The following is a 287377-nucleotide window of genomic DNA, read 5'->3' as shown; positions in this document are numbered from 1 at the left end:
CCACTCCTAGGTATATACCCAAGAGAATGAAAACATAGGTCTACATAAAATCTTGTACGTGAAATACATGAATGTTTACAGCAGCACTGTTCTACAAATCCGGCAGTATTCTGAGGACTGGCCTACGGTGTGGGAAGGGAGACTTTGGTGGGAACTCTGCTGTCTGAACCTAGAGGCAGCCATTTTTTTAGGGTAATTCGGAAACTCTTCGTTGTGAAAGTTTCAGTTACCTAATTAGGTTAGAGAGGCATGTATGTTTCATACATAAGGAGAGATGATCTCTCCACTCTTTTGCTAGACCCCCAAAGCCATTTAGTTCAATTAGATGACCTCTGCCGAATGCTGAAGGATCTGTTCTCTACAGTTTAGTAAATGCAGAACCATCCATTATTAAAGAGACTTGGCCTTTAGGCATCAGATTACTGCGTTTCTTGTAAATCAGCTTAGTGGCAACAAAATCCAATTCATCTCTAGACATTGAGTTTTTTAGCTGGGTCCTTCCATTCTTCTGTTTCTTGGTTAAAAAAGAGCTGCAAAGAAGTCCATGGGCTTATCTGTTATCAGGTTCCCTCACTATCAAAACATCTGACCCTATAAACCTTTTGTGCCATGTTCGATCTTTGACGTGTGCAAATTTATTTTCCTCTGGTATAGTGCAATGGATTTCTTTCTCTTAAGCAGGAATAGCAAGAGATCAAGAATTAGGAGAGATAGGCTCTCCTTTCGTCTCTTAATCCCTATGTATAACCTACGGCATTAAGATCATGCTTCTGGGAATGTGTTACGGGTTTCCATGAAGCGTGGGAGTCCGGTGAGCTAGGATGGGTTCAGCTACAATTTCTGTGAGTCTGGAGTCCCTGTGAATTTGGACGATTAAGTAAGGATTGAAGACACATGAGAGTGTTTATGAAATGTATCTAATTCATAGGACTGAAAAAAGACGGAGAGACGGAGCAACATTTGTTAAACTAGATAATATTTGACTTCACCTGATGTGTGGAAAGAGAAAAGGACAGCCTCACATCCTTAGGGAATCCCAGACCACGGCCCCATGTCCGCACAGACTACGCATACTTTGTCCTTTTTCTGTTTTTGCCTGAATGGTCTGACGGAGGCTTAAAACCATTCTGAATGCTCAGTTACAGTGATTATATTAATTTTTAAATTTTTAAATCACTGCCCTGATTTTTTCTTCCTACTTTATCATATATGTGTATATAGTTTGTATGATTGATACACACACACACACACACACACACACACACAATTTCTCTCTTATAAAGTCATCTGTGATTATTTTCAGAAAGAAGCCAGTATCAATACTTGATAAAGAACACGTGAGGTGTACAGATGGTTCTTTTTCTGTCCATAATTTTTAGTAAACGTTTTCTTTTATATCAAGGGGGGACTGGAGCTCGTTATGAACAGGAAGTATAGGCAGAGAAACAAAACCAAAAGCAAATTAAAAAACAGGTCTTGAGAGGGTTGATGACGGGTCAGCAGGAATAGTCTTTCAATTCTCTTTTCTTTCTAATCCTGGGGATTTTACTCGGATTGCAGAACTGCGGCTAAGATGTAGCGAGTGGGAGACCCCGTGTCTGCTCGCAGCAAGCCGGAGGCTGTGATTACAGTGTAGGTTGCAGAGCCTGGGCGGTGGGCCTGACATCTGAGGAAGTGGCCTGGGCCAGCCGCCCTCTGTCTCCCTCCCCTGCTTGTCTCCCAGGCCCTCTCGCAGACCCAGGCCTCACGCTGCCCAGCCGGGCTTGTCAGAAGGGAGAGCACACTGGGGCCCCCGACCGTCCTCTGCTGTGCCAGCCAGAAGATAACCTTCCTGGGTCTGTTCACTCGGGTCTCTTTTAGGGCGGGGAATGCAGTGTAATAATCACACTCACAGTAAATATTAGATAATCGAAGAACTCGTTCCCTTCTCCGATCCCATAGGAAACCCATTCTAGTCCTCTTTGCATATTGTTTCAATGCCCTGTGTTCTCTGGGTTCAGGAGTTGAGGTGTCACATCGGGGGTCAATCATCTCTTGCTCTCCCTACCTTTGTCCCCAACCTTCCTGCCTCTTACTGGTACCAGCTGCCTGCAAACAGCCTGGGCTCTGGGCTTTTTTCTTTTCTTTTTTTTTAATTTCCAGGTGAAGAGGAGGATTTAAACTTCCCCAGCTAGTGTTGGTAAGAAGGATCGGAAAGTAGATAAACTCCTAATTATTTTTTTCCCCTAATACAAATAGAAAAACTTACAGAGTGTTCATGACAGAAAGTTACGTGTCTACTGGCTTGGGAGATTTTGTTCCAGAAATAAGTATTTAGAGATGTAGCCACTTGTGGTATTTTCATGCACCCATCTGCCCACTATAAATGGGTAAGATATGTTCGTTCACCTCTGCAGAGGGGCCTGGATGCTTCAGTAATGAGTATTTGAGGGCGCCTGGGTGGCTCAGATGGTTAAGTGTCTGCCTTTGGCTCAGGTCATGATCCCAGGGTCCTGGGATCGAGCCCTGCATTGGGTTCCCTGCTCAGCGGGGAATGGGTCTGGGGAGTGGCGTTAGCTTAGGTCACGTAATCCCTTTGTATCTATGCAAGGCAGCATCTTTCCAGAATGCTGGCTTGGATGTCACCCATGTTTTGTTCTGCAATTCCTGAAGAGGCTTTATCTATCACACTTTTGTCCTTTCCCAAGTCATTTGAAAATAAATAGAAAAAAGAATAATGTGATCAGAGCTCCGGTTGTATTTATGGCTTATGTATGGTGGTGTGGACATGGGATGTTTACTATTTTTTATACCTTATATGTCTGAAATATGTCATTGTAATTAAATGTTTTTTAAAATTTTTTAAAAGACTTAATTTATTTGTTGGATATAGAGAGAGAGCACAAGCAGGGGGCGCTGCAGGCAGAGGGAGAGGGAGAAGCTGACGTCCTGTGGAACGGGGAGCCTGATGTGGGACTCGATCCCAAGAATCTGGGATCATAGCCTGAGCTGAAGGCAGATACTTGACTGACTGAGCCACCCAGGCACTCCTGGTTAAATTAAAAAAAAAAAAAAAAAAAAAAGAATTACAGTTTTGGGAAATTAGTCCTATATCATCATATGCATTAGATACATTACATAGATACTAATATGGTCTCAGTTTGGTCATTTCAATTTATTCTGCTTTCCTGCTCCTCGAGCAAACACAGCAGGAATTATCATGATTGTGACTCGCTGTTTCCCACCATCTCTGATGTATAGAAGAGAACATGCGTCACTGCCATTGGCTTAGAGATTGGCAGCTTCCATCTCTGCTGGTTGGGATACAAGTGAACTCAAACGAGTTTGATCAAGAAAGCATACATACTCGATTGCTGACTGTATTTACTTCAAAAGCTGAGAGAGTTGAGTATTCGGCAGTTCAAAAAGGCCCGAGGAGACAGGATGGCAATTAGTAACATCTTGAAAAGGATGTTTCAAATATGCAGAAAAAGATTATTTGGCTATAAAGAAGATTAACAATTTCTAGCCACATGATGGATTGGAACCTCTTTCAGAAATTTTGGAAGGAGGTAGTGTCAAGCAGTCAAGCGAAGCATGGACCTTTTCCTCGGAGATCTGCACTGAGTGTTGGCAATCACCCTATGGCTCAGCTGAGCAACTGTCTATATCCCAAACCATTGGCACGTACTCAATTCTTGTAAAGTTAAAAAAACAAAAAAAGTAAAAAGAATTGGTTCTTTGGCGGTGATAGGGAGAGGGAATTTCCAGAAAGAAAGCTACAGGCTAGGCTCTTCCTGGCCCCCAGGACCACCCTGTATGGCCGTGAGATTTTACTCTGTACAGCTCCTAGGGACATCATTCACATAGATTCCAAAATGAATGGCACCCCCCCATAGTTGTGCAATGTCTCAGCCCTAGTGGTAATCATTTATTTGACAATTTGGAAATGTTTCCAGAAGTGTCCCTTGTGAAAGACAAAGGTCTACTGTGTGTCTTAAATAGTCCGCTATTAACCCTGTAACTTGTACTGAGCAACTGCTTAATGAATATTTATTGGGTGAAGAATGAGAGAAAAGAAACTTAAAAAAAAGCTTTATTGAAATATAAACCACATATCATAAAACTCATTTAAACTGTGCAATGAGTTTTAGTATATTTATGGAGTAGTGCAACGGTCACCCCAATCAGTTTTGAAACATTTTATCACTCCCCCCCCCAAACCCCCATCCCAATCAACAGGCATGCCTTGTTCTCTCCTTCCCCAGCTGCTGGCAGGCACTAATCTACTTTCTGTCCCTGTCGATTTGCCTACTTTGGACATTTCATATAAATGAAATCATACATTGTGTAGCCTTTTGTGATTGGTCTCTTAACATAATGTTTTCAAGGTTTATCCATATTTTATTTGAAGAAAGAGAGAGAAGGCGAGAGAAAGAGAGCATGAGTGGGGAGGAGGGAGAAGCAGGCTCCCCCACTGAGCAGGGAGCCTGATGTGGGACTCGATCCCAAGACCGTGGGTTCATGATCCGAGCCAAAGGCAGACACTTAACCGACTGAGCCACCCGGTCACTCAATTCATCCATATTTTAGCATGTATCAGTACTTCATTTCTTTTTATTGCCAAATTGTATTCCATTATATGGATATACCACATTTTAGTTATCTGTTCATCAGTTAACGGATATCTGAGTTATTTCCACCTTTGACTATTGTGAGTTATGCTGTTAGGAACATTCATGTACAGATGATTGGGTGAACATATATCTTCAGTTCCCTTTGATATGTGCCCAGGAGGAGAATGGCTGGGGAGGAAGGTAATTTTTTAGACTTTTTTTTAAAATTCCAGTTAGTTAACATGCCGTGTTACATTAGGTTCAAGTGTATAACATTGTGATTCAGCAATTCCGCTCACCATATCGTGATTCAGCCATTCCACTCACCACTCAGTTCTCATCGCAAGTGCACTCCTCGGACGACCCTCTAGGATCCCCTCCTTCCTTGGGAGCTTTGTGCTATCACTTTGCTATCGCTCAGTAAACTTTGCTTTGCTCCCCAGCACTCTGTCTGGTCTACCTCTTCATTCTTCAAATAGGTGTGGCCAAGAACCATGGGCACCCATGGAGAAAAAAATCCTGTAACAGTCCCAGGGTCCTGGGATCAAGTCCTGCGTCAGGCTGCCTTGTTCAGTGGGGAACCCATGTGTCCCTCTGCCTGCTGCTCCCGCTCATGTGTGCTCTCTCTCTGACTAATAAGTAAATAAAGTCTTTACTAAAGAAAAGAAAAGAAAAAAACAAAGTGCATTCCTTAATCTCCATCATCTATTTACCAATCCCCCCAAGAAAGGTAATTTTTAATTTAGAATTTAAAATTCTAAATTAAATTTAGAAATTACAATTTTAATTTAGAAATATCTCCTTCACTAACACAGTCATGTTAAAAGTCGTCTTATTTATGGTGTGTATCTGGCTTGGCTGTTACTTCTTGGTCCTGTACCAACCTTCCACCCCAACCCATGTTGGGAACTAGTAGGTGAACCACAGAAAATCGAATTGTACTAAACATTTAGTCTCTTTGAATGGGGTCGTACTTACAATGAATTCAGTCTGATTTATTATTTTGCTACTGCACTTGGAACACAGACAGTATTCACCGAGAATTGGAACTATAGAGTGGAAACAGAGGTTCCCTGTTTCTATTAGTCAACTCTCAAAGGATGGATAGAGCCAATTTCAGATTATTCTAGGGACTTCGCTTTCTTAGTTCCCTGCCATCCTTCTTTCTTTTGGCCTTTTTTGCTTCTCATTAGTGTCACTTTCTGAGCTAAGAGACCTGAAGCACAGATACTTCAAAGTATGTATATAGTCTTCTGGTGAAAAGAACTTTTACTATGTGTGCCATCATGGTTTTTATGTGCCCATAAATTCTTATCGTGAAACTAAGAAGTTGAAACCGACTTCTTTCAAACGGTCTTAGTTTCTAGTATCGTGCCATTAGAGGTATTATTGAAGATGATTTTTTTTAAAAACCACAATATGGGAGAAAAATCACTTACATGTATAAATTATAACATTTATTTTTTAAGGAAGTTTGCTAAGTGAGAAGAAGGACTAGAAAGATTTTTAAAATCTTAGCCCACATTTTTATCCTAAGAGTAACATCACACATAGGTGCTCTGGGTACAATTTTGTGACGTGAACATGACCTTGGAGTTGAGATCCTAGGATTAATGGACTTGTCAAGGGTCTGATTTTTAATGAGCCCAAACCATTTGAGGTGTGCAGACATTAACAATTCTCTTGTGGCATGTGTATTTGAGTCGGAGCTTATGGAGAGTAGGCAGTGAGAAGGATGCTGTTTGACTTTTAAGGAGAACATTGTTTCGTTGGCGAGGAATAAAATATGGACCCCCTTTAGGCAAGGCAGTTTGCATTTCTATTGTCCAGATTTCTTAAGAACCTGATAAAGCATTAGCTCCCCTGTATCCAGCTTTCCCCATTTATTCTTCTTGGACTCCTTTCTGCAGAGTGAAATTGGTTGATTCATAGGCTGGCCTGAGGTTTTGAATAGAGGGCTTTGGGGGAATGTTTAGGAAGTATTCCAGTAAGCCGTCAAGACTGTTGACAGGTGGCCAAGCCAAGAGAAAGAGTGTTAGTAACAACGAGAGCTCACACTTACACGGCTCCTAATCATACGGCAGGCAGCGCCCTGAGCGCTTTACGCGTATTAACTCATGATTCTCACCTCGTCCTCTGAGGCCAGTCCATTTGTAACCTCAATTTAGAGGTGGGAGCTCACATGTAGGTAGGTTAAGGATCGGGCTCAAGGTCACACAGCCATGATTTGAACCCAGGTGATCTATTTCCAGAGTCGGTACCCCTCACGAATAAGTGTTCCTGGATAGAATGGAAACATGGGGAGACTCTCATGTCTGCCTCTGGCCCAAGCTCTGGAGGAAGAAGGGAGTGCAGGGCTCAGCCCCCTGCCAGCACTTTGGCAAAATGAACTAGTGAACTGGGGCATTGTCCCTGCCTTTCACTGCTGGATAATTTCAGAGGGCAAAAAAAAGCATTAATTCCAAGGAATTCTTTTGTGGCTGGAAAGGATTAGCGGGGCACAGACTTGCTTCTCTTTAAGATACACCTTTTATTATTATTTTTTAAACAGAGAACAGGTGCTCTAATATACAATATTGTCTCTTATTGTGGCTGGCTGGGGGAAACTGGCAAAAGAATCGAATTAAGAGGGGTAAAAATTTGAAGATGAAAAAACAAAATCACAAGATGATGCCAAACGAGAAGAGTGTCGTATGTGCGTCACTTTCATCCCTGGTGTGACCTTCAGTCTCCAGTCCTGAAAATGGACCGCAACAGTCTAACTGTGACATCAGGAAACACAGAAGCACCATATCTTCATTTCTGCATTTCGAAGTGGCAAGGATGTCAGATGAAGAAAAATAAATACGGGCGACAGCTTCTGCAAGCATAGTATCCTTTGGAAGAATGCGTCAGAATGCGAGCCAGGGTTTATTACCTCAGAGCGAATGAAGATCGTGGAAGCTTTCTTGAAGAGTAGCATAGCTCGAAATGGTCCTACCCTTGGGACTTACCTTCATCAAGGAGAGAAAGACAGAAAATCAGTCTATAAAGTGGGTACTCAGTGGTAGACTAGAGGGGCGTTCAGCTAATGGAAGAGTTGGACTTCATTTCAGCAGTTAGGATCGGCAGCTACTGTGGATGTATTAGGTGCCCACACACCCAAATTCATAGTAGGAGGGCTAGGACCTGATACCAAGAATGGCAGCAGACATAACAGTCACCATTTACTGACACTTCCCATGCATGCCCTGTTTTATTACCACCTTCACCTTACGAATGAATGAACTGAGTCTTGGAGAGGTAACTTAGTTGCCAAACATCATACAAGTCGTTTAACTTCAAAGTCCGCTTTCTTAGCCATGGCAGCCCAGAGTGGCTAATCTTCAGGGTAAGACTAATGAGTTTTAGTTTTCTATTTTATTTTTTTAAGATTTTATTTATTTATTTGAGAGAAAGTGACGTGAGGGGAGGGGAGAGATGGAGGGGGAAGGAAGAAACAGGCTCTCTGCTGAACGGGAGCCCGGGGTGGGATTTCATCCCAGGGTCCTGGGATCATGACCCGAATGGAAGGCAGACGCTCAACCCACTGAGCCACCATGTGCCCCAGGGCTAAAGGGTTTTAAATATCTTTGGTGGTTAATGGGGGGGGAATCTTTGGAAGTTTTCTGGATGGGAAACATGAGAAAGTAGTTTCTGGGATGAGGGCAGAAAGCTGCACTTCAGTCCGGCTGTGAAGTGATGAGGGTCCAAATTAATACGCTAGATTAGAAACACAAGGAAAGGAGAGAGCGAAGACCCCTTGAGAGGGGAAGGGTGATCCTGAGACACGGAGACTGGTTGGTTCTGGGAATTAGGAGGGGAAGGCGTCTAAGGGTAAGCTGAGATCGCCAGAGTAAGGACAGAGCGATTGCTCAGTTCTCCCAGGAGCAGGAGCAGGAAATCAAGAGATAAAGCCAGTTGGAAAGACTTTGAGCCTGGGGTGATGGTTTGGGCCTGAGGTGATGGCAGGGCACGACGGGCAGTGTGCACCCGCTGGTGAGCCGTCCGGCAGCCTTCCTTGCTGTCAGACCCTTCATTTCACTAACAGTGGATTCTTGCTTTCCTAGATTCCCTTGCATATGAGTCTGCTCAGGTCATGAGACACAAGTGGGTACCTGCTGGGGTTTCTAGGAAAAAATTCCCCTCTGAAAAGTCTAGTAAGTCAAATCTCTTTCAAATGCAAATGTATCATCCAGGAGCCATCTATCTTTTTGTCTTGAGGCCAAGAAAACAGGTGGGAAGTTGACTCAGATCCCTGATGTCAGGGAGCTCCTGAGCAGCACTGGGGCCATCCATCTCTTGACTTGTTATGTGAAAAAACACCCCCCCCCCCCATTGTCCAAACCGTTTTTAGATGGGTATTCTCTTATTTGTAGCCAGAACATCTGGACTGATAGAGATGTTAATTTTGGAAAAACATCCTAGGGGGAGCAATCATCAGAATTGTCCACTGAAGCCCTCAAAAGAACAGGAGATCCTGAAAAGGAAAATGCACTTTGGATACCATTTCTAGAAAATGAAGTCTTTTTAACAAAAGTTTCTGAGGGTCAAACAACCTGGCCCAGATCTTAGACCCAGGTTGCTGTGAGGGGAGAGTCTCTGTTAGCCTCCCTTCCTCCGGTGTGCTTCTCCAATGGCAGCAGGGCTCATGAGTAGATCTGAAGCGTTTCCCTAGCCCTTAGATACACACTAGGCAGAAGGCGGCATTTTCTTCTTCTAAAGCTGCTGCCTTTCTCATAGACTTCCTCTCGCCTTCCTGGCGTTTGCTGGCGTCTGCTGGCGGGAGGCGTGTTTTCACCCAGTGATGGATGTGCTGACGAGAATTAGCCTGCCTTGCCGAGCTCTTCGGTTGGAGCAAGCATGGATTCTGAAGGTCTGAATGGCTGATTGATTGAAAAGTAATTGACTGTGGAATTTAAAACAGATTCCAAAGGTACATCACCAATTTTGATTTTGCTGAGTTTATTACGCTCTTTACTCATTTTATACTTTTTATGCTTCCAAAATTATTTGAGAATTTCGGACCCATTTCACCCTGTAGATCCTAAAGCTTTGTGTGTTATGTGTAAAGTTTTTGATAAGAACATTCTGGTAACAGGGGAAGCAAAAAAAAGGAAACGTGCTGTAAAGTCTCATCCTAACTCTGCATTAATAATTGCCACCCAGGGAAAATCGTTTGCTGTTTTCAACTTTCTATATTTGACTAAACCCTGTGTACGATCCTGTCCACGTGACCTTAGAGTTTAGGCATTGATTCCCGTGTTCTGTGGGGTGGTTGCTATGGGGTGTGGGTCCTCCCTTCACTCCTCTCAGAGCACACCAGAAACAAATACAAATCTTACTAGATGTACAATTTCAACAACTTCAGTTCTGATGGTGAGATTCTGGGTGGAGACGCTGGATAAAATCCAGGTGACCTCATTAAGTTTGAATTTCAGGTAAACAAGAATTTTATTATTAGTAGTAGTAGTAGTATAAATATGCCCCCAATACTGCTTGGGGCATACTTATACTAAAAAATTATTCATTATCTATTTGAAATTCAAATGTAACTGGGAGTTCTATGTTTGTGTTTGCCTAATCAAGCCACCCTAATTCTGGGGCGGGTAATTGATGGTAGTGGTATTCGGCTGAGTTGCTCAGGAAAGGGTGAAGGGAAAGCTACGGGAGGATCCTGTAGGTTTGAAAGAACTCGTGTCCTGTCAGGGGCGGAGGGGATTCAGCCAGAGGTGAGGGGAGTGAAGACCCAGAGGTGAGGGGAGTGAAGACAGGTGTGAGTCCACAAGTGGAGGAGGAGAGTGCCGCCATCTTTCTCATCCTCTACTCACCCTTGAGCTTCTCTTCTGCCCCTTTCCCCTTTTCTCATCACTGGGTGTTTACAAAATGAAAATAGTAACTTTTTATTACAGGCTGTAGCTATGATATCCATTTTATGGTCTTTGTTCTGAATTTTGAAATGAGTGCATTGGCCCTTGTTTATTTTTCTCATTCTCCATGCTCACTGCCCCCTGCCCAGTTGAATTGATTTCTCCTGGTGTGGGCCCCAGGTTGATTTTCCCCTGCCCCCCCCCCCCACTGTGGACTAGCTCTTTCTCAACAGAAACATGATTGCCAAATTTCTCAAACTCTTTTCTAAACCTCCAGGCCTTTCCAGATTTTATTTATGTTCATCATTCCGTTGTCGTATTCCATCGTACACTCTTTACCCACATGGCAGGTCTTTAAGGAAGTAGGAAGCGTGAGTCTTTACAGGCAATAGAGGGACAACATGGTGCTTGGGTTTTTACCCTGGTATGTCGCTGACTGCCTGCGGCACTCCTGGGGCCAAGTCAACGTAGTGCGTAGTGCACTGCTGGTTTGTTCCTGTTTGTCCAACGGGATCACCTCACACCTTTGGACTGGGCAGTTGTACTTTCCCACAGAAGGAGAGGACTGTGGAGCTGGAGAAATGGGGGAGAAGTCTCCCAGAGGGTGAACATTTCCGGACACAAGGCTCTTCTGCTGAAAGCAGCGAGAAGATGAATGGGGTCAAGAACAGGCTGAGAGTGATGTCCACATGGCATGAGGAATGGCTAAGGTCAGTGTCTAACGAGAAGGGATGTTCCCCAACACTGTCCACTTGAGAGCAGCCACAGAGCCCGGCTTTTTGGTGGTTTATCCTGAGATGAGCAGCAGGAGGGCTCTGTGGTGCTCTCTGGGTCTTGCCCTCCGTGGTTCTTGTGTTGCAGCCTTTGATACTCAAATAGGGGATATGTGGAATTTAGCAAATGGAGGTCATTGGTCAAAGCCAGTTCTAAAGGGCTGTTTATGCTTGTCGCCTCTGCAATCAGATTCGAAGAATGGAGGCTCTTCTCTTTTTGAGAAACCCTTCCGTATGGGGCCTGGGTGCCTCAGTCAGTTAGGCGTCTGCCGTAAGCTCAGGTCATGATCTCAGGGTCTTGCGATCAAGCCCGCGTTGGGCTCCCTGCTCAGTGGAAAGTCCGCTTTGCCCTCTACTCATCCCTCCTTTGGCTTTTTCTCTCTCTCTCAAATAAATAAATAAAATCTTAAAAGGAGAGAGAGAAACTCTTACCTAACTGACTTGAAATTCCTGCTTCTAGAACCATTCTGAGTCCAAAATATTCATTTAGATCAACTTTCTTCTGTGTGCTAGGCACCAGGGGTCCTGAGAAGAGCGAGTGGCCCCCACCCTGTGGGAGCTTAGAGGGAAAGTGAGCTGATGGCCAAAGTAGAGCATAATTAGGGCCACGGTGACCCTGCAGGGTAGGAGCTGGCTTCAGTGTGGGAGATACTGGGGGATTTGGCAATGAGAGGGAGACTATTGATGTGAATAAGGTTGTGGGCTTGGGCTGCTGTAAGAGCTGCTGTCGGTGCCATGCCCAGACCCTCTTGGTTGACTGGTGTCCCGCCCCTGAGCCATTGTGTTGGCTGCTAAGGCTCCCAGTTCTTTCATGGAAAATTGTCCTCTGCTGAAAGGAGCAGTAAATGCCTACAGGTTACGTACCATCCCGTGGGGGTGGTCTGTAGCCCGTGACTGACAAGAGAGTGTGAACATCTGTCCCTCTTGCCTCAAAGTGGATAACTTTGTGCTGTTTTTCATGCTTTAGGGATCCTGTGGGATCAGGCTGAGAGTAGACTTCCGCTAAAACCTTATCTTAGCCTCTGTGCCATGCTGCCCTCCTCACTTCTATATACAGCTTTCTCCCAAGAATGCCTTTCGTTTTTTTAGAAGAATTTTTTCTCAAGATTTTTCATTTATTTGAGAAAGAGAGAGAACATGAGCAGAGGGGAGAGGCAGACTCCCTGCTGAGCAGGAAGCCCCATTAGGGGCTTGACACCAGGGATCGTGGCCGAGCAGAAGGCAGACGTTTAACCGACTGAGCCACCCAGGTGCCCCATCTCCCAGGAATGTCTTTCAATAAATGACTCACACAAATCCCTGCGGTGGGCTCTAGTTGTGGGCAATCTCCTCGGAGAGCAGAGGAGCAGGAAGCGGAGGTACTTCCGGTGTGGTGGGCTTTGACTTTTCCTGAGGTGAGAGACAGTAAATGAGGTGGTTGAGAAGATCGGTGAACTTCTGCTGTGGGGAGGGTGTGGCTGATGGGAATGGGAGCCGCGTCCACGGCCAACCCAGCCGCGTCCATGGCCAACCCAACCTGTTTGTGGCAGCAATCTGTATCGGTGTCATTTCCTTCGGCGCTCAGCAGCCTGGATGTAAAGCAGAAGCCGATGGCCCACAGCCGTAGTCGTGACGGAGGAATGGGGTAGGAAGACAAAACACCAGGCGTGATGAGAAAGGACTTCGAGGTAGGAAAGGACATATAGTTTGGGAGAAAATGGAGGTGCCGGTGGACCCCATATTTTGTGAAGATGGGAGAACCTGTGTGGCGAGCACACCACAGAGGACATGTGGCAAGATGAGGAGGCTGGAAGGTCTGTTCAGAGTTTGGAGGGTAAGAATTTCAGATTTGAGGGGTAGAGCATTTCTGCCTGGTGAGAGGACTAGGGTATGTCATGGGCGCAGGTGTCTGAGTCAAGTGGAGGGGACGTCTCTGGGGTGAGGAGGTGAGAGCACTATGGTTCTAAGAGTTGGGTGGGCCATCTTCACAGACACTCTCAGCGCTGTGAAGTGACTGTGACCCGAGAAATTCACACAGAATGTAGCTCTAACCTGCCCCCAGCCACAGAGTGTAGCTCTAACCTGCCCCCAGCCACAGAGATGCCCTCATTTTGTGTATCTGAACCTTTTTGTGGTAGGTGTGCCTAATGAAAGCAGTGGGCAAAGACACATTATTGAGGTTTACAGGATTTTCTAGTGAGATCCTTTTTCTTGGTGGTATATAACCCAAACCAGTTGTTAACAGCTTAAATATCCCCGTCTTTCAGTTTTCAAGGTGTTTCAGGTTTTCCTGGTCTAGTGACTTCCTTATTAGGTCTCTCAGTTAGGAGAGCTTTACTCTTATTTCATCTCTCTATCTCTCTTAATTTTGTGTATTTCTACTGGCTATTATCTCCTAGTTATCTGCTGACCCCAGCGCTCAAGAACAAAGCACACCATAGTCTATAAGAAGTAGTTGTTGTTGTGGAAAACATATATGCTTTTACTTCTGCCTGGAATGTTCCCCCATTCCCTTCTTCATTCAGTCAATTTGTATTCATCCTTTGGATTTAGCTTAGCCATCTCTTTCTGTTCTCCCCAAGTCATTTCAGGAACCCTCCCCACATCATATACTCTCAAAGCACCCTGTGCCCCTGAGCCTCTTATCACAGTTGTGATTAGACACACAAAAGAATTAAGCGATTCCTTGCTTAAGGTCTATCTCATCCGATGAATTGTAATCTCCCTAAGGACAAGGACCATATCAGTATATCTGGCTCCAGGCATAGTGCCTTATGTGAAGAATGTACTCAGTAAATATTTGTAGAACAAGTAAATGAATGTTTAATGAACAGAGGTAAGAGAACCCCAGTTCTACTCCTAGATCTGCTCCTACCTGGCTGTGTGATCTTGGACAAGTCATTTCAGCTCTCAGAGCAAAATACGTTTTTACTCATGTAACAGTGTATGAGCTCTGCTCTCACGGCATATCAGCCAAACACCTTAACAGTTCCAAACCTCAACAGTATGTCTGGGCTTACTAAAACTGTTCTCTCGGAACTTCTTAGAATAGCTCATTTGTAGAGAAACTATTTTCCTTGGTGTTTCAGTAATCTCTTGCTAAGTAACAAATAATTCCAATGTTTAAGTCGCTCAAACAGTAATTTTCTATCTCCAAGTAAGGAGGAAAGGTAATAATGGAGAACAGAGTGAAAACTCGTAGAAATAGAAATAGAATAAGAAGGAGGTGAGGCAGTGGACCATGGGGATGTTTGAGGAAAGACAGTTCAAGACAAAGGCTTCTGCTCATCCAAGCGCCCTAAAGCAAGGCATGTGAATGCATCCGAAGATCTGGAAAGAGGCCCTGTGGGGCTAGAGTAGAGCGAGCAAGGAGGACAATAGTGGGCAGCCGGGTCAGGCTGGGACCCTTGGCCAGTGTGAGGACTTTGGCTTTCCCTCTGAGTGTGATGGGAAACACAGGAGGGATCTGAGCCAAGTAGTGTGTGATTCGAAGTCTTCGGTCCTTACCCTTTGTGGGAATGCTAGTTTGTTCTCTTGACTCTAGTCATGCAGGTTTGTTTTTTTCTGAGATAGAAAATTTTAATTTCATATGATCAGATATAGGATGCTTCTTTGGGCAGCTTTTTATTTCATGTTTACAGACTGAGAGTTGGTGCTTTTGAACCAAAGAGTTCACACAGTGAGGGGTGACTGCTTTGTCCTAATTGCAGTGTGAGTGTTGGATGCCTGCCTTCCCCGAGCTGGAGTGGGGCTCAGATGATAGACAGCTCAAGGAGGACGCATGGACGGACGGACAGATGGATTGTAGGGAGGGAGGGGATGCAGGAAGGATCTTCCTCTTTTTGGCAGTGTAGAAAGAAGACGGATTAACTTTTTCTTTCCTTACAAATCACAAACGTGGAGTTCAGAAGTGTCACGGTTAGTTAATGCTACCAGGATTCCATTCCCTTAATCATCAAATATATCCTAGTTCAACAAGATGATCTGGGTTTCTGCTTGTCTCCCAAAGATAGTGGGGAAGCTAGAGAGATTGGGGATGTTACCAGTAGATACGCGGCGCACTTGCTGAGTCGAGAGAGAGTAGCTAACGAAAGTGAACTTCGCCCTTTCAGTACGGGAATACTCGGTAATGTCTCAATCTTTTCTTTTGTGTCCTGGTTTTATGCCAATACAAATTACACTCTTGTTGACTTCACTGTCACCCATGAAACTGAAGAAGGGGAAATCCGAGTCCCATGGAACGCGGTTTCACCAAACCCGCCTCTTGCACTTACGATGGAAACTGGGAACACCCGTATTTTCTAACCGATTTCATAAAGAAAGAAACGTCCCCAGCAGTAATCAATGCAAGCACATGATACCAACACACAAAGCTTCGGAAATGGACAACCGGAAGCCAACTAAGAGAGCATCCGGTTCTCTCTCATTGCACAAATGAAGAAAGTAGGTAAGGCCCAGAGGAGCTTGTTCACAGCTGCCATCAGTCCGCACTAACTGTGTAAAGCCACAAGCTTACTGCAGGCTTTGTGGAGGTCTGGGTGGGAATCAGAGCCCTACCACTTAACTAGCTGCAGTGGCCTTAGGCGGACCCTCTTCTCTCCTGGAGCCCTACTTCCCACATCTGCTCCTACCTCAAGGGCTGGGAGTGAAAGTTACGTGGCATATACTATGTAAGGAAAACCCTGGTACAGAGTAAGTAAGTGCTCAGTAAGTAGCTTTATGATTAGCTCCTTTTTGCTGCCAACAATGATCCAGAACAGAAACCCTCTCTGCAAATCCTCAGTGGACCTACAGGATTTAAAAATGTTGACCAGTAGTACATTGCTTCAGGCAATGTTTGGTACACCAAGATTCCAGTATAAGTCAGGGAGACAAACATTCATGTATCGTGTGTTGTGTTTGGAACCATCGTTAGCTCAAAGATAGGTGAGGATGAGATACGGTCCCTGGTTTTAAGGAAATGAGAGTAGATGTGTGGACACTGCTGTGTGGACTCCTCAGTGAGGACTGTGGTAAGTATGTGCCATCGGAGAGGAGTGGACGGTGACCTCTAGATGCATAGAAAAGACTTCTTCTAGGTAATGGGCTCGGGGGAGGCTTCAGTGAAGAAAGTCATATTTAAGAGACTTTTTGGAAGGTTGTAGAAAAGAGATTAGAGAACATTTCTATTGAAAGGAATCTCTTATGTATAGGCAAAATATAGGACATATTTAGATTGAATAAACTCTGTGTAAATGAGAATAGAATATGGAAAAGGGAACACTTAGATTTAAGAATAATAGCCATCACTTATGAACCCTTGTTATGTGCTAAATTCTTCTATATTCATTCTTCTGCTTATTATACAGCTCGACGAGGTAGATTATTATTTTTAAAACGGAGGCATAGAGAGGTTAAGTGTACAGCCTAAAGGCCTCATGGCTGGTCTGTGGCAGAGCCACGCTTGAACGCAGGTCTTCTGATTCCAGAGTCCATGCTCTGGTTTTGACATTTCTGACAAGTGTCTTGTCATTTTAAAGCAAGTTTTGACTTTCTCTCTTTGTGCCCCAGATCCACGCTCTTGTCTCAACCTGCTCTGGGTCCCAGGGAGCTGGGCTGTATGGATGTCATCAGCCTGATCTCTTGTCCTCTGGTTTCTAGTAGGAGCAATGGAAGGGAAATTGAAGAGTGGTCCTTACGTTTGCTGGGGCTGCATTCCTTTCTCAGAAGAGGTTCCTGCTGGCCAGTCTCTCTTACAGTGCCAGGCCTCGGGTTTCAGAACCGTTCCCTCTCCTTGTCCTCGTCCCGAGGGAGTTGATGTTGGCCCCCAAGGTGCTTTACTGTTCCTTTTTGTTATTTTTCCCTTCATCCCTATCTTTGTGAAAAGTGGTTTTGCCAATTTATACTCCTCCTGGTAGTGTTGGGAGTTCTAGTTGCTTCACATCCTTTCCGATTCGTGGTGTTTTCTGTCTTTTTTATTTTAGCCATTCTAGTGAGTATGAAGTGGTATCTCATTGTAGTTTTAATTTACTAATTTAAGAGAGTACCCTTCTTCTCCTAATTTCCTAAGATTTTGTTTAAAACCACGAGTGGGTGCAAACTTTTATAAAATGCTTTTTCTGCATCTCTCAAGATGTCCGCTTCTGTTTTGACTCAGCTCTAGAACCCAGTCTACAGCCCTTTCCCTGAACGTGGCTGTGCCCCTATTTATAAAACTCTAGAAATAGAAAGTGAATAAAAATGGACTTGAACCATGGAAGTGGCTGTTAACCATGGAAGGAGGAGATGAATGTGAGAGACCTTGATACTTTGTGATACAAAATATTTCGTCCAGCCCCAAATGGGTCCAAATGAGCTCGTGCTGGGGGTGTCTGGGTGGCTCAGTCAGGTAAGTGTCTGACTCTTGATCTCATCTTGTGTCTTGATCTCAGGGTCATGAGTTCAGGCCCTGTGTTGGGCTCTACACTGGGTGTGGAGCCTTATTAAAAAGTAATAAACAGTAAATCAGCTAGAATCAAATGTCTACATTTTTAGAACTTCTGCCTTTTTTGATAAACATAAAAATATCTCATGCCTTTGTTTAGTATTTGTATTATAGAAACAATAGGTGATTTCTCAAATGTAAAATTTAATGTTGATTACGCTTTTTTCAAATCATCCATACAATAATCTTCCTTTCCCAGGGTTTGAAACATCCTCCCTAGAATACTATGCTCCCTCACTACGCCTAATTGGAAATCACTGAACTAGCACCCACACGTCGTCACTACACAGAGGAGGTCCTGGTCAGCTGGTTATGCTATCTGTCCTTAATACGACCCAAGTGTCCCTTGATGGTGGGGGCAGAGAGAAGCATTTGGAGACTCTAACTGGCAATGGGTTTTTATCACTGAAGAGCGCAGAGCTGTCAATGCTGGCCCACGTTGCAGAGGGACCCTGCAGAATATACACTTGTAGGTTTCCAGATTTACTGTTACAGTTTGATACTACACAATTACTTCATTCTTTGAACGTTAGACTTGGGTGTAAGTGAGCCCCTGTCCTCTTGTGGACCTGAGACAAGGTATAGAGTAGAGCTTTGAGTTTTCATTCTGAGAACTATTTTTGTACTTTTTAAAAGATTTATATATTTGAGAGAGAGAAAAAGGGAGACAGAGGGAGAGATAGCATGAGCAGAGGGAGAGGGACAAGCAGTCTCTCTGCTGAGCAGCTCAGTCCCAACACCCTGAGATCACGACCTGAACTGAAGTCAGATGCTTAAAACTGAGCCACCCAGGCCTCCCTGAGAGCTACTTTGTGTACTTGCGTCCCCATTAATCTAAGGTGACTCTGATGGTGGAAAGACCTCAAGTCACACAGCCAGGCCACTTCCGAGCCTGTGTACTTAAGATTCCTTATCTAATAAGTAACAATAATAAAGTTCTCAATAAAATGAAAGGTTTAAGGAAATGTCCTTCCATTCCTACTTTCCTAAGATTTTATTTGAAACATGAACATGTGTTGAATTTCATCAGATACTTTTTGTTTTGGATCTTTTAAGATGTCTACTCTTTTTTGACTCTAGGATCCAATGTTATAGGCCTTTCCCAGGGTTTGGCTTTACTTCCGCTTTATATATGTATAATACTTAGCCCAGTATATAGTAGGTTCTCAATAAATCCTATCTGTGAATATTATCAATATTCTTAACAGTAAACCCAGAGGGCACTGAAAGGTATGTGGAATACTGTATCCTAAAGCAGCTTGGCTAAAGGTACAAGTACCTTCCCTCCCCAATGCCATCCTATGTCATTCCTGGTTCTTTGAGGCAGCCATTCAACAATTAACTATTTTTAAAAATATTTGCAACTGTATTTTTTTAAAAGAATTTATTTATTTATTTGACAGACAGAGATCACAAGTAGGCAGAGAGGCAGGCAGAGAGAGAGGAGGAGGCAGGCTCCCTGCTGAGCAGAGAGCCCAATGCGGGACTCCATCCCAGGACCCTGGGATCATGACCAGAGCTGAAGGCAGAGGATTTAACCCACTGGGCCACACAGGCGCCCCTGCACATTTTTAATAACATGAATATATGGCTTTTTCTTAATTCCTGTCAGAATGTTGGTACTATCTATTGAATTTCTATTATGTAAGGTGAAAATTCAGCTCTCTTATAGTTCTCTCCCCATATCCCCAAGTCTTCCCCATTTATATCCTGTTTATGTAAAGGTAATTTGATCATATATTTTTATATTTGGCCCTCTCCACAGTAACCGAAAGGATGGGCAAAAGCATAAAATTGTGAATACTAATGAAAGAAACCTAGATTCACATTATTAACGTTGGACAGCACTGGATTTGAGTTGTAAATGAGGCAAAGAGATAAATTTATAATAAAAAATACAATTTACAAGAACAGTAGTTTTTTTATATAACTTTAAAAATATTTGCAACCGTATTTTTAATAACATGACTATATGGCTTTTTCTTAATTCTTGTCAGAATGTTGGTACTATCTATTGAATGTCTCCATTATTAATAAAACTAGAAGATTTTAGTCACCTCTGTTAGTCCATATCTGATCCAACAGAAGAAATCTAAGAAAGATGCGGAAGTTCTGAATAATGTCCTGAAGATAAACCCAAATGTCCTTCCAGATAAACTCATGTGACCAAGTTTGAGTAACATATGCAAAGGTTTCCCTTATATTAGGTTACCAGAAATGTTTTCTAAAGTGGCTACATCATTTCATATTCCCAGCAGAAGAGTGTGAGGGCTCCAGTTTCTCTGTATCCTCACCAGTACTTGTTAGTGGTCTTTTGATTACAGAAACCCTAGTGGGTGTGAAGTGATAGGTCATTGTGTTTTGATTTGCATTTCCTGGTGGTCAATGAATCTTTTCACATGCTAATGAGCTATTTGTATATCTTCTTTAGAGAAATGGCTGTTTAAGTCCTTTATCTGTAAGTCCTTTATCTATTTAAAAAATTGAGTTTTTTAAAAGTTATTGAGTTCTTAGAGTCTTTATATAAATTCTAGGTACAATCCCTTATCAAACATGAATTACAAAAGTGTTCTCCTATTCTGAGTGTTGTCTTTGCACTTCTCTGGTGGTGTCCTTTGAAATACAAAAGTTTTAAATTTTGATAATGTCTAATTTACTGATTTTTTTTTCTTTTGTTATTCGTGCTTTTACTGTCATATCCAAGAAACCATTGTCTAATTCGGGGTCACAAAGATTTATGCCTGTATTTTCTTCTAGAAGCTGTATAGTTTTGGCTCTTACATTTGGGTCTTTGATATGCTGAGGTTTTTTGTTTTGTTTTATTTTGTTTTAATATTTTTGAATATGGCATGAGGAAAGGCTCCAACTTCTTCTTTTGCCCATGGAAATCCAGTTGTCCCAGGACCATTTGCTGAAATGATTATTATTTCCTTAATTATCTTGATGCTCTTGTCAAAAAATCAATTGACCATAAATATGAGGGTTTATTTCTGGACTCTCAATTCTATTCCATTCTACTTATGTCTTCCTTCTTCCGGTGCCATACTGTGTTTCTGACTTTATGACAAGTTTTAAATCAGAAAGTATTAGTCTTCTTCTTTTTCAAAGTCATTATTGGATATTTTAGTTTCCTCAAGTTTACATATGAATTTGAGAATCATTGTCAATTTCTACAAAGAGGTCAAATGTAATCTTGATAGGGATTCCATTGACTCTGTAGATCAGTTTGGGGGAATATTGATATCTTAACATTATTAAGTCTTCTGATCCATGAACATATGATGTCCTGTTACTTACTTAGGTCTTCTGTAATTTCTTTTGACTATGTTTTATAGTTTTCAGAGTATGCTTTGCACTTCTTTTGTTAAATTTATTCCCAAGTATTTTCTTCTTTTTGATGTCTTTATAAATGAAGCTACGTTTAAATTCCATCTTCAGATTGTTCATTGCAAGAATATACAGATAATTTTTAAACACAAATTTGAATGCCTTTCTTCTGGTGTGCAATCTACATTTGCTACAAAATGCTGATGATTTTATTTCCCTGATTTGTTTTACTAATTTATTTACCTGCCTGACTCCTGAAAACATCTGAATTTGAATCCTGATTTAAAGCATTTAAAAAGTTTTTTGTATGTATGGATAAGTAAGGGTAATTAGCAGGTACTTCTTATACTCTTTAAATACTCCATTAGGAAGGTTTAGGCATTTACCTAATAATTTTTTCTATGTAGAGTTTAATATATTCCAAAATGAACTTGTTCTTATTTGATCATTTAGGTTACCCTAGGTCTGGAATTTTCAGAGAAGGTTGATGGGATACATGTTATTCTCATCTTCCAAATCTGTGAATAATGCCAAAATTCAGGTTACTCTCGGCAAAGCTGAGAAAATCTGAGCACTTTCAATGTTGATAGAGGAAGGGCTTAAATGGGTGCTTTCAGGTACCGTTGAGGGAACTGTAAAATGGTACAGGCTCTGGAAAGTCGGTTGCCAATAACAAAAGATAAATGTTATAGCTTTTATCCCTAGAACTCTCCTTCTATAACTCTATCATAAAAATTATAGTATTCAGATAAAGATTTATATATGGAGGCTTCATCTGTCTTATTTTATAGTATGAAAATGTTGACATCAATTTTTATGTGTCATAAAAAATAATTATCCCTGCACAGAAAAAGGCTGGCAAGGAATGTAACTATTAATAATGTTCTCTCTGAGAAACTGGAAAAGAGATTGTTTCTTTTTTAAGATTTTATTTATTTGACAGACAGAGATCATGAGTAGGCAGAGCAGCAGGCAGAGGGGCGGGGGCGGGGGTGAGCAGGCTCCCTGAGCAGAGAGCCCAATGTGGGGCTCGATCCCAGGACCCTGAGATCATGACCTGAGCTGAAGGTAGAGGCTTAACCCAGTGAGCCACCCAGGCGCCCCTTGGAAAAGAGATGATTATAAACTGTGTTTATAGTTTCCTTATTTTTCTAAAGTTTTGGGATTAAAACTTACTTTTATCACCAGAAAGTATATTATTTTAAAAAGTTGTTTGAGAATTTTAGAACATTGTCCAAAAGGTCTGGGAGTTTTAGGGCTAACGCATTTGGCCAGTGTCCCCTCCAGATAGGGACATCTCGATGGCGGTGCTAAGTGGCCGCCTGGGGATGGAGATTGGTTTCCTCCACACCTGTGCCCGTCTGTGCAGCTCTTCCCGGTTTGCTTCTCTTGGTGAGTGGAAAACCTTTACTTTTCAAGGCCAGCTGGGAAGGGGATGAGTAGGATTGGAAGAAACTGTAAAAATTCCAGGAGTCTTGGGATGCCTGGGTGGCTCAGTTGGTTAAGCAGCTGCCTTTGGCTCAGGTCATGATCCAGCATCCTGGGATCAAATCCCACATCGGGCTCCTTGCTCGGCGGGGAGCCTGCTTCTCCCTCTGCCTCTGCTGCCACTCTGTCTGCCTGTGCTTGCTCGCGCTCCCACTCTCTCTCTGATAAATAAATAAAATCTTTAAAAAAAAAATTCCAGGAGTCTTTTCCCTCTAGCGAAATAAGATTGGAGTTTGGCCTCTCCTAAGTTAAATGCATTCTCTCTGTTTTCTGTTTTTAGAAACAGAAAACTAAACTGCTGTGTCCTCTCATTCTTTAATTTCAAACTATTGTTGAAGGAACCATATCTCTGCAGCAGTGAATCACAAACCTGATCGCCATCAGGCTACGCCAAGGGCTTGTTAAACTCAGATTGGCAGGCCCGGCCACTAGATATCCTGATTCAGTAGGCCTGGATGGCAGGCTGAGAATTCACATTTCTAACAATTTTGTGAGTGACGGGAAAGCTGCTGGTCTGAGGACCAAGGACAGAATTGGAGATAGCAGACCTGGTAGTGAGCGCAGTGTCTGATGCATGGTGAGAGCTCCAAAATGTTAGCTCCCCTGGTTGCTCACTGGCCCCGTCACACTCGACTGTCATCTCTGGGAAGTGCTTTTAATGGGTGAAACATACAAGATCGGACACACTGGTTTTTGCTGCCATGTGCACTGACCGTCCGAGTTGTTGAGGACTTGACCGCAGTGCATATGCCATGAGCGAAACTGTCCGGAGACGCAGTGGGCTGCAGAGGAAGAAGCACGAGGCTCTTGGTGTGAGTCTGGAGCTTGGTCTCCTTACCTGTTCAGGGAAGGGACCTGGGCTAGGGAATTTCTTAAATGTCTTCCTTCTCCGGAAGGCAGATTTCTCATGGCCAGATCAACTCTTCGAATTTGGACTTTCTTCTCTTAAACACAAGGTGGCAGCAGAAGACAAGACTCTTGGCTTCCATTGGCCAGTAGGATCAACTAAGACTCCCCAGCTTACTGGGTGTAATAAGAATGCAAGTGAAAAAAAAATGCAGATTACTTAAGATGACAGTCTGCTCTGAGTGGTTTCTGTGGGGTTAAAGCCTGAAGTCCCTCGAATGATGCTTATAGCACTGTAATCAGGATTTTCCTGTTCTTCTGACATATCCATAGGAGGTGTGGAGGCGCTACTCAGCACCTGCCGACCCCCCAGCACACCCTTCCCCAAGCCCCTTTTCATCATGGCCACCATTTTTCAGAAAAGTACCTGCCAAGTTCTTTCCTGGGGGCTCCATGGCAGGGTGGCAGCTGTGTGCTTTGCGAATTAAAAACAGCAATTTCCTTCTTCTAAAATCTGCGAAGATTCTTTCTCCCAAAATATGGGTGCCTGGTAGCGCTACCCAGGGAAGGATATTTCAAATCAAATGCCCTTGTGTTATCATTCCATTCAGATGTGTCCTGGTTACGAACCGTGATAGGAGATGCAGAGCTGTGGGTCGGGACGCTGTGATCCTTGCTTGGTTGCTGACCGTTGGCCCGGTGGTCTGGGAAAGAGTAGGGAAAAGGCAGGAGACTGACCACGAAGTGAGACAGGCAAAGCTGTTGCAGAATCCAGAAGCTAGAGAAGGTGCTTCTGAGGATCTGTCGGGGCAGAGGGTCTTGGTTCAGGTGCAGGTCGGGCGACCTTTAGGAAAGGAATTTCAACCTGAGGCCCAAGCGAGTGGACATGAGGACAAAATAGATCACCTTTCTCCAAGGCCTGAGGACTGCAGCACGAGTCAGCCTAAGCATGCAGTTGAAATTAGAATAGAAAGGCTAAAAGGACAGTGTAAAGTGTCAGGTTAAAGGTTTGGCATACAGACTAGAAGGAAATTGACACATAATATTGGGAAGAAGTTGTTGAATGGTTTCAATGGACGCCATGTAACCTGAGCAACTTGGAACAGTTTCATGACGCCCCTCAAAGGCCTTCAGCTCATTCCTGAGATTTGCTCCCATGATGGTAAGGAGTGACGGGCTGGGATCTCGGACAGAGTTTTGGGATGCTCTAGATCTCTCTGGGAAGGACATCGCCAGAGGAGGGAAAGGAAGACCGGATTCTGTTGGTGCATGGACTGAGTCTTGATTCTCAGAGAAAATTCTCTTCCTTCTTTCCTTTTTTTCCTGCTCAGTGGTACGAACAGAATAATCGAGGAGACCGCGGCAGGAAGCTCGTAGATGTGGAATGCTGACCTTGCCTCCAAAGCTTCTCTGCTCCTCACCTTCATGCGCCTGCTTTCGGCGATATGCCCTCTGCAGAGCGTTTGGGGATCAAGGCACAAAGAGGGGAAACTCTTCATCTTTGAATTTGTACCTAAGTGAGTGGGATTGAGATGGATAAAGAAAACCTAACATGGCGCTAAGGGGCTCGGGTGACGGGAGGAATGCAACAGACGTGAGTTACACGTTTCTCTCACGCTTGATGTGGTGTTCCCATGGAGGGAGAATTAGCAAAAAATTCACTAGGGACCATGTCACAGACCTGAATTATTTCTAACCGAGGAGAGAGAGCTTTGTGGAGGAGCTCAGGTGGAAAATGCGAATATTTTGCTAAGATACAGGGAAGAGAGGCACATAACTGAGTCTTGGATCATAACCGATCTCCTTGGCAGTTTCATAAAAGCCCCCACACTGTGGAGCCTACCCCGTCTGCATGAACCAGTCCCGTAGAATGCTCCGGAACTTTGCAGCGTGCTGTTTGCCTCCAGCTCGCCTGGGATCAGGCTGCCAACTGGGGAGCGGGAGCAGGCGGTTGTGCCTGCTCCCAGACCCACCAGGCCCACCCTGGTTTCCAGTGACTTGAGAGGAGCCTCCACGGCGCTGTCCTGTTGTCCCGTTGGGGCTTTTTTGACTCCCTGGCAGACGCTTGCATGTGTGAGAGGAGCCCCAGGGGAACAGGAGAAAAATCTGTCCGAGTTGAGTGTGGAAGGGAGGGCTGGTGCTGATTCCGCTTCTAAAGTTCAGGGGACACAGCCCTTCGGTCTCTCGGATCACATTGACAGTGAAAGGCGAACTGGGCCGCTGCTGACGTAAAGCCTTTAAAAGAAAGTGAGTTCTTTGTCATTGGCAAACGCTCACAGAGACCAATGTCTGTCCTCACCTGTGGCACTGAGAACATGCTGAGGAGAAGGTGGAGATTTAGAGGACCTGGGACTTTGCTTTTTCTTATCTCGGTCATTTTGGATCTTTAAAAAGTGATATACGGGGGCACCTGCGTGGCCTTTAAGAGTCTGCCTTTGGCTCAGGTCACGATCCAAGCGTCCTGGGGTCCAGTCCCAGGTCGGGCTTCTTGCTGGGTCAGGAGTCTGCTTCTCTTTCTTCTCCCAGCTTGTGTTTTCTCTTGTGATCTCTGTCTCTCGCTCTCAAATCAACAAATAAAATCTTTAAAGAAAAAAAAAACGAATAAATAAAAAGTGATACACTACTGTGTAGTCATTAGCTGATCATTATAATGTCTGGCTGCTACAGTTTCTGGACTAGGGTTAAAAATCCTTAAGTGTGTTAAGGGCCAGGGGCACACATTGAAACTCAGTTGAAGGCTGATCAGAAGCAAGAGACAACTTAATTGATTATTTATTTTTTTATTTTATTTTTTTAAAGATTTTACTTATTTATTTGACAGACAGAGATCACAAGTAGGCAGAGAGAGAGGAGGAAGCAGGCTCTCTGCGGAGCAGACAGCCCGATGTGGGGCTCGATCCCAGGACCCTGGGATCATGACCTGAGTCGAAGGCAGAGGCTTTAACCCACTGAGCCACCCAGGCATCCCTTAATTGATTTTTTTTTTAAAGATTTTATTTATTTATTTGACAGAGAAATCACAAGTAGATGGAGAGGCAGACAGAGAGAGAGAGAGAGAGGGAAGCAGGCTCCCCGCTGAGCAGAGAGCCCGATGCGGGACTCGATCCCAGGACTCTGAGATCATGACCTGAGCCGAAGGCAGTGGCTTAACCCACTGAGCCACCCAGGCATCCCTTAATTGATTTTTTAAAAAATTTCTAAAAGCCCAAGTATTTAAGTGAAAAATATGAAGCATAGTAACATTTGGTAGCCACTTTGGAAAATAGTTTGGTATTTCCTCAAAAAGTCAAACAGAATTCCCATATGATCAGGAATTCCGCTCTTAGATAAATACACCCAAGAGAAGTAAAAGCATATACCCACACCAGTGTTCATATGAACACTGTAGCATTATTTATAATACATCATAAATAAAGGAAGCCTGAGTGTCCACTAACAGATGATGGAAAAACTAAATGTGATCTATCCGCAGAGTGAAATACTACTCAGCCACCAAAAAGGATCAGAGCCTTGATCCATGCTACGGCATAGAGGAACCTTGAAAGTAGTATGCTAGGTGGAAGGTCATGAAAGGCCACATATTATATGACTCCATTTATATGAAGTGTCCAGAATAGGCACATACGTGGAGATTGAAAGTAGGTTAGTAGTTGCCAGGGGCTGCCTGTGGGGGAGAAAAAATGTCCCCAAATTAGATGGTGGTGATGGCTGCATGACAAGGTGAACATACTGAAAACTACTGAATTGTGTGATTATCAAAGGTGAATTTTATGATATGTGAGTTTTATGTTATGGCATGTAAATCATATCACACTGAAACGTGAAATGTGAAACTTCATTTAAAAAATAGAACTAATTGATACATAACCCACTTATAATTAGAAATGAATGATGGGGAGGGAAAAATGTGGGAGAGTTTGAAGAGATAACTTTTAAAAAACAAAGAAAAAGTGTAGCACAAGAAAGAAAATAAGAGTACCAGAGGGAAAAGGGACGCTGGTTCCATGATTTTTGACAAATAGAAAATTTCTCTCATTCTCTAAGGGTCTTCTGGGCCGTGGTCTTCAAATTGTCATTACCTATTTATTATTGCCTTCTAAGCATCTAATGAACAAATTGACCATTGTTTCCAGTCTTCTAATTGCCCTTTGCCCTTAAATGCTTCAATGGCTTGGTTTTTATGTCAATGGAATTAATGAACTGAGGATGTGAAATTTGTCTTGATTTGTAGTATCCACCGTTAACTAGAGTTGGGTATTACATGTAGAAACCATTTATATTTTTTAAGGATTTTTATTTATTTATTTGAGAGAAAGGGACACAGAGAGAGAGAGCGAGCGAGAGAGAGATTAAGAATGTGCAAGCAAAGGGGAGGAACAGAGAGAGAGGGAGAAGCAGGCTCCCCGCTGAGCAGGGATTTCCAATGTGGGGCTCCATCCCAGGACCCTGAGAACATGACCTGAGCCAGAGGCAGACCCTTAACCAACTGAGCCACCCAGGTGCCCCCTATTTAGAAGCCATTTAAACTCAAGCTGAACCTTGTCTGGGTGAAGGTTCTCCATTGCCAAAATTAATTCCATTATTTACAGTCATATTGGGAAGCCCTGATTGAGAAGTCTGTCTTCTGACCTCGGATGGATGACTTATTATTCTCATGCATCTGTTACAGTTTTATGAGGTGAATGACTAATTCAAGGATTTGGACATGAATTTTTCTTGACCCGTTCTCAAACACCAGTTGGCTAGAAAGCACGGCTTATTGACATAGGGCCTAGCATGGAATATGATTTCCCGTGAGTCACTTCTAATAATCAGAAATGATAATCCATAATGAAACAAAGACAAGGAGGGAGGTTGAGAAAGTCAGACCAGGGGAAATTGTGGAACCTAGCAATAGACTAAGAGGGGATGGGGGTTCTGGTCCTCCTCTGGACCACCAGAGTGTCCCATCTCCTTCCCTCTCTATGGTCAATCCGTCACCAAGGCTGCTCATTTTACCCGCTACCTCTACTCGAACTTATTCTCTTTTCTCCATCTTCCTTCATCTCTCACCTGGTCAGTTACAATCGTGTTGTTACAGATATTTTAGTCTCTAATCTTGCCCTCCCTAAAATCCACCCTTCATGTTATGAAAGTATTTCTAAAGTTCAAATCATCCCATTTCCCGGCCCCATTTGTTCCCCTGTGTTGAGAGCCGATGATGCTCCGCGCAGAGCGTCCCATGGTGTGAAGGACAGGGTTCCCCTGCAAGGCCATCAGACTTGACCTTACCCGAGCCCCTGCACTGAATGGCCTTTGTCAGCCGACACTCCAGTAATAGCGCTTTGGTCACCATTTACGAGAAAAGGAGTGTAACTTTCCAAAAAGGAAACCAAGGCCATCAGCAAATAGATATAATGCAGTAAGTACTTGACAGAAATACCAAGTCGCAGGGCCCATCCCTGGGGAAAGTCCCACCCATCAGTGCATTTGAATGCCTTCTCCAGTGCTGGTTCTCCAAGTTTCTGGTCCTGGGTCCCTTTCATGAAGTATAGCTGCTACCCTCAATTCCAGCCCCAGTCCACAAACACGGGGAAATTTGTGGGGGGAAAGTATTACAGGGAGGCCTGGGAGGCTGCTCTGAGTGAGCCCATGTGGGGAGTTTTGTTTCCAGCTAAACTTTCATCATACCCAGAATTCAATTATGTTCTCACTTGAGGAAATTCCACTCTGTGAAACTTCTGTTCATTTCATTATCATTAAAAGTGTCCTCAAATACATTCCCTGGGGCCACGGACTGTGATTTTCTCACCCCCAGTGGTACGAAGAGATTAGATATTTGCTGCTCAAAAGACCATTTCAAGGGTAGTAATCAGGTTTTTTCTACGTGACAATTGCCTGGTCAGCTGTGTTGTAAAGAGCCTGAACTTTGGTAAGTGGAAAATGCCTTCCAGGGATTCGAGTGTGGAAGAAGCCGTGTGTTTGCCCGTCCTGAGTCACGCCCTTGTTGTCCAGGAACAAAAGACTCACCCTGGTTAGTCGCAGTGGGCATTGAATGGGTGTAGACAAATTACCTGGACTACTAAAGACAGAATGTCCAGGGGCCCCTCCCTTCTGCTGGCCATCCCCAGCAGTAAAGCTGCCCACGTCCCCTGGACAGGATATTCCTAACCCCACCTGCCCAGCAGGCTCTTTTCAGCTCTGCTCATCTGGGCTCTGACTGGGTGGCTTCTCAGAATTCCTGTCTGACTGACTGGTCATTTTCCAGTTGATGTGCTAGATAGATAAGATTTGGGATTCATGTGCTTTGAAATGAAATGTAAAGAATTTGGTTGAGTTGTTGACTTACTAGAGAAATCTTGGGTTTTTTGTTGTTGTTGGTTTTTTTTTTTCTTTTTGGACATTAAGGTGACTGAGGTCATTTTGGAAAGTTCTTCAACGTGATGGGATCTGTTCTGCTAATTCCCAGGTCAGTGAGGGCCTTAGTATGCTAATAGAGAGAGGAAACAGCCAGGTGTTTGCAGAGTAGGACCTTGGGCCAGAACTTGTCACCATGTGACCTTGTACTGCTCCTTGAGCCAAGGCCTCCTAGGTGCACCTCCTGTAAAAAGATGTGCGTTGAATGATCTACTAGCTGCCCTCCCTGTGACACTGTGGCTTCAACAGGATAATGGCATATCTTAGGAACAGGACACAAAGCCTTTTTCCTTCTGATGCAAATGCTGAATTCTTTGTGATGAATTTCCTTAATTCAATTTCTTTTTTAAAAAAATTCAGAAGGGGCGCCTGGGTGGCTCAGTGGGTTAAGCCGCTGCCTTCGGCTCAGGTCATGATCTCAGGGTCCTGGGATCGAGTCCCGCATAGGGCTCTCTGCCCAGCAGGGAGCCTGCTTCCTCCTCTCTCTCTCTGCCTGCCTCTCTGCCTACTTGTGATCTCTCTCTGTCAAATAAATAAAAAATCTTAAAAAAAAAAAAATTCAGAAGGAGGAGCACCTTGGTGGCTCAGTTGGTTAAGTGTTTGCTTTGGCTCAGGTGATAATCCCAGGGTCCTGGGATTGAGCCCCGCATTGGGCTCTCTGCTCCACGGGGAGCCTGCTTCCTCCTTTCTCTCTCTCTCTGCCTGCTTCTCTGCCTACTTGTGATCTCTGTCTGTCAAGCAAATAAATAAAATCTTAAAAAAAAAAAAAAAAGAAAGATAGAAAATGTCTACTCAAATAATTCTCAGGAATTGCAAGATTGTTATTTTGATACTGTGTGTGTATCTGTGTGTGTGTTCCTGTTGAAGAGTGAGAACTAGGCTCTGACTAATCATATGAAATACCAAATTATCTCAGTTTCTGATAAATAAGGAGGGAAAAATAAACAAATCTGCTGGGGGTATTTTGAGGAGGCTCAAATATCCAGAACTTCTTAGGTGCTGAGCCCCTGAGGGCAGGGACCCCATGTGTTCATTTGAGTTGCCTCCTCCAACCCACCTCCCCCTCCGGCACACACCAGGCACCCAGTAAGTGTTTGCTGTGGCTAAATGAGAGCCTTGAGCAGATAACTTTGAAAGACAGACGCAAAGGTAGAGGGAACTCTCATTAAGGCATGGGGTTTTCTTTCATTTTGACCCTTCTCCTCCCTTTCCTTTCCTGTGTGTGTGTGTGTGTGTGTGTGTGTGTGTGTGTGTGTGTGTGTTACATTATCTGAATGACTTGCAAGGATTTAAATGGTTCTTCACATTTAGTAGAGCTCCATGGAACCTGCTGGAAAATGAGCGCATTTCCAAACATGCCCTGTAAGGAGTTGGGCCCCGGGCATCCAGACTCGTTTCTGTGACCTCTCTTGTTTGCCTGGAGAGCCCGGAGACTTGTGCAGGTCAGGAGATCAAACCCTAGAGGACTGTATTAAAATCCCTTTCATTGGAAGTGACCTAAACCCAATTAAGCTAAAAGAAGCGAGTTACTGGATCACCACCGGAAGGGCAAGGGCCTGTCGGACCCTCCCTCCAGACTGCTGGAACCAGGACTCGAACGGCGCCAGGAACCCCTGCCCCTCGCCACACTGCCTGTCTCTACTTGTTGTCTTCCCTCGCTGCATAGGCGGGAACTAGTCTCTGCAAGTGCAGAAATCCCAGAGGAGGCTCCTGCCGGGCCCTGCTTACGTCACACGCTACACGGGGCCACGGGGGCTCAAGGTGGCGGTAACCTTGGGTCGTAGACCGCAGGCGGGAAGGGCAGGTCCCCAGATGCAGGGGGTGGGTGCGTCTCCAAGAAGAGAGCAGGGCACTGGATCACTAATCCAACGCATCTCCAGGGGCCGGGGAGGAGTCACAGACACCAGGGGCGGACAGATAACAATGGTGCCCAGACGCCCTGGTTTGCTCCGAAATGTTCAGAGGCGTGCGTTTAACCTCAGTGACTCCCACTCTGTGCCCTTGGATAATTAGGAAAAAGAAAAGAGATAGACAAAATAGGAAAATCAGTTTCGCTTGACATTCTACCCCCGACTGTGTCCCGAAGTGAGAACGAGGGGGTGACACGAATCTCATGGGCCTCGCACGTTCTCCTCTCCCTGCGGAACAAATCTCTTTCCCCCGACTGAGCGTCCTGTCCAAACACGTGTTCTTCACAGAACCTGGCACTTCAACTCCAGCCAACTCCTTCATTCAGTGCTGAACTAGAGAAGCAGGGATCAGCCTACAAAGAGGCAGCTGCTAAAGGTGGTGTCTTTCTAGATTTTTCAGGGTAACTTTCACTATATGTGATTCTTACCATATACACGGACAGATTTTAGAAATTAGACTCCTATAAGATAAGGTGTTTCTTGTGTTTTTTACGTGCATCTGAGTGTATTTTGTTTATAAAGATTTATTCTATTTATTTTAGAGACACAGAGGGAGCGTGTACAAGGCGGGTGAGGGGCACAGGGAGAGGGAGAAGCAGACTGTGATGAGTGCAGAGCCCGACTTGAGGCTGGATCTCAGGACCCCAAGGTCATGACCTGAGCTGAAGTCCAGAGTCAGCGCTTATCCAACTGAGCCCCTCAGGTGCCCCGAGTGTGTTATTTGTTTGGGTGGTATCTCTTTCCTGTTTACGTGCGTATCCAGTGGAATCTGGATGACTCGTGGGTCGACTTGGGAGGTGTGATGTGTGTCAGTATTGCAATACAGGGGTTTTGACTTGTGTAGAGCTTCTTATATTTTAATCATTCTTTAACATTGTGGTGGATGCTTTAATGGGTGTGTGGTGGATGCTTTAATGGGTGTGTTTGATTATAGACTCACAAAGCTAGCTTCTTTCAGATCAGCTAATTCAGTCTTCCAGCTAATTATTAAATCCCAAAAGATCGTCCAAGGTGGGACTGCATAGCCCCATAACCCAGGACATCTGCCACTGAGTGCAGGCCTCTGACCTTCCCGTAATTCCAACCGTTAAAACAATGTTCCCTATGTAGTGAGTTCAGTTCTGAATTCCCATAATTTCTACCCTTGGATATTAGATGTGCTCCCGGGTCACATGGAAATCACCTAATCCCTCTTCCTGTTGGCAGCATTTCAAGCCTTTGAAGAGACCAGTCCTGTCCCTCCAATTCTCCTTTTCATTTTCCCTGCTTTAGTCTCATTGGCTTCCGGCTGGTAGTGGTGTTGATGACGAGGACCCTAGTAGTAACAAGCAACGCTCACAGGTTACATGTTGGCTGCCACGTGCCATTCTGAGAAATCTGTAGATATTAATCCACGTAAACCCCTTCACAGCCCCAAGGTGAGTCCTATCCACATTTCACGGATGAGGAAACTGAGGCACAGAGAGGTTAGGTCATGTGCCCAAAGTCAGACAGCTAGTAAGTCACAGACACTAACTTTTTAAAAAAAATATTTATTTATTTGAGAGGTAGAGAGAGAGAGACAATGAAAGAGAGAGAGCATGAGCGAAGAGAGGTCAGTGGGAGAAGCAGACTTCCTGCTGAGCAGGGAGCCCGATGTGGGACTCGATCCTGAAACTCCAGGGTCATGGGGTGACGTAGATGATTGAGATGACGTTGCACGCGTTGCTAAGGTTTCAAATTCCTTCATGTCAGTGTAGACTACTGGAGTTCAGAAGTGTATTTATGGATTAATTCAATGAACAATTCCTGGCTCACAGACCTATCGATAAACACTGGGAATACAATAAGACACAATCCTCGGCCTTCCCCACGTGATCAGACTTGCCATTGTCAGTACTGAGCATTCGTAACTAAACCAGGTGTCACAGAGACAGATGGCGGCTACCCTCGTGGGGAGCACAGAGTAATGTATGACCTTGTCGCATTGGCGTGTCGTGTACCTGAAATGAGTGCAATGCCGTGCCCACGGTACTCAAAAAATTACAAATCAAATCAATGTCATAATGTGCTTCCTGATGCATTGTACCGAGAGGGACACAATGTCACCCTTGTAGTCCTTCGCCAAACTGGTTTAACCGGAATGTAATCATGAAGAAACAGTCACGCAAATCCAAATTTGGGAGCAATATACAAAACTAGCTTAGGCTCCTTAAAAATGCCAATGTTAAGAGAAGAAAAAAATGAAAAAAGACGTAGAACTGTTGCAGTATAAAGAGGGTATAGAAACACGATAATTAAGTACAGTAACTGAATCTTGATTGAATTCTGAACTTCTTTTTAAAGTTATAAAGCCATTGTTATGACCACTGGGAAGTTCAAATATATATTATGTTATATATTATGCATTATTTATAATCTGTATTATTGTATTAAGGTTGCATTTTTGGAGTATGAGGATAATGTAATTATATAAGAATGTCCTGACTCTTAGGAGATACCCACTAAAGTATGAGATATAAATGTCATGATCTCTAAAATTTTCAAATGATTCAGTAAAAAAAAATTTTGTATCTATATTAATGGATATATTAATATCCATTTTATATTTTATATTATACACTGATATATTAATAGGTATATTAATATCTACAGTTAGATCTTGAACAACATAGGTTTGAGCTGTACACTTCAATTTATATAATTTTTTGATAAATATAGTACAGTGCTATAAACGTTTCTTTTCTTCCTTATGACTTTCTTAACATGTTTTCCTCTAGCTTATTTTATCATAAGAATACAGTATATAATACCCAAAACAAATAAAATGTGTGTTAATAAACTGTTTATGTGACTGATACAGTTTCCAGCTATTAGCAACGTTTTGGGGAGTTTGAAGTTGTAAGTAGATTTTCAACCACGCGGGGGGTTAGTGCTCCCGACCCCCACGTTGTTCAAGGGTCAAGGGCATACTGTTGGGTTTCTCTCTGCATAAGATGTTTTTTAAGCTGCCGTAAGAAATTACCACGCACTGGGTAGCTTAAAGCAACAGAAAGTCACCCTCTCATTGCCTGGGAGGCCAGGGGTCTGCCGTCAGGGTGGTGGCAGGGTCCCGCCGCCTCTGAAGCCTGCAGGGGGGACCCGTCCCTTCCTCCTCCAGGCATCACTCTGGTTCCCGCCTCCCTCACGTGATACTCCCTCCTGTGGGTTGTCCAGATTTCCCTCTTCTTACAAGGGACCAGTCATTGCATTAGGGCCCGTCCTAATCCCGTATGTCTGCATCCTATTTGATTATATCTGCAAAGACCCTCTTTCCAAATAAGGTCATGTTCATAGGTCCTGGGTGGGCAGGATCCTGGAGGGGCCCGATGCGATCCGCTACCGCACACCAGGATTTCACAGAGGGCGGGGAGAGGGCAGGGGTGGGAACGAGGGGACCAAACGTAAGCAGATGGTGAGTCTGGGTGAACGGTGCGCGCTTTCTGTACCATTCTTTCGAACTTTCTAAAGGTTTGAAGTAGTTCAGAATAAAATGACATTTGGGGAAAAAATGTGCTATGCAAAACCAAACAACAAACCCAAAAAGATACTGCCCTTGTCCGTGAGGCTATCTGGGTGTGGAGGACCCAGTACAGGGACGCGTGCCGTGACAGTCTCAGGGCGCAGGCGACAGGAGCAGAGCCCATGGGGCCAGCTCAGCCTGGGCACAGTAGAGGGTTTGCATGAGACGTGACACCAACTGAGCCGTCTGGAAGGCCAGTGCGGGAGTCAGCGGCAGGGGTCAGGGCGCGCTTGGGGAGCCGGCAGGAGGAGACGGGAGGCATGTCGTTGAGGTGCTGCATCGAGAGAAGCCTCTCACCAGGAAGACTGAGCGAGGCCACGGCAGGGCTCGGAGCGAGGGGGAACCTGAGCCCATTTTTGTTTGGGGGTTAGGTGTGTGGGGAAGCCGGGGGACAAGCCAGCTGGGACACGCGGGTAAGAAAGCAGGGGGGTCAGGGGAGGGGCAGGGGCGGGAGAGCTGGGAACGAGCTGAAACCCAGAGGACCAGGCCGCTGACAACATGGCGGGAGGAGGGGGTCTGGGGGGGCCTGGGTGGTCGGTGCCGCCCTTCCCTGAGGGGACACAGGGGACGAGGGGAAGGGCCGCGGACACACTTTGCCGGAGGGAGAGAGAGGCGGTGCTCAGTCTGGACAGGGGGGACTTGAAGACCTTGGGGGCAGGCCTCAAGCGAGGTGACCTGGAGCCCAGGAGTTGGACTTGGCGACTTGTACGTGTCCTGGTGTGACGTGAAGTCACAGATTCTGAGATTTCCCAGTTACGGTGTGGTGACGACGACAATGTAAGGACACGCAGAAGGCCGGGCATGGAACTCTGAGCAGCAGGAAGCATAAAGCCCCCGCCCAGGAGACCAAGGAGAAGTGGACAGAGACGTGGGATGAAAGCCAGAAGCGCGGCTTCAGGGACGTCCGAGAGAGCATTGGGGGGCAGCCCCCAGGGGCTACAAGCCCCAAAACTCACTCCAGCCCTTTCCATGTTGCAGCTGGGAGGTCTCAGAGAGCAGTTTCCATAGCCGGAGGCCAGACGGCCAAGGACTGGGGCACTTAATAAAAGGTAAGGAAGCACAGAGCCCATCAAGGAAAAATGTTCTTTCCAGAAACTTGGCTGAGAAGCGCAGAGAGATAGGGCAGCCATTAGCAGGAGGCAAAGGGTGTTTCCACGAAAGGAGAGCCCTTGGGGCATGTGTACAGGCCGGGGAGAAGCAGCCAGCAGAGAGGTCAGGCTGAAGGCACCAGAGAGCAGAGATCATTGACGAAGCAAGTCCTGAGGAGCTGGACCCGGAGCACCGGTGGGAGAAACGGCCCGTTTCACCAGGATTGGGAGGCGGAGGCTAGAGGAGACGGAAGGTGCGGGCCTCGGACCTCCTCGGGGCCTCACGAGGGACAAGGGAGAGGAGGACAGAGGCCAGGCTGGGTCAGAACCGTGGATCTCGTGACTGGGGCTGACAAGAGAAAGGCGACAAAAACAGGGCTACCCATGAAGGAATTTGGAAGCAAAATGGCGAGCAAAATAAAGTGAGAAAAATGAAAAATCAGAAGGACATGTAGAGTTGGAGGGAGAGACAGGGACCAAAATTTTATGTGCTCAGGGGATCAGCATCCTCCTTCTGGAATGAAGCGGGACTTCTTCCTGCGCCAGCGCTCAGGTGCTCACGTGGCCGCGGGAGGTTTCAGCATCAACTCCTAGGAGAGCTCCTGCTGTCCGTGTGTGGCCAGGAGTCCCCAGGAGCAGGTTTCCAGTGGTACCCCCGATGCAGGGACATGGGTTCGTGGGCAACCCTGAGAGCTGTTGGCGTTTTTGTGTGTGGAAGGGTCGACCGTTTTCTCTCCCCGGCTTACAGTAACCTCACATTTCCAGCTGCCGTGGGGCCCAGCGGAGGGCCGCCGGCTCCGGAGTTTCTGAGATGTGTTGGCTCACAAACGGTCCAAAGGTAGGCATGACTGGACGCAAGGCTCCCATGATTTCCTCGGAAAGGAATCTCTTTCTCTATTTCTCACTTGTTGTTTCCCTGGCAACGGTGCCTTTCGCAGCCCCCGTGTGGCCGCCAGACCTCCATATTGCTAGATCCGAAGCCAGGGCAAAAGAGCAGCCATTTCTCTTCCAGCTCTGGCAAAACCCAGTCGAGCCTGGCCCAGGGCAACATGCTATGCTGACCGCTGAGGCCCACGTCATGCATTTTCTCGGGAACTATCTGGACGGGAGAGTGACCGAGAGGGGGTCCCACTGAGGAAATGTGGGGCAGTGAACAGAAGACCACTGAGAAATGGCCCAAACCATGGCCCAAACCAAACAGCATCTGGTTTAGGTCCAGAAACTCTTGGTACGGTCAAAAAAAAAATTTTTTTTTAAGATTTTATTTATTTACTTGAGAGAAAGAGCAAAAGAGAGAAAGGGTCAGACGGAGAAGCGGACTCACCGTTGAGCTGGGGGCCTGATGCGGGACTCGGACTGGGATTCCAGGATCAAGATCTGAGCTGAAGGCAGACGCTTAACTGACTGAGCTACCCAAGCGCCACCCCCCCCAAATTTTTAAAATAATTATGAATTCATAGGAATAATTATGTCAAAAGTAGTACGAAAGAGTGCTGGTGAGTCCTTGACCCAAGTGTCCTGAACAGTTACATAAATCTTACATAATGACAGTACGGTAGGGAGTCCAGGAACTTGACATTGGTACAATGTAGTGTGTATAGTTCTATGCCATTTTATCACATATATAAAGTCATGTAATCACCAGTGTAATCAAGATATAGGACTATTCCATCCCCCACAAAGACCCTCCTCATGTTATTCCTACATAGTCCCTAACCCCTGCCAACCACTGATCTGTTTTCCATTTTTAATTTTGTCACTTTGGTAATGTCATATAAACACTATTTCTTTGTATTGTTGAGTTGTACTCCACGGCATGGATATACCACAGGCTGTTTAACCACTCGCCTACTGAGGGATATTTTTGTTTCCAGTTATGGGCTATTACAAATAGAGGGGCTGTACTTACATGGAACATGAGGGTTTTTTCCTCTGGGGTAAACGCCCAGGGGTGCAGCTGCTGAGTCATAGGTAAGTGTATGTTTAATTTTTAAAGCGGCTGCCAAACTATTTTCCAGAGTGGCTGTGGCATTTTACATTCCCACCTCCAATGTACGAGAGATCAAATTTCTCCACATCTTTGCCAGCCTTTGGCATTATTACTATTTTTTATTTTAGTTCCTCTTAATGCATTTAATGATATCCCAGTGTGCTCATAATTTGCATTTCTCTAATGGTTAAGCCTGTTGAACATCTTTTCATATGTCCTCACATATCCTCTTGGTTCGAGCATCTCTTTATGTCTTTTGCTCATTTTCCGATTGGATTGTTTAATGTCGTTCTGAGAGTTCTTTGAGCAGATATTTCCAAGGTCCTTCAGTCTCACTCTTCCAAGCACAGAACCCGATCTAAGTCAGCTCTAACAAGCAGGGTCTTGACTCTAAATCCACCTTCCCTCGGCATGGAAGCAAGCACCCAGTTACTATGAGTTAGCAAGGGCATCCCCCAACTAGATCATGTCTGAAAATATTTTGCTCTAGCCTCTGCTCTTTCCTGGCCAGGCCCTGAGCCGTACCCACATGCTATCTCCAGAGCAGTCTGGACTCTGGCCTCAGATTCCCTCTGGATCTCATCGTTGGTTTTGTGAGCTGAAACCAAGCCTTGGGGAACGCACCTCTCTTCCTGGATTCGCATGCTCTGGATTCCAGATGAATGAATGAATGAATAAACGAATGAATAAATGAATGAACTAATCAATCAGTCGATGCTAACGGGCTCCTATGCATGGTTATTGTACACAGCAGCCAATTGGGGAATTATTTTTTCCCCTAAAGCCAAAGAGTCAATCAGAAAGGGCAGAAACTTAAAAATCGAATGTCCTAGAGACAACGGCCCCTTTGAACATGGCCACTTTGCAGCCACAGGAGAGAAAGGGAAGCATGTGGGCAGAAGGGCCTCCCGGAGGAAGTCTTGGGTGCAGGACACTGGCCTCCCCTGACGCACGTGGAATCTCTGGCAGGGTATTTTTAACGGCCACATTGTAAAGTCAATATTTGCACTTTGATAAGTGTCCTGTCCGGTGGCTTGTTCTAAACTCTGGCCCGGGAGGTCACCCTAAGAGCCTTGGAGTGGTTTGTGAGAGAGAAACCAAGTGAGAGAAATCTAGTCAGCGGAGGCTGCCAGGCTCGAGAGCTGTGACAGAACACACAGTCACCAAGTGTTGTGTCCCAGGGCTCGCGCCACCTGGAATGTGGAATGGACCGTTCTCTTGGAGTCACCTAATCCCCCCGGACAATGCGAGCCCACGCTCCTGGTTTCATGTAAGAGCCGAGAAGGAATGTTGCTTCCACCCAGTCGCTCGTGCCCCCTTGCCTGCCAGGCCCTGCCTTCTCGCTCCTTCTCCGTCTCCTTGTCCTCCCTCCTGTGTTTAAGGCAGGAAGAGGAGGGAGAAAGGGAAAGAAAGGTAGAGCCCTTGTGCGCAGGCCACCAGGAGAAGGACGCCACCGGCTGGAGGGAAGAGAGATGTGAAATATGGGGGAGGGGTTACTCTGGGTTTTTCATAGAATTCGGTTTTACTTCTTTGTCTGCTTTTCTCATCGAAATACCCTTGTAGGTAAAAAAAGGCATTAAAGTATGAGGTAATGACTGTGAGGCCCTACCTGAGTCAGAGAAAGCCCCTTTCTCGAACTGTGACATTCCAGGGTTTTCGGTCGCACATGACACAAAGCCCAGCTCCGAGGGGGATCGACAGGAAGCGACCGAGGCCCGAGGCCCTGGACGGGTCAGGAGCCGTGGTCTCTGGGCGGTGTTGATCGAGCACTCTGCCGCACATCTTCCTGTACCGTCTGTGCTGTCCTTGTCAAACTAATCCTGCTTCCGCGTTTCATCTCCGGAGAGAGGAGGCCGGTCCTCGGTGCTGGCTGCTGGCCCATGACCAGCCCCGCAGGGAAGTGTCCTGTGCCCAGTGGCCGAGGCCGGGCATTCCTGAGCCGGGCTGGCAGGTGCACACGGGCTCACCATGACAGAAGAAGGGGCGCGGTCACCAAGCCTGATTCACCGTGAAGGAAGGGGCAGTCGGTCCTGGGGACAGCCCCAATGCTCCCCCCTCTCCCCCCGGCCACAGACCCACTACACATCCCCCAAAAAGCTCCTCCTAATTCCTGTGCTGAGGAGTAAAACTCCTTTAAGAGGGCCTCAAGCCTCTCATTCCGAAACCCAAGATACAATTGAAATAGTAACTGTGTATTTACACTAAAATGTGTCAAGGGAGTACATTTTTTGCTATTGTCCGTGTCAAGTGAGCTAAGAAGTAATTTTATTTCTCTGTAATTGAATTAAATTAACTCATGAGCCCCAGTTTCTTCTTGATAATAGAAAATAAAATCTTTCTAATTCAAAGTAAACTCAATTACTTCTGATTTAAAACCCAGTTCTTCTTTTTTTCCCCCTTTTTTTGAAAAGCGCTGTTTAGCACTCAATGGCCCTTACCCCATGTGACTGGGGTACACAGTCCCCTGTTCCCCACCCCGCCCCCTCTTTAGCCTTAATCTTCTCTTCAGCAATTCTGCTGAAGAATTTGACCTTTACCAACACTGTCTGCTTTGGGAGGTTTTCCTTTCCCGGAGCTTCATAGTAGCCCTAGAAGAACAGGGAAAGTTCTTGTAACACACGCGGGCAGGCACCAGCTCCCCAGTGGGTGTGAGGGCAGATGGCGGCCAGCCTTCTCCATCTGGGAGCCGGCGAGAGCCTGTTTCTGACGGGGCCACTACTGGGCGTGCTGCCTGCCGTTGCCCGTCCATCAAGACCAGCAGATTCTGGGGCGCCCGGGTGGCTCCGTCAGTTAAGCCTCTGCCTTCGGCTCAGGTCATGATCTCAGGGTCCTGGGATCGAGCCCCATGTCGGGCTCCCTGCTCAGCGGGGTGTCGGCTTCTCCTCCTCCCTCTGCTTCTTCCCCCCTTCATGCTCTTTCTGTCTCTCTCTCTAATAAATAAATAAATTTTTTTAAAAAATCAGCAGGTTCTTTCCACGAACTCCAACATATCAGGTTAAGAACTGTGTCAGGCTGTGACTGTAGCCCTGGGACACCCAGTCCTTCCTGAGTAAATCCTTCAAGATTCCCCTCTTCCTCCACTTTAAATTTTCGTAGCCTCCCCCTGAGGCTGAGATGATCTTGGTTCCTGGCATCCCTGTATACAACCTGGACATTCGTGAAGAGCGGGAACCGTCCTCCGGCACCGTCCTCCCTGTGGCTCTTGGCCTCTGTCCTCTCTGCCGTCCGCTGCCGGGTCCACAGTCTACCCCGGCCCCTCGGTTTCCCGTCACACGCGCAGTGACGAGAGCATTCCCAGTCCACTGGCCTCCTCCCGGCCACCCCTGCCCAGTCTCATGCGGGAAGGTGTGCGGGAAGCCCTGGGAAAGCTTCAGCAGCTCCTCGTGTTGCTCTGACACGACGGGAAGCCGGACTTGGGGTGGGTTTATCTGGGATTGTCCCGGCTCGACGTGCCCTGGTCTCCTGTAGCCCCTAGTGTGGGCGTCGGCTCTCCGTGGGACTATGTCCTTGCAGGATTCCGGGTGGGGACTGGAGGCCCAAGTCCCCTGCTCTGAGGTCCCCAAACCCTTCTGAGGGTTCCTCTCACCCCTACCCCAGCACTTACACTTTGTCAGCCGCTCTGACCACTGACTTCCTCTCTCTCTTGCTTTTCTTCCAGCCCAGCAAGGATTTTCTCCTACTTCTTTCTTTCTTTCCCTCTTTCTCCCTTCTTTCTTTTTTCTTTCTTTCTTTCTTTCCATCTAAGTCTAGCTTAGATGGAGGGAGGGGGTGGTTTACATAATTTTCATTCTTTTGAAAATATTTGTTACAGCATAAATCCTACTGCTTAGCAGTTTTGCTCTAGGTCTGGATGTTGACTTCAGTCATATGATTTGGAAGTATTTTTCTCAGCTTTAGCAGTCCCGTGGTAGAACTTTCTTACAAAATGAATGGTACAGTGCACCCACGCTTGCTTGCTTTATTGGTTTTATCTCTGTGAACACATCTAGCACAATGACCCCCTTTGCTGGGGCTCCTGGCCCAAAGTTCTTGAGGTGAGTGCTGCTATATAAATATCTAATATCTACTCTTTTCCTCAGAGATTCTCATTTTTAACTGAGAGAAAAACATGGTCTTGTCTGAAAAAAGGTATCGCTTCTATGGGAAATGGGGAGGTGTTTAGGAGTAAGTGACCGCCGTCTCTGGTGCTTCAGTAACGGCCGGTTTTGCGAGGCACAGATTAACAAGCGTTGCGTAAACATCACAAGGGGCTGAAAACTCTGGGTGTGCTCTTGCCCTTTCCTGCCCTTTCCCGTCTCCCGTGGGGAGCGGCTTCGTGAAGAGGCGCTTCTGTTTCTGGGCCCCTGGAGCAAAGACTCCGTGCTGGGATGTCAGCTCCCAGTCGTGGCTCGACCCTTCCTCCTCCCCGTTGGGGTAACAGATACACGCCTCTTGGTTCCTTCCGTGCTTAACCGAGAGTAAATACCACCGAAATGGGGAAGAGGTTCCTTTGGATGAAAACCTGTGTGTAGTTCTGTTATATTTAGTACATTTAGGTACTTTTCCACTTTTCTTGGTGGACGTGGGATCGAACATTCTAGGTAAATAAGCAATAAATGCACACACGATGAAAACCATGACTTTGAGGAACAAAGTCCAGGGAAAGGTTTTGTCTCCAGGGAGAGGATCGCAGCATGAATGGTCTTGAACTCGCGCCAGAACCGGCTTCCAGGAAAGAGACCGTGGCGCAGAGAGGACCAGAGGGTCGAGTCCCACGCAGGCGAGAAGCCCCGCTCCCTCTCTGCCTCTGTGTCCTGTGACAGAGATGGTCCTGCCTGCGAGGCTGGATCCTGACTAGCTGGTCCCTGAAGGAGTAACCCCCCTACACTGCTTCTCAGCGGACAGAAACACGTAAAAAGGAAAAATTGCGAAGGAATGTTCTTGCTTTTCCGGATGGCCGTCAGGTACATTCAGTTAGTCTGAAACAGTGACTCCCCATCTTCCTACTGTGGTAATAGCTCAGCTGTTGGCTTGGTTTGCGATTTCGACTTCCAATGCTTCCCACCCAAGGGTACACAGAGTAGACTCTTTTTACAGTGTCATTGCTGGGATGACAGGATTTCCATGAAAACAGTCAAATGGTGATGCTAAAAAAAGCGCTAATCATTGGAAACACAATCCAACAGGATAACCCAGTCAAGTGAGGGTTTGGCCTGGGTCCCAACCCAGCACCATAAGGGGTTCAGTTATACGTCAAATGTAGACGTATAACTCACCCCTTGGAGATGTTCGTGAGAATTTTACAACACTACGCAAATAATTGATGGTACACCACAGTATAAATCAGAGATTAAGAGCACAGGTTTTGGACTCACAGCCTTCGGTTTAAATCTCAGCCAGCCATTTTCTTAACCTCCTCAGGGTACTTTCACCGTGTCCAACTTTGAGCCTTCCCACCAGTGCTCTGCCGATGGCATACCCATGTGTCAAGAAATTCGTCCTCTCAACCCTGGGAGTGCTGTGATGGGAAAAGGATAGGAAATTTAACATCATCTGAGCTTCTGCGTCCATCAATCATAAGTGTATTTTCCTCATGGGGTTTGTTAAAAGATGAAATGCAGATCCTCTCACAAAGCATTCAGTCTAGCGCTTAGCCAGTGATTACCGAATGACAGCCTGCCCCGAGAGCACGGTCCTTGGCCAGCCATCCAGTTCAGCCAGCGTTTGGAAAATGTCTAACAGACAGTTACCTCCCACTCCACCGCACAAAGAGAATCCTGAAAACCATGAGCAGCAGAGCCATCAGACAAACAGCTCCTTTATAGAAATGCCGATGATGATGGCCATTGGAACCAACCCCAGCTCTCTCTGTCCACTCGCTCCTGAAGTCTTCTTCCTTTCACAGTAGGTAGCTGGAAGGCATAAACGCGCCAGTCTCCTGTTCCACTGGGAATAAAATAATTCCCTCAAATTTAGAGCCACCTGCAGGAATGCACAGGAAGTATCAAGGCTGGGATTTCTTTTTTTCTTAAATAGTGGATCTATTGATGAGCTATTGTTTTGTTTCATTTTACTTGTGGACAACTTGTAATAGTTGACTTTGCTGTTCTGTGTTTACTGTAGGGAAATCTTTTTAGGGTCAGAGGAACGGTAAGACTATATAAGGCAGAAGCATACTCAAATTAAAATGAACTCTTCGAAACCTTAGCGATTTCCCAGAGAAACCCAGTGGAGTCAAAACCCATTGTCCTCATCATTCTAAAGCCTGTTTCCAGACTGTTCCTACTTGTCTTCAAAGAGCTGGCTGTTCCATTAGCTCTCCAAGCTCCACAGATGGGTGACTGGGGACCGTAGACAGAGGTGAAAAAGTCTCTGTCCCACGTTAGAGAACACTGTTGTGAAAGAGCCAAGAATGAGCTCCCAACTGGCGCAGAACATTTGAAAGCAACATACCTTGCAAAGGTTTTGTATTTAAAAAACAGAATGATAAAGAGAGAAAACCACCATCCTCTCTTATTGACCCGGTCAGCTGTTCAAATGTGAAAAATAATAACCAAATATCATATGTACTTCATTCTTTTTTTAAAGGAGTTGGCACTCCGTGTGGGAAGCTGTCAACTGAGTGGAAATTAAGGGAGTCTTACTTTAGCCAAGTTTTATTTTTGCAACAAACACACTCCTAGGTCTGGAGTAGTTGGTGTCTCAGAGCAGGAATGGGAATCTGGAGGCTGTTTCCTTCTCTGCCACTTGTTAGCTCTGTGACCCCGGGCAGGGCGAAGAAAATCTCGCGTCATTCCGTCATTCTCCATTTGTAAAATTTTTGTTTATAAAGTTCAAGCACTCATGGTGTGACATTCAGAGACACAGGGGTCCAGTAAAGGAGATCATGCATGGGAAGACCTGGCCCGTGTGTGGTATACAGTAGGTACACAATAAGGTGGCATTCTGGTGTGAGTGTAGAGCGCAGAGTCCCAGGATTTCAGAGCTGGTTGGAGCCTTAGGGGTTATTACCTATATTTCATGTGTCTTTGCTTACCTCCACTCTGACCCATTTGCTTTGATTTTGTAGATTAAACTCTCAGAAGACAATCTTATCCTTGCATTTCCAACCTATGGGGGGTGGGCATGACCCTTGTTGGAGCCCCCACGTGCTCACCGTAGCTACGTCACTCACCACGTGGCAGACATGACAGTCCTCCACCTGTCTGTTTCCCCTTGGCCGAGATGCCTTCACGTACAGGTCCTCTCACCCTTCTGAGCTCTGTTTCCCCAGGACCTAGCCCAATGTCTGATGCAAGGCAGAAGATCAGTAAGTAGTTGTGGTCGATGTCAACAGAAACATAAAGAGGTAGCTGAACCCCAGAGAACTTAGACTTCGCGGACACATAATATGTTAGCAGAAAAGTGGGATCCTCGTGGAACCTAGGCGAAGGATGGGACACCAAAGGGCAAGCCCCCAGCACTGATATCCAGAGGCCGTGGGGGTCTGCTTTGGGAACCTGCAGCTTCTCACGCTGCTCACAAGGAAGGTGCGATTTCTGATGCATGCTCTGCCCCTTGTCCTGTCTTCTTGCCCTTAAGGTCAGCCTGGCTCCTCCCCCAGGGGGCTAACCCCCTGAAGGCTGTACTTCTGTCTCCCCAGTCAACTAGCAGGGTTTGGCCATTGGGGGATGAATGATTGGAGGGTGGGAGAAGGGAAGGCAGAGCCAGGCTGTTTTTCCTGTCTCTGATCTCAGCATGATGGTGGCTTTGTCTTTTCTGGTGGCTAGATCCTGCCTGCCACATCTCCACCAGGCAGATTTAAACCCTTCTGGGGCTGGGGGTGCAGGTAACCTCCCACAGCGGCTTGGGAGCTCATCCACTATTATATAACTGAACCCTTCTGTTATCTGCCCTGCGTTCAAAATACTTAGAGTAATTTGTTTTCCTGGATTGGCCCTTCTGACACTCATACTGCTCTAGCTTGCACAGCTAACAAGAAATTAATACAGCAACAAGTACTGACCACTTACTTCAGGACAGAAGCCGTCCTAGGCATGGAAGAGGCAAAAATGAATAAGGTGTTATCTTTGCCCTGGAGACGCATAGAGTCTGATGGAGGAGACAGACATGTAAGCAAAGAATGTATGATGCAGGGAAACAACCTCACTAATGAAGTTTACGAAGTTCACAACGGTACGTGTCTGCAGACGGAAACGGCTAGCCTGAGGGAGGGGAGAGTCCGGAGAAAAGGGTTTTAAAAAGTACGTCATTTAATATAGTATTTAGACAGTATACAGGCTCTGGAAACTGCTAGATTCAATCTTGAACCAACATTTATTAGCTGTATGACTGAAAAGAAGTGGGGTTTTTTTGTTTGTTTGTTTTTAAAGACTTACCATATCTCAATGTCCTTATTGGTCAAATGTGAATGATACTAGTAAAGACATCATAGTGTTAATGTAAAGGTTAAATGACTTGATAGATATAAAGCTTTTAATACAGTGCCTAGCTCATGGCAAGCCCTACATAATATTAGCTATTATCATGATTATTGTTGCTGGAACAGTGAGGGAAGTCTAGGTGTTCCGCTCCTAATACAGTAGCTGGCATATAGTAGGTGCTCAAGAGACGCTACCTGACTCAGCAAATGACTTGACTACATAAGTGGATGTGTGCATGAGTTTACCAATTCGATGATGAAGGATGGAAGAAGAGTATTCCAGGCACTGGCCAAACACATGGCGGTTTGGAGCACCACAAGTCTAGTTGGTTTGGATCCATGAGTCAGTCTCTTATGAGTTTGGTTCATGTGAGGTTTTGCCCCTCTGGCTTCAGGGACCAAATCAAGTTCTGCAAGTTGACTTGTCTTCTTCCCCTTTCTGAAGGCCCTTTTTTTTCAAAGTCAGTAAAAGATATTCAAGGAAGGGAGTTCTGCATGGGTTGTGGTGGTGAGAGGAGGGTTGCCGGATACAGCAGATAAAAATACTGGACATTAAATTTGACTTTCGGATAAACAACAAATAATGTCTAAACCTCACAATGGTTATTCTGAAGTCTGTGCCATGTACGCACTGACCATGACCCATTAACATTTTTTTTTTTCTAGAAGAAGAAATTGGCCCTTGATAAGGCATGCTTCATTGTCCTTGTTGCAATTTCTTCCTAGGGGGCCATAGAAAAGATTTACTTCCCAGCTCAAATTTTAGTAATTCAAGGGCCCTTATAGCAAATGGCCCAAGAGCTAACTAGGTCAGGTCAATAGCGGTTCCCTCTAAAAGACCATCCTGGTCCTGCTGGGCCTCAGGGGTTACTCCCTGGTCTGAACCAGAAGACGCACAGCATTTCGTCTTTCAAATTCATATTCCACACTTGGAAACACTACCTTTCCTTTTTATCTGTCTTTCCTTTTCAACTAGGTTATAAGGGAGTAAAAACCAAATATTTTTATAACTTCCAAGCCCAGCACACAGTAGGTGCTCAGCATATTGTTTTTTTTTTTTTTTTAATAAATCAGTACATGAAGAAGAAATCAGTATTCCCATTGGATATTGCCAGCCACCAGGAAGTGTGTTGCCTAATGGACTTTGGAGTTATCCTGAGTTTGAATTCCAGGTCCTGCTCCCATCTAACATTGGGCGCTGGGGCAGCTTACTTCACCTTCTCCCCTTTGAACAGGTACAATCCCAGTTGACCTCTCGGGATTGTTATTTGGACTAAGTTGATTAACTTTAGATTAATGAGCACCTGGGAAACATTTCCAACTGGAAGTTACAGTTATCCTGATGGTAATTAGTAAGGTGCAGGGGACCGCTGCGTACTATTCCGACTGCCGTTTCATTCCCAAACGTCAACCACAGAAAGCAGAAGTCAGACTGGGTAAGCCATTTCACATTAGCTCCTTTATTGGGAAGATTTACTATTTAAGGGAAGCCAGTCCACAAGAGGAACCAGCCTCTCTCTGATGTGTTTGTGGTCATTTAATGAATAACCCATCACCTTAAAATAAGCAGCGAGAGGCTGGCAGGGAGGCGAGTGGCAGACAATTCCATTGGGGTCACGTGGTTGTCGCTGCTCCGCCACATCCGTCTCCCTCCTTGCAGCACAGTTTTGAGGGACTGGGGCCAGTCTGGGCGAGGATTCCAGACGGGGAGAAAAGCAAATATGTGAGTCAGAGGTCAGGAGAGAAGAATAGGCCAGGGGGGAGGAAGAAATGCTGAGCTGATAATTGAAAGATAATGGGGTGTGGGGGTGGGTCAGAGCAGCATAATCATGGGGGGAGCCGGACACCCCCAAGCTTTCTCAGGCATCTGCACAAGGACCAGTGTTACAACTTCTCTTAAAAGAAGGTCTACGGAGCGTGGATTTCTGAACACGTGGGCCACCCAGCATGGAATTTTGGGAAATGGCCCTGTTGGGTAAAGCCATTAACAAATGACTTTCCTTTCATTTCCTTCATTGGCAGGACCTTCTGTGATAGCAACTGTGACCTTCTGATAGCAACTGGAAGGAGTAGATTTGCTGACAAGCATCGGGGTGGAGGGGGCCACTGGATGGGATTTTTATCAGCAAAAATGATCCCAAATGATTAGTGGAAAGGTTGCCAGGAATGTCTGGGATTTCCCTTCCATTGAGCACACCCAGGTTTTTGAGGGTAGAGTCAAGGTGAAGAACTTAGAAAAATAAGCCATATTGATTTCTTCACTTCTGTAAATATCTTAATTTTATAATAGGCTTTCCAGCTTGCTCTCAACAACATAGGAAGGAGGAAATCTGTGATGTAGTGACCGAAGAGAGGTTTTGAGGTTAGATTTTGACCAGACACCTAGCTCAACCATATTGTAGACATTTATCAGAGATTATGACCTAATCCCTCTGCGCTTCTGTTATCTCATCTGTAAAAATGGATATATCGGCATCATCATGGCTTGTGAGGAGCCAGCCAAATTGTAAAGTGACTAGACCCTGACCTAAGGAGAACCTCCAAGTTTAAACATCCTTTTTCTTTTCTCTTCTCTCTTTTATTCCAAACTCTTCCCAACCCAACCCCAACCCCGACCCCAACCCCACCCCAGCAATTCTCTAATCTGGGACAGCCTTTGCTAAACTTTTGGAAAGGGCAGGAGACAAGAAGGAGAGGTGGTGAGTCATGTTCCCACCGGGAAGGAAGTGCTGCAAACACAAGTAGCCATCAGGTGCAAAGAGCAGGCTGTAGATGTGTCCTTGGACAGTGCAGGGAATCTCAGGGAAGCCAGGGGGGTTGAGGTGGAGTAACCCCAAGGGACAGGGACAGGAGAAAGGGTTGAAGAGGTATAGAGGGGCAGGTTGTGTGATCATGTAGGACCTTGAAGGCCATGAAGAGGACTTGAGCGTTTACCCAAAGTGGGTTGGGAAGCCATTCGAGGGTTGTAAGCTGAAGATTGATGTGCTTGACATTGTGTTAAAAGGGTCACTCTGGTTACAGTGCTGAAAATGCATTATGGGACATGTATGAAACCATCATGTTGTACCCCTTAAACTTACATATGTTCTGTGTCAATACTATCTCAATAAATCTGGGGAAAAAATAAAAAGAAAGAAAAAATATACGTTATGGGGTAGCAATGTGGAGTGAGTAGAAGGTACATATGGACAGAAGCCCTTCGGATCCCACTCACTATCCAGGTGAGGGAAGGTGGAGGTCAGAGCAGACTGGTAGCTGTGTGGGTGGTGAGAAGTAGTCAGATTGGGAACATATTCTGAAGGCAACCATTTAGTCTTTCCTGATAGATTCAGTGTGTAATGTGAGAGAGACTTTGTTAAGGTTTTTGATCCAAGAAATTAAAAGATAGTGATGTCACTTACCATAAAAAGAAAGGGTTCAGGAAGCAGACCAGGAGTTTAATTTTAGCCTCATAACATCTGAGATGCCAAAGAAGCATCCATCAGCAAGCAGATTAGGGCTAGGCTCTCTACAGAGGAAAGGGGATATAGCTGGGTAAGGATGTAGGATTGGGAGTTCATTTTGTTTTATTTTATTTAAGATGGGAGAAATAATAGAATGTTTTCCAGTGAGGAGAGTAATTCAATAGAATGGGAAAATGTGGCCATGCCTGAGAGGGGGCAATCGCAGGAAGAGTACGCATCAATAAGGGACAACGGGTGGGATCTCGTGCACAAACAAAGACACTGTTAGAGCTGGCCCAGCCCTGGCAACAGAAAGGATGACGAAGCATGTGTAGACAGGAGATCCGCATGGTGGCACGGTGTTGAGGCGCTGTCTTCTGATCGCGTGCGTTTTCTTGCCGAAAGAGAAAGTGAAGTCGGCGTGGGGATGGTAAGGAAGGGTGGAGGGTTTCAGGAGAGCAACAGAGCGAGACTGACCAGGGGAGCGGAAGGATGAATGGATCTGGGATTGTCAAGTGAATGCAGTTGGAATTGCCAAGTAGCATTAAGGGCTGACTTGAGGTTGAAGGTCATGGACTTAAACTGAGACCAGCCACCTTCATCTGTGCAGACAAGAGTGTAGGGAAGATGGAGAGCCCAACTGAAGCCAGACTGGGGTTTTGCCCATTGACCACGAAGAAGGGAGAGGAGGGCAAAAGAGCTGAGGGCTTATGCAAGTCACTGGTCATAGTGATGGCTGGTGGACACTGAGGTGGGTAAGGAAGGAAGTGAGCACATGAAATGAACAAGAAGCTGTAGCAGAGCCACAGGGCCCGTGGATGGCAGGTCCCCATGGGACTGAGAAATGGCTGAAGTCGGAACAGTAGAACAAATGAACTGAAAAGGGAGGAGGGGGAAATGCAAATCAAAGTCATAGTGACATGTCATTGCCTTCGGACCTCCCAGGATGATGATAATACAAGATAGAACACGTGTTGAGGACGATGTAGAGAAATCAGAACCTCGTTCAGAGGTGGTGAGATTACACAATGGTGCAGTGACAACAAAACAATCTGGTAGTTCCTCAAAATGTGGAATGTAGAATTACCATAAGACCCGGCAAGCCCACTCCTAGGGACACTGAGCCTAAATGGTTGCCTCCCACTCCTCTGGGAGACCCCAGAGAAATGAAAGCACACATCACATAAAAAGAGGTACACAAGTGTTTATGGCAGCATTGTTCACAATAACCCCAAAGTGGAAACCACCCAAATGTCCATCCACTGATGAATGGATAAGTAGAATACATCTGTACGATACATTATTACTCAGCAATAAAAAGGAATGAAGTTCTGATGTATGCTACAGTTTGGACGGACCTGGAAAACATTACGCTAAGTGAAAGAAACTGATCACAAAAAGCCATCCATTGTATAATGTGGAATGTTCAGAATAGACAGATATATAGAGAGAAAGTAGCCTGGTGGTTGCCTAGGACTGGAGCAATGGGAGAACTGCAAGGGGTGGGGAAAGCTCATGGGTATGGTAGGGGGGTTTGGAGGGGGCAGTGATTAAAATAACATAAAGTTCATTGTGCTAATGGTCGTACAACTCTGAATACACTAAAACCATTAAACTGTATACTTTTAAAGGGTGAATTTTATGGTATATGAATTATATCACAATAAAGCTGTTACCAAAAAAATAAAAATAAAAATAGAAGGAGGTGGTCAGAGAATGGGGATGCTTGAAACGGGTTTTATGGAGGTTTTGCCCGTTGCTAATGCCAGGAGGCAGGGTCTGACCAGGGAAGCCAGTAGGTGGGCTGACTTAGGGGAGGAAGGCAGGAAGACTCCAGGAGGAGTACCCATGAGGCCCTAGGCATTAAGTATGGTGCCAGGAATAGTGTTGTGGGGCAGAGGTATCTAACCGCCGGGGCGGTGGGAAGGATCTTCAGGGAATGAAGGGGACGACCTGAGGGTTTGCAAGGGACTACCACAAAGAAGCACCAGAACTCCTGGAGCTCTTATAGCAGGCGGTTCAAAGCTGGGATGGGGTTAGAGGGAATGTTCTAGAATTTGGGTGTTTGTGAAAGGTATGAAAATATCCTGAAGTATGAAGCGTGACTGTGCTTTTTCCTTCCTTCACTCATTCATTTGCACAACACCTCTTCATTCTTTTTCTGGCACCTCACCCACTCCCGTGGCCATCTCTGCGGATGTAGGCAAGCCCGGCGGGCCGCGGCGTCCCTGTCCCTCTGTGCTGGTCTCCTTCCAGTGAGCTCGTCCAGAACCCGCTGCCCACGCGCGCCGCGGGAGCTGCACTGAGCAGTTCGTGCCCAGTCCTTGAGCCCTGGCATCACAGCGGCTGTCACGGACACACGGAACGGCTTCATTGTTCTGAGGGGGTGGGTGCGGCCATCGCGTCGTCGCGTGGGGGAACCAGGGATGCGCTTGGGCGTTGGAGGGGCCTGAGCTGGGGCTGGAGCTCGGCTCTGCAGAACCTTGAGCAGCTTCCTCGAGCTCACGGAGCTCAATTTGTGGTTGACAAAATACCTCCCTTGCAAGCGTTGGTGAGAATCAGGTGACGTCATGCCTGTCGGACCCCTCGGAGACAGCAGGCGTGAGCACGAGTGGCCCGTTCTCTCCTCCTCTCTTTCCTTCCGCTGCCTTCATGCTGATGTCGCTTCCATGTTCGATTTCCAGCTTCCTGTCTTTCCGACAACCGGCTTCTCTTCAGAAGCCTTTTTCTAATCTTCTTCCATAACATTTTCCTCATTGTAACCTTTAAAATAACCTGTGAGGTATGTAGAAGAGGTACTAGAGTTGTTCACTTATGGAAGAGAATATACGGTCCAGAGAGCATCTGACATTTACCAGGTACTTGCTAAATGGCATTTTTCTAAACACTTTCCGTGCATCAATTTACTTAATCCTCACAATAATCCTGAGAGGGGTTTTATTAGCCTCATCTCACAGAAAGGGAAGCAGGCACAGAAAGGTCAAATAACTTGCTGAAGGTCACATAGCTTCTGAGCATGGGGGCAGGATTTGAACCTGGGCAGTCTGGTCCCAGAGCTTACACACTATGCGGCTCTGGTAGAAGGTAAGGAAACAGATCATGGTTTAAAACTTCTGCGCAAAGAAATTCTTTTGACGGTTACTGCTCAGGTATCTTGCTGGTCTCCGGAATGTCATGCAGCTTGAAAATGTCGGTAGTTCACAAGGGAGACTCTTAGAATGCTATTGTTATCTCCTACAGGAGGGAGCCTGTGTGAGTCTGATTACCTGGCTTCCTCCTAGCTCAGCCACCCCTGAGAATTCTTCTGTAGAGACAAAGAAGTCAGTCCAAGATAATGGCAGTTAGGGTAGCTACCCTTGTCATATTACAGTTCACCTGCTGAAACCCAAAGTTTTCTCAATATTATATAAATCTGAAAATCTAGGGGAAACTCTGCAAAACGTTGGGAAACAAATACTTTATGACGTTCAATGAAACTTCTAATGATTCTCTGGCCCCAGCAGAGTTTTCCTTGGGAAGCAGGATGTTTGGCCTGTGACTGGACCATTAGGCACTCATGAAACCCGTCTCAGAACGACAAGACGAGGGTGTCTTCTGAAGTGCTAGGCAGCTGGTAGCGAAGGTGGGTGTTTTAGGAGTGGATGAGCAAACATTCCAAATAGCTAGAGATTTGTCATTTTTCTTCCTGCTGCCACTGGTTTTAGCTTTTGAGCTCTAGAAATTCTCCCAAACCACGAATGGAGAGAAAAAGGGAAGATAAAACTAAAGCCTTATTATTTTAGTATGTCAGAACTTGGATGTAAGTCTGATGAAGGAAGAGCTGGGAATTATTATCGAAAATGAGGTCAAGTATTATATTTTGCGAGTGTTAAGTGCATGTGTATGCATTTAACTGTTGTTCCACGGTTCCTGTTTCTATTTGGTAGTAAGGAGAGGACTTCCTCTGTATACTTATGAAGTACATGAGATATGTATGTAATTTATAGATTTTATTTATTTTCTGAAGATCTAAGCTCTCCACTGTGTGGTTAATGATTCAAAGAAGTGGGGCATCCCAGTGGTTCAATCAGTTAAGTGTCTGATTCAGCTCAGCTCATGATCTCAGGGTCTTGGGATTGAGCCCCGAGTCGGACTCCTCACTCAGCGGAGAGTCTGCTTGCCTTGTCCTCCCTGTACTCATTCTCTTTCTGTCTCCCTCTCTCTCTCTGGCAAATAAATAAATAAAATCTTTTTTTTTTAAGATTTTATTTATTTATTTGACAGACAGAGATCACAAGTAGGCAGAGAGGCAGGCAGAGAGAGAGGGAAGCAGACTCCCCGCTGAGCAGAGAGCCCGATACGGGACTCGATCCCAGGACCCTGAGATCATGACCCGAGGCAAAGACAGAGGCTTTAACCCACTGAGCCACCCAGGCGCCCCCTAAAATCTTTTTTTTTTTTTTTTAAGATTTTATTTATTTGCCAGAGAGAGAGAAAGAGAGCGAGTCCAAGCAGGGGGAGCAGCAGGCAGAGGGAGAAGCAGACTCCCTGCTGAGCAGGGAGCCCAATGCGGGATTGGATCCCAGGACCCTGAGATCATGACCTGAGCTGAAGGCAGAAGTTTAACCAACTGAGCCACCCAGGGGTCCCTAAATAAATAAATTCAAAGATGTTCTCTTTCTCTTACTTGTAAAATGGTGTGTGTATGTGTATATGTACACACATATATATATTCTCTGTATGTGTACATTTTAATAGCTGTTCTATACACATATGTATATTGTACATAATATACTGTCTTTTCATGAATACATACAGCAGAGTCAGTCTAATAAATGAAAACATTATGACTTGAACAGAAACAAACAGGGCAAACAGTCTTTCTCAGGAACATGGAACAGCCACGCTAAGATGCCCGAAATTATGTGAGGCATGGAGTGAAATATAAATAAATCCCTTTATGATTAAAGAAACGCTCAAGTCTTCAATGTAAATGGAGCAGAAGGAGGGAACTGCGGCCCGCCTGGGATCCAGCTAGCCTTGGCCTCTTGTTTTCCGAAGAGAATTCCTCTTTGAAGTTGAGTGGCGTTCACTGGGATGGGGCCCTTGACGCCTGCGGGGGCTCAGGGATTCCCTGAGAGGGAAAGCAAAGACTCACGGACATGGGCTCACACACTCACGCAGACCCAAACCCCAGGAACCGGAGTGTTTGGCCCTTGGGATTCCCAGGGATCCTCCACACAGTCAGGGGGACTCTGAGAAACTGGTGTGAGGCTAGAACAACCTCACAAGACTCTTTCTGAGACGGGAGAGCCCCATAGCTGACTTACAGAATTCAAATACCAGAAACTCAAAGGACTCCACTTGGTGTCGTTCTCCCTTGTCTGTCAGTGGTGTTTGCTGGACTTGCTCCTCCTTCAGGGCCTTGAAATAGGGGTTGGGCAGAGGAAGAAGTGGGAGAAAAGTAGGGGGTCTCTATGAAGGTGCTCATTCTACTGCATGCAGCGAGGGGTGGAGGACTGAGTGTGTAGACCTCTCTACCCGCTCCCCCCTGTAGATGATGATGGTGATGATGATGCTGTTGAGTAACGCTAATGTTTGTGGACCCCTAACTCTGTGTCAGGAATTGTGATAAGCTTTCTATTCATTGTCGTTACGTCGTTACATAAGCTCTCCGTTCGTTGTCTCCATAATTCTCAAAGGTAGGGGCTATTATTTTCACCTTCTCTGTTTTTCAAAAAAGGAAACTGAGTCTTGGAGGAAAGGAATAAGTTGCATAAGACCACGTAGCTAGTACGTTGCTAGGAAGTAAGGGTAGGCAGGATAACACACCCCACAGCACCCAGATGTCTGCATCCTAATCCTTGGAACCTGTGACTCTACCACATGGCACAGGAGAATTAAGGTTGTGCATGGAATTAAGGTTGCTAATCAGCTGACCTTGAGACTGAAGAAATTTTCCGAGATTATCTAGGTGGGCCCAGTGTAATCATCAGACTATCTCCTAAATGAAAGCGGAAGGCAGGAGGGTCAGTGTCAGAGCCGTGCCCTGTGAGGAAGTCTCCCCGGCTCCGAAGATGGAGGAGAGGGGTCATGAGCCAAAGACTGGGAGTGGCCTCTAGAAGCCGGAAAAGGCAGGAAAATGGATTCTCTCCTAGAGTCTCTAGACAGAACAAAGCTCTGGTAACACCAGGTGTTATCCTGGTGAGATCCATTTTGGACTTCTGACCTCGGAAACTGCAAGATAAGAATTTGTGCTGCTCTAAGCCACTGAGCAGTAATCGGAAACTAATACAGTGATAAAGCTGAGGTCTGAAGTCTGGCTCTGCTGGTGGGGCGCTTAACAGCAGCCTCCCAGTGCAGAGCTACGGTGAGCCACGGGAGCAGGGATTAGCACAGGCCCGCTGGGAGAGAACCGGCCCCTCTGCTTCGCAGCTACACCGGAAAGGCCCCGGGCCTGAGAAGCCTGGAGAAACACCATACAGACCATGAACACCTCAGATACGGCAGACTTTCTAAACCCGTTGAATAAAAGGACGGTGGGGCGGGCTAGGGGCAGGGCGAGAAAGTTCTCATCCAAACACCCAACCCTGCGACCTTGGCATTTCCTCATTTATGTTCATTCTTCAAACACACGTTGAGTTTCTGCTCAGAGTAGGCCTTGCATTAGGTGTAGAGAATGTCAAAACAAGGAAGTCGTGCCTGGTCCTTCACACAGGTAATAATCTTGCGGGGGACACAGACCGTTACCTTTCAGTGGGGTAGCACTGAGACAGCGTACATGGGGAAGCACAGGGAAGGCATGAGACTGGTTTCGGGGGTTCAGGCATGGCTCCCTGGGGAAGGGGATCACTGAACTATGTCTTGAAAGATGACTTGGAGGGATGTGGGTGGTTAAGGGCTGGAGAGGAGACAGCTACCTGTGAAAAGTTCTGGAGGCATCTAGAACATGGCTTTCCCAGAAGCTGTACACAGATTCGCTATGGTGGAAGGGGAAGACTGGGCAAAAATGAGGCAAGAAAGGAAGGCAGGGACCAGAAGGTTAAGAGCGTGGATGCTGAACTCGGGAATTTGGGTCATCCTATGAGTAATGTGGAGCCGCGGTAGGGTTTTCCATCGGAAAGTGCTATAGTCAGACTTGCTACAGTTCGGCCTCTCTGATGGCCTGTGGAGGAACGACAGTGGATCCAGTGACCAGGCAGGCACTAGACATCTGTGAGGACGAGCAGCCAAGAAGTCACTGCAGAGCTCCGGCCCACGGTCTCTGCTTCCCTGACAGGCAGCTGTGCAAAAAAGACCTCACTGAGGTCTGTGAAGACACCTGACTAAATACTGACCCAGAATCCCTTTACTTGGATGAACCTGAGCAAGTATAAATACTAAAACTCTGTAAAAAAGCTTAGAACTCTGTCTTTTCCAGGTATGGCTTCCTTTCCCAGCCTTAATCCACATGATAATGGCTCCCTGGGCTGAGCCAGAACACATTGCCTTCAGCTCCCGCACTGTATGGGGGACCCTCCTGTGTCGGGCTTTAGGCCCAGGTTCACTGCTCAATTCGAAAATGAGTGAACTCTCTCTTTACTTCTTCCATCCCCGAGCTGGGGTCTAGATTCAGGCCTCAGAATTTCTCTGCTCAGGGCCCCATCTCTTGGAATCACTGAACACACTCCTCTTCAAACATGTGGTTCCCCACTCTTCTGCTTTCCAGGTTGCCTACTTTTTCTAGCATCCATTCTTCACAGCCGTTCTTATTTTACTCGCTGCCGTTTCTCTAAAACAGGCCCTCTTTCTTTTATCTCTGCTTCTATTAGACCCTTTTTTGATTAGTAAACCTTCCGCCAAGTTGTCTGTCCACTTGTTTATAATAGTCTTTCAGTTTATCCCAGTTCAAGAGGAATTTTCTCGGGCGCCTGGGTGGCTTAGTGGGTTAAGCTGCTGCCTTCGGCTCAGGTCATGATCTCAGGGTCCTGGGATCCAGCCCCACATCGGGCTATCTGCTCAGCAGGGAGCCTGCTCCCTCCTCTCTCTCTGCCTGCCTCTCTGCCTACTTGTGATCTCTGTCTGTCAAATAAATAAAATCTTTAAAAAAAAAAAGAGGAATTTTCTCATTTCTGAAGCTTAATATACATCAAAATTATCCACTCTGTAATACAAAAAATAAGGACTCTCAGGCATGCATATATTTGGAAAAGATGTGCCACGAAATAAAGGGAGAAAAATAAGCTAGAGGATGCATCCGTGATCCAGGCGTGTTCCTGGACACATCGCACCCAAATTATCCAGAATGTCACTGTTGCTGGGTGGGATCTTTATTTAGGGATCTGAGCACCATATGCAACTTATCTCTGCACAACTTGTTTGTTTTATTTTCTATTTTCCATCACTGGCAAGACGATATTTGTTTCAGTCAGAGGAGACTAGGTCATGCTTCAGTAACAACCCCCAAATCTCAGCTCGACCCAGAGGTTAATTCCTTGTTTGTTCTACAAACTCATGGCTCATCTGAGTTACTCAGGGACCCTTGCTGGCCGAGCAGTCACTGTCTCAAACACCATCAGTCACTATGTCAAAGGGAAAGGAAACTGGCGGGTCTCTGCTCTCTGCCTGGATGTGACACGTTTCTTCTGTCAAAACACATTGACCAGTGGCGCCTGGGTGGCTTAGTCGGTTAAGTGCCAGCCTTTGACTTGTGTCGTGATTCCAGGGTTGGAGCCCCAGGTGGACTCCCTGCTCAGCGGGGAGTCTCCCTCTGCTGCTCCCCCTGCTTGTGTTCCCTCTCTTGCTCTATTGTAAACAAACAAACAAACAAACAAATAATCTTTAAAGAAAAAAACAAAACAAAACACATTGACCAGAAATGGTTACATGTTTCCACTCAACTGCAAGGACCTGCCTAGGACTCAGAGAAAGAAGCATCTTCACCTGCAGCCAAGAGGGAGAGCAGGGAAAACCGGTCCAAGAGCTTTAATGACCTTCACTGTGCTCCTTGGGCGTTTGGCTCGTGAGAGTGGTAAGCCAAACACACCGTAATTTAACAGCACAGGTTGCTACCTTTTTAGACCTCTTACTAGCAGTAGATGTGCTGTCTTCTCCAGTGGTAGATTTCAATACCATCATCCCCAGTGCCCTGCAATGATTTCCTGTTTTTATGTTATTACCCTATGACTTTTCTAACCAAGCATGTTGCCTTTTTGTTTTTGTTACCAAGAAGCTGAGAGCCAAAACTACACTACACTATACTTCGGGTGACTCTTCTTATCTGCAAACAGTTGTGTTCAATTATATGTGGTTTTAAAATAGAACAAACGACTATGAAAATAAGTGTATTCAACCTTACTTTTTAAGAAATTTAAGTTGCTATGGCAACCATGCGCTAGTCCTCTGAATGAAGAATTAATTATGTTGATTTATTTGGTACTAATTTTCTCACAAAATTTTAAGATTGTACAATGTTTGAGCCTTTATACTCTGCCCCTTTGGAAAGATAGTTAACTATATTTGCGTTTTATTTTATATCGTGCCCCTTTGGAAAGATATTCTAGTTAAGTCTGCAGTAGATTTGCATTTTATTTGCCTGTTGTATTGGTCGTTTGCAGCCTCGCATCCATCCAGACTGACAAAGATGTTGATACAGCGGCAGGAGACAGGGACAGGTGCTAACTGCTTGCGTGCGACCTTGTTATATAACTGTTCTCTTCACTCATGAGTAGTTTTGACTTATGAAGACTTTACCTCCCTACGAGACCTTGGGGTAACTGTGGAGACCTGAATGATGGATACCCAGACCGTGAGAATCCCCATGTGTGGAAGACATTTCTTTTTTTCTTCTTTTTTTTTTTTTTGTATTTGACAGACAGAGATCACAAGTAGGCAGAGAGACAGGCAGAGAGAGGAGGAAGCAGGCTCCCCGCTGAGCAGAGAGCCCGACGCGGGACTGGATCCCAGGACTCTGGGATCATGACCTGAGCTGAAGGCAGAGGCTTTAACCCACTGAGCAACCCAGGTGCCCCTGGAAGACATTTCTTGCATTTAATCTTACCCTTAGCTTTTTTCTTTTCTTTTTTTTAAAGATTTTATTTATTTATTTGACAGAGATCACAAGTAGGCAGAGAGGCAGGCAGAGGGAGAGAGAGGAGGAAGCAGGCTCCGGGCTGAGCAGAGAGCCCGATGTGGGGCCTGATCCCAGGATCCTGGGATCATGACCCAAGCTGAAGGCAGAGGCTTTAACCCACTGAGCCACCCAGGCACCCCTTACCCTTAGCTTTTATTTTATTATTATTTTTTCATTTTTTGCTTAGATCTCTTCAGCTTTTTTTTTTATTCTTTTGTATTTATAAGGAGTTTCCTCAAATATTTTGTAAGAGGAGGCAGGATATATGTAAACAAACAGAAATAAACACTGACAACTCCACTTTTTCATTACCCCTAAACTTGTTCTTTTTGGAATTGGCCACATTGTGGGGGCCACATTGTGTGTGAGCTTTCCTTCAGGCACCAATGAAAGTTGAGTGGCTGAGGTAACCTTCACTGAAGCCTGACTTCTATCCTACCTCGGAGATAATTTTCTTCCACCCAGTGAACCAGAGAGCAGTAAGTCAAGACTTTCGGACACAGCTTGGCTTTCTGGGGCCACAGCTCATTAGGATGGTCTATAGCATGTCACTGGGTAACTTCCTGCCCCGGAAACGTCCCTCCAAAGGAAGGACAGTCTTCTATTTCACTTATAAATCAAGTTAACTCCTATTCTTTGACTTTAAGAAAATAACCTCTCGCTTCCTCCTGGCACATTTCTTTCCCTTGGTCTCTGTCGCTACTCACACATGATTCTCGTGGTGGGAAGAGTCAGAAAAGTATTAAACTTCTTAAATAAAACTACCAAACCCTGTAATTCAGGAAACACACTTTTACGGAGCCCTTGCGATGTGTAAGGAAGCTTCTGTGTGTTTGTCCGTGGGATTCTCACACTAACTCCGTGTGGTGGGTCTGCTTGTTCTCATATGTAGGCTGAAGAAACGGATGCTCAGAGATCATGTGTATCTTGCCCAAGATCACCCAGTATTAGAAGAGAGATTCATGTCATGTCCGTCCAACTACAGAAAGCTCAGTCTTTGCAGACTACACTGCCCTACCTCCACCTCTCTTAAGCCTTCCATCGAGGTTATGAACTTTGAAAGGGAAATAACAGACTTCCTATTTTGAGAATAACAAAAGAAAGTGATTATATAACTTTAATAGTAAGTGTTGTATATGTATCCCAATTTAAAATAAAATCATGAAATTTTCCCTGTTGATCATTTAAATGTGAGAAACACCCATTTCTCTTCTTTCTTTCTTTCTTTCTTTCTTTCTTTCTTCCTTTCTTTCTTTCTTTCTTTCTTAAACTCTGTTTGTCAAAGATAGAAAGAGACAGGCAGGCAGAGGAAGGAGCAGGCTCCCCGCTGATCAAGGAGTCTGATGAGGGACTTGATCTCGCAATCTTGGGATCATGACCTGAGCCAAAGGCAGACACTTAACCAACCAACTGAGCCACCCAGGCATCTCTGTATTTCCATTTATAAGCACTGTATTATCGTAAATGCCCAGCAAACGATATTACACATATTTTATACATGAGAGACTCCTCTGGGGCCCTGCAGTTAAAAAGGACCAGAGTCGGGATCCGAACACAGGATTTCTGACTCCTAATCTAGGGTTCTTTCTTCTGCTACAAAATACTCCATTTTGTGAGGCAAAAAAGGAATTTCCAGTGGTATAACCCTAATGCTTTGGGGTCAAATGAGAAGCTGATAGGGGAATGAAGGGCTCACATCTGTACCTTCATGTCACTCAGTACAACTCATGGAAATGTTTGTTTTGTTGAAAGTCTAGCAGTTAAAGTGTGATCATGGGTTCCAAGGAATGCGTGTTAGTTTCCTAGGACCTAAGGGCCAGATTCCATTCCTGGGTGGAACTTTTATTGATTTGACTTTATTCCATTATTCCCAATTGACATATAGTTTAAAACCAAGAAGGCCCACCAGGCTGTGAGTGACGATAATCCCCAGTGAATAAAAAGCAACACTCAAATGCTTTGCTTTAGAGATCCTTAATCTGTTTTTTATCTGCTTATCTTTTTATCATTCTGCATTTTACTTATTGCTTTAATACAGTTTTTGTACTTAGGGAGAACCTATTTCTCCTCCAAACACCAACTGCACAAAACAGCCAACCCCCTGTCCCACTGTATTAACTGCGAATTATTCAGTCACCTCTTCCTCCCACACTTGTCCCTTGCTGTTACCCGGGAATGAGAGTAGTCAGGGAAGGAAAAAGGAAAAAAAAATCTTTCAATATTTTAGACAGTAGAATGCAAGAGAACTCCAGTCGTGGGACACTTGTACGGGGTGAGCTCAGGGTTACAACTCCAGACGCAACTGTGCGAACGTGGAAGTCCTTCCGTGCTCAGTCTCCCGTGGGAAGGTCCTCTCCCTGCCCCCGCAGCGGGCTCTGCCAGCTTATTCTCCCGGGGAAGCTGTGACCTCCGCTGAGCACAGCTCATATATTAGCTTCAGAGCTCTTAGCATCTCAGAAAGAGAAGGGTCAGAACGCAGAAGTACCAGGTGTCGGATTTCTTGGGCACTTGAAGGGTTTAACAGACAAGAAAAGTGCTAGTTTAGGGACAAAGATCCGGGGGGATTCTTGGAGGCAGCAGGGGGAGCGTGAGGGCTCTCCAGTCAGAATCTTGAATTCCAGACCCAGCTCTGCTCTTTTCCGACTTTGCAGCCTTGGACAAGTAAGCCATCCGACTCTGAGCATTCGTGTTCACATTTCTATGAAAAGGAGATTCTAATACTTTACTGAGTCTTTGTGACTTTTAAGGTAGGAGGTCGAGAGGTAAGGGAGCCCAATGCAGCAGGTCCTCGGTGCACAGATGGGGAGGACTTTGGTTTCTACCCTGCGCGTGACAAGGAGAGTCCTGCGAAGAGGTGTGACCTGATCTCATCGAAATTGTAGCAAGGTCCCTAGGTCACTGCCTCAGCGTGCTTGTAGTTATGGTAAAGCGGAACCAATGACGTAAGGTGGAAAACAGGGCTGGGGAAGCAGAGGCACAGGGCATGTGAGTGTGGAGGGCACGAGCCGCGGAGAAGCAGAACATAGGACCAAGCCACAAACGGTTAGTGCTGCTTTTCTGCATTTAGACTGGGCTGGAGGGATTGAGGGAGGGGGGGGAGAAGGGCCTGGCCTCCTGCCCCTCCGCGCCCCACAGCCTGCTGCCAGTCTCCCGCTCCCAGCTCCATGCCGACCCTTAGGTTTGAACGCATTTCCATCAGGGCATGCTCCGTCTAGCATCCAGTTTCTCTCTTTAAAAGTCAGCTTCCTTGTTCAACAGATCTTTGTCAATCACCTATCAGGTGAAGGCGCTCTGTTAGGACCTAAATTTACAGCAACCTAAAAGATTATAAACATTTCAGGGCGCCTGGGTGGCTCCGTCATTAAACATCTGCCTTCGGCTCAGGTCATGATCCAAGGATGCTGGGATTGAGTCCTGCATCAGGCTCCCTGCTCAGTGGGGAGGCTGCTTCTCCCTCTCCCACTCCCCCTGCTTGTGTTCCCTCTTTCCCTGTGTCTCTCTCTGTCAAATAAATAAATAAAATCTTTTAAAAAAAGATTAGAAATAGTTCAAAAGCCAATCCCTCACAGGCTCATCAAAGAAAAATCAATGCAGTCCTATAGGGGTGGATACACTTAGGAACTGAGAAGGAAAAAAGTATGCTAACTTTCTGGGGGTCTACTTGCCTTCTCCCAAGTTTGTTAGCTTAGGGATTTCCCACCAGCTGGACACGGTGTATTATCTGAAGTCATTTGCCTTGTTGACAATCACATTCTTGGAATAAGTAAATTCTCTGCAGGTGAAATTGGACAAACAATACCAGTGACCTCTTTAGCCGCTCAAGTATTGGTCCAAAGGTTTCAAATAATAAGCTTCATTTTTCAGTCAGTCTTGTTGACAGACAGTATCAGCAGGGCTCGGAGTTGGAAGAAGTATAATCCTCTTTGAGGAATAGTTCAGGAAAATGATTGTTAAGCCTTTTGTAAATATTTCTCTAAAGTCGTAATAGTGATTTCAGATAAACTGTGTGAATAATTGACATAAACTTAAGATTTTTGCATATCGTGAGCCTCGGAATGTTGAAGTCAATTATGTCATTGCCAGCGCTTCCGCCAAAGTACCTCAATATCTCAATTTATCGTCTGTGATAGTAAGTGGAGACAACAATACAGATTAAGGTAACTCACAACTGGTTTTAGTCAACAGTCCCAACTTTCTTGGCAACCACATTTATTACCAGAGTGGTCGACAGGGTATCAGCAGACGGTAATGCTACCAGACAGGAAGTTGGCCAAAAGGTTAGAAAGAGCAAAGGAGGAAGAGGGGCATGTGGGGGTCCTGTGTGTCCACAAACCGATAGAGCGAGCCCTTAATCTGGTTAGCTACAAAGGTTGAGCAGGCGTCTACACTTCCTGTCCTGCTGGGTCAATTCAGGCCTCACCTGGGCCTTCCATTCTACCTTTTCGAGTACAGGCCCTGGATGTATCCTAGCACAGAGCAAACTTCCCATGGCTCCTCTGATTCCCTAGAAATTACCTGACCTCCCGGAGAGAGTTATTTATGGATGAATTCAAGCACCCTAAGAAAACAAGAAATCCAGCCTTGTTTTCATTATCAAAGGCTCTCTGACCTACCTCAGTGCAATGTGTATGCTGTTTAATATAAAGGCATGAAATAAATTAAGAATGTATTAGAATAGAAGCTCAATAAGGGAGAGAATATAGTTGGTTTCCCTCATTGACAGTTATCCAGTCCTAGAACAGTGCCTGACTCGTGGTAGATGCTCAAAAAAATATTTGTGGGTAAATAAAAAAGTGAGTATGTTCACCAAGCTTCTGATCTCAAGGAGTTTAAAACCTAGAAGAAGGCAGAGGTCATCATCAGAAATCTCCCCAGCAAAGGCAATGATTTGGGGTTGTTTTAAGACAGGTAGAAGAGAGGGGCGCCTGGGTGGCTCAGTGGGTTAAGCCGCTGCCTTCGGCTCAGGTCATGATCTCAGGGTCCTGGGATCGAGTCCCACGTCGGGCTCTCTGCTCAGCGGGGAGCCTGCTTCCCTCTCTCTCTCTGCCTGCCTCTCCATCTACTTGTGATTTCTCTCTGTCAAATAAAAAAAAAAAAAAAAAAAAAAAGACAGGTAGAAGAGAGAGAGAGAGAGAGTGAGTCTGTCTGGGTTGATGAGAAGTTTTGTGATGAAGCAGGGGTCTTTTGGGGGAAAAGAAGAAGAGGAAAAGAGAAATGGAAAATACAGAATGGGGTCTTATGTAAAAGATCAGTGTTTGATTTTTTTTTAAAGATTTTATTTGTTTATTTGACGGAGAGATCCCAAGTAGGTAGAGAGGCAGGCAGAGAGAGAGGAAGAAGCAGGCTCCCCGCTGAGCAGAGAGCCCGATGTGGGGCTCGATCCCAGGACCCTGAGATCATGACCTGAGCTGAAGGCAGAGGCTTAACCCACTGAGACATTCAGGTGCCCCCAGTGTTTGATTTTAAAGACCTAAAAGTCATCTCTGGTAATAATTAAAAGTCCAAGACATCAGGAACCAGGAAGAAAAGAACATGAAGAAATTTGAGAAATCAAAATATAGGAGCATTAAGATACAGTAGGTGCCCAACTAATGTTTGGTAAACAAATACCACTTCAAAATGTTATTCCAGCCCCCACTTTTTTCAACTTTATAAATAATTATATCAATCGACTTTTTAAATGTAAACATTTTGAGCCTCAAAGTTCTGTTCGAAGTGAAGAGATTATGCGAAACTGCAGATTCAAAGGGTTATCGGAGTGGTTGGTGGGAACAGTGAACAACAGTGAAACTCCAGGGCATTCAGCATAATGTTTGCTTTCACGTAAATCCGTCACGAGACAGATACAACCTAAAATATACAAGTGAGCTTTCTTGTCTTTTTTTATATAAAAAATCTTTTTTTATATATATAAGAAACCACTCATTTCTGAGGCCTTGACTCATTCTCATTTTGTTGAAAATGTCGGCAAATAATGCAGAGAGGGTTCCGTCCCGCAGACTAACTGGGGCAGGACCATGTCTGTAGTTCTCTTCATTGAACACGCAGACCTAGCTCCACACCTGGCACTCAGTAGATGCTCCCCAAATACTTGCCGATGAACCAGTATTTCTGGGGGGTTCTATGTGCAGAGCTCTGGGAGGTAAAGACGACACAAGATGGAGTCATGGCTCTCAGCTCGGACGAGTTTGGAGCCCAGCCCGGGGGTGGGTGGACGGCGGGCCCGGAGCAGGCGCAGACAGACACAGCTCTGCTGGAAAACGGCATGGAAGTAGAATCAACATAGTACCCCAGTTGGATGCCATGTCTCAACTTATGTGTTATATTATTATCAGATTCTGTAAAAATGGGGAAAATTGTATTACTTCTTAAAGTACAGATTGCAGGGGTGAGAGGATGGGGTGGCCTTCATGAGAAGTCTGGAAAAGCTTAAAAGACACCAGTAGAAATTGGAGGTAACTTTCCCCAATTACATGCCATGTGCCAGGCTGAAGCACTTCCCCTGCTTACTCAGTAGACAATGAGCTCAGTCCTCCAACGATCTCTGTGGAAAGCTCTGTTTTCTAACAGAAGAGGAAACTAAGGAACAATGAGGTTAAAGGAAGTCATCCAGCCAGTGACAGAACAACACGGTCTGATTCCAGAGCACCAGCTCTTAACCACACTGGCATCCTGGGGTTTGGATAAATGGTCCAAGGTGCTACAGGTGTGGGAGCAACCAAGGTAGAAGGAGACCCCAAGCTGTGGGGGTAGGGGCCCTGTGGTTAGACGGTGCCCAGTGTGTTTGGGGAATATTTATAGAAGGTTGGCAGGGAACATCAGTAGGATGAGAAGGGGAGAAAGGCAGGAGGAAGTCATCAGTAGGGAATGGCCAAGTACCATGTTACATTCACACCAAGATGTTATGGTAGAATAGTTAATGAATAGGAAGACCTTCATGACATATGATTTATGAAAACAGTAGCTATCATGTTCTAAATCTTACCAGAGGCCAGGAACTGTGTCACCCAGTTCATGTGGCTTATCTCATTCATCCCCACAGCAGCTCTATGGGGCAGGCATGATTGTCCTTCATCTATTAGCACGGATGACGAGTCTGAAGCTTAGACCGCGTACTTGACTTCCCCTTACTCATGTTCTCTGTGTCACTCCTCAAACTCGGAACCACCGATTAAGTAAAATAGAAGCTAGCAAGGGCCAAACTTACAGATTCATTATAGGAATTTGGTCCATTTTATATATTTTAAGATCTATTGAAGGTTTTTGAAAATGTGAGCAATTCTAGTGTGCAATTATTGAGAAAAGAGAAAATATGGCTCAGGTTTTGTTCTTGTGATTTTTGCTTTTGTTTTATTTTTTCCCTTTTTATTCTCATTTATCATCATTGACATTCCACAAGCATCCATCGGCATAGGACAGCTGGACCGAGGATTATTTTGTTCTGTTGGTTTCCAAAACACATCATCAACTTCTAATATACTGTAATCAGTTATTTGTTTGTTACATTTAGATTGCTTTGCCACTGCTGCCCTACGCACCAGAAGAGCAAGGGTTCCTTACTTAAAGCCTTAGCACCTAGAACAATTTGTGGTGTGAAGCAAGTATTGAATCACTTTGTTGAATGAATTATAGTTTTTCAGTAGACCTAATTTTTTATAGCAGTTTCAGGTTCACAGCAAAGTTGAGTGGAGTAGAGAAAGTGCCCATATGTCACCTGACTCCCCTCCCTTGGGTAGAGTCCTCCATTACCAATATCCCCCACTGGAGTAGAACATCTGTTACAGTCAAGGAAACTACATTGACTCATCATTATACCCCAGAGCCCATAGTTTACATGAGGGTTCTCTCTTGGTGTTACACAGTCTATGGTATAATGTCCCATATCTAGCCTTCTACTCTCACACAGTGTAGTTTCACTGCCCTAGACTTATTCATCCCTCTTTCCCCCCAGCCCTGGTGGCCTCTGATCTCTCTGTTTCCATAGTTTCTCCTTCCAGGAATGTCACGTAGCTGGACTTAGGCTGTACGTAGCCTTTCACATTAGCTTATTTCGCTTAGGAATATGCCTTTAAGATTCCTCCGTGTCTTTCTGTGGCTTGAAAGCTCATTTCCTTTTAGTGTTGAATAATACTGCATTGTCTAGATATACCAAAGTCTTCTTATCCAGTGAATTATAATTTTAGACCAAAAACTGAGACAAGAAGATCTCAACTTGTAAAGTCATTAAACAGTTGTTCTGAGTGGACTTTGGGAGTTGGAGCCATGAAGGGCGGGTGGTGAGCGGAATGGCATAGAGTGTTGTGGATGGAAAGTGAGATCCTTCACCCCTTCAGCTAATGTTTCTGAGCACCCTCTGAGGACAGGCAGGGTGCTGGGTGCTTGATGGTATGGAAAACAGGAGGCAGGCCCTACCTCCTCCCCACCATACCCTCGGGTTGGCTGCCAGTGGGCGTGGTCATAACCGGTCCGTCGGGCTCTGCAGAAGTCCAGCGGGGCCTGGAGCAGCTTACCCAGGGCTCTTTCCTCTCTCTGAGCAGATCGAAGAAGGGGGCAAAGCGGACTTGGTGAGCTCCAGACTGCGGGCCGGGGACGAGGTGGTGCACATCAACGAGGTTGTGCTGAGCAGCTCCAGGAGGGAGGCCGTTTCCTTGGTGAAAGGATCCTACAAGACCCTCAGGCTGGTGGTACGCAGGTAGGCTGTGCCGTGCCTCCACTCTCCCTCTGACACCAGCCCCCACCCTGCTCCACGTCCTGGGAAGAGCTGGGATCAGTAGCTTGTTCTTTAAATCTCCGTGCGTGATCCTTCTGCCTCCCTGCTGCCCTGCCCTGGTTTTTCCCTTATCCTTCCTGTGGCATGTGAGGAGAAGGTTGAGCGAAGACATTTCAGACACCACTTTCTTTTGAAACGCTGGCTTTTCCAGCAGGTTTTGGGCTTGGCACAGATCTACCTCACGGTACTTTCTAAATTTCTGGGTGTAATGAAAAGCGATTGATCCCAGATGTGGTCGGAGCTCTGTGAAGCCTTGTCTCCTTGTGGAACTAGAGGAAGCCGTTGGCTTCGGGCTTTAGGTGGCATTCCACTAGCCTCACCTACACCGCAGCCGTCATCCAAATAAGCCAGTTCCTTCTTTTGTTTGCTTTGTCTTGTTTTCCTGGTGGTAACCCTGGTGGCTCTTGGAAAAGGTTTGGGTTGTGATTGGGTATAATGCGTTAAGTGGCTGATGTCCTACTCCTGGAGAAACCTGCATCCTGGCAGAGGAAATTATTTATAAAAAGGGTAAAGGAGTTAAAAACCATTTTTTTAGCACTGTTACAAACCAAGCACTGCTCCGGTATTTTCCATATGCTAGCCCATTTAAGCTCCCAAGAATCTGGAGAGATAGCGATCACTGTCCCCACTCACAGACAAGAGGCTGCCGAAATGGCTGAAGGTAGCAGAGCTGGCAAGTGGAAGGACCAGAAGAGAATGTAGATAAGCTCGGTTCTGCTTCATCCGCCACTTGAGAGTCATTACCTTGACCTACTAAGCCCTAGGCCTGCACAATTTTCTTATTTAGATATTTCCTCACTAATCAAGTTTTGGCTGCCTTACATGGCAACTAAATGTTACAACATTTGAGAATGTTCACGTTGGCCAGAACTCTAGAAGTCATCCATCAAGCCATGCCATTTTCAGGATGTGAAAATAGCGTGATCTTTTCATCACTCATAAGAAACGCTTATGGGACCAGTCCCTCCTACATTCATGCATTCCTCCAACTTTCCAGAGTGAGCCCTTGCTGAGGGGACCAGCAGCTCCTCCCAACCACAAAAACACAGCCCTGGGTGTGGGCTCACCGCGTCGCCGGGCTCTAGAGACTCTCCTGAGTGCTGCACTGTGTCTGGCTTGTCTTCAGAGCCATCTAGCCACACACTGCTTCTCTGGTGGTCAGGGATGGAGAGTGGCTTGAAACAGAGTTCGATCGGGCCCAGGCCCAGAGCTGATCTCATTCCAGAGCTGTCTAGCTGAGTGACCTTGGGCAACTTACCTAACCTCACTGAAGATTTCTTTTCCTCATCTTTAAATATCTGCTTTACAGGGTGATTGAAAAGATGAAATGAAATCTTGTACATCCTCCTGGTAGCTAGTTGGTAACAATAGGAGCTGCTGCTCTTGATGTATTATCCACCAGCTCTAGGCACAGGCCCTTTCCTTATGGGCCACGATTTGACTAGAGCCAACGGTCATCCCAAACACAGTGGCTGATTTCTCAAGCAGGTGTGTAGGAAGTCACAGAACTACGAGGCCTATTCCATGTGTCCAAAAGAGTGCTGAAGTTTATGGACTCACTTTGGCGTTAGCACCCAAAGCCCAACTTTAGAACACTGGCATTTATCTGTTGGCGGTGGGAGAGTGGAGTCTGTACTCTCGATTTGTTTGAATGGGACTCTAATGGTAGATTAGCTTCTGGAGAGGACACCTCTGTTTCTGGCTATGACGAGTAGTCATGCTGGCCTTCTGTCCTGCCTTCCAGTTGATGATGGCATAAGATCTGAATCACTTCTAGCAGAACAGGAGACAGTCCCGAGGTGGAAATCTGGCCTTGTTGTTTGCAAGTTGTGTGATCTTGGACCTCTCTAAGCCTCAATTTTTTCATTTATAAAATAGAAATAATAACTCTTGCCACAAAAGGGCATTATATGGATTGAATGAACAAAGAATAAGGACATAGTAGATGTGCAATATTTGATCATTATTATTCTGGATTGGGTTAGAGGGGCACGTGGCAACATGGAGGAGTATTGCCATAGGGCCAAAAATGCTGATGGCTGGCTATCAAGAGATGCTCCTCACCACCACGACCGCCCCCCCCCCTTATTCCTTTGGTAAATTTACTACCATTAAGGGGCTGGTCACCAAGCTTACTGGTACAGAACTGATCAGGACAGTACCCAGGAGCTCATGAAATTTAGGAATGTTCACTTACATTACCCAAACCCACAAAAAAATCAAAGGATACGGTGCCATAATGTCAATGTACGCACTCATTTTGAAAAAGATGACTCTGAATGGAACAGGTATCCCAAGTGGTCCAAGAAATCACTGTACCTTACCTGACAGGAAAGCTAAGTAAGGTCAGGTTGTGCCCGGTGACCTCCTTCAGAGGGAAGGGAGTGGGGCTGCGGCCCCACTCTGATGGCCAGATGGCCCAGTTTCCACTAGGGACACGTCTGCCGGGTGGCCCAGGTGCTCTGGTGAGTGGGGACCCTTTCCCCTCCTGATGGCAGAGAATCCTGCTCCCTAAGCCACACTCTCCAGTCTTGTTTCTTCCCTGTGTGGGCCCCCCCACCCCGCACCAAATCCCCTTTCTGATCAACATATTCTTTCTTTAGATATGCTAATGTGATTGATAAGGTTATTGAAGAGTCCTTGCTGTCCCTGCTTTTGGTGTGGGAAACATTTTGCCTCTAAGATGCCTTTTGAATATGTCTTATCTCATCTATTATGTGTTGATTTTTATAGTGGAACTCTCGGAGTTTGAGGAAAAGGCACCGACTGAGAGATGGGGATTATAAACTTGTATTGGTAGACAGGGATGGACATTTCTCCCTGACCTTTCAGAGAACTGGGTCGCAAGCCCCTTTGCTCTGGATTAATCTGGCTTTATATTGAATAGAGCTGTCATTTTCTTGAGAAGTCTTGTCTTTCTACCTAGGCCCACGTCAGGTCCTGAGATTTCTTTTCCTTCTACTTTGTTTGTTTGTTTGTTTGTTTGTTTGTTTGACAGAGAGAGAGAGAGGCAGCAGGGGGAGTGGGACTAGGTCCCAGGGCCCTAGGATCAAGACCTGAGCTGAAGGCAGATGCTTAACGACTGAACCACCCAGGTGCCCCTCACTTCCTCCTACTTATTCATGATAGAGCGACTTGTGTATTTCATTCATTCATCTTCTTTTTTTCTCTAAGTGATCTCTGTACTTTTTAAAAAAAAGTTTGAGGTGACTTTTTGGAAACTTAACTGGAGAGTCTGTTTTCCAGAGAAATCATTTGTGTAGTGAAAATTCAGCAACTCTAGGTGAACCTGCCTCCCCTCACCCACCCCATAAAGTTAGTTTTGGGAGGGTGAGGGCAGCACTGTGCATCCATCATTAGAAATGCCAAGAACGTAGAGCAGAGAAGTATTTGTATAAGTTTTGAGGGTCTCTTACCCAGTGACCAAAAACAATCAAAAGTAGAAACACCTTCTTTAAAGGCAACAGTGACAAGAGAAATGCAGAGTGTCAAGTGAGCTGTGGGTCAAAGACCTGACAAGATCTGCTGACCCGTGAAGAAGGGAGAGCTGAGTCCTCCAGGAAGAGGGAGTGAAGGGGCAGTGTGCACACTGCGGGAGCAGAGAATGTGTTGGATGTTGGATGCTGGTATACGAAGAGGAAGTGTCTACTGTTAGTGATGGATAAATGGAGAAGAATGATAAAATAAGAAGTGGCCAAAGAAAAGACCTTCCGAAAGGAAAACGAACATCTTCCAGGTAAAGGAAACTTGAACAAGGAAAATCTTTGTGGAATGCAAGGATGGTACAACGGATTTACATCAAGAAAGCAGACATGTACACAATTAAGAGTCAATACTCCAAACTCTCTCTAACATTAGTAGAGACTTTATCTGGCAGCTCCGTGTGAAATATAAGTCTTAGATGCAAGTAACTGTTAAAATGGAAATAAAGGAAAAGGTCTTTATCATCCTGAGGGTGATGCCAGGTGCTTTTAACACAGGGACTACTCCCTGTTGTTTGCAAATAACCTCAAATTTAAATGAAAAAAAAAAAAAAAAGAAGAAGAAGTGACAATTTCACTTCAGTATAGACTGTTGGGGTTAATTTCTGGGTGTTCATCTAAACTCCTGTTCTTGGGGTGCCTGGGTGGTTCAGTGGTTTAAGCCTCTGCCTTCAGCTCAGGTCATGATCTCAGGGTCCTGGGATCGAGCCCTGCATCAGGCTCTCTGCTCAGCGGGGAGCCTTCTTCCTCCTCTCTCTCTGCCTGCTGCTCTGCCTACTTGTGATCTCTGTCTGTCAAGTACATAAATAAAATCTTTAAAAAATAAATAGATAAATAAACTCCTGTTCTTGCCCTGAGCTAGGACTTTAATGTCGATCTTGAACTGGGTAATCAGAGGGACATTGAGACGGATGGAGCTGTAATCCCAATTCTGCTCACCCCCACAACCCTCATTTTTCTTGGCAAATCCAACCTCCCGACATTTGGCATCAAGGTGTTATTTTTGCCCAGAATCATCCTATTGCTAAACTTGGTATCAATGATTTGTTGGCCTGTGTAGCTAAGAAAAATTCTGGGTTGTATTTCATGGTGTTTTGTCTTTGTTTTGCAAGACTCATCATATAGGCCCCCTGCAGCCACACCAAAGTCAGATTCCATTCTTTTGGGGAGAGACTGACGCATGAGGTGGTGATGCTAGTCTCTCCACCTTCTTGGCCAGTTCATCTAAACTCCTGTTCTTGGGGCGCCTGGGTGGTTCACTGGGCTAAGCCTCTGCCTTCAGCTTAGGTCTGGCCAAGAAGACTGATGGCTTTAGTACTAGCTCGGCGACCCGGGGCAGGTCATTCAATCTATCTGAGGACTGTGAGAATTAAACGAGAAATTCATATGTACAGCATGGTGATGAGCTCTCCTAATAATATAATGCATATTTGTTAAGTAAGCCACCTCTTGTGAGAAGTCTACTTTCATCTCTAGAACACAGCGTACGATTGGAGGGCCCAGTTGACAAGAGGACTGTGGGTGGGAAATGGTCTTTCTGGGCCGTATTCCAATTCAGAACATTAAGCAGAGGGTGTTGGAAAGTGAGTCCCTTTTTAGAATGAAATGTTACTCCTAAAGCTTCCCAGCATTTGTGCAAATTTGACATATCATTTCCCTTTCCCATTCATTTGTTCTGAGTTGACAGTGTTGGAAGGGAACATGTATTTTTTTTTTTTTTTTGACTGACAATATGTGTGTGAGAGAGAAGCAGGAGCTGATCACATTTCCTGGGAAAAGAGACTGAAGACAAAGGAGGGGTGATTAGTGAAGTCATTAGTAATTAGTAAGCATCCGTCCAACACACGTGAACTGCCATGTGTAGTGAGGCTGAAGTGAGCCTCTAGGTTTTGTCCCTTTCTGGTCTGTGGCTCTGTCTGGAGGAGGAAATGAGAGTCCTGCGTCCATAGACGGGGAGTGACTTGCTCAAGGCCAAGTGCTCGTAGCCTAAGTTAGAAGCTCGTTCTCTGAGAACACAGGGCTTGGGCCTCTTAGCACTTCAAGTCGTGAACTAATGTTTCTACTCACTGCCTCCTCCGTTTAGAAATATTTGTGATGCTAAAAGAACAAAAACAAAAACAAAAACAAGAAAACCCCAAAACTAGAAAGACCCCATAAATTGATTTTTAACTCATCCAGGGGAAATTATTAAATGAAGAAGTGATTCCCACTGATCTTGAACTTCCCTTGGGGGTTCACAGTACATGCCTGTCCCTGCTTTGTGCCTCCAGCTGACCTGAGGTTCCTCATCAGCCTCTGGAAATAAAACTATTTGTTGCTTTATGTTTGTTTCCTCCCTCTAACAAAAAGGACAATGAAATTAAGTTAACCTCCACCCTCAGGCCCACACTCCCCACAAAAAACCCATCCCATATATCTGAGGGTTGGCAGAACGGTTCTTTTTATAAACGGCAGGATGACATTATTGGAATGGAATGGGGGGGTGGCTCACCCTTTGCCACTGTGACTTTGTTATGTCTAGGTTGAGTTGTGACATCAGTGATGTCAAAAGAAGTATCTGGTAATGAACAGAATGCATTTTAAGGCCCTTTTAAAGGATGTGAAATTAGTGCTATTAACTTTTAATTTTTAAAAAAGGATTTTGCAGATCAGTTGTTTTCAAGTCACAGTTCCAGATTTTGAAAGAAAATGATTTCTTGGATATTATCACTATCCGCTCTCTGTTCATCTCTGTTCTCTTCCCTCCCACCTGCCCGAGTTCATTCCCTTAAAAAGCATCGATATTCTTCAAGCGACTTACTCTGATTAACCACCTGGTGTCCCTTTTGAACTATTTTGAAGCAGTTTAAAGAAAGAATTTATTAAGAGCTTTGCAGAGTAAATTGAACAGAACTCCCTATTTTCAAAGCAACAAAGTATGAATGGTAGGCTGAACTTTTCTGGAGCATAAAAAGCGTCTGTTTTTTTTCCTTACAAAATGATGATCTCTAAACCAGATTATGCCGGTGCTTAGATATGAAATGGTACGCCACATGCCCAAGGGGGTTCCTGTCACTGGGATTAACACCCCGTCCTCTGCTGTGTTCTGACCCTGGTATCAGGGGCACAAATCAATGTCTCTGAGACTACGTTTCTTTTTAAAATGGAAAACAGTGATAATATCTTCCCTGCTCAGTTGCTGTAAGGATGAAATAAGACAGTGTGTTTGAAAATGGCTTACTGTGATAAAATATTACACCACTATTCCGTGAGGAGTATGTATTGTACAGTCTTAGCTCATGAAAATGTACCCGACTGCATTCTCCTTCAGTAGTTCTATTTAATGCACATACGTATTTGCACAAATGAGAACATACGAGTTTTAAGGTTTCTGATTATATCGATTTTGCTAAAAGGAAACTTCATTCTAAAGGGCAGTATCAATGAAGGTCAAGTTCAGAATGGGATTTTTTTTTTTTTTTTTTTGAGACCACCTTTTGTTCTGATTCTGGAACAAGCGGTAGCTCGTGGGTGGGAGGCTGAGCTGCAGGAGAGGACCGTCCGGCTGCGGACTGCCTTTTGCCTCCTGGTGAATCTTCGTTCCGTGGACTTAATTGCTTGACTTACACTGGCATACGTGGCCCGGGCTGAGCACAATTGGAAAATGTAACGTTCTTTAGACAGCACAGTCTGTGGCCTCTGGGAAAATTTTGCCACAAGAGAACTCTCATGGGGGCAGGTGGTAGGAGTTGAGGACCATTAGGAAGTGACGATCTTTGAGAGACAATTGAGAAACTGTTCCTGAAACTCCGGGGACTCGCTTCGTGCGTAACCCACGGGGCTTCCTTCGCCTCACCTGGACGCAGAAGCCGAATGAGAAAGATTTGTGTAAGTCCCGTGAACTGCCTCTCAAGATATAAAAAAGGGTCTGTGCGCTGTGGCCGAGTCCTCCCGCAGGTGCAGGAAGCGGGTCTGTGACACCTGTGCCCCGTGAGGAGCACACGGAGCCCGAGCGGGGCCGAGGACGGCGGGCAGTAGCGCCCTCGTGACTTTGTGTTGGAAGCTTGTCCTTCTGTATCTCTCAGCTCCACATGCCCCCCGGCGCTGGCGACGACCCTCTCGTCGTCCCCACCCCCGCCCGTTGCCCCTCACGCATCCTGCACGTGCCCTTGGCAATCCGGAATTTGAGCAACAGGCCCCAGACTGGAACCCGGTTTGCATCCCGGCCGGGCCCGGCCGAGCCTTCCCCAGGCGGGGAATCAGTCTCAACTGGGAACTGCGGGAACTCGCCCCTTAGACATTCTTTCCACTTGAGCAAGTGGCGGCGAGGAAGGCAAGGAGGCAGCTGCGATGGCCTTCGAGCCCCAGAAACTCTTCCGAGAGGCCTGGCATCGCGGGAATTCACTCAGGATGCTTTGAGGGGTGTTTCCGCCCCGCTGGGACCACACTCCGGCCGGTTCGGGCTCCCCTGGAGTCCTAGGCTTGAATGTCACTGTCTAGAAGTCTCGTATCTGATTTCCTAACCAGTTGCTCCTGCCCATGGAAAAGTCATAGGACACGTTATTAGGTTTCCTGAGAGGTATGCCACGAGGCTCCCTTACTGTAATGAGAAAAGGGACATACTTTCCTGCCGCCCGTGATGCTAACCACTATTTTTATTCAGTGGGTTACATATGCTCCCTGGCTATGCGGCGAATGCTGGCCCGCGTGCAAAGGAAGGCTGTGCTGTCTCCCAGCGAAGGGGCCTTGATGGTGAAAGGCCCGGTTTCATTCCTGGGATAACATGGTTTTACTTCGAACAAATGTATTGCAAGCAGGAGTCACCCCTCCAAGCCCAGCCACTAAAGAATGGTCCGCAAATATCTGAGCCTTTACAAGGGATGTGAAGTCTGAGCTCTGACGTCACTCAGAAGTTACGCTGGCTCCTTTCTCCTGGCCCCCAACGTGGGCACACCAGCTGGAGCAGATATGTTTGGATGATTCTGATTTGGAATGTGAACCAAACCTGTTTCATTCTGCACCCTCGAATCGAAATGGCCTAGAGCTGCGGCTTCTCCAACGTGGCTACCCACTGGGATTTATGGAGGGAGTTCAAAACAGACCAACCCATCCGGGGGTCCCCTCCCCCAAGTTCTAATTCAGTTGGTAGAGGGTGTAACCTGACAGCAGACACTTTTAAAGCTGCTTGGGCGATTCTGTCGTGTAGTCAAGTTTGAGAACCACTGGTCAGAGCCATAGATCAAGGTGATAAAGGGAAGCGACGCGGAGGTAGGAACTAAGAGCAGAAGAAAGCCTCGCAGAGGGACGGGGATGTTAGGATGGAAGCAGCACGAGAGCCAGGGAGGCACACCCGGAGAGGCAGGGAGCAGGCCAGAGCCTTGCTCGTGGCAGGGAAAACCACAGAGCACAGAGACACCTGCTTCCGAGATTTCAGGACTGTCTAGGATGCCCACAGGCCTGATGCGGAAGGGCTGCCCCGCCCCTGCCCCCCCCCCCCCAATGGCTCCTGCTCTGGCATTTCTGGGATGCCTGTTTCTCATTATTGCTCTACGGAGGCAGAATTTTTTGAAAAGCTCATTAAGAGATGTTGTTACTGTTAAGGGGTGTGGGCAGGGGAGGGGTTGTCGGTGGGCAACACTTGGTCTGCACTGCCCCCCCGAATGAATGTCTGTGACCTGAGCTATGACCACCTGCCGTTGCATGGGGAGTTTGTGGTCGCGGGCAGGTGCGGGGGCCATCCAGCTGTTCTGTGCCGGTAAAACCTCACCACCATACCACGGTCGGCACGTTCCCTCCGCATGTTATTTCTGGCCGGTGCCCCCAGGAAACAAGCTGTGAAAGATGGCTTGCTCAATGCCACTGAACTTACTCATGCGATGTGAGGACAGTGTCAAGAGGTCCTAGATTGGAACAAGCATGTGAGCGGCTATCTGTCCTCGTGACATGTTCATTTCCTTTGTCTGTCCTGGTTTTTAAAAATCACACCTCGGGGGCGCCTGGGTGGCCCAGTGGGTTAAGCCTCTGCCTTTGACTTAGGTCATGATCTCAGGGTCCTGGGATCGAGCCCCGACTGGGTTCTCTGCTCAGGGGGAGCCTGCTTCCCCCGCCCCCCGCCTCCTTGTGATCTCTGTCTGTCAAATAAATAAATAAAATTTTAAAAGAAAAAAAATCTTAACTTTAAAATCTAAAATTTCTTTTAAAAATTTTAAAGAAATTAAAAAAAAAATCTCGTACAGCCACAGCACAAGTCCCAGACTTTTTGGGAGTGAGAGATAGAGAAATGGTTTTGGGAGAGAACGGTTCGATGCCGCCGGTTGTTGAAGACACTGCACTGTCCTCAGTGGAAAATCAGAGCTTGGAAGGTCCTGACAGTTTTGCCCTGTTCTGGACAAGTCCACTGTTTTTACTGTCCACTTTCCTTCTAGATTATGTATTTTTGAGTCTTACGTAATGACAATGGCTCTAAGATCACAGGTGTCCTACTAGAATCCTGAGAGGAAGCTTAAAATACAGGTCTGGAAGCATCCAGCACCCTGCGCAGACCCTTAGCCTTCGGAAGGCAGAGAAGTGGCTGGGTCTGGCTGAGTTGAGACGACCCCTACACTTCTTGCTCTTTGACCACCCGAATTAAAGTGGTGACCCCAACTGTGTATGTGGTGCCATCAGTCTTCTGATTCTGTTGCGTCTGGGGTCCTCGCACGTGACAGTTTTGAAGACCCTCGTTAGTCCTGAGTTAAATGACGCTTCTAAGACCAGCCTCTCTGCGCCTTTGCTTCTCGGTCCTAAAATGCTGCTTCAGTTGCCTCGTGGGACCAGAGGCCCGCTCCCCCCTCACCAGCTGCCGGGCTGCTTGCTTTGCTCGGTCGACCCTTGCACAACATGGGGTCGAACTGCTCAGGTCCTCTCACACGTGGATTTTTTCCAGTAAAAACAGTACAATGCTATATGTATTTTCTCTTCCTGAGGATTGCCTTGTTCCTTTTCTCTAGCTTACTTTGTTGTAACAATACAGTTTCTAATACATATTCAAAATACATCAATACACTGCTATCAGTAAGTCTCCCCGTTCAACTATGAGCTGTTAAGTAGTTAATGTTTTGGGGGGCTCAAACATCATACGCAGATTTTTGTGGGGGAGTGAGGTGCCCCTAAGCCCCGCGTTGTTTAGGGGACCCCTGTAACAGTTTGCCAGTGCATTTGAGAAATGCAATATTCCACTCCCCCTTATGCTGGTGTCAGACTGTGTCTGATGTTTTTTGCTTAGTGGGTAGGGGCTGTAAAATTATCCTGGGGGATGGGTGCTTGGTGAGTGTGCTTATTGTTTAGGTAGGAAGGTTGCTATATTGTTTTCATGAAGACTGTGGTTCTAGGGAGCATTTTAAAAGGATTCTTTGGAATGTTTCTTTAAAGGGGTCTCTTGGGAATCAGCCATTGATCTCAATTGCTGGTAAAGTAGCAGGGCCCTCAAGCAAGGCCTGGGCGCCTCAAACAGACTTTCCTGAGATTAGCTCGAGAGTGAGATGTTGTCAAAGCCTCTCGTCCTTCACCTGCACAACTTAAAGGAACAGGTAGTAAAACAGAGTCATTGTTTTGTCACTAGTGGTTGCAAGTTAATTTTTTTAAAAATATGTTATTTTTTAATTAAAAAAAATGAATATTTTTTATCCATTATACCCTTTTGACTTGCTCCCTCACTTTTAGGTATTTGCTCAAATGCCACCCTTCCCCGTACAGCCCACTAAAACTCGCAGCAGCCCCCTCCCTGCTGTATTCCCAACACCCCTTGTTTTGTTTTGTTCTTTCCTACGGATGAGACATACACTCACATCTGCTTTCTTTCATTGGAAAAGAAACTCCAAACCGGTAGACATTCTATTCAGTGTCCCCAGTGCCCGGAATGGCTCCTGGCCCACAGCAAGCTGGCCAAGTGATAGAAGGTCCACTGAGGCACGCGGCCTGCCTTGCTCAGAGGTGTGCCAGGGTCTTCCTCTGGTGGTGGTGGGGGGGGGGGGGACATTCCTATGGATCCTTCCTTGTCTCTTTGGCCCCACAGAAAACCCCAAAGATGGGATCCGTGTCAGTTTCCTCGAAATGAAAGTCTAGCTTCGTGCCTCTTCTTGCTCAGGATGTACGAGCAAAATTCAAAATTTAGATTTCTAGTTTGAGACTGGGGATGGTTCCCCTCTTTACGTTTCCACAAATATTTGGGAACACAACCCAAAGGCATGGAAATGTTCCAAAATAGCAATAGTGCGTGGCTTGCCTTCTTTCCAAGGGCAGAGCAGCTTGTAGCCGTTTCTAAAAATAGAGCTTTCTGGTCCAGGTCAATAGGTAGGAATGGCCTCCTGTTACTCTGTTTACACAGTTTCACATCACACACCTTCGTAACAACGGCGCTGACTTGGTGAGGCCTGAGGACCCACACTGGTCTGCGGGAACTTGCGGTGAGTGGATCCGGGAAGGGCAGCCCCCCGCGGTGCTGGACACGGAGCCGCGTCCCCACGGAGACCAGTGGTGCTTGCACAAGGGCCCGTTCAACCTTTGCTTCTTGGTTTCTCACCCCCTTTCCATCACTGTCTCAAAGTCAGGAGCAGAGGTTAAAATCTCCAGGTCCTCCTGCGAGATACTAACAAACAGAAAAATAAATCCACATTCAGGAATTTAAGACCCACAGTGTTTTGTTTCGTTTTATCTCTCTTGCATTGTTTTCCTCTTTGCGAGTGTGTGAGTTTCCAAGGCATCGTGTAGTGGCAAATTTAATTTTGAGACCTTTCGATAAAATATTCTGAGAAGGCTGACTTATCCTTGACTTTTCCAGAACAGCCCTCCAACAGGGAGAGGCCTTTTCTTTTTGTGTTATAGGTCACGGACACCCCTGTCCTGTCCCCTAAATGCGGACAATGTGGGTGGTATTAGAATTATTTTCTTGGGATTAACATTCTAAAATTAAGAGGATAAAAGAGCGGGGACACTTGATACTGAATTTACATGAGGCGATTGAACTGGGCCAACGGGGCGGTCACTTTTATAAGATTCATAGTAGGTTCTGAAGAAGGGGATTAATTCAGATCAAATGTAGGATTTTATCTCTAGGAATCAATTCGGTTTCATGAGTTCGCCTGCTGCGTTTAGATAAATAATTCTGGGGAGTTCTCACCTGTTGGCTTTAGGCATTCCAAGCATTTCATCCTCACATTTAATTCTTAAAACAACCTGTGAAATAGGTGTTAGTGTTGTTATTACTGTAGGTAGGTGAGGAACCAGACTTCCCATAGCTCAGCTGGCCAGGGCGGGGCGGGGGGGTGCACATCTATGAAGTGTGGGTTTGAAGCCCACTCCATCGGACTCAGAAGCCCAAACTTCCAAGCCAGGGGAAACTCAGAGGAGCTGGTTTTCTGTGACTGCTCAGAGCCCCAAAACGACATCGGTGACCACAGTTGGGCTCTGCCAATGCCCCTGTTTGTTTTGCTCTAAAGACAGTTACAGACCAGAGCCTTTTGTCTTCCCTGCAGTGTTGACTCTCATTCCCTTAAATAAATTAACTCTCCCGTCTTGTCGGACTTGTCCTGAGCAAGTCCACGTGCCAATTAAAACAGAAACGGGAGAAACAGCACAGCAAGAAGGGAGAAGGGACTGAGGCTTCATGGTTATGAAGGAATCAGTACGGCCAGCCATTTTCTATTTTCCCCCAAAACAAAAGAAAACAAAAAAACATAACACACCATACCAGTGGATCCCGGTCACAGTTTGTTCTGTGATTTTTCAATGCTGGTGATAGTGGATGAATGTAGAGATGTTGGAACATTCACGATTTTGTAAGAGAACACTCAGAGTGTATCACTTCTCTCCCACATAGTAGATGCTCAATAAATGAAGTGGAGAGGTATAAGGGCTCTGTTTCTGAGGACTTACCCACAGCCACAGCAGCCTCCGTCCATTGCAGATTGACTCCACAGAGCCCGATCCAGCTTCCAGGGGAGAGGAAATTTCTCCGCGTGCCCTGTTCTTGCCGGCACCCTAATGAATCTCCCTGCTTCTCTCCGCTTCAGGACCCCGTCTGTCCCACATTTTTTCTCTCCTAGGAATTGTGCCTCCACACCTGTCTCTTTCCTGGTTGGTTCCTCAGTCAAACTTACCTTTCCATTTCTTGCTTCCTCAGAACTTTCCTTGGGAGTGACTTCCCGAGCTCCGATGACATGGCTAAGGACAGCTGCAGTCTGTGGAGAACAATATAATCTCACACACTAGAACGGCAGTAATAACACGAGGATTCATACTAGTCGTGAAAACTAGTATGCACAAACTAGTATTCAAATTCATATTCGTCAGCTTTACAGGTTAACGATACGGTGTTTTATCTGAGACAAATATGTGTGGGACTTGTCATTAGGAGCCTCTGAGTCAGGGGCAGAAGGTGACCTCAGCCTTAAAAGGCTGAACTTGGCCACGTCAGCCTGTGTGGCTGGCCCAGCTCGGAGGTGTGGCCAGAGACCGTGGGCCCAGGAGATGAGGGTTAGGGATACATCAGGGTTAGGGATACATCAGATATCCCGATGGTGTAGTTGAAATGCCCCGTCCACAATTTAGCAAATCATCTGACAGAGATATGGCGACAATTCAGATGTGAAAATCCATGTTCGAATATGGCGAAAAGAAAGTGGTGGGTATGTTTCAGGTATGGATTTGCCCCTTCGTACGTTGTCCCCGCATGCGCACGCCCAGTAGCAGGTCACATCGAGGGCTGACACATTTAGCAAATCACAATACAGGATGTGCGTTCTAGTTGGATTTCAGATAACCATTCCTCCGGAAAAGTACGTCCCTGATTTTATCTAACAACCCCGGTCACATGGTAACTTAGGTATACAGAAATGAACATGGGTTCTTTAGTCTGAACCCAGGCTGGTTTTCCTCACAAACGCCTGCTTGCCAGGTAGCGGGGAAACAGAACCGCCTCGACCCCAGCCAGCTTAGAAACGAGCCTGGTCTGATCGTTTGAATAGTCCCTTAGGTGATGCTCAGGCTCTTAACGTACCTTGCGCCCGTTCTCAGATGTCGTCCTTAGTTCCCACTGCCCGCCGCTTTGCCGGAAGAGTGCCGGGAGGCCTAGCTTCACCTCTCTGGCCTCAGGGAGAAGAGGACACGCCTGTGGTAAACCAGGGACACTTAGGGAGTTGGGAATCTGGGCTGCGTTACTCCCTGTGAGACTCAGGGAAAGGTGCTGAGAGCCGGGCCTGGCCCTCCTCGATTCTGGCCGGCGCGGGATGCCGGCAGACACGGGGAGAACAGCCGTGATGATGTGCCACGGTCCTGGGGCAGGGCCCCGGGCCAGGCGGGACTGAGATGGACAACTCTGCGGAGACCGTGTCTGAAGCGAGAGGGGACCAGGGGAGCCCGAATCTGCCAGGGGGGGCGCTGCTAGGGGTCCCCAAGGGCATGGCCCAGGCCAACTCTGGACACAGTGACCGAGCTCAGCGGTGGGTGTCGGCAAGGACAAGGGAGGCCCCGGACAGAGCCGAGGCACCACGGGACAGTGCCCTCAAGGACCCGCACTCACCACTGCCCCAGACCTCCCGGCACTCTTCCGGCAAAGCGGCGGGCAGTGGGAACTAAGGACGACATCTGAGAACGGGCCTTTTCCTTGCCCTATAGGACATGTTTGCCATTGGAATCTTCCAGAAAGAACCCTGGATAGGTTACAGTGGTTCTCAAAAGAGCGCGTCTGACCGGGAACTCCTGTGAAATGCAAATACCTCGACTCTAGATGCTGCTCTACCATGTCCGATATTCAGGGTTTGGGCCCCGCAGTGCGTGGTTTGGCAGCTTTCCAGGGGATTCTGCTGCGCCGTGAAGAACCCAGCTTTAAGGATTCCCGTACATTTGCTCACTCCCTTGCTTATGGTTTCCAAGCCTGAAGTTTTACTAAACAGGCCACGTACGCCTTCTCCATCTAGGTGATTTATTAACTTGCTGGATACACTTGAAATGCTTTGCGGTCCCAAACAAGGAATTTGCAGCCTTGGGAAGGATGGAACTTCTGACGCCTGCTACCGCATGGAGGAGCCTTGAGGACTTTATGGGAAATGAAACGAGCAGCCGTGAGAGATTGAATGCGGTCCGTTCCCCTGATGGGAGGTACCGGCATCGTCCCGTTCAGAGATACGGAAAGTAGAATGGTGACTGCTGGGGGGGAGGGGGGATGGGCAGGCTGCGTTTTACGGCCATGGAGTCCCAGTTGAGTAAGATGAAAAGAATCCTGAATGTGGATGCTGGGATGTACTTTACACCAGTGAACTCCATACTTAAAGATGGTTAAGATGTGGGGTGCCTGGGTGGCTCAGTCAGTTAAGTGTCTGCCTTTGGCTCAGGTCATGATCCTGGGGTCAAGGGATCCAAGCCCACATTGAGGCTCCCTGCTCGGTGGGAAGCCTGCTTCTGCCTCTCCCACTCCCCCTGCTTGTGTTCCCTCTCTCGCTGTCTCTCTCTCTGTCAAATAGGTGAATAAAATCTTTTAAAAAATGGTTAAGGTGGTAAATCTTATGTGTGTATGTTTTACAATTAAAATTTTTGAATTAAAAATAAAATTTTAAGGGGCGCCTGGGTGGCTCAGTGGGTTAGGGCTCTGCCTTCAGCTCGGGTCATGGTCCCAGGGTCCTGGGATCGAGCCCCACATCGGGCTCACTGCTCCTTAGGGAGCCTGCTTCCTCCTCTCTTCCTTTGCCTGCCTCTCTGACTACTTGAGATCTCTGTCAAATAAATAAATAAAATCTTTAAAAATAATAAAAATAAAAAAATAAAATTTTAAAAATATACCATGACTAAAGCAAAAATTTAAATCGTGAGTTAAAAATGGCTTCAGATCCTAAGCCAACAGGTCCTGATTTGAGGGAAGGCCACGTGGCTGGCTCAGCGGCTTGCCCATGAACATAATCTTGGACCTTAGAGTTCAGATGTAAATTTTGAAATAGACCCTCCTGGTACATGTGAGTATTTTACCAGGTTTTAGTGCAGTTTCTGAGCTACCTAAAATATAAGGAGAAGCTGGTCAAATAGATCTAAGTCTAGAATTCCAACAGGATAGTTGGTCTCCTTGTGGCTATTGAGATAAAAAGTAATATATGCTTGGAATTTTTGGATATCTCAGGCTACAAAGCCTTGGGCAGAAATGAACTCCTAGTGGCCTATATCCTTCTACTTGGAAAGCACCGGCAAGTCACCAGCTTCTTTCCAGTTGCCAGAAGGGTGAGCTACTGGGAAGGGTCTGGTAATTCACTGTCTGTTGGTTTGAATAGAAGCTGTTGTGGTTCCCTTTACTGTTCTCTTCCAATCCCTTGGCTTTGGGTGAATAAGTCCGTCTTCCTTACAGGCAGTAACAAGGGTTTGGTATTGGCAGAACATGGGGCTTTAAACACCCGTCCACTTCCCGAGAATATGTTAGTTGCTCACTCAATAAAATAACATTTTTTACTATAAACTCATGTTTTCTCCATCTTGTTAAAAGACAAATGAAAGCATCTTGAGAGAACTGCTCCTGTCCCAGTAAAAACAGCGGGTCTGCTATGCAGAGCACAGCTTCAAGACGAGTTCCCCGCGACTCCTTTGCAATCCACTTACCACCAGGAGGCGTCTCCGTGGGGAATTCTGTAGCCGCTGCTGTCCTGGTCCCATTTCCAGGCTGCACCAATGTCCTAAGAGAAAAATCTTGAGACGTCCAAATCTGTCTTCCGTCTCAGAACTATGTTTGTAAAAGACAATGTTCTCATGGGTCCCAGGAAATTAGTTTAGGTAAATACAGCGAGGAAGCACGTATGCTAATGAAAGGTGGTTGATAGATCCACATACATACATATACATATATGTGTGTATCATGTATATATAATGTCTATATATTATATATGTGTGTGCATAGATGCGTACATATATGTATTTACTTAACTGTATGCATTTTTTAAAAGATTTTTATTTTTTTATTTGACAAAGAGAGACAAAGTGAGAGAGGGAACAGAAATAGGGGAAGTGGGAGAGGGAGAAGCAGACTCCCTGCTGAGCAGGGAGCCTGACGAAGACCCCGGGATCATGAGCCAAAGGCAGATGCTCAACCAGCTGAGCCGCCCAGATGCCCCATTGCCTGCCTTGGCAGCTACACTGTTCATGTCTCAGCCATGGATCAAGCTGCATAACCTACTGCGATCTGGTTTTCTTTAGTTGTACAGTTGTATACATTTTGTCTCAGTTGTATCTCAGAGGATTTTTGTATTATTGAATGAGATAGTCCATACAGAGTGACAAGTACATGCTTGGCATCTGGTACCCATATGGGAGACACCAGGTATTGGCGATTACAGAAAGGCGGAAGCATCAGAACTTAGAGAAGCCCTTGGCTCAGTTTGCGGGCTCTATCTTAGTGTTGGATTTACTATGATTCTTTTGGGTTGTAGCTTTATTTATTTTTATTTTTTTCAGACTGGAAGCAACTAAATTGATTATCAATTTCTCATGGTTAATTTGAACAAGGCAACAACAGGCAAACTAGTTGATGATGAAGGTCGAAAGTCGGGGGTGGAGAGCTGGACTAGGTTGGAAAAGTCTGGAAGGAACCTTCTGCAGAGGCTGGAAATATTCAGCATCATCTTTACCATTTACACAAGATTAGTGCACTTTACACACTCGGTATATGCTACACACCTTAATACAAATCATAAAAAGGATTTGACGTAGGTGTATGTAAGGATCAAAAGGTCTACACATACCAAATCCACTGGGAAAGCTAGTCAAATTGATTTTTAAAATGCAACTCAGTGAATTTAATAAAGTTCTTTGGCAGAATTTGAAAACTTCCTCTTGACCTGCAAACACTTGTTTAATCTGCATTCAAAATCTGAATGTTTTACATGAGGATCTGTTCTTCTGTCTTCTGGAAGAACATTGGCTCTGGCAGCAGAGGCTCAGAGCTCTGTGCAGGTAGCGTGAGGTGAGGAGGGGCTCCTTGCTGTGCTCGTTTGGTCTGTCTTCCTGGCCCAGTGGGCACTGGAATTTGCCAGCCGGGCAGCCCAGACACAGGATGGCTCCTTACCGTCTTTCCTCTCCAGCTGACTGTCCAGCCTGAGTCTCTTCAAGAAAGCGATGCTTGATACCTTCTAGTACTAAACTAAGGCAGGGTATTACCGTGTCTCGCGCTCTCTGACCTCTCCAGCTCCCTCCATAGCAAGCGCGCATGAAATGTTTGCCAAGTGAGTGCAAACCCGTATGTAACGTGCTCCCTGCCCACTCCTGTAGGTCTCCCATCCCCTTCCTTTACAAGGCACGTGGGTTCACAGGCCCCACTCTGATCCCACCTGCCTTTTTTCTCCAGTAGCACAAGATGGAGGTCAGGGAAAGCAAAAGGAAGAATGTTCTCCACTCTGTCTGTTTAAATCATGATTTGAAGCAGGTTTTATTATACCAAATTATCCTCAGACTAATTGCTTGACAGCCTCCCTCCTTACTGTGGCTGACGCCATTGAACTGATTTCTTCTGCTGAGATCTGCCTGGTGAGGGCATGGCACGCAGTCCCTAAGGGGAAACCTGCTCGCTGGAAAAAATACCCCAAACTCCTGAACATTGTACATGCCAGACACATCCACTTTCTAAGTCATAACAAATCTAACATCTACAGTGGTGTTTAAGAGCGTGTACTGTGAAATCAGGCTGCCTGGGTCCAAATCCTCTTTCTACCATTTGCTAGTTTTGTGATCTTGGGCAAGTTTTTCATCTCTCTGTACCTGAGATGCTCTAGTGCTAAAGTAGAAATCATCGTCGTAGTACTTTTCTAGGAGGGTGGTTAGAAGAGTTGCAACAAAATACGTGAAGTACTTAGTGCCCTTCCCAATACACAGTAAGTACCCCGCTGATAAGCTCGGTCCATATGTACATGTATGGACTCGGTCCATGAGTACATGTATGGACTGACGCCTGCTCTTTCCGTTAACCTTATTCATTGTTTATACCAGCTGTACAATTTTCCTAGGGAGCGAAAGCACTCATCAGCAGGGCCATAATTCGTGTTCTACAATGCTCTTCCTCCTGAGTGTCCTTTTCATTGCCAAGGGTAAAATGAACCCAAATGTAATTCCTCTGTCATTCTTAGCACTAAATGGTAACTTGGGGCTCCCCCTCCGGGATGTTCAGACTTTGAAGGCGTGATCGAGCTCAAGGCTGTGGTTTGCTGCCTTGCGCCCACTAACATTCTAGTGAAGAAATACCCAGGTTGTCCCCCCAAAATCAGGGGGTGTGAAGAGAGAAAAAAGAAGAGGAGGGGTATGTTCCTTGGCTTGTTAGTCTCCGAGGTCAAAGGCAGCACAAGAGAATGAGAATTTAAATGGAAAAGTATGACGCTCCTGAGTAACACCAGAAACACACCTTCTGATTTCTGCTTCAAGTCCTACCGTTGCGATACAGGAAAGACATCGATTATTAATACTTTGGACTTAACTGACATCTTTTATGACTCTAAGAGGCCTAGAGGCATTATCTCATCAACCTCGATGTTGGTGTGCGGTCAGATTGCAGTAAAAAGACTGTTTGCCCAAGTACAAAGTGAGCGTGGCCGCAAGTTGACTTTCCTTAGAGTGTCCTCAGGGGTCACACTCCTGCAGACACACCTGCAGTTTGCCGGCGAATACAATTTCCCATGAAATTAAACCAAAATGGGCTAGAAAAGAGAAACTGAGCTTATTAAGTTTCTTTTTAGGCTCACTGCCCAGTTTTCTTTCAGCCTGGAACTTCTATGTGGGCATTTGCGGAGTGGGGTTAAACCAATTCTGAGCACCACTGAAGTGTCTTTACTTTTTTTGCCGCACGCATCATCATCACCTTTGTCATTGTCACTGTCCATGCTAGTGTGACCTCTTCCTTCTGAGGAAACAGTGTGATTTCTCAAAGGGAGGTGTGCAGGATGCCAGTTCTACCTGAATTATTTCTGTGCTTTTATCAAGTTTAATTTATTTATGTAGCATCTGATATATGGTCCGTCACTGCTCCAGGTGCTTAAGAGACAGCCGTGATTAGAATAAACATCTCTGCCCTCCCTGGGCTGACATCCTCGTGAGCAGCAGACAGGAAAACCACACACAACACAGATGTAAATTATACAGTATGTTAGGAGCTGGTGAGTGCTCTGTGAAAAGAAAGCAGCCCAGAGGCCGAGAGGTGGTTTCGATCTACTCCATTCATAAAATTCCTTCAATTCCTCCCGGGAGTGTTGAGGACAAACCTGTAATTTTCAAGAACATACTCTGCATAGCATAATGTATAGAGAAGTTGAATCACTATGTTGTCTACCTGAAACTAATATAACATTGTATGCCAACTCTACTCCAATTAAAAATTAAATACAAGGGAATGAAAAAATAAAAGCACACTCTGTAGAAGTACTTTGAGCTCCAGGAGCATGTCAGAAAAGCAGAAGGCCTGGTCCAGAAGTACCCTCCAGGCAACCACGTCTCCCTTACCCAAGGGATGGGTCTCCCTTATGCTGCTGGAGAAGAGTGTAACTCTGATGTGTGGCCACCTAGAAACTGGAAATAAGTAAGGAAACCACATTTTCTTCATTATATCCCGAGGCTCTCTCTCCATAGATCCCGATCTCGGACCACAAACAAGCACCCGACGGGGACATGTGCAAATGATTAAGGAAAAACACCAGTGGAAATCTGGTGTTCTGAAATCAAGGCTCTCTATCTTGGTCTGCAGTTTATCAAGAGTAACATAAAACTCTCCTGACTGTGGGTTTGTTTTTGAAAAGGTAACCCGAAGAAAACAGGATGTCCCTGAGTAGATGTGCTATTACCTTTTAGAGAAAAGGAAAAATAAAACCCCTTATTTCTTTAAAATCTCATCTCGTACTCTTTTTCTCCATTTACCCCAGATATCAGGATGGGGCAAATTTTCAAGAATCACTTGAATACTTTTTTTAAGTATTTTAGGTATTTTAAAAGTATTTTAAGTATTATATTTTAAGAATCACTCAGTGATGGTCTGGATTAGAGTAAGGACAAGAGCCCCGAGACAAAAAGCGACTTGTTCAAGGTCACTTAGCAGGTCAGGGGCAGAACCAGAAGGGAAAGCCCAACCCCCACCTTCTGGGTTCTACAGCACCGCTTCTAAATCAACATGTCTTCCAACACGGATTGCATAACCCTCTACAGCCGATGGCCAAAGCAGCCAGGTAGGAAATAAATGAGAAGTCCAAGATGTTTGTGAAAGCGTTCCAGATCCTCCATAGAAATCGGAAGCAGAGAGAGCCGGATGTGGAAGCTGGGGCTGAGGGCAGGGCTTCCTGGGGTGTCCTCGGGGGGACAGCAGGTGTGGGTGGTCTGTCTACTAACTGAAGGGGAGCTGGTGCACCCTGCAGGGAGAAAGACTCCCTAGGCACCAAAGTAACTTGCTGTAGCTGTGATGGCCTTCAGTTCCAGGCCCGAGGACCCCAGACTTCATGGTCCTTCTGCCCATGAGTGGCTGCAGGACCCTGACATGGGTGATGGGGTCACACCGTGTGCTGTCTCCCTTCATGTCCTGGCGCAGGTGGGAGTGTGATCATCCTGCCTGTGTCTTTACTATCAGATAACAACGGACCTCCTCCCGAGGGCCGGGCACCCGGGCTAAGTGCTTTACTGACATTATCACGCTTGGTCCTCACATCAGATGCTATCAGCAGTCCCATTTCTGGGGAGAGAAAACGGAGACTTGGAGAAGTTCAGTAACTGGCCCAGAGTCACAAAGCTAGTGAATCCCAAAATCAGAATTCAAATTCTCCTTCGCAGAGGCTGGTGGTTCAAAGTACGGGCTCTGGAGTCACGTGGCCACGGTGTGCTCCCCAGCCTGGCTCTCCGCTAGCTGGAGTTGTTCGACATGTTACTCAACCTCTTCAAGCTCCCCCCCCCCACTTCCATCTGTGACATTGCAACAATAATTACAGTATTTATCGCATTGTGGTGTTGATTAGAGAATGCAGCCTAGTAACTATTGACATGTGGTTAATTACCAGTGTGCAGGCTTTAGCTGTAGTTCCGCTACCGATTAAATCGCATAAAATTGCTATTGCAGTAAAACCAGAAATGGTAAAACACTGACAACTTAACATGGTTCAGTCTAATACTACATAGGTGTCCATTCTTTGTAAAATACAACAGTGGTTCTCTTATCTCGTAATTTGTAAAAAGGCAGGGAAATAAGTGCTTCCATATAATTTTTTCCTTTACTTGCCTGTTTGTTTTAGCTTCTCTAAAGAATCACATAGAGGGGTGCCTGGGTGGCTCAGTGGGTTAAGCCTCTGCCTTCTACTCGGGTCCTGATCTCAGGGTCCTGGGATCGAGCCCCACAGGGGGTTCTCTGCTTGGCGGGGAGCCTGCTTCCCTTCCTCTCTCTGCCTGCCTCTCTGCCTGCTTGTGATCTCTGTCTGTAAAATAAATAAATAAAATCTTAAAAAAAAAAAAAGAATCACATAGAACTATCTTCTCTCCTAATGTAACAAAGCAGCCATGAGGACCTTTCACAATAGACTCTGTTCCCAGAGCTGCTGATCTGTTGAGGTTGTTGCCACAGAGAACTTGGAGGAGAGTGGGTTTGAAGGGAGTTTAGACTGCGCAGAGCAGGACTAGGAGGAAAAAACTGATGAAATGAAGAGGGAGGAAACTTCTGGCTCCTTTCAGCCTCTGTTTGAGTGTTCTGCCGGTTCAGGGAATGCCATTCCCATACGAGATGGATGATTGTGATAAACAGATGTCAAGAGTAACCCTTTGTCATTCTGCCAGTGGAGGCAAGCTCCTGATCGGTGGTGGGATGTTGTTAAATTTGACACATTCCAAAGTGAATTCTGTGGCCTCGCTGCTCTTGACCTCTGGCTTGGTGGGGAGGGGGGCGTGGGGGGTTAGTGGATGATGGAAGGACTTGCAATTCAGTTGTGTTTGGGGAGTTTGCAGGGTGCTGGAGGAAAACAAAACTGGGATCAGGATTTTGCCTTCTTAAAAGGACAGACGGCTACTTTGGGAAGAATGCAGCTCCGGTGAGGAGCCAGTAGGATGTTTGTCCCCAGCAAGAGGATTTTTCTGCCACACCCTGACCACTGTTCGTGTCCTGCACTTGCCTCCATCCTATGTCCTTAGAATCCACATCATAGAAGTCTAAGTGGCTCCGGAATTCACGTGGAACCTTCTGGAGAGATAGTCTTTCTTGTTAATCCGGGAACTGCCTTTAAATAAAATGAGTCTCACCTTGGAAATGTAAGCACATTTTCAAGGATTCTTTAGACTTTCTTGGTATCTGGAATGGAGATCACTGCGGTGTGTGCAGTACTCGCTCCTGCGGATTTCAGACTTCTGCTGTGTGTCTGGGCACATGCTCCCTTTCCTTTCTTCCCACATCTGAAAAGTCATCTAAAAGCCTTAAGATTTTTTTCGCAAGGTTTACAGATCAGTCTATCATCTTGGAGCCTATCATTTGTTTATTTTGCCCACCACGGCCGCTGTAAACTAATAAAAATGCATCTACATAGCCATGCACTCAGACACACTTGGACACTGTGCACCCCCCGCCCCGCCCCGCGTGCACTATTCCCTCTCTCTCTCTTTGTGGTTACGGTGAAGCTGACCCGTACAGTCTGGGGCAAATACCAAAACTTGAATCAGGCGCTATTTCTCCATACCCCCGAAAAGCATCACAAGTTCAGAGGCTCAGATGATAGATTTAAGTGAAATTCCTTTAGCTGCTTGTAGCTGGGGAGACCCGTTAAGATTCCGTCCACAAAGGTGAGCTGTGTGGCCCTTGGCGTGCTGAATTTGAAAATGTGGTGCCCTAATGTTGTTACTTCCTGTTGTTCTGGGTTTTTTGTTTGTTTTGGTTTTTTGTTTGTTTGTTTGTTTTACAAGCCCTATGTTCATAAAGTTTTCTAAGGTGATTTTTTTTTTTAACAATATTGACTTACTGTTGGAAACAAGGACTGTCGATTTTTCTTCTTCGAGTCTCCCTTGCCTTCTCCCAGTTTCTGTGAGGAGCTGTTGCTTGCAAAAGCCATAATGAATTAAAAACTGAACACATCCAGCAGCAGAGACGCCCACGCGGAGGCTGGCGGGGGGTCGGGGAAAGAGCAGACCCCCGGACCGGGCACTGGATGGTGAAAGCCACCAAAGCCATTCATTCTTCCTTACCCTCGCCTTGTCATCCGTGCCTGGGGCCATTTATGAGCCAAAGGAAGGAGAGAGACACTCTCTGGGGAAGGGCAGGGATGGCTCCCCCGCGCCCACAAGCTCTCCTTACACCCACCTGAAAAACAGCTTCCTGGGGGTGCAGGGCCGGCGTGCACGTGGGCCCTGGCCACCGGGGAGCCGGGATCGGTTCTCAGGTTCCCGCCACGTGTACTTCCCGGTGCATCAGGGGGCCCGGGCTGTCAGCAGGCCGGCGGGCGATTGGCTGGGAGGAGGGCAGTAACCTGAACTGCCTTTTGTACTCGCCTAATCAGGGCAGCCCTCTGATTGCAGGTTCAGAGCTGAGGTGCCTGGGTGGTGTCTGACACCTGCGTCCTAGCTCTGGCCTTCCTGGGGCTGCTGCTCCTGCCCTGGGGAGAATCGCGCATCTGTCCCACCTCCCTCGAGTCCCCAAGCCACCTTGCCGGGCCGGTGTGGCCCCGCGTCATGCTGGACAGAGGTCCTCAACCGAGGACTGAGGACAATGGAAACGCCCGCTTAGGCTTCCTCAAGGTAAGTCCATTTTAAATCAACACTATTTCTACACTGATATTGACAAAAATGCCAGGACTGGGAAGCTAAATCAAAGAAAGGCAGGGAAGTTGCTTACTTTGGACCTTTCTGATGAAATCGCTGTTACTTGGCTGCCAGATGCGTTGGCAAAATAAGATGTAAATGCTGGGGGTGACAAGTTGTTTCCACCCTTGCGGGCAGTTGACGCCGCATTGTGCACTCCTTCCTATTTGATGAGACACTCAAGTGATGATGGAACAAAGTGACTTTTAATTAAGGCCCACAAATGTATGTGCCAGCTCGTACAATGAAATAAAGTCAGTTTGCTTATCTTAGCCCTCTTGATGATGTAGCTCCAGGACTTTTGGTCTAATTCCAATCGCCGCTTATTTTTAAAGCCAATCTTCACGTTTCCTCTTGTGGTATGAAAGCAGTTCTTCTTTTTAAGGTTTGTTCAACATAGTAAGATTAGTGAATTTTACCCTAGCGAGGGGTTTGGCTGTACTGCTTGGCTCGCTCTGTACATTCTGATGTTGGAGAGAAAGGCAGATTGTAAATGCAAGCTCCTAAGTTGGAGCAGCAGTGAGGTGCCTAGGAATACTAAGCTCTATCCTGATCTCATTCTTCTCGAAGCCGGTTGACAGAAACTTCAGGGACCATCCCATCCCCCCTCGTGGACTGCTGTCAGCGTACATGTAGTTCTAGGATTGAGTGGTTCGAGACTGGCAAAAAGACCAGTGGTTTGAGACTAGTGCTTACACCTCTTCCTGTTGTGTTGTGATAGAGAGGAAGTCATTTTCCCTTTGATTTTGATATTTTTTAATGAAAACTTTCTATAAATGGGTAAAGGTCCATTTATAAATCCAAAGGGGTTCTGAGACTACTATTCCCAGCTTTTTAATTCCCAAGATATAAACACCTTCGTGAAACAGAGATTTCTTCATTCACCGATTCTGAGTGATTCTGCTCGAGTAGTAAACGTAATAGCGAGAACAGACAGCGGTGGCAAAAACGCAGATAAGCATTTAGAACTGTTCACTCACCATCTATGCCAATTATCCTGACATAGGTCTTTTTTTCCCCCATGTTTGTAGCCAGTTGGAAATTTCCATCCTTCTCATCTGTTAGCTAATTTGTTTTTATAAAAAACATTTTCCTGCAATAAGTTCAACATAGTACTGATACAAAGCATAAATAGTGACAATGGCTGCTCTGATGAATGAAAGCGTCAGAAATAGCTTTGCCCATGGGCTGAAGTGTGCTCCTGATACAGGTCTGTAGTAATCATCTTTGTGTGCGAATAGAACAGATGTTTGGTGATGACTGAGAAATGAGATCCGTTGGTAGGTAGAGAGGTAGAGGCCAAGTGAATTTACAAATGTTGAGGGATTTAAAGGAGAAATGGATGTTGGAAAGCTAAATTAATATTGTATATTTAGCATACGTATATATTTGAAAAATCTACCTTCCCTTATGAATTACAGCCTAGGGAATGTACAAACCAAGATGCCTTCCTGGGTTAAGGATAAGTCATTTTTGTATGGAGAAAGATAGATACTACCTTAGTCCCAATCCCTATCTTAAAACACACACACACACACACACACACACACACACACACACCAGTATTCATAAAAACCTCGTGTTTTAAAAAGGTACAGACAGGAAGAGAGAGCTAACTGAAATACTCTTTATCTCTAGGTTAAAAAGTCACAGAAACCCCACATTCCACATTAAGAGTATAGAAAGTCCTTGCACATATCTGCAGAGTACCAGGGCCCCCCCCCAAATATGTCATGTAACACAATCATTAACGACTAAGACACACACACACACACACACACACATCCATTTCATCCCAAGAACAATATCATTAGAGAGGAAGATTGGGGCAGGGAATGAAGTATCTTTTAAATTCATTTTCTTCCCCAGCGAAAGTTTTTGAAAAATATCCTTTCTGGACCTGTGGAATGCCTGCCTGACTCCCTTGGGTGCAGAGTGGCGAGAGTCCCCTCTGGTGTTATGGAAGCACACAATGGGGCCTAGCGGAGCTCAGGACAGCCTTCCCCTCCCGGACACACATCCCTGTCCCATTGGCTCCGCTTGAAACGTTCAGTTATGCAAATGAAAGCTGCCGGGGTCAGACAGGCCCCGCCCCACCCTCCCTTCCTCCCTCCCTCCCTCGAAAGGGCCTGAGATCTCAGCCTTTTGCCCCTGACTTTGCTAAGCTGTGCAGGCCTGAGAGCTCAGGAGCTGGACCAGCCGGGTGAAACCTCCCTTTGCTCCATGTGCGATGGCCATAGGGACAGACAAGCGAGCTGGGGGTCCCCAGAGCTAGACACATGGACAAGCAGCAGCTTCCCAAGTCCCCTCCTCGCTAGGTGGCTTCCTTGAAATGTCTCTGGTTAACAGGGAAAAAGTTGGCTTCCTTGCTAGGCCAAGCCTCTGGAAGGCATGTTTAAAAACAACAAGAGCAACACCTTCCCCTAGTGCTTACGTTCACCTTTTGGAGACAAGGGGGGGACGCGACAGTGCAGGACACGGGATGGTTCTGGAAGGCAGGAGCTGAAGCAGCCTCCAGTCATTTTCCTCTCAGCTGGACAGAAAACACGCATCAGACGGTGGCATTTGTAGCTTCTCATCTGATGCCACTGGGAGAAAAGCTTTGCAACAACCTTTGGGACCTGAAGCTGGTAGGATTGCTCAGACACTTGAAGGGGGACCTTGCTGGCACAGTCCCGTAGGGTCTGAAAGGCCACAGCTCTGGGGAGGGAGTTTACATGAGCCCCGCCCTGAAAAGCATTGGCTGCTTGGGATCCCTCGTTTTTTTCCAAGGACCACAGCTCCTTAGTGACCCATCAAGCTACCGGTATGTTCCCACCGAAGACTGGGGTCGGCATTCCAGGCCAGCCCTGCTGCTGGGGGCGGTCCCCGGCGGCTCAGCCGCACCGTCTGGTCTCCAGGCGCTCCCGGGGCTTCTCCTGGCAGCAGGGAGGCCGGTCTCCCGCCTCATCTGTGGGCCGAGGTTTCTCGGCTGTTCCTTAAACACCAATCGTTAATTCCCCCATCGGATGCAGTTGGTCGGTATCCTGGTGGCGGATTGGAGGAGACAGAGTGGGGCTGAGAGGGACTGATTTATCCAAGAGCACCAAGAAATGAGGAGCCGGCGGAACCTCCAGTGCACGTGCCCCTTCTTGCTTTTCCTTCTGTCGAAGAGAGATCAGGAAGCCCTAAACCTCTCCCCCCGCAGTCTCTTCTGGACACTAAACGCTTCAGTCCAGAAAGAAGCTGCCCCCGTCCCTGCATGGCTCTGTGGCTGGGGTGGGGGGTGGCGGGTCAGAGACCTGAGAACACCGAAGCGAATCCGGGGTGCGGTGCGGTGCACACGTGTGTGCGCGCGTCTGTGCTCGGGTGCATGGGCTTGCACACGCGTGTGCGGGGTGTGCTGGAAAGGTTGTCTGAAGCGTAACTGAGAAGGACAGCCCCTCTGCTGTGGCCTTTTCCTAGAGAGGCCCGATCATTCCTATAGAAGCGATTTCGGCCGGGCCCCCTGACCAGGGCGGCCAGCCCAGAGCGGCGGGTGAGCTGGGCCGAGGGCGGAGGGCCGCTGCCTCCCAAGGTATTCCAGGAATGTTAATGGTTCGCCTGAGTGGAGCTGCGCAGCCGGTGGGGCTGCGAGTGGCTCTGCGGCCATCTGGTGAGGCTCAGGAAGTCTCATAGCAACAGCGTCTCAAGAATGGAGCCTTTTTTTTTTTTTTAATTAAAATTAACTAACACAAAACCCAAAACTGCTCCACTGCTCAAGAAGAATCAGGGCAGGATTCGGATTCTTTGTGTGGAATGATGAGCTTTTAAGGAAGAAAAGCCCCACATCCTTAATTCCTGTTCTTTAAATGAGCAATTTGTACTTGGTTTTGAGGTCTTAATTTTTTTCCCCCAGGGCAGAATTCTTTTTGGAGAAAAGGGGGGAGGGGAAAATGCGTTTCCAAAGCTGTGGAGAAATAATTGGCAAAAATACGGTGAAGAAAGAAAGTCGGAGTTTTGAGATTTTCCTGGTATTTGTGGTGTTTCGCGATCCTGGCAGCGGGCAGCTGCGCTTCCCCTCTGTGATGCTGTGCGCTTTGTAAGTCTGGCTGCTTAGCTGGTGAAGTGACCTTCAGGCAAAGATGCTAATTTGACTGCGTCCATACGTGCGTCTGATCGAGTCTCCTGAGGCTGGGTTAATAGTAGCCCTTTAAAAAAGCGAGAGGCGAAGTAGTATTTGTAGTTTGTTATGTTTCAATTGATGAGGCCTGAAGTTAGCCATTTCAGAAACCCAGTTTGTTCCTCAGGATCGAAGGCTCTGGAAAACGATGAACCCCGGAAGGCCGACTGGCAGCTGTGTGTACAGGGGCGGGTACTCTAGACGGAGACAAAAGACTTACAGTCCAAACTCGACCCCTGACTGGGCTATTTGAGGAAGGTACACAACCCTTAGAGCATGTTCCTCATCTGCAAAGTGGATTTCTGCATTGTTAGGAACATAAAAGGAACCCGGGAAATAGTCCTGGAATCTGAATGGCATTTCTGAAGGCGTAGTCTATGCTGTCACTCCTGCTGGTGTACAGCCCTGGGAAAATAATTTCATGAGACCTTTATATCCGCTTCAGTTTTCGTGAGACATTTTAAAATTTCCTTCCGGTCTTACCAAATAAAATTTCCCAGTGGGGTCACAAAATATCCCAACAAGCCATTGTGCCTACGCATGTGTGATTCTTGAATACAGCACCCATCTGAAATACTTCTTTATATTCTTGATCGGTAGCACCTATTTCTACTCATGAAGTATTCTTCAAACCTGACGTCTGGTCCCTGATGGTCAGAGGGAATGCCACCAACCTTCAGGAAAAGAGTATGGACTCTGAGTTTGGTTTCTAGAATGTGGGTTCTTTTTTTTTTTTTCTTTAAAGATTTTATTTATTTGAAAAAAAAAAAAGATTTGATTTATTTGACAGACAGAGATCACAAGTAGGCAGAGAGGCAGGCAGAGAGAGAGAAGGAAACAAGCTCGCTGCTGAGCAGAGAGCCCGATACGGACTTGATCCCAGGACCCCGAGATCATGACCTGAGCCGAGGGCAGAGGCTTTAATCCACTGAGCCACCCATGCACCCTAGAATGTGGGCTCTTCAGAAGTCTTCTTTCTATAAAAAGCTGGACCACTTACCCTCACATTGCCTATTGCCTCACGTATAATATTTAACCAATTAATATTTATGGAGTATGTACCATGTGCCAGCTGACTTTCTAGAAGCTGGGTTGAGGATCATGTACAAATATAGACAAAAATTCCTGCACACATTCTGGTCAAGGGAGACAGATAATAAACTCCCAAATAAGTCAGTTGTGTTGAAGGTTATAAAGTGATAACTGGAAGTGGAAGTGGAAAAACATGAAACAGGAATACGTGGGACATGATGAGTATAGCAGAAAGGGACCTTGCAGTTTTCTAAAGGGTTGCCAGAGAGGGCCCCACTAGCATGGTATGTGAAAGAAGATTTGAAGGAGGGGAGAGACCAAGCCTTGCCACGAGCTGGGGAAGAACACTGGAAGCAAAAAGAATAGCAAGTGCAAAGGCCCTGGGGTTAGGGGTGGGGAGACTAAATGACTTGTGTGAGGAAGAGGGAGGCTAGAGCCAGGAGGGACAGAGGTCCAGGCCTCCTGCCCATTTACTCTGAATGAAGCCTATGAGCTTACTTCACAAAGCTGTTGGGAGATTTCAATGAAATCATTTGTGTAAAGCCTTTAGCACAGTGCCTACCACACAGAAAAAAATTCCATAATTGTTATCTATCGTCTATTTGTTTATTGTTACCACTACTTGGGATTTAAAGACAGAATGATGTGAGCACACCGAAGACGACTTTGTTCAGATCAAAACTGATTCTTCTTCTTTTTTTTTTTTTAAGATTTTATTTATTTATTTATTTGACAGACAGAGATCACAAGCAGGCAGAGAGGCAGTCAGAGAGAGGAGGAAGCAGGCAGAGCTCCATCCCAGGACCTTGGGATCATGACCTGAGCCAAAGGCAGAGGCTTTAACACACTGAGCCATCCAGGTGCCCCTCAAACTGATTATTCTTAAAATAATTAAACTCCCAACCTTGGTTCCTTCAGTATTCAATTCTATCCCCTAAAAATGTCCCAATCCTCTCTCTGCACAATATACAGAGGGAAAAATGTACTTTTTAAAAACTGGCCTTGTTTCAGCCAAACCATTGTTTCTGTTATGAAAGTACTAAGCCCATACTCTCTAGGGATAGGTGTATTTTGAGACATTTGGTTTAACTTTCAGCTACGAAATCCTTTCGAATTCCAGCGAATTCCCATGGGATTGCCATGTTCTCATGTTTGAGTATTGATGTCGATACCCTGCTCTAGGCCACAGGATTCAAAGTGGGGAGTAACCTATTGCAGGTATAATGAAAATGGGAAAACAAAGTCTTTTCCTTCTCTCCAGAGCCTAGAAGCAAGATTGGACTTCCGGGACAGCTCAAGAGCCCGCTCTCAAGATAATCTTCCTAGACACCTGTCCAAGTGTCTAGATCCTACTGATCTCCTCCTTTGACCCTGAAGGCTTTGGATTATAACTCACGTCAAGTGATGACTAGCTCAGAAACTAGAAATGAGGGAATCCTTTTCTCTAAGCATTTGAAGATCCTCATTTAGAACTAATGAATCAAGACCTAATGAAGTGACTTGGGAACAGTTAAACAAAATGCTTGATGACAACTTAGTGATCAACAAAGGGAAAGTCTGTCTAAAAATGTATCTCCTCAGTAGTGGCAATGTTCCAGTAGAGTGTGGGGAACCAATGGTCAGAGGGGCTGTCCAGCGTTTGGACACCAGCCTGACTTCTAAGATCTCTTCCAAATGTGTGGTTCTGCTTTTTTCTGAGATCTGCTTATTGAGAACTAGATTCTGCAGGAAAAGTCACCGTAAATTCTGTTTAACCAACAGCTCAGTTGAGGGATCCTGAGAGCAAGAAACAACTAGTTATAGAAGAGCTATCTTACTTAGATGAAGGGCGGCCAACGGAGGTAGCTTGCGGCAGCCTTGACCCTGGCCCTAGTGTCTGGAGCCCCAGTGCTCCCCACACTGAGCGCTATCTCCTGCTTGCAGAGTCTGAGGTGAGCAGGCTGTCCAACCACCAGTGCCTGCTGCCTAGTTATGATCAGTGGGTAGAATAGACTCTAGCTCACTTTTTCTTTTGAATGAACGCTTACATTACACTTACTATGTTCTACGTGGTCTATTAAAAGGCTCTCCAAAAGACCGTATGACAAAGCTGCAGTTTTAATCCCCATTTAACAGGTTAAACAATTGACATAACCAGTTTAGTAGCTAATCAATCCAAGGCCACCCAGTGACAGGGCTGGGATTGAACCCAGGCAGTCAGCCAGCAGGGTCCGCACTCTTAGATCCTACCCCGGATGGGCCCACACAACATTCCGTCTCGTCCTGCGCACGTTTTCCATCTGTTGGAGCTCTCCTGCTGATTTAGAGGAAAAGGGCATCTGGCGTACCGTCCCACTTTTGCCCTCTGTGAGGGCAGAGAATGTGACTTGCTGATAGCTAGGGCCTAGCATAGTACCTGGGGCAGGGCAGATACTCAAATATTTGTTGAATGAGTGAGGGAGTGTGGGTGTGACATGAGTAAACAGGAGGAAGGCCATGGAAATGCCCTCCTGATCTCACAGAGCTATGGAGACATATGTGATTGTAGGGTGTCACTTAACACAAAACCCTGAAGTTACAGAACAGATCAAGTTCGTGGTGGGGGGTTACTGGGGTGATTGAACCCATGTCAGTAGTGGCATCCCTCATTAGGTGTTCATTGATACTTTGATCGTCACATCGCACTGGAAATAGTGCCCATAAAAGTGCCCTCGCAGGAAAAAATAGTGCCCGCAGACTGACACCTGCCACATGAGAACTGGGGAGGGAGAAAACCGGGGAACCATGAATTCCACTATATCGGGGTTTTAGTGTGGGACTTGGACACAGTGCGTTACCAATGGGATATGGAGACTCACAGACTCACTATGGGGTCGAGGAAGAAAGCCTGAGTGGTGGCCAATGCCAGGGCCCGAGGGAACGTTTGGGTGCAGTGAACCTAAACCCACTCAGACAAGCTCAAATTTAAAAAAAAAAAAAACAACAAAAAACGAAAAATAAGGGGGTTCTTGGAAAAGATGTGAGGGACGCTTGTGGAAATCCAATTGTAGGAAGCCAGGAACACTTCGGGTTTACCCTAATGATTCAGTCAGAAGGAGTCAGAAGCCCGAGTATGAGTTTCCACCATAGTATTACTGAGTGTGTCACGTTGGTTAAATTACCCAATGTTTCTGAGTCTTGTTTACCCATCTGAAAAATAGGAAATAATGAAAGTATCTGCCCTGTTGGGTTGCTATGTGGATTAAATGAGGTCATACATATAAAGCACTTGGAACAGTGCCTGATACATAGTACAATGTCCATCAACATGAGCCTTTATTACAGTGTAGCAAGTGGGCAGCTACTCACTCCCATGTTGGTTGACTTTGAACATCAGTTCCTTTGCTCTTCTTTCAGACTAACTTCCTGGAAAACATGGTTCCAAGCTTAATTGAATGGCATGGTGACATCACCAAGGTTTCAGGTTTGAGTATTCCCATTCTAACCTCCTTAGCATGAGGATTTTCATCCCCAGATTTGCCCCTCATGATTACAAGATGGCTGCTGCAGCTCCAGGCATCACCTACTCACACAGTTTTGTCCAAGGGCAGGAAGGAGTCCTAGTTTTGTGTATTTTTTTAACTGTTCTTTTATTTTATTTTATTTGACACAGAGAGAGATAGATGACAAGTAGGCACAGAGCCAGGCAGAGAGAGAGGGGGAAGCAGGCTCCCCACTGAGCAGAGAGCCCAATGTGGGGCTCAATCCCAGGACCCTGAGATCATGACCTGGGCTGAAGGCAGAGGCTCAACCCACTGAGCCACCCAGGTGCCCCTAGTTTTGTGTATTTTATCAAGAATGAGGAATGCCTTTCCAAAAGCCCTCTTGCAAACTTTTCTTTGGTCAGATTTCATTAGCTGGGGTTGTGTCCTATGCCCCTGCCCAGATTTATCACTGGCGGGGGAATCAGACTACCATGATTGGTGTAGATCAGGAGTGATTTCTCTCTTGGGGCTGAGGAAGGATCCACCTTCCTGAATACATGGGCACCTTATACTGCTGTTGAATCAGGATTATGTCTGTGAGGAAGAAGGGGGCACACACGCACACACACACACACACACTGAAGAACAATCCTATTTACTACACGTACCTCTATCTCTATCTCTATCTCTGTCTCAATCAGTGGGAGAAACGCGCACACAGCCACACCCCCAAAGAGATGGTGCATGAGGAGGTGCAGGAGAGCCTGACAGTATTTTCTAACTTCCGGGGCCATCTCCATTCATGCCCTTTCCAAGAAAATCCCATTTTTGCTTAAATTTCTATACAGGCTCAATGTCACTTGCATAATTTTCAGTGACAGGAACAAAATTTTGCTGTCTGAGATGTGGCCCCAAACTTCTGGGTTTCGGTCCTCCCCCGTCGGATTTGTGTGGCCCCGGCTCACCACGGACGGAGCTGTCGCCGGGTTCTGCTGCGGGTGTCCTCATAGCTCTGCGACTTCCTTCACCTGTGAACTCAGCCTCTGGGCTCCAGTTCCAAGTCGCACAGGTGACAGCCTGAGAGCGAGGGACAGGCTGGCCCAGCCTCTTCCCTTTGGCAGGGGCTTGGTTGGGGCCTGTTTTCCTAGAACAGTTGTGAGCAAGGAGGCAATGCCATCGGCCTCCGGTAAAAACACGTGCTCGTCCTGCCCAGTCCTTCCTAAAATGGCTCTGAACCCAATCGAAAAGAACATTTTTTATAAGTAAAACGGTTAGGTTTCGGATACACAAGTGCCTTTGACAGGGAGGTAGAGTCTGGTGGCTCGACTCCCTTGGGCCTCACTTAAGTAGGAGAAGAGAGAGAATTCTTGATTCCTGTCAGGAAGGAAATAGTGAGAGATTCGAGGAGGAAGGGGCTAGGAGAGCTGAGGGAGGTCCTACATGAAATCAGTGTGGCCATCGGGCAGGCCAGTCGGGAGAACCAAGTAGGACTCATGAAGAAGTTCCCCTTGGATGGCAGAAATCGATGAAGTTGAGCCTGTGGTTCAGGGAGTGTGGATGAGTATTTTTTAAAAATATTAATTTTTATTTTTTTATAATGAGAATGTCCAAACGTTTGTGAAGATAAAGAACACCACCAATTCCCATGCACCCCGCCCCCCCCCCCAATCTGGCAAATGTTAAGGAGAACAAGTCTGGGAGGGGGAGGGGCAGACTCCAGCAGGCAGCAGGTCCCGGGAAGGACAAAGCGGTCACCGACAGGTGTACTGGTGAACTTGTCAGGAGTGGACGGGAAGTTGAAATCCAAGATGTTTGTTCTTCTTAATCACAGGCCAATGGAATAATTGCTAAATGAGGTCTGGCTCCTTGTTCTTTGAGAAGGGATTATGTAACCTGAGAAAGCAGACCCCCCCGGCCTAATCTCCAAATTGCTGGGGGTCTTACCCGGTGACCAGACTAAGAAGTCAGGAGGAGGAGACATCACTCATTTCACGCGCAGCCGCTGTTGGTCTGCACTCTCCCAGGCGCTGTGCGAGGCTCTCTAGGCACAACCGTCTGAAAGACAGGGCCCTCGCTGTCACAGAATGCAGCGCGCCGTGGGAGAAAGAGAGAAGAAATTCTGTAACGAGCATTCCATGGTACCTAGAATTGTTCTCGTAGCATAGAATAGGTGAGATCTCCTGCGGGAAGACAAACGCCTTGATTTCCGGAAGGACAGATAGGAGTTAGGTAGATGGAGTTGGGGGTAGAGGCAATCTAGACAAAGTAAACAAAGAGGTACTTGAACTGAAGTCAGGGCTGCAGGCTGACTGTGTGCTTGGGACCTTCTGGGAGGAGGGCAGAGATGGGCTCGGAGCAGGGCTGTAGTCCAGCCCCAGCTTGGCTCCCTGGAGCAGCCGCATCCACCCCGAGAAGGAGGGGCCTTCGTCCGATTTGCACACGATGCCGTTGGGCCGGGGAGAGCCCTGTCGAACGTGTTTGGTCTTTTTTGGGGAGCATATGTGAGGATGTTCTTGAATTTAAGCAGGATCCTGAAGCTGATGGGGAGCTCCGGAAGAATTTAAAAAGCAGACCAGAGACAAAACTCAGACCTGCGTTTGAGAAAGGTCATTCTGGCTGCATTTGGAAAGATGGCAAGCCTGGAGGAAAAGGAACTAGTGAGAGAGGGCCGGTCCAGGTGAGAAATAATGGCGGCCTGCACTAGGGCTATGGCGGGGGAAACGGAAGGGGCGGGTTCAATGTCCAGAAGGTGGAATGGGGAGCCTTGATGGCAGCCTGGCTCATTGGATGAGGGAGAGGGAGGAGGTTGGGATGACTCCTCGATTTTCAGTTTCGGCAGCACCGTGGAAGGTTAGAGCTTCCCAGCAAAGACTGATAAACCCAAGAACTTTGACATAGTGTGTGGTAAGGTGTTACCTATGAGATAACAATAAAAAGTTCCTTATTTAAGCATCATGGTTAAAGATTAAAAGGAAGGCTTCCATCGTAGCTTTTGAGAGAGAGGAAAAACTCCCTGAACTTGAGCCATGCCCCTTGAGAAAATGAGCCATTAATATTAAAGGCCGTTGTTACTGCCCCTTCCAAGGACAACCAGATCTCCTGCTGGGGATAATCAGTCCTTCAAGATAGGGCAGGGTAAGGCCCAGCCGTAGACAGCTAGTTCATCACTTCTCTCTTGCTTTCAAGAGTAACATGGTGGAAACCCAGAGGATCCCACACTTTTTCCCATACTTCTGGAGAAAGCAGGATTTGTTTCTTTTGTTCCTGATGGTGGACACGTCAGCAGCATCTTTCTGTCTCCCTCTGCTTCCTCAGATGGTCGAGTAGCTCAGCCTTTAGAGTTGAACGGTCCTGGGTTTGAACTCCAAGGTCCTTGTCGTCTATCTACAGATGGGCAGGACACATCTCCATGAGCCTCATCTGTAAAATGGGGGAAATGTGACCTATGTCACAGGGCTGTTATGAAGGGTAAGGGAGAGAGAATGGAAGTGCCTGACTTCAGGCCTGGCAGGGAGCACGCAGGCCATGGTCGTCGTAGAGGAGGCAGTCATTGCTACAGTCCTTGTTTTTTTGTTTGTTTTTTAAAGATTTATTTATTTAAGAGAGAGATTGAAGGGGGAGGGGAGAGGTCAGAGGGAGAGGGAGAAGCAGACTCCCACTGAGCAAGGAGCATGATCTGGGGCTCCATCCCAGGACCCTGACTCAGGGCTCCATCCCAGGACCCTGGGGCCATGACCTGAGCCAGAGGCAGAAGCCCAGCTGACTGAGCCACCCAGTACCCCGCTGTTGTCCTTTTTGTAATGCTAATTTCGGACATTAGGAAGAGATACAGTTGGATTTTGCGGACTTGGGTCACTCCACGGGCCTCATCTGTTAGGTGGTAACTCCATATCATGTTGCCTTCTTTACCGACTGGCCTCAGGAGAAAGAGGTGCGCGCCACGACGCCCTGTGAGTCAAAGGGCAGGTGACATACACTGCCTGCCCCTTCCTGAGGTCCTTGGGATATTGGGCTAATTGTGTTCAGGATAGAACTATGGTACTCTTGGTTTTTGCATGACCATGATGTTCTCCTGGGATGTAGAAGGCCATGGAAGCTACCCTTGGAATTACATTTAATAATTCAACAAAGACTATTTATTGTTAACTACCTGGGAGGCTTGGTGGCCGGTTGCACCCAAAGAAAATGGGCTTAACTTTCTTATCAAGAAACAGTCTTGATAAGGCACTTGGTGACTGTAACTTTGGTCATTGCTCTGGAATGTCCCTAGTGGTGCTGCCAGTTTTCATCACCCATAGGTATGATATTTGTATAAATGCCACATGTATGCTTTCACTAATTAAAAATGCTTTTTTTGCTGTTGCTGGAATTGAAAACAAACAACTAGTCTCCTGTGGAAAGAGGAGTATTGGAAATTCAGGAGTTACTATTATTAAAGTGCCCAGGATCCAAACTACATGTGTAAGCATTATTCTTCTTGGTTGCCGCTGAATCCTCACAGAGCGGCACAAGGATCAAACAGAGTTTGAGAATCAAACAGAGAAAAGTGGAAAGTATTTTTTTATTTAATATTTTATTTATTTATTTGACAGAGAGAGAGAGAGAGATCACAAGTAGACAGAGAAGCAGGTGGGGTGGGGTGGGGGCGGGAGCAGGCTCCCTGCCGAGCAGAGAGCCCGATGTGGGGCTCGATCCCAGGACCCTGAGATCATGACCTGAGCTGAAGACAGGGGCTTAACCCACTGAGCCAGCCAGGCGCCCCTGGAAAGTCTTTTTTTCCATACTACTCTGAGATCCGTTATGCATTTGAGAAAGAGATTTCAAAGTGCTTAAAATGAGCCATTCATAACTTGTTTGCTAGAGAAGAAAATTCAGTGACAGTTAAAAATTTAAATCAGTAGTTGTCATCAAGGTGCTTTTACCTCCCAGGGGACAGGTGACAAGATCTGAAGACATTTTGGTGGTCATAAGTCAGCGGGATGTGGGGGGGTTGCTACTGGCACCCAGAGGACAGAGGTCAGGGATGTTGCCACACAACCGGCAAAGCACAACAGTCCCCATTAGCTAAGGATCGTCTGGGCCAAGTGGTGCCAAGGTTGAGAACCCTGAGTTAAATAATGGCTGGTGGCAGCAGCATTTGGTTCTTTCAGCAGGGAATTAGCCTTTCTATTGCTTTTTGAGAATTCAAATTGCTTTCCTCTGTTTGTAGAGGGGAAAAAACTGGTATACCCTCTTATGGGCTAAATCTGGGCGTCTGCTTCGTATCTAAGTCTCCTATTGCCAGGTGATTCCGTCCAAAAAATCATCAGGCCAGTTGCTGGGGTGATTGTGGGTGGGAAAAACCAACAACCAGATAGACCAAAGTGTTGGCTTTTCAAACAGGTCAGTTGATCACCTGTGGACACGCAGTTCTTTTGTGGCCATAAAGGACGGTGTAGGAGAGAGAGGCGAGGAAGGGCCTCCCCAGTTCAAGGCTCCCCTTTGAGGAAAGGGCAAGGTGGCTCTTCAGACGCTTGCCACGCGTGAAGCCGTCCAGGAGAGTCACAGAACCTTCCTTCTGTTTTCTCTGTTCTCCCTGGTTGTCTTTATTTCATACACCGTTTCTTGAATACTCTCAGCCCAGTTCCGTGCTAAGTACTGCTCTTGATGCAAAAGATTCAGGTGGTTCCAAGAATAGCAAAAGACAATTGACGGAGCCCTGTAGCTCATGGCACTATCTCAAAAAGGAAAGGTGGACAAAGGGCTTCTCCCCCAGATTCTGGGTATTTACATCATACAAGGTATAAAATGAAGCCACATTTGGCTATGCATTTAATGGTGTCTTTATTGAAAACTGTAAAAAAGTATAAATTCATAATAATTGACTGGCATAGCCATATGTCAATTTTGTGGATTTTATTCTTTGCGGAAAATTTTTGTTTTATCTTTGAAAGCTGACCCAAGTCTGGGGCTTACTAATGGACATATATTGGTAGATAGTAGCCAAATTAAAATTAATGACAGTAAATGAACCTATTTGTAGGAAATAGGTTTTAAGCTGAATCCTTCTTAGGCTGTCGGAAATCAAATAACTTTTCACTGTGATGAATGTCATTACATCTTCCGATGCTTCAGTGGAACTCACTGCCCAAATGTGGCAGAAGAGCTAAGGGAGAGAGTCGGAAGCCAGGCTGCAGGGATTCGGATCCTGGCTCTTTCTGAGACTCTGGAACTTGGAGCAGACCTCTTCTCTTCCAGGGCCACCCGTTTCGTCATCATCAGAATGAGGGTAGTAGCATTTTCCTCAGAGGGTGATTGACAGGATCTAATGAGCTTATGCAAGTAACTAGCTCAAAGTCCTCGGTATGTGTAATTTTTGTTGTCACCATCACTTTGCATTGTATTTTATTATTCTGTGTTTGTACTAAGCAGGAGACTGAGGGTTGGTTGGGCCCACTGCAGTCTGCCCGAATCCAATGTTGTGTAAACACACCTAATTTTGATCATCTTGAGCTCCTTGAGAGGGTTATCTTTGAAAAGTGCACACTTTGAAACTAACAGGACTGAGATTTATTCATTTATAACCAAATCCTCTGGCTTTCTATGCAGTCACCCTATGAAATATGGGAGTAAGATCAGCATCTTAGATTCCTAAGGCTCAAATGCATTCCAGTCTTGAGGCAACTGAAGCCATATATTAGAATTTGAGCTTTTGATTGCCTTAGAAGAGATGCTTTTAACTCTTTTAGCCTGCGCAATGGTCGGGAGTGTTGGAGAGCTGCTCTTAGGAATGTTAAGATCAAATATATCCTCGCTGCAATTATGTCAAGTTGATGACCTGTTATATTTGCTGCCCCTAAAGCAGGACAGAGTCAAAATACTGTGCACAACTAGGTGGAGATGATTTTATAGCTTCAGTGTTCCAATTTTGTTTCCTAAGTGAAAACAGATGGTTACATTTAAGCTTAGCTACATTGTTTAAGCGTATCCCTCCTGCTCAGGATCTTGGCAGTAGTTGCCTGTGTGTTAGTCTAGGAAGGTGGTTTATCAGAATGGTCCTTCAAAGTCTGAATTTTCTTGTTAAAATGTTAAAGTGAGAATGCCTTGGAAATGTTAGAAATCACTGTTTTTTTTGAGGAGTGATGTTAGTGATTGTTAGTGTGGGAAACATTCAAAATCATAAACACCTCAAGCCGGATGGGCAGGGGAGAAGTGGTTGTGAGTTTTGTAAGATGAAAGGGGTACTGTACTCAGGGTAAGAGATCTGGGAATTCTATTCATTCTAAACTGAATTTTGAATAAATGACTAACTACTTATATACAGAGAACTAAAGATTTACTCATCTATAAGACATGAGCTGTAAAAGTAACGTCCCCATGGGGATGGGTATCAGCATGGCGGCACACGCGACGAGAGCTCCATGGGCAGACAGACTGACCCTGTTTCCCCCTGACTTCAGCAGCGGCAGAGATGATGGCTCTGATAGCAGTTTCAATGAAAAACAGGAGCGAAGAGATCAGGAGTGGAAATTTACCCAGAAAACAACAATGTGTCAGTGACATTCAGTCCAGAAGAGAAATTTCCAAGCACCATTTCATTGCCCATTAGGGGAGAGAATAGTTCTCATTACAGAAATCCTAAGAAAGGTAGGAAAACGTAAATTAAATTTGAGTTTGACTGGTATTAGAGCCTCATACTCTGTATCCCTTTAGGTGCTCTATAGCCCTTTAAACTGTTGGTATGCTGCAGAGAGCAAATGTAACCCATCCTCTGCTGTGCGTAAGCAAGTATTACAGGATCCTATTTAAGATATAAAGAGCACAGAGAAGAAATAATAAAGAGCTGCCCAAGTGCTTGGGGCACTGTGCCCTTCAGCTAAGGGACACTGATAAGAAAAACCGAATGGAATTCCTGAAAAATGGGAAAACATATTTTCAGGGGCATAAATCCCAATGCGAAGAGAAAAAATAAGGAAAAGATATAGGCTTTAAACAGCTAGAAAAAAAAAATCCTTGTTTTCTAGAATGTATCTTCAAAGACATTTGGTAGGCATTCTAATAGCTACGGTTAACTTTCTAATAATAAAATTTTAGATGCAGAATCATTCTTTATCGTTTCAAATTTCCAAAAATCTGTGTTAAAGGTGTGGTACAATGTATTTTAAACAAACAAGTATTCTTAAATATCCTGCTCTCTTCTGACTCTGCTGCTGGCCAGGATAATGCAAGATGGCTGCTCCAACTCTGTTTTCCTGTCTGTAGAACAAGGGTAAAAAGCTCGGCCTGCAGAGTTACCCAGGTTGTTAATTTCATACATATACGTTAAATTACATACACAGTATTGTCCTGGGTAGCTGGCAGGAATCCAGTAAAGGCTGCAGGGTCACGTGAGTAGTGGTCTTAGTATACCAAACTAGACCCAGACTGCTCAATTTGTGTATATTTTGTCCAGTCAGTTTACTGAGCATCAATTTCAGAATCTGCAGAAATGATGGGGAAACTTTCAAGTGTGTGTGTGAGTCTGTGTCCACGTCTGTGAAATGTCCGAGCTTTGCAATCTGCGAATAAAACATCTTGGGAGAAAGAAATTACACTCAGTGGTAAAGGATCCCTCGTCCTCTCCCCCTCGTGCTGTTGACTCTAAAACGTCCATTGCAACATCTCATCATAGTCTTCTCCATTTCTGGTTTTTCTGTTTTATAATATTTTATAAAATGCAAACTTAATCCAAGGCATGTCTTGTGATCTTTCTGGATCTAGAAGAGGAACAGGCCTAAGTGGAAATAAACAAGGCCCAGAATCTTAAGCAAGAGGGTAGAGACCTATTCACTCCCACTCTCTGAGCAATTTATGACCGGTGAAGTTCTCTAATGAGCACAGAACGAGAGCATTGCATCTTCTCTTAATTAGTTTGACAGATACTCATTTAAATTTGAAAAGATTCCCAGGCTCCGGATAGCCAAGGAAGGTTCTGAATTCCTTTTGCATCTTAATTCTGTTTTTGTTGTGGTGGCTCTGGGGAATGTCAACATCTGAAGACGAATAAAGCCCACGTCTCCGGCCAGGGACCTCCACATCTCCTATTTCTAAGTGCCGTGAACCACTACGCTTTGGCTTTGCAGCTGCAGAATCCAACACAAAGCACCAGGTTCTGCGAGATTACTGTTGGCCTTGGTTTCTAGGGAATTTTTTTTTTTCTTCTCATGCCTAACAAGAGCTAGGCTGGCCTTCAAGGGCCAGCTTTACATCAGAATGAATCACTAATCTGATGTGCTGGTACACACCAAAACTGATGAATTCACTAAACTCTGAATTGTTTTGACCCTCCATACTTAAAACCATCATGGATATTAGGTTTTCACCAGCCTTTGGTGATCCGTGGAAACGAGTCATCAGGAGGCCATATATACTCCCAGTATGTATGGATACATATCTGTATGGGTATGTGTGGCCGTATTTACCCTTCAGCCCATAGTTACCCTGAGCGTTATCAGCGTTGTTAGTGTACGCCGACGGTGGCCTTGACTCCCCTTGTCAGCCTCGCCCTCGCTCTAGCTGCCCACTGGGCGGTGCCCAGTCATAAAGCCCACGAGCATCGCCATCCGTCCACCCTCGCTGGCCTGGCCAGGCCCGGTGGGGCCAGCTGCGAAGGTCTTGAGAAGTGCCCTTCACAATGCCTACAAAGAAAGGCCCCTCTAGGCTGGCCAGCTACACTCCTGACTGGGACCTGCTCTCAGGGGACCGTTTACACACAGACAGCGTTGAGGGGAAGGACAGCGTTGGCCTGGTCTACTAAAGCTAGGCATGGAACTCTTGAGTGGGTTCATTCATCAGGTCAGTCCGGTCTATGGTTCTTCAGCCAAGTGTCCCATGCGTGCCTCCCACTGCCGCCATCTTTCCCGCTGACTCAACGCAGATTCCTCTGCTTCCTCGATCCACCGTAATAGAGCCAGAACGGAACATCCAAGGAAAGGAGGCCAAAAATGCTGGGACTGATTGAAAGAGAGACAGAGCTTGCAGACCATTTACTGTTGTCTCAAGTCCATTGACCTGTTCGTTTGAGGCTATTCTCTGTGGTCCTTTCCTTGGCGGAGGTGGGGTAGCGTGGTGCCGGCTCCGAATGGGGTGGGAGCCAGTCCCTGCTTTACCATTTCTTTCTGGAAGAACCTTGAGCAAGTTTTACCTCTTTGAGCAACCATCTCCTGTCCCGTGAAACAAGGATGGTAATGTGAGACTGAGCTGAGCTGACATCTGTAGAGTGCTTCACGTTACGGCCGTGTGGAACAGTTTCTCAAAGTGGGTCCCTGGGCCATTAGGGTCTCCGAAGAACTTGTTAGAAATGCAAATTCTCAGGCCCCAAGATTTAAAAAAAACGCTCAGGGGTGGAGAATGTATTTGTGAGTCATATATCTGATAAGGGGTTAATCTAAAACATACGGAACTCAATGATAAGCAACCTGATTACAGAAATGGCAGAGAACTTGAAAAGAGGTTTCTCCCAAGATGTCACACAGATGTCCAATAGGCACATGAGAAGATGCTCAACATCAGTAATAACCAGGGAAATGAAAATCAAAGCTATAATAAAATATTACCGCCTACCCACTAGATGGCTAATGGGAAAAAAAATCGGTCTTGGAGAGGATATGGAGACATTGGAAACTTTGCACGCTGTGGGGAACGGTGTGATGGTTTCTCAGAAAATTAAGCCTAGGATTACTATATGATCTAGCTATTTTCCTGCTGGGTAGAGACCCCAGGTCACGGTGGCTGTACACACACTTTCATAGCAGCGTGTTCATAACAGCCGAGAGATGGAAGTAGCTCAAGGTCCATCCGCGGACAGACGATGAACAACATGTGGTCTTGCCAGACGATGAAATAGTCGGTCTTAAAAAGGAAGGAAATTCTGACACACGTTACAGCGTGGATAAACCTTAAGGACATCATGCTGAGTGAAATAAGGCGGTCACAAGCAGACAAATTCTGTGTTTCCGCTTACATGAGGTGCCTAGAGTAGGCTACCTTACAGAGACAGTGGAAAAGTGGGAGATAGAATGTACACACGGGGAAGAATATTGGTTACACGATGCGGTGAGGACACTTAACGTTACTGAAGTGCACAGCTAAAAATGGTGGAAGGGAAAAATCTCATGGGTATTTTACCACAGTTAAAAAATTCAAGAGTGGAGCTCGGTAGTCTGAGTTTTAACAAGCCCTTTGGGTAGTTCTGATACTTGCTCAAGCCTGAGAACCCTTGATATACAACAAGCATTTAATGAATGGTGGCTTCTAAGATAATAATATCACTATTATAGATGCATCAGTAAAATAACAATGATGTTCAATATAGTTTGATTTAAAGTGTATTTGATATTCTAATTTTTGAAAATTAGTGAGGTGTGGGGCACCTGGGTGGCTCAGTCGGTGAAGCATCTGACTTCGCTCAGGTTAAGATCTCAGGGTCCTGGGGTGGAGCCCCGCATGGGGCTCTGCACCCCGCAGGGAGTCCTCTTATCTCTCTCTCCCTCTGCCTCTTCCCCCCACTTACACACATGTATGCTCTCGCTCTCTCTCTCAAATAAATGAAATCTTTGAAAAAGGAAAGAAAGAAATTAGTGAGTTGTATTTGAAAAATCCTGCTAAGTGAATTTGGGATATACAGTTATCAAGAATTCCTCTTCCCTAACCACTTTACAGTTCGGAAAGCTTGTCTATGTTTCTAATTTCCTGACAGCTGAATGGAGAAGGGCGCACATTAATTTCTAAAGGATACATTCAGCCTTGTGAAGCTGAGAAATCATTCTTTCCAGGCTCTCAGGATGTCAGTGTCCACATAGAACATTTTTAGAATCTGTTTCTGACCATTATTGTCTTCAGCATCACTGCCCTATGTTTTTTGACTATGGGAAAAGCCAAATAATGTTGTAAACTTTTTCTTTCCTTTTGAATGCTTCCCTCAGCATCAGAATAGATGTCAAGAGCAGTGTTAGCAGTATCTCTGTGCCCATCTAGCACATTCCAAGTGGACAGTGTAGAGTTATTATATACCCACGCCATTTGAGATTCTGACGGAAGTTAACAGCGGAGACAACATTAATTTACTTTTTCAGTAGATACTCCTGAACTGTTAACATTTTATTAGCCTTGAGTTTAGATGACCAGCCTTGTTTCAGGCAGTTCTTGCCACCTGGTGCACATTTTGCTTTATTTGTATTTATCTTTTGGAGGGCAAAGGGCAAAGGGCTTTGAAGAGTCCCCCAGGCAAGCAAAGGAGAAGCGTTTCTTCAAGAAACATTGATGGCCTGTTGTTTTCCTTTACAAAGGGCAACAAGGATGTAATGTCAGTGCTACACTTGACCATCATCGGTCAAACCAAAGCAAACAAGCCAGTGCCGGTCTTTTTAAAAAAACAAAAACAAAAACAAAACAAAACAAAAACCGAGGACATTTAGTAACCACCATGTTGTGTTTCCAGCCCAAGAAAACCACCCTCATTTCAGAAAATGTTTACTTTCTTGCTCTTAGTGAGTGATGTGCCTGAAAGTCTGAGAGAAGTCATAGCATTTGTGGAAAGGTTCTATTTGTTTAGCAAGACCATAGCTATTAAAATTTTTGGTAATTTTGACTTTCTGAAAAAGAGAGAACTGGTTCTGAGGACATTTCTGCCTTGAGAATGAGAAAATTGATGAAAAAAAAATAAAGATGAAAGAAAAAAGAAAAAGCCAAGTGGTTAGCGTTATCTGTATTAATGAGAAATTTGGAGGTTCAGCCTGCTGGCGGGCAGGTGTAGCTGTGCTCCTTTGTTTTATGCCGCCCCTTCATGTCTTTTCGAACGGCCATATGCCTCCGTGCGCTCTTGTGCTGGTTCTTGTTGGTTTGCATGTGTGTTTTTTCCAGGGAGGTGCCCTCTGCGCACCCATCCTCACTTTTCCCTGTTTTCATCTGTCATCTTGGGTTTTCTTATGACGTGAGATTGGCGTCCCTGCGGAGGGATCCTGGGGTTACTCCGGTCCGAGCGCAGTCGGGGTTCTCCCCTCGCACGCACCGAGGGACTGTGTCCAGACCCAGCGACGGTGGGGCTGGGATTCCGGGGGTTGGTGGCGGGAGGGGCTTCCTCCCCTGCGTTCTCTAGTCCTCGTTCAGAGGAGAAGACATTCAGCGGTTTAACCATCTTAACCAGCTTAACCAGCCTGTCTTCCACAGTGGATGGGACAGGAGGACCTGCTGGAAGTGCTGCTCATTTAAAAAACCTGCAGAAAAGTACGCAGCCCTAGATGGCGAATGTGCCCCCCACTCTTCGCACCTTGAAATCTAATCCCCAGTGTGATGGTATTTGCAGGTGGGGGTCTTTAGGGGGTGGTTAGGTCATAAGGCTGGAGCTCTCGTAATGGGATAAGTGCTCTTACAAAAGAGACCCCAGAGGGCTCTCTGGAACCTTCTGCCGTGTGAGGTTCTAGCAAAAAGACAGTTTTCTAGGAACCAGAAAGTGGGCTCTCCCCAGACACCATCTGCTGGCGCCTTGATCTTGGACTGCCCAGGCTCCAGAACTGTGAGAAATAATTTTCTCTTGTTTCTAAGCCACCCAGACTATGGTATTTTGTTACAGCAGTTCAGACAGGCTACGACATGTACATAATAATTTTTTTTTAATTTTTAAAAAATTTTGAAATTTTTAATTTTTTTATAAACATATATTTTTAGCCCCAGGGGTATAGGCCTGTGAATCGCCAGGTTTACACACTTCACAGCACTCACCAAAGGTACATAATAATTTTTAACCATTTCTAAGTGGACCGTCCCATGGTATTACGCACACTCACGTTGCTGTGCACCCTCCACCACCAGCCATCTCCAGAACATCAAGGCCACGTTCTTCGTCACTTCTGGCCTCGGTTCTCAAGTTCCAGCTGACTCCATGTCCCATCTGGGTCTTTCAAAGTCTGCGTGCCTATCTTGGTTATTGAACTTGGAGGGTGGTAAGGCTTCTTTTTTTCTTTCTTTTTCTCCCCCCACCCCCCGCCCTTTTGTAACAAACACTACGTGATGAAGTGGTTTCCGTGGAATTCAAACGATCTTGTTTTGGTTATTTCTTATCGGGAAAGCTGATTTTTTTTTTTTTTTTTTTAAGAGTGATGGCAGAAGTGAAGGGTGGGGGTGGAGCGCTCCTCTTGTGAACCAATTTAGGCAAAAAGGAAGTGGTGAGCTGATGCCGTACTGTTCCTGGAGATGTATTCTGGGTACCACTCTCAAAGAATGGAGGCTCCCAGCTTTTACCCAGTAAACCTTCAGGTTGTACCTTAGGGCAACCTCCTTACAGTTTTTGTATTTGCTGTCCCTTGATCAGAGCTTCTTAAGGTCATGGTGCCCTTGAGCTCCCATTACGTGGGTGGGGGAGGTTCTCTTATACTCAGTGTGCACAGCATACCAGGAACCCTACACCAGATAGAGGGAACGTGCCCAGCCTCTCGCTCAGCCTGATGAGGGATGACTTCTCTAGGGGTACACCCTCTGCTGGTTCCAACTTCTGGAGCTTCTCAGGGTTCCCCTGAAGGGAACACAGCCATCTTCGTCTGGTGTCTGGTTTACTTGCTGTGGAAGTAGGTTTGTGCAATACAGGCTGAGTCAGTCCCATGTTGAAAAAGATACACTTTACTTCTTGGAATATTCTTGGAAGAGAAACTTGCTCAGATTCATTTCTTTTTGATCCAAAAGTCGCCTTCCCCACCCTCCCGCCCACATTGTTATAAACCCCTCATGTCTCTCTCAGCCTCTCTGGGAAAATTCTACATGTTGTTTTGGAGGTACGCTTTTCTTCCAGATATGGCAATGGCCACGAGTAGTTTATCAGACACAAGCAGGAAAATGTTAAGCTATGCAGCCACTCATACCTCTTGGGTCTCCGGAGGCAGGATTTCTAGTGAAATCTCTGGCTAATTGACAATAATGTTAGGCGTGGAACTAGTTTGTTGAGCCAAACAAGAAAAATAGGAGTGGGAGCAGTGCCCATGACATAAGAATACTGAAAACCTGGAAACCTAATGGTCTGTTAGCCATTAATTTTAATTTTCCTGTGTAATTGCGAATAAATCCCAGGGCACAACTTGGGAGATACTAAATAGCCTCTAAAGAGATTTTAGTCAGGCTTAAAAATGTTTTATTTCTGCCAGAACTTCAGTGGTCCTCATTTTTTTTTTTTTAAGATTTTATTTATTTATTTGACAGAGATCACAAGCAGGCAGAGAGGCAGGCAGAGAGAGGAGGAAGCAGGCTCCCTGCTGAGCAGAGAGCCCGATGCGGGGCCCTATCCCAGGAACCTGAGATCATGACCTGAGCCGAAGGCAGAGGCTTTAACCCACTGAGCCACCCAGGTGTCCTGGTCCTCATATTTTAGACCAGTTACTATTATTATTAAATTTTCTATACTGAAAAATAATTTAGTTTGATAATGACATTGATTTCAGACAACATTTAGTCACATGTCACAAATATTCCGTAAAGTACAAAGTCATAAATTTAGGTTCTTCTTAAGACAAACATTATTGAATAACCAAGATACAGCCGATCCATATAGTAGCCATCATCCTAGCCTCTTGTAAACATTAGATCACTGGACTTCTACATTGTAGGAAAAAACAAAAACAAGGAGAAGGGAGAGTTTCCAGCATATGAAGTTGGAGGGGCTGTTAGGAGAGGTCGTCCAACGTTCTCCTCACGCTTCCACGGCCCCCGCACCACCGCTGTGTCCATTGCGGGAACCTCCTCCATGATGTCTCGCTCAGAGGCTCATGCAGTCTCCCTTTGCATGGTTTTCAGGTCAAGGAGCTCCGTACCTGACAGGTCAGCCCTTTGCTTATTTGCGTGCAGTTGTAAGAAGGTTGAATCTATGAGTTCCTGAACTCGCTGAGTAACCTCTGACCATACTCCTTGCCAAGGCAAGGTGTTATTTTATGCTGTCAAATTTTACAAATGTATGTGCATAGCTCACACAGAGTATTTACCGTCCTCTATTAGTATTTTAGCGGAGTTGTTATTTTGCAAGGAGTTATGTAGCTGTGTTGCGTGGGCAATGTCTTATCTGTGTCATTAGCCTGTCCTTCCTTCGCTTTGATAAAGAGCTCCCAGGTAGTCCTGGGAACATACTCCGGATGGGTGGGCTGGCACAGAAGTGAGAAAAATCAGATAGGACTTTGACGGACGTCACCCGTTCCAACCTGAACTTCATCTTCAACTTCCATTTGGCTTCTCTGTTGATGCCAAGGAAAAGAGGGTCGTCTCTAGGTTCGGGCACACCAAGGGCATAACTGAGAGAGGGCTAGAGCAGGAGCCGGCCCCTCGGTCCCAGCTGTCATTGGCCGTGCTGTTGCCCTCTTCACTGCAGAGGAAATGGGCCAAGAACAGCACAATATGCCTTTTGCTCAGCAAACTGCTAAATCATACAGTCCTGGAGCTGGAAGACCGAGCCCTGTATTTCACGGATAGGAAAATTGATTTAATAGTCTTTTACAGGATATCTACCCGACTGGCAAACTTAGATGGCTACAGACAAGAAATACAAGTGAGTGAAGTGGGCAAGGTACAAAATGAGAATAAATGGCCCTTTTATCCGCGAACGCAATGGGGAGTGGTGAGGACGGGGGCGAACTGGAAGGCTAATGCCCCCTTTAAAGGGGGCAACAGACGCTCAGCTCCAAGATTGTTATTACGAAGGAATGCAGTCCCCGGGCTGCCAGAAATCTGGATTTTTATGTGAATGATCCCAAATGATTGAATGTTCAGACCGAAAGTGCTGTGTGGACTAACACAGGACAGGCTAACTGAAACAAGCCTGTGAGCCAGTTTCTGCTTGGAGATGCTGGTCCCAGGTTGGGGAGCTCATGCATCGGTTGATTTCTGAGTAAGGGCATTACGGAGTGGGACCGTGAGTGGATCCAGATGGTTCTCTGCAGATGGCCTTTCCCAATCCCTCCTCCTTCTCCAGAAAAGATTGAGTTAAGCTCTGCATCACCCACCAGAGAAGTGCCTGGTTGTCCTCTGAGATCACTTGACCTTATGAGGGTGCAAAGGAAGAAGCTGGTTGAGAATGAGAGTGTGGGGAGTGAGTCCACAAAATAGGCAAGAAAAGAGCAGGAACACAGAACCACGGAAGGTCAAGCACATTTGAAAAATTTTGGTGTGAAAAACTTCAAATTCCGTGTCTCTTTCTTGAAAAAGTCCCATTACTTAGTCTGCACGACAAGTGCCACCTTCCACCAAGAGCATAGTTTGCAGATTAGACATCAGGGCTTTTTAGTCTCATGGGACACAGAGATTGATGAGTTCTCTGTAATTTCGAGTGCCACATGCCCTGAGAGGGTCAGACGGCCAAGGGGCCTGACGGGAGTGCTGGGGACGTGCTGTCCTGCCTGGAACCCAACGATTTAAGCCAACTGATGCTACAACACGGCATGTTTTCATTTACGGGGACCCGTGGGAGGAATGCAGCCCTGGTGCCTCTCCTCATTCATCACCGTGTTCACAAATCCTGTTTGAAGTTGAAAGGAAATCGTCATCCTGTGGCTTCGCGGCTGTTTTACGGGTCCGAGCTTTAGAGGTGACTGAGCACGAACTCATGGACGGAGGCGTGTGAAGCCGTGATGGGAGAGGGGCCTGTGCTGTGCTTCTCACTCAGCGAGGGAAGGTGCCAAGGGCCAAGTCCCCGAAGACGGAAAGTGCTTCTCCTTCGGAGAATTCTCGTCCCAGTGGGATGTGGAGCATTCCCGAATTAGGCAGCATTTGGAGTTTGGAATGGGTGGTGGGATCAAGAACAGTCTGGTCCCTCAGTTTCAAATCCGTGTGTCCGGTGCGAGGGTGCGTCAAGCGAGGTAGAGAAAGTCTTCGCTGTGTGGCCCCCACACTGATCTCCAGCTTTGGGGTCGTCAGATCTGGGCGTGTGGGTTTTAGGGATGAGAAGACTCGGGTGGGTTGTGTCTTCCTTTATGTCAAAGATGTGGAAGCAGAGCTAGGCTCCAGAGGGCAGAATTAGGATTAGAACCAGTGGGCTGAAGCTAAAGGGAGGGAGAAGTCAGGTTGGATATGAGGAAGAGTATTCTAGCAATGAGAGCTGCTTGAAAATAGAAGAGGCTGGCGCCTTGGGGGCTCAGTCAGTTAAGTGTCTGCCTTGTGGCTCAGATCATGGTTTTGGGGTCCTGGGATCGAGCCCCGCATCAGGCTCCCTGCTCGGTGGGAAGCCTGCTTCTCCCTCTCCCACTCTCCCTGCTTGTGGTCCCTCTCTTGCTGTACCTCTCTGTGCCAAAAAAATAAATAAATAAAATATTAAAAACAACAACAACAGCAACAACAACTAGAAAATAGAAGAGACCTCAGGCCAGGATTGAACAGTGGTCTGGTGGTGGATATTCTAAAAGACATTCAGGTGTCCTGTGGGGCCCAGGTAAGAGGAAGGGCCCATTCTTAGCTACCTGGAGATACTATGATTCTGATAATCTGGTTTGGAATTCTGAAAAGATTAAACCTCCTGTATTTCCTGATTCCTGGGTCATAAATCCAGTTTTAAGAACAATGCTCTAGCTCCAGTGTCTACCATTTGAGTTTCCCCAGTGCAGGAATTAGCATACAGCTGGTGGTGAGGGTAAGAGAGTTATGTAAGCAATATGAAATGGGAAGAAGTCCCAGAAGTCAAAGTGAAGCTAATGTGTATTTAAAAATCAACTTAGAGGTGCCTGCGTGGCTCTGTAGGTTAGGCATCCAACTCTTGATCTCAGCTTGTCTTGACCTCAGGGTTGTGAGTTCAAGCCCCGCGTTGGGCTCCATGCTGGGCGTGGAGCCTACTTTAAAAAGTTAAAAAATAGGGCGCCTGGGTAGCTCAGTTGGTTAAGCGACTGCCTTTAGGTCAGGTCATGATCCTGGAGTCCTGGGATCGAGTCCCCCATCAGGCTCCCTACTTGGCGGGGAGTCTGCTTCTCCCTCCGACCCTCCCTCTTCTCATGCGCGCTCTCTCTCTCTCTCTCTCTCTCAAACAAATAAATAAAAATCTTTTTAAAAAAAATCAACTTAATTCACACTTGAAAGCTGAATCAGAGTGGTTTGTGTTTTATCCAAAATAAATACAATTGGTGGTTAAAAGCGCTGACCCCAGAGCCAGACTGCCTGTGGTCAAGTCCTAGCTCTTAGACTAGACTGTGAGCAAATCACTTGACTTTTCAGTGCCTCGGTTTCATTGTCTGTGAAATGGAGTTAACAGTAGTACTTGCCTCACAGGGTTTGTGGGGAGAGGTTAGAAGACTGAGGGCAAATAAAACATCTGGAGCTGAGAATGGCACACAGTAGGAGATTAACACCGCCAGCTGTGGCTGCTGACGCTGTTACGAAACAGAATGATACGTTGTGCTTACGGAGCTGACCTGATGGACTAAATTCTACTTTTTTCCCAAAGAATTTATTTAGTTCAAACAATAGCCCATGTTGGCGTTTGAAAGGTATGTATCTTAACTGACTGTCTTCCTGTCTGATGTTATAGAGACTCTATGTCAGAACGAAAAAATATTTTTAAAAGATTTTTTTTTTTTAATTTATTAGTTGACAGAGAGAGCAAGCAAGCAGCAGAAGGAGAGGGAAAAGCAGGCTCCCCACTGAGCAGGGAGCCCGATGCGGGACTTGATCCCAAGACCCCAAGATCAAGACCTGAGCCGAAGGCAGACTCCTAACCAACTGAGCCACCCAGGCATCCCAAAATGATGATATATCTGATGAAAGAGTTAAAGGAAGTTTTTGGTAACAGGAACACGGCTGGATATTTGAGACTTCAGCCTTATAGACCAGAGCTAACATGTGTGATTATTTCATTGCATGACAGAAATGTATTTAGCCATTTAAGGGTATTTTGCTTGTTAATTATCAAAGAATTTAATTCTCTAAGATGTAGTTTCAGGTTGATGGTATATTAGGAGTTACAGGAATTGGTCCATACTAATTTTATCTTTTTGACCAAGAATTAACACATAGATTCTTAGCTCAAGTATGAGAGCTAAATCTAAGATACCTGGATAGTTCTGTAGAAAGCTAATTTTTTAACATTAAAATATGAACTGTCAGAATGACAATTTGAAACTAATCAACACATATATGTTTGGATACACACAGTATATTTTGCATGTAGTGTATTTATTTGTACACATATTTATTGTATGATAGAATCCTCAAATTTGTCTTCATATTAGTATAATCCGAGCTGAATTTAAGAATGAGATAACAGAAAGCACAGCAAGTTGTCATGAACACGAAGATGAAAAGATGAGGCTCTTGATCTTGGACTGGTCTCCGCCTCTGCTCATGAAGGTGTCCGATGGCCAGTTAGAAATAAACAACAAAGCTGGAGCAATGCTGTAATTTGGGAATCATCTCCGTGGAGGGGACCGTTAACGATGAGATCCCAGGCACCTGGGTGGCTCAGGCGGTTAAGCGTCTGCCTTCAGATCAGGTCATGATTCCAGGGTGCTGGGATTGAGTCCCACATCGGGCTCCTGCTCAGTGCGAAGTCTGCTTCTCCTTCTGCCTACTCCCAACCCTGGGCTTGGGCTCTCTCTTGTTCTTTGTCTCTCTCCTCAAATAAATAAATAAAATCTTAAAAAACAAAAAAGATGAGCTCCCTGAGGAAGAAAGCAGAAGCAGCAGAGAGAAGAGCCTTGTAGTTGGTACTTAGAGCAAGAAAAAAGTTAGAGCAAAGGGACATGGGGAGGAATAATAAGGACACACTGTTCTGGAAGCCACGGGGGAAAGTTATAAGGGCAGGGGTTGGTCAGCAGGGCCGACGCTGAAGAGGGGTGGGCTGGACGCTGAGAAGAGCCCGCCAGATTTGGCCATGGAGAGGGAGCAGTTTGGACAACCAGAGCCTACCTGTGGGGCTTTATGAAGGTCCATGGAGAAGGAGACAGGGGCCGACAGGGCAGGGACATCTTGGAGATGTCCGGCTGCAGAAGCAGTAGCAGGAGGCGGGTGCAGGTCGCCAGGCTGAGGGACCCCACCACTGTCTTTCATGGTAGCCTGGAGGCATCGCCCAACTCCCTGCTGAATCTTCAACATCATCCAACATTCACTTCGATCCCCGGAAGCAGAAGAAAGAATGAAGGGTGCGATCCCTGGGTGCGCCCTCCGGCCGCGTAAGTCGGTTCCCCAGAGAGCGGCCCCTCACGGGCAGCATGAGGCGATCTAGAGGAAGCAGCCCCCTGAGATTGAAAAGGTTTGGAAAATGAGCCTGATGTCAGTAGGGTTCAGTGGGATTAGTGGATTCCTCCTTTTTTTTTTTTTTTTTTCCTATGTCCACCTCTAAGAGCCTCTTACTGCCAAATATTTTTTAAAAACAAAAAGAAAGGGGGGGCGCCTGGGTGGCTCAGTGGGTTAAGCCGCTGCCTTCGGCTCGGGTCATGATCCCAGGGTCCTGGGATCGAGCCCCGCGTCGGGCTCTCTGCTCAGCGGGGAGCCTGCTTCCTCCTCTCTCTCTGCCTGCCTCTCTGCCTGTTTGTGATCTCTCTCTGTCAAATAAATAAATAAAATCTTTAAAAAAAAAAAAAAAAACAACAAAAAAAAAAAAAAACAAAAAGAAAGGGGCTCCTGGGTGGCTCAGTGGGTTAAGCCTCTACTTCGGCTCAGGTCATGATCTCAGGGTCCTGGGATCGAGCCCCGCATCGGGCTCTCTGCTCCATGGGGAGCCTGCTTCCTCCTCTCTCTGCCTGCCTCTCTGCCTACCAAATAAATAAATAAAATCTTTAAAAAACAACAACAGCAGCAGCAAAAACAAGAAGAAAGCTCTATCAGTCAAGGGCAGAGTCTCAGCGCTGCTGAGAGCCTCCCAGTTGGCCAACCCTGGCACTGGGAAGGGACCAAGCGCCAGGGCGGGCTCGGGCTCGGGGCCCGTTGAGGGTGAAGTTGTCTGAGGACGTTACTGCTGCTCCTGAAAGGTCACTCCAGACAAGCTGAGTTGACCTAATACTGGAGAAGACAAAACACAAACAGTATGAAGAAGGATTTCTCCTAAGAACCCGTTTATATGCTTTCCGAATCCCCAAGCCACCGGGTTTGTCCCAAAGCAAACTTGAAACGTTGACCCTTGGAGGTTTTTTGTTTATACAGTGGTTTGAGCAAAGCTTTATTTTCTCTTCCCCGTCCTTTCCTTCTCCTTAGATGAGATGCTGATCTCAGATGCATGGAAAATATAGGTCCGGTTTTTCGTTATTTTGTTGTTTTACTCTGATGTAATCTGAATTTTCTGCCATTCTTTCTGACTTTATTCAGTTTTGGCAACTGGCTGAGTTGACTGACGAGGTTTGATAGGAGCCCTCCTGTGCTTAATGTTAACATTGTGCGCCCCCGCCCCCCAACCCCTCAGACATTTCTTCCCTGTGTATTTGTCCCTTAGAGGCGAGCTACAGCGGAGGAACTCATCAGGCACAACACGGGCTTGCTGAACTGCAGTCCTGCGCTCACTCCTGCCCGCTTCCTGGAGTCGGTTCTTACTCGATGTCAGTAAAATGGCAGCTCTCAGCAAGGGAACATTCTTGATTCCTGAGACAGGGAACTAAGCCAGGCTCTTGTAGGTTTGTTTTCAAATGAACTGGTTCTTATGTTGTAAATATTTAACTAATTCACCATAGTATTCCTACGGAAGTTCCCATTAGGTTTTCAGAGATTTCTACTTCCCACAGGCAGATAAAGCTTCCTTTGCTTTCCAGAACCCTCTTAAAGCAAATAGAGATTATATTCCATGGAGTTTGGTTTGAAAAGGAACAAAAAGTGGGATCTGAGAGGCGTATTTTTTCCCGTGGTTGAGGCAAGGAGGCTGGCGACGAATAATGCATGTGATGGTAAATCTTACCAGTGGCCATGAATATTTTTATTGTTCCCCAGGCTGTCTTTGCTTAAATTGTGGGTGGTGATGGCTAAAAGCACAGGGTTTTTTTCTTCTTAGTTTATAGTTTTGAGAACTAGACGGAGGGATGTTTAGCTATGAAAGATACTGAAGAAAGCTAGGTGATCTTATCTCTCATGAAAATGGCTTGAGTCAGCTTTCTTCTGACCTCGGAGCTGTCTGGCTTCCCGAACGCCCGTTTCTGTCTGGCAGCTGCTCTCAGGAAGAAACCCTAGGAATGCGTGAGACAGGAGATTTTGATTTACAGCTCACCTCTGTTTAATCTTCTAGTGGTCTATTTGTTTATTTTAGGAAAAGGAGCTCCTTAAAAGACATATTTTATGCTTTCGACTTCTTTTATGACTCTTCTTTTAAGTTGGGGGTATTTTGTCTTCAGGAAATGCATTGATTTTTTTTCTTTCCTTTCCCCTTCGTTTTCCTTCCTTTCTTCCTCCTTCTCTCCCTGCCTCGCTCCCTTCCTTCCCTCCTTCCCTCTACAACATGAATCTCCTGCTGTTCCGAGCCCATGGACAGCAGGGCAAGAAGTCACCTTAAGTCTGACCATCCAAGCTTATCACTCAGTACACCGCCTTTCAGAATGTCTAATGGCACTTGGGCCACAAATGACTGTTAAGGTCAAAGACCATAAGCATGAGTCAAACTGAAAACATTACCTTGCAGAGCCAGTCTGTCTGCCTGGTCACTTAGCAGTTTATAAAACTTGACTCCTAGCTAGAAAGCTAATTGCCAGAGGACACAGGGAAAGCACTGGGCTCTCACTGAGAACCCTTTATTTACTATGTGGCCCGAAGGATGGCCTGGACCTTCTGAGGAGTCAGTAAGAACACTTTTTATTTCTTGTAAGAAAATATTTCCTGTAAGAAAGGTGACAAAAAGAAGAATTTTAAAAAAATTATTATTCAATTGAGTCCTTAAAGTCCTTTTTTCTCTGTAATTGACAAAATCTTTCTTGGATGATTATCAGGTTCCAACATCTTTTTCTGCCTCTTTCTTATTTAGCTCCAGATTTGCGTGAAACACCAAAGTGTTTCTCGGCATTGTGAGCTGAGTGTGGGACTGAAAGAACACTCTTGGAATCTGAAATAAGAGACCTCTGGGGGGGTGGGGGGTGGGGAAAGGAGCAAATAATCTCCCGAGCGCTGGGGCGGCCGCAACTGGGGATTCTGCGCTTCCTGTCTCCAGCGTTTAGTGGAGAGAGCCTCAGCCTCCGTTCAGTTCCGAACCGCGTCTTCGGTTTTGTTTTGCTTCTAATCCCCAGCACGTTAATCTTTGCAATCGATGCACGAGCATTTTACATTTAGGTCATCTCAGTGTTTCTCGCCAAGTGGTTTTTTTTGAAAGATCCATTTAAAAAAAAAAAAAAGTGGACATTCTGAAAGGGTCATTTTTAGTACATAAATAAGATGATCGTGAAGCCTTCACACGCCCCCCCTTATTTCGCATTAAAATGCCAGCGTGAAAAGCGATGGCCCGGTCTGCACGCGGACACGGCGGCCTGCGGCCCTTCGTCCCGGCTCGTCGGCTCGTCGGGGCCGCGGGGCCGGGACGCCGGCTCCGCGCTCGCTGCTGGGGGCTCCGGGGCGCGCCGCTCCGACGCTGCAGCGCTTGTCCGCGGAAGACAGCCTGCGGGAGCCCCGGGGTCCCCCGGCTGCCGGCCCGGCCGCCCGAACTCCATTCTCGGGAAGTTTCTGAGTTTCCCGGGAGATGAAGCACGAGCGACATTTGCCCCAGCCTGAGCCCTTGGAGAAGGCCGCGCCGTTTTGTTCTGCTGGTTTCCGAGAGCGGGGGCGGGGCGGGGCGAGGCGAGGGGCGGGGCGGGGGCGGGGCGAGCGGATTCCCGGGCGGGGGCGGGGCGAGGGGCGGGGAGGAGGCGGGGCGAGCGGATTCCCGGGCGGGCGGGGCGGGGCGAGGGGCGGGGCGGTCCTCGCCAGCCTCGCTTCCCGGCCCAAACCCGGTGCGCTCCGCTCCTCCTCCGTCACGTTTTTGCGCAGCGCGGTTTGGGGTGCTGTGAGTTAGGCCGCGCTGGAAGAAGCCAGAGAGAACTTAGAATGAGATGCTTGAAATCAGTCAGTGTGTTCCGAGCACGTCCGAGCTAGTAGCGGGTAAGTGCACCTGTTGCAAGTTCTGGAGCAGCCTCCGTTCCTTTTCGGATTTAGTGAGGATACTGAACATGGGAAAAACTGAATTAAAGCCAGATGAGGCCTGCCGTGTTTGCAAATGTTTTGAAGTGGTCTGTGATCGATTTTAATACTTTTCTGAGTTAAAAGGAATCCTAGCATATGATTTATACTTTTTATATCTTTAGGAGCCTGGTGAGTGCTCTCATAATTTCATGTCTTTGTTAACCCCTCTAGCCAACTACATCCTGTTGTAAACGTATTTGTCTTCCCTTTAGATTCCAAGCAACTGGGCAGCAGGATGGTGTTCCTTTTGTCCACCAGCGTACCCCTAGCGTTCAGCACAGTGCCTGTCTATTGGAGGTGTGCACTGGATTTTTGTCAAAGGCCCCATTGAGTCCGGATGTCACTCAGCTTGCTTTACATGTAGAAAAGTCCCTTGATCCTTCGGTTTTTCCCTGGAGAAAGGAGAGAAGGCGCAGAGTGTACCTGGGGTGGTCAAGTCAGCAGGTGTCCGCTCTTTCTGGTGTGAGAGTAGAAATGGCATCCTACAGATTTCAGACTGAAGCACAAAAGGGCTGTGACTAGACAGTGCATAGGGCCCTTGGGTCCGGGCGGGCCCTGACTCGTGTAATTGGCGTGGCTAGAAATCAAAGGAAAGAAATCGTGCCCTCAGAGTGAACAGTGCTTCTAGCGGTATAAAATGACTGTGAGATTCCACATCGCCAGATGGAGATGATGTTAAATCTGCCCTTTATCTTTAGGGAATTCGGAAAGCAATGTAGTTGCCTGCACATAAGTTGTTGGTATTTAAGTAAGAGAGCTGGGGCTGCACTGGTGCTGCTCACTGAGGCATTTCTGCTAAAAGGTGACTTAAAACTTCCTTAAACTATTCATTTTTAAATATACATTCCTACTGTCTATCTCAAATGCTGCTGACCATCTCCAAGGTTGCCTGAATAATAAAAATGTCAGATAATGAGGTTTGTAGTTGAGAAATTGCTGGAATTAAGAAACGTAATCTTAGTTTAGCATGGGTAGAATTCCCCAAAGTCACTGCCACTGTGCGGTCAATGCCAGCATTTTATCTGCATCATCTCTGATCACCCACTGAGAAGGAGGTGCTCTTGTCTATTTACAGATGAAGGAATTGAAGCTCAGAAGTGAGACATCTTGACAAGATCGCTTAGTATGAATGTGGCAGATCTGGGGTTTGAAATTTGGTTGGTCTTCCCCAAAGCCCCTGCTCTTTACTCTATGTTTCTTCAGGATAAAGGCACTCTTGACTCTTGTTTCCTTAGGTTGAATGTTAGCTCACATCATTGGTGAATACTATTTTTGTAGAGACACAGGGCTGATGGGTCATCAGCAGGAGCATTCTCTCATTGTCCTTGAACTTGTGATCATAGACAGTGTTTGGAGAACTTTGGGATTTTGATTCAAACTGTTGGCGGTCTGCCCAGAAAGCTCAAATGATTAGTAATTGCCATGCTCCTGAGTCTAGGCTGGTGTTTCGCAGAATTCTGTAGATGGGTCCTGTCTACGTTCGCCCATGTTATGTTACTTGTTAAGATCACACCATATTTAGAGATGCTCGTAAGGGCTTTTCCTCTAACATTTTTCTCGGACTTTCTCCCAATACCCTGACTAGTCCCAGGAGGTAAATCCGGGAACCTCTGGAGTGCAGCCTGTTGGGGTAAGATCCTAGAGTTCATTTAAAGCTTAAGAAACAATCTCGAACCCTGGGAACTGAGTCAGAACCTCCAAAACTGTGGGTTTTTTTTTTTTCTCCAAATAAGATAAAACCCAACAGCCATTTCTTTAGGAACTTTTGGCCCAATTCATCCTAACATTTTAAGAAACATAAGTTTTAGGTCTTACGTACAGTTATGCCAATGAAATATCCACTTGGTAGAGATGCTATCCAGTGCCATGTTCTCCGTTGTTTGTATTCTGTACGTGACGATGAAAGTGACAAGGATTTGGGGGGTTGCTTGGTTTAAGCTCCCTGCAAGTCAGCTGCCCAGAAAATCAGCCGTTTTCCTAAGAGTATCCATAATGCCTGTGATTATCATTGGTTTAAGCACATACCATAGTACTCTGTTTTGCAAAAGTCTTACTATTGCTTTTCATTGACAAAGGTAATTCAGAAGTTGCTTATTGACTGGTGAGTACTAGAACCAAGTGAATTACTACAGTTTAATACTCACACCCTGCCCTTTGATGAAAGCTTTCTCTCAGATGGTTCCACTTTCTCTGTGTTGGATGGACAGGGCTGCTGGAATTAAATATCCTGCTGTATTTGGGCAGACTAACAAATCTCTACAAAAAGGTATTGAAAATATAGGTATGATTTTCCCAAAGAAATGTAGAAATGACCTGAAACAAATTTTAGGTGTGATATAAAAATATTATACAGTTCGAGTCGATGTTAGGAAAGTAGTCAAGGAAGGAAACCTGGATCTTGTGTTAGAATGACAGCCTGGCCACTCCTTTCACTGTGAGCATATTAGTGGTTGTGGATCCCTGGGCTTCTCCCTATCTCTGAAATATGTGGTTCAATGGAGAAAATAGTCTTAAAATCAAAGCAAGCAAGAATCCTCTTTATGGGCCGTTGTGGTTCGGTGAGCGCGTTGATCTCATGAGCCTTCCCTGACAGGGTGGGAGCACCTAAAAGGGAATTGCGCAATACTCTATGACCCTTAGACAAGCTGTTCTAGGAACTGGGTGCACTCAGGGCACAGGTGTTGGATCCTCCTCACCGATAGTGATACTCATTCTTCACTTCACTCAACAAACACTTATTGAGTGGCTGTTTGTACTGGACACAAGATATACCCCAATCCCTGCCTTTATTGAGATTATATTCAGGGCAGGGGTATAGACAATAAACATTCAACATAGTTCATAACTACATGACAAATAATATTAGATTAGTGTGTGGAGAAAAAACCGAACAGGGGTCCAGGGATTCCAGGGTCCAGAGAAGTGGGACAGCTTGTCATTTTAAATAGGGAGACCAGGGTAGGCCTCAATGCAAAAGTAACATTTGAAAGGCGTGAGACAGGTAGCCATGGGTACACTGAGCAAGGGAAATTTCCTGTGCAAAGGCTCTAAGGCAGGAGCACGTGTGTCTGAGACTACCAACGAGGTCACTGCGGGGTGGAACAAAGTGAAGCCAATCAGGTCAAAGAAGTGATGGGGTTGTGGGGGGAGCAGACCATCTGAGGGCTCGAAGATCATTGTAAGGACTCTAATTAGCTCTCACTCTGAGTGAAATGAGGAACCGTTGCAGGGTTTTGAGCAGACATGATTGACTCATTTTTAAAAGAATTGTTTTGGGGGCACCTGGGTGGCTCAGTTCAGTCAAACGTCTGCCTTCAGCACAGAACGTGATCCCGGGGTTGTGAAATCGAGCCCCGCGTCAGGATCTGCTCCGTGAGGAGCCTTCTTCTCCTCCCCCTGCTTGTACTCTGTGTGTGTGTGAAGTAAATAAATGATACCTTTAAAAAAAGAGAGAGAGAGAATTGTTTGGCTGTGAAAAAGCTGGAGCGGACAGGCAAGGGAAAAGGAATTCCAATGGGACATCTGGTACTTAGGATTGGGCCAGAGATGAAAATTTGGAGTCTTTGGCACATATATGATACCTAAAACCATGAAATATCTCATGGAAAGTCACTGATCCCTGGACGTTCCATTTCTAGAAGCTGCACAGGATGTGTCCTGGTCCTCGGGCCAAGCTGACCCTGCCTTCTTTTGTTTTTTTAAGGCTCGCAAGACGGCATCAATCATAACCCACCACACTGATTAGTTTAATCAATCGGTATTGACTCAACACAAAACATCTCCACACCACGCACAGTTAGAGCTAGAGGTCATCTACTAAAAGTTTCTCATCTTACCGATAAAAAGGGGAGGCTCGGAGAAGTTAAAGGATTTCACCAAAATGACAGTGGAAGGTACCAGCGGAGCCGACAGTTAGACTACCCTGTAGCTCAGCACTCTTCTTAAAGCCACCTAGAGCCCTTAGAACTTTACTAAATGGAACAAAAAGGTGGGAACAGAGAGGTAAAGTCAAAGATCATTCCTGCCACCGACTGTTTGCTTCAGAGCAGACCTACCCAGGGAGCTCTCTTCTGTACGCACTTTGGCGGGACTTCTATCCCAAAGCGGAGAAGGCCACGGAGCGACTCCCGCTGGCCCGCTGGAAAGCGCCTTCTGATCGCTCAGGCCAGATTTTGAATACATCTGGGCATGATTTTTGAGTTGCAAGAAGCTGGGTGAAGAAAGGGTAATTCCTTTTATCAAATCAGTCATAAGAAATTATTCGGTTCCTCTGAGACTTGGAAACTAGCAGAGGCAAGAGAAGAAAGAGAATGTGGATAATTCCACTGTCCGCTTTTGACAATTCTTGATGATTTAGAGACATCTGGAAAGAGCTAAAAGGATATTCAGTTGAACATGATGTTTATTTGACTGTAGTTTGCAACCAGGCATATACCCCACTTCAGTCTGTCCCTGATTCTAGTCCTTTCTTCGATATTGGTGAACTATTTGGATCAGCTATTGAGTTCCAAAGGGTTATCATAGACAGTTTGCAAACCGTATTGTACTTGGAGATATTATACTTGGAGATCGCTCATTCTGTAGACATTTATGAGTAGGCACTCTCATGTGGCAGGCATGAGAAATGCAGTGGCCAAGACAGCTAAGGTGTCTGTTCTTGCAGAAACTCACAGTGTCTTGGGGACACACAGACAATCAGTAAGGAAATAAGTAAGTGAAGAAGGTGGTTCCGAACAGTAGCGCGCGCTATGAAGGAAACAGCACAAGGTCAAGAGAGAGAGACTGGGTGGGCTACCGCAGGTCTGCGGGTCAGAAAAGATCAGGGGACTTTTGGACTCAAACCTAAGTAAAAAGAAGGCTGCTGCTGCAGGGAGGGGTGAAGCATTCCCGGCTCGGAGGGCGGGGGTGGGGTGCGGTGTGGGATACAGGAGCGAGGGTTTGGGAATAATGAGAGGAAGCGGGTAGGGCCAAGGCGGAGTGAGCAGAACACTGTGGGCTCACTTCGTGTAGGGCCTCCTAGGCTGTAGTGAGGGACTGGATTGTAGCCTCAGTTGAGCAGGAGGCCATTGGAGGATTTTAAGCAAAGGAACACTGTTACCGGATTATTCTTGTGAAATAATGCTGAGATCCTTTCTTAAAGAGTAGGGCAGGAGTCAGAGCAGGAAGCTATGAATTCTCCTCAGCTAAGGAGAAGACAGCAGGGTGCGCAGTGGTAGCAGTGGAGATGGCTGAGGCGGGATTTCTGGGATGACGTCAGCTGACTTGCTGATGACGGACTTGCTGATGACAGACATGAAGGGACAGAGAAATGAAGGTGTCTGTTGGGTCTGGGCTGTACAGTTGGGGTGCTGATGGGGCCATTGGGCAAGATGGGGAAAAGGGGAGAACAGCCAGTTTGGGGGGGAGGGGATACGGGGCTCGATCCCAGGACCGCGGGACCATGACCTGAGCCGAAGGCAGAGGCTTTAACCCACTGAGCCACCCAGGCACCCTGAAGGGAGAGCTCTTTGATCCGCCAATCCAATCCCGCATGTGTATACAAGAGTTTGGAATCCAGGGGGCTGAGCAGAGCTCACAGAGAAAGTGCAGAGTCATCAACATAGAAATAGTATTTAAGGTCGCAGCACTGATTCCCTCACCTGCAACAGTTTCCAGAGAGGAGAGAAAAGAGCGAACCCTGGGGCACATCAGCCTGGAGAGGCGGCTGACCCAGCAGAAGCAGCTTCAGGCAGGTGGGGGAGGCTGTGATGTTGTGCAAGTCCGGAAAGGAGAGGGTTTCTCGAGGAGGCACTAGTCACCTGCGATGGGGCAGCTGCCCCTGCGAGGGGTCCGGGGACATGATCCCAAACCCCTGGCCTGGGCCAGCGGAGCGCAGTGCCCTTGACCGAAGCAAGGGCAGCAAACGCCAAGGAACCACCCCGGGGAAGGCCGGTGGACAGCGGGGGATGAAGGGGGAACGAGAGAAGGGGTGACAGGAAGGGCGGACGAGGGCAGACCCCTTACTCACCTGTGTGGTTTCTAGCCCGTGTCGGTCCGGCTGCCTCCACAGGCGGGACTGGGCCCAGGATTACTAGGAAGGCTCCTCATCTTGGGTTTTAGAGCAGTGAATTAAAAGTAATATACGTTCCTGGGACATTTGATCTCCTGCGTCTACATGCGGGGATTAGGCTGTCATGGAGCCCCCCCCCCCATGTTTATACACGCAGCCTCTCAGTGTTCTTTGACACTAGGCTCTTGGGTGTGTTTCCTGCGGCAATCCCAAGGAGCACAGGAGGCAAGGACAATAAAACCCAGCGTTCGGGGAGCGCTTCGGGTGAGGTTGGGTGGTGATTCGCTCATTTAATCCTTACCTCAAATGGTGGGGGCTCTTTAATCTGCTTCCGACAAGATCCCATGGCGTCCTCTGAAATCCAGGTAATTATCATTGAAATCTTGCAACACAGCTTGTACTGAAATTGGGAAACGCTTGTATTTCAGCAAAATTGTTTAATTTTATCTTTTTCCTTTTCTTCTCACCAAATACCCCAAACCATGCTTTTCTGGCTGTTTGGGCTTGGAATGCTGAGGCCGCCTGGGAGCCCCAGTCCCCCGCTGCTTAACCCCACATCCTTTCGCTCAGGGCACATGGAAAAGAGACTCAAATAGGAAAAGCAGATGACAGTTGATAAAACCCGTGCAGCTACAGAATTGCATACAAGTTAGCATGCATTGAGCTGGAAATGAAAATTTTATTCTGGAAACCTCTTCTCAGTAGTGTTTAAAAAAGAAAAAAAAAGTTGTGTGCAAATAGAGCGCACACTTCCAGAATGCGTCCGCTCGTTACTCAACATTCTCCCTCCAAAACTCATTTCCCCTTGCCAGTGAATTGCCTCTCAAAATCAAAAGAGAACATCATGCACCTTTTTCTCGTGCAAGTTCTTTGGTATCTTTCTGTCTGACAGCTAGTAAAGCAGATGATTGATTGATTGGCTGCTCTTAGTGTCTCTAAGCCTGACTCTTACTGTGGGTGCGCTCAAAGTGAAAACAAGGGCATATCGGGGGCGTCATCAGCCCGTAGGAGGAGTCTTTATCCTCTAAATTAGAAAAGCCTAGCACTCATTGGTGCCCAGGAAGTGCCCTAGACTGGAATTGTGTTGTTGTTTTAATCTGAAAATGACAACATAGGACACGGCCAACGGCAGGCAGCATTTTATTATGGGTGACGCAGCTTTAATTGGTATGGCGGGGGCATGCCTGTGGCATTAGTCCTCAGAATACTGGCCAACCAGATCGCTTTCAGCATTTCTCAATGTTTAGCTTCATCTTATAATTAAGTAACAACGATCATTTCCTGACAGTTAATAACTGGCTAAAGGAGGTAGAAGCCTCATTAGGTTTATAATTTATCAAATTCTAAGCTCTTCATCTGCTGTGTTGCAAAAAGAGAAAGCATCTTCAAGTTCCAAACTGATTAAAGACAATCTCCAAGCGTATTTCATATGTGAGAGTGCTAATTTGTTCTTCAAAGGCTGATATTATTATTTTCCAAGTTTAAAAAAAAATAACTATTCTTTTCTCTTTCATTTTCTCAGTCAAATAAATAAATAAAGTCTTTTTAAGAGGGTTGGGGGTGCTGCACCTGGCTCAATCAGTTAAGCGTCTGCCTTTGGCTCAGGCCATGATTCCAGGGTCCTGGGATGGAACCTCACATTGGGCTCTCTGCTCAGCGGGGAGCCTGCTTCTGCCTCTCTCTCTCTGCCTGCAGCTCCCCGTTTACGCTTCCTCTCTCTCTCTCTTTCAAATAAATAAATAAATAAATAAAATCTTAAAAAAAAAAAACTATCATTATATAAGCAGGAAATAATGTCTATGTGGCTTTGATAGAGATGTATTGAATTACGTCCACATACACATGCACAGTAAAACAAAAGTACGAAAGTGAAATTGGTAGGGCATGTTTCCTTTAAGAGTATTTTTGTGACAATTCCCTGCACTTTCCTGAGAACAGTCTTGACTACCCAACACCTCCAGCCAAATAACATCTTCATGAGTACTCCGCAAGTGTTGACTGAGCTCTGACTTTGTGCGGGGCACTGTTCTAAATGCTGAGGATACAACAAGGAGATAAAAACACCCAACCCCACTGAGCCGATAATTTAAATCTTAATAATTAATAATTTAAATCTTAGTAATGTCTTCGAGATTACCTGGAAGATTCCCTGGGCCCAGAAGACCACACATTAAATGTCTTCAAAGTGATCCAGTGAAAGGTAGAGAAGAGTCCTCACTGGACCATCTTGTCTACCAGACTTCTGACCGTCTTCTCATTGCCTGATGGCCCCAGCGTCTGCTGGCTCAAAGATCACTCCCTGATCAACTGTACTAATGAGATCACAAGTCTTCCTGCTAGTGGGAGAAAGTTTAATCTCTTCTGCTAGGGGACCTGCTGCTTTCATTCTGGAATCTGTCATGAGCTGGTCACATAGGAAACAGTGAATTCTAATCCCTTGATGAAAACATTCATCTTCATAGTTTGATGCAGGGACAGTCTGACCTACAATTCAGGCTCTGGAATTCTAGAAATATGGAACTCAAGTTACCATGATTCTTCCAAATGACTTCTATCTAGACCAGTTCGAAAATACCTCTGGAGAAATGGAAGATCTTTCTAAGGGTGCCTACTCAGAGGCTTTCATCAGAGTTCCCCCTGGGAATCCCTCAACAATCCTTCTGCTTCATATTCTTATGAATCCTTGGAGTACAGTAACCTTAGGTGTTCAAAGAGACTCTGTGCTTCCTCTGCCACCAGAGCAGCTCAACAAAAATGCAAAGCAGAACTCCAGGAAAGCTTCTGGCATTTGGTTAGTCTTGTCATGCCAACCCTGGGTTTCAGCATCAGAGATCCCCATCATTATCCTGTACGGAACCTGTAGGCATTGCCCCTGGCACCTCCCGTGAAAGTTATCCATCTGGTGTCCCAACTGATTCTCTTGGTTATACACTGTCTACAACCAAGAGGTGGGACTACCCCGTTCTTATGCTGACAAATCTAAATCTTCAAAACTCATGGGAACACTTCTTGTCCTCAGTATATTTCATAAACAGGCAGAATGTGTGATTGACGCACCCTTTATTTTATTAGAAGTTTGCTGTTGTTTTTTTTTCTGGTAGAAATTCAGAACTTTCAAGATGTTCTTTATTACTTTAAGCCCCATGGGATAAATATTTGAAGGAACATCCAGCTATTTTAAAATAATTTGGCAGACTTAACAGTGTAGAAACACACACACGCATCTCTACCCATTCAACAAATACTCCAACCATTAGGATCCCAAGGGGAGACAGGTTGGTGCTTATTTTTTTTTTTTTAAAGATTTTGTTTATTTGACAGAGATCACATGTAGGCAGAGAGGCAGGCAAAGAGAGAGAGAGAGAGAGAGAGAGGAGGAAGCAGGCTCCCCGCTGAGCAGAGAGCCCGATGTCAGGCTCGATCCCAGGACCCTGGGATCACGACCCGAGCCGAAGGCAGAGGCTTTAACCCACTGAGCCACCCAGGAGCCCCAGGTTGGTGCTTATTTAACGGACATTTTGTGTGGATACTTTCACATCAAGTATAGAGACTCAGGAGCAGGCTTTTACTTCATCCCTGAAATGACTACTAATTTAAAGTCACTAGTGTAACTTTAAATTTTCCTAATATACCTTGCAATCCCATTTACCTGTAATTTCTGAAGAACTACAGTCTTTGAACTCACTCCGGATAGGAGGAAGGAGAGTTGTCTCTACGATATACGCACATTTAAGTAACCAGGAGAGTTCAAAAGAGAATTTTCCAGCGCTTTTCTGAATAGGCATTCACTGTCGTGGAACGATGGGCCTGGAGGCTTGGACCAGTGCACTTGTGGGTGTAATGGGGGAGGCGCTCTCCATTTCATTGTTTTTCTGGGTCTAATGAAAACCTAAGGATTGAGGGCTGAGCCTCACCCTGCTCATGTAATCTGGAACAGAAGCCTGGTAGCAAAACATGAGGTCAGCGGAAGAACCATCGTGTTTAGAGAAGGAAAGGCCTCGAAAAAGAGAGACTGCTCCAAGTGACTCTGGCTTCTTTTCTCTTTTCCTTGTGTGAAGCACCGTGTTTCTCTGTGCAGACTCTACTCGATTTGAGAAGACAGGCTTAGGGGTTTTCGAAGCTGAAGACAATCTCAGAGTCACAGGCTCCTCTGAAAACCTTGCTAAGGAGAAACAAAATAGGAAAGTAGAAAATTCTACCCTAGATGACAAATCTCTAGGTCCTAAGGATGAGTCCAAATTTCAGACATTGTGGGAATGCCCTCAGTCAGAAGTGAGACAAAACTCTTCCGGTTGACGCCCTGATCTCCAGGCTTAGGGATCGTAAGTCAAAGCGGGACTGGAACCTCACGAAGTCTTTGTGTGTTGGGCCTTGAAAGGGAGGATGCAAGTGTATGGGATGGCGCCTCTTCTAGGATTCCTTTCCCCTCCCAGGCCTCCAGGTCAGGTCCGGCAGGATTTAATGACTCCGAATCTCTGCGATGATTGGCATCTGGATCGCCCCCGGGGAACTGGCAGGAGCACCCAGTCCACACATGGGTGGGGGGGATGGGTGGAGGAACAGGGAACTGGACACCTAAGAAGTTGTCTTTTGGAGGAAGTAAAAAAAAAAAAAAAAGCTTTTGCCAAGCCTGTTGGGTAAGTCAACAGGAGACTCGAATCTCTACTCTTGTCCATCCTATTTTTTTTTTAAATAGCACTGACTGTATAGAAACTTCAGAAATGGGGCACCTGGGTGGCTCAGTGGGTTAAGGCCTCTGTCTTCGGCTCAGGTCATGATCTCAGGGTCCTGGGATCGAGTCCCACATCGGGCTCTCTGCTCAGCAGGGAGCCTGCTTCCCCCTCTCTCTCTGCCTGCCTCTGCCTACTTGTGATCTCTGTCTGGCAAATAAATAAATAAAATCTTTGAAGAAAAAAAAATAAACTTCAGAAATGCATGGTCTAGTATCGCATGTTTATATTTACTCCTTGAAGAGAACGCTAGATGGTTGGTTGGATGGTTGGTTGGTTGGTTGGTTGGTTGGATGGTTGGTTGGTTGTTTGGATGGTTGGTTGGTTGGTTGGTTGGATGGTTGGTTGGTTGTTTGGATGGTTGGTTGGTTGGTTGGTTATTTTCAGTGCATGGGTTGCCTTTATTACTCCAAGTATTAGTGGTAAATAAATTAAAAATATTTTTAATCTAAATCTTCTTTCAAAGGACCTTGTGGAAGGTTAATTGTCTAGTTTGCAGTGGGACCAGGCCAAGTGGGTTGAACACTTTAGATAGCAAGAGCCATCCGTGAAGAACATCCTTCTTGTTTTCTTCTGAGTCTTGAAATTTACCTTCAGAAATAAGGCAACATAGCTTGCATTTTTTTAAAAGCAAATTTAGAAAGACATAAATGAAATGATACCTTCTAAAGTGTGCTTCCCCTCCAGTATGCTCCTAGGAAATGAGTCCTCCAGGAGTCAGATCAAAAGAGATGATGTGTTCCCTACTTCTGAAGACTGGGAAGCTTTTGGCAACCGTCAGAGTGACCTAACCTCTTCTGGAGGGAAAGGCATGAGGTCATGAATGATATAGACCAGCCCAGAACTCCCATGCATCTACACGCTCTTGCCTCCGTAGAAACCGGAGTGGACTTCGGGGCGGGGGAGGGCTCACCATCCCACACACAGGACTCTGGCAGCAACCGAAAGCCAGATCTTGGAGGGCTCCCAGAAACCGCCTCACCTTGGGTCTCAAAGAACTGCTAGCACCTTCATCTGGTACCCCCAAGCAGGCCTGGTTCTAGTTGTAGGGAGACAGTCCAACAACCCCAGACAGAAGCTGGTAGCCATTGACTGTGTACCTAATAACTGCACACGTCTAACTCCGAAGTCCCTACTCTGGAGGGACATGCGCTGGGGGGCAGCGCCCTGGTATCCCAAAGCCCCCTTGACATGAATGTTTCTCTGAGGACCGTTGGGGCTCTCTGGTTTGCTGCCTGCTGGCCATTGCCCTGTGGCTGGCTCTCTTCCTTTTCCTGCACACAGCAGAGCCTTATTTCCTGCAAACTGGCGATGAGGCAAGGTGGCTGGGAGGGGCTCCTGCGTGGGGGAGCTCTGCTGTTTTCATAAGCGCTGCCAGCTCTGAGTAGATGGTGAGTAAGAGCCTCTTCCTCTTCCCTCTGGGCTGCCCTCCTCTCCACACCAATCTCGTTGCCGGCCTGTCTCGGATATGGTGCTGCGCAAGGGCGGCTGCCTGGCTCTGATGTTCCCGGGGCTCAGGACCCAAAACTCGAGAAGGCAGCAAAATCCGTAAGTGAGGGCGGCGCTGGCCCATGTTCCCTGGTAGCCAGGATTCCTGCCGGAGGGCTGCCGGGAGGAAGCGGCAAGCGTGAAGGCAGTGAAAAGAGCATTTGCCACTCTTACTTCCTCCGCTAGAGCAATTGAAAGTGCTCGCTCGCTCGGGAGAAGCAGAGCGAGATGGATGTTAAGTGCTTCCTCCGGCGACCTTTGGGATGACTTTAGGTTAGCTGCCTTTTCTGTTAGTGAATCTTCTTTCTGCCCAGTTTCTTTCTTTCTTTCTTTCTTTTTTTAAGAGAAATGACATCTGCGGGTTCCTTCTTATGTCTGGATATTACAACCCAGGAGCGTTTATGGTTATCCACGCCTTACAAGCCATATGTTGATTTTGCCCTTTTTCCATTCTGGTTTGGAGCATAGTGTCTGTTTGGGATTTTGCCTGCTTTTCGGTGCTCCCTGCGAACACGTCTGTCGGCGGCCGGATGATTATAAGCAGACATAAAGGGGAGTTTTCTCCTAGAGGGACCCTCCCAGCTCGCGCGTAAAGAGTTTGCACACCTTGTAGAGGGAAGAAGCGATTCCTGCATGTCTGTGTCTGTCTGTCTGTCTGTCTGTCTATGGCTTTTCTTTATTTGGGGGTGGGGGGAGGTCTGCCGATTCTGCGCCTTCTAGCATAAAGATCCGTTTCTGATTTTGTGACATGATTTCTTTTCAGACTTGTAGTTTAATCGAATCTAGCTCTGAGTGACACTTTAAACCCTGCTCTCCGGCCTCGGGAGCACTGCTCCCAACCAGGCGCTTTTCCCGCCCACCTGCTGCCGGCGGTCCGGGTGGCAGCGGCTCCGCCCGGCGTCTCTTCCTCAGGCCGGCTCTGCTCTGTACACGGGGTCTACGCTTCGGAAGACCTCTTCCTTGCCAGTAACGTGCCCCCAAATCACAAAAGCAGAAAAGCCAGAAACAGTAGGCGCCTGGGCATCGGTGGACCATAAATTCAGAAATTCACCGCATAATATTGCTTTGTTCTCAGATGCATCACACTTTCCAGCTATGAGCTCACCGGCCCGTGCGCTAGCTCTGGGCCAGCTGGCATCCCTGCCGCTCTCCAGACAGAATGGGAGATGCGGCGGGGCCAGCCAGATCGCCCCAACGCCGGGTGACCTAGCTGGAACTGGGAACCGGCGCCCTTGACTCGTCTCCAGCCCGTCGCTGTCGGGAGGACGTGGCTTAGCAGGGCGAGCTGGAGGCTGAGTTGACGCTGCCGTCTTGCCTTGCAGCCGTCTGTATCTGGACCATCGGCCAGCAGCCAGGAGAAGCGGTGGATGGAACAGTGGATTCGTAAATGGAGATTGGGAGGAGACAGCAGAGAAGGAGGTTTAAAATGGGAAGATCAGGGCGCCTGGGTGGCTCAGTGGGTTAAAGCCTCTGCCTTCAGCTCAGGTCATGATCTCAGGGTCCTGGGATCGAGCCCCGCATTGGGCTCTCTCTGCTCAGCAAGGAGCCTGCTTCCTCCTCTCTCTCTCTGTCTGCCTCCTTGCCTACTTGTGATCTCTGTCTGTCAAATAAAATCTTTAAAAAAAAATGGGGAAATCAGGGATGTGAGTCCAGGAATATGCCAGAATATCCTTTTTGTGCGGGCAATGACGCCTCTGTTAACTGCAGGCTGGAACTCTGCTAGGTACGCTCACTACTACCTGTCATACGGAAAGTGTAGAACATCCTCCAGGAGGAGACGGTAGTCAAAGTTAAGCTAAGCCAGAAACTTAAATCATTAATTTTGCAAATATTTATTGAGTGTCTCCCATGAGCCAAATCCTATAATAGTCCTCTTCATAACCTCCTGCCTGTCCCGTGGTAGAGGGAGACGTTGAATGGATGGATTGATGCGCACGTGTTGTCCACAGAATTTTGTTCTGGGGACTCCCTGTCTGCTCCCCACTCTTCCTGCCTTGGGAGAGCCCGGACAGCCCCGCAGAGACTCTGGCCTCACCCCTCCCAGAACTACCCACTCGCAGGAAGGAGGATTTCCTTAATGAAGGCTAATAAACGCGGGCTGGTGCCCCCGGGGAGGGAGGCTTTCTGCACGTTTACCCGGATGGAATCTGGGGGAGCCTTGCAGGATGGTCCCGCCCTAGCCGGCTCTGGGGGGGGCATCTGCCTGTCACGCCTGTTACAGGCTTCCGAGCCACAAACCCAACCCAGGTGTCTCCTCTCTGGGTCAGCCGGTCAGAGCAGGTTGGCCTCCCGGGTCTCCAGAGCTCCACCGGCCTTCACGCGCCATCTCCTGAGCTTGCCTGCGGGGTCCCAGCTTGGCCTCAGACATAGCACAGCCGGGAGCTAGGGAAGGCACACCAGGCACCAGTATTTCCTGAACGCCCTCCATGCACTGGCCTCAGACCAAATGCAGAATTAGATTACTGTACCCAACCAGTTGGTTCACATTTTAAACAAATAAATAGGCAGATGGAGGTGGACTAAATAGAAGGGAAGGTGGAAATATACTCCAGGGAGAGGCCGGTGCCGGAGAGGGGAAACCAGTCAGAGCCTGTCATTCTGAGAGCGTTAAGTAGGGCAGGACCTTAAACTATTTCAGATCGAGCTCCGTGTTTGTGATCGGCCAGAGGAAAGGCAGATTGGGTTGGGAGAGAGAAAAAATGAGCCCTACACTTCGTGCTCTTAAATGGCATTTCATTCCTTTGTGGTTGTTTCTGTCTTTGGGCCATTGCTGCACCGTGCGCGTCCCGCTGACAAAGTGGCCGGCCATGACCAAGCTATCACTTGTGTACTTTCCGTGTCCTTCCAGGGGAACGGGAACTCAGGGACGGCAGGGACTTTGTCTTCTTCATCTCTGAACTCCCAAAGCCTGATCGATAAATGCTTCCTGCATTAACATAGGATACCCCGCCCCCCCAACCAGGGACTATAACTGAGTCTCCAATGTGAGCTTGGGCCAGGATGTTAGACACTCTAGGAATTTAAAATAGGGGTAGCTTGGGGCACCGGGCTGGCTCAGTGGTTTAAAGCCTCTGCCTTCAGCTCAGGTCATGATCCCAAGGTTCTGGGATGGAGCCCCACATCGGGCTCTCTGCTCTGCGGGGAGCCTGTTTCCTCCTCTCTCTCTGCCTGCCTCTCTGCCTACCTGTGATCTCTCTCTGTCAAATAAATACATAAAATCTTCAAAAAAAAAAAAAATAGAGGTAGCTCTAGATGTGAGTGATCTGACAGTTTTCTGGAGTACGATGTTATTCCCAGCATCTGAGGTCATGGGATGAAGAGTGGGAGGCGGGCAGTTGCCTGAGGCCCGGGCTTACAGCTGGGGCTGCTCTTGGGGAAGATTCTCGGGAAGAGTGAGGGGACCCGAGTAGCTGAGGCAGAGGCTTCGTGTTTGAAATACTTGTGTCGCATCCAGAGAAGGTAGGGTGAGGCCAGTGGGTGAAGGGACACGTGAAAATGTTTGAGATTGAAACGTTTGACAGTCGGGACTGTCGCTTAGGTTCCATCGGAAGCCACTTAAGCTGGGCCCTGAGACATGAAAGGCAAGTTCAGAAGGGTCGAACCCAACGACGCACCAGCCGTGCCAGGCAAGACAGTTTGGGGCCTCGGGTGTCCGAGGCGAGGAGCCTGCCGTGGAGAGGAACGGCCGGGATCTGCGGGCTCAGATATAAAACCCTGGCCTTAGAAAGGTGACGGTGGGAGTGATTTTCAAGTTTTGGGGGGTCCGGGGTGGTCGTTTTGAGATAAGTGTATCATTTGTATCCGCAACGTCCTCGGAATGAGGACGAGATGAATGATGGCGAAACCCTCCGTGCCACCCTTCTGAGCCTTCTACATAGTATCTATCTCAGTACACCCTTACAACACCTCTTTGAGGTACTATTATTAGTCCCATTTGACAGATAAATTAACTGAGGCCCAGAGATTTATTTATTTATTTATTTGAGAGACAAGGTGAAAGCAGGGTGAGGGGTGAGGGGCAGAGGGAGAAGCAGACGCCCCGCTGAGCAGGGAGCCCGAGGCGGGGCTCCATCCCAGGACCCTGAGATCACAACCTGAGCCGAAGGCAGACCCTTGACGACTGAGCCAACCCAGGTGCCAGCTGAGGCACAGAGATTAAAAAACGTGCCCAAGGTCACACAGTGAGTGAGACCCAGAGCCAGGACTGTAAACAGGTTGTAGGGCTGCACACCTCAAAGGGTTCACCACGAATACTGACTTTAACGAGTTCCCTGGAGGATTTATCGGATGATGAAAGACATTCTAAAGTGGGATGTGTATTATCATCATTTCAAAAGAACAGAGAAGTATTTCTTATATTAGCTTATCCATCCTCATCAGTAACTGCCTACTCCGGTTTATGCTGATTGGTAGTCATGAACATTCAGAATCTGTAATAGGATAATATGCTTTTTCTTTTTAAACATTGAGTTTCCTAATTTAAAAATTACTAATATTCATAATAAACATCCAGCTATTCCAGAATTGACAGATACGCAGTGAATGTCTCAAGCAATCCTAATTGTTCCCCAAATTTTCATCCACTGGTGAGTTAAAATGCCTCCAGCTTTTTTCTTTGACATGTTCTCATTTGAGACCATTATGTTATCCGCATTATTATCATTTATGTTAATGATAAGCCTTTTACCCAGAGGTAATCACTCTGTTTTATAATATGCTTCGTTATTTAATATCTTTTGTACATCTTTCCTTGTGAGGACATACAGTTTTATTCTATTTCCTTTAAAAATGATACAGGATTCATGTTCACTTTCAGCGTGATCCAGTCGGGGCTCGTGTTCTCTTCCAATCAGCAGAGCAACAGGTCTGATGTGACCTAGATTCTTACCTCAATGCCACTTTTGTTCCTTCTGGGCCTGGGACAGGGCTCATGGAGAAGCAAGCTCAGCTGGGACTCAGTTTTCTGTTTCTGTGGAAATAACAGAAGCTAGCAGTTCTCTAGTATTCCCTGTGAGCCGGCAACGGTCCCCAGCCCACTTTACAGATGGACAAACTGAGACCTGGAGAGATTAAGCAACTTACTTGTGACAGGTCACAGTTAGAAATTCGAGAGTCAGAGCTTGGACCCACGCCCTTTTGACTCCAAAGCCTGTGACTTTAGCACACACTGTGTTCTTCTCTTTTACAAATCCTTTACCTAAATGTTTAATAGGAAGTGGTTTCCATAGCATCACGTTAGAGTAAAAGTCGTCTGCTTCTCCTCTTCCTGGCACACTTCACAAACACCAGGACGAAAGGGGGTGTCGTCTTAACCGGAACCTTCCCGACCCCGCGGTCACTAGCTGGTCCGGAGTGTGACCCACTGTCTCTGGGCAGTTCCGGAGGACACCTCCTGGGACTCGAACCTGGTTCTGCATCTCTTTCCCGCTGACGGAGGCCAGGAAGGGAGAGTGGAGAAGGTTCCTTGGGTGAAGCAGAGTTCACATCCCAGCCCGGCAACACCACTGCAGCGAGGCTGTGTCTACCCACCCCGCACAACCCACACGGAAATTTCAAAAGAGCCAATTTAAGAGGCTGAGTAGAGATAAGCGATCTTGGTGGAGCATCCTTACAGGGACTTTGTTCTTTGGTTTTCGTTCTGGTGTGTTTTTCCATCTACGTGAACTAGACTGGTTGCACAGACAGCCTCCTTTCGTGGAACAAAACACTTGGCTTTGTGCTGGGAAAACCTACACAAAGACATGAAACTATCAAACCATTTCTTCCCATGGTAGGCATTTTCTCAGCACGTCAGGGTCAGAAGGGCACCGGAAGTCTAGGCAGTTCCGTTTCTGGTCTCGTATGTTCTATGGCCGTGTCCGTGTGAACACCGTCAGGGCGCCCCGACGCACTAAGTCGGAAGCCGATTCTTCTGCTTTCAGGCCTTTTCAAATCACAACCAGGCTCTCCTTCACATGACCTCTATCGTCCTGTGTCGGCTCACGTCAGGCCTCTCGTCGTCCTGGAACAAACAGAAGCCATGGGATGGTTTTCCCATTTCACCGCCTTCCACCATGACCATTTCCTGCCAAACCTTGTCTTTTCTGGGCGAGTCTTGTATTCCTGTGATCCCCATGTCATGATCTAGAGCTCTGGGGGCTACGGCGTTTCTTCTCGGAGTGTGTTCCAGACTTTCCATGTCACTCTCAGACAGGTGGGCCATGACACAGAACACAGTGCCTCAGGGAAGACCAGACAAGGATGTCACTTACTTGGTTCTCCATGATTTACTTCTTTTTTTTTTTTTTTTAATTTTATTTATTTACTTGACAGACAGAGATCACAAGTAGGCGGAAAGGCAGACAGAGAGAGAGGAGGAAGCTGGCTCCCTGCTGAACAGAGAGCCCGATGCGGGACTCGATCCCAGTACTCTGAGATCATGACCTGAGCTGAAAGCAGAGGCCCAACCCACTGAGCCACCCAGGCGCCCCGATGATCTACTTCTATTAGGGACATTAAACTTGGGATTTTACCCAATTCTTCAAACGATTGGGAAAACTAAGTACTTTTTTTCTAGAAACTTTTAAATAAATGAACTCATCAATTAATTTTTCTTTTCTTTTTTTTTTTAAAGATTTTATTTATTTATTTGACAAACAGAGATCACAAGTAGGCAGAGCAGCAGGCAGAGAGAGAGGAGGAAGCAGCAGGCAGAGAGAGAGGAGGAAGCAGGCTCCCCGCTGAGCAGAGAGCCTGATGGGGGGCTCGATCCCAGGACCCTGGGATCATGACCTGAGCCGAAGGCAGGGGCTTTAACTCACTGAGCCCCCCAGGCACCCCTCAATTAATTTTTCTTAAAGCAATAATAGAGGGAAAGGAAATGCGTGGACCTAGATTTTTCATATGGTGTATTGTAGCATCCTTCTGCCATGCCCCCCACCTTTTTTTAAGATTTTATTTATCTATTTGACAGGGAGAGGGAGACACAGGGAGAGAGGGAGCAGGAGCAGAGGGAGTGGGAGAGGGAGGAAGCAGGCTCCCCGCTGAGCAGGACGCTTGATGCGGGGCTCTATCCCAGGACCTTGGGACCATGACCTGAGCCAAAGGCAGACACTTAACAACTGAGCAACCCAGGCGCCCCCTACTATGCCCTCCTTTTTTTTTCATTTATTTATTTTCAGCATAACAGTATCATTATTTTTGCACCACACCCAGTGCTCCATGCAGTCCGTGCCCTCTATAATACCCACCATCTGGTACCCCAACCTTCCACTCGCCCACCACTTCAAACCCCTCAGATTGTTTTTCAGAGTCCATAGTCTCTCATGATTCACCTCCCCTTCCAATTTCCCCCAACTCCCTTCTCCTCTCCATCTCCCCATGTCCTCCATGCTATTTGTTATGCTCCACAAATAAGTGAAACCATATGATAATTGACTATGCCCCTTTTTGTCATAATATTCATCCATGGTTCACCTCTACGATACATATTATGTGGAAATAAGTCTGCTTAAGTCTTCATAATTGTTATGTCATGACTCCTGGGGCTTTTTCAAAGTGTCTTAAAAATTGAAGGGATGAAATATTACAGAGTCTTTCTTGATGCCAGGGATCCTTTGAAGTGCACGGCTAGGCTCTAGCCTCTTAGAGACTAGGATCTTTTGCAGGCAGCTCCCCCGGCCCCACGCCCGGCCCACCGTGTTGCCGCTGCCTCCAGGGAATCAGGTTTCTGAGAACTCTTTCAGATCGCCTTGAAAGGTTTCCTACACCCCTCCTCTACCACAGGAGTTGGGTACCAGATTACTCCAGATCCAGATTAGTTTTTGTAACACTAGAAGAAAATAAAATAATGGAGAAGGTTTCCCTCAAAAAGCTTTCTTTGATTAGAAACTGTGTCCGTGGACATGTAAGATTTGATTACACCTTAGACTTCTCTGGAAAATTTACTGCTGAAATCGACAAGGCAGTGTGTGGCGAGGGAACTTGAAGGTGGGAGTACAGTATCTTATACCGTTTTCTGAAAAGTATGTGATTGGGGGTCTGTACAGAGGAGCATCACCAACATTTTGTACGTATAAGGAAACCACTGTCAAAACGCACACTGCTCTTTAGCCATTCACGAAGTAAGAGCAAAATCTTAAAGACAAATGAATTTTAAATAAAGACCAAGTCATTATAGCAGGGAATGTGTTGGGAAAGAGAGGTTAGATGTAATTATGTAGAAATTAGGTTGAAAACGTAATCCCCATGCCACCAAACGTTTGCTGGGGAATACATCGGCCCCTGCCACCATCCCCCCTCTGATGTCAAAGACCCACATTGACTTTGTAGAATGTGTGATGTGCTTTCCACTCTGAGAAGGGTGACCTCTTCCAGGCCAATTAAAAGGTGCTGCTTTGAGGATATTGGAACCCATGCTCAAAGGGATAAAAGGAAATTGAAACTTCTATTAAAAGGAGCTAATGATGCCTGGAGCCGTGGGGATTAAAAAAGAACAGAGTCAGTTTTAAAAAGATCTCCAAATCAAAGAGCAGCTTTTCTCATCAAATACTAAGAGGAAAAAAAATGATTTTTAATGAAAAATGGGGCAATGGAATAGCCTTTTGCCTAGATCCTGGGGCTTCAGTCAAAACTGGTGAGAAGTTCAGAGCAGAACCCTTTGAACTTCTTGGGAGAAATTTGCTACATATATTTAAGATAACGTCATGAAAGACAAACTAGCCTGTCTCCCAAATTAGATAAAATGATTCAGAAGCATATTGAAAGGATGACAATAAAATATAGTGTGTATAGAATTGGTTTATGATCGATTGCCCATCTGACAAAATAATTCCCAGGTTAAAATCTAGCACTAAAAAAAATTGAGATCTAATTCCCGTGTAACATTATATCAGTTTTAGGGGTGCAACACAATGATTTGACATACTTATATATTGCAAAATGATTATGACAATAAGTTTAGTTGGCCACACACACCACACATAGGTACAATTCTTTTCCTTATGGTAAGAAGGTATACATACCCTTCTTATCTGTGAAGAGAAGACTCTTAAGGTTTGCTCTCCTAGCAACTTCCAAATATACAATATAGTGTCGTTAGCTCTAGTCACCACAGTATACATTTCATCCCCAGCACTTACTTATGTTAGGTCTGGAAGCTTGGACCTTTTGATCACTGTCCGCCATTTTGCTCACCCCCACTCCTACCTCTGGCAACCACCAATCTATTCTCTCTCTGTGAGTTTGTGGAGGGGGGGGGGGTTGTTTTAAATTTCACATCTAAGTGAGATCATATGGTATTTGTTTTTGCCTGACATGTTTCACTCCGCATAATGCTCTCAAGGTCCATTTACCTCGTTGTAAGCGGCAGCATTCCTTTCATGACACAACCGAATCATATTCCATGGTGTGTATATATACCACAAGTTCTTTATCCATTCACTTGTTAACGGATGCTTGGGTTGTTGCCATGTCTTTCTATTGTAAATAATGCTACAATGAACATAGGGGAGCAGGTATCTTTTTGAGTTAGTATCTTCATTTTCTTCATAGAAATTCCAGAAGTGGGATTGTTGGATTATTCTATTTTTAACTTTTTGAGGACCCTCCCTACTGTTTCCCACAGGGACTGCACCAACTTACTTTCCCGCCAACAGTGCACAAGGGTTCTCTTTTCTCCACATCTCACCAACACTTGTTATTTCTTGTCTTTTTGATAATAACCATTCTGACAGGCATGAAGTAGGAAACTCAGTGTCATTCTCATTTGCATTTCCCTGATGATTAGGGATGTTGAGTACTTTGTCATGTACCTGTTAACCATTTGTGTGTCTTCTTTGGGAAGAATACCTCTTCAGTTCTTTATCCATTGTTAACTTGAATTGAAAAAAAATTTTTTTTTTCTATTTCATTGTGTGACTTCTTTATATATCCAGATATTCACCACTTATTGGAGATACCATGTGTGCTAATTTTCTCCCATTTCTGTAGGCTGCCTTTCCTTTGCTGTGTGGAAGATTTTAGTTTGATGTATCCCACTTGTTTATTTTTACTCATGTTGCTTTTAGTGTAAAATTCAAAAAATCATCACCAAGACCAATATCTCGAACCTTATTTACTATGTTTTGTTCTAGAAGTCTCATAGTTTCAGCTCTTATGTTCAGGTCCTTAATCCATTTTGAGTGAGTTTTTGCATCTGGTGGAAGGCAATGGTCCAGTTTCCCAGTTTTGCCTGCAGCCCTGCGGTTTTCCCAACACCATTTACTAAAGAGACTGTCCTTCTCCATCGTATCTTCATGGCTATTTTTTCATAAATTAATTGACTATATATGTGTGTGGATTTGTTTTGGGGCTGTCTGTGGTGTTGCATTGATCTAGATGTCTGTTCTGCTTCCTACAGCTTTGTTGTACAGTGTGAAATCAGCAAGTGTGATACTGCCAGCTTTGTTCTTCTCTTCAAGACTGCTTTGTCCTTTCATGGTCTTTTACGATTCCATACAGAATTTAGGATTATTCTAGTTCTGTGATAAAATGCCATTGGAAGTTCGATAGGGGTTGCACTGAGTCTGTAGATGCTCTGGATAGTGTGGGCATTTTAACAATAGTCTTCCAGTTCATGAGTATGGACCATCTTACCATTTATTTGTGTCTTCAGCTTCTTTCATCAATGTCTTACAGTTTTCAGCATAAAGGTCTTTTCCCTCCGTGATTAAATTTATTCCTGGGTATTTTATTTTTTGATGCAATTGTAAATGGGATCGTTTTCTTAATTTCCAAAATCTAGCTTTTTAAAAAAAAATTTATTTATTTATTTGACAGAAATCACAAGTAAGCAGAGAGGCAGGCAGAGAGAGAGGAGGAAGCAGGCTCCCCGCTGAGCAGAGAGCCCGATGTGGGGCTCGATCCCAGGACCCTGGGATCATGACCCGAGCCGAAGGCAGAGGCTTTAGCCCACTGAGCCACCCAGGCACCCCCAAATTCTAGCTTTTTGATGGCCGTGATGCACACAGTGACAGATGTTAGATGATTGTTGTGATAGTAATTATTATAACCTTGGTAGGTTTTTCACTCCTTAATATATTTTATAATAACCATCTATGTTAGCCGGTTCAGTCTGCCATAATGGAATAGTGCAGACTGCATAACTTTATTTCTCACAGTTCTGGAGGATGGAAAGCGTAAGGTCCAGGCTCCAGCAGGGTTGGGTTTCTGGTGAGACCCTTCTTCCTGGCCACCTTCTCACTATGTTCTCATGTGGCTTTTCCCAAGTACATACAAAAGTATACATACCGGGCAGGGGGAATGAGCTGTCTCGTATTTCTTATAAGGACACGAATTTTCTTAGATCAGAGCCCCTCCCTTATGACCTCATTTAATCTCAGTTTCTTCTTAGAGGCTCCCATCTCTGAATACAGCCACACTGGCCAGGGGAGGGGGCATGTGTTAGAGCTTCAACGTATAAGTGGGGAGGGTAGGATGAAGCATTCTGTCCATAACACCATGCAACAGTAATGAAGAAGTCAGGAATCTCCTAGGATTGAAAGGAGAGACTAGGCTTCCTACCATACTTGTCCATCAGTGAGTAATGCCTTTGCCATTTGAAGGATAATTGGGGCGGGGGGGGGGTGGCTAGCAAGCCATCGGGAAGCCTAAGTGCAGGGTAGTGCTGCATTTTCTGTTTCTTTAAATGATAAATGAACTAAGTTACTCAAGCCAAGGGATACCTCAGCATAACGAGCAGAAGTCTCTTCAGTACAAATCTGCTTCAACTCCCTTGACGTATGTTTAATGGCAGTAAGCCAATGGGAAATTCTCTGTCCTAAGTCATCACTCTTGGACATTGTTTATCTATCCAGCAAAATCCAGGCATTAACAAGAAAGCTTCACACAGTCCAACTTTATTACCTCTGAATTTTGACCTGACTATGGTTTTAATGGTAGATAAAACCATTATCTTGGAATTGAAACAATTTTCTAGAATGAAGCAATTCTCTTGGGGTGCCTGTTTCAGTTCATAGAGCACATGACTCTTGATGTTGGGGTTGTGAGCTTGAGCCCCATGTTGGGTGGAGAGATTACTTAAAAATAAAATCTTTAAAAAAAGAAAAGAAAAAAAGGTTTTTTAGAGTAAAGCATGTTACTCCTACAGTATATAATGGGACTCGAAGTTACCGTAAGGGTCCCAGGATACCTCTTTTCAGCTCGGAATTTCCAAGATGAATTGTGTTAAATTTAGTTACAAAAAAGAAATGACAGAATCACTTGTGCACCAGTGTGTGTTAAGCGGAGGCTAACCTACTCGGCGCTGGCGGTCAGTGTTAGCAGCTTAATAATTAGAGCTTGCTGAAGAGAAGAGGGAGTTGTTGAGACAAGAAAGATGGCTCTTCTCGCAAGCAGAAGACATCTGGACTGTTAAAAGGGCAACTGAAAGAGGAACTAAAGATAACCAGAGAGACCGGTCATAAATTTGCCTCGAGGTTCAGACAAGGGGTCATGCTGCTGCATTATAGGCCGTCACTGTGGTGAGTTTAGAATTATGTCCTGGTTTTTCTACCTCGAGGCCGCCTCCTTCCCCACACACCCCAGCTGTGAGCATTAGGTGATGAGTACGAACGGATGGAAAGAACGCCCCGTATGAACATGCGTTAGAGGTCACGCACAGTTGATGGGATTCCAAAGTCCCTGAGAAATAGGTCAGCCTGTGTCCCATGTCACAGGCTGCTGCCTCCCCAGTGCTATGCCAAAGGGCTCATAAAAAACTCACCCGACAACTTCAAAATGTTGAATTTTTCAGTTCCTTAACATCTCAGGGCAGCCAGGCCTTCCTGGAGAGGGTTTCCAAGTTATGAATTCACACGGAGTAAGAAATCCATTTGAGTACACACACACACACACACACACACACACATACATTTCACCAACATCATAGCTGGTGAGCTAATAGAGGTTTACTTGAATGGTCTAGGCCTTCTACCGGGTTGTTCCAGAGACGCAGGCCTGGAGCGGATAGATCCCGTGTGTGTGTCGGGACAGAAGTAGGAAGGAGAGCCAGGTGGCTCACTCCGTGGATCTGAGTTGGACCTTCGCATTCTGTTTTTAAAGTATGACTGTGGAAGTAGAGCGGAACTCCCTTAGGTCCGATGCTGTGAAATGTGGCCCTGCTCGATAAACCTACAACAGCAGACGGCACGACGATGGGATGACACCGAGCATGATTATCCTTCCTGCCACTCGCGCCACCGGGCTGCCAGGATTAGGAATCCTATGCTGAGGACTTCCGTGGGCCAGACCCTGCTCTAGATCAGTATTTTTCAACCTTGGCTCTTAGTAACGTTTTGTGCTGGATAAATCTTTGTTGTGTGGGGTGAGGTGGGGCTGTCCGGGGCGCTGTAGGACTCTTAGCAGCAGCCCCGACCTCTACCCACTAGAGGCCAGAAGCATGCTTCCTCCACCCCCAGCTGTGATGACTCAGACGTCTCTGGACACTGTGAAATGTCCTTTGGGAGCAAATTCGCCTCCATGCGAGAACCACTGTTCTAGACACATGATATGTGTCAGATGGGGCAGGGTGTGCACAAGCAGCATGAGCTGGGAGTCACACGGTTGGCTTAGTCCCTTCATTTATGTTCTGGGCTGGCCCTGGCTGGGTGCCAGCAACTGTACCAGGCGATGGGGATACAAGGATGAATAAGACGTGGTTTTGCCTCAAGGAGAAGAGCCTAGTAAGGGGGGAAACCTCATAAATAGATAAATTACCGGCTCATATGGTAAGTGCAGTGAGTAGGACCTGCACAGGGGGAAGGCATCTCGGCCACCTTGGGAGTAGGAGCCTGGCCATCAAGGATGACTTTCTTAAGTGGTTGGTCAGAACCGAGCCTTAAAATATCAGTTAATGGAAGAGGCAAGAGCACCGGACAGAGGTGTACGCAGGCAACAGTGAAGCATAAGACGAGACACAGCGATGAAAACAAGCCTGTGTGTGTTGAGTGCTGGGCAGGGAATGCTGAAAGTCTGGAGGGTGGACAAGATGACCTGTTGGCCATTCAAAGAGCTTGGACTTCATTCCAGGAGGGGGGGAGCCATTGAATGGTTTTAAGGGAGCGAGTGACACTTTGCTTTGGTCAGAATGTGGAGAATGATGTGAGGGACCCACGAGTGAAAGCAGGGAGACCAAGTTAGGAGGCTAAGGGATGATGAAGCCTGAACCAGGGCAATGGAAGTAGAAAGTAGAAGAGACTCGAGCAGTATTTCAGAGATAAAGTGGCCTGCCCTGATGACTTCCGGGTGTGCGAGCTGGAAAGGACGGCCATTGTCTGTTGTCACACTTGTTAGCAGGTGCGCTCCTGGTGTCCGGCGTGCAGGAGATGCTCAGTGAGGGGCCGTTGTGTTATATCAACGTTATCTTGTCCCTGTTATGCAGATGGGAAAATTGGAGCTCCATGGAGAGCCCAAAGTCACCCAGCTAGGGAGTCGGGAAGCTGAGATTCTGACTTCCTTCCCATCCATCCCACTACATGGCTGTGACCCAGTGGGGATTGCACTGGAGAACAGGAATTCACTCAGACAGAAATGGACTTGGTTACCAGTGGCGTTTCTGCGTGGCAGGTGCTCATTGTTTACCAAATGGAGGAATGATTGATTTTAATGAAAATTATACCAGTGTATTTACCTGTAATTTTCATGCATTCCAAACTCTCATGGGGACAAAGAAGTAGCTTGCCAAATGTCACATGCAAATATCCCCCACCTGAGCGCAGCTTTAGTTTTTTCTCAGGTCCCTGGCACCGACTGGTGAGGTCATGAGATCCCACACTCTGTTGTTCTGCCTCTTTGTTGAAATGCCCACTGACCCCCAGCCAGGGACACAGGTATAACACGCACTCGTTCAATGATTTGATAACTTTTGTTGTTTTGTTTTAACATCACCGTTGAGCTCTCGACAAATCCGTCGACCTCCAGTCCTACGGTCGTTTCTATCTGCAAATAGTAAATGAGACCAAGAATGGCCGTTGGGTGAGAAAAGGGGGAAGCTGGGCTAGAAGCTGGATTTCATGCATGTTGTTAAAATAAACGCAAAGAATGTCTGTGTTCCTTCTCGCTAGGATTTTTCCCTTCCCCTTCCCTTCTCCAAATCTAGACTTCAAAGCTCCTAAAAAAAAACCAAGATACAGAAACGTTGGATTAGTAGCCCAATTTACTTATATTTTAAGAAAATGTCCCAAAAGGCCAGTGAAGGCTGTCTGACAGCAGTTTAACAGACTCATGGCTAGAAAATTTAGAAACGATTATAGGCTGTGACCCCTGACCGCTCTAGCGCCGCTAAGAATTGCCAGGAAATGTCCCTGGTATGTGTCTCCCAGGATCCCCTTCTTTCTCACTGTGAGCAAGAGAGGCTTCTGGACCAGGGGAGAAGAGTCGCAGGACTCCTGTGACCGTAGCGGCTTACGTTTGTCGTCTGTGCGTGCGAGGATTTGTACCAGAACAGACAAGGGAGAGCCGGTCACGATTTTCCACTTACGAAATGACAGTACAGAAATTCCGAGAGACCAGGGCCCTCCATCGTGGCTGGTTCTTATCCCCGCAGAAGCAGGGATTATCGGGCCTGGGGTCAGGGCCCCAGACGGAGGGAGTCCACCGGGAAAGCACAATCTTCCTTCTCCATCCCTGCTGTTCCTGCTTGGGTTCCGGCGACAGGACAGACCACGGAGATATTTCTTTGCATCTCTGGGGCCAGATTCCCAGGCAGGGCCTGATACTGTGGTTCTCCTTAGGAGTCACGGCCGGGCAGTAGGTTCTCAGTCACAGTTCACACTCAGTCCAAGTTAAAAGAAACCAATTATTCCTTTAAAAAACTCTTCGTTGGGTTAACATGAGAGGTGATGCTGTTGTTCCCCGCTGGAGGCTGTTCCTGCTGGTAAAGCACGCTTCGTCTGCAGGCCCCTGAGGCCCGCCATGTTTGAGTCCTTCCGCTCTCAGCTTCCGGGATGACTTCCTCTGGGCCTCCTCTCCCGGCTTGGTGGTGTGGAACGTGCCAAGAGCCCTTCTTACTCCGGGTTGTAGCATAATTGTCAACAGTTTTCTGGGAGCGTCTCTGGAGCGAGATGGAACCATATTCGTTGCAGCATCTCCAGCGCCGAGCTCGCAGTGGGGGTCAGGCTATCGGACCACGCGCGAGGCCGACTGCACCATGTAGACACGAGCCAAGGCTTTGTAGCTGGCAGACGTGGGCGCACAGCCACGCTGTCGCTGACGAGCTGTATAACTGGAAACGTCACTTACGCCTTCGGAGCCCCAGTTTCCCCAGAGGAAGAATGGAAATCCCAATACTCACCTAGAAGAGCTGTGTAAAGTGTGTCACCGTCCCTGACACCGGCTGCGTGCCCAGTCAATAGATTTCTTCCTTTGATTATTGTACTGGGTCGGGGAGGAGAAATTCCTTGCAGATGTTTGTGCGGGGCCGTTGAGGGGGTGCGAGGTCTCACTCTAAGGATAAGCAGATGTACTTTCATTTTTTAATTTTAATTTTTTTTAAGATTGTACTTATTTATGAAAGAAATAGACAGCATGAGCCGGGGAGAGGGGCAGATGGAGACAGAGGCTCCCCACTAAGCAGGGAGCCCTGATGCGGGGCTTGATCCCAGCACCCTGGGATCATGACCTGAGTGGAAAGCAGATGCTTAACTGACTGAGCCATCAGGTTCCCCGGCAGATGTACTATTAAATAACTTTGTGCCTGTCTAATTGGGAGGGCAGACATGTATAGTGAGAGAAACCTAGTTTAATCTGCTGTCAGAGGACTTGGTTTGATTCATTTTGTACCTTTTCCCATGATAAGTGACACACACATTCGTACGTCGCTACTCACTCGGCTCAAAGCTGTGCCTAACTTGGGCCTTAACCCAAATGTGCCTACTCTTCACTTGCTCCGAGATTAACAGTAGAATATTAATTACCGTCCCAATTAAAATAGTTTTCCAATGGTGGAAGGTGTGCTCTGCTCAAAGTCACCAAATAGTGAGTGTTCTACTGTTCAAGATCCCCTGGGGTTGGGATTCTTTTTCTGTGGTGCAACAGTGACATCCATTGGCCTGTTGAGCTCATTCTAAAGCAAACCTGCTTCTCAGCCCTGTGACAACTGGGTTTCCCAGTAAAGAACCACACAGAGCAAACTTTCCCAACCCAAGTACGTTAAGGTGGGTCTGCCCTGGTCGCCTGCAAACTGGGCTGGTTTCAGGACCTTTCAAAGGACGCGACGTTTCAGATCAGCACCGCCGTGTCTTCCCTTGTGGTCACACGGGCAGGTCCTGGACTTTGTCCTCTCTCTCTGGAGCTTAGCAAATGTGCCAGGCTGTGGTTTTGGAAAACCTTGGTCTGGGGTTCACATATGCTCTTGAATGCCTAAGCTGGGGCAATCATTTCTCCTCTGAGCCTTTTCTATGCTGGTAAAGGGAAACCAGTAATAGTATCTGATTTGCATTTACCAAGGCCTTTTCCCTAGATTTTATAATAAATTCCCACATTCCCACAGATTGCTGTGAGCATGAGGAGAACACAGATCACATCTTGGCACCCACCCCACCAGGATGGAAGCTGAGCACTAAGTCACAGGTTTTCAGACCTGAAGCCCTAGTGACTTATGCTCACGCCCTAACTGGAATAAACCAGGTCGTCTACGGCCATACCACCCTGAACGCGCCCGATCTCGTCTGGAATAAACCAGGTCATTTTGAAACTCCCATTTCTGGAAGAACCCTGGGGAAAGGTTCTAAAGATAGAAAATCAAAGGGAAGATTATGTGGTTGGACAAGAGCTTGGGCAAGGAGAGAGTGTGTCGCGTAGAAAAAGATAAGCAGTGCTGGTTTCCATCTCCCTAGAAAACAAAACAGGAAATAGCACGACTAAAAATATTTCCACCTACTATGTGACAGATGCTCTGTTCGACTTTAAGAAGGAAGGATAAATAAGACAGACCATTGCATACCCGCAAAGACCTCATTTTTCAAGTGAGGGATACAAACCAGAAACAGGGAATTATAGTATGATAAGTGTTATTTTAAGCATTCCTGCAGGGTGATGTGGAAACACCCCCAGTGTGTGTGTGTGTGTGAGTGTGTGTGTGTGTGAGAGAGAGAGAGAGAGACAGAATCCAAGTAGTGGCTAACATAGTCATCTTTGGATAGAAAAACAAGTAAACAATCTCAGTTACACTTGAAGCCGAACTGTCAAGCACTTATCAGTATCAAATCAAGCAGACTGCAAAACTGACAATTCAAATAAAAGCAAAACCCACAGCTTCAACTGCACTTTGTAGCATTTGCTAGTAAATCTTTTTTGGGGAAGTAATTAGGGAATTTGTAACTAAATTGCTGGTGTATGTAGCCAAATCCATTACTGATTCATGGGTACAGTATCTTCAAATCATGGCTATGATTAAACAAACAAACAAAGATACATCTAAAAAGAATCTCATTCAGATTCCATTTTCCCCTCTCCGGGTGGCCGGGAAAGCTCGGACCCGATGTCCCCTCTAGTTGAATTGTCTCATTTTTAACTCTCAGTGTAAATGCTCAGGGCCCATCCTCCAAACCACCTCTCCTCTCCCTAGCAAGAGCTTTCCGCTCCGAACCTCCTTTGTGGCGGGAGAGGGCCAAGTACGCGCCACTTCCCGTTCTCAGGTGGGGCTGTCTGCAGACAGGGGCCCAGGCGCCCCGCAGGATGGGTTGGCCCCAGGACTGCGCCTTCTTTCACCCCTGCCCTCCACACTGTCTAATCATTAAGGGCTTTTTGGAAAAATCAGAGCCCATACTTTAGTATATGTGCTGCCGAAGCAGAGGCATACTTTAAAACATCACTTCTCGTGTTGGTTGTTTGGGTGTAGAACCGTGTGTGTGTGTGTGTGTGTGTGTGTGTGTGTGTGTGTGTGTCTGAGAAAACTGTAGCCTACTGTTGCCAGCTCCGTTAGAGACCTTTCACACGCACCGGAGTACATCTGAGGAAGCTCGGTGAAGTGTCGTGGGCTTTACGAAGACTCTTTCATAAAATAAGAAGCGATAAATTCGTTTATGAGATCGCCCATCCTAAATAGGTATCATCCCCATGTGTGATGCGGAAGAAGCCCCAGCAATGTCCCGAGAGCCCTTCAGTGCTCAGTGCGCTGAGTGTCCCCTGGAGCGACCCTGCTGGTCGCTGTCCCTCAGCCATCTCCGTCCCACAGGGGTGGGGGCGGGGTTCTCAGACAAGCCCCCTTCTCCCCGTGCTCCTGCTCCCTTCCAGAGCCTTCTTGCTTTGGCTGGCTTCAGCAGTAATGGCGTCTTTGCATTCACCTTTCGGCATTTTGGACTCGGGCATAAAATAAACCCACGTTAGTCCTTTGTAGGACCGTTCGGTGGAATCTGTGGCGAGATCTGAGTCCTCTCGATAGGTCTCACTGCCCCCAGATCTTTCGCGCGGGGGCAGGGCCCGTAGGCCTCCATCAGGGACTAGTCTCTGGTTTCACTCTTGCTCTGCCTGCTTGGAAACGGACACCTCTCGGGGAGAGTCACGAACGCTTTACCAATAACTAGTTTGTCACTGTAGGCTTGAATAATTTTTTAAAATTTGTATTTAAGTATATTTTTATTGAAAGATAATTTACAAGCCGAAATGTATGAATCTTAAGTCTTATCGTTCCGTGAATCCGGACAAATGCGTGCACCCGTGTAGTCCAGAGCCTTCTGCCCCTTCCTGGTCCGTCCCCGACATCTAAGCATCCACTGTTCGGAGTGATTTCACCATATGTTAGTTTTGCCGATTCTAGAGCTTCTTATAAAGGAAATTACACACTATGTACTCTTCTGTGTTGGTATTTTTTTTTTTACTCAATACAATGTTTTTATTTTTTTTTTTTAAAGATTTTATTTATTTATTTGACAGAGATCACAAGTAGGCAGAGAGGCAGGCAGAGAGAGAGAGGAGGAAGCAGGCTCCCTGCTGAGCAGAGAGCCTGCTGCGGGACTCGATCCCAGGACCCCGAGATCATGACCTGAGCCGAAGGCAGCGGCTTAACCCACTGAGCCACCCAGGCGCCCCAACACAATGTTTTTAAACATTAAATTTAAAAATTCATATTGTTGCTTAGTGAGTAGTTCATTGTTTATCCCGTCTCCCGTTGAAGGACATTTGGGCCGTGTTCGGTTTGGGGCCATTACAAGTAAAGCTGCTTGGGGTATTTGTGTACAAGTGTGTTTGGAGACATCTGGTTTCCTTTCTCCTGCAGAAGTACATAGGAGTGGAACTCTGGATCATACAATAGATGTATCCTTGACCTTATAGAAAATGTCCATGCTCATTTCCAGAGTGGTTATATCATTTTACATCCCAGTTCCAGTTGCCCCAGAACCTTCTCAACATTAGGTGCTTTCCCAATGCTGTGTGACATATGACCGCAGGCATAGCATCTTACAGCAGCACAAATGTGTCCGCCCACAGTTCTTGAGACCAGAAGTCGCGTGTGACTTGGTTGGGTTTTCTGCTTTGGGTCTCAAGGCTGACATGAAGGTATCAGCTGGGTGGGGTTCTCTGTCTTCTCCTGGGAGAACCCATGTCCAAGGTCATTTGGGCTGTTGGCTGAATTCAGTTCTCACTCTGGGCAGCCCTCCGCTTCTAGAGTTAGCCTGCGTTTCTTCTCCTGTGGCCCCTCCAGCTTCAAGACCTGTTGAATTTCTCTGACTCCCAATTCTGCCATTGTGAACGGAAAACTCTGCTTTCAAACAGACTCACATCGGGGGGCACCTGGGTGGCTCAGTCGGTTAAGCATCTGCCTTTGGCTCAGGTCATGATCCCGGGGTCCTGGGATCGAGCCCCACATTGGGAGTTTCCTTCTCCCTCTCTCTCTGTCTCTCCCTTACTCATGCTCTCTCTCACTCTTTCTCAAATAAATGAATCTTTAAAATAAATAAAAAATAAATACAAAGTCTCACTTGGTTGGGTCTGACTTACCTAGATAATCTCTGCAACTTAACGTCAACTAACTTGGGGCTTTAACTGCATCTGCAGACTCCCTTCACAGCAGCACCTCAATTAATGTTTGATAATAACCAGGGGACAGAAATTGGGGGCTGTCGTTAGAATTCTGCCTACAATAGCACTTCACGGTGAAGACTTAAAACAAGCATCATTTCCCATTATCCAGCTGCTTTTATTTTTATTTTTTTAAAGACCTTACTTTTAAGTAATCTTTAAGTAATCCAAGCGTGGGGCTTGGATGTATGACCCCAAGATGGAGAGTCACAGTCCACCAACTGAGCCAGCCAGACACCCCTCATTCCTTTTTTTAAAAAGATATCCAGCTGGGACGCCTGGGTGGCTCAGTTGGTTAAGCATTTACCTTGGGCTCAGGTCATGATCCAAGATCAAGTCCCATATCGGGCTTCTTAATCAGCGGGGAGCCTGCTTCTCCCTCACCTTCTGTGGCTCCTCCTGCTTGGGCTTTCTCTCTCTCTCAGTCAAATACATAAATAAAATCTTAAAACAGTAAGTGAAAATTTTCACATAAAAGCCCAGATGTGCACTTTTTTCCAAGAATGTGGGACTTTAGGTAATAGTGAACCCACTTTCTTCAAGGCCCTCTGGACTGGGCATGAGCGCGATAGGTGCCCCCATCTCCTTGGTTCACTCCGTCCACTTTCCTTCTTGGTTTCTGCAGGAATCTGAGTCATGAAACCTCCTTCACTCGAAGCTGCAGTTTTGAAACACCCCGTCTCACTGTTCAAACAATTTCTTATCTGGGTTACACATACCAACTATGTTGAGTTTTCATTTCCTAGCAGCTGAAGATAATGAGCCAGATTTTCAAAACAGGTGAGCTACTCCCTGGCATTAATTCTGACCATATAAAAGAGCATTTTCTCTGTAGGCCTGTAGTCAGTTACCATGCGGAGTGGCTCAGCATTCGTATAATTTTGAAAACTACTCTTTTTCTTAACAGGCTGTTCTGAAAATTCTGAGTTTAAGTAAATGAGACATTTGGTAGTTGTGAAGTCAAAGAGTTCATTTAGGAAAACCTTCTCGTCTAAAGAACTTCTTGTTATGGGCTGAATTTCATACCCTCCCAAATTCATATGTTGAGGCCCAGAACCCCAAGGAGCTCAAAATGTGACTGTTATTGGGAGAGTCTTTTAGGAGGTGATTAAGTTAAAATGAGGCCCTTAAGGTGGGCCTTAATACAGTCCGACTCGTCTTTGTAAAGAGAAGAGAGAAGAAATTTGAACATAGAAAGGGGCACCACGGATGCCCACAGAGGAGAGATCATATGAGAACACAGTGAAGACAGGCATCCTCAAGCCAAGAGAGGCCTCAGGAGAAACCAACCCTGTTGACATCTTGGTCTTCAACATTCAGTCTCCAGAACTTTAAGACAATTTGTTTGTGCTGTTTTAGTCACCTGACTTTGGGTATTTTGTAATGGCAGCCCTAGTTAACTTACACGGCTTCCTAAGTCGTATTTCTTTGGAGGAACCTCTGTGTAGTCTTACGGATCGTGGGCAGTAAGTCGCTAATGGACATTCCCAGAGTTTATGCCGCTAGAATCCCCTGCAGACTGACCAGCTGGGGTTCTGAACCTTTAGCTGAGCAGGGACATCACCTGGGGAGCTTTTAAAAATAGCAGTGCCTGGGATCATCCCCCAGAATTCTGACTCGCTTGGTTCAAGGTTGGTCTTGGACCTCCAGTTTTGAAAGCTTTCTAGGTGGTCCGGAGGTGCAGCCTGGAGAGGTTCCATTGAGGTAGGGGGAGTCTGGCCCTCCCTGCAGAGGGGCCTCTTCTCCTCTCACCCGGGGTTGCTCAGCTGCCAATGTCATCCAGAACTAGAGGGGATGGGTTTGTTGCCGGTGTAACAGGACCGCTGTGGGCCTCGAGTAATAATGACCTGTGTCCTTGGGTCTCCTTTAGTGGAAACACCTCCGGTCTGCAGGGAGCCCCAGCCCTGCTCAGGAGGCACCTTACTCATGCAGAATGGCCCGGCTGGGCTCCTGGGATTTTTTTTTTAATTTCCTATCTCCCTCCCCTTGACAAGCTGTGTTTAATTTCTTGTCCCACCCTCCATACCTGCTGAGGGTGGGGTGCTGGGAGGGTGTTCCGGGAAGGCCGGGCGCTCCCTCAGCACCCTAGGCCCAGGGCTTGGAGACCAAGAGAAGAAATAGCCATTGGGAGGAGAGGGAGTGCTCGAAAGGCCCAGCCCCATCCAGCTTCCCCTTCCTCGCAGTGGTGAGACCCAGGGCCTTGCTGGAGTGCTGGACTGCTCTGTGGGTCGGGCTGCGCTTTGCCGTGGACATCTCTTACAATCCACATGGCGTTTTCTGGTGTGGACGGCTATGTGAGCTTGCCTACTTCATCAACTTAGTTCCTGGCAATTCTCTTCAGACTCTTGTGAGCCTGGTAGAATGAAAGCATGGCCCTGTTCTGGTAGTTTCCACAAACTGCCTGCTCTGTTCATGTGTGGAGAACATGGCATCTTCGAGAGACCGACGCAAGTTAACGGAGCCGGGACAGTCCTCGCCCTTCCTTCAGAACGCCTCCCTGCTGTTTGCTGGCGTGTGTCTCATCTTTCTCTCTGACACTGGTATGACCTCCTGATCCCATGTCAAAACCTCGTTCCCTGCTAAGTGCTGTCCTGGTGAGTTCGACTGGATTACTGTAGACCTGTCCGACCTGACTTACGACAGAAAACTTTAAGTGCATTCAGAAATTCCCACCGAACACTTTATCACAAAACCAAACAGAATGGGGTCACTTCTGAGACTGTACAGATTATCAGAAAAAGCAAGAATTTCATAAGGGACTTACTTTTGGGCTCTAGTATTGGTTGATTTAAGGAGGTATCACAAAATCCTAATAAATAAATAAATAAATAAAAGATCCACCAATACCCAGGGTCCCTTAAAGCTAAAGAAAGTTCTGGCCTCACTCAGTGCAGCTGGATATTTGTAATTATGATCTTGAACTGGTCATGTGATCACCTATTATTTAAGTGATATTGTATCACCGCTAGCCTTAGTTAAAGCCTGATGAGGATCTTTGAGTTCTTGGGGCACCTGGGTGGTTCTGTCAGTTAAGCATTTGCCTTTGGCTCAGGTCATGATCCTGGGGTCCTGGGATCCACTCCCACATCCGGTTCCTAGTTTGGCAGGGAGCCTGCTCTCGCTCTATCCCCCCACTCACAGTCCCTCTCGCTGTCTTTCTCTCTCTCTCTCTCTCTCTCTCTTTCAAATAAATAAGTAAATAAAAATCTTTTTTTAAAAAGATCTTTCAATTCTTACACCTTTTAATTTTTTGAAAGGAAATGCTGAGCAGACAGGGAGTTGAAGAGATATCCGAACGCTCATGTTCCTAGCAGTATTTGAGTATTTATAATACTCAAAAGAAGCAACCCAAGCAGTTGTGCGTTGACAGATGAACAGATAAGCAAAATGTGTTTGGTACACATAACAGAATACTGTTCAGCTTCAGAAGGGAAGGGAAATCTTGTCACAGGCTTCAGGAGAGATAGACCTTGACATGGGAAGTGAAGCAAACCAGTTACAAAATCAAGTATCATGTGATTCCACTTAGATGACGTACCCAGAGTGGTTAAATTCACAGGCACAGAAAGCAGAATGGTCGTTGGCAGGGGCTGGGGGTCTAGGGAGCTGAGGGTTATGGTTTAGTGAATACAGTTTCAGTTTGGGAAGATGAGAGTCTTCTGGGTGGTGGGATGGCCGCACACCGTGGACGTTCGCCACGCCACTGAGCTGTTCACATAAACACAGCTAAGGTGGTAGATTTTATGTCATGTATCTTACCACAGTTTTTAAAAGATTTTTATTTATTTATTTGACAGAGAGAAATATCACAAGTAGACAGAGAGGCAGGCAGAGAGAGAGGGGGAAGCAGGCTCCCTGCAGAGCAGAGATCCTGATGCGGGGCTCGATCCCAGGACCCTGAGATCATGACCTGAGCCGAAAGCAGAGGCTTAACCCACTGAGCCACCCAGGCGCCCCTTACCACAGTTTTTAAAAAGGAAATGCTGAGCAGGCAGACTTATTATGCAAACCAAAGTGAGTATTTGATGTGTTTTATGAACTTCTTCTTGGATCAGATTTCTCAAGAGAAGAGCCTAAGTTACAAAGTTGCGCTTTCGTGGTGCCTGAGAAATAAATCTTCAACACGAATCTAGCTACTCAAAAAATGGCCCCTTATTAGACATTTTGGGGAAACTCCCCTTCCAGGTCCATGTGTCCACCTGTCTGCTGGGGATGTCCACTCCTGTCTTGGAGGCCCTTGCCCCAATCCAAGGTCATCTTGGCCATCAGAGTTGCTCTGCGTCTGTTCTTTCCCAATTCCCTGAGTTGTCATCCGTGCAGCTACCCAAGCCTGACATCTGGGCATCTTCCTTGACCCATCTGTCTTTCTCGCCAGCTCCCACACCTAATCCAAATGAACAAGGCTTCTGTCGCTCAAAGACTGGAGCCCAAGTGTTTGCAGCAGCCCTAGTCATAAGAGACAAGATGTGCAGACAGCCCGCGTACCTATGAATAGAGGAATGGATAAACCAGATGTAGTACATTGACAGTGGCATACTATTGAACAGAAAAAGGAAGGAGCTGTAGAAACAAGCTGCCACGTGGATGAACCTCAAAAACACGCTAAGTGAAAGAAGTCAGACCCAGAGGATAACCTAGCGTATGTTTCTACTTATTTGAAATCGTAAGGAAAGGCCAATCTTTAGAAATATACTTATTTGAAATCTTTAGGAGAGGCCAATCTATGGAAACAAGATTCGTAGTTGTCAGAGTTTGGGAGTGGGAGCAGGGCAGCTTCCAGAGGCGATGGAGATGTACTAAAGCTGGACTGTGGTGGTGGTCGCACACACTGTACAGGTATTAAACACCACTACTTTGTATACTTTTTCTTAAAGTTAGCATTCTATTTGGAGAAACACCTAGATATTGTATCATAGCTTTATCATGGAAAGGATGCAGAGGAGCATGACTTTAAATCAACAAAGATTTTGGGGGGTACCTGGGTGGCTCAGTCAGGTGAACGCCAGGCTCTTGATTGCAGCTCAGGGCATGATCTCAGGCGTGTGGGATGGAGCCCCGCTCGGGGTCCACGCTGGGCGTGCGAGGAGCCTGCTCGGGGATTCTTTTCCTCCCCGTCACTTGCACTTGGGCACGCGTGTCTCTAAAATAAATAAATCCATGAAATAAAAAAAACAAAATAAAATAAATCCTTTAAGAAAGCCAACGACGTTTTAAAGAAGGTCTCAAAAGAGATGAACAAGGCCGCCTCCTAGTGTTTCTCTTCATCAGCCCCTCCCTTTGATCCTCTCCAGAGGTAATTATGTCAGTCTGTTTATTTGTTTGTTGAACAAATATTCGAGCATCTACTATGTGCCACACGCCTGGTGCTTGAGGTAGAGTTAAATAAACCAAGCAAAAGCCCCATGCTCTTGGCGCTTCTCTTCGGCAGGGAGGGAAGACGTCACCTCCAGGCCGTCCTCTCATGGCCGGTCCGGACCGGGCTCTGGCCTCGTTCCATTCCCAGCAGTGGCACTGCGGGCAGAGCGATCCTTTTATTTGTATTTATTGGTTTTAAAGGTTTTATTTGTTTATTTTAGAGAGAGAGAGGGAGAGTGTGCGCAAGCATGAGTTGGGGGGAGGGGCAGAGGAGAAGTGGGGAGAGACTCAAGCCGACTCCCTGTTTGGGGCTTAGTCCCACGACTCTGAGGCCATGACCCCGGCGGAAATCAAGAGTCAGATGCTCAACCCATTGAGCTACCCAGGTGTCCCCCCAAACGATCCCTTTAAAACACAAATCTGATCCTGTCCCTCTGCTTCAAGTCTTCCAATGCTTTCCCGTTTCCTTTTTTCAAACTCCTAACCAGGACCTGAGCAGACCTACATGTCCGCGGCGGCTCCAGGTGCAGGCTGTGTCCGCCCCCTTGGCCACTTCCTCCTTTGCACGCTCCTCCTGCCATATTGGTTTCCTCCCTTCCTGGCTCTTGCTGGGCTCTCCTCCCTCTGGGCCCTTCGCCCGGCCGACACCCGTCCGCTCTCTGGACCTCAGTGTCCGTCCTTTCCCAGTTGGCCAGCTCTCATTTACGATGCCTTCCTCTGCTGTCCAGCCTGCAAACAGATTCCATCCCCCAGCACCCGTGGCATAGTCGTCCTTCAGTAAGACGGGTTCTAGATGAATAAACACCCAGAAAGAAACATCTATAGAGAAACAGGTTTAACTGGTAGTGACTTTGTTTTCTATGTGACGTCCTGCCTCCACCCTCAGGGGAAAGTGCGTCTCAGAGTTCTGATCTGGGAAACAGGAGCTCCGTGTGCCATCACGGACACACGCAGAAAGCCAAGATGATTTATCCCTCTTTGCAAAAAAGGAACGTAGCAAGACTCTTTAGCTGAATTACATACATGGAAGTAACATTAATGAAGTGATATTCATACAAAGCTCTGAGCTCATTGGCCTAAAATAAACTGAGGTAATATATTTTCAGAGAAATAAAACAACAAAAACCATCCCTCAGTTGGCACCTAAGATGATTGCGTCAGCAGTCATTTGTCTTAACTATTTTGATCAGATTCCTCTGACTGTAAATTATTGTTACTTCAAGTTACAGGCCAAAAACAAAAAAAGGAAAAAAAAGGAAAATATCCTGTTTCCCTCCCTCCTCAGCCTGTGTGGATGATGGAGCAGTGAGCTCAAACCATGAGGTTTTTTGTTTTAAAATTTCTTCATTCCCTTAAGAAAAGCTACTTTTATCTCATTATTTTTTAAAGTACAGATGGCTTTTAATTTGGTGAGAAAATACCCTTCCCGTTCGGAGGATTCTGCCTCATTAGCTCGTTAAAAAACAGCAACAAGAACAACGCCCTCCTCCTCTCCCAATGTGCAGAACTAAAGGAAGCATAAGTTAAAACAACATTTGTTGTTTGTTACTTTGATCAACAAGCACTTCTCTCCAAAAGAAAAAACACCAAACCAAAGCACATTAAAAAGCAGTTCCTTCCCTACAATAAATCAGTCAGTGCCAACAGCGTAGTCTCCCAACTAGAGAAGAAAGAAAAAAAATGGGTCGAGGGCGGGGGAGGAAGAGAAATTGGAAGACAAGGTGGGGGTTCTTCTCCGGTGTCTTTTTTTGCCGATTGGCGTAACGGCCGTCAACTGTTAGCTCTCTGGGGCTCCCGCAGACTCCTGACCTGCAATCTGGCAGGAAGAACTCAACTAGTCTGTTATGTGGACTTCAACGTCTTCGGCATCACCTGTCATCTACACGGAACTTGACACATCTGCCATTGGCTAGTGCGTCCCAAAGAGACATTTCTCCAGAGAAAGACGACGCACCGCTTTCCTCTCTGCTCTACACTCTTGTTATCTGTCTCTTTCTTCTTTCATCCACACGACGAGAAAGGATATTTGTGTGTATCTGTGAGGGAGCTAAACGGGAAAAGAAAGAAAGAAAGAAAGAAGCGGGAGACGAGGAGGAGAGAGCAGCCGCAGGAACCGTGATGAACTTCCTCCTCAGGAAGCATTGGGCTACTTTCTTCTTGTTCTTATTTATCCCTTAATTTTTTAAAAAAGGTTTTTTTTTTTTTTTCATTTCTAATTGTGGTAAAAACACACATAATATCAAATTCACCATCTTCACCTTTTTTTTTTTTTTTTAAGATTTCATGTATTCGGCAGAGAGTGGTCCGAGAGAGCACAGCAGGGGGAGCTCAGAGGGAGAGGGAGAAGCCGGCTCCCCGCTGAGCAGGGGGCCCAGAAGGAAGTGGGGCTCCCAGCACCCTGGGATCCTGACCTGAACCGAACAGACACTTAACCAAGTGAGCCAACCAGGCGCCCCCATCTGCACCATCTTAAAGTCTCCTCGTACTGTTGTGCAGCAGATCTCTAGAAAGTTCTCTAGAACTCGCCATCTCTCTGAACTGAAACTGTGATACTTGTTGAACAGTGTTCCTCATTCCCTTCTTCCCTGGTGTTTTAAAATCAGACCTAAAAAGACGGCTTCTTCTGATTCTATCTCATGTTCTCATGACCTCACATGTTAGGAAGTAAAAACATTTAAACGTCAATGCAAAGTGAAAGATACACGCCTTCCCTGAACGGTGATACTTGTCTGCGTTTCTTTTCCATTCCACACATTCTAAGACAGGTGAAGGAGGAAACAGATCCTCGCCCTGAACCTTCGGGACACTGGTCTCTCTGGCTGACCCTAACATTGCGGTCAAGGGGGAGTCGTCCTCTAATCAGAATTATGCGCCTTACCAAGAGCACACATCAGATTTCCAGAAGCCAACCTCTCCCTCCTCCCCGCCCAGCCTCCCCTCTCCCCACCACTCTCCAGCAGCTGTGACACGCTGGTCTCCGGTCTCGTGGTTCACACCCGCGGCCGGGGGCCCCACTTGCGCTGACCCCAGGCTTCTGAAGGCTGGCAGTCAGGCAATAAGAAAACCAGGGTGTAAATCACGGGCTCAGACAGTTTCCTGTGGGGGAGCCTTTAAGTTCCCATCAGAGCTTTTCATTCTAGCACATGCAGGGGAGACCACTGCTCCCTTCAGAGACACATACAGATGCAGACCAGGGATGACAAGAGAGGCGAGATGCAGACAGACAGCAGATTGTAAGCGTCGAGTCGAGACACTTGGCACAGGCTTTTATTCTTTTGCCTAAAACATATCTTTTTAATGAGGAGGGGGATCTCATGCTGGATTTAGAGAAAAATAACCAAATTCTTAATCTGGCAGTTGCAAAGCTCCTTCAGTAGAGGAAGGGTTCTCACTTGATAGTAATACGGAATCACCACTGGTATTTCTAAATAGGTTTTACAAAGCATCATTTGTTTTGTGAACTCTGTAGTTCTGTTTTGGGGGGTTTTGTTTGTTTGTTTTGTCTTTGTTTTTTTAGAGAGGTAGGGAAAGAGAATCTTAAGCAGGCTCCATGCCCAGCATGTAGCTCATCTCAGGACCCTGAGATCATGACCTGAGCCGAAACCAAGAGTTGGATGCTTAACCAGGGAGCCACCCAGGTGCCCCTGGAGCTCAGTAGTTCCAAAACTCCAATGACGGGGCACCTGACTGGCTCAGTCAGAGGACCATGTGACTCTTGATCTGGGGGTTGTAAGTTCAAGCCCTACATTGGGTGTACAGATGCATATAAAGCGTATAAATATGTTTAAAAATAAAACACTCAGGGCGCCAGGGTGGCTCAGTGGGTTAAAGCCTCTGCCTTTGGCTCAGGTTGATCTCAGGGTCCTGGGATCGAGCCCCGTATTGGGCTCTCTGCTCAGCAGGGAGCCTAGCTTCCCCCTCTCTCTCTGCCTGTCTCTCTGCCTACTTGTGATCTCTCTGTGTCAAATAAATAAATAAAATCTTAAAAAAGAAAAAGAAAGAAAAGAAAACACTTCTAATCCAATTCCTTTTTATCCAAAGGAAATAAAACAACAACAAAAAAACCTCAAATGGCATTTTAATTGGGGATCTGTTCTCTGTTGGGCACTGCACTCCACCCTGTTGAGTTCCCAGATGCGTGGAAAAGATGGGATCTCTGCCCTCTAGAATGTCACTGTCCACTTGTCAATCCCCTGGACTATATTATAGTAGAGAAGGCTGAGGGCTGGAGCAAGCTGAGGGACCAAGTCAGGGGACCCCAAAGTTCTCTAAGGGATATGATAAGCCAAATTCAGCAGAGTGCCCGAGACCCAGCATTCAATAAATACAAATTGTTGAGAACAAAAGTGATCAGAGCACCATCCAGACAGACACTGGCCCCAGGAGTAGCTCTCATTGGGAATACAAGGCATACGCACAACAAAACGAATAATGCTTCAAAGCAGGATGTAACCAGCACCAAAAATTCAGCTCCTAAATTTGGGGTGAGAAATGGCTAGAGCAGCTGGGGAAGGGTCTTGAAAGAACGTGACTTACACAGACAAAGGGCGCCGAGAGCAACCTGGCCTCAAAAATGAGATGACAGCCATGCATGTAATGGCCCAGGGACATTAACGTGTCCCATACCGACACGTGCTATGTACCGGGGCATCCGGGACGATGTGTAATCCCTGCTCCCGAGACACTCTCAGCCTAGGAGGCGAGGCTGCTGTTGGAAGGGCATCCCAAACTCCAGGGGAGGGAAGTGTGATCCAGACTTCAGTAGATGATCAAATGATGTATTTTTGAACATTCAGAGGCGAGGGAAATTGCTTTTGTTGAAAAATCAGAGAAGTTTCATTGAGAAAGAAACATATTTCTGGTCCTGGGAAGTTGGCCAGAATTTCCTTACTAGAGATTGGGGTAAAGGTTGAGGGAGGGATCTCAACCCAGATTGGGGGGTTGGGGGTAAATAAAGTGTCAGGGAGGGAAACCAAGGCTTGTTTGCAAAAATGGTAATTATTGGATTCATTAAAGGTAGTTAGAAAAACTGTCCCTTATAGCTGAGTTAATAAGGACGGAATCAGGCAAAGTTAAGTGTCCTTCATTTGGGAAAAAGCACAATTTTTAAAGGGGGAAAAAAGTAACTTTCCATTTACTGAGGAAAAAGAAAATCATTCTGGAGAGATATGGGGCTTTGCTCATCCTCCATTAGATTTATAAGGCAAAAGGGTTTTTTCTAAGTAGGTTTCTTTTCCTTGGTGCTCTGAGTGGCACCCAAGACTTTGCCTGTAGACAATGGATGTGTTCACGTTCTTTTGCCTGCAAGGAGGGACAACAGGAACTTGTGGGGTCACTAAAGGGGTTTAACCCGCAGTGTTATCGTGGTCATCCAGGGTGGTTATAAGAACAAGGCACGGACTTTGGAGTCAGGCAGGTCTCTGATTCTTCATTCTGTGCCTCATACACAGTTGTACCTTGGCAAGTTACTTAAAATCTGAGGTTGGGGCGCCTGGATGCAGTCGCTTAAGCGTCCGACTCTGGGTTTTGGCTCAGGTGATGACGTGTGGGAGGTGGAATTGAGCCCCACATTGTCGGGGGGGGGGGGCATGCTCAGTGGGGGGTCTGCTGGGATTCTGTCTCTCCCTTTCTCTCTGCCCCTCCCTCCACTTGCACTCTCTCTAAATAAATAAATAACATCTTTTAAAAAATCTGAGCTTCAGGGTGCCTGGGTGGCTCAGTGGGTTAAAGCCTCTGCCTTCAGCTCAAGTCATGATCTCAGGGTTCTGGGATCGAGTCCCGCATTGGGCTCTCTCTGCTCAGCAGGGAGCCTGCTTCCCCCTCTCTCTCTGCCTGCCTCTCTGCCTGCTTGTGATCTCTGTCTGTCAAATAAATAAAATCTTTTTAAAAAATCTGAGCTTCATCTCTAGTCTATAAAATGAGACTGGTAATAGATACCTTGACATGTTATTGTCAAATTAGAACGAAGGCACGGAAAGCCCGAGGCAAGGTGTGGGGGCTTGGACTAGGCGCAAAATGAATGGTGGCTCTGTGAGGCTGTGGCTCGGCTCTTTCTGGTCCACCACCAAGAAATGTCAGCCAACAGCCTGCCAGGATCTGCCCAGGACCCTGTGACCTTCTTGCCTTTGGCCAGCATAAGTGCACTCTGGACACCTCCCAAAGGTGCAGATTACAAGAACTTTAAAAATGAGTTTTCTCTCCGATCTTATCTTCTGGTTCCTAGGCAAGAGCTCTAAAGTATGCGGAATAACCCTGATATCCGGCTTGGAGTAGAAGAGTTTCCTGAACACCTACTGGGAGAAAGTTGGGCTCAAAACCAGATCAGCTGGAAAGTAAAGGGAATTTTTGTCATTGCTTGAATCTACATGTGAAAGTGCAACATAAAACTGTGTGACTTGGGCAGAATGAAGGCGATCGGGGAAAATGAACTGTTATCGTGGTGCGTGGCGACTAGACTCTTTAAAAGCACGTTGCTTGTGGGTTTTTAAAGAATAAGGCAGTTGAACTGGCTTCTTGGAGTCAATAAAGTGAGACTGCCAGAGAAGTAAACAGGAGTGACATTTAATTTCTCTGTTTTTCTTCTGCGAGCCAGAGAAGCTAATGCTTCGAGACCAATGAAGCTGCCAACTAGCTCGTGGAAATTTTTATTTTCAAAACCAAGCTTATAAATGAAGATAAAAGTCTTTTTTTTTTTTTTAAACTTAATACACCAAATAGGATTTACGTCCTTTTGAAAAATCTATAGACATTAAACACCATATCATCTAAATCTTAGTAGCCGTAAATCATCAAAGTGAGTCATCCACATTTCAGAAATTCCAACTGGTTTTACCTTCGCGACTTTCCCTGTTTTTATCCCTTGAAGTTATACTTCTGTAGCACCTTGGGTTTTTCTTAAAGCAGATGTGGCAGTGTTGATGACATTTAAATGTTTAAATATTTATATATGGATGCCTGGGTGGCTCAGTTAGGCGTCTTCCTTCAGCGAAGGTCGTGATCTCAGGGTCCGGGGATGGAGTCCCAGTGGGGCTCCCTGCTCCGTGGGGGGCCTGCTTCTCCCCCTCCCGCTGCCCCTCCCCCGGGTTCATGCTCTTGCTTGCCTTCTCTCGCGCTCAAATAAATAAGTTCTTGAAAAAAAAATATTTAAATGCAAGATTTCATAGAACACCGTCTTAGGAAGAAACCTAGCCAGGAGAACAGGTGTTTTGATGCTATGAATAAAATTAAGATGTCCTTTTGGAAAGGTTAAAATTCTGATACAAGGCAAAGAGAAGTGCCAAGTTATGGGGCGTTTCTTTTAAAAAGGAATTTTGTTTTTATTGAAGCTGTGCATTGTTATAAAGAAACCATTGTGGGTGACTCTGACGACTTCTCTGGGTCACAGAAACGGTTCTTTAACCACAAATAAGTCAGAGGTTAGCACGCAGTGGAATAACAAGAGACTTTTAGTCATTAAAGCAGATCTCCATGAATCAGCGGCTCGGTGTGTGTGCGAGTTCACCGCAGGAGCGCCCGTCTCCACAGCCGCGTCCTCCGGCATCACCCGCGGTCACACTCAGGCACCTCAGCCTGCCTTCAGGCTCTCCGCCCACCGCGCTCCAGGCATGCAGGGGTTTTCCATCCCGATTACTCTCCCTTGGTCTTGCCTTTTCTCTCGGCTCCCGCCCTGTCCCCCCCCCCGCACCCCCTCCCCACCTGTCCTCACGCGGACTCCACTCCGAGGGAAGCAGTTTCTGTGAAACTACAAAGGGCAAACCAGCGACAGGAATTGCGCTGCGTTCCATCTCTCAGCGGGTTATGCTTCTTCCTCTTCATACGTCCCCCAGATCCTTATTTATCCTCATCTGTATCTGCAGAAACATAGGAATATTTTTCTAGAAAGGGAAAGAACAAATTTAAAGCCTCCATCAGAATGTATTGCATTATGTCCCAGAACAGATTTCAATCCTCAGTTCTTACAGTGCTTGGACATCATCTATTAAGATACCCTCCTTCCTGGGGGCGCCTGGGTGTCTCAGTGGGTTAAGCCTCTGCCTTTGGCTCAGGTCATGATCCCAGGGTCTCAGGATCGAGCCCCGCTTCGGGGCAGCCTGCTTCTCCCTCTCCCGCTGCCCCTCTCTCTGGCTCCTGCTCTCTCACGCTCTCTTTCTCTCAAATGAATAAATAAGATCTTTTTCAAAAAAAGTTAAAAAAAAAAAAAAACAGCCCGGCTTTCCTTGACGGGAAAGAATGTTGGTGCTCCTGCGCAGGTGCTGGTTGGCGGCCAATGCCGGCCGGCTCGGCCTGGTCTGCCCTCGCCCACGCCGCCTCCCTACTTGCCCTGCTGCGCTCTCCCCAAGGACAAGGTCATGCCGTGCCCGCATCTGCACTGCCGCTGAACCCAGGCTGTTAACGACCTGTCACTTGCGGAGTTCTACCTTTCAGGACCCAGGGTCGTTGGTACTCACTGTCACTTATACCACATGACTTCTCCAAGAGGCAGAAGCCCTTCACATACCAAGCGCCCGTCACCTTGCTCCAGAAGGGTGCTGCCGTGACGGGGAGGGGACAGCTGTCGTAGCACAGGCAGCCCTGTTCGGAGCCGCAGAGTGAAACAGGAGAAACACCTGCTCCGGCACAAAGGCCTGGAACCCTGGCCAGGCTGACTTGCTTGCCCTGCACCCGACCTGTGCGTTCTACAAGCAAATTTACAACAAGGATTTTCTTCCTGAAATTTTGCTAGTGACCAATATTTACGTGAAGACCAGGAGTTGAAGATTTTACCGTGATTATCCCACAGAATCCTCATTCTCCCCATATCCAGTTAATCTTGACTTTAAATGCAACCGAATTAATAAGAGCCAAATCCAGTAAGTGCTTATTTTATGTCAGAGTCTGTTCTGTGCACCTCACAGCTAGACCCCCAGCAATCCTAGCACTCAATCTTGGTTTTGTTTTAAAGATTTTATTTATTTATTTGAGAGAGAGAAAGAGAGAGCATGAGCAGGGGGCAGGAGGCAGAGGGAGAGGGAGAAGCTGGCTCCCCGCTGAGCAGGGAGCCCCACTTGGGGCTCCATCCCGGGACCCCGGGATCATGACCTGAGCTGAAGGCAGACGCTTCACCAACTGATCCCCAGACACCCCTCGGGTTCAGTTTTTAAGCTCTCATTTTGTAGATGAGGAGTTTGCTTCATGGGCAGGTAATGACAGGCCCAAGGTCACACAGCAGGGCCTGTGGCCAGGATTCCAAGTGTCCTGCTCCGGAGCCTGCACTCTTAGCCACGAGGCAATGCTGGCCTCACAGGCATGGGACTCTCCCGCAGGCCTTATGGTCAGAATGAGTGAGCCCGGCCCGTCCCACTCAGTCCCTCCTCCACATACATCGGTGTGACTTCTTCAAGGTGCAGACCTTATCAGGACGTCGGTGTAACTTCTAGCGATTTCTCTTCGCCTACAGGATAAAGTGCAGATCATGAAGATGGCCCCAAAGGCTTCGTTTTCCTCATCTGCCTCTCCTTCTACTCGGTCTGCCTCCCGCCCCCACCCTACCATGTACCTTGCAGATACCCAAGTAGCCTGTCCTCTAAGATGCTTCCAGACCTTCGGACTTTCTGACCTGACCTTTCTCTCCCCTCCTCTTCTTACCCCAGTAAGCGCCTGCACGCTCTTCAGGACCTCTCTCACACATCCCTGGGCCCTTCCCTGACACAGTCTCTCTGCTACTGGCACACAGATGAATCAAAATAAAAACAGCAGTGTTCTGTTTTGTTTTGTTTTGAGTTCTCACAGGCTGGACACACGGTGCTGTGCCTCGTTCATGTTTGCTGGGCACAAATCTTGAGCCACAAACACAATTATGGGGGAATGTACCTGCTTCCTTTCTGGAAACGGACTGTAATTTCTGTTTCGAGAGCTCATTCGGCACAGACAGGAGCTTAGTCTCCGCTGATTCCCAGGCTCCTCCAGCTCCCGGGTTGCGGCGGAGCTATGAGGGCCTGAAGCAGAGGCAGGGGGACACGTGTGTCACAGGGAGGCTGAGTCGCTCCTTTGACCTCCACGTCACCATCCGCCCGTGCTGCTGTCTGATGTGTCTGGTTACCGTCCAGGCTGGGAGGGTGGTGTCTGCCGCCACCTCAGATCCATCCGGCGTCGATGCCGTCTTGGCTTTCCCAGAAACATCCTGCGTCTCCTGGCCCACCCTGGTCGGGAGCACTGGCGGAAGGCGTGGCGCTCTCTCCTGCCCAGCTGCCTCACATAGACGTTTCTTTGACTCCTGCTGAGCTCCAGCAGCTGTCGGAGGAGGTCTGCTCTCCAGACTCTTGCTTGGGGGCCTGTAGACCTTCTGCTTGCAAATCCCCAAGCGTATCTGGAGTGTCTGTCTTGCCCCGTGTGGGACTCAGAGTTACCCCAGCTTCTAACTTCCCTTCGCTTCTCTCGGACTCTCTTCACCCCTGTTTGTGAGTCCTAGAAAGCTGTGGTGTCCGTTGTGGAGAAAACATGGGCTCTGAATGAGTATTCTTTCTAATCTTTTTCTTTTTCTTTTTTTTTTTTTAAGATTTTATTTATTTGACAGAGATCACAAGTAGGCAGAGAGGCAGAGAGAGGGGGGGAAGCAGGCTCCCTGCTGAGCAGAGAGCCCGATGCGGGGCTCGATCCCAGGACCCTGAGATCATGACCTGAGCTGAAGGCAGCGGCTTAACCCACTGAGCCCCCCAGGCGCCCCTCAGTCCACACTCTTGATCACCACACTCTGCTGTTCTTACCACGTGGTGCTGAGATAATTTCTTCAGGTGTCTCAGTTTCTGCTGAGCACTGGGACATCAAGGCCAGGACCTCATCCAGCTTGAGATCCTCAAAGCCTGACACTTGGCAGGTCCTCAGCAGGCGGTATTTGAATTGAAATGGGCCAAGGAGAGAGAAAGGAAGGGAAGGAAGGGGCAGAGAAAAGGTCAATGGGAAGATCTTCTCTTAGGCTCTTCTGAAACTTCCGGAATGATCTTCTGCCAATCAAAATCCAAGCAAAATATCTGGTATGTCCAAATCATGTCCAGAACAGCATTCTTCTTACGTGACACTCTCAGATTACTGAAGACATAGAAATTATTTCCTCGTGTCCAGAAAAGAAAGGGGTGTAAAGTCATCAGTGACACAGCAGCAACAAGAGAGGGTCACAGGTACCCGTGCGTGATGTGCCCAGAACTAGTGACGGCTGTCGTCCCCCACTGGGGGGCCCGGCTGACGTTTCTTTACCTTCAAGACATTATCATCCAAGCTGCTGGTGGTGTATAACTCTGGTAACTTCTAGAATTTCACCCTCCCTTTCTATGACATTTTTGTCTGAAAACGCTTATTACCCCAACATTACACAAGTCCTTCCGATAACAAATACTGTATTTCTTAGACGATGTGTCTAGGGGAAGGGTGAAGGCTTTAGGCTGTGACGTGCCCAAGAGGCCATAAAGGCAGGTTTGCCGAATCGTTTCTCTCCTTGTTCATGATTGTTTGTCTACAGTATGCCTTGTTTTGACACTTTTTTTTTTTAAAGATTTTATTTATTTATTTGACAGAGAGAGATCACAAGTAGGCAGAGAGGCAGGCAGAGAGAGAGAGAGAGAGAGGGAAGCAGGCTCCCTGCTGAGCAGAGAGCCTGTTGTGGGACTTGATCCCAGGACGCTGGGATCATGACCCGAGCCGAAGGCAGCGGCTTAACCCACTGAGCCACCCAGGCGCCCCAGTTTTGACACTTTTTATTAGTTGATGTTACTGGGGCGCCTGCTGGCTCTGTCCGCGGAGCACGCCACTTTTGGTCTTGGGGTTGCTAACTTGGAGCTCCATGTTGAGGGTCGAGTTTACTTTTTAAAAAAAGGTTATTATTTGCTATTGTAACAAATACTGTAACACAATAAAAGTAACGTGAGAAAGCCAACATCTTCCCATGCCGCCTCTTTGGGGTAACGTCCGTGAAGTCTGCTGTCTGCTCTTCCTTGTGTTTTCCTGTTTCCTGCTTTCCTTAACGTATGTGTTTGAGCACATCGTCACATTACGGGACCCAGATGTTCCTTTCGGGTCTCCGTCCCGCGCTCAGCCTCGTCTTCCGCCCTGGAGCGGTCATCTCTCGTCCCCCTCCTCCCTTCTCCTTCTCTTTCTCTCGTTCTTCTCCCTACTTTTCATTGTCCACCTTCTCTTCCCTCCTTCCCTATTAGCCTCGCAATACCCAGACTCTGAGGAAACGGAGTTTTCACCCTGAAGCTGTGGCAGCTCCAGCTAAGCTTTGGGGACAGACTCGATTCCTTGGGTTGTGTCTTGCGGTCTGACGAAGCCTCAGCCTGAGAAAGTGAGAGGCAAGCGTGGGAAGAAATAAAATACCCCATTTATCAACGTTAGCAGACTTGGTTGAAACATTTCAGAACTCAGGGTGCTTTTGTAATTATTGAAATCTTTATGGTAAGCATTTAATTCAAAGACTAACTTATGATTATTGTTTTCAAAAATGCCCCCATCCTACAGAGGTATTTAAAAGCAAAAGATAGGGACACCTGAGTGGCTCAGTGGGTTAAGCCACTGTATTCGCTTAGGTCATGATCCTAGGGTCCTGGGATCCAGCCCCGCATTGGGCTCCTTGCTTGGCGGAGAGCCTGCTTCTCCCTCTCCCTCTGCCTGCCACTCTGCCTGCTTCTGCGCACTCTCTCTCTCTCTGACAAATAAATAAATAAATAAATTCCTTAAAAATAAATAAATAAATAAAAGCAAAACGTAAATTTATGGTTAGCCCCCAGGATTTCTCTTCTTGCAGTTCTACTGCCCAGGAATAGTTTAGTATTTACTTTCAGAGGTTTCCCTAGACTTGTATAAAATATACTAAATGTTGTATATCATGTGGCTTAATCCTATGGAGATCTCTGGGTACTACCTCTAGGTCTTTCTCCTTGTCATTGTGGCACGATCTGCTTCGGAATTCATCTAACCATTTCCAATACGAGCGCTTGCTTCTGATTTTGATTTGCTTCTGATTTGGTTGCTTCTGATTTCCAGGATGCAATTCTAATCTTTCCGCCAAAACTTTCCCAAGAGAATGCTGTCCGTCCTTGTCTCCTTGGTGACCCGAGGCTGCTGGCATGAGTCACTCTCCCTTTCATCGTTGACCCCCTACAGCCCTGAAGATGTCCCCTGTCTCCTCCATGTCCAGGAAGCGGTCCCTTCGAGGCTCATCTCTTAGTTTCGTTGCTCTGTTCTTCTTCTGGCTTCCATTTAGACCTGGGCAGCTTTGATGCAAGATCCCAGATCTGGCCCCCTGGGATGCGAGATCCCATGATCTGCCCCCTACCGCCGTGCAATTGTAGCGGCCCACACAGTGTGTGCACTTTGACAGACCTAGTCCCGCCCTCTCTTTTCCTTGGGTTCTGGCCTCTGCAAGACACCAAGTAGCTTTCCAGGTGACAGGTTCCCTAAAGACCTTTACTTGAGACCCTGGTCCTAGGGCCCCAAAGAACAGAAAACACAGCAGTGACTTTGTCAGTAAGAGTCAGCTGCCGGGGGGTGCCTGGGGGGCTCAGTGAGTAAAGCCTCTGCCTTCCGCTCAGGTCATGATCTCAGGGTCCTGGGATGGAGCCCCACGTCAGGCTCTCTGCTCAGTGGGGAGCCTGCTTCCCTCTCTCTCTCTTTGCCTGCCTCTCTGCCTACTGTGATGTCTCTCTCTGTCAAATAAATAAATAAAATCTTAAAAAAAAAAAAAAAAAGAGTCAGGTGCCCGCAGGAGAGGATGCCTTAAATAAGGAGAGGGAGTGGGGGAGCTGTTAGCTGGGACCCCTGGGGGCTCCCTGGGTCCTTTACAGGAAAGGACTGTGATGGGGGAAGACTGGCTGAGAAGACAAGGGACGGAGAAGCTGAACGATCCTATAGGATTTTCCCCTCCACGTTACGATCGCCACCTCATGAAACTGAATTACTTCTGACGGTTGGCGTCGTCTTAAATGAACTTTCTTATTGTAAATATCCATTTTCACATCTTGTTCACTAGGATGGTGGTTTACTTGTTTTTGACACTGTGAGCAGTTCAAAAAAATTAAAATATTTACTAAAGTGAATATTACATTAGAAATTATGTCCGCATTAAGCCTGACTACCTATTTGAGAAGGAAGCACCCCAAACGTTCTCCTGATATTTTCTCTCTGAAGCAAGAACCCGTATTTCTCGACGCCCACCCCCAGGTTTTCCACAGTCCATTTTAATTTTTTTTTTGTTTCAAATTTTTATTTGTATTCTATCTAGTTAACATCTATGTAACACTGGCTTCAAGAGTAGAATTTAGTGATTCCTCACTTACATACAACACCCAGTGCCCATCACAACCAGTACCCCCCTTCATGCCCATCCTCCACTCACCTCCCCTCCAGCAACCCTCAGTTTGTTCCCTGTAGTTACGAGTCTTCCGGTTTGCTTATAAGAACCCACGTCTCACGTATATTTGTTCCTCTTGGTGAGTCTTTTGCATTGACTATTAAATAGTCCCTAGAACTGACTTTCAATATTCAACAGATATTGACTTTGTTTTTTGAAGGTGTCACAGTCAAAAGAAGAGTATAGATGAACCAGGGGATTTATTGCATGGCAGTGGCAAGAAGAGACTGATATTGTCATTTAGCAAAGAATTTTGTGATTCAAATATAGTTTTCACATTAATACTTCATTTATTTGGAGTTATGGAAACAATCAATGTTGGCAAAATTAGTAAGAAGTAATGATTGACTATTTCTAAGTGAAATTTAATTTTTTTTACTAAGTCAGCTGCCTGCCCAGCATGGAGTCCAGCATGGGGCGTGAGCTCATGACCTTGAGATCAAGACCTGAGCTGAGATCATGAGTCAAATGCTGAACTCACTGAGCCACCCAGGTGCCCCTATGTGAGCTTTAACTTACTAGTTTAAAGTACAAAATATATTTCAAAGCTATACTACTTTAAAACAGGAAAGAAGCTAAATTTGTGAAAAGAAATTCAGAACCCCATCACATATATGATTTCTATATGTAATTTCTTTAAGGCTATGATTAATTAAATGTATTAGACTAATTGAAATTAAATAACTCAAAGAATAATGGCTGAATCTGTAATCTCAAGAAACACGGATTTTGAGATATATGAAAATCACCTAAATTTGTGAAGCTTTTTGTTTGAAAAAGATATTCGTTGTCACAGGTTTCTCCTTACTAACAAGACCTGACAGTTGTAGGGAAGAACCAAGCCTCTGAATGTGTGTACAGTATGAATCAATCCGCCTGGAATTAGCATAGTCAATCTGATGTGATTTTAAATATTTTTAGCTTAGCCTGTTTATCTCAAACTGAAGTTTGGGCTTAGAAGTTGAAATGTATTTAAGAGAAACGGGAGGAGATGAAGCACCAAGTGCCCAGATGTGCCACCGCGGCCAGGCATCCTGTCACCACCCCTGTTTCTGACTTAACTACCACTCTGCCATCACCACCTTGGTGGACCTTCTATATGACACTCTGCTGTGTCTCTAAGCCTCTGCCTTCAGCTCAGGTCGTGATCCCAGTGTCCTGGGATCGAGCCCTGCACGGGGCTCCCTGCTTAGTTCCCTGCTTCTCCTTCTCCCTCTGTCTGCTTCTCCAGCTTGCGAGTTCTGTCTCTCTTAAAATAAAAAAGATCTTGGTATTTTTTTAAAGCTTTCTTTCTTGATCAATATATTTGTTTTAATCTTTTAAAAAATGCTTTGGATACTACTGTGAAAGCACCATTTCTGGGTACAGTCTTTCTTTCTTTCTTTTTTTTTTTTTTTTAAAGTAAGCTCCACATAAGGAACTTGACTCACCACCCCGAGACTAAGACCTAAGCTGATTTCAAGAGTCAGATGCTTAACCCACTGAGGCACGCATGGTCCCCCAGAGTACAGTTTTAATAGGAACTGAAAAGCAGCATAACTTTACAGAGACCATCTTTAATGGTCTTGGAGTCGAGCCATCTCTCCTCTTGATACATGGAGCCATTCCAAGGTCATTTATCAGTTCTGCTCTCTGGAGGAAGACCCTTCTGCAGCAGAACTGAGGGGTGAGGTGAGGGAACTTGCCCCTCGTTGTGCAGGTACGTTAGCGGCATTCTGAATAGGGGTTTCTTCATTTCCAAGCTCAGCTTTGATCCCATGAGACAGGTTCTTTTCTCTTCATCTACAAATATCTGACAATGCCTCTATGTTACGGATGCAAGTCAAAGCATTGCTCCAGAAGGTGCGGTACAAGGGAAGCCTAGGGATTTCCATCATAGTGATGGATTTCTCTGATATAATAGAGGTGGTGTGGGAGGTAAGATTTGGACCTAAAGTATGTTTTTCATCACCAATTAAAGCGATATTTTATGCAGGAATAGAAGGATCTCTTCCACCCTCATGAGGTTTCACCTGAACCGGAGCCCTCAGGAAACTAGAAAAAGCAGCAGCAGAATAGGTCTCCTCTGTTCTGCCTGCAGAACTCGCGGCTGTGTCTTCCAGCTGATACTTCTCAAGTCCTCAACATGGTGGCAGACGTGACGTGCTGTCTGTACTGAAGGGCTCACCACTTATTCAAAGCTGAGGTTGTGAACATCACTTTCACCCAAAACTAGATTCCCACGGGACATTAAACACGGAGCAGGCAACCTGAGCCTCCCAGCTTCCAACCTGCAGCAATGTGTGTGTGTGTGTGTGTGTGTGTGTGTGTGTTGATTATGGGGCAGGTGTACAGGTGTTTGTGCAAGTTTGTAGTACCGTATGGAAGACTGCATCCAGCCTGAAGGGGAAGGAAGCCTGTGCGTAAAGGTTTCAGGAGAGGTTTGCTGTGACCCTGCTGTGGGGGCTACGGCTTCTGCAGTTGGCCAGGTTGTAACAAAGACTGCAGCCGCGTCAAGAAGAGTGGTTTCAGCTCTCCCGGAACTCGGGCTTCTAGTTCCTACCTAATGAGGCATTCTCTTCTCTGAGTCTGTACGTGCACTTACTGCCTTAAATACATAACCTGAAATTTTAACAACAGGGATTCCGCTTGAGTGAGAAGAAAGAAAACCGATCTCAGACGCTTCTGTTATCTCCATCTCCGGCGATGACATGGGAGAGCAATTAAGGAAGGTAGATTAAGGGAAAAATCCTTCCTCCATTGAAGGAGGCCTCGAGGGCTTTAACGAAGATGAACCCACAGGCGCATACCTTCCCGAAGAGCATTATTAACAGGGCAGCGAGATCACTAGTGCAGAACAAGCGCATACGTGCACCTTGTCTAGGACCCCGGCGTTGGCGAGGCTGGGTCCGGCCGCGGGAGGGACAGCCCGGCCGCCGCGCAGTCACGTGCCTCTCCCCGGGGTGATGCTCCCGAGACAAAACGCGGCCGGGAAGGGAGGTGGCCGCGGGGCGCGCCGATCGGCCGCAGCCTGCGTCTCCGCGGCGGGCTGACACCGACTCGACGACGCACGGAGGGAAAGGATGGCTATTTTCCATGTAACGTGAGCTTTTTCGTTCCCCTCCGAGCTGTGAACTTTTTACCTTGCTCCGTTCGTGCGTCGTTGGAGCCGTTGCCGACCGCGCGGGCCCCGAGAGCGAGCGCGGGCTTCCGCAGTCGGCGCGGGGCTCCCGGGTCCGCTCCGTCTCGGAATGGGGCGGGGGGGGGCGGGCTCGGCTCCGAGCGCCGCGGAGGGGGCGGCGCGGGCAGCGGCGTGCGGTCCCCGCGGTCCTGCGAGGGCCACGGCGGGGCGAGGGGAGCCGGGCTCTCCCCCGCCGGAGTCCGCTCGCCGACCTCGGGGACCGCCTCTGCCATTGACATGCAGATCCGGCCCCGAGCGCCCGGGCCAATCCCCGAGGCCGCCTGCGGGATTACCTGGGGGCGAGCGCCGAGCGCGCGCGGCCCCTCCGGAGCGGCCCCGCGGCCGGGAGGCGTGGTCGTCGCGCGCCCCCGCACCCCCCGGTCCGCCGCGCCGGGATCCCGACCCCGGAGCCGCGCGCCCCGCACCCGCCGCGCCGCAGCCGCAGGAGCCGGGCCCGGGACCGGGGCGCGGGGCGCAGGGCGCGGCCGGGCCGCCCATTGTTGAGCGCGGCCGGAACCGCGGGCGATGCCCTGCGCCGCCGCCTCCCAGCCGCGGCGAGGTTTGAACTTGGCGTCGGCCCGGAGCCCGGCGAGGGGCGATGGTGAGTGCGGGGGGCGGCCGCTCCCCCGGCGCGGTCCCGGCGCACGAGGCCCGGCCGCGGGGTGGGGTCTGTTCTCTCTGTCCCCTTGGGCGACGGTGCGGGACCCGCGCGCCTCGGTCCCAGGGCGGGCTCTCCCGGCCAGCGCTCGCCAGCTGGGGGTGGGGGCGCGCCCCGAGGGTCCCCCGACATTCCGGGCCTGGCTGGGTTCATTATGATGATTATTGTTATTAATGATGATGGTGATGATGGCGGCAGCAGGAACTGCCACTCCGAGAGGAAAATAATTGCAGATTATTGACAGCATGAAAACTTTTCGGAAGAAATGATCTGTGAAATATTTTAATTTTGATGAATTGCTTCGCGGGGGGCCCTACTGAGCTGAGGTCGACTTGCCTCGCGTCACTTGGCCGGACTGGTTTCTTGAGGAAAGGGACCGGTCCCAAATGGGCTTTGAAGAACGCCCCCCCCCCCCCCGCCCCGCGCCAGTTGTTCCAGATCTTAAGGCAGTTTTTTTTTTTTTTTTTTTGAAAAGGTGTGTTCCACGTCCATGGAGCAGAAATTACAGAACGAGAATGAAATGAAATGAGACCTGACATTCGGGACTCTGAGTTGCCCAAGGGATAAAAGTGCTTTGCCGCAGGGTGTGGAAGGGCTTATAGAATTTCCATGCCAGGAGCATCCTGGGGCGGGGGTGGGGGGTGGCGGGAGTGGAGGGTACGTCTGTCTCTTTCTCTCCCTGGCATTACTTTTTTTTTTTTTTTTTCTTAATCATAGTGTGATGAACCTCTGTGCACGGAGGCTTTTGGGCTGGGCGAGAGCGCGCGCCCGCGTGCGTATGATCTCCATGGAGAAGCTGCTGGGAGCTGTCAGGGGCTACAGGAAATCTTGGGAGGCTCATAAAGATTGTTCTGGGCGTTTCCTATTTCTACTGATTTAATATGTAAAGGCTCGTTATTTCCAATTAGACGTGTTAGATGTATAGCTAAATTCTGCCCGTAAATAATTTCACCAGAAGTGGGTCTACATTTTAATTAACCTTGATGGCTATTTTTGTCTTCAAATTTTTTTTTTTCTGATTATGAAAGTATTACATGATTGTTTACAGAAAAGGTGGACTGCACAGATAGGAGAAAGCAGTAAACGGTTATTCCTAACAACAACTTTTATATTGTATGTTAAGGCCTAGTTTTTCATAGAAGCCTAGTCATTTGAAAACTTTGCAGCTATGGACATTCTTTTAATTGCTAACAAATTTGGTTTAGGAATTAAACTAGGAAACGCCAAGGAAATAAACTTGCACTTTAAAAAAAGGGTCTGACCAACAATAACTTCTTCACGTGGCTCATGGGACGGAATTTATTGTGGCAATTTCTCCTGAATCAACTTCCCACATCTGTTCCTGACAAATGGTTTCTGTTTGTGGAGCCTGTTTTGTAAATACGTGTTTCTGCCATTAGGGTAAAGGGCCCAAACATATCCCTTACCCGTGCGTGTAGCTAGCGAGGCTCACAGAGTTAATATTTTTATTGGTTTCTACATCAGAACTTCCTCACTGTACGCTTGATAAAACCCTGGAGAAGGTTACCAAGGGATGTTGTGGAGAATTTACTTCCCTGGAGGTTTTAAGAATAGGATAAACATTCATCTGCTTTCAGTGCAGCACAGTCTGGATAAGGGAAGATGGGGTCACCTCTCTAAACCCCCAAGTGAAGAATTCTAAGTGCATTTCAGTCTTCAGTAACCTGGGACCAACGGGTCTAGAGCTCCTGAGCCCAGGGAAGCCCTGTTTTATGTAAAACAAAGATCCTCTTTCGGGAAGAAAGATTTACAATTATCCCTAGGACCTGCCAGTTCTTTTCTGTTTGTGGATAGAAAATCAACAGCGATTTAATACTTTATGAGAATCCAGGTTGAATATAGTGTAAGTTGTGTGATTTAAAATAAATGAATGAACTGATTCATGGGAATGACAGATTCTGCCTCAGGTGGGGAGGGGTGTACGTGTCATAGCCTCCCATCTCAGGATGGTGTCCCCGAGAGCTCTCTCCACTCCGGATCCAACCTTCTTCCCAGTTTCCTATTTTTTGTGTTAAATCTGATCACATTTTTACATCAACATTCCATTTGACTTTTCTTTCCTCAGAATGAATTCTTGTGTAGCGCTTTTGCCCAAACCGCACATATTTCGGTACTTTCTATCGGAGGCTGCTCTCCTGGGCCAGCGGGGCTGCCCTGTTGCGGGTTTCTTGCAGAAGGTCCGAATTTCATGGGCTGCTGCTTCCTCTGCCCCCCACCCCCCGCTTGACGGAAGTATCCTGTAATTCTAACCACGGTGTGACCTCAATGGCGGTGACACCTTCCTCCCTTTCCGTAATGTCACTTAATCAGGAACAGCCACCACACTTTCTCCCCAAAGGATCACCGGGAGGGGTTCACTTTCTAAGAAAGGTTGTGTCGAAAAAAAAGTGGGGAAGTCCAGAGTCTCCTGGCTGGGCAACTTTTCACTTTGCCTGAATGAGTGCTGCCTCCGTGCACACCCTTCGGCTGTCATATTCCTCCACGCATGCCAAGCATGTTTTCTTATGCTATAGTAACGCCCAAAGAAGGAACAGGAGTGTAACAATGGCCTTTCATTTCTTCAGCAAACATGGACTGTGTGGGAGGCAGCCCAGGGGATGGAGAGGGGTTCTTTGCCCTCAGGGAACTCGTCATAGAAGGGGACATATCAAATGTTACTAAGCTAGTGCCATTCTGAGGGAGTCTAGGGGTTAAGAACTTCAGGTTTATTATAAGTTAAACATATACCAACCCCATGACCCATGGTTCATTCCCCTGCCTAGCTATTTACCCAAGATAGATGCAAACAAATGTCCACAAAAAGACTTGTACGGAATGTTCATAGCAACTTTATTGATAATTGCCAACAACTGGAAACAACCGTGTGTCCCTCCAGAAGATGATGGCCCGTGGTACAGCTGTGCAGTGGGACACGACTCAGCAACTGAAAGCTGGATGACCGTCGGACCCATTGTATTAAAGAAGCCAGACACAGAAGAATTTCTAAGCAATTCGATTTACGAAGTACTAGAACAGGCAAAACTAAGCTATGGTAGAAAAGTTAGTGGTTGAGAAGCAGTGGTAGGGAAGTTAGTGCTTGCCTCCGAGGGGTGGAGGGATTGGAAAGGCTTGAGAGGTTTTTCTGCAGCAGCGGAGTTGTAGGTCTCGTTTTGAGTGATGGTTGCATAGTTCTACCCAATCCAGCTCCATCAAACTGAACACTTAGGGCTTAGGCATTTTATTGTATGCAAAGCCTTAGTTCAATTAGAAGAAAAGTACAGGTTCTAGAACCAGACAAGGGTATACATCCCATCTCTGCCTCGCGGTGTAGCTTGCCTTGGGGAAATTATTCAATGCCTCTGAACCTGAAAACAATGGACAATAACGAAGCGTCTTCCTAGAGTCGTTGTGTGGACTGAGTTTAATAATGGAAGTACTTGGTTTAGTAAGGACCCAGTAAATGTTGGCTAGTACTCCCAGGCCCTGAGAGAAATATAGATGTGGTTTTGGTGTTGATAGAATTATCTGTACTTTTTGTAAAAGTATTTAAGTTTGTGAAGGATCCTGTAACCTAGTAAAGGATCTCCTTAGCATTGGATGTATCTTCTTTTTAGTAAGTTCTTTCTTGGAGGTTGTAGGGAATTTAAAGTTCTTGCCTACAGCCTACCTTTTCAAAATACCAGTGGGCCTTTTTGTTGCCAGCAGAGGTAAAAAGAGAGGACATACCCATGAGGCAAACCCCTCTGTTTTTGAGGACCGATTTAGTGAAATTTGTTGAAGCTTAACGGCCAGACCTAGTTTACAGACCAACTTTATGACTTCCACAGGGAATCCAGGTGAAAAGGTTACATTTTACAGCCTCTTTTGAAAGGTGGTGGTGGACAAAAACTCTTGAACTCTGTATCAAGTTGATACTGTGCTTCTTTTCAAAGGGACCAACTGACTTGAATTTGCAGTAAGATACCTTGGACAGAGGGGTAAATATGACAACAGTTTACTTAATCCATTAAGCTTCAATTATTTGAGTTCAACAAAGTGCTTAGCAAAGATATTATGTACCTTGCCAACTCCAACAGAGGCATTTTGTTGTTGGGTTGGTGTAATTCATTCAGTAAACATTTATCACACGTTTACTGAGAACATATTAGCCCTGGGAATTCAATCACGACTGATAAGATGTTTTACACTCAGGTTCGCAGACGCCCTGACTGTAAGTGTGAATGTGTATTCATTTCTCTTGGAACTTTTTTTCAGAGCAGAGGGCTCTGTCTTGGGCTACTCTTGTTGGTTTTTTGTTTTGGGGGACTTTCTGTTTCATTTGTGTTTTTGCCATTGGAAGTGTTTTCTTAAACATCAGAATTACTTGCTAAGGTTTTCTATTATTATCTTCCTAAAAATAAGAAAAACAAAATGTTCTTCTAGAGAAAGGCAGTTCAGTATAGTGAGAAGGTCCTAGATCATGGAGATGGAGAGCCCCCTCCCGCCACCCGAATCCCAAGCTCTGCTACCGGCCAGTGGTTTAGGGCAAGTTCTTAATTCTTTGAGCCTCAGTTCCCTTATGTGTAGAACGGTGGTGATAACACCTTGGAAAAGGTATTCATGCCACAGATTGAGGCTGTTCTAACCATCAAATGACAAAACACAGGTAGAAGTAAGGAGCCTGGCCCTGGTGGGTGTTAATTTCGGAAACGTATTGAGTCCTTGCTAAGAGGGAAGCAGTGCCTGCGAATCTTGCATCTTCACACTCCTGTGAGGGAGGCACTCTTGTCGTCCCCCTTTAGAGGTGAGGAAACCTGGAACCCAAGAGGTTCGGTAGTTTGCTGAGGGCGTGGAGGGGACAGGGTTGGAACTCCACCGGGTCCTGCTGCTCAGCCGATGACTCCCGTGGGAGAGGTCACTTGCTTTTCCCCTTGAGGTAAAATTATTTTTAAGATTTAATTACTGAAGTACGTGGGGCTAGTGCTGCCATTATGGGGTGCAGGCAAGGGAACGCTGGTGACGGAGGAATTGGTTGACCACGGCGGGGCGGGGGGGCAGGAAGGCGGTGATGAATGTTTCCCCAGGCCCTCCAAAGTCTGCCCGTCAGTGGCCCTCTCTGAGCCTGGCCTTCAGCCCCCTATCACCCCAGTGGCTCCAACTAAGAAGTCGATCCAGAAACAAAGGCGGGTGGAGAACTAGGCCACCTGTTAGAATTTGGCCTAGATTTTGTGAAGCCCTTGTAGGGAGTGACATAGTTGTGGTATTACCTCGGTCTCCAGAAGGAAGGCCAGATGAGAGATGGTCTCCAGAGCCCTGTCATGGCAAGAGGGAAGGTAAACTGATCTGGGGTGTTTCTGTTCCCTATTTCCGTTGGCATTTGCTCAATAGATTCTGGAGAACCCTGAGCTAGACTTGAAAAATGAATGTCCAGGGTACATTGAGAACCCTACTGTTTTAATGAAGCTTTAGGTCACATTGGCCGATTAAAATAACGTGGGGGTGGGGGGCACCTGGGTGGCTCAGTCGGTTGGGCGGCTGACTTCTTTGTTTTGGCTCAGGTCATGGTCTCCTGGGTTGTGGGATCAACCCCTGCCTCAGGCTCTGCACTCAGCAGGCAGTCTGCTTGAGGAGTCCTTGCCCTCTGCCCCTCCCCCACCCCTCTCTAAAATGGGTAAATAAATCTTTAAAAAAAAAAATGTGTGGAGGCCTGTGGGGAACATGTAGTTAAATAAATTGTAGATACGATTTCCTGTTTAGATGAGAGCCTTTGCACTAGATCTACTCCCCCTATCATCCCCCCATTTCCATAAAGTCCTAGTTGTTGTGCAAGATACTCTGTATTCGTGTTCTCATTGTCCAAGCCTCTCCTTTGCAGTGTAACTGAACAGCTAGAACACCAGGACTTTCCCCCAACTACCCAGACGGTGCCTGGTCTCTTCACAGACCCACCCACGAAGCTCCCCAGCAGGCAGAGCAAGTCCCACGGGAGGCAGCAGGCTGCCGCTCGGGTGTGGGGAGAAGACCCGTTGGGAAGTATTGCTCACAGCCTGTATCTGAAGGCAGGCCATTGTGCACCAGCCCGGGTTGCCCCAGTGGGCCACACTATCACAGGGCACCTTCCTGGCAGATGAAACTCTTGGGGTTCTGCTCTCCAAAGGGGAAGAAAGAAATCTGGAGGAAAACCCTGCAAGAATCTTGGCTCCTTGGCTGTCCCCAACCCTTTAAGGCTGCTCTGCCCTTACTCGGCTTTGAGTCTGACTCACAATAGACCAGAGTCGCTCAAGTGAGGAGAAGGGCAGGACGGTCACTTGAAGTCCCTCCTGCCTCTTCACCATTGCCTCCAGCCTCTGCCCCTCAACGTTAAGCCCTTTGTGCCAGTTCCCATGGTTACCTCCTCCCGGCCAGCAGCTGGAATGCCGCAGTGAGAAGAGGCTGCCTCCCCCACTGAGCCAGGTCTGGCTGGGCTGAGGCCACAGTTGTGTCGCTGGACCGGTGACATGGGGTCACAGCCCAGTACCTTCTCTTTGTCACGGGTTCTGTACCTTTCCCAGGCTTGGCAGGTTGGGGTTGCCGAGGAAGGGGTGATGAGAGGTGATGTACAGGGTCTTTCTTGCCCCAGGCCGGCCTAGCTCCTCCTTGACCTGCCAGACTCCGGCTCTGCCCAGAGGAAAGGGAGCCCTCCACTTCCCCACCTGCTCTGCCTTTTAAACACGCAAACCCCATATCATTGCCCGTGGCTTTGTTGTGCTTCATAGATCCTGTGTTTTTACACAGTGAAGGTGTGTGGCAACCCCGCGTTGAGCAGGCCTGACAGCACCGTTTCCCGACAGCATTTGCTTGCCTCTTGTCAGTGTGGCACATTTTGATAATTCTTGCAATATTTCCAGCTTTTTCAGCATTCTATTATTTGTTACGGAAATCTGGGAGATCAGTGATTACAGCTTGCTGAAAGTTTAGATGAGAGCATTTTTAGCAATAAAGTTTTTCCAAGATTTTATTTATTTATTTGACACACAGAGAGCGCGCACAGGCAGAGGGAGTGGGAGAGGGAGAAGCAGACTCCCCGCTGAGCAAGGAGCCTAATGCAGGACTCGATCCCAGGACTCTGGGATCAAGCTCTAACCTGGAGGCAGACCCTAACTGACTGAGACACCCAGGTGTCCCAATTCTTAATATTTTAAAATGATGTTTTGAGAATGCTGTGCTAACCTCAAGACATAGATTACGTCAGTCCCACTTTTGTGTTCCATGTTGGTGGGCCCGGAATACCCCTGGAGGGGGCAGGGTAGTATTGGGGTGAGTGGGGACATACAGGAATAAAAAACACAAACAAACAAACAACAAACAGAAAAAAACTCTTACACTAATCCTGTAGGATCCAAAGGAAAGGAAAAATGTTGGGGACAAGTAGAAGCTCAGCCTGTGGAACCATAGTTAGAAACACCTTGAAAAGGTATATTGTAAACCACAATTTCTTTTCCACAGATGGTCTGCCTGGGGGCACCTGGGAGGCTCAGCGGGTTAAGTGGCTGCATTCAGCTCAGGTCAAGATCTCAGGGCCCTGGGAGGGAGCCCACAGCGGGCTTCCTGCTCAACGGGGAGCCTGCTTCTCTCCCTCTGCCGGCCTGTCCCTCTGCTCCTGCGCGTGGGCTGTCCCATGCACATGCGTGCTCTCTCTCTCTCTCCCTCTCTCTCTTATCTATCAAATAAAATCTGTAAAAACAAAAGCAAAAAACAGCTTGCATTTTGGTACCTTGCCTTGCGTTCAGACCTGCTTCCCAAGAACAGAAAGCAACAGCTGCAGGAGGGCTTGGGAGATGGATTCCTGCTTTGGGCGAGAGCACAAGTTGGAAACATTCAGGTTTGTGATTTGGAGGCACTTAAATAGCACGGAATGTCTGTTATCTACCCTAAACAGCAGAACGAATCTTGCATATTGTGGACACAAACACAGTTGGCAGGAGCTGAAAACAGTTCGTGTGAGCTTCTTTCTAAGACCCAGTAATCCTCTTGGGCAAAGTGAGGATTAGGCCTTCCTCACAAACAAGGGTGGGGGGGTAGGTTCATTTTTGCTAAGATTCTTCAGCTGATGCCGCATTTAGCAAGAGACCTGTTTCCCTGGGTGAATGACAATCACCACTTCCAGTTTTGATGCCCACCCCCCTTCTCCAGGCAGGCTTAGGACAGGAGCGACTTACTTTGCATGTAAAGAGTGAAACCTTGGCTCCCACAGACCGCACTGTGACCCAGGAACCTTCCAGAGCCAGAGCCCCTCCACTGCCTGCAGGAGAGGAGGGAGGTCTCGCCCCAGAGCCTAATGTGGGAGTGCTCCAGGGACTCAGTGTTTTGTTTTTTTTAAAGATTTTATTTATTTGACAGACAGAGATCTCAAGTAGGCAGAGAGAGGGGGAAGCAGGCTCCCTGCTGAGCAGAGAGCCCGATGTGGGGCTCAATCCCAGGACCCTGAGGTCATGACTTGAGCCAGAGGCAGAGGCTTTAACCCATGGAGCCACCCAGGCGCCCCGCCACTGCTATTATTATTCTAGAGGACAGAGGAGAAAATTGAGGCCCAAGAGGTTAAGTGATCTGCCAGCTACCAAACACCTGTTAGGCAGTAGAGCCCACATTAGAGCAATAGAAGCCGGCTCCAGGATCCACTGTCCTACAACTCACACAGTCTGCCGCTTGTGAGAGTTGATTTAAGGGCGGGCTCCGAGAGTTTGCAGCAAGGGCCCTAACCCCCTCCCGCCCCCCCTGTGGTGAAGATAGCCTCAGTTTCACCACCAGGTCTTGCATGAGGGCCCTGGGTTTCCTTACGTCCTTGCCCTGGGCTACCTGTGTATGTGCCGGCTTCAGTGGGTGGAGGGATTAGAGTCAAAAGTAAATGTGAAGTAGATTCAGTGTTTACTATGTAGGTTAAAAGATCTGGCCAGTCATCTGGCTTTTTTTTCCCACCCACCCTTTCCCAGTCTTGGTGCAGAGGTTGACATAGAAGTCATTGGCTAGGATCTGGAGATGGTTAAGCTTATGGTTTCAAAAATCCAAAATAGGCGGAGTGCCGGTAGGAATCATTGTGCATGTACATCTAGTGCGAGGTGTCGAGGGTTACCAAGCGAGAGAAAGCAGCCGTCAGAGCAGGAGCGACCAATGCACACAGGTCTGCGACCTCCCGTTCCCATGTCTGCAGGACGGAAGTGCTACGTGGGCCGTCCTGCAGTCTGCAAGCCGCCGACCGGGCTGGGAGCCAAAGGAAGAGGTGTCCAAGTACAAGCCAGTGATGTGCCTACGATGCTGGAAAGCACCAGCGAGGGTTTAGGCCTGAGAGAGTACAGAGTGAGCTTCCTAGGTGGTAACTAATGATGGAAAACGCGCAAAAGGCGAGTAAGGGAGGGCGAGTGACCCAGAAGGGTCGGTCTACGTAGATAGATGTGTGTGCACGAGCCCAGACCGGAAGGCCAGGAACAGGGGCAGAGGCCTTGAAAGAAAGGGCAGTGTCTTTTTCTTAGGGGGAAAACGATGCTCATGGCTGTGTCTTCAGAAAGCAGAGAACACCTGTGTTGGGCTAAGAACAGAGATCTGTGCCCAACGGGGTCAGTTCTGAAAATGTTCATCTAGACCCCAGAGGAGCCGAGAATCCAGGCTTCCTTTCTTCCCCTCCGGGAGACCGTGGGCAGGTGCATGGGAAGCCTGTGGCAGTGACACTCAGACCTGCGAGCAGGAGAGAGATGAGAGTTAGGCCGGCTTCATGCGCGATGGACACGGAACAGGGTAAGAAAAAGAAACCCAGGAGACCGAGAACATGACTTTTAGTGAGGCGGATTCTGAAAATGAGTACACTCACGCAACCAGCCTAAATCCAAAGGAATTTCTCCAAAGGGCTGTGAGGACCAACCCAGGCCTGTATCAATGCACTTCTGTCTGCTTCATCTCCGAAGGCATCGGCTGCTTCAGACATAAGGCAGCAAACTACACAGAGCTTTGCCAACTGTGTGTGTGTTGGAAGGCTCAGGCGCCGTACGTGCCCCAACGCCGGTCCTCTCTACCCCACAAAAGGCTGCTGCTAATGAGATGGACCAAATAGGACCAAAGTGAACCTTCACAAAGAGGTTGGCTGACAGTCGTGTAGAGAAAACGATGACAAGAAGAGAGATCCCCCTTCCCCAAACCATGTGTGGTAGCTACCTCTAAGAGTTGGCGGGCAGAGAACTCCGTTCTAGATGCGTCCCACAACTACCCCGTACGGTCTCCCGTGATCCATTCAGCAAGTCTGTATGATGTGCCTCCTGTGAGCCATTCGCTGTGGTTGGCCTTAGATGTATGCTGGTGGGAAAACAAAGCAGAAGGCCAGCCAGCCGTGGGCCCTCCCGGAGCCTGCTGTTGCGTAGAAGGAACAGACCATGTACGAGCAGATGATTCCACGCAGCCCTTAGTGCCATGAAGGAAAGGACCAGGTGCCTGGAAGGAGACATTGGCAATAGGTGAGGTGGTCTCTGGTGTTCGACTGGGACCAGAAGGCCAAGGAGGACCAGCCAAGTAAGAATTGGGAGGAAGACTCTTCCAGGCAGGGAACAGCATGTGTGAAGGTGGAGAGAGTTCAGTGGGAGCTTAAGGCCAGCCAGTGTGGTCGGGGCAGAGTGGGAGGAGGATGTGGAAGGGAGGACCGGAGGCCAACTCACTTGGGCCTCAACAGCCACGTGGAAGGACTCGGATTTCCCCCGAAGTGCGGGGAGCAGCTGCACAGTTTTACTGGAGGACGGCACAAGCCATTTCCATTTTTAAAAAAATACCGCTGGCTGCTGGGTGGAGGCTGGGTTGAAGGGGGCAGGAGTGGCAGCGTCCAGGGAGGTAGCTGTTCCCCGTGGGGTGAAACACAACAAAAAGGAAGAAACTGCTGGTTCTACAGATAAACCCAGCGTGTCCCTAACGTGGTAAGGGTCCATGCTAGGGAGATACGGTTCTTGGCCGCTCTACTGCAAGATGACGCAAAACTGTTCAAACTCAACAGAAACCAGGAAGCTAAGGGGATCTGGAGAGATTATGTGAAAGGCCTGGCTCAGCCCCTTCCAGCTTCCACTCCGGCTTTCCCCAGTTTTCATGCAGTCCAAGAGAGTCCCAAGGAACAGAATAATCTGGAATTTTTCTTCTAATATTGGCTGAAAGTTCAGAAAGTACTGAATGATTCTATTAAAAGACCAAATGGTAAAGCAGCCAGTGTATATTCAAGAGCTATGAATATTGGGGTTGGTGAGGGGGTGTGGAGGGGTAGGACTGTACTCATCATGGGAAGTGGAACGGAGGGGCTTGGCCTGGATTTCTTGTTTCTTAACTGGAGACGAACCATGACATTGGAATTGCAGATCACAATTTTTTTAGTTCCCGCTAAACCTTCCGAGGTCTGCTCTGAGTCCTCTTTCATCGCTCAATAATTTGTGATCTCAAGCCTGGAGAAGAGCAGAAGCAGTATAAACACAGACCCCACCCCCCCATTCTCATTAGCTTTGCCGGCAAGTTGAGTGAACTACAAGGAGTCAGGAGGGAAGGAGTGTTACAGATCTGCGGAATGTTTGGCAGTATTTCATCCATTGAAAAAAATAATTATCAAGCACGTCTGTGTGCCAGGCAGCAAGCTGGTTCGCCTGCCTTTCTGAGCCCGCGTGGGAGAGAGAACAGCAGACACGTGGTCAGAAGACAGTGTGCGTTGCACTTGCAAATGCACATCCGTAGCTGGCTTCATCCCCAACTTGCATCCACGGGAAATGACCAAACTGAATCCTGGAGGACAAGGACGGATAAGCCAGGAGAATAGGGTACCTTTTGGGATCTTGGAAGTTCTCCCCATAGGCTGGAGAGCTGTGTGGTTTCTGTTTGTATTTTTCACTTGAACTTGTTTCATTGATTCCAAGGCTTCTGCAGTGTCTCTTTGGGTATTTTAAAGTAAAACAGTGTACCTTGGAGTATCTTTTAAGTAAAAATCAGCTCATTTGGTAACACGTTTATTTCATGTCGCCACTGTCCCCCTACCCCACCCATTCTGAGCGCATCTGGGTTAGTAACCCCAAGGCCTGTAGAATTTGTGTGATGAGTCAACATTGTTGCAGTTTTAAACTGGAAGGAAGGCGAGAAGTTGGCTGTCGGTGATTTCATCCCAAGCGAGCGTGAGGCCAAGTGTGGGATGAGCCACGATACACAACTTTTCTGTCTCGGATTGTTCATCTGGGCTAAGAAATTTAGAGAAGTTACGAGAGTAACTCCTGATATATGGGAAGGCAGGCGTACTGTTTTATAGGAAAGACTTGGAATCTGTTCAAGCCGAGTGATACCACAGTAGCCCCCATGGGGCTCCGCTTCCTGATGAGATCAGAGCGCGTTCGTTCAAGGTTGTGTCCCTGCCGGTCTGTCGTGAGGCAGGGAGCACGGGACCCTCCGGTGCGGGGGGACAAGGGCATCCAGAGCCGGCCGGGTTCCCCGTGCAGACGCGAGAAGCAGGGGAGGGGAGAGGAAAGTGTGAAGGGAAGATTCCACGGGGACGGGCTCCCAGCACTCATTCCAGGGCTGGTTTGTGCCTCCCTCCACTACAGAATTTTTTTCATTAGGACATATGATGTTTTAAACGTTATTTGTTGCCCAGATTTTTCCAGAAGGCAGAAAAGCTGTGTTCTGGGTGCTGGTGGTTCTTCTGTACTCTCTCTAGTCTCTTTCCTCGTTTGTCCTCGTTTGTATGATCCGTGCAGGTGGCCCGCTCAGGTGCCCGCCCGTCGGGGTGGGGGAGGGGAAGATTAGCAGGGAGGCGGGGCTCTGATTCAGCCTGGGGGGTTGCAGTCAGGGACAAGCACACCCCCATGGCACACCCAGCTGCTAACCTCAGCGGGTCCCCTGGAGGTGGCAGGTGACAGGGCCACCTGTGGGCACGGAGAGCAGTACTAGTCTCTGCTTTCCGAGGGTTGCGAAGAATCACAAATTAAAAATCCCTAAAAAGAGGACGTCTTTTTAAGATAATCTAAAAAAAAGGATTTATCTTTTTAAGATAATTTCCTGTTCTGTGTGCTTCCAGATTTTCCCCACCGGCCTGCACTTGCGGCCGGCCCTTCCCTGGGACGGTTCTCCTGGACCCCGCATCCGTTGTGCCTCCCAGGAAGCCGGGGGTGGGGGTGGGGGTGGGGGGTGGGCAAGGAAAGAGCCGAGGGCTTAGCTATGGTGTGGCAAGGGCAGAGCCAGCCTCTGTGGTTTGGGCCCAAAATGAGGAAGTTATTAAATGCCACAAAGGTTTTACGAAAGCTCAGGCTTGGTCTTTGTTTCCCGTCGCAGACATCGGGAGCCAGAGAGAGCTAGAAAGGAAAGCTTGCTCTCCGAATTACACGGACGTGTGGTCTTGGGCGGGCTGCTCGTGTTGGGCCATCTTTACATTCACACAGCTGGTGGTCAGACACCTGCGAACCTCCTTCCGCCCCCAGTGAAGCTAGAAGCTTTGGTGCATGGAAGGGTTATGTGAGGAATCCTCGCTGGGGGCCACGTGAGGGATTCTGCAAAACGCTTCCACCGTCAACTCTCTGGCCAGAGCTCTTCTTTTTGTTGTTTTAAGATTTTATTTATTTATTTGACAGAGAGAGAGAGAGAGAGAGTGCCCAAGCAGGGGGAGAGGTGGAGAGGAGAAAGGCTCCCACTGAGCAGGGACCACGACGCAGGGCTCGATCCCAGGATCCTGGGATCATGACCTGAGCCGAAGGTAGACGCTTACCCAACTGAACCACCCAGGCGCCCCTGGCCAGAGCTCTTCCTGCTCTTATTTCTAGCACAGATCAGGTCTCTTTAGTTGTGTCTATTTTGGTGGAACATTTTAGCTAAAAGCAGCTCTGAAGTGGAGGTACCGCTGTAAATGATGATGAGAATAATCAGGCGTGTCCCCCGTGGAGGCAGGGTGCTGGGCAGCTAACGAGTCCTCGAGAGCCCTTCGAGCAGCTCTGCAGGACAGATGCCGCTACTGGCTACTTTGCTGAGCGCCGAAGATGTGCCGCGCTCTGTTCTCCGGGCTACAGCAGAATTAGTTTAAGCTTCCCAACAGCTCCGTGGAAGTGTGGGTGTTTTTGTGCACCCATTTTAGAGCTGAGAGAACCGGGGCACAGAGGGGACGGTGTCCCAGGGCTGGTCAGCAGGACGAGTCCAGCTCGGGGAGGCTCCTCACCACCTGACCGTCTCATCCTGACGTTACGATGCGGAGCCCGAGGCTCAGAGGGCAGTTTGCCCCGCGTCTTTCAGTTCCCGTGACAGCAGCTCAGACTTCGGGGGCTGAGATGCTCCAAAGGAGGAGAAATGCCCCTGCTGTCCCGGCAGAACACAGTGGCCACGCAGGACTGAAAACCTTCTCTGACTGCCGGGGAGTGCGGAGCGGAGGTGTTAAGGGAATGGTGTTCGGGACGGGGCAGGGGGTGGATTTTAACGGACACAGAAAGGGCTCGCCTCCAGCACAGTGACATCGGGACAATCCGAAATAGCTCAGGTTCAAGAGCTGGCGCGTTCCTCTGCGCGGCCGAGCAGCAGGGGCTGCTCGTTTGGGGGTCACCTCCTGGTAATGAAGTTGAGACGGGAGGCGGCGGCGCCTGGGTTCCCGGGAGCCACCTTGCCTGGCTGTGTGCTTCAAGGGGTCCGGTTTCTCGTCTTTACCGATGGGTAGAGGCTGGATGACGGGGGAGTTCACCTGCATGGTAGTGTCTCCTTCTCCCCCGTGGTTGGGAAACCTGGTCTTTGGAGACAGGGAGGGACACTTTATTGCTTCACAGGGACGTGGTACGGGAAGGATGAAGACCGAGGAGGGATTCGCCTTCCCCGGGGTGGAGAGCTCGGTGGGGGCAGCTGAGAACAGCCGCCTCGCTCGGCCGCTCTGCTCTGACCCCGTGATCATGTTCACGAGTTGCTCCTGTCGCTTCGTCTGTGCCCCTGCCCTTGAACACCATCGCACTCAGCTTCTTGTTTTCCTCTTTTTGCCAGAGATGCATGTGCAGCCCCGGGCCCCGCGGGCGCCGGCACGTCTGACCACAGCCCGGAGCCCCCGGCCTCCCGCCCCCAGCACAGGAAAGCCGCGTGGTCCGGAGAGGCTAAGCGGAGACCGAAGCACAGGTAAGAGGCTCGGAGGCCTGTGCGGGGTTTCAGGAGAAGGGACTCGGCCGCGGGAAAAGGAAGGAGCTGGGGGCCAGGCTGGGAGTCAAGAGACAGGCTAGAGCAGGAGGTCGGGAGGGCCTGAGCGGGGAGGTCCCAGAGGCGCTCCGAGGAGGTGCGCGGTAATTTTCAAACTTGGTTCTGAAGAAACCTTAAAGCTCCTGGGAGGTGAGGTGAGGCTCCCACAAATCATTTGACTCAGATCTTTTTTTAAAGACACGTCAACCACTGCTTTTGGCAGATGGAGATCACAAGTAGGTAGAGAGGCCGGCAGAGCGAGAGGAAGGGAAGCGGGCTCCGTGTTGAGCAAAGAGCCCCACACGGGGCTCGATCCCAAGGTCCTGGCATCATGATCCGAGCCAAAGGCAGAGGCTTCAACCCACTGAGCCACCCAGGCGCCCCATCAACCGCTGTTTTTAAAACTAGACTCAAAAACACCCAAAGCAACGTACCAACCAACGTCTTAGATGCTCTGGAGAGGACCAGTGTGTCACACTGTACAGTGAGACTCGTTCATCTCTGAACGGATAGTCATGAAGACGTCTCTTGTCATCCGTTCATGGAGGAACGTCCTAGGATGATGAAGTCAGCCCCGTAGAAGTTCGCAGCCGCGTCCCTGTGCTTCCCCTTGTCCTCCGTGCTCGGTGGCATGCCTGACCTTGGCCTTTCTCATCAGTTCCCACGCCAGTCCTGTGGCGTCCACACCAATATTCAGCAAGGAGGGCTCAGGTTCGCTTCGAGCTCACAGGTGCCGCCATCTCTTGCCTTGAGCATCACGACCTACTTCCTAGTAAAACCCTGGGAATTCAGTGAGCTGAGATGCGCCAAGCACTAAGCACAGAGCCCGCCCGGAGGGAGCGAGGACGGAGTGTCAGGGGTGGTGAATGTCAGAGGCACGACGGTGACGGTGTGGCTTCCGTGCTGTCCGTTCACGTGCGTCTGTGCCAGCATGGGGGGCAGGAAAACACAGAGAGCTGGGGGGGTCCGTGGAAGCAGATGTCCTGATGCATCAGTGGTGACACTGCCCCTTCTTGTGCAAGCGCGCATGCTACTCTCGCTCCCTGCTTCCAGTCTGTAGGACAAGTTTAGGAACTAATCCCAGGGTGGCTGACAGCATGGAGCGCAGGTGGGGCCGAGCCCAGCGCGCCTTGAACGCTCGGCCAGTGCTGCTCGTCCTTGTTCTCCATCGTCCCGATTTATCCCGATTTCAGTTCGCGGCTCTTCCTTGCAGACCCGGTGACTCGCGTGAGGAAGACATGGACATTGTAAATTTGGATTTAGGCAATTTTCCCTGTTTACGGCATCTCCATTTAAGTTCTCCGTAAGATTTCATTCGAAAAAGAGACTCCAAAGAAGTTTGCATATACTGATCCAGGACAGGTCCGGCAGGCAGAGGGCACTGGCTACAAGGCAGCCGGCTGGCAAAGGCTGTTCCGGGCCAGCCCGAAGCCGCAGAGCCCCGAGCACTGTGCCCTCCTGCCTCCTTGGGTCGTCACAGGGTAGAGAACCAGAGCCTTCTGTTTAGTAAGACTCTGCCGGGCCGTGTAGGCTGACTGGGCCTCCGCGCCAGCGTACTCACGGCCAGAGAGTTGTGCCGAAGAAGCTACTGCAACTGCCAGCTTGGGGGGTGGGGTGGGTGGAGAATGATGGGGATTGAACCGAGCAGTGGTGACGGGACAAGAAAGCAGATAAGATGTGAGGTGAACTTGGGAGGCAGAGGAGGACGGGACAAGGGAGGAGGCAGATGAAAGGGTGCGACCTCCGAGTTGCTGCCGGTGGGGCCCCTGGGGGTAACCGTGGGGCCGTGACCCCGGGTGATGCAGGCAGAAGAGCAGAGCTGGAGGCAACGCCTGCTGGAGCACGGCAATCTCCAGACCCGAGTCTGAACTTCAAACAATGAAAGGATCTCGCACAGCGGTCTTTAACAGTCGGGTAAAACACATGAACCTAACTGCACATCCAGGGGGTGTCCTAGCCACAGAGACCATCTCTAAAGCAAGCCGGGCTTGCCCTCACCCGCGTGGTCAGAGCTGGCCGGCGGTGCTCTGTCCGTGTAAAGGGAGTAGATCGACAAGCAGCGGCCTTTTAAAAAACGTCATGACCTCTGTGTTGTATACAGTGTGCTCCCCGTCAGGTCCTTCTAACTCCGTAAACTCTGGGAATTTTAGGTGTGTGCCCTGACTCCACAACTGTACAGTGTCCACTGTACGCCCCTGCAGTGCTGGGCTTCTTTCCGAGAGGAAGAGACGTCCGCACTCTGAGCGTCACTGATGTAGGACTGAACTTAGAAATTGGGGCGGTTCTCATCGAGTTATACTCCGGTCTTAAATCCTGCCCATTTTGGTTTTTACTTTTTATTCTGAAATAATTGTAGACTCATAAGAAAGTTGCAAAAATAGTACAGAGATTTCTGCTACACCCGCCGCCCAGCTCTCCCTAAAGTTAGCAGCTCTTACAACCATAGTCCAAAGAGCAGAACCAAGACACTGACATTGGTGAAGTGCTGTTGACTACAGACGCTAAGACTTAAAAATCGTAGACTTTATTTGGATTTTATCATTTTTTTTTCTTCTATGACTGTCCCTTTTTGTTCCAGGATTCCACGACGTCTTTGTCATATTTCCTCAGTTTCCTGTCACCTGTGATATTGGGTATTTGCTCAGGCCTTCCTGGTCTTTTCTGGCCTTGACACATTGGAAGAGTATGAGCCAGTATTTCGTAGAATGCCTTCTGTTTGGGTTTGTTTGATGTTGTCTCATGGTTAGACTAAAGTTCTCCATTTTTGCCAAGTTTACCGCAGAAGTGATGTGTCCTGAGCATGTCCTGCTAGGGATGATGTGATGTCAGGATGTCTTACTCCTGGCAGACCTCCCCACAACCAAGTAATCAAGGTTGACATCACCAGGAGTTATGTATGGTTATATTCCCTGCAACATTTATTTCTAGAATTTTCTAAGATGACTCTGTATTTCCTTCATTCCTTCTACATTTATTAATCGGGATTTTTCTGTTTCCCCACTTTTTTTTAACTGTTTATATCAGTAAGGACCCCTTCACATTTATGTTATTCTGTGGGTTGTAATCCAAAGAGACTGTTACTTGATCCCTTACTTTATTCCGACTTTGGTCATTGGCAGCTTCGTCAGGCTGGCTCTGGTCTAAATCTCGCGCTGAATTCTGGAAAGGCGTAAGGCGCTGACATCCTGGGCTTCTCCTTAGAGCCAAAGTGATGTGCCCGTCAGCTTCTTAGGAGTCTTCCAAGTGTTGAGCTGGGAGGGTAGTTGAGCAAATCTAATTTGTGTCAAGTCATAGATTTTAGAATTGAAAAGTGCCCCGTCGTGAGCCAATGGGTCAGTGTGATAGAGTTCCCTTTTTGCGGAGAAAATAGCCAGGAAGGATCTTCTCATTTTTGTATAAGAAAAATGAAAGAGTAAAAGCACGAAACTCCATCCCCCTAAGTGTAGTTTCTTGGTCCAGCCGAGGACCCAGGTTGACGAAGAGAAACTCTTGGTGGCCCAGGGCTGACGTCCTCACGCATCCAATCCCAACCGCCCCTTCCCGCGTAGACCCCTGAAGGCACTTACCCAGCCTGTCTGCGGGGATCCTGCGATCTCACTTACCCTAACAGGAACGTCCCCATGAAATCTGTCCAGCCCAGGCCGGGGCACTTCAGAGCGCCGGTAAAGGAAACAAAATGTTCCAACCTAAAACTCAGGATTTCCTGAGCTCGTGCTTTCCCCCAGAAACTCCCCAGCTCTTCCCCGACCCGTCACCACCGTCATTGCAACCGTCTCATCTGCTCGTGAAGCGTTTGCCGCATACATGGTGGTCTGGGCTCTGGAAAATGAATCAAGGCAAAGCCGAGAGAGGAGCTCGGGTGTTGACCCCTAATTCATTCTCCGTTGAGCAGTGAGGCTGGTTCACTGGGCTCGCTGCCCTGCCCTTGGCTCTGAGGTTTGTCCTGGGGCCACCGACTTGGCCTTCACAGGACAGCGTGGCCTGACGAGGTCTAGTGATACAGCTTTGGACCCCGGCTGCAGTGGCCTCCCAGACTGTGGGAAGCGTAAAGCGGCTGGCACGCACTTCTGCAGACAGTGGCATATTTGCCTGCGGAGGAGGGCGCCGGTTGGGCAGGGATCATGCAGGGAAACTGCCCGAGTCCCGCTGGAGGCATTGCATCAGCAGGTGCTTTTCCTTGCTGCTCTGCTCCTCCTGCCCACAAAGTGCGACTTGAGCATTTCTCGGCCGCGCGCTCTTGACTGAGATGCTGTCTGCTCCGGAGACGCTCCCAGCGCCACCTTCCCCTCTTCACTAGGACTGGGCGGGAATTGAATTTTAATCGGCCAGTTTGCAGAGGTGACCGGGAATGAAGGTCCCGCCCGGCCAGCGGCTCGCTTAGTGAGCTCGGGGCGGTGCTGGCCGTGACAGGAGGCGCAGGGGATCCCCGGGACGCGGAGAGAGCCGTAGCGGGGCCAAATGGCCTTTTATCCCACCCCTGAATACGACATGCCGCTGGCCAGGGGGCTGTTAGCTGGGATGCTTCTGCTCACCCCCAGGTAAGTCCCTGCTAGGTGGACGCGAGCTTCAGCGCTTTCTTTGCAGGACCCTGGACGGCGAGGCTTTCACAGGCGTCTTCGATGTTGAATCTCTTCATAAAGAAAAATGACCGCATGTTTAGTTGAAGCCCGTTTTTCTAAATTGTCTTTGAACTTTTTCATTGTTTGAGCCCTTGTGGAATTCAGCGCTGTTCATATTTCTGCCTGGGAGTTTTCGATCATTCTCTGTCCTTGGCGTACAGTCACCGTACTTCTGATGAGGAGGGTGTTTGGACTGGCTTTTACCTCATTCAGGTTAGCGACCGCTTTGTGTTGTGCGCTTAGTGGTTCTGCCTCCCCATTTCCCTGGGGAGTTCCACGGTCACTGTTCCTGTTTCTCATAAGGAACGATTATCTGTGCACTAACAGCCAAGTGCTTCCCTATTCTCATGGCCAATACTGGTTCGAAGAGGAGGAACCTGTGACTGTATTCTCGATGTTAAAGACAAGGCGTTGTCTTCTCATTGAACTTTGAATTTGCATGAAAAAGAGAGTTTACTGCGATGGCCATTGTGCATCGTGTAACTGCCTCAGAGTTGCAGGTGTAAATACCTGGTGATCTTTTCCCTAGTCACAGTAACTTGAGTCAGCTTTATTCTTTTTTTTTTTTTTTTCCAAGATTTTATTTTTTTGAGAGAGAGAGAGAGAAACAACAAGCAGGGGGAGGAGTAGAGGGAGAGGGAGAAGCAGGCGCCGCGCTGAGCAGGGAGCCCGATGCGGGGCTCGATCCCAGGCCCGTGGGACCGTGACCTGAGCAGAAGGCAGAGGCTTTAACCCAGGGAGCCATCCCGGTGCCCCTGAATCAGCTTTCATTCTTACATGGTCTTGACTCAAGTGCTCAAGTGCTTGCTTCCTGGGACACCATCACCATCACTTAAAAGAACACGTAGCCTAGGGGAAAGAGGATGCGGCCCCCAGTCACCGCAGTGTTCTGGATCTCAAGGTGATTTGAATATTTATTACTAAAGAAGTTCTTCTTGCTTTTACGCTATGTAAAAGGTGAAAAAGAAAGTAGGGACTGCTTATATTATCAAACACAGAGCTCACCGGGCTGGTTTTTCGAGTTTTATTTGGCATTCGGTCATGGAAAGTGAACAGGAGAGAAGCATTCTCCCGAGTTGTTTTATTTTCTGCGCCCCCCCCCCCAGGGTCAGGCTGTGTGAGTGGCGGTGGTGGTCGAACTCCCCTTGGAAAATTTACCATGAAAGTGCTGGGACGGTAGCTCTGAGGGACTGCAGCCTCGCGTTCCTAAAGTTTTCAGCCCGCCTTCTTTTCACTCGGGTTTCTGTAATATTGAAAAGCTTTCGTTTAATGAACCCCCCATTTCTGGTATGATTCTAAAATGTGGATTCTTCCTTTGACCACCGTTGAAGGTATTTTTCTAAAGTGAATTCTTTCTGTCCTTCCCTTTGTTTTCGTGTTGCCTTTAATTGCTTATTTGTGGCCTCTTTCTTGAAATGACAAGAACGCGAATTCGAGACGAGGAAAACAGTACAATGCGTCATACTTGTCCCACGAGAGAATTCCATTTCTTCAGTGTTCACGGCTTGGGGGTCATCTCTTTGTGTTTAATGGAAGGGTGTTTGGAAAAAAGCAACTTCCAAAAGGTGAGGCTTTTGCTTCACCAAAAAACAAAACAAAACAAACAACAACAACAACAAAAACACCTTTTCTTCACTTGTTTTGGCAAATGAAATGCAATTTATACTTTGGGGAGGGGGACACCTGGGTGGCTCAGTGGGTTAAGCCTCTCCCTTCGGCTCAGGTCATGATCCCAGGGTCCTGGGATCGAGCCCCGTATCCGGCTCTCTGTTCAGCAGGGAGCCTGCTTCCTCCTCTCTCTGCCTACTTGTGATCTCTGTCTGTCAAATAAATAGATAAAATCTTTAAAAAAAAAAAAAAACCTCTCAGAGGACAATCTTGTGTGGGTGTATACAAAGGAAGAGGAGGAGTGTTTCCAGCCACAGTGGTAGGATACCTTCTCTTCCTGCCCCTCTGCCCTGCAGCCCCCCTGGGTTGAGGGAAAGAGCCATACACGCCTTTTATTGAGCCCTGCTGAACAGCTCATTTATCCAGCAGGAATCCTCTGGCAGAGCCCCCAAGCAGCTTCTCCTTAAAGCGGGCCGACATTCAGGGGCCCACACAATATCCCTAGTTCTCTGTAACTATCTGACCCTCTCTGAGACCCGTGAGTATGTTTGCGGGTGTCTGTGCGGAAGATGAAAACAAGCCAGCACAGAAGTGATTTATCTGAGCTCTAACAACATAAAGTCTATGGCACAGAGAAGTAGAGAAGAAAATTCTAAAATCATAGTATCTGCTCTGGAAAGAGGTTGGTAAAAGCCAGTCCCTCTTTCCTCCTCCAACAAACCGTCTGCTTGCAAATTGAGATTTGAAAAGAATAGATTATTGGTCATTGGACCTTATTCTATTGTAACTGAATTTGGAAAGTCGGTGGAGGACAAAATGAGGGCTCTCACGGATGAGAGATCTTACAGCGTTTGCCTCGACTTCCGCCGTGGCTTCTTTGCAAACTGTTCAGGTGTGGGAAGGAGAGTTGACTGTTTGATTCCTCAGAGAGAGAAGAGCAGGGCAGAGAGAGAGGGCGACTGAGCAAAAGACATTTCAACACCATCACCCACTGGTGACTAAGTGAACATCGCCCACCCCCACTGCTAGTCCCTCTTCTTCATGATAATAGTTTTCTTTGGTTATTAATAAAATTTCGATCTTTTCAAAAACATGTCAGAAACGAGAGTCGGGGAGCAGATAAACCAGCAATGAAAGGCTGTTGGGACAGGTATGAGGAACAGAATTTACTAGAAAAGATTTTTCATCTTTTATGCAAATTTTAGATGTTAGAGGCTTCTGTGGGTCACTTAGCACACTTCACTCTTGCTTCCGTGTGATTCTGTTGTCACGGCCGAAAGTTCCCCAGGGCATATTATCAGGATGTGACATTTTAAAAAGAACTTCTCTTTCCAGAAAGGACTGTGTTGCTATGGGGCTATATTACCTAATGCATACCTTTCTACCCACTGAACCACTTGTTTAAGACACAGATGTTAGTGAGGCAATTATAAAAGCCTTAGAAAATTTTGCTTGAATTTTTCTGTGAATCTGAAAAGTCTGAAATATAGCCTTGAAGAAGCTAGCGATTCTTTAAGTGGGGGCGGTGAGTAAAGGATTTCTCAAAAACAGTGTCTTTGCCAACAGTGTATGAATGCACAATTACCACCTTTATTTTTTCTTCTTTTTTTTATATTTTGAAAGATGATAGGCTTTTTCAACTCTTTAAAGATTTTGACAGCTTTCCTGTGTCCTGCGAGCATGTAGAAAACAGAACTCAGTATACCTTAATTTTTTTTTAAAGATTTTATTTATTTATTTGATAGACAGAGATCACAAGTAGGCAGAGAGGCAGGCAGAGAGGGGGGGAGGCAGGCTCCCTGCTGAGCAGAGAGCCTGATGTGGGGCTCGATCCCAGGACCCTGGGACCATGACCCGAGCTGAAGGCCGAGGCTTTAACCCACTGAGCCACCCAGGTGTCCCAGTATACCCTAATTTTTATTGCAGACAGAGTACCTTCTGGTTCTATGGAATGAAACAATGTTATCAGTACAGCTCAGCGTGCTTGGCTTGGTCATTGTTTTCAGTCTTCTCTGTCATTTATTTCTGTCATCAGTATTTGGGGCCTCTCATTGTCCTGTAAACAGGAAAAGCCTACAAGGGCCTTCTGTCCTCTGTTCCAGCACACTATAGACATAATCTACCCCCCCACTCCGCCCCCCACCAAATTACTTACACATGACATTTAATTGTTCATAGTGAGTTTGCTTCCTCTCTAAAGTTACGTGAAAGGGGCAATTTAGCATTAACTAGCACAACTGCAAGTGCATGTTTTGAGCCAACAATTCTACTGGGAATTTTCTTCCGTGATATGTCAGCTTGGATAGAAAACAGTGTACGGCCTTGGTTACTCACCGAAGCATGATTTGTAATAGCAAAAGACTGACAATCAAAAAGTATCTGCAACAAGGGTCTGATTAAATAAATATGATATATGCACACCAGGGAATATGAAGCAGCTTTAAAGGAAAGTACAACACGAGGACACTAGGTCCTGAAGAGAAATGTGGGGTGCAGGCTGGGAAGCGCGGAGTAAGACTTCGCAATGGCTTTGATCTTTTTTTTTAAATTATGTGATTTACCTATTCAAAAGAAGACCGGAAATCAATATGGGGAAAATATTAAGATTTGATTAATTTTGGTGATGAGTACATGGGTGTTCTTTATAATAATTTGAATATATTTATGTATGTTTGAAGTACTTTGTGATTTTAAAAATAGATGAGGAAAAATAGGGGGGAAATAGCAGTGACACGCAAAAAGAACCTTCGGGAACCTGCTCTACCCTGGTCCAAGCACATGGTACTCAGTGAGTATATCAGGAAGACCCTTGACCCACATCCATGACCCGCTAATTCAGTAGACCTAATTTGCAGAATATATTGATATATTGAGGATTGGGAGGGTAGATGCTTAAGACCAGAATCTTGGGTTGGACTTGGTCATCTATCACAGCGTGTCGTGCCCTGAACAGATGGTGGTTGGGGGTAGGGAGGTTAGGAAACGGGATGTTTTACTTGGTAGAGCTGGTGGTGTACTTTGTATTATTACATAGTCAACCCACGTCCAGTTGAGAACTGGTTTAGAAGGTTGGTGTGCCCAGAAGAGTCGACACAAAGTGTCAGCCATAACAGCTTGTCACGGCACAGCATCAACAGGAAAATGAACTCTAGCTCTGAGAATTTGTAATGTTCCAAGTGAAGGCTGTCCCCTTCTCCATTTATCCAGAGCATACGAATCCTTCAAGATTGTCAGAAGCCCCGCGCTACCTCCAGGCCTTCTGGCCAACTAAAGAGCCTAATCTTTTTTTTTAAGATTTTATTTAATTATTTGACAGAGAGAGATCACAAGCAGGCAGAGAGGCAGGCAGAAACAGAGAGAGGGGGAAGCAGACTCCCTGCCGAGCAGAGAGCCTGATGCAGGGCTCGGTCCAAGGACCCTGGGATCATGACCTGAGCCGAAGGCAGAGGCTCAACCCACCGAGCCACCCAGGCGCCCCTCAGATCCTGTTCTTGATGGTGGGCAGCACGCGATCTGCTCATAGCCCAGATCCCTCCAGAGCCCGCGTGACCCCGATGAACAACCCAATGACTTCTGCCATCTGCGCTTCAGTCTCACGGCTCCAGTCACACTCTCTAGCGCTTCTTGAAAACCGCAGATTCATTCCCACCCCAGGGCCCTTGTGTTTCCTTGCTCCGTCCATCCGTCCATCCGTCTGTCCCTGCTAAACTCTCCGCCCCGGCTCCTGCACGGCTGACGCTCCTTGTTGAGGGCTCGGCTCCCATGTTGCTCTCAGAGAAGCTGACCCAGGAAGAGACGCCCTCAATGACAGTCACATGACTCAGCTTTATTTCCTTCAGGACCCGTAGAACTGCATGAAATCGTCCCGTGTCTCTATTTCGGCTGCTCACTGCTTAGATGATAGAGCACAGGCCTGGGGGCAGATGCGTGAGTTTCATACCAACTCTGCCCCCCACGACCCTGAGACTGTGGACAAGTTGCTTAGTTTTTCTTACTTACTTCATTCTCTCACGACTTGCCCTGTCCCATGAAGACGGTACAAAGAGTAAGTCAGAAAACATCACCGAGCGCCTGCGGGCTCTCAAATACTTGTTGAATCTGTGAATAATGACTCTAATGGTTTTTCTTGCATGTGAGGCTCCCCAGCAAGATTATAAACTCCTTGTGGCCATCGGTGACCTCTTGGGACTCCAGCTAGAGTTTGTCAAGGTCGAAGGCACACAGCAGGTGACAGTGGCTAGAGCTTGCATGGCCTGCGCTGGCTCGTAGACTTTTCAGAAAGAAGCTCAGCATTCCTGAATCAGTGTCAGGGCACAGTCATCTGAGAAGGACATCATGTCACTTGCGAGTTCCAGTTCCATCGGCTGGCCCAGCCCACGCAGTTGCGCTTCCTTGTTTGTGGTCAGGAATGCAACAGAAGGGCATTGTTTGAGTTACGCCCACATGCAAAACTCGGTTTGCTCAGATTTTAAAATTAAATCGTCTCCTGACCCTTTTTGATATGCTCATGATGTAATAATGCCCTTTAGGAAAGTATGTCCTTATCTTCTTACAGATCAAAGTGATCCCAAAATATGAAAGCATGCTGTGCTCTTTAGGAATGTTTACTAAATTATTGGCATCATTGAAAAAGTCGGCCAACAGCTGTCTGACTTTTTTGGTCATCTCAAGATACAATGTGATGTATTTTTAAAACAAGAGGCTATTTTTGAAATACCGTGCTTTTTAATAGGTAATACTTGGGCATGGTACACAATTCAAAACTTACCGAAGGAAGTACAGCAAAAAATAAGTTTTCCTCCACAGAGGCAGTCACTGTTTCTAGTTTCCCAAGCGTCACTCCAGAATATTCTTTACACTAATAAACGTATAAGGGGTTACGTCTGTTTTCTCCTTCCCTGCTGCAGCGTACTGTGCTCACGGCGCCATAGCTCACCATCATCATCTAACCACGTCATTCGGAGATCTTCCCGCGCCAGCAGGTACAGAGCTACTCCATTCTTCTCATGGCTACAAGAGTGTTCTCTTCTATGGTGGTTCTACAAGTGATTTAACAAGTCTGCTACTGATGAGCATTTAGCTTGTTTTCCCATCTTTTGATAGATATGTTACTTAAGATTTTTTCCTAGATGTCGCCAAACCGTTCTTTCTTCAGGGGGCGCGGAGGTATGTCTCCGCCCGCGAGGTGGGAGAGTTGGTGGGCGAGATTTCGGTCTTCTTTTTCGTTGTTCTTTTCCCTCATTACATCACTTAACTGTCCATGCGCAAGAATCTTATAAAGACAAGACGTATCTCTGAAGCCTTCTCCCAACATATGTGTTTGATTTGTCTTTTTGGACCTTTTGATTGTTTCAAGATCTCTCTGTTCTTAATATTTTCGTCTGTTGAGAAGATCGACACCCCACCCCAGGGCAGGTTCTCAACAACTCTGTGGAGTTCTCGAGAACTCTCCCAAGTTCTAGAGGAAGAAGCTCCCCAAGTTGGGTTTCCTGTTTTGGCATTTCAAGTCTCGGACACTTATTTTATCTTTACTGTAGGAATTATTTGTTTGTGACTTATTATTTACTGTAGGGATGACTTCATTTGGTCTGCCTACCTGGAGGTCAGCTCCTGTCCTAGTCATTAATTCTTGGAAATCTCTCGAATCTTCTGGTCCTCACTGTTGTGCTCCTTGAGCCCCGACCCGACACACCAGCCCCTCACTTTCCCCTCCTTTGACACCATCACGAGGTAGAGGACATTGGGTCTGACGTCTCTCCGGTCTTCCTCCCACCCCGCTCCCTTCCATACGTAAGAGCGTCACATCTTCCCTCCTCCTGTCTTATTTCAGTAAGAAGTGGCTCTCCTCCCACATACATAAGGCTCTGCCCCCACGTCGCTCTGGACTGCCATCCGTTCCTGCTTCCTTGTGAGTCTTGAGGACTGTCCTCCTCTTGGCCCTGGGTCCTGGAGCTCCCGGTCCGACGTCCACTGGCTGGTGCTTCTCCTTGTTTTAAAACAAAGCATCAGGAACAAAACCTTTCCTTCCCTGACCTCTAGGCTTTCCGCCACCACCCTCTCTCTCCCCTTTAGGGCCCAGTGTATGAAGGAATTACCGGCCAGCGCTCTTTGTTTTCTCTTCCTCGTCCTCTTACTCCCGGTCCGGCGTCTGCCCCCTGCAGTTCCCCAGCAAAGACTTACTCGCGTCAAATCCACTGCGCGTCGTGCATCGCCCTCACCAAACTGCCTTCTCCGGAACAGCTGGGATGGTTGACAATTCCTCCTTCTTATTGTCTCCATGAGGAACCTGTGAAGTTCCTGCACTCTCCCAGTTTTTCTCCCAACTTTTCTGGAAGCTTTTTCTTGGGCTTCTCTCTTGGCTTCCTCTCCCCTACATCGTAGTGGTTCTCCAAGGTCCGTCCTGTAACCACTCCCTGTCTCCCTACACGTTCTCCCCAGGCAGCTTGCCTTTTCTCCAAGGCCAAGTGTCTTAGACTCCTGACTTCTAAGTGCAGCCCAGACTTCCGTCCTCTAGACGCTCCTGCCCGCCATGTCCTTCCATCGAAGACCCGCGTCTCCTCACATCTGCATGCCCCCGAGAAGGCCGCCTACCTTCCCACTGGTTCCCCGCTCCCTCTCTCCGTCCCTACCCTCCATCCAATGGTTCTCTGGGAAAGTCACTTCCATCACCATGCTGGCCTCGGCTCTCCTCTCTTCTACACCACCTACGTTCAAATACTTGCTGGCTGGACATTCCCTTTAGGCTCACCGCCCGAGTGCCAGGCCCTCATCACCTCTTACCCTGGCCAGCAGAAGAGCCTCCAGTCTCATCTCTCTCGAATCATTCTCCTTGTTATTGACGATAGCTTACTGAGACCCATATTTAAGCATGCCCCTCTCTGGCTAAGGTTATTTGGTGGCTTCCAAATCCACAGGATACTGTCCAAACCCTTTAAAGAGGTCTCTAATGAGGTCTACCTTCCTATTTCTTCACCTTTACCTACCGCTCTTCCCTTACCCATCTCCTTCCCAGGTCCTCTGAGTTGTGCTTGCACGTTTCCGTGCATTTGTCACGCTATGTTTTCTAGCTGGATGGCCTTCCCTTCTCTCGCCCATACTCTTCCATCTGGAAAATCTTTCATGATGTAGGTAAAAGTGCAGCTTTCTTGACCTTACCCCTTAGTGAGTCCCTCCTCTGTGTTCACCAAGCATCTCGTACAGGTCTCTGTTATGGAACCCTCTCACCACAGTGAACTCGGTCCTCGATATTGTGAATTATTTGGGTCTAGTGGCACCTTGTTCTTTGTATCCCCAGTGCCAGCATAGTGACTAGGATATAGAAAGTCTCCCTTTCTATGGGAGATGGATGTCCCCTGAGTGAATGGTGAAGAAACCATGGAGGCATCTGGATAGATGACAATTTTTTAAAAAGCTTCGCAATTGTGTTCAAAGCACAAAGAGTAATTTTCTTCACTTCAAACAGCTCCACATGTCTTTTTTGCTCTATGCAGAGCCTCTTGGACACCTGGGAGTCTGATTCACAGCTTCTGCAAGGTGTCCGATCCTTCCTGAAGTGGTGTACCAACTGACACATGCAGTCTGGGCAGCTGTACTGTGCTTCTGGACACCTCCCCTCCTCTTTCCTGGGAGGTTTCAGACTGGAGCTTCTTTGGAACCCTGAAATGATCAGTAAACAGTAGCTCACATCTCATCTCCTTGACCAGAATAGGGATCTTCTGTGGCGTCTGTGGACTTCACTGGGGTCTGTCCATTCCTCTTAGGTAGGAAAGATTTGTCAGCAGCCAGCCTTTGTAGGCAGGCACGGTCAGAGAGAGCTGGCGATGAAGCTGCCGGAGAGCCCACTCCCCGCATCACCACACTCGGGCCAAGTTCACTTTTCAAGTATACCCACTGGCTTCTCACAGCCCATCCCTAGTCAGAGGGCTAGCGGGCATCTTACTCTGAGAGGGGTCCTGCCACTGAGGTAACCAGAACACAAAATGTTCTGTCATAGGAAGATGACAGTTGTTTTTTCCTTCTTGTGCATTTTGCACCCATTTGGATCATTTGGACCCGTATGAAGTGTCTCTAGATGCCTCACGCAAAAGCAACTTGATATGTTTTCACGAAGTTCTGTCTGGTTATTCAGCAGCGTCTCCTGAGTATCTGAAGTCCTAACTGGGTTTGAATCCTGGCCATGGGATTTAGGGCTGTGTGATTTGTGCCAGCCTCTGAGGGGCTTGGGGCACCAGAAAGAATGTCTAATCCCGGGATGGAACTGGAAGATAAAGTAGGAATCTAAGTCAGTGAGGAACTGGGGTTCAAGGGAGGTGGCCTGGCTTCAAGGAATTAGCTGAGGAACCTAGTTTCTGGGAGGCTGCGTGTCGAAGGTCAGAGCGAGGCTAGAGGCAAGAATGCCAAGCCGTGGACACTGAGCCATTAACCGGGGGCTCCCTGGTGGCCTTTCTGAGAAGAGGACAGGTTCAGCTTTGGGCCAATACCGAACCCAGAGGCCTGGGTTACTTGGGACATGTTATGGGGATTAGAGAAGTATGGGGACAAGGAGCCAGACAAATCGTAATATTCTGCCTTTCACTCTTGGTCTCCTGTGTTTGCATTCTATTTCATCTCTTTAGCCCAAGGCTGTGCTACTACTTTCTTTCTTTCCTAGCTTCCAGGTGGGCAAGGTCTAGTCCATCTTGGCCCGTGTTTACCTCTCTGACTAGAGGTCATAGCCACTGCCCTGGCAGGTCCTGGCCGTACCAATGTGACCAGGGTCCTTCATGCTGTGAGCGCAGCAACCCCACAGTAGCCCCAATTATCTGCTCTCAGAACTTGACTGGGGAGCTCAGAGGTGGGTGACTCGGTGTCATCCATAGTTGCTGTCCTTTCTGCTCACCTGTGCCGCCCACTCCCAGCTTCTCTCTCCCCTTTCCTGTCCCGCATGGTAGGTCTCTCTGGCGGGCTTGCCTCCCTACCCTCTAGGCTTCACCAATTCCTTAAAAATGAATGACTGATGAGAATCATACTTAATATTTATTGAGCTCTACTATGGGCTGGGTATATTAGCTCATTTTTAATCTTACAAAAACCCTACAAATAGGTTCTGTGATAATCTGCCTTTTTCAGATGAGGAAGTTCAGAATGGTTAAGAAACTTAATGCTGGTTTTTAGCTTTTGGATTTTAGGTATCAGGAATAGAATCCAGGTTTGTCTGAGAGCAGAGCTGATAAACTTTAGCTACATTTTGGCTCTCTGTATCCCTAGCATTTTATAAAGAGATATTTCAGTTTTTCTCATTTTTCTTGGCCTCTAGCAATACAGGCATTAGTCTCTGACTACAGCTTCCTTCATTTCAAGAAGCAGTTACTGACAGTTAAAAATCTTGTGAGTCCATATCATCCCTTGCTTTACACAGATTATTTTCCCATCACCCCAGCTTCTCTTCAGAAAAAATACACATATTTGGGGAAATGATTCTCTCTCTTGGCAAGTCTTCCATACTCTCTTACAGATTTTTAAAGTTGCTTCAGATTAAAATGAGGTTAATACAACCTCTTTGATTAATGTCTTTATCTTTTACAAAGATAAAGCCTTAGGGAGGAGAAGTAACTTACACAGGGTCATAGAGCAAGTCAGTAAAGTCAGGGTGAGAACCCATGTCTGACACATGGGCTAGTATTATTCTGAAATACTTAACACTTGAAATTTTACTGTTATCAGGGGAATTTATGTAACATAAGCTAATAAATTTTTTTCATGGAAAAGAAATCGGTGGGTGTACTTACAGCTTTACCAGGGGTGTATCAAAGTGTTAATCCCATACATGTGTTAATAAACTGTAGAGATTTCCCCTAGTCTTAGAGTTCAGAAGTTTTCAGCATGAAATTCCTAATAGCTCACCTCACTTTTTTTTGCCAGAAATAAGGCACAGTCACTCTCTCCAGACTCAGACCTTCTATAGTAGTGGAATCCTTCTCACCAAATTTATTCTTCAGCAGGGCCGTTGGAGGACACCCACTTTTCCCCTTTGGCTTTGTCAACGCTTTGTGCTAAAAGGGCAGGATATTTAAAAGTTGAAGTCACTGACTTGCAAAATGAAAAACGATTTTCAAAAGCATGTTGCTGTTTATACCGCCTCACTGAGAGCAGTGTTAACACTGAGGTAGCTGCTCATTTTTCTGTAGTTCTTACCAAGAAATTAAAAGAATGTTAATTTACCGAGCATCGGGATATGACAGAGGACTTCAAAATCCCCAGAAAGCTTTTTCTATGTATATCCACACCCAGTCTCTTGGGAGGTGGGAAGGAATTACTGTTCCCATTTTTATATATAGATAAACAGAGGCAACTGTGGCATAAAATGTCACCCTGTAGGGAATCTAGGTGAAGGATAGGTGGGAATTTCCCCCAGTTTTACTGGGATCTGATTGTGAAAGAACGATGTGTAAGTTTCAGCTGTACAATATGTAGATCTGTTACATTTATAACCGGCACCATGATTCCCTCCAAAGTATGAGGACCACGCCCTCCTGTCACATGGTTATTCTTTTTTGTGGCAAGAACACGTGAGATCTACTCTCTTCGCCACACTCCGGCGTATGACCCAGTATCATTAGTCGTGATCCCATGCTGTCCATGGGACCCCCATCTTATAACTCTTGTAACTTGAAGTTTGGAGTCTTTGACCAGATCTCCCACTGCCCAGCCCCTCTTCACCAACACCATAGTCTGTCATTCTGAGTTTGTCTTCTTTATTTTAGAACCCACACAGAAGTGAGATCATAGGATATTTATCTTTCCCTGTCTGCCTAAGTCACTTAGCATTATACCCTCAGGGTCCATCTCCAAGTGGTTGCAAATGGCAGGATCTCCTTTTTTGTCGTGGCTGAATAATAGTCCTGTGTGTGTGTGTGTGTGTGTGTGTGTGTGTGCGCGCGCGTGCGCACACCACATCTTCTTTGTCCATTCATCAGCTGATAGACATTTAGGTTCTTTCCAGATCTTGGCTCTTGTGAGTAATGCTGCAGTGAATATGGGAGAGCAGATATATCTACCAGAGCCCGATTCAGTTTCTTTGGATATATATACCCAGTAGTGGGGTTGCTGGATCATATGGTAGTTCTATTTTTAATTTTTTAAAGGAACTTTCATACGGTTTCTGTAGTGACTACACCAGTTTGCATTCACACCAAGAGCATACTAGGGTTTATGTAGGAATTCTTTATACTAAGTTTGCAACATTTTTAGGGAAGTCTGAAATGATGTCAAATGAAAATAAATATATTAATAAAGCAGAGAATAGCAATGGTTAGTAAAAGAAATAAGCAGTAAGATCTGCTTCCCAATATTTATCTAATTATTTTTGATCTCTGAGGATACAGCCGTCTCCGCTTTTAAGTCTATAAATCCCATCAGTGAAGAAACTGTCTGAGAATGCTCCAATGTTGAGAGAGGTCCCTTTCCCGTTTCTCCGCAGGCGCAGTGACCCTGCAGGCCGACCTCACTCTTGGCATTTAACCAAACTTGGCGAGAACCAACCAGATGCCAGCATGATGCAGATAACTCGGGGCACGATCGGCACTCCTTGGCCCCAGAGATACCATTCCAGGTAAGTGGCCCCAGCTGGGACTTGGGGCTTTTCTTCTTTCTGAGGTCTTGTTCCCAAAAAAGGACACTTGCTTCTGTTTCGAGAATGTTTTCTTAGACTCACCTCGAGTCCTAAGCCTCTCTACCCGCCTCCTTCCTCATCCTCTTAAAACTCCTACTGTATACCAGTATGTTCATATCCTGCGCTAGACCGACACAGACTCTTGTCTGAGTCAAGTTCAGGGTCTGCCCATTCTCAGACGTTTCTCAGTTACACATGGGAACACTGCTAGAAAAGCTGACAAGTTTTTCCCCTCGGGGCTTACTGTCCTTCTGGGCAGCTATGTATCTGCTTTTTATTGGATGATCTTATTTGCGTATTTGAACTTGCCCCTCACTTTTACCCTTCTGCTAGGCTGGTCCTCCAACTTAGCTCCAACCCCAAATTCACACATGTGGGCCTTCCCACTGTACACATTGTCATGTGGCAGGACACGCCTCCATCGACACCTGTAAAACAGACCCCGTCGTGTTAACCCCATTGTACAGAACAGGAAATCTAGGCTCAGAGAGACTAATTTGTCCAAGGTCACACAACCGATCAGGACCTGAGTCCAGACTCAGGTCCAAGTCAGGGGTCAGAGCCATGGCATGTAACTACTAGTTATACTTCCTCTGTTTCCCTAACCATTTCATCAGTCAAGGTTCAGTCAGAAAAAGGCAAGGCCGCCGCCAGTGTCCTGGGAAAAGGGACTGACAGTCATAATCAGACCTGACAGCGCTGAGTGGCACTAGGGAGACGGAAGCCAAACTTGGCCACCAGACATATGAAAGTACTCAGTCAGGACCCCCTAAGTTTACTACAAATTCAGAATCTATGCGAGTTAGAATCCACTTTCTGATGCGAGGCAGTTAGACTGTGTCGCTTCGGGTTTTTTGGAAGTCCTTATAGAAAGGTGATGGCAGGAAGTGCAGGGCCAAGGGTTGTGGGTCCTGCATGCAAATGAGAAGCAAGTGCTGATGGGTCAGGTTGGGGAGGGGCAGGACTTCTGGAAGGATTACTTAACTAACTGATGGTGCCTCCACATCTGGCCAGGCCAGGATTCAGAACCCTGAACACTCACGTCCGGTCAAATCAAGAGCCAATTCCTAGACTTGTCTCTGATGGACGTGGCTCCCGACACATCGGGATGGGCTTCAGGCCACCGCCAAGAATTTCCTGGTGACCCTCCGTGTTCCAGACACCCCTCTCCCTTGTCCGTATCCCAAGAACCCTGATAGGATGTATTCTCACCATCTGAGCTCAGAGAACAGCAACCCCCAGCTGGGCACCCCTGCACCCAGGCACAGCGCTTTTGCTCTCTGGGCCTTGGGATGGTGAGATGTAGAGGGCCTCATGGTGCGAAGGGAAGAAAGCACAGTGAGAAGGCGCTTGGGCTTGGATCCCAACTGCACCACCTGCTAGCTGAGCTTGATCAAGTCATTTCACCTCTTGATCTAGTTTCTCTTGCCTGTAGGATGAAATTAACAGAATGTATCCCATTGGGTCGTAGTGAGGATTAAGCAAAACACGTAACATGTTCAGTGCGGTTCCTGGAACATGATAAGCACTCAGTAATTCCCACAATTCCAATAATCGGGCTGAGGACTTACAGAGGCACGGTGAAACCTGAAAGTAAATTCCAAGGCTAACGGAATAAACCAGCCTGCCCAGAAAATGCCATTGTGTATTCGCAGACCTAAAGAGTGGGACCCTGTAGACCCTCCCAACGCCTCGCCTTCCCGGGAGGCCCCAAATCTGGCCATACTGTAACCCGAAACACACGGGCAGAGTTAGGACGACTGCAGTCGGTGCTCGGCAAAGCTGGCTACGGTGTGAGCTCCGAGAGAGTTGGGCCCCGGAAGTGTGGGGCTCTGAAGGCTGCGTGTCTGCACCTCCCGTGTCCTCCTCCCCGTCCCAACCTCCACGGGACTTTAGGCAGCAGGGTCTATCACTGTGCCTTCTAATGCAAGCTTCGGGACAGATCCCCCGACCGTCTGCACAAAGGAGTGTGGGGCACGAGGACAGAGGTGAGCTCGCGTTACCCACCGCGCTACAGACCTGGGGATTCTCTTCTGCAGCACAGGTCGCGCTGCAGTCTGTTCAGGCCACAGCTCTGGCGTGCGGTGCTGGCAGACGCTTCACCCCCATCTGTGCTCTGCTCAGAGGGCCTGGCATTGGCGGCTGTCGGTGGAGATGCACTCCAGGCGCCTTTCCAAGGAGTACAGTGACATCCAGTGGTCTGGTGTGCCAAACCAGCAGGGTGGCATCTGTCGGACGGCCGTCCGTTAGCTCTAGAAGCACCATCTCCGCTCCGAGCTTACGGATCTGTTTCTCATTGAGAAGCAGGAGCGTCAGAGAGCTTAGGGGAGAGGGAAGCACCAGACAAGGGATTTTAACCGCCTGCAAGCTGGTTTAGGTCTGGATTTCACTGAACTGGTATTTCAGCGGCTTGCTGTCAGACCTGGCTCACGGTCTCTCCGCCGTCCTGCAGAACTCTCACACAGTGGTCCTCGGTGTTAAAGTCCTTCAGACGAAATCTGGAAAAGCTAAGTAATCCAGGCCCCTCCAGGGAGGCTGAAATAACAGTATCAAAATGCTGAAGACTCAGTACTACCTCTCGGGTGATTTCTGGCTCCTGGGGGTATAATACTGAACAAGACATAAAAAGCCCCCACCCTGTAATATTTGCTGACCACGGTCTGTTCCACACATTAATCATCCACTAGATGCTTCTTGGAAAAAGTTCCTGGGACCAAATTAACTTAGAAAACACTATTTTCCTTTTGAAACATCATATGAACAATAGTTTCTTAAAGACTTATAGCAAATAGAATTAATTCATTTAGCCCGGCATTTTCCAAACACCGGATCATCTCAGCAATTCACGTTCTAGGAGTGCACTTTAGAAAACGTTTTCATACACTTGTTTGTGCTCTTTGCTGAGTTTTAAGTATTTAGAAAATACACATAAACACACAAAAGAAAGAGTAATATTACAAGATATTATAAGTAATATTATAAAGAATTCGTGGATCGACCACAGAAGCAACAGCCTGTCGTATTTGCTTCAGCTCTTAAGCGTTACAGACACAACTGAAGTCTCTCATATACTGAAAGGGACGGCGAGTGATGGCAGTGGTGGTGAGTGCTGTGGAGGCAAGAAGCAGAGTAAGAGGGGCAAGCATGGTGGGGGGCTCTTTAGAAGCTCCTTCATTCCAGGAAGTCTTCTCTCAAGGAGAGACCAGCAAAGTAGAAGTGAGCTGGGTAAAGAGCATACCGTGTGGTGGCAACAGGGCATGCAAAGGCCCTGAGACCCTGGAAAATCTTTCATGGGTTTGTCACAGGAAGGAGGCCCTTACACTGGAGGGCAGTGAGCTAGAGGAGACCAGGAGAAGTGAGCCTGGGGGCTGGCCAGACCACGATCAGGAGCCCGTCACACTTTCCTTGATAGTAAGGCCATCTCTGTGTGGGCTGGGATCGTCACAGGGACCGAAGACCACATCCCAAGTTCTTCTTCCTCACTCATTCCAAGTGCCATCTTGGAAACAGGAACGGCAAAGATAATCAAAATGGCGACTTCCAGGAAGTGGTGCGAGAATTCTGTGGAGGGTGATGTCAGCACCCCGCTCAGTCCTACTCCTCACTCAGGTCAGGAGCGGGGATCCCAGGGGACTGAGCCCCCCCCCCCCCCGAGTACCATCCTCCCATGGTACGTTCCACTGAAGGTCAGTGGGTTAGTTTTCCTTTAGCCACAGGATGGAACCTGCGGAACCCTTGTTCTGCCCAAAGACGTTACACCAGTGAGTTCGTGTTTCTAGAATCATCTACCTTTGGGGATGTTAGTGATAACACTTCTTCCCACTCAGTAGTGAGTTTCAGTTACTCTGTCTGTTTGCTTTGACTTTTTCTGTCCCTAAGTAGATTGGACTTATCCTTTCCAGTGAACGATTCGGCTCAAATTCTCAGCCGCTGGGAGGGGGTTAAGGAGTGCCTACCGCCGGCATGGACCTGGCGAGCAGAACAGCCGTGATGGGATACACGGCTTCCATTTCCACTGGAAGCATCTGAGTCTCCTGTTAGAGGAGATAATAAGAAGTGTAAGTGGGCCGTACAAGGTTATCCTCACTGAGCTGTCATGGGCGTTTTTAACACAGTCTCTTCGTTTGAAGGGGGACTGGGAAGAGCGGGGAAGGGGGTAGAATCTGGCAGTGACATATGCCACACCACTGAGTGCCAGGACTGCTGTGTCCAATCTGGCTGCTCCTTCCTTTCTCCTTTGAATTTATACCTGTCCCTCCCGAAGCAGGATGCGCCATTCAGTAAATAGACGTCGTCTAAAAAAAGAAGAATTACATTCTTGAGGTGAATTGCTGACAATGTAGGCTTCCTTGAATTCCAGTGCCAGTTTTGAGGTAGAATATGGTCCTTCCAGTCTCCTGTCATAGACCCTGGATTTACGCCAACCATAAATCATTATCCTATACTTAGACAATAAGGTACCATATAAACTTAAATAAGGTCTAGAAATATAATAACAGCCATGTGAGTTTTAATAGTGTCTAAATGCGTTTTCATTTAAAATATGAAAACTTAGGCATCTGGGTGGCTCAGTGGGTTAATAAGCCTCTGCCGTTGGCTCAGGTCATGATCCCAGGGTCCTGGGATTGAGCCCCGCATCGGGCTCTCTGCTCATTAGGGAGCCCGCTTCCTCCTCTCTCTCTACCTGCCTCTCTGCCTACTTGTAATCTCTGTCAAATAAATTAAACATATATATATTTAAAATAAAATAAAATACTCCTTTAAAAAATAAAAATACAAAAACTTAGCAAAAAGTTTTAGTGTTTACCCTTTTGTAGAGAATGCTGAGTCACAAACCTTTGAACAGTTTTGAGATTGTTTGATTTTGAACCACTTGTTCCTTTCTATACGCCCTCACTCACCCCACATGCTGGGTGAAATGTTTTAACGTTTGTAATTGAAGGTAATTATAAGTAATTTTGTTTTGAGGCAACTCTCTGGGGTATGTCGTGTCAAGATAGTCATTCCCCTTCCCCTAGCAGGCTCTGAAAATCACATAGAGGACTTTGTAAGGAGAAGGTCTTACCTTTCTAAGTGTTTGGTTTTTTTTTAAGATTTATTTATTTGACAGAGATCACAAGTAGGCAGAGAGAGAGAGAGAGGGAGAGAGAGAGGAGGAAGCAGACTCCCCGCGGAGCAGAGAGCCGATGTGGGGATGGACCCCAGGACCCTGGGATCATGACCTGAGCCGAAGGCAGCGGCTTCAACCCACTGAGCCACCTGGGTGTCTTTTTTTTTTTTTTTTTTTTAAGATTTTATTTATTTATTTGCCAAAGTGGTTGAAGGAGGCTTTGCTCAGGCTTTGGGAAGTCATCCAAAGGTGACGGGACTCCTATAATTAAGACTTTCTTATAAAGCTTCCCCTCCTGTCAGCCTTCTCGGACCTTGTCATTTCTCTGAATTTCTCTCATTCAGCTTTGTGTTTAGCTTTCTCACTGTAAACAAATTGTCTCTAGCAGTTGAGATTCCAGGAAGATTGCCAGGTTATAGCTCTTCAATTCCATAAAAAGGAAAGATACTAACTAAAAACATGCACACGTGCGCGCGGTTCACGTGCCTGGTCTCTTACCAAGCTCTTCCCCTTCTTCCCACAAATAGCCCAAGAGACCCAAAGCGGCGGCCTCTCCCACTCCGCCGCTTCCTCTCTTCTTTCCTCCCCCACCTCCCATTTCTTGGCACACCGAATGTCACTGGCGGCATGTAGCAAATCACATCAATGTGTTGCCTGTACCCAAAGGCCACGCGACTTCCTCTGTGCCCCCCCGCCCCGCCCCTTGCAAGTCGGGGTGATTAATTCGAGGCACATAGGTTACAGTGTTGAGCAATTACTCCAAGGGACAACACACACAGAGGCCGAGCAAGGCCCAAATATGGCCCTTTTCACCCACCCTTCCAAAACCCAAACATCTTGCCCAAGAGTACATTTATAAGCTGGGCCCTGTGCCTGTGCGCCTCCCAGACGGTAACAGGTCAGCGGTGCTGACTGCTTGTGTCCCTTTCTTCCAGCTCTTCTACCAGTGACCTCTCCAACTTTGACCATGCTTCTCTGAGGCCAAGCCCTGACCACTGCAGCTCCCAGGGGAGCATGGAGAGCCTGGAGCCCGGCGGGGGCTCCCCACCCTGCCACCTTCTTTCCCCTGCCAAGTCCACGAGCAGCATCGACCAGCTCGGCCACCTCCACAGCAAGAGAGACTCGGCGTACAGCTCCTTCTCCACCAGTTCGAGCCTCCTGGAGTACCCGCCTGCTGGCCTCCCAGGCCGGGAGCGGTCGGCCTCCGTGGACGCCACTGCTGCTCGCGGTGCCCTCCTGGCAGGGATGCGGCAGGCGGACGTCCGCTATGTCAAGACGGTCTACGACCCCCGGAGGGGGGTGTCGGCTGAGTACGAGGTGAACTCTTCAGCCCTGCTTCTCCAAGGTAGGGAGGCACGGGCATCTGCAGACGGTCGGGGCTGCGATAAATGGCATCACGTTCCCCGGGGCAAGGGAGCGGCCCCCTCTTCCTGGAGCCAGCCAGGCCCCAGCGCCCCGGAGACGGCCACTGCCAACCTGCCTCCTAAGGTGGGCGCACCCCAGCCCCCGGCTCGCAGCGACAGTTACGCAGCCTTTCGGCAGCGAGAACGGCCCAGCTCTTGGTCCAGCCTTGATCAGAAGCGGTTCTGCCGGCCCCAGGGAAGCCCCGCGGGCCCCCCGAAGTCCCCCTTCCTGGAGGAGCAGCTGCGGCCCGTGCCAGAGCGGAGTCCGGAGAGCAGCCCCCCCGCGCAGCCCAAGCACAGTTACCCCCCGAAGGCGCAGCCCGGCCAGCCTCTGCTGCCCACCGGCGTCTACCCCGTGCCTTCTCCGGAGCCGCACTTCGCCCAGGTACCGCGGCCCTCGGTCAGCAGCGGCGGCTCCCTCTACCCGGCGCTGGCCAAGGAGAGCGGGTGCGCGGCTCCTCCCGGGGCCTGCGACAGGACGGCCCCCCTCGACCAGAACGGGAACCACGACGCGTCTACCAGGCCTGGGTTTGCCTTCTACCGGCCTCTAGAACACGATTTCGTGCCCCCGGGAGAGAGGAAACCTGAAACTTCCACCAAGTATGTCCCCTACAAAGCACACTTCCCTTCGGTACCTGAAAACGAGGAGGAGGTCACCCCGGAGAGGCCGGTCACTCCTCTCGGAGGCGACAGCCCGCATCCCGGCGAGAGAAGGAGCGCTCACAGCAGCAAACCGTCTTCCAACTTCCACAGCCTCAGATGCCCTCAGGCCTGGCACGTGGGTGAAGACCAGAGACCTGCCCGGCCCCCAGAGCCCTGGGAGGCTGATCTCCATGAAGACCGCAGCGCCAGCCTGCCGCGGGCGCTGGAGAGGGACAGCCTCGGCCCGAGCCCGTCCAGCAGCTTTGGCAGGACCCAGTCAGCCTTTTCCTCTCTCCAGAACATTCCTGAGAGTCTAAGAAGGCAAAGCAGCTTGGAGCTAGGAGGGGGAGCCCGGGAGGGCTACCTGGAGGGCTGGTCTACCTCTGTAGTCAACAGCAAGACAGAAGACTCCGAAAAGAGAGCTGTTCCTGAGCACACGAGCCACCTGGACAGGCCGGTGTCCTACCCAAGGCCCGAGGCCAGACCCAGTGCGGTGGCCTCTTTCCCCGGCGCAGACCCGAGCTGTGAGGACCCGCCCTCCCCGCCCCACCTGCAGCCCGGCGGTCTGGGCAGGCGGCTCAGCTCCGGCGGCACCTGCGCCCCGCAGGGCTCTCAGCACGGGAGAGCCCCCTGCTCGGTGCTCGAGAAGGTTTCCCAGATCGAGCGGCGCGAGCACGGCGGCCCGAGGGTCCCCGGCGCCAGCGGCTCTGGCTACGGCCACAGCAGGACGCTCGCGACTCCGAATACTCTGGGGCAGGACTTTGAGGAGCCGAAAGGCCGCGTCCGTCCGTCTGACTCCGCCGACCCCACGGGCAACGGGGAGCAGCACTCCAGGCCCCACGAGCCGAAGCCAGGCGAGGCCTCGGGGCAGCCGCAGGGGCAGCCGCGGCGGAGGGGCGCGGAGGGCGGCCGGGGTCCCCGGCCCGCAGGCGGCGAGCCCCCGCGCCGGGACCCCGCCCTGCCCCGCAGCCAGAGCACCTGTCAGCTTCGCAGCGAGGCGGGGAGGGAGCCCGGCTGGCCCGAGCCGAGGCCCGGCAGCCCCGAGTGGCCGGCGCCCGACGCCCCCTTCAGCCGCGCCTACCGGAACAGCATCAAGGACGCGCAGTGCCGGGTCCTGGGGGCCACCTCGTTCCGGCGCCGCGACCTCGAGCTGGGGACCCCCGCCGCGTCGAGACCCTGGCGCCCGCGGCCCGCCTCGGCGCACGTGGGGCTGCGGAGCCCGGAGGCGGCGGCCTCCCCGCACACCCCTCGGGAGCGGCACAGCGTGACCCCGGCCGAGGGCGACCCCGCCCGCCCCGCCGCCCCCGCCGCCCGGAGGGGGCCGCGCCGGCGCCTGACGGCGGAGCAGAAGAAGCGCTCGTACTCGGAGCCCGAGAAGATGAACGAGGTGGGCGTCGCGGAGGAGGCGGCGCCGGCGCGGCTGAGCCCTCGGCGGCCGGGGCTGCGCCTCCCCGAGAGCTCCGTGGCCGACCGGCGCCGCGTGTTCGAGCGCGACGGCAGGGCCTGCTCCGCGCTCTGCCTGTCGGGCCCCGAGCTGAGGCAGTTCCAGCAGAGCGCCCTGGCCGACTACGTGCAGCGCAAGACCGGCCAGCGGCCCCCCTGCGCCGCGGGCTGCGGCCTCCAGGAGCCGGGGCCGCCGCGGGAGCGCACCCAGGGCGCCCACGCGCAGCCCGGCCTCGCCCCGGCCGCCAGCCTCTGCTCGCTGCGGGAGCCCCCGCCGCAGCCCCGAAGGGAGGCCGCCCCCCTGCCGGCCACGGCGCCCGGGGCCGCGGGGGACACCGCGCGGGGCCCCCGAGACCGCAGCGGCTCCTTCGCTGGGGGCCGCCTACCGGGGGAACGGCGGCGCGGGGACCAGGCCCCGAGGGAGCAGCTCGGCGGAGCCAGTCACTGTGGACCGAAGGGCGCCCAGAGGGTGGACAGGACCCCTGGGGAGCCCTTTTTGTGGGGAGCCGCGGCCAAGCGGGCTGGGAAGTCCATGTCCGCGGAGGACCTGCTGGAGCGCTCCGACAGCCTGGCCGTGCCCGTCCACGTGAGATCGCGGTCCTCTCCCACCGCGGACCAGCGCCAGGTACGTGCGGCCTCCGTGGGGGTCCCCGCTCCCCCCACCTCTCCCCGCTTTAACCTTCTGGCCACAGACAAAAGGGGAGCATTTGTCTCCTTGGAGTGATGTCTTTCTCCATGCCCTGATACCCTTAGGGAGATACAGGCCCATACATACATAGAGTCGTGAAGATCTCTTGTATAGATCCATGTATCTTACATAGAGACACACGTACATATAGAAGCCCGTGTGTGTACGCGTGTCCACTTCATATCAGGGAGTTACCCGCCTCTCAGAGCAAGAATGCATGGTTAGGAAAATTAGGGATTACCTTTTTTGCTGGTTCGGCTTTTTTACATTCATCGAATAGACATGGCATCTCAATATTTTTAAGATTTTAGCTTTGCATCCTCTGTTTCCAGCTTTTGCATTTGCAAAACATGAGTTATTGGCTCTAATACTTACTGGCTATGGAACCCCTGGCCGGCAGCTCAGTCTGCTTCACGTTTGTTATCTGACTAACCCTCACAGTCCAGGTCGTCTGTTGCCCACATTAAACCTAGGTCTCCCCGACTCCCATCTGAATTCTTGGAGTAACCATTTTGGTGAGATAGGAGAATCACAGACTCAAATTCTCACATAAAAGGATTTTTTTTAAAAAAGATTTTATTTATTTATTTGACAGAGATCACAAGAAGGCAGAGAGGCAGGCAGAGAGAGGAGGAAGCAGGCTCCCCAATGAGCAGAGAGCCCAATGTGGGGCTTGATCCCAGGACCCCGGGATCACGGACCCAAGCCGAAGGCAGAGGCTCTAACCCACTGAGCCACCCAGGCGCCCCACATAAAAGGATTTTCTAATAAAGATTTTGAACTATTCGAAGGTTATGGGGTGCTTTCCGCTGGAGAGTTCAGCAAAGCTAGCAGTAGAACCTGAGCACTGTCAGGACTCGAGTCATTGCCCTAATTCGTAGTCCGTCCAGTGCACTGCAGGTCACGGGAGCTGTAAGGTTCCCTGTCCACCTCGGAAGGTATTAGGAATCCACATCCAGGTTAGCGCAGGGACCACACTCCACTGTCGCGTCTCCCGTTCTGTGTCCCCCAGCAGAGCAGTCGGTCATTTAGCAAGCATGTGTAGAGCGTGTGCGGTATGAAAAACCCTGTCCTGCACGGCTGGGGGAACCACAGAAGGACGTAAGGCTCACGCCTTTCCGGGGTCCACAGCCGAGGGAGGAAGATGAGGATCTTCTATATAAATGACTCAGGACCAGCCAGTGCTTTGGAGCAGTGAGAGATAATGCCCTCTGGGAGGGAAGAGGGATTAATTCTAACTGAGGGGAACTAAGGGCTTCTCTTGAAGGAGATGGTATTTGAACCAGGCTGTGAAGGATGGGCAGGATGTGGACAAAAGATTGGGGGTTGTGTGTGGGAGGTATTAGTTGGTAGAAACAGATTCCAAGAAGGAAAGATTCAGACATGACGACCTGAGACCTTTTTTGCTGTGCTGCTTCTGAAACAAAATACTGTACCCATCTAGATATGTTCTGTTCCAAAATATCCAGAAATATTTTCTCCCCAGTATAAATGCACAAAAAACTGTATGGAAGCCATCCTCCATAAGCTTTCTTTCTTTCTTTCTTTCTTTTTTTAAAGATTTTATTTATTTATTTGACAGAGAGAGATCACAGGTAGGTAGAGAGGCTGGCAGAGAGAGAGAGGGAAGCAGGCTCCCTGCTGAGCAGAGAGCCCGATGTGGGACTTGATCCCAGGACCCTGAGATCATGGCCTGAGCCGAAGGCAGCGGCTTAACTCACTGAGCCACCCACACGCCCCTCCATAAGCTTTCATTAACCATCTTGCTCCCCGGAGAATGAAGCACAAAGCTAGTTTCTGCTCCGCATCCCACCACCTAAAATTCCGAAAACCCATGTCAGCTAGTTTGATGGCACTTCAGTAGCATAACAACCCAAACATTTTCTCAGTTTTTCTTCCCATGCTCTCTAAAGAAAATAGAAATGTTTAGGTGAAAACTAAATCATCTTTTGCTATTTATTTCTTACTCTAGTTCATTATTCTTCCTTCAGGAATTAGTTGGATGGCTGGGACTGTTCCTCCACTTTCTTCCCAAATATGTCTCAAGTCTAGTAAACTAAGAAATAAACCTAAAACATAGGTGGTGTAGAGAAATGATGAACTTCTTCCAACTCCCAGCAGAATGTGTCCTTTTTTTTTTTTTTTAAGGTTATTATTTTTTTTTTTTTAATTTACTTGACAGAGACAAAGAGATCACAAGTAGGCAGAGAAGCAAGCAGAGGAGGAGGGGGAAGCGGGCTCCCTGCCGAGCAGGGTTCGATCCCAGGACCCTGAGATCATGACCTGAGCCGAAGGCAGAGGCTTTAACCCACTGAGCCACCCAGGCACCCCTGAATGTGTCCTTTGAAAACCTTTTTTAGAGAAATACAGAACCTTATTTACGTCCTCTTCAATAAAGAGAGTGCGATACTAAATGCTTAATTTGGGGACTTTGAAGCCAGAAGGGGAAAATATTTCAAAATGAAATACTTTACCTGTGCTGGTTTGCTTCTCCAAACTCTGAAAACAGATGACCAGCCCCCAGATTGTAATTGTGCCAGGACTGGGCTCTCGAGTTTCCTTCTCCCATTCTCCCGCCCAGCAACCAGACTTTGCCTGCCCCGAGACCTGGGCCACGGCAAGGTCTTCTCCGTGCCTCTGCATACAGCCATCCTATTTGTAGAACTAGTTAAAAATAATAAAACAAAATAAAACTAGGCTCTACAATTACTGTGGATATTATTTCAGGATATTGTTTTTCTATGTGCATGAATTCAAGACTTTACCATTATTATTAAGCTTTAATGAAGGTAGTCAATAAGAATTTGTCTCACCCCAGCTTTAGAGAACTCCGCAGAAACTAGTTGCCTACGAAGTTAAAGCAAAATATGGAGCCTTGTTCTGGGGCTGGCTTATTCCATGGCACAAATGCCCGTCGCTCCTGCCAGCCAGATGCTATTAGAGCAGGATGTTATAAGCTTTTGACAAAGATTCATTTCCTTTTCAGAAGTCCATTAATGAGATAGTTTCTGCCCCCAAAACAAGTTTAGCATGGAAGTCAGCTCCTTGTTGATACAAACTGATCATTCCTGCCCCTGGACAACCACAGAAGGCTGCCCCTACTTGGAACCCAAGACCTGCTGAGACCCTTCGCAGGCCTGGGCCTCCCCTTGGCCACCGATGGTCCTCTCTGAAACACGCAGTCTCTTACCACTTCTCCGTTAATTCTTCTTCATTTGAAAAGCGTAATTGTAGAACTAATGGATATTATTGATAGAGCTGAAGGACACATCAAATGCTTGCCGACTTTCTGCTTTCTATAAAACTTCGGAAAACTTAACTTTTTTTAAAATGGGTGGGCCCCGCACAACTGCCAGATAATACCCAAATATGTCTGCTTTGGAGATGGGAATTCACACCTGTTCATTGCATAAATTTAGAATCCAGCAAAGGCTATAAAAAGAAGCCTTTGGAGAAAGAAGATTCCTGGCTGGGAGTTGTTTTTTCCAGATGCTGAGTCAGAGGTTTCCCTAGGGCCCTCAGTTCCTGATATATAAGATATTCACCATGTGATAGTATGCCAGTCGTTTAATTGCTGAGGAAATTGCTTAGTTCATCCCACGTGTTGGATGTACGTCCAATTCTGTAGAACGCTGCTTGGAAATCATTCTAGCACCCCTCAGGAAGCAGCCATTCAAACTGTGCATAAACAGAATCACCTTTCCATGAAATGTGAAGTTACAAATAGCTAATAATAATAGTAAATGTTTACTAAGTACCTATCAGTCATGTTCTTCATGTTTTATAAGCAGAAAAATAATCCTCACATATATGCAAAGAAGGAGATACTGTTGTCTCTGTGTTTCAGTTAAAGGAGATACTGTTGTCTCTGTGTTTCAGTTGAAGGATCCGAGACACAGAAAGGGTGAGAAATTTGCCCAATGTAGTAGGAGCGAGGTTTTTGACCCCCTGCTGTCTGACTCCAGATTCTGTGAGTCCCTACACCATGCTCCCTCCTTGAATAAAAAAAGACTGGGTATGGGAAGTGGCAGAGTTAAATATCTTCTGAAAACTTCGAGCCAATGAATTGATTTCATTTTAACATTTCTTGATTACTGTCATTCCCATTTAAATAAAATTTTAAGATTTCTCAAATGGATTCCTAATTCATTTTAGCAGATACTTGGAAACTGATATCCACAGTAGGCAAATACTACTGTCTTCCTATTTCCCTGGCCACGGAGATAGCAAGATATCTAACTCCGAACCCGAAGCGAGAGTAAGCATCGGGATTCGACAGACTTCAGGTTTATGATAAAGTCTTAAGTTTGCTATGCCTAATGAAGTCTAAGAACAGGGGTATTTTAAAATCAGTCACCAGAAGTCAGATAACTGACAAACACAAACAGACATTTACCCAAGTGTCTATTGGAATAACTCTAACCCTCATATTTCTCCCATCGCCATTGCTGAAAGTACTTTATTTTCTATAAACTGGTAAGAAGTGTAAAGTCTTCTTTGGCAATGAATTTATGCCCAAATCAGTGCAAGTAAATGTGGCACAAATTGATTTCCTTGGGCTTTTACTATATTAGACTTCTGTCCAAATGATATTGTAATCGATAGATTTAGAGAGGTCTCTTAATGGCCTATTAGTGGGTCTGATCTGTGCACACCCATGTATCAACTTAAGATTGATATTCTGAGGGTCAACTCATGTGACTGCAGAAGTTAAACTCATTCTCATACTGAAATTCAAAGGAAATAAGAAAATGAGAAAATATACTTAATTGTTAGTGGGCAAGGAACTCAAAGGGGATCTAGAAACATTCTCAGTTAATTGCACGTTTTTGTCAAGAGGGGGTGAACAGGGAAAAGATTTTAAAGGACGGGAAGGTTTCGTGGAGAGCAGGAATCCCCATTCCCTAGAGTGATATTTGAGCAAATTGGAGAAACATGGAACTTCTTTTTCTCAAGCCATTCAAGCTGCCAGCCTCCATTCACTTGTTAAGATTCCAAGGAAAGATGTTGGGCTTGAAGCCATCCTGGTTTGAACGCTGGTTCCTCGACTCGAACTGTGGGTTATGGAGCAGCAGTTACCTGCCCTCTCCTCACTGTTGGAGACTGAATCACAGAGGGATCATTAGGTGCCCGATACAATTCCACGCACCTAGTTTGGGGATTTTCAGGTACTTGCAGTGGCTGGCACTCCGGAAATGCCGTGATGGATAGCTGCGATCCACGATATTTATGTGTGTGTTTTTCCTGCCGGTCTACTACCACCTTCGGTGTTTTGTTGTTGTTTGTTTGTTTGGGGGGTTGTTTTTTGTTTTGTTTTTTTTTTGTTTTTTTTTTTTTTTTTGCCTTTTAGTGCTTTTATCACTGACTGGGCCAAAAAAAAAAAAAAAGGTAGAACGTTAGTAGCCCTTTGGACAGATTAATGGTGAAGTAAGTTGCTCACACTTAAGTGTAGGGATCATATGGATTTAATTTCTGTTATTTATAAATAATTAAAAATTAAATATATTATCAGGGGCACCTGGGAGGCTCAGTGGGTTAAAGCCTCTGCCTTCGGCTCAGGTCATGATCCCAGGGTCCTGGGATCGAGCCCCACATCGGGCTCTCTGCTCAGTGGGGAGCCTGCTTCCCTTCCTCTCTCTCTGCCTGCCTCTCTGCCTACTTGTGATCTCTGTCTGTCAAATAAATAAACAAAATCTTTAAAAAAAAAACATTTTTTTAAATTAAAAAAAATTAAATGTATTATCAGTAGCAAGATCATTGTTTTCATCAGGACCTGTTCACATGGGCCAAATATTGTACTATCAAAAGCTCACCAAAAAAACCCCAAAAAACCTCACCTACCACCCTTTCAGGAAACCAATCTACATCCTTATTAAAAACAAATATAAGTAATGACGACCCCTGAAAAGTTGCCAAAGTCACTGATACCTTACCCTACTTGTGGGTGAAATTTTTTTTTTCCCTGAAAAGAAAATACTTAAACCTGATTACAAGCCAGATTCATATCTCTTCTCTCCTTATAACTGAGAACATTTGAGATTTTTGCTAAATTCAATAAACTATCCTTGTATTGTCATCTCCCATGTTTCCCTATCGCTGTTTCAAAAGTATGGTCCTTTGAAAGAATTTTCATCGCTCTATTTCATGTGCAGGGTCATTTGAACCCTGGGGGTGACCGTCATCAGACTTCTGCTTAGAACATGTCTTTGTGAGGAGAGGCCCCTGGGGAGACAGAACAAGGCCCAAACCCTAGACCTGCCACTTGTGGCCTTGGGAAGGGCAGCGGCTTTGGGCCTGTCTCCTCCTCAGTGCCCTGGGGTTAACAGTACTTCCTGGGGCTTTGGGGGTGAAGCGGCCAGTATGCGACAGTGCCTCGTTGGTGCCCGACACTAGTAGGCCTCTGATAAACATTCTCTCTCCTTTCTACTGTCACCCTCTTGGTAAATTTAAACGCCTGTTTGTTGGTAGTAACGCTGTGCCTTTCTTGTGTTTCAAGGATGTGGTTTTGGGGGAAAACAACAGCTTTGGTCTCATGAAGGATCCGTGTTATTCGGCTGCCCCTGGGCCCAGGTATGTCCGTGTGTTTCGGAGGCTCTCTGCCTTGTGAATGCTGCACTTTCCTCTTTCTCTTCCGCTCTACCAGAAAGGGAAATGGGACATTACAGTGTTTCACAGTATTGTGCTTTGCCTTTTCAGTTTGTCTAGGCCGTAGGAAACTTTAAAATTTTTCCTTTATAGATGACTTTCTCTAAAAATGATACTTACTCGGAATAGGTTTTGAATGTGCACTTTGAGGCAGTAGCTGACGTCAAGTAAGTTTAGCCTTAGAAAGGTTCACAGAGCAAACGCTGAGGCCTCACCACTGGGGCCGTGTGGGCTCTTTTCCGGCTCTGCGCACAGAGGATCAGGTGCGGTGACTAGAGCACAGAGGAAGTATGGGCGTCTCGTGAACAGCCTCACAGAGCAAGACAAACGTATCAGAAGCACAGGAGGTAAAAAATAAAGCTCCCAAATCATAATTTTCAGGCCCTTAGGAATAGGAAATAGGAAAGGTAGTTTAAAACTGCCATCAAGGGGCGCCTGGGTGGCTCAGTCGGTTAAGCGTCTACCTTCAGCTCAGGTCATGATCTCAGGGTCCTGGGATCAAGTCCCGCCTCCCGCTCCCTGCTCAGCGGGGAGCCTGCTTCCCCCTCTCGCTCTGCCCTTCCTCCTCTCCCACTCATGCCCTCTCACTCTTTAAAAAAAAAAAAAAAAGCAGCCCACATGGTGTCAGAAAGTGGGTACTTAGTTACCTTCTATCCTAGCAGACTATGTGCTTTTCCTCCCAGAGTTGTGCCTCAAGTAAAGAAAGTTTTCAAGGCGAGACTCAGAACTTTGGTTAGTTTCAGTGCATTGCTTAAAAGCTAGAGACAAGGGAGACCGAACAGTGACCTAGAGCACTGCCGAACGAGAATCATCTGAAGTCAAAGGTGAAACTCAACCACAAAAATCAAATACCTTAATGACGGAAAGAACTTGAGTAGACAGTTCTCCGAGATAAAAACAACAACAACAACAACAACAACAAAACCAACTAGCCAACAAACATATACATAACAGGTTAGTCAGTAAAACAGATTCCACTTATTCCGTGTCCTATTAGAGGACGTTGAGTGTAAAAATCGCTTATATCCTTGTCTGAACAATTGGGCAGAGGTACTGCTCGTTCAACAGACATTTGCTGACAGGGTGCTTTGTATCAGGTCCCGAGGATTCCGACATGAGTACGGGAGCAAAGCTCCCAGCACATCTCCTGCCTTTGGGTTTTCAGTTCACCCGTTTGGGAACGCGCCAGGAAGGACAGAGCAGCCGGTCTTAAATACTGAGAGGTTCTCGGTGAAGAAACCGCCTCTACATGAAAAGGCTACTTCAGGGGAAGGGCAGAGTCGCGTCTGAGAGAGACGGGCCCTTAACCGTCTGCATTTGTGATACAGAAACAACATCACGAGAAGCTAATTTGGTTCTTTGCCGTCTTTCCCTTCCATCTGCCGCGTTCTCCCGGCCTGGCGCGCGGGCGGGTGTATGGCAGGCCTGTGCTGGGGCTGTGCCTGGGGACCGAGCCACAGCTCCCCGAGGACTTGGATCTGTAAGATGAAAAGTTCCATCTGCTCTCCAGAGTCACGGGCATCCCGAGAGCTCCAAATGCGGGATTTTCAAACGAGGGTGGGTTTGCTGGAGATCGATTTTATTAACTCCTGCGCGGCAGCAGGCGGTGCTGCGGATTTCTGTTTTGTTTTCCCTTGAGAACGTAATAACAAAAGTATTAGAAATTGTTGGGGTTGTCCTCCGAGCCGAGGTGGAGGACAGGTGTCTAAATCACCATGTGCCCTATTTGCGCATTGTGGTCGATCTCTCTCTACAGAGATCATGGCTTATTAGCTCCTTGGGTGAGACTCTCCCCCTCCTTCTTACTTTCCATTCTAAAAAATGAAAACGCTCGGAGACTAAAGGAAAATGGTAAATAAAACCTCCACATTCGGCAGCCCACGCAGATGCTTTCCCAGCAGACCTCTCCCATGGGCAGCCCACTGGGAGAGACTAAGGCAGCACTCTTTTTCCCAAAGGAGTCCTAAAAAGGCCTGAAGAAATGTACCTGTTTGCTTTTGTATCCTGAGGCCTGCCCTGCAAAGCCACCAGTTGCGGATCTGTGTGCTGCGGAGGGTTGGGGGGGTGGGGGAGGGGGCAGCGAGAGAGCGAATAATGGGAAATGCCTTGTGGCCCCAAGTCGGCCATTTGACATTTTCCTGTAGGGGTTTATGCCTATCTGGCGTTTTTTTTTTAAAAACTCCGTTCTTTGTACAAGCAGTCAGAGGGACAGTACGCAGCTTCTCTGGGCTCCTTTTCCCTAAACGCTTTCCCATCTCTGTCATGAACTCTGGGTTCAGTATTTGCCCCTTTCTTCTGAGCCGTAACCCTGGGTCTGTGTCCCACTCAGGAACCCTGGGTCTGTGTCCCGCTCCGTAACCCCAGTTCTGTATCCTGCTCCATAACCCTGGGTCTGTGTCCTGCTCCCTAACCCCAGGTCTATGTCCTGCTCCCCAACCCTGGGTCTGTGTTCTGCTCCCTAACCCCAGGTCTATGTCCTGCTCCCCAACCCCTGCTCCCCAACCCTGGGTCTGTGTCCTGCTCCCTAACCCCAGGTCTGTATCCCACTCGGTAACCCCAGGTCTGTGTCCTTCTCCAGGTCACTCGGTTGCTCCGAAAGAGGCGGTGAGGACACGCCGTTGCTCAGACTCCATCCTAGCCCTCGCTGGGGTGGTCCAGGCTACAAACCTGTTGGCGGAGCCTCTGTTCCCAGCAAATGTCCCGGACCCCTGGACCCGCAGAGGCAGGCTAGCAGAACAACGCCTTGCCCGGGGCCGGTGCCCACAGGAGTGCCGGGGCATCTCACAGACCCCAGGGCCGCACCCCTGGCCCCACTGGGCTCGGCTCTGCCGTCCCCTGTTCCCTTGAGCTCGCGGGCTGCGGCCGATGAGCCTTCTGGAAGGGACGGTCAGGCAGGGCCACAGCCTCTCCCGCCCCACACGCTGGCGGCGACCCACAGGGGCAATGGTCACAGCCCCGTGCAGCCTGCGCGTCCCAGAGGCCACGACCCCGACAGCCCAGGGCGCGGAACAGAGGAGGCGACCAGGAGGCGGGTCTCCCAGCCTCCGCGGCCCGCCCCGCCCCGCGTGAAGTGGGCCCCCGCGGCCCCGCAGGACGGCCTCCCCGAGGCCTCGCCGTCCCCCGAGTGTGCAAGCCCGCAGCGCCACAAAGCACAGCGGGCCCCTCCGAGCCCGGGCAGCGGCCCCGACGACACGCCGCTCGGAACCCCGAGCGCTCCGGGCAGGATCTCCCTCCGGATATCGGAGTCCGCCCTGCAGGCCTCCCCCCCACCCCGGGAGGACTACGATGACGACGTGTTTGTGAGGGACTCGGACCCCAGGGCCGCCTCCTGCCCCACGTTTGAGCTGCCCCCACCCCCGCCGCCTCCACGGAGCCAGGACACCCCGGCAGACGGCTTGGACGACTTTCCCCCACCTCCTCCCCAAGCTGTGTGCGCGGCGGCGCCGGGCAGTGAGGCTCCCGCGGGGCCCCGACCCAGGTAAGCGGGCGACTCCGCAGGGCGAGCCCCCGCGGAGGCCCGAAAGGGCGCATCTGGTAAGAGAGCGTCACCCTGCAGCCTCCCCAGACCCTCCTCTCGCTGGCCACAGAAGCGGCCTGGTATGGGGACCGTATAGACTCGAGTGATGAAACCGGCAGAGCGGGGTCATCGGTGTACTTTGGCTGGTCGCTGCCTTAGTAGCCAGTTCCCAGCACGGGGACCGCCGGAACGAGAGTGCGATAAGTGAGCCCCAGTGGCCGAAGGGCGGCGTTCAGTTTCTGAGGGCGTGATAAGTCCCAAGGGGGCGACATCTCTCTTCCCTGCTTGAGCTCCTGATCGGTTCAAGAGGCAGAGGAGGAAGACAGAGAAAACAGGAATGTCCCTTCTATTACTGATGGAGCCGATACTGGAAAATACGGCTTCTCTGTGGGTGTCCGTGGGCCTCCCCACGTCGTGGACCTAAAACAGGCTCACCTGCCCCCCTCGGCCGTGCTAGAAACAGGCGGGGGCTGTGTGTGAGAGGGAGAGAGGGAGGCCTAGAATAGCCTAGAGGCAGCCTCACTCCAGAGAAAAAGAGGTTGGGCTACAGCCAGGCTGTGCTCAGCTTTCCTTCCAGAGTCGCTCCATGTCCATTGGAGAGGACAAAGAACGGAGCTAAAGGTCAGTTATGTTCAGGGAAAATCTTGTGGAAGCCACGAGAAGGGGTGGTAGCTCTTCCAAACCAACGCTCCCTGGGACAGGCGATCTCCGAGCCCCAGAAGAACACGTTGCCTCTGGGGCAGCTCCCTCTAGACACCCCAGGAGGGATGTAGCACCACTGCCCTTTGTTCCCCGGGACCTTTCAGAAAGCTCTGGAATCTCACTGCAACATCCACCACAACTGAATTCCCACTAGGTCCCTCCCCCCTTGCAAAGTCACGCAGCTTCCCTGTGACCAGCGCTGGGCTGAGGGGGATGCCCTTTAGGACCCTACAGTTTGGGGGATGATAACCTCAGAGCATGACTACCTTGTCCTTCCATTCCTCATGTGAGAAGCAACAGCCCTGAGTCTTCCTGCCTCTCTGCTGACTCCTCTTCTACCTTCTCTGTTGTAATATCCCCGGCAGCTCCATCAAATTCGCCGAGGTGACCGTTGCCAAGGAAAGGTCCATTCCCAGTACAGTCCATTCGGCCGGCTGGCAGACACCGGCTTCCGGATCCCAGACTTCTGTCAAGGGTTCAGAGGCCAACGGGACCAACCCCCCTTCCAGCACGGGTGCTCTGCCCCAGCCTGATGGGGCTCTTGGCAAGCAGCCAAGCCCCGGGCAGCCAGCTCCCATCAACAACCCCGTCTGTGGGACTCAAGGTTTCGAAAACAATGTCAGTTCTGGCTCTCAGAAGTCCTCAGAAGACATCCGCACAGAGGCTCTGGCCAAGGAAATCGTCCACCAAGACAAATCCCTGGCAGACATTTTGGATCCAGACTCCAGAATGAAGACAACTATGGACCTAATGGAAGGTTTGTTTCCCCGAGATGTTAGCTTGCTGAAAGAGAACAGCACGAAGAGAAAGGCCACGCAGAGGACTGTCACCTGCGCGGGATACGAAAGCAAGAGGTAAGTCCCTGGGAATGCCTGCAGAGACTGAGTTTGAGACTCCTTCCACGGGGGTGGTGGTAAGTCTAGGACAACTTACGTGATGTTTTCCTGCCTCCAGAGGTTCTGACCCGAGAGTGACCCTCCATCACAGCCTTTGAATGGCTCTGAGGAGTGGGGCATGGGACAGACCGACCATGAGTCACCAGGCACCTGCCCTACAACAAAAACAGTAGTAGTGGTGGTGACGACCCTTCAAACCATTCGTAGTGCTCAGTTCTTCGTGTGAATCATTGTGTTGGTGTTTCGTGTGAGCAGTTTCTGATTCAGTCTTCAACAAGAACCTCCTGACGTAGCTCCTAGTTTTATCTCCCTTTTACAAGTGAGGAAACTTGGAAGCACAGAGAAATGAAGACCGCGCCCCACCGAGGGCCTAGAGCACGTGAGTGGCGGCCTCTGGATTTGAACTAGGCACCATGACCGTGTCTGCTCTCTTAACGACTTTGCAGTGTCCCCAGCTTGGGGAACAAGCAACTGTCCGTTCTTGGTCAGGATCATGGTAATCGAGAGCCCCACGGGGGTCTGTGCCGAGGGCAGGAGAAGGGGTGAGCACATCTGAGACCGCCTACAGGCGGAGGTGAGACAGACTGTGGGAAGGGTGCAGCTGGGACAAAGGGGCTCGTTCACGACCCCGACAGCCACCTTCCGAAAGCCTGGATGTTCGCTTCGTCCTGAAAACCCAGGAGGACCTGAGCGTGGGCACGCTGTTACTGCTGGGTCTGGCCGGAGCCTCTGCTCCCGCGATTACTGTGGCGCGACACGTCCCGGCGCCCCGTCACCGGGGTCTGCGTTTGTCATTCTTTTGATTACTCCTGGGTTATTGCAATATTTTCTTGCATATTTGATTTCCTTCAAGGCCAACTTGGGAAAGGTTTAAAGTGGTTTTTGTTTTCTTTTTAATCTTCAATGGAAGCTATGCAGATTGAGGGACTGGAACTCCGTAGTTAGTGACTTCTAGACCAAATGAAAACAGCGTTTCATCTAAATTTGATCTTGCCTTTCAGAAATTTCCAACTGGTCCTAACTAAATTACTAGCGAGAGTACTATGCTTTGACTTGCGGGAGGGGGAGGAAGAGTTAGGAGTCCTTACGAGCTCTCGGGTAGCTGGTTGGAGCCTCTCCTAGTCTGAGGCCTGAACTGTCCCTCTGTCCATCCGACGCTTCAGACTTGGCAGAGACTGACGGAGGTGAAGTGACTTATCCCGGGTCATGTGTTCAGCAGACGCTTACTGAGTACCTCCAACGTGCCAGCCAGTCCGCTGGGCTCCATGAGCGACCCAAGCACGAGGCTCTGTGGGTGTGCCGGTCCCTTAACTATGCGCGTCTGTAGCAGATCAAGGTCAGGACCTGCCATCCGTTCTGTTCTCTGACCTCCTGCTGTAGAAAGGCCAAAGTAACTGACAGATACATCCTCAGCTGAGCATTTCCTAGCATCATCTCGAGAGCTCGTGTTCTCAATGTAGAAGTGAACAGAAAAGTCACCTAACTTGCAGCCCCGAGACCCGCGGAAACCCGCGGGAGGAATTTCAAGAGGGTGGCCTGCGCCCTCTTCTGGTGGGAAGGACCATTGTCCTGCTGTGTGTGCGACTTGGCCAACAGCCTTCGGGAAGCTTGGTTAGTTAGTTCAATGCTCAAGAAGCCGATTTGTTATGCAATGAGTATATCTGGGTGGAAAAGTGTACCTTTTCTAGTTCCAGAAGACCTTTTCCAGTTTTTTCAGTTAAGTGAATTAAATGTTGCTTAGAACATTTAACACGAAACCATATTGCTTAGAAGAACAGTCCTAGCAAGCCGGAGACTAGTAAAAATGACTTGTTTTGGTGGGTCTTTATGCCACTGCAAAATGTAGGCCTAGATGTTAAGTCACCAGATTGACGTACCTCTCCAGGAGAACCGAACCCGCTCCCGTGGCACCATTTCCTCAGCTGGTAGCCCCTGACTCATACCCAGAGAGACCGCTTGGGTATAATACAACACAGAACGCTGACTCGATACCAGGTTTCTCAATTCCTGGTTTGTTCTCCAAACTCTTGGCACCCCTGCTGTGTAACTAAGGAGTCAACTTCACGTCTCGTCCACACTGACCAGCAGGCTGTAGGTTTCCTGGGTGCATCCGGGATAGCGCGCTCACATGAGAAGGAAAAATGCTATGCGTCCAGGCAACAATTACGGCAGGGGTCGGGAAGATTCTGTGACCCTGGAAGGCCAAGACTGCAGTCTGAGAGGCGCAGCCCCTTGAAAATACCTCCACGTTCACTGTGTCACAGCTGCCCCGGGGCCCCCCTGAGAAACAGGGAGTCAGCATCGTTCTTACACTTTTCACAGAAGGAGAAGCGCACAGGCAGGCTACAGGACTCCCCCAGAGGCATCGGGGAGATGCGCAGGCCTGACTCCCAGTCCCCCCAGTATTGCCTTTGGCATTTTCCAGCGCACGTCTGCCTGGAATCAAGAGCCCTACGCATAGTACTCACTCATCAGTAAATATTTATTCATGTAATTTCTGGGAAGGGACTGAATAGAATTTTTCACACATTTCTGAAGGAGCAGCAGGTGGTCAAGCGAAGCTTCTGGAACGAGCTGTGTACTCTTTTGTTCTTACAATGCAGGGGTGAAGACAGGGAAGCGGTGGGCGTGTTGGTCAACTGCCCGGCCTACTACCGTGTGTCTGCCCCCAAGGCCGAGCTCCTGAACAAGATCAAGGCCATGCCGGCGGACGTGAGTGAGGAGGAGGAGCAGGTGGACGTCAATGAAAAGAAGGTAAAGAACAGGGGGGCTGTGTTCTGATCTCCCCCGAAGGTAGCCAGGGTCCTAGGAAGGTTCCTGGCCCCTTGGGGCAGGAGAGGAAGAAGGGCCTGTGCAGCAGCAGCCCCACCCATGCCGTCACCGGACGCTCGACTTCATGGCATTTAGTGATTTCTCACAGCTTTCCTATCACTCACAGTTTTTATAGATGACACAAGTGAGGGTCCCTTCCTAGAGGTTGCAGAGCTGAAACTAAACCCAGGTTCCCTGACTCTTAATCCAACACAGAGACCCAGTGCTCAGGGCTGCCCAGCGGTGCCCAGGGTCAGTGTCATTTTCATTTCATGTTTCATGGTCAGAAGGACCACGGAACCTGGAAAATGTAGAAACCTTAAGGGAAAAGACCAACTGTCCAAAGACGCTCGTGAGAAAAGGTGGTGTTAATCTCCGGGTCCCCCAGTGCTCTCCGCAGCGCCTGGTGAAGGGCTTGGAAGCACCCCCTGGAAGTTAGCAGCCGGCATGGAGAGCCCTGCAGAAGTTTCAAATGCAAAGCATTTTAAAAATGACTGTGATGCCGCCTGTCTTCCCGCACCCGTGGCACTCTAAGCCCAGCTGTGCCTGCAGGGGAGCACGTTCTCGCCTCCCACGCTCCTGCCTGCTGCCCCACAGGGGCCGCCTGCCTCTGCACTTTCAGCCCTTCAGACCCGTCAGGCCTCGATCCCGAGAAAGGGCTCTTTGTTAAAGCACGTCCCTTGCTGCGCTTGGAATGTGAGTGGCTCTCCGTGGTACCAAGTCCAGGAGCAGCTTTCTTTTTTTTTTTTTAAGGTTTTATTTATTTATTTGACAGAGAGAGAGATCACAAGTAGGCAGAGAGGCAGGCAGAGAGAGAGGAGGAGGAAACAGGCTCCCCGAGGAGCAGAGAGCCCGATGTGGGGCTCGATCCAAGGACCCTGGGATCATGGCCTGAGCCGAAGGCAGAGGCTTGAACCCACTGAGCCACCCAGGTGCCCCAAGGAGCAGCTTTCTTACGTGATTCTGTTTCACTTACTCTCCAGGTCCCTAAGCTCTCCAGCCTCCGCGCGGATTGAGACCGCAGGGTACAGACCCTGGGAGCAGGGAGTCGTGGGGCAGCGGGGGGTGGGGGGGTTAGGGATCTCAGAGCAGCCGCACTGCCCTCGCTCCTCCGGCTCCGGCTGATGCGGCCACCCCGGCACCACGCTCTCCCAGCCCAAGGCTTCCCTGTGTAAACACCTGCTTCGTGGCACACCTTCTGGCATGTCCCTTACTCCAGTGCCGCCAAAGGCCCCCATTGAATGGGCCCTCCAGTCAGGGGAAAAACCCGCCTGCTCTGGGCTGTCTGTACTTGTCCCAGAGGGGGCGCTATAAGCACCATTACAGACACCGGAGTGTCATGTGCCCTTTCACTGAATATTTGACAGGTTTGGGGGTTTTTATTTTTTGCAGGTAAACACATCCTATTTTACAGTAGCAGTGGGACAAATTACTCATTGCTTAAAAAAAAAAAAAACGCATTTTTATCACTTTATTATCAGCCTCTCACTCTGATTATTATGTGGCTAAAGTATTTTTAAACCGAAAATATTAGGGCACAGAGGATTAATACTCACAGGAGGTACAGGAGTTACCACGTACTAAGCACTTCTCGTTAGGCGTGGGCCCTGTTTTCATAGGGGCCACATCACCTTTATTTCCACAAAACTTCCTCACACCTGAATTGCCACTTTTTACACCCAAGTTATCAGAATGGGTCAGAAGGGGTCAGGGCAAGAGGAGAAGTCAAGGCAAAAGGTCTGGCCTGGAAAAAGACCTGGAGAAACACAGGGAGGGCGTGTGTGCCACAGAAAGCTTTTGCTAGCAGTTTGATACTTTGGGATGTAAAACAAAAAGCCTCCGGCCTCACTTAGAAATTAGCAAAGTTAGAGGATCACACAGGAAGGTGATGGATCCCAGAAGGTCATGGAGGTCATGCGGGGCTCTGTGTGAAAGGCTGGAGAGTTTGGATCTTAAGGTGGACAGAAGACCCTGTCTTCTGAGAGAGGTTTTGAATGAACTGCACGCTTATTCATGTGTGGCAGGATTTTCACTGGTGTCATTTGCATTTACATATCTGATCTGGAAACAAAATAGATGTGTTTTAAGTGATGTGGCAGGCATCATCGAGTTGAAAATGCAGTTCCCTTCCTGATGCACATACAACAAACTTTTCTAAGGTTGATTTTAAAAAACGATGCTGGGTCAAGATTGTTCCAAGGTAGAGCACAGCCTTCCACTAACTTTTGTAAGGTAATACTTTGTTACCTGATATTTAAAGTTATTAATAACCTAAGCTCTATTTCTAGGCATGAAATTCACTAGGAGTCTGTGGAAACTAGAGTCCCAATTTAAAATTAATATTTTTAAAAATTAAATTAGCCTTTGAGCTCAATTCTGTTTTAACGTATTTTTATGTAAACATCGTAGATGATGGATTATCACGTTCCCAGTAAATGTAAGCATTAAAGGATGAAACCCTTTCATTGTCTGAACATAACTAAAGATGGTCTAATAACTAGAAGTTTAAGTCATCTGCCTAACCTTGCTGTATCTATTGGGCGAAAATCTGCTTCAACAGATCCCATGATTCTTTGTTCTGAAGGCCAGAAGTTTTGGCTTAGGGACTTAGCGGAATATTTCAAAAGGCAAAACGAATCTGTTGTTCCTCAGAACTGGCTTTCCCCAAGAGATCATCGGTGACCCAGATGGCTCTCAGCTGCACTTTTCTGCTGTTCTTCATTCCTCAAGTTCCAGATTCCTCTGTGGTCTTTCATCCCTTCAGCCTGAAAGAATTCAGCATTTCTTTTAAAATAGGTCCGCTGGTGACAGTTTCTCTTAGCTTTTCTTAGTCTTGGAATGTCTTTATTCCGCTGCCATTCTTGGAGGATATTCTCACTGGATATGGGATTCCGAGTTGACTGTTCTTTTTCTTTTAGCAATTTAGAATTGTTGCTGCACTTTCTTACTCCCATGGTTTCTGATGAGAAATGCACAGTCATTTAAGTATTGTTTCTCCTATATGCCATGTGTTGTTTTTCTCTGGCTGCTTTAAATTTTTTTTTTTTTTTTCTGTATCTTTGGTTTTCAGGAGTTCGATTATGATCTGTGTGGGCCTGATTTTCTTTGGTTTCTCCTATTTGGCATTTACTAACTTCTTGATTCTGTAAATTTATGTCTTTCACTAAATTCGGGAACTTTTCAGCCATCATTATGTCTTCAAATGTTTTTTATGTACTAATCTTTTTTCTCCTTTTGGGACTCGAGTACCACAAATATTAGACCTTTTGATATTGCCCCACGAATCCCTGAAGCTCTGTTCAGATTGGATAATTTCTATAGGTCTGTCTTCATTCTGCCAGTGATTTTCTTAATTTCAAATTAGGTTTTAGATCCCAAATTTCCAGTTACTTTTTTTGTTTTTAGATTTTATTTATTTGAGAGGTCAAGAATAAGTTGGTAGAGGGTCAGGTGGGGAATGGAGAGAGAGAATCAAAGCAGATTCTGTGCTGAGCAGAGCCTGACATGGGGCTCGATCTCATAACCCTGAGATCATGTCCTAAGCTGAAATCAAGAGTCAGATGCGTAACCGAATGAACCACCCAAGCATCCTCCACTCAGTTAGGTTTTTTTGTAGTGTCTATTTCTTTGCCAACAACTTCTGTCCTCATTTCAAGGGTGTTTACTTTTACTTTGGAGGAAGGTTTTAAAAGCTATTTTAAGGACTTTGGTAATCCCAGCACTGGGGCTAGCACCTGTTAATGGTCTTCCCCTGGGAATTGCTCACAGTTTTACTGTGTGTGTGTGTGTGTGTGTGTGTGTGTGTGTGTGTTTAAATTGGGAAATTTTGTATTCTGAACATTTGGGGTATTATGTTGTGAGATCCCGAGTTTTGTTAAAATCCTCTAAATGGATTTTTTGTTTTTATTTTAGCAGACAGACTATCCAGCTTCAGACTATAAGTTCTGCCCCAATTTTGGGTGCAGGCTCCAATATCACTTTCATTTTCAGAGCCTTTGCTGTGCTGTCCCAAGCATGCGCCATTCAGAGGTTAGCCTGGGACTTGGGTGGTTGCTTCTATCATATAGTTCAGTTCTCACAGCCTTTTCTGTGCTGGTTTGGGTCTGTCCTACACACATGCACCTTGAGTCTGAGCATAGGCAGTGTCAGTTCGTACACAGAATTTGGGGATCTTCTTTCTAACTCTCTCCTGTCTGGTATTTTCCCCCACATTCCCTGGCTCCCGGCAGCTCCTTTGCCTGGGCCTCTGGCTGGGGAGGTAAGTTCTTCTGATTATAGCTGCCTGTGCTGCTCTGCTGTTCTGCATGACTGGGACCCCCCTCCATAAAAGAAAGAAGAAACGGGGGATTCCCCTCACACTGTTCAGGCCAGTGCCTCGGAACAGAAAGAAGGTTTTCTTAGGGTTTTCAGTGCCTGAGCCATCACTGCAGCGTGCAGCTCAGGGAGTCTACTCTTGGGCACTAGGGCTAGGAGGAGAAAAAAAGGACGGTCCAAACAGGATTTTCCCCGCATTCTTGAGCTCACAGAGGCCCCTTTTCTGGTCTTCTTGTTTTAAAGGCAGGGCTTTCCTCAGAGTTCTGCTGCGGCACCCTGTGTGCAAGTCAGCCCTGGTCAGAGCAAGAGCATAAAGGGGGAGGCAGGAAACTAGGCCCGGTTCTGGGTCGTTCCTTCACCTTCGGCTCCCTGCCCCGGCACCCTGCCGCACTTCGCGTGACAGAGCCCCCTTCAGAGTCCAGGGGCTCAGTTGTGCCATCCGGGGAGGGAGGCTGTGGTGAGCGTACCTTGACCTTGGCCAAGGTCAGGCATTTCTCGCTCTTCCCCCTCCCCAAGATGTTCCAGGAGGGAGACAGCTGGGGCAGGCGGGCGGTTTAGAACCGTCCCTGGCAGCTGTGGAGGAAGACCGGAGGAAGAGGCGGTGGCTGGGAGGCGATTTCGGGAACGTGATGCTTCCTGTGTAACTGGGACCCGGGAGAAACAGATGGAGGCGCGGGGAGCAGAGTGGACAGAACCGGGGACAGATCAGACATGGCGCGTAGTAGAGAGAAGAGGGTCAAGGCTGCCTCTCGAGTTCCTGGCCTGGGACTGACCGTACTGAAACGGGGAAAACAGGGAGGTCCTTTAGGGAGGGACGATGGTGGGCTTAGTTGAATTTAAAGAAACTCAATACTGTTTCTTCTGTATCAGAGATGCCTGACACCCAGAGCCGAGAGACCGTGCTAGGTGAGCAGGACAGCGTCCTGCCGACAGGCCCTGCTCAGAGGAAAGGAACGAGAAAGAGCCACTCTTGGCAGAGACTGCACCAGAGAACATTTGAAAGGGCAGTCGAGTCCCCAGGATCCTTCTGTTTTGCTCGGGTCACCCAGCAGGGAGTGGAGGTTTGATCCCAGTTCTGTCCCTGGGACAAAAATCACCCCTGACTTTTCTCTCTGGGATGAAATTCAGCTGAGAAAACAACCATGTGCTACTGCCCAGATCCTCCCATTTAAAACCAACCAACCCAAGAAACAACAAAGCCGACGGGTGAAATACCTTGGTCTTTCTCATTTTTACTAGGAGGAACCTCAACTCCCCTCTGCCCCTAACCCTGGCCACGCGGCTGGGAGTCTGCAGTTACTCTTACTTGACGTGAAGACGGTCCACAGGCAGAGGCCAGCCGCGTTAGTAGTGACCTGACCGGCCACACTGTCAGCACAAAGTCCTGCGCAGGAGGCAAAAGAGGTTGCTGCGTAGGGCAGAAGGTGACCCCCGCAGGCGTCACGCTGCCGTGAGCAGCCTGTGCCGTTCGCACTGTTCCCAAATCAATGACAGCACAGAAAGAAATAACGTGAAAGTGTGTAACACTTTTATATGTCTCAGGAGTGCTTGCACAAGCTTTATTGTATTTGAGCTTCCTAACTTTTCTAGAAACTATTTTAAGGCAGTGACGAAGCGCCTGACCCCTGGAGCCAGACGACCTGACTCCGGCAATAACCTCCATCCGCCTGACTTTCCTCATTAATAGAACCAGGATGAGGAAGGTCCCTCTCTCATCGGGTCACCGTGAGTTCTCAAATAGTGGGACACTTACATGGTGCCTGGCTCCGAGAAGCAGCTTAACGTTCCAACATTATTAGCTCTGGGCAGGTGGTGTTATCCCCGGGCTCTGAGTGAAAAAGCAGAGACGCAAAGGCTCGGGTGGCTTACCCGCTGCTGAGTTCTCCATCAGAGCCTCGGCTCCTGCAGCAGGGAAGCGGCGGGGAAGGGGCCCAGCAGGGTTGCTGCAGGCAGATGGAGAGGTGGGAGGGAGGGTCTGTTAGCACCGGAGCCTTATCAATAGCATCTCACCCAGGGGGACCTACCGGTTTACACCCGTTGCGGAGGTAAAGGAATAAATTTCAGTGATTCTGCAAATTAAGTAGCTCCATACGAGTATGTTGCTAAAACAGACCCCTCCAGAAAGACCTCTATTGTCTCTCCCACAGTGAATTCTGCAGATAGAAGTTGCTCGAGTTTCTTTGGTTGCTTTTTATTTTTTGAAGAGGGCTGCCCGGCAGAGAAACGGTGGCTGAGTACAGCCAACTTTCCCCTTGTTGCCTTCACATCCCTTTTAACTGCATTTTTTAAAGCCAAATTTCCAAAATTTAAAGGCTAATTAGAAAGATAAATAAAATGCCATCCCAATATGCACCGTTTTGGGCCAGGGCCAGGCGTGACTGGTGTGACTGCTCAGTAACTGTACACCCGAGCCTGGCCGTATGTGCTAATACGTCGCATTACAGCCCAGCGAAGAGCCTTCAGAAATCAGAATGCCATGAAGGGGGACCTGGTTCATCCCGCAGGATCCTCCCTGCGTCATCCCCAGACACGCGCGTCCCCTTCCGTTCCTGCTCACGCCACCAAGCCCCCGCATACACGCCAGTTGCCATAGCGGGGCTTGCGGCTCTGGCCAGCGTTGGTGTCTTTGAGACCAAAACAGGGTGTAGCGCAGAGGACAGATAGAGGATTAGATGGCTGAGCCTGACCCCTGCCTGCTGCTCGCTGTGTCGCGTTCTTGGGGGGTGAGCCCAGGCCACACTTGCTTGAGAAGCCCTTTCGGTGTTGCGTGGGAGCCCGAGAGCCCTGGCGAGCCGAGTCCAGCAGAAGCCCAGCCCAACGCGCCAGGGCACACTTCTCCTAAGTGGTCTCTGTTCCTTCAAAAATTCGAAGTCAGCACGCCTGTCCCTAAAGTACCAGCTTCTGAGGCCGCCGTGAGGATTTTTAACGATACCCGTTACAATTATTAACAGAAGTGCTTTGAGTTCCAGAACCAATGACACAATATTGGTTTCCAAAGATGTCCTAGTTCTAGAAAAGAAAAAACACGAGGCCATTACCCACTTTCCTTTCTACTAGTTTTTTAAAAGACTTTTCTAGAAACTACTCCAGACACGAGGCTAACATAGACCTCGCAACATGTAAATAATCAGAGACCTTTTCGTGACGCTGGAGTACAGCCGTGTTGCTGCGCAGTCACCGGCCTCCTTGGGTTTGGGGTAACTGGTTTTCTGTAGCAGGGCAGTCCGGTGACACGGAGGGGTGAGCCGGGTAGTGCAGCCTGTAAGTCGGGCCTGACTTCATGCGCGGGTCAGCCTCTCTTGCTGTCTGTCCGAACACAGTAATGACATTTGGCTTCTCTCAACCGTGTCCAGCGGGAATATGGGAAGAGGTAACCGCAGGCAGTGTTGATTTTCCCTCCTGCTTTCTATCCGTGCTCTTCTCCTCCTCGGCACGGCCTCACCGAGCGGGATCGGTGCACTCCGCGCGGTGTTCTGCCCCAGCTCCTCAGCTGGCCGCGCAGCAGGCAGACACCAGAGCTGCCAGCCAGCATTGGTAGGGGTTTTTTTTGGAAAGTAAGTTTTCCAGGAGAACATAAGGAAAATGAAGCAATATTCTCTCCCACCTGCACTTTTCTGGGTTCAGACTCCTCCACTGGGAAGTCAGATAGACTGCACGGCTTTTTCCGCGACTAAAATTATCCTTGACTGACTTTGTCCTAACCAAACAGGAAAGCTGGAGATGATAAGCTATGAGGAGTTAGTGCAGCAGATGGGGATATTTTAGTCACCCTTAGCCTTTGGGATTAGGCAAGTCGAGAGACAAGTTGTTACCATGCAAGCCAGAATTTGGACATTTCAAGGACATTATGCACTTTACTTAGACCAGAAGATTGGAGTGTCCCAATGGCCCAGCTTCAAGATGGGTGCATCATGGAGAAATAAATATTTCGCCCTTATCATTGTGATTATTGCATTTTCGGGTGATGTTATAGAAATAGTACAGAAAGCCCTCAGAGCCCTTCAATTCTATTAGTCCAAATGTTTTCTCTTTTTCTACTTTTTCTTCCTCTAAAAATGAAGATTTACTCTAACATCAAAAACCTGTGATTATTTTTTACCAAGTTTCCAACTGATGCCACATGGCTTGGTTTTATATAAATGCATAAAAAATTTTTTTTGAGCTAGAACCATTTTAGTGGTTAAAGAAATAGGGTGTTCTTTTGTGGTTTTTTTTTAAGATTTTATTTGTCAGACAGAGAGCACAAGTAGGGGCAGCGGCAGGCAGAGGGAGAAGCAGGCTCCCTGCTAAGCAAGGAGCCCGATGCATGACTCAATCTCAGGACCTGAGATCATGACCTGAGCCAAAGGCAGATGCTTAACCAACTGAGCCACCCAAGCGTCACTAAAGAAATAGGTTTTAACCAAAAAAAGATTATGTTCTTTCTCCATCTGGCTACCTTAGGCTAAGAGAAAAACAAAAGCCTAATTTAAAAAATCACAAAGTTTAATTTTTCTTGTAGCAAAGTAGTAGACATTTAATAGAAGTGTCGTCAAAAATGGGGCGCCTGGGTGGCTCAGTGGGTTAAGCCTCTGCCTTCGGCTCAGGTGATGATCTCAGGGTCCTGGGATCGAGCCCTGCATCGGGCTCTCTGCTCAGCGGGGAGCCTGCTTCCCCCCTCTCTCTGCCTGCCTCTCTGCCTACTTGTGAGTTTTCTATCAAATAAATAAAATCTTAAAAAAAAAAAAAAAAGAAATGTCAAACTTGAAACCACTAAGACCTGTACTTCATTCCCTCAGTTAAATATATCGGATATTTGCCGAATTGTTCTGCACGGATAGAAATTTGCAATAAGGGTGGCAAATTATACAGCTCAGGCAACTGAAGACAGTGCAGTGGAAAGACCGTGGGGCTGACTTCTGATAAAGGTCCCGGTGAATATTTCCAAGGGCAGACGTACAAGGTCGCTGTTAAAGCAGGCTGACTGGAGTTCAGGGAAGCCCCTTGATGGTCCGTGCACCTCGGCCCATCCCCTCACCTAAGTGTGTCTCTCCTGCTTGCACTTGTGGATAAAATAGTACCTCCGGCACCACTGTTGGGGCGACTGAAGGAGGTGATCGCGTGTGGTTCGTGGCACACAGTAACTGCTCTCGATGGTAACTAGCGTCCCTAGTCCGCTCAGCTCTCTGACCTGGGGCGAGTCCCTTAATTCCTTCAACTCTTGGCTTCTCTACCTGTAAAACAAGAAATATTTACCCTTTTTGAGGATCTTGAAAAGCCTTTCAAAACCGAGTTAACAAGCCCATTGGAAGTCAGCGGCGTATGTGGCATGAGGACTGGACACATTACGAGGTGACTGTAGTCAAGGGAAAGATTCAGACATTCAGGGAAAGGAAAGAATATTGTGACCTAACGTTGGGGGCAGTCCCTACAGATTAGGGGAGGCAAGATGTGGCAGGGAGAGGTCAGTCCTCCCTGCACTGGCAACGCCACTGACCAAGCTTCGCGGTGTGTCCCCTCTGTCATCACAGGCCGAGCTCATTGGGAGCCTCACTCACAAGCTTGAGACCCTCCGGGAAGCGAAAGGGAGTCTGCTGATGGACATCAAGCTCAATAATGCCTTGGGGGAAGAGGTGGAGGCTTTGATCCAGGAGCTCTGCAAGCCCAACGAGTTTGACAAGTACAAGATGTTCATCGGGGACTTGGACAAGGTGGTCAACCTGCTGCTGTCCCTCTCGGGGCGCCTGGCCCGCGTGGAGAACGTCCTGAGCGGCCTCGGCGAGGATGCCAGCCGCGAGGAAAGGGTAGGTGGCGCGGGGCTTCAGGGCCCCCCGTTTTTCCCCCCGGAAGCCGTGCACACAGACAGGTGCCATTAAACAGACCCCTTCCCTGGAGAAGATCACAGTCCCGGGGGCGGAGAGAGAGCCGGAGTACAGGTTACCAGGAAACACAGAAGGAGGCGTCTTGCATGCCGAAAGGGAGGGCTGACACTTGGGGCTCAGGGAATGCTTAGGAAAGTAAAAGACAGGGGCCAGGGTTTCTCTCCTTCTTTCTATCCCAGGAAAAGGAAGAGACAACAGCATGGTGGGGGCTGATATTAGAGAAAGGGGGGGACAGACAGGAGAGGGCACGGGAACGAGGGCTCCAGGTCCAGGGAACCTGCCCGTGTTTTGTGGGGCTGCAGGCCCTCCGTGAAGGTGCACCCAGGTGTCCCCACTGCGCCCCCTGCTGGAGGGAACGGGCAGGTGTAAGAGTGGCGGCAACACCGGGTGATGTCCAGGGCCTGCGTCTTTGCCCAGCACCGCGGGCTTCCCGCTTCATCTGCGGGCTCCTGAGTCCTCGCAACAGGCCAGCACGGGACAGAGCCCAGATATGAGGGGTCCTGCCGCAGACCCACGTTTTATTCACTAGGTTGAACTTAATTCCTTAGCTACAGAGCATTCCTCCCTACTCATCTTTTTAAAGATCTTACGTATTTATTTGAGGGAGAGAGCGCACAAGCAAGGAGAGGGGCAGAGGCAGAGGAGAAGCAGGCTCCCCGCTGAGCTGGGAGCTTGACACGGGACTCATCCCAAGACCCTGAGATCATGACCTGAGCTGAAGGCAGACGCTTCACCCACTGAGCCACCCAGGCGCCCCCACCCACTCACCCCATTGCTTTACAGCAAATGCTGGGTGTCTGACGTACGCCACTGGGCTCATGGGATGTGACTGGGAGCAAAGCAGACAGATCCCTGCCCCCAGGGAACTCACCAAGAGAAGTGAGACCATCAACAGGGCTGTGACTACTGTACCTGAGTATTTACACCAGAAGTTGACAAGCGCCCCAGCAATCAGGACGCTTCTTGGCTGACTTGCTCCGTCTCCTATCTACAGCTCTTTTGTTCAGAGCCACCAGGGACTTCCCATTTATTTCTCCTACACATTACATGAAAAGGAAGTTGTCTTTTTTCCAAACAGAAAAAGTCTAGTGTGCCTCCGTGGCTCAGTGAGTTAAAGCCTCTGCCTTCGCCTCAGATCATGATCCCAGGGTCCTGGGATCGAGCCCCACATCTCGCTCTCTGCTCATAGGGAGCCTGCTTCCTCCTCTCCCTCTGTCTGCCTCTCTGCTTATTGTGATCTCTGTCAAATAAATAAACAAAATCTTTAAAAAAAAAAAAAGCCACGTTAAAATTATTATAAAGTAAATTAGCCCTAAAGATAACATGCTACCTTCCCCCTGGGTTTATATAAGAAATGCTCAGAATATGAAATCATTGTTAAATAGAACTCCTCTCATGTTTGACTCACGAGGCCTGAAAACTAGAAACAGATTTCTTTAGATATGGGAAATAGGACATTCCCAGTGTTATTTGTGGCTCAGGGCAGAGGTTCTCAATCTCCAGCTGCAGAAGAATCCGTCACCCGGGAGGCTGAAACAGCTTTCTGGGTCCCAGCCCTTAGATGCAGTTGGTGGGTCAGGGCCTGAAAATGTGCATTTCTAACAAATTCTCCAGAGATGCTGCTGCCGGTGTTTACACTTTGCGAACCGCTATAAATGCAAATACTTGTAAATACTCAAGGTAGCTTGAAGACTGGTCCTTTTTTAACCCCCTTCAGGTTTTTATCATGGTAAACTACACATAACCTAAAACGTGCCTTCTTAGCCATTTTGAAGTGTTAGTTCAGCTCCGCAGTGTTAGGTATATTCACGTTGCTGGGCAACTGAGCTCTAGAATTGTTCTTGCAAAACTGAAACTTTGTATCCATGAAACAGCTCCAGTCACCCCTGCCCCCCAGCTGTCAACCAGCATCCCGCTTTGTATCTCTGCGCTTGTGCCCACTCATCCGGGTACTGCAACCCCTAAGTACTCATGTCAGTGGAGTCACTGATTGTCCTTTGAAATCTAGAAGCCCCGAGTCAAGCTTTTACCCCAGCCAGTTTATTGTCCTGTCTCCTAAAGCTGCTGGATGACCGGACAAGTTGAGATCGGTACGCATGCAACAGAAGGTATTAAACCGACTTTCAAAGTCTCCTGACTCTAGAGCAGCAACTGACATGGAAACCCGGACGTTTCCCAGGCCCGGGAAAGGTGTCTCTGCAGACAGCTTCCCTCCCCCACCTCGCCCTCTGCTGACCCATTTGCTTTGTCCTGGCAGAGCTCGCTGAGTGAGAAGAGGAAGGTCCTGGCCGGACAGCACGAGGATGCCCGGGAGCTCAAGGAGAACCTGGACCGCAGGGAGCGTGTGGTGTTGGACATCCTGGCCAACTACCTCTCCGAGGAGCAACTCCAGGACTACCAGCATTTCGTGAAAATGAAGTCGACGCTCCTCATCGAGCAGCGCAAGCTGGACGACAAGATCAAGCTGGGCCGGGAGCAAGTCAAGTGTCTGCTGGAGAGTCTCCCCTCGGATTTCATCCCCAAGGCGGGGGCCTTGGCTCTGCCCCCAGACCTCGAGGGCCCGACGGCTCCTGCCGCGGGCTGCGCTGGGAGCGGCGTTTTCCCGGCGGTAACGTCTCCACTTTAACTGTCGCCAAGACCCAACCAAAAGATCCCCCTTTCTCTCGACACTATTTAATCTGAAAACTGTCTTAGTACAAACCACTGTTTAAATTGTATGGGTCATTGGGGTTTTTCTGGATAAAAGGAAAAAAATTCTATCCAGGAAAAGGCCTGTCTTTCCTTCTCACCCTCCACGACTGATCTGAGCGCGCGCATGCTGCTGGGAACTTACCCCTTTCTGGTCTCACTTTCTAGTAGAAGGAAAATCAATGAAACTGTGAGCACTGATTGGAGGGCGTCTGATTGTTTAGTTCTTAACAGGCGGAGGCAACGCAGAGTGTGTGTAACGCTCAGGAATGTATCCACAGTGGCCTTCCTTGCTTGTGGGCGGTGTGTCCTGACGACAGCTACAAGTACTCACCTGTATCATGAAGGGTCTGCAACATAAAGCCTTAAACACACACACACAGGAGAAAACTGTAAAACCTTGAACATTGTTATTTATATTTTTTAAAATGAAAAAGATCATTATGTTTGTGTGCTAACCACTTATCTGATTCTATTTTGTGGTGGACGTAGACAATTGTGTTTGAGCTTTGTATTTCGTGAAAACCTTAATGAAGAATTCCAAAGATAGTCTCATTGAGTGTGGAGACTTCTGTTTTTTTCTTCAACCCTTGGCTTGTTGGTCTTATGTACACACATATGAGCAGAGCTTCTGCGCTCGTGTTAGAATTTGTCATGGGGAACCCTGTTTCCACTGCTGCCGGTCATCACCACGTTCCTTCTACAACCAAGTGGAACGCTACACCTTGCCCAGGAAGAAGGTTTTGTGAAACACGGCTATCACGTCATTTGCTACCGTTTCGTGGCATTATCACTGTGCTGGGGAGATAAAGCTCCATGTTACTAACAAGGACAACAGCTCTCCAACCTGTATACGAGGAAAGTCAGAAACCAAACCAATTCAGAAGTAAACTCGTGCTGTCCTTCTGCATGGATTTGGGCTAAATGTAACCTATTTTAAGAGCTAAACTATGAGGCTGTTTTAATGATGCTCTTTTTTTAAAATATTTTATTCATTTATTTGAGAGAGAGAGAGAGAGGACACAAGAGGGGGGAGGGTCAAAGTAAGAAGCAGACTCCCTGCGGAGCAGGGAGCCAGATGCGGAACTGGATTCTGATCATGATTCATGATCCAGGATCATGACCTGAGCCAAAGGCAGACACTTAACTAACTGAGCCACCCAAGTGCTCCCCTCATCGCCCCCCTGTTTTTTCTTAAGACTTTATGTTTTAATGATGCTTTTTAAAAAGTTTTTCTGGGCACTTAGGTGGCTCAATGGGTTAAGTCTCTGACTTTGGCTCAGGTCATGATCTCAGGGCCCCTATTGGGCTCGGTGCTCAGTGGAGAGCCTGCTTCCCCCTCTCTCTGCCTGCCTGTCTACTTGTGCTTTCTCTCTCTGTGTGTCAAATAAATAAATAAAATCCTTAAAAAAAAAAAAGTTTTCCTAAGTTGTCAAGCCTATCAACCACCGTTAAAAACAGCTTCTTAATACCTGAAGACTGATTGTGCACTCTCGACACTGAGTTTGCACAGTGCATCTAAGACGATGATCTTCCTTCCCAATCATGACTTTTTGGAGGGTACTCTAGAGGCCAAGTTGTGAGTCTATGCAAACAGACTAGAGGTGGGAGAAGGCTGGGGCCAATGGCCAGCCTGTGCTGATGGCCGCCAGAGAGGGCGGCAGCCTCACCCTTATAGCAGGTGGTGGCGCATCCTGGGCTTTGGTTTAGTTTGTTTTCACACGTGCTTGACCATGGCTGGTGGCGGCCTCCGCCAATGCGGTCTGCAAGCACCACAGAGAACGGGCGAGTGAAACTTACATGAGAGACCAGATGCCCTTTTCTCCCCTCACACATTTTAATTACCTCATGAACTGTATTTTCTGGTTAAGAACTTCAAAACTGTAGTGTTGGTCCCGAATACAGATGTCTTTTGATGAGCTTAGAACCAACAGGCCACCCAGACATTTCTTGTGAGCAATCAACCAAAGCTGTTCTTTCCTTCTTAGAGGTTAGACGCTGACTCCCATGATACCGGAAGACAGCACCTCTGTGTCCCAGGAATGTTGTGGAACGCTTCTCTCTTACAACCAGAGGTCCCGTTTCCCAGGGACTCAGTGGAACCAGTGGCAGCACTCAGCAGCCACACCACATGGTCATTTGAGGTAGAGAAAAAGAGCACTTCTGACATTTATTCAGACTCAGACCAACACAGGAGCGAGCCCCAGATCACCGGTAGTTGGTAATGAACTGTCTTGTTGATCCTGACTCCTTCCACCAGACCATGTGGGAGTCAGCCAGTCAATGTCTTCAGCTACTCCCAGTGAAATTCCTCCGGGGGGCTCTGGGGCTGCCCACATTCCCAACTATCTCCAAAATAATTCTTCTGAAGAATTTGACTGGGGACACTTTGCAAGTCCTTTTCAATCACTTTTCTAATTTACAAATGTCAAAGTAAGTGACCCTCCAAGTAGCAGCTGCTGCTGCTTGCCACGAAACAAGCACCCCGAATTACAGAACATGCCTAGGACACCATCTCTTCGCGACACTGAAATGTTTTTCTGTTGTTACATGAAATGAGGGAGGTATCCAGTGCAATTCTGAAAATTAATTCTTAGGAGATGTGATATTTACTGTAGCAGGACTTGACCTTTGCTTGACAAGAAACCACTAACATAATTTCCATCATAATTTTTAAATGCCTTTAGCTCAACAGCAGGTCTGTTCTCTCTTTCCTATTTTGCATTCCCTTTCCACTATGAAAAACAATCATCAGGGGGCGCCTGGGTGCCTCAGTCGCTTAAGTGTCTTGGGTCAGGTCATGATCCCAGAGTCCTGGAAATGAGCCCCACATCGGGCTCCCTGCTCAGCGGGGAGTCTGCTCCTCCCTCTCTCTTTCTGCCACTCCCCCTTGGTTGTGCTCCCTCTCTCTCTCAAATAAATAAAATCTTTAAAAACAACAACAGCAACAAAAACAAGCAGTCATCTACAGTAGAACTCAGCATTTTTCTTCCCGACAATATCTTCGGCCAAGATCATAAGCAAATTAACCCTGAGCATGTTGTTGGTCAAGACTTCCAAGATGTTTGATCACAGTCGATAATGGTCTGTTTTACCAGGTCCCGTCAGAAGTGCTGGGTGGGGGATGGCCTTGCAATAGTCCCCAGGCTGGTACTCAAGAAAGCTGTGAAGTTCTAAGGAAGGACAAAGTCCTGCCACAAAACTGGGAGGCCTCCAACTTCCTGGGCTGCTTGAGATGTTCCGGGCATGTTGCTACACGTTGACTCAGGGCTTTCTCTGCTGTTTTGTTTCTCGTGGTGGCTGCTCAGCCCCAAAGAATGCAGGGAGGTTCCACAGTGAAAGTGTCTGAGGTTTTCCAAGAGACACTGTCGAAACCAAACATTTTTCCCTGCACTAAAAGGGAACGTTTTTAGTTTTGTTTTGCACAACCTGTTTCCAAACTTGAAGATTGGCAAACATGGATCAACCCTTGAGAATCTGTTAAAGTGAGGAGTGAGGGCCTTTGAGGCATACAAAAGAGAAATCAGAGAAACCAGTCTGGTACACCCCAGTTTTCCTATTATTCTGTTGTTGATACCCGATCTACAGTCACTTCTGAGTGTAAAAGTTAAGATCATAGTTGTTCCTAATATGATCACTACCTTAAGCTTATATTTTAAGTATCTTTTACCAAGATATAGGGTTGGTTTTTTTTTTTCTGGATACAGGAGAATGTTGACTTTTTATTCTTAAATGGTTCCAAATTTACTTGTCTGTAATTTTCCACATTACTGGCTTTATTCTATTAGGTTGGATTTTTTTTTTCCCCCTTTAGAAGAGCATGTCTTATTCATCTTATTACTGGCAAGAAAAAGGAAGAACTTCAGCCTGAAAGAACTTCTCCATTCCCAGCAAAATGTAAAATGACCAGACAGATGTGAAGGACAGTCCCACACAGAAATAGTGTCCTGGGGACAAGGTATTCCTTGTTGCCTTAACTCTGGGATGAAGCATGGGATAAAATGAAAAAGACCGTTTTAAAATCAGGAACACATGAACAATCTTCTTCTTATTATTTCCAAACAAAATTTCACCTTCCTTATGGAAGCTCATTCAGACACTAAATCACAGCTTCTCAAAAATACCGAGCATCCGAATCACAGGAGTACTTGTTAAAAATGCCCATTGCTGGGGCACCCGGTGGGTCAGTCAGTTAAGCGTCTGACTCGTGATTTCAGCTCAGGTCATGATCTCATGGTCATGAGATCCAGCCCCACACCGGGCTCTGCATCAACCGGGAGTCTTCTTGGGAGTCTCTCCCTCTGCGTCTCCCTCAGCTCATGTGGGTTCGCTCTCCTTCTCTCTCTCACTCTCAAATAAATAAATCTTTTTTAAAATGCCCACTGCTGAGACACCACCATGGTGGCTAGGAGTCTGCACCTGTATAAGTTCCCTGAGTTGCCCTGATACCAACCATTCGTGCAGTTTTTATTATCATCACAAAAAGACTAACATGAATTTATGTAATAACAATCCCAGAATTCAAAGCCCTGTCATGTTTGCTCATTAACTACATCATTAGGAGTTAATATTGTCCGCACTATTTTTATATCATCCCCACAGTTATGATACGGGGTTTGGTTTTGTTTTGTTTTTTCCTGCTCACTTTCTTCTAGACAGGCTTATAAATTTGAACATGCTAAGCACGTCTTCAGGCCCAACCATACTACTTTTCCTGCAGTGTACGCACTGACCTGTCACATAATGTCAGTAATCTGAAGTCCTGCCGAGACGTCGGCACTGACCTGAAACCGCAGCTGACCTTCTCAGTGGGGCTCTCCTTCAGATTTCTGTTGCTCCTTCCGAGTCTCGTGCTACACAGGAGAGCTACAATTTCTCTTGATACTGATTTGATAGTCTATCTTAGGACACAAAAATGTCAAATTTCAAAACCCTGAAGTCAAAATTATGTAAGAAAAAAAGTTCCAAATGAAGAAATGGGCTCATTCATTCCTACCTCATTCTATTCTAGAATAGAACTGAATGAGGCTGAATGAGAAGTTTCATCTCCTAGCAAGGTATCCTACCTCATACCTATTCTAAGTTCCTCTCTGATATTCTGTCATTGGAAAAGCAGCTCTTTCTTGCTAAAACATTAGTATTGCCACTCCTTGATACAGTGGATTGAATAGGGTAAGTTTAATATAAAGAGTTATCAAACTCCAATGAGTGCCTATCAGACATAAAGAAAGTTGATTACCCTGAGCAAAGGGAGAGTACTCAAGGAAAGACAAACTTGGAAACAGTCCCCCTGCCCCATGCTACAGGTCAGACCTCCTTGGAGAACGTAGCCCACCCACAGCAGAAGAGTTCGTTGGTTTACCCAGGCCAAAGCTGCTCTGCAATCCCGGGCCAAGCAGGAAACAACTCTCCAGAGTGCAAGCTGGGTGCAGCCAGTTGGCAACGGATGGCAAGGATATGCACAAGTCACGGGGGCCCTGCAGCGGGGGTGGTCATGCAGCGGAAACCCTCTAAGTTGTAGATGATCTGCACAGGGGAACAGGTGTTGGCAGAATGCCTTTGGGGCACTGATAGAAGAATGAATTCTTCAGGATGCAGGTTTCTAGTCCACAGGGCTGGGAGATGCTTATCACCTGCTAAAGCTGCAAGATCATCAAGACAGCCCATGGCTGGGCAGAATTGCATCAGCCATCCCGACCTGACACCACTCACATACCTGTCGGGGACCAAAAACAGCAAGATAGTCCTTTTCTTCCCTTCTGCATCATCTAGGTGATGACTGAGATCCTCCCCTTTGGGACACTGACAGGTCTTAACACACCCTCAACTACTAGGAGCCACAAAGGATGAAAAAAGCTGACTGGACAACCACATAGATTTGAAAGACAACAAAGAGCTAGGGGAGAGTTGAATGAGGAGCTTCATCTCCTATGCAAGGCCACTCTCTGAAAACGAGGAGAAGTGGCTGTTTTATCTAATGCCCAGAAGCCAACACAGAGAGTTAAAGAAATGAAGAAACAGGAGTATGTTCCAAATGAAAGAATAAGATAAAACCCCAGAAAAAGACCTTAGTGAAATGGAGTAAGAGTTCAAAATAACAGTCATAAAGATGTTCACTAAGGTCGGGAGATCAATGCAAGAACAAAATGAGAATTCAAAAAATAGATAGAAAAATATAAGGAAATGCCAAACAAAAATCAGAGCTGAGAATACAATAACTAGAATGAAAATTCAATAGAGGGGTTCAAAAGAAGACCAGATAAAGTGGAAGCAAAGGTCAGCGAACTTGAAGACATAGCAGTGAAATTTATCCAAAGAAGCAAAGTATCCTGAGACAAATGAAAATGGAACTACAAAATACCAAAACTTAAAGGATGCAGCAACTTAAAGGATGCTAAGTGGGAAGTTTGTACTGAAAACACCTATATTAAGAAACAAAAAAAAGCTCAAACAACCTAACTTTATACCTCAAGAAACTTGGGGGTGGGAGAACAAAGTTGAAAGTTAGTAAAAGGAAGAAAATAGCAGTTCCATCAGATTGGAAATAAGTTAATCAGCAACTCAGCAACTAAGAAGACAATAGAAAAGATCAGTGAAACTAAGAGTGGGTTTTTTTTAAATAAATAAATAAATCTTTAACTAGACTCACCAAGAAAAAAAGGAGTCAAAGGAATAAAATCAGAAAAGAAAGTGAATATATTACAACTGATATCACAGAAATAAAAAGGATAAGAAACTGCAATAAGCAATTATATCCCAACAAATTAGACGATGTAGAAGAAATGGATACCTTCCTAGAAACACACAACGTACAAGACTGAATCATGAAGATACAGAGAATCTGAACCGACCAACTACTAGTAAGTATATTAAGAGGTATTTGATTACTAATTCAATAAACAAAAGGCCAGGACCAGATGGTTTCATGAGTGAGTCTACCAAACATTTAAGGAATACCAATTCTAATCAAAGTCTTCCAAAAAATAGAAGAGAATACTTCCAAACTCATTCGATGAGGCCAGCATTACCCTGATACCAAAACCAGACATTACAGGGAAAGAAAAATATAGGTTAATATCCCTGATGAACACAGCAAAGATCCTTGACAAAACAGAGCAAACCAAATTCAACAATACATTAAACAGATCATATACTATGATCAAATGGGATTTCTTTCAGGGATGCAAGGATGGTTCAACATCCACAAATCAATCAAGATGAAGATGCACAATCTTGCCACTCTCATTCATCATAGTATTAGAAATTCTAGCCACAGCAATAAGGCAAGGCATCTACACTGGAAAGGAGGTAGAACTGTCACTATCTGCAGCTGACATGATGTCATATGTAGAAAACTAAGTGAATCCACAGAACACCTGTTAGAATGAATAAATGTACATGGTAAAGCTGCAAGATATATATGTCAATATACAGAAATTTGTGGGATTTCTATACACAAATAATGAGCTACCAGAAAGATAAATTTAAAAAGCAATTCTGTTTACACTAACATCAAAATGAATAAAATAACTAGGGGTACCTGACTGGCCCAGTCAGTAAAGTATGCAGCTCTTGATCTCAGAGTCGCTGAGTCTGAGCTGCACATTGGGTGTAGAGATTACAAAAACAAAAACAAAACGAAACAAAACAAACAAACAAAAAAACTAAAAAAAAAGAAAAAGAAAAAAAAGAAATATCTAGGAATAAATCTAGCCAAGGAGGTGAAAGACCTAGACAATGAACACTCTAAGACGCTTTTGATGGAAACAGATGACTCAAATAAATGGTAAGATATTCCATGTTCACATATTGGAAGACTTAATTTTTTATGGTTTTGTGTTAAAGTAATCTCTACATCCAACGTGGGGCTCAAATTCACAACCTTGAAATCAAGAGTTGCATGCTCCACTGACTGAGCCAGCCAGGCACCATGTAAAAATTAATATTGTTAAAATGCCCATGCAACCCAAAGAAATCTACAGATTCAATGCAATCTCTAACAAAATTCCAGTGGCCTTTTTCACAGAAATAGAATAATCCTAAAACGAGTATGGAACTACAAAGACCCTAAACAACCTAAGCAATTTTGAGAAAAAACAAAGCTAAAGAGGCATCACACTTCCTGATTTTGAATGATATTCTAAGACTATAGGAAATGAGACAGTATATATTGACATGAAAATAGCATGTAGATCAGTGAACAAAATAGCTCAGAAATCATGCATATATGACCAATTACATATGACAAAGGAGCAAGGAACATACAATGGAGCAGTCTCTTCAATAGAGGGCATTGGGAAAACTGGACAGCCACGTGCAAAAGAATGAAACTGGACCCCATTTTATATCATACAGAAAAATCAATTCAAAATGAATAAAAGATTTGAACTTATTAAGACCTGAAACCATAAAAATCCTCAAAGAAAACACAGAGGGTAGTCTCCTTGACATTAATCTTGGCAATGATTTTTTGGATTTGACACCAACAGCAAAAATAAACAATGGGATTGCATCAAACTAAAAATCTTCTCTACATTAGCAAAATTAAAAGAAAACCTATGGAATGAAAGAAAATGTATGCAAACCACATGTAAGACAATGGGTTAATATCTGAGATATATAAAGAATTCGTACAACTCAGTAGCCAACAAGACACTAACAATCAGAGTTTTAAAATGAGCAGAGAGGAACTGCATAGACATTCTCCCAAAGACATACAGATACCAACACAGGGGTGCCTGGCTGGCTCAGTCAGTAGAGCACATACCTCGTGATCTTAGAGCTATAGGTTTGGCTCCACAATGGGTGTAAAAGTTACTTAAACATAAAATCTTTATACAAGTAGCCAACCAGATATGTGAAAAGGAGCTCAACACCACTCATCATCAAGGAAGTACACATCAAAATGACAATAAGTTACTACGTCACACCTGTTAGAATAGTTATTATCAAAAAAGCATGAAATAACAAGTGTTGGTGAGGATGTGAAAAAGAGAACCCTTGTGCAGTTGTTGGTGGGAATGTAAATTGGTGCAAACTCTATGGAAAATAGTATGGAGCTTTCTCAAAAAGTTAAAAACAGAACTACCATATGACACACCAGTTCCACTTCTGGGTATTTCTATGAAGTAAACAAAATCACTATCTCAAGAAGATATCAGCATTCCTGTGTGCTGCAACATTACGATAGCCAAGAGATGGGAACTACTGTCCATTAATAGATGAGTGGGTGAATGGGGTGGGCAAAATGGGTGAAGGTTTCTAGAAAATATGAACTTTCAGTTATAAGATAAATAAGTCCAGGTGCCTGGGTGGCTCAGTGGGTTAAGTCTCTGCCTTCAGCTCAGTTCATGATCTCAGGGTCCTGGGATCAAGTCCCACATCGGGCTCTCTGCTCAGCAGGGACCCTGCTTCCCTTTCTCTCTCTGACTGCCTCTCTGACTACTTGTGATCTCTGTCTGTCAAACAAATAAATAAAAAATCTTTAAAAATAAGAAAAAAAAATAAGTCCTAGAGATGCAATGCAGTGTTGACTATTGTTAACAATGCAGTATTATAACTACATTGTGTTGTATATTTGAAAGTTGCTAAGAGATCTCAAAAGTTCTCATCACAAGACAAAAAGATTACACCACCAAAACCCCAAATAATCCAATTAACAATGGACAGAAAACATGACCAGATAATTCTCCAAAGAAGACATCCAGCTGGCCAACAGACACATGAAAAGATGCTCAACATCACTCAGCATCAGGGAAATGCAAATCAAACCACACTGATATCACCTCACACCTGTAAGAATGGTTAAAATAAGAAACAAAAGAAACAAGTATTGGTAAGAATGTGGAGAAAAAGGGTCACTCGTGCACTGTTGGTGGGAAAGCAAACTGGTACAGGCACCATGGTGGACAGTATGAAGGTCTCTCATAAATTAAATACAGAACTACCATATAATCCAGTACTCACACTATTGGGTATTTATACAAAGAAGGGAAACACTAATCCAAAAAGATATATGTAGCCCTATGTTTCATGCAGCATTATTTATAAGAGCCACATTATGAAAGCAGCCCAGGTGTCCATGAATAGATGAATGAATAAAGAAAATGTATACAGATACACACACACACACACACACACACATATATATAGTATATATGGTATATATATATCCATCAACATGGATAGACCTAGAACATATAATGGTAAGTGAAACAAGCCAGTCAGAGAAAGACAAATACTATATGATTTCACTCATATGAGGAATTTAAGAAACAAAACAAATAACAAAGGGGAAAAAAAGAGACAAACCAAAAAACATACTCTCAACTACAGAGATCAAATGGATAGTCACCAGAGGTAAGGTGGGTGAACTAGGAGAAGGGGATTACCAGTACACTTACCATGATGAGCTTTGAGTAACACTGGAATTGGTGAATCACTGTATTGTACACCTGAAACGAATATCATACTGCATGTTAACTACACTGGAATTAAAATCTAGATGAATCCAGTGTTTTTTTAAAAAACATTTTCAACTGTATTTGAGTCAACAAAAGAATCAGAAATTTATGCATAAAATAGAAAATTCTGCGTAATTTTAAATTGTTAATGCCAGAAGTCTCTAGTTGCAAGAAATAGTAGTACTCATTGCATGCTATGTGGTTAAAAAATGTACTTAAAATATTCCGACTTCTATTTAATTTTTTCGTCAATTATTCTATTTGGATGTCTACATAGGGTAAATGTATAGACCGTAAACACCATGTAAATTAAGAATTGTCTTACCATTTTTGATATGATAGTGTTTTTTAACATTATGTTCTACCCCCTATCATGCATGAATTAAGAATACTGTAGGGGTTTGTGGCAGATGTTAAGTGACTGTCCTACACACTACCTCCTTACAGTGTGCTGGCATTGTGGGTATCAATTTCTCATCACAGGACAGAATAAATCCTGATTAGCTACTATCATTAATGATCATTTTCTGATTTTTAGCAACTGGTTTAGAGGGGGTTATAGGACCCAGTTCTAGACAGATAAACAAAGGAGGTATTTGACAGATTTTTTTTTCTGGAAATGGTTTCCTCAAAGATTCAAGAAACCATGTAGGGTGAAATGAAATCTTATCTTTTGTTGAACCTCTCCTTGTCTGGATGTAATGCCTAGTTGTGTCTTTCAAAAATGAATTATAACAAGCTCAGATACTCACCTCATCACAGCCCTCTGGGCCAATGTGGATCTTGGCAGATACATTGAAAAGGACAATCTACTTTCAATTCCAAGACAGCCTTCTACTCGTTCTATCTTCCTATAGCTGCTGTCATGTATATGACAGGTAGTGACGAGGAGAGAAAAACATGCCAATGCTGGGCGCCTGGATGGCTCAGTGGGTTAAAGCCTCTGCCGTTGGCTCAGGTCATGATCTCAGTGTCCTGGGATCAAGCCCCCCACATCAGGCTCTCTGCTCAGTGGGGAGCCTGCTTTCCGCCCCCGCCTCTGCGTGCCTCTGTGGTCTCTTTCTCTGTCCAATAAATAAGTAAATAAAGTTTAAAAAAAAAATGCCAATGCCAAGAAGATCCTGCTGGAGATGGGGGAGTTCTTTCAGATGCAGGAGGATTACCTTGATCTCTTTGGGGAGCCCAGTGGGACAGGCAAGATTGGCCCTGACATCCAGGACCACAAACGCAGCTAGCTGCAGCAGGCCCCTCCAGATCTGTCTGCAGCGCCAGGTCCTTCTGGAAAATTATGGGCAAAAGGAGACTGAGATGGCCTGGGTGAAGGCACTACAGGATGAGCTGAACCCGCCAGCTGTGTTCACAAAGCACAAACAAGACAGCTACAGTCACCTCCTGAGCCTTATGCAGCAGCACGCCTCGCCCCTGCCCCTAGCCATCTTCCTGGGGCTAGCACAAAAGAGCCGCAAGCCAGAAAAGTGACCTGGAGACTGCAAGGGTGGGGAAGGGAAGTTCTCAATGAATTGTCTAACCTTCAAAAGGACCAAATATATATATATATATATATATATATATATATATACACACACACCAGTTGACTTAGGGTGCTCTGTTTGTAATAACTGAAGATACAGATTTCCACTTTTATAGGAGTTATATAATTCAGATGTGGACTTTAAGTAAATCATTTGATGTCTTGATATAGACATCTGTTTAATTTTGATACCATTTAAACATTAGAAATCAACAAGAAACAAATAGGTATGCTTTCTTGAATTGCTCTATCACTAACCTAAGAAATTAACCTTGGAACCTGACATAATGTCAGTGTACCTCCCTTTTTAAAATGCATAACATAAATTTTTTGAGTTAATTTAATTTACATTATTGTTCATGGATCATTTCTACAATGTAGATTGACAACATTTGGTTTGAGACTAAGGGCCTACTTTTGTTTGCCTTCAAATGATTGGCCTAGTAGCCTATCTTATTTGAATTGTCTATCCCTTTACAATTGAGCTGAAATGTCAATGCTTTCATGTATTAAAAATACTCACAGCTTCCATTAAAAATAAATGAATAAAATAAAGATACAAAAATTGAACTGAGGTTTGAGTTGTCCAAAAATGGAGCTTGAAATTTTATTCCAACCACATTGTCTGTCATAACAAAAATAGCTACTCTTTGGAGAAATATGTAACAGAAACAGCTTCCAGGATATACTATTCACATCATCCAAGTTAAAATCCAAAATTACTTGATGTAGGAACAAGCAGCAATTTGTGATCCAATCTCAAGAAAAAAGATAATCACCAGGGCGCCTGGGTGGCTCAGTGGGTTAAGCCACTGCCTTCGGCTCGGGTCATGATCTCAGGGTCCTGGGATCGAGTCCCGCATCGGGCTCTCTGCTCGGCAGGGAGCCTGCTTCCCTCTCTCTCTCTGCCTGCCTCTCCGTCTACTTGTGATTTCTCTCTGTCAGATAAATAAATAAAATCTTAAAAAAAAAAAAAAAAAAAAAAAAAAAAAAAAAAAAGATAATCACCAAAAAGCAACCCTGTGATGATCCACAGGCTAGAATTAGCACAAAAAGATTTCAAACCAGCTACTATAACTCTGTGTGGTGAGATAACGGAAAATGTTCATTACTGAAGTCTCATAGTAAACAAAGAGATAAGAAATCTGAAGATAAATAAAAACTATAAAAAAGAAACAACTGAAATTATAAAACCAAATATATAATATCTGAAATGAAAAATACACCAATTTACAAGCAAAATAGAAGTGATGAAGGAAAGCATCAGTGAACTTGAGAAAATAGATCAACAGATATTAACCAATTTGAACGGGAAAAAAAAATAAAGATTTTAATAAATTACAAAGCATTAAGACCTGTAATTGTAATCTTTAAACTATCGAGTTAAAAATGCAAAAAGCTAGGCACCTGGGTGGCTCAGTCAGGTAAGGATCCAACTCTTGGTTTCCGCTCAGGACATGATCTCAGGCTGCTGAGAAAGAACCCTGCATGGGCTTGGGCATGAAGCCTGCTTGGGATTCTCTCTCTCCCTCAGCCCTTTCCCCCAAATGCTTTCTCTTAAAAAAAAAAGTAAAAAACTATACTTACATAGCCAATTCATAAATAAAAACAGAATTTTAAAACATACTCAATCCAGAATAAGGCAGGAAAGAAAAAAAAAAAACAGAAGCAAAGAGAGAACAATACTGTCGTCCTATAATTCAAATTTATGAATAATTATATTTAATCACCTAAACACTCAAATTTAAAAGTGGAAACTAAAAATAAAAAAAAATCATGAAAATCAAGATCCAAGTGTAAGTTTTCTGCAAGACACATTTAAATATATAAAGAAACCAACAGATTGAAAGTCAATACATGAGAGAAGATAAACCAAGCAAACACTAGTCATATAACTGGAGGGGCTAATATTAATATCAGAGGAAATAGACTTTGAAATTAAAAGTATTATCACAGATAAAGGGTGACATAATGATAGAAGTGTCAATCCTTCAGAAAAGATATAACAATCATTAAATACCTATGTGTTTATTAAAAGAACTTCAAAATACACAAAGCAAAAATGGACGAACTGAAGAGAGAATACAAATCCACAATTGTAACATCAGTAAAAACTAGACAAAAAAACTAGACAAAAAAAAAATCTCAGTGGGAACGTAATTTGAACACTATCAATCACCTTGACCTAATGATATTTAAGAATATTACAGCCAACAATAGAGAATACCACTATTTTTGTTACGTGTAATATGCACACCAAGGTAAACTCTATGCATGGCCATAAAATAAATCTCAATAAAGAGGATTAAAGCTATAGAGATTATAGTCTTTGACCATGGAATTAAGCTAGAAATTAATATTGTAAGACACTTGGGAAAATGCCAAATACTTGGAAATTAAACAACACTTTTCTATAACCTATCTGGATCAAAATACAAATCATAAGTAAAATTAGAAAACATTTTAAACTGATAATGAAACATATCAAAAAATATGTGATTACTGAAAAAAGTGAATAGAAGGAAATTTATAGCTTTAAACACTTAAAAAAGAATGTTCCGAGGGACGCCTGGGTGGCTCAGTGGGTTAAGCCGCTGCCTTCGGCTCAGGTCATGATCTCAGAGTCCTGGGATCGAGTCCCGCATCGGGCTCTCTGCTCAGCAGGGAGCCTGCTTCCCTCTCTCTCTCTGCCTGCCTCTCCATCTACTTGTGATTTCTCTTTGTCAAATAAATAAATAAAATCTTTAAAAAAAAAAAAAAAAGAATGTTCCGAAATCAATACTTAGGTTTTCACTTTAAAAAGCTAAAGAGGGACACCTGGGTGGTTCAGGTGGTTAAGTGTCTGCCTTCCGCTCAGGTCATGATCCCAGGGTCCTGGGATGCAGCCCCACACCGCGATCCTTGCTCAGGAGCCTGCTTCTCCCTCTGCCTCCAACTGCCACTCACCCCGCTTGTGTTCTCTGACAAATAAATAAAATCTTTAAAAAATAAAAAGCTAAAGAATGAGCAATGTATACCAAAAGTAAGGAGAAGTCAGGAAACAATAAGGGCAAAAGTGGAAATCAACAAAATAAAAAAGCAATTGAATAAGTTAACAAAATGAAAGGCAACAAAATTGATAAATCCCTAAGTAATCTAATCCAGAAAGAAGAGGGAATACAAATTTCCTATATCAGGAAGGATTTACAGATCGTATAAATATTAAAAGGATAACAAGAGAGTATTATAAACCTTATGCCAAAAAATTGAATATAAGCAAAACAGACACTTCCTTGAAAAATACAATTAACCCAAACACCAACAATTAACATTGAACATTAGAATGTTCCCTTCTAAAACTGGGATCAAGGCAAGGATTTCCACTGTAAAGACTTCTATTTCAGATTCCACAGGAGGTCCTAACCTTTGCTATAAGACAGAAAGAAGAGATAAAAGGCACAAGTGTGCAAAGAAGTAAAAATGATCTCTAGTTGCATATGATAAAATTGTTTACAAAAAAAAAATCCTAAGCAACCTACAACTGTTAGAATAATAAGTGAATCCAGGGCACCTGGGTGGCTCAGTGGGTTAAAGCCTCCACCTTTGGCTCAGGTCATGATCCAGGGTCCTGGGATCGAGCCCCACGTTGGGCTCTCTGCTCAGTAGAGAGCCTGCTTCCCTTCCTTTCTCTCTGCTTGCGTCTCTGCCTACTTGTAACTTCTGTCTGTCAAATAAATAAATAAATAATCTTTAAAAAAAAGAATAGTAAGTGAATTTAATAGGGTTTCATGATGCATGGTAACAGACAAAAATAATAAGGTTCTTATATACAAGCAGCAAACAACTAAAAATTGAACTAGACCTAGAAGATAAGTCCTGGAGCTCTAATGGACAGTATAGTTATTAAAGACTGTAATACTGTATTATAAAAGAACTTGCTAAGAAACTAGATCTTAACGATTCCCACCACAAAATAACAAGTGACAATTATGTGATGTGATTAGAAGCATTAGCTGAGGCTACAATGGCAATCATATTGCAATATATAAATATATCAAATCAACATGTTGTACACCTTAAACTTATACGATGTTACATGTCAATTATATCTCAATTTTATTTGATTTTTTTTAAAGATTTTATTTATATATTTGACAGACGGAGATCACAAGTAGGCAGAGAGAGAGGAGAAAGCAGGCTCCCCACTGAGCAGAAAGCCGATGTGGGACTCTCAATCCCAGGACCCTGGGATCATGACCTGAGCTGAAGGCAGAGGCTTTAATCCACCAGCGCCCCATATATCTCAATTTTAAAAAGAAAATTAAACTAGAAACATAGCTTACAATTTATAATTATATAAAAAACCAAAATATTTAAGAATAAATTTAGCCAAATACATGCAAGAACTCTATCCTTACAACTAAAAAACATTGCTGAGAGAAGAATTCAGTTTAAATATATGGAAAGATGTTAATTCTCCCCAAATGAATCACAGATCCCTTGTAACCTGATCATAACCTAAGGAGGCTTTTTTCATTTGACAAACTCTAATACAGAAATTCAAAGAACCCAAGGTAACTGAAGTATTTTGGAAAATAACAAATTTAGAATACTTTCATTATTTACTGACTTCAAGATTTACTATAAAACTAGATTAATCAAGAAAGAGAGGTCCTGGCTTAGGGATCAACAACAGATCTGCAGAACACAATAGGGGCACTAATATGCATTGGGGAAAAAAAAAAATTCACCAAAACAGTTAAATAAGGGCAAGAGTTTTTCAACAAACAAGCTCACCATCATTCATCATCAAGGAAATGCCAAAAACACCATGAGTTATCACTCTACACCCACAGGAACAGCTAAAATTACAAAGACTAAAAATTCTAGTTGTCCCTTCTCCCCTTTTCCCTCTCCAGGTTTAGGCAATAGAGGAGTGATACTCACTTTATCTCGACAGCTTGCAGGCCCACTCCGCGCCCGCCCCCCTAGCATCAGCCTGAGCTGCCACATCTCCACAGGGCTGAGGCAGTGCTACAGTCTGGGGGCAGGGGAAGGGCACCATCAGTTGTCACCTGGGTTACCACCAGGACATCCGTCCATCACTCCTACTTGTCAGCCCCTTCAGGCCCAGTGGCTTAATACTCTGAGCCCTGTTCAGGGCATTCCAGTCTTTTCTGAGGCAGCCTCCGTTCCCAGTTTACCTGGGACAGTCCCGCTTCATGCTTATTGCCCATTTTTATATATATAAATAATGAAAGGGAACGCTACTAACCATTACTCTATATAGACTATATATATATATATATATATACATATATATATATATAGTCCTAGTTTGGTCAATAAATTAGGAGAGGGGGGCTATCTCCTCCTAAACCACACACAGCCATTTCTAATCTGAGCACTTACTACTTCCTAACACACGCCAGCAGGCCAGAAGAGCCCCCATTTCCAGACCTCTTCCTAATCTGAGGGGGAAGAGTCAGCACTCCACCTCTGCTCTTCTGAGAGGGACTGTTTGTTCCAGGTCATTTCCTTTTCCTAAGAGTCTGGACTTCTAGACATAAAAGCCAAAAAGAGTTGCAGCTCCTTCCAGTTCTCCAGTTTCCCTACCCTTGCCCTAGGCTGGGAGAAGGAAAAGAACAGAGAGATGAAAAACAGGCTTATATCAAATCCCTACCCCAGATTCAGAACCTAGTTATTTGTACATGTGCTTAACCTCCTCTTCTGACTGAAAGCTGTTTAAGAACAAAGATGATTTTTAAACCTATACTCCTTCCTCCCCCCTTTGTCATATAAGAAAATAAGAAATAAGGCCTTGAAAATTTACAAGCATACAACAAAAATTTTTTTTAAATTTACCATGAAAACACATACACTCAGTACCTAGATTCTACCAACATTTCACTACTCTTTTTTTGAGCTATCAACTTTATTCATGCACCTATCTGGCACGGTAGTCTCTTTAAATGCCCGGAGATATAAGTGTTATCAGTCATTTACACCTTAGCGTGAATGAGTGTCTGTTCTTTTCCCAGCTGCAGATCTAGACAAGGGAAGAGAGTAGTTTGTATCTAAGAGATCTGATCTAGATGGGAAAATGTAGATAACTCAGTGGCAAAACTTTATTCCCTGTTCCTCAAAAAGTTAAATAGTTACCCTACAACCCAGCAACTGCACTACTACGTATATCTCTCCAAAGGATACAAACATAGTGATTCAAAGGGGCACAGGCACCTCAATTTTTATAGCAACAATGTCCACAATAGCCAAACTACAGAGAGAGCCCTGAGGTCCATGGACAGACGAATGGATGAAGATGTGGTGTGCACATACAATGGACCATTACTCAGCCAGCAAAACAATGAAATCCCACCATTTGCAACAACGTGGACGGAACTAGAGGGTATTATGCTAAGTGAAATAAGTTAATCAGAGAAAGACCATTATACATGATTTCACTCATGTGGAATTTAAGAAACAGAACAGATGAACGTACGGAAAGGGAGAGAAATATTAAAAAGACGGAATCAGAGGCGGAGACAAACCATTAGAGACTCTGGGAAACAAGCTGAAGGTTGCTGGAGGAGAAATGGGTGGGGGGTGGCAGGACAGGCTGATGGGCGTCAGGGACAGCTGGTGACACAGTGAGCACCGGCTGTTCCATGCGGCTCAGGAACCCCTGACCTCCACCTCTGAAACTAGTAATACTCTGCGTGTTCATCAACTGATTTTAAAAGAACTTCATTCTGCTCACATGTGCAATGAATACGGCCTCACCTGTTCACTCTCTCACGGTGCAATTCCGCTCAAAGCGACTCGAATTTGGTTTTCCCCTTGTTGCTCCCTCACTGTCTGTCCGAGCTCTGAGCCGCAGGGCCTGTGCCTCGGATCCCGTGGGGCCCTCGGCTCGGCCCGTGATGACCCGCCTGGGCGCAAAGCACGAGCCCAACTGTGGAAAGAACCAAGATGCCCTTCAACGGACGGATGGATAAGGAAGATGAGGTCCATATACACTATGGAGTATGATGCCTCCATCAGAAAGGACGAATACCCAACTTTTGTAGCAACATGGACGGGACTGGAAGAGATGATGCTGAGTGAGGTAAGTCAAGCAGAGAGAGTCAATTATCATATGGTTTCACTGATTTGTGGAGCATAACAAATAGCATGGAGAACATGGGGAGATGGAGAGGAGAAGGGAGTTGGGGGAAATGGGAAGGGGAGGTGAACCATGAGAGACTATGGACTCTGAAAAACAATCTGAGGGTTGTTTTGGAGGAGAGGAGAGGGTTAGGTGAGCCCGGTGGTGGGTATTATCAAGGGCTCGGATTGCATGGAGCCCTGGGGGTGGTGCAGAAACAGTGAACACTGTTACGCTGAAAATAAATTTTATATAAGAAAAGAAAGACTGCCCGGAGCCGCGCGGGGTGGAAAACCAACCCACCAGCCCCCCCCCACGCCGGCCCCGCAGCCCCAAGAAGTCCTCCCCGTCCTGTCCTCACTCTCCAAGCTCCGAATCCAACGCTCCGCCGTCTCCGAAGCTCCCGGCGCTCCCACCCGAGTCAGTTTTCCGTTTCGGAGCGACTCGGCGGCAGGACGGACGGACACGCTCGTCCTGAGGCCCGACGGCCGCGCCCCGGACGCAGGCGCAGGTCACCCACGCCGGCCCGCGCGCTGCCCCGTCTCCGCCGCCTCCGCGCGCCCGGCTGTGGAGCGAAGCACGCGCACGCGCACGCACACACGCACACGCCTGCGCACACTCGCACGAACCACGCACGCACGCACGCACACACGTACGCACGTACCGCGCGCCCACAATCCCCGCGCGTGCGCTCTCGTGAATTCGCCACGAGCGGCTCCGGCCGGCGCGACGGAGCCGCGGACGCGACACGCGCTTGGGGTTCCCGCCCGCCGGCAGGTGCGTCCCCAGTGACGAGCGTTAGACGGTCGCAACAACGTCGGCCGAACGCACCCGCGCCCGGCCCGGGCTCCGCACCCACCGTCCTGTCACCCCCCACCCCAGGCCGGCGGGGTCCCCCGAGCACAGACGGCAGCGGGGGGCGGGGCGGCGAGTTCCTGACCTTCGGGCCTCGCGGCCGTCGCAGGCCCCGACGACTGTCCTTGGGGTCGCGGAGCGGTCGTGCCGGGAGGGACACGCGCAGCCGGCGACCGGCTCCACACGCCTGGTCAGGGCCGGGCCGCGCCGTCCACCCCGCGGCCCCGGTCTCCCCGCAGGAGCCCGCCGCAGCCCTGCGTGGACTCTCTTCCTCCTCTCGCCTCCGCTCCGCTCTCCGGACCCCCGACGGGGGAGGCCGCTGGCGAAGCCTCAGGCCTGGCTCGGCCCGTCGGGGCGTGTCCGGTGCGGGTCCGTCTCTCCATCCGAGGCCCGCGGGGCGCCGCCCCCCCGCGCCCCCGACACCCCCAGGGCGGAGAGTCCCGCACTCAGCTGCTCCCGCCGGCCGGCGCAGCGGCAGGGGCAGACGCTGCTGTGGGGTGGGGTCGCGTGTGCGGGGCCCAGCGAGCGAGCAAACCCGCACCGCGCCCCGGGGGCGTGTCCCAGCCCCAACGCGCGCCGTCCGCACCCCTGCCCCGCGGGCGCGACAGCCCCGGGGCCGCGCGACAGAGGGCAGCGCGGGGACCTGCGGGGCGGATTCGGCCCCCGGCCCCGGCGTCGCGGCGACGGAGACCTGGAGACCTCGTGCCCTCGTGCCCTCCGCTCCCCCGGGCCGCCGCGTGAAGGGAAGGCCGCTCCGCCGCGCCTGAGCTACGCTCGCCTCGGGCTCGAAGCTGGAAGACGCCTCTCGGTTGTGAAGCTCGAGGGGGAGGGGGGCGGGGTGTTATAGATTTATATGATTTTTATTTATTTGACCGAGCGAGCGAGCACAAAGCAGGGAGAGTGGCGGGCAGAGGGAGAAGCAGGCTCCCTGCAGAGCAGGGGGCCCCTGATGTGGGACTCTGTCCAGGATCCCGGGACCCCAGGATCATGACCTGAGCTGAGAGCAGTCACCTAACCAGCTGAGCCGCCCAGCCGCCCCGAAAATATTTTTTAAAAGACGACATGTCAAAAACAGTTCCAAAAAATGTTTAATTGTGGTCTATTTTATTTTTTTTCTTTTTCTAAGATGTTATTTATTTATTTGACAGAGAGATCACAAGTAGGCAGAGAGGCAGGCAGAGAGAGAGAGAGAGAGAGAGAGAAGCAGGCTCCCCGCTGAGCCGAGAGCCCAATGTGGGACTCGATCCCAGGACCCTGAGATCACGACCCGAGCTGAAGGCAGAGGCTGAACCCACTGAGCCACCCAGGCGCCCCTTGTGGTCTATTTTAAAGATCTTTTAGGACATGCATGTGGTGTGTGACTGCGTGTGTAAGGTCGCGGGGAGAGGACGCCCTCGATGTACACGAAGCCGAACCAAACGGCCCCGGGGCTCCTCTGCCTGCCCTGATGTTGGCTTCGTGCCTTCAAACACTCAGGCATGGGAGGGGGAGTGGCCTCGGATTGGAGGATGGGGGTGCGGGGGCTGGGAATGCAGCCTGTGCGGGAGGGGGTGAGGCCCAGAGAAGACTCCCTGAGAAGCCGGTTCGCACTGGGTGTGAATTTGGATACTTCACCTTCCTCACGCCTCATCGCCCATCTGGAAGCCGAAGCCGCTGGAAGAGGCTGTAGGGAGAGCGTTTGTAAAGAAGGTGCCGCGGACGCCGGAGGCAGGAACGCATTACTAAATGCGCCCCAAAGATGTTTCCTCCTTCCCCCCTTCCTGAGTTGGAATCGGAATGCTTTCACAGGCCGCTGGCAAGCAGCATCATTCATCCCAAACAGGTCGTTTTACCTGGGTTTGCGCTTTACTAGACTCGCGGAGTCCCACGCCACATCCACACTTCCCCGTAGCTTGTCTTTCTGCATAAACACGGATGCAGCTTGTCACATAAAGGCGTCGGACTGCAAAAGCCTAACCTGTGTTGTTGACTCATTGCAGAGAGCCCCGCACAGCTTAAAGCCAATCAAATTAACTGGGCGGTACAAGTCAAAAACAGTTTTGAAATGTCACTAATAATTATATCTAACAAAAATCAGTATTTTTAGATTTCTGGGCTCTGTACTTACGAGTTATTGTCATTGCTGTGCTCCCCACACTTGGTACTAGGAAAGAGAAAAAGCGTCCCCCCTCAGTCTGTCCACACCCTCTCCTCCACGCACTGCGCGGTGACTCACCGCAGAGGCAACCGTCGTGGCTGCATATGGTTTAGGTCCCTAACCTTCAGCTGTGCGAACTGCTTCTGGGGCAGCACATTTGCCTGTCATTTAACCTTTCTGGATGAAGGAGCTCATTAACCAGCCGCCCCAGAGGCCTCTCTACTGGCTACTTTCCCAGACCCTAGCTGTCTTTCTCCATCCTACCGCCTCTCACTGCCATGGTCAACGAGCCTTCTGAGTCTGGCCTCGCAGGAACTCACACCCCTTTCATTGTGCACCCTTCCGCCTCCTGAGCAGAACTTGGGGCCCTTGGAAGCAGTCATCCCAAGCATCCAGCTGAACCTGCACTTTTCACAAAGGCCACCCTTTCTCCAGGACACCACCTACCCCCACACCCCCACACCCCGGGTTCCTAGGGAGGGAGGATGGACCTAGTCAGCAATTCTGATTCCTTGTTTTGGCAAGGGGCTGCTTCCCCATCTCTGGTCAGTGCATGCTTGGTAGGAAACCCGGAATTTTTTTCATAGCTCCCCTTTACTGTGAAACTGGACAGCCAGGTGAGGGGGCAGCCCTCTCTGGGACAGCACTCACTGTGGAGTGTGGGGAGAGATGGGTGCCTCTGGGTTTTCGCTTTCCGTTAGGACAGGAATTCCTTATCCATATGTCTGTTCTGTCATGAATTCTCTAGGGCAGGCATCCTGGGATTTGCTTTCAAGATTTTGCAGATTTAGTTACTAGGATTCTGACTTTTTGTGCCTTGGTTTCTCCTTTCTAAGGTGAAGACATTTGGATTAAATAAAAGCTAAGTTCAGATTTCCTTTTGTGGGCCCCAAGAGCACAGGACACCTCCCCTCTCTCACACGTCCAGTCTTCAGTACGCCTGCCCCATCTCCTGTTTTTCCCTCCTGCTGCCTCTCCAACCAAATACCCCCTGCCACCAATGATTTCTTCATCTTTTTTCCTCTTTGGCCACTCTTGGACCCAGTTGTAACCTTGGCACTATGTCCACCTGATGAAGTCCCAGAACCTAAGTCATGTTTGGTGGGGTGAGGTTCGGAGCTGACGACTAAAGAAAGAATTCTTAAGACATCTTTGGTGCAAAATGGTGGTTTATTAAAGCACGGGGACAGGACCCGTGGGCAGACGGAGATGCTGCTGCCCCGGGTTGTGAGGAGTGGCTGGTTATATACACAGGAGTTGGGTAGGTGAGGACAAAGGGTTGTTCAGAAGGGCTATTGGGATAAAGAAGACTGTCAGGATAGGGAAGTCCTGGTTACTATCAAGCCAAGGCCACTTTCCCTCTAATGAGGCACTAACATAAAGACAATTGGGAGTCTCCTGGTGGAATGTTACATTCCTGCTATCAAACGTCCTTGTTAGTGAGATTTAGGTCTTAAAAGAAATTTAACTTTATTTACTTTTCCTTCTACCTCCATCTCCTTCGGTTTTTTTATGGAGGGGAGGGTGACGTTAGGGCTTGAGGAACTGAGTTCTGTATCTTTGGAAATTGGGCTATTGATAAGGCAACTTCTTTGTTGTAAATCTCAAGGACATTTGTAAACCAAGAGAGACTCCTGCCTTGCAGGACTGTGATCTCTGCAAGATAACCATTTGCTCTTCTTTTAGGGCAGTCAGGGGTGCCTGTGAAATGTCACACATATTACCAAGGGGAGTGGGTGGAGAGGGGGTGCAAGGTGCCAGCCCCTGCTCCGTTCTCAGCCAGCCTCCTGCTCCCTTATCACACCTGCTACAGACAGGAGCCATTCGTGGAGAAAACCTGGGGCAACATTGAAGACCTCAACTTTTTCTGAGTCCTCACCTCCACTAGTGTTTCAGTGACCAAGAACAGCCCAGACCACTTCTCGTTTGCTGAGGCTTCCAGAATACTTATGGACTGACTGACTGACTGACTGACTGACTTATTTTTAAGGAGGTTTCACACCCAGGATGGAGCCCAACACAGGGCTTGAACTCATGACCCTGAGATCAAGACCTGAGCTGAGATTAAGAATCAGATGCTCAATCAACCCAGCCACCCAGGCACCCCCAGAATACTTTTTCTAAAAAATTGATAAATGTCAATAAAGTCACAAAAATCTTGGAATATTCTAAATGTTTACCTTAAACAAATTGATCCCTGAGATACACTCACAAAACAGGGACTGTTTCTCAAAGATACCATCTAAAGTCTAAATACAGGTACATCGTGAGTTTGGGGGCTCCAGTCAAAACCTTTATCTATTTTCCATCAAAGAAACTTCTGGTGCAATTCTTCTTATCTAGCTTTCAACCAGCTACTGATAAGTTTGAGTAGCAAAGGCCCTGTGTTTGATTCCCCTCTGCCCCTGAGCTGTCAGCCCTGCCCCGGCCCTGGGGCAGTCCGAGCCCCCTACTCCCATCTCCCTAGTAACACCGGGAGTGGAAGACTGTAAATTCCTGCCGCTAGGTGTTCGCTGATGACCAGATGGTGGCTGTTAATGTCATGTTTTCTAAAGCATGACTGGTTTTGCCACAGCGCACACAAGAGTATTTTTAAATTAAGCTAATTGTCTTTTTTAGCTCTCTTTTTGAATTAATAAAAGTGTTTCAGAATTGGCGTCATTTGAAAGAACAGCAGAATGTTGGTAACTAGTGGAGCTGGGCAAAAGGTCCTCAGGTGATCAGTGCTGGTTTTTCCACTTTTGCATAGATTTCGCTTTTCTATAATAAAATAGCATAAGAACAAGTAAATATTCTTGATTCTATTCTTGATCTAAATACTAACATTTAGAATAAAATATTCTGAATTTCTCTTTATAAGTCGAGAAAACCACCTCTTACCTCTTCCCATTTTTGCTTTTTTTTTTTTTATTTTATTTATTTGACAGAGATCACAAGTAGGCAGAGAGGCAGGCAGAGAGAGAGGGGGAAGCAGGCTTCCCGCTGAGCAGAAAGCCCAATGTGGGGCTTGATCCCAGGACCCTGTGATCATGACCTGAGCTGAAGGCAGAGGCTTAACCCACTTAGCCACCCAGGCACCCCCCATTTTCTGCTTTTTAATAATTGTCTTGCTTTGTGGCTGTGCGTGGATTCTTTTTTAGTATAGTGTGAGATATATAACCTAGTTTATTACTAAATTATGACTTTACATTAGAAATATTGTTTTAAAGCATTTGACTTTATTGAAAAACATTTATTGAGACTGACTGAGGTACAAACTTCCAGTTTTATAATAAGTGAATCATCGGAATGTAAATGTACAGCATGATCACTACTGTTAATAAAACTGTGTTGCATATCTGAGGGGCGCCTGCATGGCCCAGTTGGTTAAGCATCTGCCCTCAGCTCAGGTCACGACCCCATGGTTCTGGGATCGAGCCCCACATAGGGCATCTCCCCCTGCTTATATGCTCACAACTCCCTCTCGCTCGCTCTCTCTCTCTGTGTGTCAAATAAATAAATAAATAAATTTTTTTAAAAATACTGTGTTGTATATTTGAAAGTTGCTAAGAGAGATGAACTTGGAAGTCCTTAAAAGAAAAAAATGTTGTAACTTACAGCCATGGGTGTTAACTAGACTTACTGTGATCATTTTGCAATACATACAATATTGAATCATTAAATCATTCACCTGAAACTAATGTTATATGTCAATTATACCTAAAAAAGAAGACACGACAAGAAGACTTACTAAGTGCCCCACGGAGGACACAGCAAGTGATGTGTGAGAAAAGGAAAGTAAACAGACTTGCTGGTAAGTGTGGTGTAGAGCTATCTGTGAAGTCCCAGGGAAAGCTCCAAAGAAGCAGCATCCGGTCTGTCAAAGGGCAACAGGAAAGGTTTTTAAACCAGAGCGTGAAGGATACAAGGAGTTTCACCAGACTGGGCAAGTGGGAAGAAGCGGAAGTGGAGTTATTCCAAGAAGGAATCATGGGAGTTCAAGGTAAGGGGCCAGCCCATTCCAAGTACGGCAAACACCTCTGTGTAAATCCGCAGTGTGTGCGTGGGGGGACAGGGGCCGTGGAGAGGCCCAGCCAAGATGAACTTGGATGGGGGCAAAGACCAAATTATGAGGAACCTCGGAAACCATGCGAAGAAATCCAAGCTTCAGTAAGTCTAGAGTATGGCTCGGGCTCTGCACTTGACCGGTACCTTGCATAATGTTGATGCAGGTGGTCCAGAGATCTCAGTGGGAGAAATGCCACTCAGGGGATGCCCGACATGTGCTTCAGGCTAACAGACCTGAGTTCTGGTTCTGTCCTTGTGCTGGCTGCGTGATTTGTGGCAGGCTACCTATGTCCAAATCTCAATTTTCACACCTATAAAATGGGAATAATAAAGATACTTACTTCCTAAGGTTATTTTGAGGATTAAATGAGCTACTTAGCACAGTGCCTGGAACGTTAGAAGGGTTCAAAATATATTTGTTGCTATTGTTATTTTGCTTTAAAAGTTAACTCTGGCAACCCTGTGGTAGGCAAATGGAATTTGGAGAAATTGACAGAAAACGTACATTTATAAAATGTCAGGCATCATATTAGATGTGAAGTACCAAAGACACATAAAGCTTGAAACTAACCCTCACACACAAAGAGTTGTTAGGGTCACTAAGTGTGGTTGTGCAGATTGTGCACTGCACCACAACCCTACATCTAAAAAAGTACCATTCACATAGAGATCATAGATTTGCATATTTATTACAATAATTTTTTGGAGATGACAGTCAAGTGTCTTATTTTAATAAAATGAGTATAATACAACAGTTTTTCAACAGATGAAAATAAAGTATTTGAGGAAGAAAGTGGCAGATTGTTATATTAATAGTTCCAAGAAGTCACATTTTCTGGTATCCACACCCTTGTGTAGTCCACTGCCATTAACTCTGAGCTTGGCTTTAGCCATTGGGACATCAGCAAATATGACACAAGCAGAGCTTGCAGAATTCCCAGTGAAAACCAGCATCTCTGTGACTTTCTAGAACTTTCATTCATCATCAAAAGTTTTTTAAGATTTTATTTATCTGACACGGAGAGACAGAGGGAGCAGCAGGCTGAGGGAGAGGGAGAAGCAGGCAGCTGCAAGGGCACCTGGGGGGCTCCGTCAGTTAAGCATCTGCCTTCAGCTCAGGTCTTGATCTCAAAGTCCTGGGATTGAGTCCTGCATCAAGCTCCCTGCTCCGCGGGAGTCTGCTTCTCCCTCTGCCCCTTCCCCCGCTTGTGCATGCTCACGCTCTCTCTCTCAAAAATAAATGTAAAAATCATATTTAAAAAACAAAAAAACAAAAAAAGATGGCAGCTGCTGACCCGGAACAGTTACAGGCACCACATCTTCGTTCAGGGACGGAAGGAAAGAAGAGATGGAGGCAATGCCAACCAGAGCGTCGTCTCGGAAAAGTTAAAGTTTTTTCAGCAACATTTGAACAGACTTCCACTTACATTTTGACCAGATATGTGTCGCATGGCCGCTCTAGCTGCAAGGGAGTCTAGAAAGTGCGCTATTTACTTTCATCTGTCTCTGTAGAAAACACGACAGGTGAACAGGAGTTTGGGAAAGGTTGCTGGGTTGGCTGAAGAGCGGTATCTGCCTCCGAACTTTCGTGTGTGTGTGTTTTTTAAGATTTTATATATCTGACACAGAGAGACAGAGGGAGCAGCAGGCTGAGGGAGAGGGAGAAGCGGGCTTCCCAGTGAGCAGGGAGCCCGATGCGGGGCTCGATCCCAGGACCCTGAGCATGACCTGAGCGGAAGGCAGAGGCTTTAACCCACTGAGCCACCAGGCGCCCCTGGCACAGAACTTTTAATCATGGATCCCACACACAGCCATTCTCCTATGAGTACCACAAGGCCATACAACATGGAGACATAAGACACTAACCATTTTTTCAAGTAAGATACATGAAAACCTCTTAAACCTTGTTAAAGATCTTTGAGACCGGATTGAATTCATTTCTTCATTTCTATCAAACATTCATAATAATGCCTCTATAGAGAAATCAGAAAGTAAATCAACAGAGCTCCTGGTTAGGGGCAAAAAAAAAGTCTAGGGACCCCATAGGTAGCTCAGTGGGTTAAACCTCTGCCTTTGGCTCAGGTGGTGATCTCTGGGGTCCTGGAATCGAGTCCCGAGTTGGGCTCTCTGCTCAGCGGGGAGCCTGCTTCCTTTTCACTCTCTGCCTGCCTCTCTGCCTACTTGTGATCTCTGTCTGTCAAATAAATAAATAAAATCTTTTTAAAAATACATAAAAAGGAGTCTAAATTATCCAACACCAACTCTTAAGTCAGTGACTATCAAAGCTTATGAACTGAGACTCATTAGTAAGAATTTTATTTTACATCATAATCCAGGACACACAGGCACACATATGTATTTCGTAAAAATAATACCCATCCTTATTTTATGGCATATTCTGATATTTCTATTATATTTAAATTCTCCTTTTAAAAAACTGGTTATGACCCACTAAACTCATTGCATTACCCACTGATTGGCCATGACTTGTAATTTGAAAAGCAGTATCGTAAGCTGAGGCCAACATTTTTCTAGCCAAAGGGAGTAGCAGATGCAAAGGTCTTGAGTTTGAAGCTCTCAGGACCCAAGAAGGCCAGCAAGGGTTCAGCTCCTGGGGTGGGGTAGGGGAGGGAACACATCAGCAGGGTCCGTCATGAGGTCTGCAGGCCATGGCAGGAAGCTTGGGGTTTATTTTTATTCTAATAGGAGCTCTCCCGATGGGTCTGTTTTCTAAAGTAGTTTCTCCTGACCTCATGTGCAGTCCAAGGATGATTCCAGAATGACCTAATTTTCTCTGAATTTAATACAAGTCTGGAATGACTTTCAGACCTTCCTTTGAGAATACCCTTAGTCTCCCCACATCCATTCAGTTAAATTCATTTCCTGGTTCCTTCCTTACACATGGGCTTCTGAGCTCCCCTGAGCGCCTCTGGGGCTCGCGTTTACGGAAATTCTGAGGCTTTGAAATTGTCCTCCCGTGCAGTTCCGAACCTTTATTGTCCCTTGGCACTAAATATCCACATAGTTGCTGGCCACAGAGAGTCACGCACACCCAGAGATTGTTGTTTTTTTCTGATTTGCGATGCTGGCATTTGGAAGGACACCTCTAAGCCTTGGCAGTGGGCTCCTTGCAGCTCGAAGCCTGTCTTCTCTCCCAGCGGGGTCTCTGCGGGGCCGTCTGTCGTGCCTGTTGTGAGGGGCTGTCACAACAGCTCACGCAGACTGTAAAGGAAGCTGGGAGGGGGGCAGGGGGCGGGGTGGCAGGGGTGCGTCCCAGGAGGCCAGCAGATTTCCCAGGGCCTGGGCCTCCTTCCTGGCCCGTCCCCAGGAGATGAGTTCCAGCTGCTTTCCTTAATCTTCCTCCTCTCCCGGGCCCCCTTTCCGGCGGGGCCCCCAGGCCCTCCCTCCTCCGGCCGGCCCCAAGCCCACAGATCCAGGGCGGAAAACCTCACTGTCAGAAGGGAGGGGCTGGGGGATGGGCAGGCTGAAAGCAGAGGCGGGAGCGTCTCCTCAGAGCCCGCTCTGTGCGTCTGTCCGTCTGTCCGCTCTTATCTAGGGAAGGACCAGGAGGTGCAGCAGAGTCAACTGTGCTTGTCTTTGGCCAGTTAACCCCTTACCTCCCACGGCCCCCACCTCCGCACCCCGCACTCAGGACTTGCCCCAAGCTTGTGGAGAGCATCTGAAGAAATCAAAGATTCCTTTGATTTACTTGTGGTTTCCAAAATAGACACTTGCAAGGCCTGAGGGTAAAGATGCTTTCAGGAAAGGGACGGAGGAGGGAGAGGGGGAAGAGGGAAGGACGAAGTTGCTTTGAAAAGCAGAGAGCGAGTCAGTTGTAGAGGCCCCAGATCCACATCAAACGTGGTTTATAACCGTGTCTCTGCCACTTCGTCAGCACGGGAATTAACGCTGGATCTTTTAACCTCTCTGAGCCTCTATGTCCTCACCTGTAAAATGGGCATATTGGTACTCAGCCTTCAGCTTTTTAAAAAAAATTTTATTTATTTATATATGTATTTATTTTTATTTATATATTTATATTATTTGTTTTTAAAACTTTAAGATTTGTTTTGAAGATTAAGGGTTTTATTTATTTATTTGGCAGAGAGAGACACAGTGAGAGAGGGAACACAAGCAGGGGGAGTGGGAGAGGCAGAAGCAGGCTTCCCGCTGAGCAGGAAGCCAGACGCCTGGCTCCATCCCAAGACCCTGGGATCATGACCTGAGCCAAAGGCAGCCCCTTAGAGACTGAGCCACCCAGGCGCCTCAAGGCTGAGAATTAAATGGGATTCTTAACATAATTATTATCTGCTCTAGTAAGTGTTTGATAAATGGAGTTTTATTATAATTAATATTATTCATGTAAAAGAGCATTGGAATCAGAGCTGGCAGTTTCCTTTGAAAAAAAGAAAAATTGGAGAGTAGTGGCTGAGGAGCCCCAGAAACACGAGCTATAAGTTCAATACTATATGTGTTCTTTAAAAATCAGATCTGGTCCTTTCCCACAGGCTCTCGTGTCTTCTTATCAGCCACACTCTTCACACATGTGTGAAGTACGAAAGATGAGTAGACGTTTATCCCCATTTCACAGATGAAGAAATTGAGGCCCGGCGGTGATAATAAGATAATGAACGTAAAAGCACTCGGTCTACTGCCACACCGCACACAAACACAAGGTTGTCTCTGGGTTTTTGTCGTCACACAAACTGATAAGCAATGAGACAATGCCCCAAACCTGAGCGTCCCCAAGCCTTGATCTTTACTGTCTTCACTTTTCTGCCCTGGATCTCAAAAGAAGAAAAACCCAGAAGCGGGCTAGCCTGTGCGGAAAGACAGTCCCGAGCTCAGGCAGAAGGAGGAAGGTACGAGTTTGCTGACTGACGGGGTTGAATCCACAAGCCTGGGGGGGCTGGCGGAAGGAGGGGACAGACTGGACAGGCTGAGGCCCGTTTGGTGTCCCCAGAAGTAGTGTCTGAAGACGGCAGCTCTAGCGGTAGTTGGTACAGGAGGGAGCTCGACATAATCTAAGAATGGAACATATTAAATAATGGAACTATCTCCCCAATGAAACTGGTTTTTAAGGGAAGTCTAGCTCGGAACGGAAAAAGCAATGAGACAGTATTAGGAGCGCATTTTAAAAACCAAGATCTAGGGATGCCTGGGTGGCTCAGTTAAGCCGCTGCCTTCGGCTCAGGTCCTGTGGGATCGAGTCCCTCGAGTCCCTCATCGAGTCGGGCTCTTTGCCCAGCAGGGGGGCCTGCTTCTCTCTCTGCCTCTGCCTGCCACTCTGCCTGCTTGTGATCTCTCTCTCTGACAAATAAATAAAATCTTAAAAAAAAACAACTCTAAGACCTACAGGCTCTTGTTTTCTCCTTGCAGGCCCTGGAATGCTGGCTTGGGTTTCACATTCCTGGTTCTGGATCCCAATCAGTGATTTCGGTGACTGGCCAAAAATAAACATAAATCAGAAACCAAACTTGCACAAAATTATGCAAGCTGTACATCTGGTCCTGTATTCTCTTTGGAAGGTTTCTGAAGACCACTTTTCTTTCTCCTTTCTCCTCCCCCCCCCCAATCTCAATCAGCTCTCCTAGTGTGTCCTTCTGAGTCGCCACTGTGTAAAATTAAAACTGGTATTTCCGTTAGGTTAGCTGGCTGCTCGGATATAAGGACCTCCAACTCCTCATACCCCAAAATGGAAAACAGAGCTCCTCACTCTCCTAAATCACACACACTCCCACCTCCAGTCCACACGTCAGTAGTGGGACTCCCATCCCCAGACCCGAAATCTGGGTGTCCTCTGTGGGCGCCTTTCATGCTACCTCAACTGCATCAAACCTCCGGTCCCTACGCGTCTCTCCATCTCTTCTTGCCCCCGTCATTCTGGTCCCCGTTACGGCAGGACTTCTAGTTTGCTGCCCGTGGTTCTTCTCACACCACTTGGAAGAACGAGGAACGAGAGCGGTGGGCAGCAAAGCAAACTTTACTGAGCGACAGCACACTGCTAGCACAAAGCCCCTGAAAAGGGAGGAGACCTGAGAGGGTGAGCCCAGAAATTTCTAAGTCTAGGGCTTTTCTGGGCTTGTTGGCAGGCTGTTTTAATCTGATTCACCCACCCAGCGCCGGTCACCCAATCAGGTTTCTGTCATCTATCTGTCACGTGGGAAAGGGTGGAGGCTCTTTCTCGGGTGTAAAATTCTTTTAAGGGTGGTTTCCTCTTGGGGCGGGGGTGGGGGTAGGGGGTGGTTGTCCCTGCCTGCCTTTCTTCCAACTATCCCTAATCACAGCCCTCTCCCACTCCCCAACCCAGGCGGCTGAGACAGCAGTACGGGCGTCACACCTCCGCGGCTGTGCCCCGTCTGTCTACACTTTGCTCCTGTCCAGGACTCCCACTTCCCCTATGGTTACAAGCTACTCTGCCAGCAGCCTCCCGGCCCCCTGCTGTTCCCCACACACCCACACTGAGGACCAAGAGAAGGAAAGGCTTTGAGACCCACCAAGGAAAAAGAACTGAGGAGATAGGCAAAGGTCACATCCGCGACCTGATAGACGACCCGGCAAAGCCGCCCAGGCCCTGCGCTCCATCTGCAGCCTCCTAGCATGCACAGCCTTTTCTTAGCGGGTGGAAGTCGTGTGACGTTAATACATCCACATACTTGTACAACCATCACCACT

The 287377-nt window shown here is 47.2% G+C and overlaps 3 protein-coding genes and 1 long non-coding RNA gene across 9 annotated transcripts; 1 reads left to right on the top strand and 3 right to left on the bottom strand.

Moving 5' to 3' along the window:
• Positions 1 to 68777: 68777 nt before the first annotated feature.
• SHROOM3 (shroom family member 3) lies at positions 68778 to 255092 on the top strand. Of its 5 annotated transcripts, none has more exons than XM_082726957.1 (10): positions 68778 to 68910; positions 199761 to 199889; positions 217632 to 217763; positions 223869 to 227046; positions 233606 to 233679; positions 236333 to 237232; positions 238339 to 238827; positions 241473 to 241623; positions 251505 to 251777; positions 254113 to 255092. In XM_082726957.1, the coding sequence occupies exons 3-10, from the start codon at positions 217705 to 217707 to the stop codon at positions 254479 to 254481; spliced, it is 5493 nt and encodes a 1830-aa protein (XP_082583083.1). In that variant the 5' UTR covers positions 68778 to 68910; positions 199761 to 199889; positions 217632 to 217704; the 3' UTR covers positions 254482 to 255092. The 5 variants fall into 5 exon arrangements, with proteins under 5 accessions (XP_082583083.1, XP_082583084.1, XP_082583085.1 ...); XM_082726958.1 differs by lacking the exon at positions 68778 to 68910 and adding an exon at positions 93892 to 94181; XM_082726959.1 differs by lacking the exon at positions 68778 to 68910 and adding an exon at positions 127714 to 127865.
• On the bottom strand, positions 80374 to 84594 carry LOC309863912 (uncharacterized protein; the record flags this gene model as incomplete). Its single annotated transcript, XM_082729153.1, has 5 exons — positions 80374 to 81075; positions 81607 to 81662; positions 82586 to 82666; positions 83485 to 83595; positions 84589 to 84594. The coding sequence occupies 5 exons, from the start codon at positions 84592 to 84594 to the stop codon at positions 81006 to 81008; spliced, it is 324 nt and encodes a 107-aa protein (XP_082585279.1). The 3' UTR covers positions 80374 to 81005.
• LOC309862772 lies at positions 115029 to 117319 on the bottom strand. Of its 2 annotated transcripts, none has more exons than XR_014310705.1 (2): positions 116598 to 117319; positions 115029 to 115824 (listed from the first exon to the last, which is right to left on the bottom strand). It is a non-coding gene; the product is annotated as an uncharacterized lncRNA (long non-coding RNA). The 2 variants fall into 2 exon arrangements; XR_014310706.1 differs by having other exon boundaries at positions 116663 to 117319.
• Positions 173144 to 201115, bottom strand: LOC309863911 (uncharacterized protein; the record flags this gene model as incomplete). The annotated part of the gene is made up of 4 exons (XM_082729152.1): positions 173144 to 176034; positions 184104 to 185003; positions 199437 to 199515; positions 201041 to 201115. The coding sequence occupies 4 exons, from the start codon at positions 201113 to 201115 to the stop codon at positions 175997 to 175999; spliced, it is 1092 nt and encodes a 363-aa protein (XP_082585278.1). The 3' UTR covers positions 173144 to 175996.
• Positions 255093 to 287377: the final 32285 nt, after the last annotated feature.

Source organism: Mustela nivalis (assembly GCF_964662115.1).
Source record: "Mustela nivalis genome assembly, chromosome: 4".
NCBI lineage: Eukaryota > Metazoa > Chordata > Mammalia > Carnivora > Mustelidae > Mustela > Mustela nivalis.
Note: the sequence above shows the minus strand (reverse complement) of the source record. Positions and strands in the feature narration are given on the sequence as shown.

Excerpts from the sequence above, each read along its gene's own strand:
- SHROOM3 (XM_082726957.1), top strand. The coding sequence starts at position 217,705 with ATGATGCAGATAACTCGGGGCACGATCGGCACTCCTTGGCCCCAGAGA. Across the intron at positions 227,047-233,605 it reads CCACCGCGGACCAGCGCCAG|GATGTGGTTTTGGGGGAAAA; the intron begins GTACGTGCGGCC and ends TTGTGTTTCAAG. Across the intron at positions 238,828-241,472 it reads GCGGGATACGAAAGCAAGAG|GGGTGAAGACAGGGAAGCGG; the intron begins GTAAGTCCCTGG and ends CTTACAATGCAG.